A 288,358-nucleotide genomic window follows, 5' to 3' on the forward strand; every position below is an offset into this window, starting at 1 on the left:
TCCCTGTTGGGTGATGTAGAGCATCTCAGTTGTAGGCAAAAGAGTGCAGTGCCTGGATTAGCATGCCTGCTCTGATATCTCCTAGCTGTGTGACCCCAGGCAAGTCACTTAACATCTTTGTGTCTCAGTTTTCTTATCTATAGAATGGAGCTAATAATAGTTTCCTACCTCAGGCTGTTAAAGGGGAATGTGTATATGTGTATGAGAGAGAGAGTGTGAGTGTAATAAAGTGCTTAGTACAGTGCTTGGTACATAGTAAGGTCTTAAAAATGCTAATCACCGTGGTTAATTATTCCATTCTTCCATGTTTCTAAGTCAGCATGGTATTTCGATATATACACACACAGGCACACACATACACACACACACATACCCCAATATATCCACTAAATCTGCTTCATAAATTTTGATCAGGCAAAATAAAAAGAGGAGCGTAAGGTGCTATGAGAAGGTTAGAGGACAAGTGCAACAGAATGTTAAACTGGCCCATTGTTAGGGAAGGTAACTCGTTTTAGAAAGGTAAAGTATCTTGAGATGTTATTTTTAAAGAGCAGCAGTGTTTGAAGGAGGGAGTAGAATTCTTGCTTGCAGGAAGGCTTCGCTGCCAACACTTCTCTTCTTCTCCATTTGTGTCACCTGTCCTTGCTGCTCTTGTGCCATCTTTTCAATAAGCAAAATGTTCAGTGGGCAGCTGCCTTGTACCATGCACCAATGGGGCTGAAGTGAGCTGAAGCAATGAGTTTAAAATCCAACTTTTGAGTTTTACTCTTCAAATCAATGTGCCATATAATGTTTGTGTATTCTTTGCGGCCCCTTAGGCCCATCAGGAAACTGTGTGAATGAGGGCAGGAGACAGGGAGATGGTGCCCAGAATCAGTAGCTAATTTGCAAGTCTGAGGAGTTTGCGTGAAAGGAAACAGTAAAAGTCAGTCATCAGCTCTGATATTTATAGTGAGAGGAAGGAAAGAAAGAAGAGAAAGCCATGAAATGTTATTAGGATCAGAGAAATAGAGCTACTCACTATAACTCATACCTTACTACCTGTTCTTCATTAAAAAAAAGTGTTTTATGATGTATATGTGGGGTCTTTTTTTAAGAAATGGAAACAAGAAACTGTTTTCCCTCTGATCAATGGTGTATGGTAAGTTACTATATTCTTTTGATACATGAAATTGAAATGAACTAACACAAATGCAGGAAGATGAGATCTAAAAAGCAATATGAGGTTTCCTTTATTGTTTTTCCCTTGCTTTTTTTTTGTCAGAAATTGGGGAATCATGCCAAATTTCAAATAATCTGCCTGGTCTCAATATCAAACTGTTGCACATTTTGCAAACTGAGATGCATTTTAAAAAACATTTTATAAGATACTTGCATAGTGACAAAACAGAAGAAAAAAAGTAATTCTCCCATGACAGTAGAAGACTATCTAGTGGCTTGCAAATAAGGAACAATACCATATTGTACAAACAGCAAGCAGTCATTTTATTGTCAATGCTCACAGATAAATAAATAGCAATAATAGGAGTCTCGGATGCTTTGAAAACTGTTGGAACTACTGAAATGCCACAGAATTAGCCAGTTTTACCATGCCCTGGTGAACTCTCACTATTGTAAATCCAGAATTATCTAGACTTATCGCTTGTTTTGGAAACTTTGATTTATTATTATCCTGGGAATATTAGACCATGGTGGTAGGAATTCTAAATAACCCTCCATACTTGAAGATTACTCCCTATACTACCTAGCAACTGGAAAGTAGGCAAGCATTTTGGGGGAGAATATGCTAAATATATAGTAAAGTGAAAAACATATGTGTACCCATTCTTTAAAAGTCTTGGATCTTTTAAGAGCACTCATCTTAGCACTGAAACTGCTCCTTGGATTAGAATTAGGACCCTTTGGGAAGGCTTATAAAAGCATTCACCTTTGTGAGGCCACTGGGTTTCCACTGAAGTGAGTTACCCAAACTAGCAGCAATCACAGAATATTAGAGTCTAAAGGAAGAGCAGCTCTCTCCACCCTTTACTTTGCATGTGAGAAAACTGGAGCCCCAGAGGCTGATGGCCTTGCCCAGCTACACACTAGTCAGGGGTAAGGCTGGTCCCGGCATGGCACCTCCTGACCCTCCTCTAGTGCTCTTTTGACCACGGCATGCTCCCTGGAATTCTACGGTACCCAGCACCTACTCCAATGCCTGGCACATAGTAGGCCCACAATAAATGTGTATTGACTAACTGAATGGCCTGAGAGACTCAATATTTTTTAAAAATCATTTTAAATTAGTTAAAAGCACTGAACAAATCTGGTTTTCAGAGAGGTTAGCCAATTGCTAACAAGACCATTATGAACAAGATGAGGGGCTACTGAATAATATAAAAACAGGAGGAAATAATTCAACTGTAGTTTATAGTAACAAGCTGAAATTTATCTCATGATGGAGAAGGGCTGGAAAAGCTGGTAACCTGTGACTATATCAGAAGCACTAAAACATCCTTGGTTATGATGGAGAAAAACATAGCATGAGATTCCTTTACTTTCTGCTGCGATTCAAACAGCAAGCGTATGTTCAGAATGGTTCTTTTAGAGAAAACATGTTGAAATTTTGACATCAAAAGGTCTTGAGATAACCATAGTAATGAGAATGACCATTGGGGGAAGAGCTTTTTCATACTGAGTCAGAATATAGCTATTTTGAGCATTTGTATTAAAAAAAATATGGAAATTTTGCTTAATTTCCATTTATCCTGTTCTAAGACTACCAACCCTGCAAAGCAGAGGCATGATTGATCTTAAAATGTCAATCTCTCACCTAAGGAGAGGAAGAAAGATTTATTTAAAGAATAAAATGTCATAGGGATTCTTAGGAGAAAAGCTCCTGGGTTTGGATTTTCTCTTGACAGCCAGGCTTCCAGGTGAGTAATTTTCCCTCTCCATCCATCTTGTAGCAGCTCCCCAGATAGCTATGAGTGCAGACATCCAGACTCGCAAATGTTTCCATGTTTTAGGCTCCTTTTTGGCAGTTTATCTACTTGGGCACTGATTTTCAGTAAAGAGTTCTTGGTACTGAAAGAAAAAAGTCCTCAGGACTTTGGGGAGATGATAAAATCCTACTCCTGACTACACTCATCCCAGTAAAAATGCCTCCAACTAGGCTGGGGTTGGGGATGAAGGAGCTAAAATTCAGTGTCTTTGGTTTAGTCTTGGGGGATCAAGGAGGCAAGTGAAACCCATGATTTGGAGAGCTTATTTGAGTACAGTTTAAAGTATGAGTGGGTACAGAAAATGTGAATGGATTCATCAGAGGGCCCAAGGAATTCTCAGCATCTATATGCAGTCAGCACATTGCAGGGTTAATGTACACATTATGCTGTATTTCCAGCATCTACAGCAGGGCCTGCCTGGCACATAGTAGATGTTTAATGATTATTTGTTAAGATAATTCTGTGTTAAAATTAGAGAAAATCTCCCACTGGTTTAATTGTGGACATAAATTTATATTGTTTATGAAAATTTATCCATTGTTTTATGACTGTGTGAATTAAAAAACAAAAAATGAGATTAAGGACATCTTGAAGTGTTATCTAAATCGGCCTCCTGTTTCAGAAAGAATCTTATTCAAATCACCCTAGATTAATGAATTCTATTTCTAAAGACCTTCAGATAAAGAATGGCTGTATATAAAAGTCCAGTGACTGGTGCCTTGGTTTTCTTTGTGTGAGGGTAAATAATTTCTGTTCTTCAGGTTTTCTGTATTTTCCAGATGGTGGGCAGGATTAATGGCGCCTGTTGCCACTGCTCTGGACTAGCTTGTTGGACCTCTAGTCATCCTGACAACCTGGAAAACTCAGTCCCTTACCACATCCTTGCCGTCAGTACCGAGGAGTAAAAGCCAGAGAGGAGAATCTCTGTCATTGCAGAAAACCAGACTAAGGAAGGACCACTGTAAAGGTAGGAATCTGTGGCCTGCTCTCAAGCTTAGGGAGCCTGAGGAATGAGTTAGTCTCTCCAAGGACCACCAGGCTGCCAGAACTGAAAAAGTTTTATTTGTCCTCTTAAGAATGGGGAGGGACAAAGGGCACAGGTGAGAATACAGCTGTAGTTGGCCATTCTGAAACCCATTGAAGAGGATAGCCCCAAGGAAAGAGAAAAAGGGGCAGGGGGCCTACTATGGCCTGAATGTCTGTGTATCCCCAAAATTCATATGTTGAAATCCTAATCCCCAAAGGTGATGGTATTAGGTGGTGGGGCATTTGGGAGGTGCTTGGGTAATGAGGGTGCAGCCCTTGTGAATGAGATTAGTGCTCTTCTAAACGAGACCACACAGAGCTCCCTAGCTCCTTCTGCCGTGTGAAGACACAAGGAGAAGTTTGCCACCCAGAAGAGGGCCCTCACCCAACCATGCTGGCACCCTGATCTCAGATTTCCAGCCTCCAGATCTGTGAGCAATAAACTTCTGTTGTTTATAAACCACCTAGTCTGTGGTATTTTGTTACAGCAGCCTAAACTAAGACAGGGCCAAACTAAGAATGTTCGTAGTTAATTTTCTAAAGAGTGAGTCCACCAGAAAACCCCCTATTCCTAGTTTCCAGATAATACAAGGTTCATTCATTTATTTAGTCATTCAACAAACAGAGCAGCTCAGACTAATATTATGGATTGACTTGGTAAATATTTCTGTTTTCTGGCCGAGAATTAAGCAAGAAACGTGATTTTGGATTGTTCTTCTAAATAATTTCTTTGGGTTACACAGTTACATGCTTATGGCTCAAACATACAAAGAACAAAGGGAATGCTCTCAAAATAAAATCACCCTTCAAAAATTACTAAAATGGCCTGGAAAATTTTAAATTGAAGAGATAGCTTAGCATCAAGCCAGAGTCTGAATGTACCAGAACTGCTATGTCTTAGCAAATTTACTCCCTGAGGGGCAGCATAATACATATGAAACTGAAAATGCACAGGCCTTCAGTTCCCCAGTGGCTGTAGGGAAATACTCTAATTTATTTGGAATCTGCCAAGAAAACAGTTTACCCTTTCAGTTATGTCTCACTTTATGTTTTTGAATTTTTAATAAGTTTTATCGATTCTCGTTGACCATTTTCCTATGACACACTGAGAAAAGTAAATTGTTTCAGAATTTTCTCGCTAAACACTTTCCATAAAATTTAATTATATTGCTTTTCATTTATATAATTCTTGGAAGCTTTTTTCCCCCCTTTGTGTCAATGACTCATCATAGGGGAAAAAATGTTCCCACCCCTTCCTTACTTGGTATCTAGATGGCTGTAAGTGAAGTCGTTGGCTTTATCCACAAACTGCTGTAGTCAGATTGTTGCAGAAATATGAATTAATTACTGCAGAACCAATGTAATGCTGTTACCAGGAACCAAAGTTAAATCCAGGATCAGGGCAATACTTATAAGTGAAATCAGTTGGGATTTGCATCTGAATCATGGTGGCGTATTAAGGCGTAAGAGGGAGGGTGGGATGGAGAGACAGAAAACCTCCCCACAGCACAGGGAAGTTTCTCCTTAGGAGAGCCTTGTGGCTCATTGTGCCTGTCAAGTAGGCTAATGTGCCTGTAAATTTCCTCTGACAGAAAACACATCACAGCAGCAGCACCAGAAAACAACACAACCAAACTGTGGAAGACTGAAAGCCCAGGGCTTTCAAGGGTGATCAGAATATAACAGAGTAAAAAAATACAGGGCATTGAAAATAAACAAAGGCTAGGGAGAAATGAGATCACTTTCTAAGGAAAAAGCATTTATCATTTATAGGCCAAAGGAAATGCTTCTCTCATAGCCATTTTTTATATATTATTTGGCAGTAGCAGTTCAAGGTCAAAAATATCAGAGGGCAAAAGGAATGTGACTTAAGATTTGTCATGACTGGCTTTGTAATTGCATAAATATTAAATAAGTAGAAATAATTGTAAGCACATTATCTCTACATCTCCACACTTTGCTTTAATTTTTAATGTAATCTTTTATCCGCCTTTTCCTCAGCTGGCTGTGGGTTTGTGATTTGCATAGCTAGAATGATCTGGTGCCATCAATTTAGTAATGAAGTCACTCATTGAGCAGAAGAGGCTTCTGAAGATTATACAAAGCTATAGGAGGGAAGAGCTGGGAAATGAAATTTTATGTGTCAGGTAAAGGGGAAGTTTATTTTAGAGCACATTTTCCCGTTGTAAATTTAATACGGCCCTTTAAAATAAATTTGGAAAACAGAGAAGAGGGAAAACAAGCACCCACATTTTCATCATCCCAACTTACTAGTGTTTTATATTCTAGTCTTTTATACCTATGCATATATATTTTTAACATAGATGTAATCAACATATATGTGTGTATAATTTTGCATCCTGCTTTTTTCTCTTATTAATATGTTTTTCATAACTATAATGTTTATGACCGTAAAATAATAATAAAAAGAAAGGTCCATAATTTACTCACCCACTAAGTTTCTGGTGGCTAGCATAGCAGAGTGGTTAAGCACCTGACACTGGAGCCAGATGGATCAAACACCAGCTCTGCCACCTAATTGCGTGGATTTGGGCAGGTTAGTAAAGACTGTGCCTCAGTTTCCTCATCTCTAAAATGAGGATAATAATAGTGTCTCTATCAGAGTGTTCTTGTAAGAGTTAAAGGATATAATCTGTGGGAAGCACTTAGCCTGGCTCTATAATATAATAAGTACTAAAACTAAGTGTTATTAAAGACAAAAAAGTCATATACATTACACTGGGTTTCAAAAATTTTTTAAAAAGAAAGCTTAAGTCTTACAAAACTGTGAGTTTCCTGAGCCATTGCCACCATTACAGAAGTCCCCATGTGCCTTTTCCCAGTAACAACTCCTGGCCTCCACCACTAACCAGACTTTGATGGTTAACACTTCCTTGCTTTGCTTCATACTTTAACATGTAAGTATGCTTCCCCAAAAATACAGCTGAGTTTTGCCTGTTATTGAACTTGACATAGACGGAATCACATACATATGCGCGCGCGCGCGCACACACACACACACACACACACACACACACACGATATCACTCTGTATTTAGGAAGCATACAATCTAAGGCTTGGTTTTCTTGTGATGAAAAAGCTTTGGACAGGGAGCCAGAGAACTTAGCTTCTAGTCCAGCCTCCATGAGATCTTGGGCAAATCTTTTTACTTCTCTGGGGCCTCCATGTAAAATGTTTGGATGTGCTAAGTGTCTCTGAAGCTTTAGAGTACTAAATTATTAACCCCTTCCTCTTTGAGTATTATGTTGGCATATGAAAAATCAAAGCCAGAGAGAATCCAGAGGAAGTCCTGGGGCCTGCTGGAAATAAGCCTCCTCTTCCCAAAAATCATGTCAATGACAGTGTCAGCAAACAAAGGGCTATAGAAAAATGAAAGTGATGATCCTACATCACAAATAATTTCCCTATCTCTGATATGTGCACATTTAGATATATTACTGGCCTTAATTATCATGTGCATAGAGGATATTTTCCCCAGGATAAATCATAGCCATAAAGATTTTAACGTCAGGAGTCTGGACTTCAAATAAATAATCATATAGTGTAGGTTTTCCTGGACAGAGTCTGTTCTGAATATTTTAACCCATTCCCTCTGTATTTGTGTTTCTCCCAATACTGCCCGTGGTAAGTACTGCAGGCTGGCTCACTCAATGTCCATTCCACCGGCCTCTTATAGCAGCTTTCATAATGCAGAGACTGAAAGCTTAAAATATTTCCTAGACTTCTTTGCACCCAGAGCTATGGATATGGATTAGGTCTGTCAATTAGATATACTCATGCAAGATTTAGAAAACATAAGAGAAGTTGGGGCATCCTCCTGGCCACTTTTGGCTGTATTTCTTTATAATTAAGGTCATAGAAACATTTTTCTACTGAAGTGTCCCATGGTCCATTATTCAGCCTCCAGCAAGACAATGAGCAGTGGTGGTAGTTGTGCCAGCAGTAGCTTTTTGACTCCACTTCCATCATAGGGTTATGTTATTGAACCTAGCATTTCAGTATTCCTCAGCAATAATAGCTCCACTGATAGGTTAACTATGTATTGTACAGGAATCATTCATTCTTGGAGGCTCAGTCCGTAACTCACTTCTCCAATCCTAATATGGATTTTTGTAAGCACTTTCTATTAAATACCTTCCTGCTTAAAATACCTAGAATTGTTTCTATTTGTTTATACTGAATCCTGACTGATACACATCCTAAATGTTATTTTGGAAAATCTATTCACTGTAACACAAGGTATAAAGTATCATAACTCTATAGAATGCTATAGCAGAAAGAGAAAGAGTTTTGAAGTCAGAAAAAACAAGCTATACCATTTAGTAGCTATGTATCCTTAAGCAAATTATTTAACCTCTCTGTATCTAAGTTCCCTTATATATAAAATAGACATTAATATACTAATCTTGCAGAGTTGTGAGAATTAAATGAAGCAACACAAGTAAAGCACCTAGCATAGACTGGTCACTCACTAATACAGTGTTCATGTCTTTCTGTCCCCATAATGGACTTCCTTAGGTGATTGAGATGATTAATCAAATAATTTTGGGGGAAATTCTCTTTAAAGGACTTAAAAAAACCTTATAAGAATACAAAGATTTGGTGCTGATTCAAAAAGACAAAAGGTATTTCAATGCAGCTCAAGAGCAAACAGACTTCTATTATGATCCAGGGAAACCCATTATGAGTACTACCAATTCACCCCACCTGGTTTAGGGTGAGATAATCATTAATCCACTCAACAAATATTTATTAAGCCTTGAGATTGCTAGACACTACTTTACTCATTAAGATACAGTGGTGAATCCAAAGGTCTCTGACATCTAAGAGCTTGCATTCTATTCGGAGAGACAGACATAAAATAAGTCAATAAATAATTTCAAATAGTGAAAAGAACTATGAGGAAAAGGGACTCTTCCTTCAGCTCTCTTTCTCTTACTTTCTCAGCAGATTATCATGTTACTTGACTCATCCTCTCTCTCAGCCTCCTTTCATGGGAGGAAAGGAATAGGGAGGTGAAGCTTATGCCCACAATGTGGAGATTCTCTCAAGTAGGTAAGTAGTTTCAGGATCTGTGAAGGGTCTGGGGTCTGTTACTGTTTCATGGATGCCAGCAGAAGACACAAGATGCCTGGATTAGAGACAAAGGAGCATGTCAAAGCAGCAAGAGCATGACGTTGATGCTAGTTTCCCATGTCCCCCAAATTACACGGGGTCTAATGGGAGGGGTTGAAGGGGGTGCCACATACATAGCGAATTTCTGTCATAGTCAAGGAATACTGAACTTGGGGAACTTACTGCTTTTCTAGTGTTTGGTAAGCAAGACTGCTCTTTGTTTGGGAGAAGATATTACTTGGTTGCTCAAGGTCACTTGCTGCAAATGCAACCCTGAGAAACAACCCAAGTGAAGAGTAGTCAAGGCCTAGCATTCTTGGCATATCCAGAAATAATGTGTAGATATGCTCAGGGTCCTTGGCTAATTGCTTTTCCCAACAGGTAGAAGGGAGAAAATGATTGAACCCTCCATCTTTTACAGTTTTATGTAATTGTAATTATAAAGTTTTCTAAAGTTCTTATAACTTAGTCCCTACCCCCTTCCAAACTTTCACCTTAGATATGATGTATTTAGGCAATTGAAAAGCAGCCTTAGAGTAGCAGTTGACAGGAGAAGAGATGGATTTTCCAGTTGTTACCAAATATAACTTGAGGCTCTTGTATAGATATAGAGCCTCTCATCACTAGAAGCATAATAGCGCCATACCTCATGCCTTCCAGAAACCTCACCCTAGGCTCTTTTCCTGTTCAAGATTACCTTGAGTGCTCATTTTAATAAATATCCACTGCAAAAATATTTTTATGTGGGTAGAGAAAAGGAGAGTGTATGATATGCTTCCAGCCCTGAGAACTCCTTGGATGGCCATTGCTCCTGCATTTGGGTAGAAAGGCCCTTCCTAGATCATCCTCACAGTCCACTTTCCTTGGGCTCTCAGCCCATAGATCAATGCCAGGGAGAGAAAATTGTAGACTTGCTCTATGACAAATCAATGGACAAATTGACACATGATTTGCTCAATGACAAATCACCCATATGGACTCCATTATCCATTTCCCACAGCAGCCATTTCAAATGTTCTCTACCCTACTCACCCCTTCATTGAACCCATCTTCCCTTTTCCCAGAGAAAATGGAAGGTATCTGGGAAATGCTCTCCTAACATGTCAGTTGTTACCTCTTTTAATCCTACAGCAATGCTGAAAAATAGCTATTACTATCCCAATGTGGTATGTTGGAAAATAGAGCTTCAGAGATATTATGTAACTTTCCCAAAGTCACAAAAGTTGTGTGTCCTGGAGAAGGAACCAGATTGAATATTTATGATACAGGCCTTGCCCTCATGCAGCTTCTAGATATGGGAAAATAAAACTTCCCTGTATTTTTTAGTGTTCCTGTAAAAAACTCTGGCCTCCTAAGCCACAGAAATATATGCACTATAGAGAATGTTTGCTTTCACCTTTCCTACATACATTTTCTCATACCATAAGTATTAGATCTGCAGCTGTTTCTTTCCCTAATAACGGAGCTAATTACTCTGATCCAAAGGGTGAATGAAACTTCTTTTATCTTCCCCAAAGCAAAAGATTATATTCTGGGATAGGCACTTAGGTTAGTTCTGAAGGTGCTGGGGAGACTAGAGTGTTATCTTTCTAGCTATTTAAATTTCAAGTAGAAACGAGGCCCTGGAGCTTGGAGACATCTGGAATAAGGAGGAGACCATTTCAGGAGAGGAGGGGGACACCAGCCTCCTTCACCTTTACAAGCAGAGAAAAATCATTTTTCCTTGTTCTTGCCTATAAAGTTGTCTGGCCACTCATGTAGAAAAATTTCCATTGGCTTTCATCACATTGCCCCAGGGGTGAGCCTAGTGCAACCAGGGAGAGGGGAGCACACAGTTCTTATTTGCTGTGAGGTAATAAGAAATCTCTCTCTGATCCAGAACACCTCATGTGCTCATTCCGGATAAAATGAATAAAGATGAATATTAGAAACCCAACACCTGACAATGCAGAGAGAGGTTAAGAATACAAATATTTCCAGGCAGTGAGACAAGTAGTTATAACAAATATCTGGTAATATTTGAAGTGATATGGTGTTTGAACTTTGTTATGTGGAATGAGTAAGAGTTTGCTAGTGGACAGGGCAGGTGAAGGACATTCCAAACATAAAGAATTATACTAAGGACATGAGATGCACCTTTGTTCAAGGTTTTATAAAATTGGCCCTTTATTCAAGGTACTTTATTTCCGCATGTCACAATATTGTCATATTATATTAATTTTATTAGAATAAGACACTCTACTGATATCTTCCAGAAAATAGTTCTAATGACTATACAAATTGAAAATATCAGCAATACAATACATATGACACCTCTTAGAGATGTTCAACATGTGGTCTGTACAACCAAGCACAGTGGCCCTGTCTGCTTGGCTCATCAGTGAGAAAGTAAGCTGTTCAGCATAACCAGGGTAAAGATTATGTGTGAAGAGTGGTAGGAGACAAGGGTTGGATAGAAAGGCAGAAGTCATAACTTGGAGGGGATTTAGGGCCCATACTAATGTGATTAAAATCAAACTTGAAGGTGCTGAGAAACTACCCTTCTAAGCAACAAGGGGTCAAGCAGCCCCTAAGCAGCAGTGCAGTGTCTAACAGACCACAAGGATCACTATGGAAGCCACCAGGCTGGCTTGCCACACCTCCAGAGATTCAGCCAGCAAGATGACATCAGGCTCAACTGGATTCATACAATTTATTACTTACACAGCAAAAGCAGTATAAGCATGGTGTGACCCAGCCCCCCCTACACATCCCTAGTCCCACAGGACAACACTGAACTGGAGGGACCCAAGAACAGAGACAGGAATGATCTGCTATTGAGAAGCCACTGTAAACTATAGCCAGACAGTTTCTAGACTTACACAGAAGCTTGAAGCTGTATTTGAAGGGGAGTTGAGTAAGATGGAAAGTCCTGTGCTCAACTGAAACTAGGGAGATGGATGAGAAATGGTCTTCTGCAACGCTCCTCTTGACAATTCCTCATAAGAAGCTTATGCAGGGCATTCCACCAAGACTTTGGTCAGACTTGCCCGTCTGGCCTATGTGAAGACATGTAAGGTCATATAGTGGCAACGCTGTCTCCCATTAACAGTACTGCTAACCTTTCATGTGTCCAAGTAAGAATTATTTTCAGGAGTTTAGGTCATCCATTAGATTACACAACCAACTGTACTGATTAATTGTAGACGCTTGGACCAAATCTTTTCTTTTTGTCTTAGGCCATATCAGATGAGAGTGACTCTTAGCAGGATGATCAGGGCGACTGCAAACAAGCTCCCCATCCAGAGCCAAGCCAGCTAACTATGTTTCAGATGCTACTGAGATTGACCTTAGAGACCATACTGCTTTCTCTCTAAGGTAGGAGATAGATCACTCCACCTTCTCTGATTCATTAATCCAAGCGCAGCACCAGGTTTTGGCATTTAGAAATATTCTATCTTGACTGGCCAGCAGGAAGTCCAGGGCAATGTGACTGTCTATAACCACTGGCATTAGAGAGTTTAGACTGGTTTATGTTTGTCAGGCAAGTAGAGGCTGGATGTCCACATAAGAAGTAGTACCCACTGGGGACATAAACTGTATTAGGAGTGTAAGTTTCATTTATTACAAAAAGGGTGAGTCAATTTTGTGTTCCTTGTGATGGACAAACTCCTTGATTGGAACTAAATAATTCCTGCAAAGCAGGCTGACGTGCTTCCAAAGAGAACGATCTGGCTATCGCAGCCATCCAGCCTAGCCCTTACAGTACAGACTGCTCTAGGCAAACTAGATTCTGCTGATAGGTTTGTAGTGACTTCAGCAACAGCACTGTGCTGACATGTGGGTCAAGGTTTGATTCTTCAGTGTTCAAAGGAACAGGTGTTACATTTTTTTCAGTAGAGTCAGGAGGGAGTGGTAGATGCAGCAATCAGTTAAATTCAGAGCAGTGGCTATGGTCTGTGGAAAGCATATAAGAGAATTTTGGTTTTTTCTTAGATGGTAGAGAGAAACCACAAGGGACTGACAATAATATCAGGCTAGGGGGAACCATATTAATGTCCAGAAAATTAACCTTGTTCTGTCATCTCAGGTGGAGATCATCCACCCAGAAGGTCAACAGTCCTTAGTTTAAGATCTAAGGAATAAGGATCTAAGTCTGAAGATCTAAGGATCTAGGATCTAAGTTAAGAATGGATATTCAAGGTTTCCAAAGCATTCTGAGATGACAGGCCCGGCCAGGCGTCCTGCAGGTAAGAGCCAAGAGAGGTTACTGATTCTTCTCCCAACTCCCAACTTCCCGAGGTTTAGGGTGTTCCTTTCCTACCAGCCTCGTTGTTGCTTTCCTTCCATGCCACATGATTGGTCTGATCAGTCTCTGCAGCTATCACTTCACTCTTTTTCCTAGTGCCCATCATTTCTAATCTACACCATTTGCTTGGATTCATCTTTCAGTGGCTTCTTCCTTGTACAGCTTGTACCATCCTAGGACTTATCCCACCTCTGAGGTGTGGGCCTTGCCAGGACCACGTTAGAGTTGTCACCTCATACTCATGATTATCATCTCCTGCCCTCCAGTCCAAATATATCTTACTAAGGCATCTAAAATAATTGCTACTCTCTGCTCATCAGATCCAATCAGCAGAATGTCATTATGAACCACCAGAATGAACCAGTGTGATGTTTTATGGAGTGTCAAGACGATCAACATCTCTGTAGACTATATTAAGGAGAATTGATGTACCCCTGAGGCAATACTATGAAGGTATACTGTTGGCCCTGTAGGTAAAAGCCAACTGCTTCCAGTGGTTTTTATAAATAAGTATAGAGAAGATGGTATTAGCCAAGTCAATAGCTGTATACCAAGTGTCAGGTGCTGTGTTGATTTGTTCCAATAAAAATACTACATCGGGGACCGTAGCTGTATTTGGAATTACCTCATGATTAAGTTTATAATAGTCCACAGTCATTCTCCAAGATCCATATGACTTCTGCACTGGCCAAACTGGTGAGTTAAATGGGAATGTGATAGCTATCACCACCCTTGCTTCTTTCAAGTCTTTTATGGTGGCATTAATTGCTTCTGGTTTGCTATCTCGGAAGGGAGTGAAAGTTCCAGGAGCTTTCACTTAGCTCTTCCTACTTTAATGGCCTTCACTCCATGGGTAAGAAAGCCAATGTGGGGATATTGTCAGCTGCTAAGTATGTCTAATCCAGTTCTAGAACAGAGAAAATAACCATACAGTTGATGTGTGAATCAACTGAACAGGACCAACTGAGAGTTGGACATGAGCTAAGACTTCATCTATCTACTGACCAAGATAAGCTTCCGCTTTAGTTGGAGGGTCACAGTGGTGTTTTGTGTCCCAAGGAATCAACATTCAGAGCCAGTGCCTAGAAAACTTCAAAAGATCTGCGTATTTTCTTTTTTCCAGCGCACTCTAGTAAACTTTAGTAAAAGGCATGGAGAAATATTTGCGATGTGTACTGTGGCAATGGTGCAAGGTCTTTCCCAAAGGGGACAGAGATTCTCCTTCAATCAAGGGATTCTTGGTCTGTGAATTGATTTAGGTCTGAAAAATGAGTAAGAGGCTGTGACAGTGGTCAGATTTTGGCTACCTGACTTAGAGCTCTTCCTGTTATAAATACCAAGCATATCAACCTCTACTAGGCTGCATATCTATTTTGTTCCTAGGGCAACTCTGTGGGCCAAGGCAGTCTGATTGCATGTACATACCTGCTGCCCTTTAAGGTGGATATACCCACATTATCTTTGGTGGTTAAGTGCTGCTTGGCCTCTGCTATTCTGGGATCCTGTCATCCCCATCGAAATCAGGGAGACCATCTCAATAGTGGCACCCTCTATAGTGATACATGGCTTACAGAGGGGAAAATCCACAGAGATTTCAAAGATGCATGCCTTCTCACTATTCCTCAATTCTTCAGTAAAGGGAGAGTCTTCTGGGCCATTGCATGAAACACAGGGGATGGTACATAGGTTGCATATAAGTTCAGTGTAACATTTCCCTAAACCTTTGGATTCCCTCTTCCACATCATGTCGGGGAAGCTCTGTGATTTCAGTCTCACAAACTGTAGGCCACCACTGAGTCCAAGTTTCCATCAATCAACCAAGTCAGCTGTTAGAACCACCTCTAGCTGCATGAGCCAACACATATAATTAACACTATAGCAATAAATTTGGCTCAAATAGTGTTATATTTCATCCTCCATGGTCTAACACCCTTAGAATCCACTCCCACACATCTTCTCCAGGTTTCTGCCTATATATTAGCAAAGTCTTATATTTATTTTGGTGTGTAAGTTATTCCTTCCTCCATCACAGTGTGTACCTATCCCCCCCGGAGCATGTTGAGATTTGACATTAGTTACCGGTATAGTGGCATTAGAGGGTAATTGTGGTGGGTTTTGAGGAGAATGTGAATTCCCTCTCAAGGCTTCTGCCCCAGGTGAGGTTGTCACAGGTTTTCAAGCAGAGAAAGCCTACCTCCTCAGACACTGGAGGGCAACCTACTTCCATTGGTAAGAGAGGCTCAGAGTGACATGAAGGTTCAAGATTGTGTTTCATCCGGGTCCAACCCATTCCCAGTTTTGAGATCCTATTATTTAACAATCAACACCCTAACTTTTACATGAGAAACTTGGCACATTTGTGAATTCAACAGTAGCTGTAATTCAGTAACCTGAAAATTAAAATTTTGTGTTTGATTTTCAAGGATTATCATTTTTGTTACTATAATAAATAAGAGCTCCTTTTAGAATTATTATGGAAGCTCTCTGGTTCTCATCCCACAATGTTGAACTGTGCTTGTCTTTTCTCTTTGTAAGCATTCAAAGAACTCAAAAGAATCCACCTCACACCACAGTCCTTATAGTTACTTTACAGCCATAACAGTCAAGTGTAGCTGCCACTTGGGCCCCCAAGGCATATGCTTCAGTTGGTACTTCATCACAATCAGCCACAGGTGACTGACTGACTAATTGGGATGCCCTGTGTGTCATGAATTACTAGCATCTTATTTCCCTTTGGCAAGGAGCTCAGCATTGAGCCCAAGCCCAAAAGCCCAATCAAACCAAACTCTTGATCCCATCTTTGCAGGTCTATCTTTTGGGACTACTCTTGGAACAGGTAAAGCTTAAAAAAATAATTATTAACAGAAGATTAGAGTAATGAGGGATTCACTGGTGATCTATATTCACCTAGAGAATATAGATATAGCAGCAATAAGGATCTAACCTTATAACTAACCCTTGGGCTAGCGGCTGGAGTTCCTAATGAAGAGCTCCCCCAGCCCCTCCCAGGGCTAATAAGATCCAAACCTCATTGGAGAGGGCACAGCCTGCCTCACTGAATGGCAAAGAAGTCACTGTGATACCACACATGCAGAACTTATTGAAAATCTGCCCTCTGGAACTTGTTACAAATCTGACTGTAGGGTGCCTGGAAAGCTATTCATGGGGTAGTGTCTCACCTTAGGCCCTCCCCTACAAAACCACCAGAGTTGGGGACATGGGAGGAAACTGCTAGCCCCCAAGCACTATAGGAGCTTAGCCCTGGAGAAAGCCAGGTATGCTGAAAAAGCCAGCCTACCAATACACCAAAACCAGGAAGCAAAGACCTTTTTTCCCTGTAACGTCCCTTCAGTGACCTCTACTGACAAAGCTTCAGCCCCAGCTGGCAAAGGACAACTTACTGAAAAAAGCCCAGATCCATTTTCACAGTACAGTCAAAAAGGGTGAATTTGGAGTTGAGAGGCAATAAATCAATAACTGGCACAAGCATCACTTCTCAGATTCCCCTCATAGATTTTGTAGCCAGACGTCTACACCTGCCTGGAGGGTCCTTTGGCAGGCTCCTTTCTCCCAGGTTTCACCTGGAAGTCACCAAAAGCAACGGAGGAAAAGAGGAGTCTGAAGAGAATTCGCAGGCCCCTTCTCTTTCTTTTCGAACCCACAGCTCCTCACCGAGTTTCCGACCAAAGTCCTATACGCCCTGGTCCCCAGGAACAGGAAACATGGGCAGCGAAAAAGAAGTGGGGAGAAAGCTCAGCCCCTGCCTGCGTAACGTGCGCTGCTGGCGCCGGGCCGCTGAGGGCCTCAGGTCCAGCAACGCTGCCACCCAGGTCACAACAGCCGTCTGATGTCTTCCCACCGCCTGGGGCGCAGGGAGGCGGGCGCGGGGCGGGCCCGGCGAGCGGAGCGCTGTGATTGGGCGCCGGGGGGCCCGCCCCTTCATCCCGGCGCGTCGGGAGAGGGTGGGGCCAGCCGCCTGCTCGACTCTGGGGCTGCGGGCGCTTATTGAGCCAGTGGCTGCCGCGCTGCTGCTGTCTCCTCCTGCTCGTGGCGGGCGGTGCAGGAGCGCCGAGTGGCGCTGGAGAACCGGCGCTTCCTTTCGCAGCTGCCGCCGCCATCTCCACGTTTGCGGGGCGGGAAGGAGGGAGGGAGACTCGCGGCTACAGCTGGAGCGGGGTTCTCTCCGGGGACGGTCCGCTCCTTGCTCTCCTTTTCCTCCTCCGCGCGCCGCTGACGCCCGCCCCCTACGCCCTCCTCGCGCAGCCCGGGTCCGAAAGGGAGAGAGGAGCGGCCGGGCTGGAGAGGCCAGCAGCCAGGCGCGCGCTCGGAGGAAACTGCTGCCCGATCCGTGTACCTCCGCGCCCAGAGTGCACCCCGGCCCGGCCTCGGAGGCGGCGGCAACAGGAAGGGGCTCAAGTGGGGGAGGCGGGGGCGGCGCCGCGGGGGCGGGCCCGGCAGTCCCGGCGCTAAGTTGTGGGGCCCGGCTTTCCCGACCCGAGGCTTCTCCCCTCGGGTCCTCGGACGTAGCTCCGGGCCGCCAGCCCCGGAGCCGCCGGACCCGCACCTCCTCGGTGAGGAGGGCGCGCCTGCCGTCGTCGAGAAAACTTTTCCTGCCGACTCGGTCGGGGCGGCGGTGGCAGGAAGTCCGGGCAGCGACCTCTCCTCTGCCTGCCCCGCGCGCCCTGCCGGCTGCCGGCGCTGAGCTCGAGATCAAGTTTGCGGGGGCCCCTTCCGGGCTGCAGGCGGGTCCCGCCTCAGGAGGGACGCCCGGCCCCAGGGAGGGCGGCGGCCAGGGCGAAGGCCGAGGTCCCCTGGTGGCGCCGGAGACAAGGTGCGGAGTGCGGCCCGGATCCGCACCCGCTGCCGAGGGCGTGGAGAACAGGAGCCCGGGAGCAGGGAGCCTCCGGCGGCCGCTTCCAGGAGTCCACAGCCCGCCTCGTCTTCTGAGTCAGGACAGTGTCCTGGCCCCCAGTCTATCGAGGAAAAATGAAGTTAAGCCGCCAGTTCACTGTGTTCGGCAGCGCGATCTTCTGTGTGGTGATCTTCTCGCTCTACCTGATGCTGGACCGGGGTCACTTAGACTATCCCAAGAGCCCGCGCCGCGAGGGCTCCTTTCCCCAGGTAAGGACAGGGAGAGCCGGGGCGCGGGGCTCCGAGAGGGTAGGCTTGGGGGCCCCTTGTTACCGGCTGCTCCGCGACCTCTCTCTCCCGCCGCGGCCCCGCGCCGGGGCAGGGTGAGGCCGGACCGGAGGAGAGTCTGAGCCGCCTCCAGCCCCGGCTCTGCAGCGTTCCAACGGCGGTGACCGCGACCCGGGAGCCTCCTGGTCCCGGGCGCGCCGAGTTAACAAAGTGCCGGGCGGCTTGCGGTGGCTGGATCGCGCTCGGGGGAAGTGGCCATGTCCCCGCACTCGCACCCGGGCCTGTTTGGGTGGTCTTGGGCACCTGCTGGCCGGGGACCGGGCGCGGCGTGAGGCTCTCCCCGCCAGCGCAGAGCCCGCGCACCGCTGTGGGTAGCCCCTTGGCCCGCACGGGGTTAAGCTGCACAGACCCCCTGCGCGCACCCAGTCGCGGAAATGGATCAAACAGACCCCATCTGGGCGTATTTTTACCCCTCACTGTTTCTTGAGAAATAAACAAAAGTTTATTTCGTGTTGTAGTCCTCTTAGATGTGAATCTGTAGGGTTGATTTTAGTGTCGTCATTTGTCAGCTATTACGTCGGGTTTGTTTGGAGCAGACGTGGGAGCCTAGTGGGGAAGCGCGTGTTATACTCTGGCCGGAAGCTGTGGGGCGCTCAGTCCTGCGCCCAGCGGCCAAATTGTCAAACGAGTCGGGAAGACGACCCGTCTTAAGTCTTTTATTTAAAGTTACTAAAAATAAGCAAATGTACACGATCGGTTTAATTTGGAAGGATACCGCGCCGCGTGTGCAATTTCAGTTTCAAGTTATTTTCCAGTGACCTGTGCACTTCAGAAATTTCAGTAAAACTAGGTATTGTGTAGTATCCTCTGTAATGAATGAACGTGAACTCAAAACCCTCACAAGCTGATCTAACGATTACTTGTTTAGGGACAGAGAAACATGGGACTTGAGGAGGCTAACGTTTTAATTTTTTTTCTTTTGTGACAATTTAAATGACCAGAGTATCCTTGCAATATGCTAGAGCAAATGGCTTGAATTTAAACTACAAACTTTACCTGAATTATTATGGAAGTGAAAAAAGACCCCTTTGTGGATGCTTTCATCAATACAGAGCACTCAAAATATTTTGCAGGTGGAGGTATTAAAAATCTTGTTGTGAACACATGCATCAAATTTTAAAAGCTTTCGCTTCTCGTAGGTAGTATGATTGAGAAAATATAGTGAGATAAGCTCTATGGGATATCTTTAAATGTTGAGTTTAGAGTTGTTACAGTGCTTGTTGATGAGTTTGGATAAAACAGTTCAAAAAAGATGAACCCTGTGAAGCCAGAGCAAAAGGAGGAGTTCTAAGGTCTAAGCTTGCTTTAATATGTTGTATAATTTTGGGGCTAAACTTACTGAGATTTTTTTTTTTGCCAGTAACTGCATTGTCAGAATTTTCTCCATTACAGGAAAAATCATAAAAGCTGATATATTTTACTTGAAGTGTTATCTTGAATAATGTCCTTTGGCTTTGGCACGATGGACATTGGAAATGATTTATGCAAACAAGTGGGACAGGAGTTCTCTGGCAACCTTGACATTTTACTGATTCTAAAGAAGTGAGTGACTCATTCACTTACTGGTAAATTTTAGGTAAAGTTAATTCCAATATTTTAATATCCAGCCCTAGTCCTTGTCAAGGGGCTGAAGTTCTGCTTAGAGAGTAAAGCATTTGATGGAAAGTGACAGTGGCTGCTAGAAGAGAAGGCCCTGTCTGTATTCTGTTTTTGTGCAAGGGGAGAGGGTTTGGAAGATGGAGCTTTTTATACCTAAGGTTGCTTTTCTCAGATTTTTGGTGCGGGAAGAAGGCCCCCTTTGCTGATTTAGTTTTGGAGAGCCACAGAATCCCCAAACAGGTGGACAGGACAAACGCTCTGTAAGCTTAACTCGTGTTTGTCTGACATCAGCCTGTGTCTTACACAAAAAAAGTCAATTCTGGAAACCGTCACCCAGTAGGTGAGGAAACTGAGGCACAGAGAGATTGACTTGCCCAAAGCCACACAGCTCAAAGCTGATATTTGAACAGGTGGCCTCCGGAGTCTAGGCTCTCAGCCATTACGCTCTCCCACCTCTTAGAAATTTTTTGCCTACTGTTTAGGCCCCAGTCAGCTTTGTGGAAAAATCTGATGTCGAAGGAGGAGCATGTTGCTCTATGCCTCCTTAGCTTATGACTTTTCTTTTTGTAAGGAACTTTTATTATGGAGCTCTAATGAATGTTCTCCTTTTTCTGAAACATTTAATGTTTGAGATTTATACCTCTCCCAGAATGTCTTCTAGCTCACTTTAGAGCTAAACATTATAATGAAAACCATTATGCAGCACAGCCTCTAGCATTTGAGTTGATTTTTTTTTTTTTCACTGCTTCTAACTCACATGTAAACCTTAATTTGATGCGAACACCAAACACAGCAAAACTAGGTTGCAGTATATTGTATTTCTTTGGTGTGTTTGGCTACTGAATTCCTTAGTTTTAGTAGAGCCAAGCTAGTCAGTCACTATCATTGTTTTGGTGTCTATTAGAATAATTTATTTAGAAAGGGATTGATTTCCTCTGAATTGTCCATTTTAGTTTCAGTTAATATAGAACCTTCAGGAATGTATATGGTCCATCTTATAAGCAAGATATGTTCTAAAACCATCCAAGATTGAGAGCAATCTATTTGCTAGCAGTTATTCTGGCTTTCGTTCTTTTTCCCTCCTCCCACGACTCGGGGTTTTCCACCACTTGGCCAGACTCTGGGGTGGAAGTGGGCCCAACTCAGGGTGCTCCAGTTTCTCCCATCCTGGAGCAGCTGCCTGCCTCTGAGATAGTCTTTGGAAGGCTTTCCCCTGTACTGCTGGGAGGAATTCCTTTGAGGCCTGGAGACAGCAGGTGGCCTTGTCTATTTTAGCTTGTGTGTATATTTGGGGGTTAATAAATCTCAGCTAGAAAAATTAAAGTTCCCCTCTAAATGAGAGGCTGGCCAGGACCTAATGCCCTGAAGATGCTTTGAGGTAGCTTGTAAGAATGCCAACAGATGGAAAGGAGAAACATTGTTAAAGTCTTCCTGAAATTCTTCATCACTTCTTACAAGCTGATTACACAAGTTGCTTACTGTCTACATTGGGTATAATAGGATGTCTTATTAATATCTTATGGTTGCATCTGGAGAATTAAATTAATGAGTCAGGTTTTGTATAACAAATGATCGGTCTTTAAATAACTAGTATAGCATATGACCATAGGGATTAATAATTAACTCTTCAAGGTCTCTTCAGAGATTGAAACTGATGGAAAATGTTCAAGTGGAGTTCAGACTTGATCTTTGTGCGCAGACAACAGTTATCACCTGAGAAAGTGAGAATGTCTTTAAATAAATATTTGATTGAAAGACATTGGAAGGTGGCGACTTTTATGCCTTCTGTTTTTTTAACTTTTATTATATGAAAAGTTAATACATATAGAAAAATATGCCTAGACACTTTACATCTCTAGTGCTTTTTAAAGAGTCCAACATAGCTGATGTTTAATAAAAGTTGACCTCAATCCCCCAATTGTTTTTTCTTGCTTTCAGAAATCTGTGAATGTTCAGAACAATATATAGAAAAATATGACCTTCTCTGCTTCTTTACACTCCAGTGCCCTCTCTTTATAAACATACCACTTGTTGTTGGGGTTTCTGCAGGTGTGTATAAGGGAGTTTGTTTCATTTCTTGGAGTATAATGTTTGAAATCTGTGACTTTGGGGAAGTGATGGAACTTGGACAGTGGTGGCAGCCAGGCATTTAGGAGGAATGCAAAGACATGCAAGCCTCGGGTCTCCGCTACCTGCTCCCGAGTCCAAAAGTCCTGCAGGACTCCCGCCCAGCATGTTTCACTAAGACCCGAGCTTACTTCCTGTACACCAACTGGGACAGACACTCATGACTTCATCTGATCTGAAAGCTTAAGTTTATTATTTTTTTAATTGAATTGAATGTGTTGTTCCCAGATCAACACTGTTATTAGGGCCTAAATAAGTACTTTTGTTAGGGAGATGCTGAAATCCTGTTTATCTGAAGGAGGTTTTCTTTGTGACTCATTAATTAGCCTTAAGGGATATCTGGGCTGTGGGCAAAATATTGACTAAAATTACCACTTTTATTTGTTGTTTTTACTTTGAGTAAGCTATTGTTTTTGTGATAGCTGTTAAAACTTGGGCCCTTTTTGACAGATGGGAATAAGTGTTGAGATTTTCCTAGAAGGTGTAGTTGAGTAGCTGCTGCTGTGTTCCTGCTTTGTTCTTAGCTTCTTGAGCCCAGCAGTCTTAGTTTTCATTTCTTGCTTTGTTCCCTCACTTCCATGGAGAGGGAGCATCTCACATCTTTAAGAAAATGGGAGGATATTCAACAGTTGGGATATAATCTCTGGTTGCTGGGCTGTAAAGGCCTTGTTGGGTTTTTGGCCCCTTCCGTCTTGGTGGTCAAGTTCCTGGTAACATGAGCTTTTACATTACATGTAGAATGAAGGAGAGGAGGAGGAACTCTAAAAGAAGGAGTTTCGCTTCTTTTCATAGTTGTGATTAGTAGGTTGATCAGGAGAGGAAGTAGACATTTTAGCTAAAATGAGTTTCTGTTTTCAGTTATAGATTTCAAACCTAGTTGTAAATTTTAAGGTTGAAACCATGTTTAGTTTCAAACAAATTTGAGGGTTGACTGTACTAAGTGGAGTTCAGACCTAGTACTTGAGTATTGCTAAATTTGCCTTGTGATAGGGAGGAAGCAATCATTTGATTTGAATGAACTCAGTCTTGAGGTCATAATGTAGCTTTTCTGTGAGATGGTATATTTAAGGTAATGGTATTTATACTTCTATGCAGACAAGCCCATAGTAGGTATCCAGTAAATATTTTATGTTAAATTTGTAAACTAACATATTGTTTGCTAAAGAAAAGATCAACCTAGAAGCACTTTAGTTTAAAACTGTATATAAACTACCTTTGGCTGCCTCTAGCCCAGAGTTTCACTACCTTGTTGCTATTGACATTTTGGGCTGGATAATTCTTTGGTGTTAGGGGGCTGTCCTATGCATTGTAGGATGTTTACAAGCGTCCCTGGTCTCTACCCAGTACATGCCAGAAACACCTTTCTCCTTCCCTTTCTCCCCATTATAGCAACCAAAAATGTCTCCAGAGATTGCTAAATGTCCTCTGGGGGGAAAATCAACCCTGTTGAACACCACTTTGGCTGCAGTCTAGCCAAAGGCCTATTTTTTGTGCCCACTGCACCTTGTTAGCATTTTGCATTTTAGGAAGGAGTGATCAAAAGGGTTAATTCTAATACTCAGAAGGATAACTAGCATCTTTTGATGATTGAAATGTATCCTTTCTCTGGATGCCTAAAATTCACTTAACCTTTTTAGGATTCTACATTGCAATATGTTACAAAAAATACAAAGATAGATTATGTTCATGTGCAAGTTAAAGAAAAAACAAGATTATTATAATGAAACTTTTTTTTTAATTGGATACACGTATTATTCTGAGAAAAGAATTATAGTCAGGTGATAGTAAGTAGATCATCTTTTACTTTCTACAAATTTGATTAGAAGTTGGCAGTAGTCCAGATTTATTCCCCTTGCCTTTTAGCACAGGAAGATAAGATGTATTGATTAGTAATAAGGTGGTATAAAAGTCATATGCAAAAATAATTTGAGATGTCTGAAATTTTCTCAGGCAAGCTATTTACTTTCTTCAGTGTATTACTTTATTTCTGTTAATTCTGATGATTCTGGTTACTGCATTTTATGTTCCTTCTTGAGATGAGAAAAAGCAGGAAAAGAAACTGGAACGTAAAGTGGATTAGGACTCCCTCCTGTTCATTTCATTTTGTTCTAAATAGCCTTTTTTAAGATGGGGATGGAGGTAGGGATGGAAAAGAATGAAGTTCTTGGCAAATACACTCTTTCCTTCCCTTTTTGTCCCTAAGGCCTCTAGTCTTGAACTCTGCCTGAGTCAGCTAACTCTGGGCCAAATCCAGCCTGCCACCTGTTTTTGTAGGGCCACAAGCTAAGAATGATTCTTACGTTTTTAAAATGGTTAAATATTTCATGACATTGCCACTCTGGCTGCTTTTGTACTACAAGGGCACAGTTGAGTAGTTGTGACAGAAACTGGTCCACATTTACTATCTGGCCCTTTAAAGAAAAAGTTTGCGAATTCCTGGTTTAAACTGTATTTCTCTGTGATTAACATTGGAGGTAAATAGTGTGGTTAGATCTGTTGAAACAGAGGTGGGATAATTAAAAACAAACAAAATTCTCGTAAACTGGTTATTAGATAAGCGTTAGTCAAACTTAGTGTTTTGAGAGTGTGGTTTAAAACTAATGTTATCTACATATTTCATAGATTTCCAAGTATCTTCAGGGAACTTCTATGCTAGAGCATGGACATGCTTGACATGTTTGTTTCCTTTCTATCACCTGAAGGTTTCTCACTACAGGGCTGCTCTGGGACCGGGGGTTCTGGGACATGAACTATGCAAAATTGATCCATAGTCTTAAGATTGAAAACCCTGACTTTCTTGTATTTTGGATTTGCTGTAATTCACAGATGGGCTGAATTTTGAACCTAATCTGACTGCTTGGGTTAGTTAGTACTGTAGAGGGAGAAACTGGGTCCAGGTACCTTCTTCATAAACCATAGCTGTGGGCCGGAACTTGGCAGTCCTCTCTGGGACCTTGAGGGCTGCTCAGCTTGGAGGCGCGGAACTACCAGGATGTCCTCAGCAGCACTGGACTGCTTCTCTGCCTATCAAAGAGTAATTAATTCCTGCTAATTTTGTTCCTTCTCATGCTTCTTAACGATTACGTGCGACTTGCTTCATTCCTTGTTTCACAGGCCACCATCCCATCCTCAGAGATTTTGCTATCACTGTTGAATTGCCGTACACCTACTCTGAACAAAATGGGTGTAATTCTCATTGAGGGGTGTTGCAATTTTTAAGAATTTATGCATTTTTCACATATAAATGGATTTCCCACTGGTTTCCTTTGCTGGTAGGCACCTTTGGAAGTCTAGAGAAACTAAATGCTTTTTTCCAAGGGCAGAGCAGGCCCCAAATGTGACCCTGTCCCACCAGTGAACCTCATTGTCCTGAATCAGGAATCTGGAGAGCCGGGGAATTTGCCAATGATTTTTTCTTTTAAACACGTTTCTTCCCCTGATGGTGTTTAGTTTTGTGATGGGAAGCTCTTCCCCTTCAGGGTGAAGCTGCACTTTGGGGCTGAAGATGTGCTTCGCAGCAGTTGCCTTCTGTTCCTTCATACCAGAGGTGTGGAGGAACGTGGAATGTATGGGTCCTAGCCTTTGTGATAGCATTCCTACCTGTGGAGCGTTAGAGGATGGAAACCTGAGAATGTGAATCATTCTCAGAATTATTTTCTACAGAAAAAAAGTCCTGAATTTACATTTTTAGAATCTAGTGAGCACCCCAGAAAAGTCATTATGTGAAAAAGTCAAACAGAATTTTAGAGTAGGGAGGGTTCTTCCAGGTCAGGTAATTTAGTCTTTGATTTTCCAGATAAGGACCCTGAGACACATAAACTGGACTTCAACAATTTGCCCCAGATCCCATAACCAGTCATGGCATACCTGGGACGTGCGTTCAGTGTCCTTTCTGTTGTATGATACCCAGCATGTATTTGACAACTTACTATGTGTTAGGTACTTTGGAAATTATGATGGGCAGATATGTTACTTGCTTTGACAGAGCCTCTTAGTTATTTGAGGGGAGACAGTTGCTGTTTGTGAAATAATTAGAGACAGTTGAGTGTTATTTAATTATTCATTAAGAGTTAAAGAAGTTAGAGCAGTGTCTGGTATGTAGAAGATGCTCAATAAATGCTAGTTACTACTAATGAACAGAGATTTAGGGGGTACTTACTATGTACCGGGCGTTGTTGTAGGTTCTAGGGATACCGGAGCTAAGAAGAGGAGTCTGTGATCTTAATTTATATTCTTGATATAAGGGCAAAGGCCTTAAAGGGGATTCAGAAACAGAACTAAGTTCTGGTAATGGCCTAGGTCAAGCTGACTATAGGATATGGGAAAGAAGCTAGACTTTTCTGATTGGGTACGACTTTGAAGGGAGAAGGACATTCCTAGTGTGAAGTACAATGCTTCTGAAGGCCTGGAGTCGTGGAGGAGCTTGGCATCATGAGAAGAGCTGAGGAGACTGGATGTAGAATCTTTGGTGCTTATAGTTGGGAAAACAGGATGGGTTGTTTGGAATCAGATTGTGAATTGCCCTGAGAGCCAGTCAGAGGAGTTGTGAGTTGGATAGTAGTGAATCATTCAAAGTTACTGAGGATACCAGAAAGCTGCTTGAGAAAAGCAGTGTTGGAGAATTAATTTCGTAGAAAATTTTAGACCTGGAAGAGAGCTAAGAGAATATTCAATCTAGATTATTCTGGTAGCAATGTGTAGGAAGACTCAGAAGCAGGAAGGAACTGAGAATCTGTTTGAGGTAATACAGACATAAGGCAGTAAATCCCTGTACCAGGATTGAATTGGCTAGAATCAAGAGGAGGAGGGAAAACGTGGAGACATTTTGTAAAAAGCATCATCAGGGCTTTCTAAAAGATTTGATACAGGGTAATGATGGGTGGCTTGAGTGAAAAAATTTCTCCCACTTTTTTCCTTTGGAGCATTTGGAGACTGCTTGTACTGTTTGCAGAAGGAGATAGTTTGAAAGATAAGCTGGTTTGAGAAGCGAAGTGCAGTTTCATTTATGATGAGGTGGGTGTGAGTGGAAATAGCCAAGTGGGCTGGAGTGCCAGAGTGGGAGAGCAGGGAAAGGAGATGCTGATCTGGTTGTCATCAGCTTAGTTGAGAATGAGTGAGCTTGCTAGGGGATTGTGCTTTGTGAGAAGAGAGCAGAGAGCCAAGTACATTTCTTATAGCCAAAAGCTATGCTTCTTATATTAAGATGATCGTGTAGCAGATGTTAATAAAATGAAGCAGCTTGTATTCAAATTGTCAGAAACCAGCTCATTGATCAGCATACCTAAGAAAAGATAAGACTATCATAAGGAGGGATTTCAAAGAAGCGTTTCAGTAGGAAACTAAAAAAGACCTTCTCATCTTTGGCCCAAATTATGGGGCTAAATTATTTTTTCTAGGCTATAAGAACAGAAAATAGATTACTGTGTGTTTGTGTTGGGAGTGGGGGGGAAGAGGAGTGGAGAAGGAGAGATGTTGATTAAAGATAAAAAAGCAACACCTCAGATAGGGGCCTCATAGCTCCAAGTTCTGAAGATCAGACAGATTTCTGAGAATACCCCCAAACTGCCTCTTGCTTATAATAAAGAAGAGCCCTTCCCATTTGACTGGTGACTGACCCCCTCACAAACTGAAGAAATAAGCACTGTCTTTGTCTCAGGACCACATCTTGAAAACTTGTGGGGCCAAATGAGGACAACACTTTAGATGCAAGATATTTCTTGTGACTTTTAGGGAGAAGATCTAAACAATAATTGTTTAAAAGAAAAAAGGTTGGAGAAGAACCCAAGAAATTTGTATCCGTAACTCATTTTTGAAAGCTGATGGTATGATATTTAGAAGTTTGCTATTATTATATTTTTAGATATTCTATTGTGCCTTACTATTATGTTTGTTGCTTCTGTAGTATTTACCATGCCCGACCTTGCCCTTGTAGATCAATTGGTTCAGATGGATTTTTATGAAGTCCGTAGGAAAGGATTTGTAAAACTTGAGAATCTTTGGTGCTTGTAAAAAAAAAAAAATAGCTAGGAAATTCAGAAGTTATAATCATTCAGATAAGGTTTGCTAAATACGTGTCTCCTATCAGTAAGGAATAGAAGGGGCTTATTCAGGAAATGATTAGTATGAATAAGATTGAAGCCAGGCTGATTATCTACTTAATACAACCCTGCCTTCAGAGGCTCCCCCAAACTATTTCTGCATGAAAAACCATCTTAGACATGTCAATTGCATTTATTTTAAGAGCTAATACTGTTTAGATTGATTTGCTTTTTCATTACTGACAATTATTCTCTTTTTGCGTTAAAATTGTGTTTCTCAAAATTACTTGTGTAAAATTATAATATGTCGATGAAACTTTTATTAGCAGATCCTAAGAAATAGTGTATGCCATTCATCCATGGGGAATGAGTTTAGGTAGTATAAATGGATAGTGCTTAATAACCTTTGTTTACAAAGATAAGCATATGTCAAAAAATATAAGACAGATTAACCAACATAGACCAGCAATAATTGACCAGATGACATATGACATCGTGATCCTGGTTCCTTGGGAATTGTTGTGGCCTGAAAGTGCTTCCCGTGAACTTTCATGTATGTTCTTGAGTGGGGTACACTGTTGTCATATTATCTCAGAGTGCTGTGTATAAGAATAGAAATACAGGGGCTGGCCCGGTGGCGTAGTGGTTAAGTTCACGTGCTCTGCTTCGGCGGCCTGGTGTTAACAGGTTTGGATCCTGGGCATGGACCTATATACTGCTCATCAAGCCATGCTGTGGTGGCATCCCATATTCAAAATAGAGGAAGATGCCACATTTTCTTAATCCAGTCGTCGGTCGAGGGACACTTAGGTTGTTTCCACTTCTTGGCTATGGTGAATAATGCTGCAATGAACATAGGGGTGCATAAACCTCTTTGGATTGTTGATTTCGGGTTCGTTGGATAGATTCCCAGTAGTGGGATGGCTGGGTCATAGGGCATCTCTATTTTTAATTCTTTGAGGAATCTCCATACCGTTTTCCCTAGAGGCTGCACCAGTTTGCGTTCCCACCAGCTGTGTATGAGAGTTCCTGTTTCTCCACATCCTCTCCAACACTTGTTGTTTTTTTTCTTGGTGATTATAGCCATTCTAACGGGTGTGAGGTGATATCTTAGTGTTGTTTTGATTTGCATTTCCCTGATGATTAGTGATGTTGAACATCTTTTCATGTGCCTATTGGCCATCTGTATATCTTCTTTGGAGAAGTGTCTGTTCATTTCCTCTGCCCATTTTTTGATCAGGTTGTTTGTTTTTTTCTTGTTCGGTTGTGTGAATTCTTTATATATTATGGAGATCAACCCCTTGTCAGATGTGTGTTTTGCAAATATTCTCTCCCATCTGGTGGGTTGTCTGTTCATCTTGATTCTGGTTTCATTTGTCTTATAGAAGCTCTTTAATCTGATACAATGGAATACTACTCAGCCATAAAAAAAGACAAAATCGTCCCATTTGCAACAACATGGATGGGCCTGGAGGGTATTATGTTAAGTGAAATAAGCCAGAAAGAGAAAGACAAACACTGTATGATCTCACTCATATGTGGAATATAAACCAACACATGGACAGAGAAAACTGTATTGTGGTTACCAGGGGCAATGGGGGTGGGGATGGGCACAAGGGGTGAAGGGAATCATATATATGGTGATGGACAAACAAAACTGTACAACCCAAAATTTCACAATGTTAGAAACTATTAAAACATCAATTAAAAAAAAAAATAGAGGAAGATGGGCACATATGTTAGCTCAGGGCTAATCTTCCTCAGCAAAAAGAGGAAGATTGGCAATGGATGTTAGCTCAGGGCCGAGCTTCCTCACACACACACACACACACACACACACACACACACACAACACACAAGAATAGAAATACATTAAAAATATGTTTTAGAAAAACAATCAGTGTGGTTTTTAAAAAATTTTTTTTGCAGAAAATAGTATTCCAAGAACAATTTGGGAAATACTGAATTAAGGAGAATTCTATTAGTCAACTCTTAATTTGCTTAGTGCCACTTAATTGCAGTTATTAAATGTATTTGAAAATAATAAAGCTGCATTGTATGAAAATATTTTATAATCCAAACATTTTGTCCTACTTACAAGCCCTTCTTCTAATAATCATTTTTAAAAAGATACCTGTTTTGCAGAATTTATAAAATAGCTTGATGCCTAAAATGTTGCCTCAACAGGAGGTGGTTTCTGTGTAGCTGCAATGGGCTGGTGCATGTGGGGGCCATATGGTTCTAATCTAAATATACATCTGGAAACTCATAGGTAGAAATGGAGCTGTGGAGAAAGTGCCAGCAACTGGAGTCCTGAGCACATTTTTGGAAGTGGTGAGAGGACGGGGATTGCAAAGGTAGGGAAAACCGGTGTGGCCTGTCATTACTCCAGGTCAGGGCTGGGATCCTCTATAGTGATTCTGGCAGCTGCAGTGTGGTCACCCAGGTGCGGCACAAGTCCTTTGAGTACCCTACTGGGGCAAGGGATGAGCTTGGAGTCCCAGCTCTTCTCTTCACAGTCGCTTGGCTCTCTTGTTGTATACCTGCATCTGAGTAGGCTCTGTCACGGTCACACCTAGGCAGGTGTGAGATTCATGAACAATGATTTGCCAGGGCAAAGACTGCATTGCTCCTGTGTTTTGGCAAGATATTATGTGATTAGATATTCTTTATGCTCACATGGTGAGGGCATTTATTTCTTTGAATGGATAAGTGGAAGCACAAAGACAATACCTTGGAAGAGATTCAGGCATAAGCTCCGGGTCTGGGAAATACCATTAAAAGGTCATTTGTAGCTGTGGTTTGTGGCTGGTGGATGGTGAAGTCAAGTTACATACATAACTGGCCGCAGCCCCAGATCACACTCTTTTTGGCCTCAGCACTATGCATCTTAAGGGGTGGAGTGGTTCCTTGAGGGGTTACCTGTCACTTTATCAAACCAAAATGCTCTCCTGTTAAGTGCCTGAGATCTGACTAAATAGCAGGATTTTCTGTGCGGTTGAATAGCAGCTGACTGACTTGGAACTACTGCAGTAACAGTGACACCCTGGCTGGAAATACAGACTCTCTTTTACCGAATCACTGTTCCTATATTTAGCTTTAAGGCAGTGGTTCTTAACTGAGGATGTGTGAGAATTGCCTGGTGAGCCTTTTATGATTATAAAAGGCGGATCTGTGCACTCTCTCTAGGTAATCCCATTCGTTCCCAGTGCTGTAATTCGTATTTATACTGACCGCTCAAGTTTATGTATTCTCCTCACTTTCAGGCTCGCGTGCCTACCTGACACCACCATTGCGTTAATAGTTCCAGAACAGAACCTTTGCCCCTCATTCTGCCCTTTCCACAGCATTCCTTGCTTCCCTAAAGTGTCACCCACCATTCTCCCAGTTGCCCCAGCAAAAAACATCATCCTCCCAGTTGCCTCAGCAAAAAATAGAGGCCATTTTTCTTTTTTTCCTGTCCCTCCCTTTCCTAGTTCATCTGTCCTGTCAAATGCTTTCACATTCCTCCACCTCCGCTGCCTTGGTCCAAGCCGCCATGGTGGTTACCTGGCAAACTGCAGCAGCCTCTTATTCCACTTGCGTCTCCATAGCTCCAGAATAGCTTTAAAACGCTTTTTATTCATTGGCCCTAAAACTGTCCAAGATGAAGATTTGATGTTTCTTTCCCTGAACAGTATTTTTAACCATAAAGTCTTTTCCTACCTCCTTTATTCATAGATAGGTGTATAGCCTTGTTAGACCAAAATATGCCCCTGGGAAGACAGCTTATAAAGTCACATGGGCTCACCCTCTGTTGCTCCATTGCATGGGCTCTTTAGGCTCACAGCAGCTCTCCAGCTCTTCTGGGGGTTATTTGGGCAGACTTCTTCTAACAGGGACTGCAAGTGTAAGGATACTTTCTAAACTTTTTTTATATAGGGTCAACTCTTTGCCAGGTATATTAGTTTCTTATTGCTACTGTAACAAATCACAACAAACTTAGTGACTTAAAACAAGAAAAATATATTATTTTACAGTTTTGCAGGTTAGAAGTGTTAAATTGGTCTTTTTTTGTGTGTGTGTGAGGAAGATCAGCCTCGTCCTAACATCTGCCAATCCTCCTCTTTTTTTGCTGAGGAAGACTGGCCCTGGTCTCACTTCCGTGCCCATCTTCCTCCACTTTATATGGGACGCTGCTACAGCATGGCTTGCCAAGTGGTGTGTCGGTGCGCGCCTGGGATCGGAACCAGCGAACCCCGGGCCGCCGCAGCGGAGCGCGTGCGCTTAACTGCTTGTGCCACCCGGCCGGCCCCTTAAATGGGTCTTAGTGGACTAAAATCACGATGTTGGCAGGGCTGCCTTCCTTCTGGAGGCTTTAGGGGAGAATTCATTTCCTTGCCTTTTCCATCTTCTAGAGGCTGCTGCATTCCAAAGGCCCCCTTCCAGCATGGCATTGCATGGACCTCCTCTTTCATCTTCATATCTCCTCTGTCTCTGACTTTTCTGTATCCTTCTTTTCCCTTATAAAGACCCATATGATTACATTGAGCCTTCCTGAGTATTCTAGGACAATCTCCCCATCTCAGAATCCTTAAGTTATTCACATCAGCAAAGTCTCTTTTGCCATGTAAGGTAACAGATTTATAGGTTTCCGAGATTAGGACATGGACATCATTGGGGAGCCATTATTCTGCCCACCACACCAAGCACTATTTAAACTGATTTGCATATACTAATTTAACACTCATAAACACCTATTATGAATTGTCCCCATTTTACAAATGAGGAAACTGAGACACAGAGAAGTTATGTCGCTTTCCCAAGGTTATACAGCCATTAGTAGTGGAGTCATAATTCAAATTTGGCTTCATTTTATTTCTTTATTTTCCAGCATTGTTGAGATATAATTGACATATAACATTGTGGAAGTTTAAGCTGTATAATGTGTTGATTTGATACACTTATATATTACAAAATGATTACCACCATCATGTTAGCTAACCTCCATCATGTCACGTAGTTACCATTTTTTTTTTGTGGTGAGGACATTTAAGATTTACTCTCTTAGCAACTTTCAAGTATATAATATGATATCATTAGCTGTAATCACCATGCTGTATGTTGGATCCCCAGAACTTACTCGTCTTATAACTGAAAGTTTGTACCCTTTGATTAACATCTCCTCATTTCCCCCTCCCCACAGCCCTTGGTAACTACCATTTGACTCTATGTTTTATAAGTTCAGCTTTTTAAAATTCCACATATAAGTGATACCATGCAGTGTATGTCTTTCTCTGACGGACTTATTTCACTTAGCATAATACCTTCAATATCTATCTGTGTTGTCACAAATGGAAGATTTCCTTCCTTTTTTTTATGGCCAAATAGTATTCCGTTGTATGTGTGTGTGTGTGTGTGTGTCTGTATATATATATTTTCTTTACCTATTCATCTGTTGACACTTAGGTTGTTTCAGTGTCTTGGCTGTTGTGAATAATTTTGCAAAAAATATGGGAATGCAGTCATCTCTTTTGAGATCCTGTTTTTATTTCCTTTGGATATATACCTAGAAGTGGGATTGCTGGATCATATGGTAGTTCTATTTTTAATTTTTTGAGGAAACGCCATACTATTTTTTTTATAGTGGCTGCACCAATTTACATTCCCACCAACAGTGCACAAGGATTCCTTTTTCTCCATATCCTTACCAATACTTATCTCTTATCTTTTTAATGACAGTCATTCTAACAGTTATGAGGTGATATTTCATTGTGGTTTTGATTTGCGTTTTTCTGATGATTAGGGATGTTGAGCACCTTTTCATGTACCCTGTTGGCCATTTGTGTATCTTCTTTGGTAAAATGTCTATTCAGTTCCTGTGCCCATTTTTTAATCGGATTGTTTGTCTTTTTGCTATTGAGTTGTATGGGTTCTTTATATATTTTGGATATTAACCCCTTATCAGATATATGATTTGCAAATATTTTCTCTCATTTCTTAGGTTCCCTTTTCATTTTGTTCATTCTTTTGCTATGCAAAAGCCTTGTAGTTTTATGTAGTCCCATATATTAATTTTTGTTTTTGTTGCTTGTGCTTTTGGTGTCATGTCCAAAAAATCATTGCCCAGACCAATGTCAAGGAACATTTTCCGTATGTTTTTCTTCTGGGAATTTCATGGTTTCAGTTCTTATGTTTAAGGCTTTAATCCATTTCAAGCTAATTTTTGTGAGTGGTATAATGTAGGGGTCTAATTCCATCTTCTGCATGTGGTTATCCAGTTAGTTTTCTCAACACCGTTCATTGAAGAGAATATCCTTTCTCCATTGAGTATTTTTGATTCTCTTGTCAAATGTTAGTTGACCATATGTGCAAGGATTTTTTTCTGGGCTCTTGATTCTGTTCCATTGGTCTATGTGTCTGTTTTTATGTCAGTACCTTACTGTTTTGATTACTATAGCTTTGTAGTACAGTTTGAAATTAGAAAGTGTGATGCCTTCAGCTTTGTTCTTCTTTTTCAAGATTACTTTGTCTATTTGGGATCTTAGGTGATTTCTATACAAATTTTAGGTTTTTTTTTCTGTTTCTGTTAAAAATGCCATCGGAATTTTGATAGAGATTGCATTTAATCTATAGATGGTATTGGGTAATATGGACATTTTAATGTTTAATGTTAATTTTATGGACAGTATTAATTCTTCTGATCCATGAACACAGGATATCTTTCCATTTGTTTTTGCTCTAATCTTTGTTAATTCCTTCTTTCTGCTGACTTTGGGCTTAGTTCTTCTTTTTCTGGTTTCTTAAGGTGTAAAATTAGGCTGTTTATTTGAGATCTTTCCTTTTTCTTAATGTAGGCATTTATTGCTGTAAACTTTCCTCTTGGAACTGCTTTTGCAGCATTCCATGGTTTTTGGTATGCTGTGTTTCCATTTTCATTTGTGTAAAGATATTTTTTGATTTCCCTTTTGGTTTCTTCTTTGACCCATTGGTTGTTCAGGAGTGTGTTAATTTCCATATATTTGTGAATTTTCCAGCATTTCTCCTGTTAATTGATTTCTCGTTTCATTCCATTGTGCTGGGAAAGATACTTGAAATGATTTCGGTCTTTTTAATTTGCTAAGACTTACTTTGTGACCTCTCATATAATCTATCCTGGAGAATGTTCCTTCTGTGCTTGAGAAGAATGTATATTCTGCTACTGTTGGATGAAATGTTCTCTGTGTCTTTTAGGTCCATTTATTCTAAAGTATGGCTCAAGTCCTGTGTTTCCTTGTTGGTTTTCTGTCTGTATGATCTATCTGTTGTTGAAAGTGGGATATTTAAGTCCCCTACTGTTATGTATTGTCTAATTCTCCCTTCAGTTCTGTTAATATTTGCTGAATGTATTTAGGTACTCCCATGTTGGGCACATATGTATTTATGATTGTTGTATCTTCTTGGTGAATTGACCCCTTTATCAGTACATAATGGCTTTTGTCTCTTTTTACCGTTTTTGGCTTAAAGTTTATTTTGTCTGATATGGGTATTTTTACTTATATTCTGTTTTGGTTCCCATTTGCATGGAATATCTTTTTCTATCCTTTCCCGTTGAGTCTGTGTATGTCCTTAAAGCTGAAGTGAGTCTCTTGTAGGCAGCATATAATTGGGTCTTGTTTTTTTATCCATCTAGCCACTGTATGTTTTTTGATTGGAGAATTTAGTCCATTTACATTTAGAGTAATTATAGACAGATAAAGAGTTACTAATGCCATCTTATTAATTGTTGTCTGGCTGTTTTGTAGTTCTCTTGTTTCTTTCTTCCTCTCTTGCAGCTTTCTTTTGTGACTTGATTTTTTGTAGTGATGTGCTTTGATTCTCTTGTCTTTGTGTTTTGTGAATTTTCTTGAGCTTTTTGCTTTGTGGTTACCATGAGGCTTACATAAAACATTTTATTGATTTAACAGTCTATTTTACGATGATAACTTAACTTTGATTGCATACAAAAACTTTACCCTTTTACTCCTCCTCTCTTTTATGTTTTTGATGTCACAATTTACCTCTTTTTACGTTATATATTCATTAACAAATTATTGTAGCTATGGTTATTTTTAATACTCTTGTCTTTTAACCTTTTTACTTGAGTTAAGTGGTTAACACTCCACCATATTACAGTATTAGAGTATTCTGAATTTGATTATATACTTACCTTTACAAGTGTTTTGTGTATTTTCATATGTTTTCATGTTACTAATTAGCATGTTTTCATTTCAGCTTTGAGAACTTCCAGCATTTCTTGTAAGACTCGTCTTGTGGTGATGAATTTCCTCAGTTTTTGTTTGTCTAGGAAAGTCTTTCTCTCTCCTTCATTTTTGAAGGATAGCTTTGCCAGGTTAATTACTCTTGGTTGGCAATTTTCTTCTATCAGCGCTTTGAATATATCATACCACTCTCTCTTGCCCTGTCAGGTTTCTGCTGAGAAATCTGCCGTAGCCTAATGGGAGTTCCCTTATATGTTACAAGCTTTTATTTTCTCTTCTAGCTTTTAAGATTCTTTTTTTGCCTTTGACTTTTGACAGTTTTATTATAAAGTGTCTTGGAGAGGATCTCTGTAAGTTGATTCGGTTTGGCGATCTATTAGCTTCATGAAATTGGATATCCAAATCTCTCCTCAGATTGGGGAAGTTCTCAGCCATTATTTCTTTAAATAAGCTTTCTGCCCCCTTCTCCTTCTCTTTTCTTTCTAGAACTCTTAATAATTTGCAAATTGGTTCTTTTGTTGGTATTCTATAGATCCTGTAGGCTTTCTTCACTCTTTTTAATTTTTCTCTTCTGATTGGATAATTTCAATTGATCTGTCTTCAAGCTCACTTATTCTTTTTTCTGCTTGGTCAAGTCTCATATTAAAGCTCTCTATTGACTTCTTCAGTTTAGTCATTGTATTCTTTGGCTCTAAAATTTCTATTTGTTTCTTATTTATATTTCCATTGCTTTTTTTAACTTCTCATTTTGTTTTCCTGATATTGTTAAATTGTTTATCTGCATTCTGTTGTAAGTCTCTGAGCATCTTTAGAACTATTATTTTGAAGTATTTGTTGGGCCATTTCTGTATCTCCATTGATTTGGGGCCAGTTACTGGAGGTTTACTGTATTTCTGTGGTGGAGTCATGTTTTCCTGATCCTTTGTGATCACTGTAGCCTTGCATAGGTGTTTGTGCATTTGAAGAAGTGGTCAGTTCTTTCAGACTTTATGGACTGACTTCAGTATGGGAAGCCTTTCACCTGTGGGTGGGAGCATGCTGTGACCCCAGGTCTAGTGGTGCAGGGCATCAAGTGCAGGGGTGTGTGACTGCATCAGGTCTAGGGGTGGTGTAATGTCTCTTTAGCTCAGGCTTCTGGGGTCCACAGTATAGACAACTGTGTGGTTCTTGGTGAGTGCTTTAGGATGTCTGGAATGGTTGCAAGAACTATTTGAGTTCTCAGTGGCACCTCTAGTTCCAGTGGATAGGGACCAGGGCAGACAGTGGTAGTGGCCAGAGCCTGTGGTGTGCACATATTTTGGCTGTGGGGGCCAGCAGCAGATGCCTGTGTAGTGGCAGGAGCCAGTTGCAGACATACATATAGTGGTGGGAGCTAAGATAGCAGAAAGGGCTGGAGCCAACTGTGGACACACTGGTAGTTGCAGGGCCCTGGTTGTTGATGTGTACTACTGTGACTGCTCAGTCTCACCATGAGCACATAGCAATGGAAGCTGGTGATGGGGATTAGGCTAGGAGATTGCAGATGCATAGCTGGAGGGTCTAGCTGCAGGTGAGTGTGATGGTGCAGGCCAGTGACAGAAGACAGGGCCTTGGGGCCCACAAGCACTGCAGGGGCCCTGGCTTTAGCCGTGCTCTCCCATGGCTACATAGTCTCTTCCTGGGTGTACATAGGCAGTTGAGGCTGGTGACAGGCGTCAGATGGGCAGCATGCAAGAGCACAGCTGGAGGGGCTAGCCCCATGGCAGTGGGGGTCAAAAGTAGGCATCTAGGCTGGAGTCTTGCACTCCTGCAGCTGGAGAGGCCTGGGCTGTTTCCTGGGCTCCAGAGGGCCTGGGGAGGGAGGGAGTAGGGAGAAACACAGGTGGCTGGCATCAGCGAATGCGAATACATGTGGGGTGAAAACTAAAGAAATCTGCAGTGTTCCATGGCAGCTGTGCTGGCCATTGGTTCCTTCTTCAGTGGTGAAAGCTGCTGGGTTTGTCTGTAGAGCAGGTCACTGTAAACCATGCTCGCTCCCTCTGCATGACTGCTATTGGTAGCCTGTGCTTTTCTTTCTTGTTCCCAGCTCTATCCATCTCTTTGTACGGTGCTCCAAAAGGCTGGGGAAGCTGTTGCTTACTTTGCTCTTTTTTCCCAGCAAAGGAAACTCTTTCGAGCTGGGAAGTTTCCTCTTGGTTTTGAGCAATGCCTCCTTGGGGGATGGGATGATGCAGGCAAAACGAAACTATCTTCCTTCTTTTTTTATGTTGTTATTCTCAGGTTTTTTGTTCCACTGTGTTGCTGGAAGTTTCGTAAGTAGACTCCAGAGCTCTCCCAGAGCAGTTTTGTTCATGATAGCTATCTAATTCTTGATCTTTGTGGGAGGATGGAGTCTGGGGTCTCCTATGCTGCCATTTTGGTAATGTCACTCTCTTGGCTTGAGTTTAGAGTCTCTTCTTAATCATGATTATTGTACCCTTCAAAGTGGTTTTAGAAAGCCATACTTTTATGATAGCAGCAGTAGCAGCAGCAGTAATAATATCTTCATGAGTGCCTACTTGGTGGCAGGCTCTGTGCTAAGTTCTTTTACAACCATTCCAAGCAACGGATATTATCACTGCGTTTTGCTCACAAGGAAACTGAGGCCCAGAAAAGTTAAGTTACTTCCTCAAGGTCACAGTGTTAGTAAGTGCTAAAGCTAGGTTTAGAACCTAGATGGTCTGACCCAGAGCCCAGGTGCTTAACCATTCAGCTAAATTGCCTTTAGTTTTAACTGATAAAGAGAGTCATTAAAAATGAAGATGATCATTATTTGCTGTTATTAAAAATAAAAATGTCGTGAGATGTAATATCCTAGAACAAGAGATAGAGGAATTGGGTAAAAGGATAATTAGGAGAATTATTATCTAGTTAAACAGATTATCAAAGGGTAAGGTTTGTGAATTCATGTCACCCTATAGAGGAGTTCAGGGTTGATTTGCCAAATGGCTTATTCTCAGCTGCTTCCTCTTAGATATTTCACTGACTGTATGAAGTCAGAGGCATAGATCCCAAACCTGGCTGATCACCAGAATCACCTGTGGAACATAAACATTGCAGATTCTGGGGCCCTTCCTGAGATTCCAGAATGGATCCCTGGGATTTGTAATTTTGAGCAGCCTTTCAGATGATTCTGATGGTCACTGTTAGAGCCTGTTCACCCAAGCGCACTTGCTACATGGTGGACACGTTCATTGACAGAATCCAAGTCCAGAAAAATCTTGATGCAATGGAGTGATATGCTGAAGCTAACAAAATGAGATTTGAAGAGGGGAAAAAAGCATATAGGAAAGGTGGTATAGATCTGGAGTTTCAAATACATAGACACACACACTGTGGTGTTTTGTTTCTTTTGAATGCTGTTGGTGGTTATATTACAAACATGTAATAATATTTCCTCTACAGTTCTAACTAGAAACTTGATTTGGTTGAATGAAGATCTTATATCACTGCCATGATAAGAAGGATTCTAGCATCTATTCAGGGTTCTTTTGCCAAACTCCCTCCATCCCCCACATCAGTTGAGAATCATAGCCCATTGAGCCATGGTTACTGATAACAGTGAAAGTTGAAAACCTTTGATTGGACAGCACAGAATCCATAGTCTTTGCCCTAGAAAAGGAGCCACATGTTTTACCCTACTCATGAGGTCATGATTGTCACCTTGTGGCCAAACGTGGGTCATTTCTATATCATTTCTCAAACAATCCATGAAGATCACTCTATTTTTTTAAGGCTTTCCTTCTCATTCTTTCTTACCGACTTTAAGGGTTATAGTGAAGATATTTTCTGGATTTTCTTTCTTAAAAATTGTTATTTTTATTTTATTTGTGTTGTAGGTTTATGTGCCAAAAAATGACATTTAATACGTTCTAGTCTTAGGAAAAAATGTTGCACACTGTTTTTCTTTCTGTCTTTTTTTCCGCCCAGTGAATATTTGCAATTCTGTTGTGTGCCAGGCATTGTGCTAGGCATCAGGGTATAATGATGAATAAAATAGCTATGGTGCCTGTTCTCAATATAGAGATTCATTTATGATGAAGATGGGGATGCAGTACATGAATAAAATAGATAAAAATGCTGTGGAAGAAACAAAAAATAGGTTGACATAGAGTATAACATGAGGAGACCTATTTTTAGATGGGATAGCTGGGGAAGGCTGTGCAGAGGGGACATTTGAGGTGAGACGTTGAATAAATCGTCGTATAAAGAGAGAATATGTACCAAGGTCTTGAGATGGGATGGGGAGGAGCTGGCTTAGAACTGAGATAAGATCAGGGTGAACCTAAGTTGGGGAGAGAGAAAGGGGAAGGGAGATGGATATGCAGGTCCTTATTGATTATAGGGTAAGGTGTTTTTATTTTAAATGCAGTGATAAACTAGCACTGGATTTTAAGAAAGGTATTGCATCTGAGTAGGGCATGGTTGAAAGATATGGATATGGGAAGTCAGTTAAGAGGCTGCTGTCCTAGGCTAGGAGAGATTGTTGGTGGTTTGGACCAGTATGGTAGCAGTTGAGAGGGAGAGAGGTAGAGTGAATCAATAGGTATTTTGGAGGTAGGATGAAAAGAGCTTGTAGACAGGTTGGATGTGTAAGCAGAGTGAGGAAGGAGGAAGAATCAGTTATGCCACCAAGATTTTGGGAGTGACCACTTAGGTGGAGATTAAAGCTACTTACTGAAGACCTGAGGACTGTGTAGAAGGCTTTTTTTTGGGAAGGTGTTTTTTGGACTTAAGTTTGAAACCCAAGTTGAAAAGTCAAGTAGTCATTTGGATATATGAGTCTGTTTTTCAAAGAAGAGATTTCAGCTGGAGATATAAATATGGGAGACATCAGTACAAAAAATGGAATTTAAACCATGGAGTGGATGAGATAATGTAAGACAGTACAAGAGAAGATAGAGGGCTTAGGAGCTAACCTTGAGGCCCTTAGATACTGGGGAGAGAAGGAAATTAATAAACAGTTGGCAGGTGGAAAACCAAGAGCATATTGTGCCGGGAGTGAGTGAAGAAAATATTTCCAGGAGGAAGGAGTGGTAGCTGTGCCAGATGTTCCTCGAGATGACAGATGAGGATGAGGATAGTGTTTGCCCATCAGGCTTGACGACATGGGAGCCTTTGGGGACTTTCCAAGGGCAGTTTTGGTGCAGTGGTGGGCAGATGCTGATTGGAATGGGCAGATGAGCAAATGGGAGTTTGTAAGGAAGGGGGATAATGAGTATAGACTGTTGATAATAATCCCTGTAGGTCCATGAAGGGAATAGGGCCCTGGAAGGGAATGGGGGCTGAGGGAAGCACTGGAGTTTGATTTTTTTTTAGGTAGGGTGTAATGTTAAGTTGAACCTTAAGAAATTGGTGACGTTTGACTATTTTTGACTTACGAGAATGGCAATTTCATATAGTTTGACCTGATAGAACATGTTATGTTATACTATTGAGAATGAGTTGCTTTTAGAAGGGGCGTTTGATAAAGCATTGCTGAGAGGGTTTGACCACAAGAATGCAGCCTTTGAGTAGTTGAGAGAGATGGGATTGGAGCTCACCAGCAGTGTTGACCTTTGAAGTGGGCAGAGAGGAAGGCGCACAATTTTTCAATTGTAACAGGAAAGAAGAAGATGTGCAGATTCAGCCATGCTTCAGTGATCATAGTGATGCCAGTCCCAGCGGCTAGTGTCACACCTGGGGCAAATAGTTGCGTAATAAGTGTTCGGATTTAGCTGTAGATGCACGTTGATTGATTTTCTTCATAGGGCTGAGTGGTACTGATCCTATTTTGCCTTGTAGTAGGCTCTGAATTTTCTCTCTCAAAAGTCTTGGTATTAGTGATTTTTTTCCCTCAATTTTTCTTTCATCAAAATCAGAGTAAATCAGATATCACGACCTCCTTCGCCACTCCACAGCAGTGTAACACCGTGGCCTCCCTATAGAACTGATTAGCAAATCAAAGAATAAAGTGGAAGAAAGAAAATTGTCGTTTTCAATATTACCATCAGTATTCTTTGACTTATCAGCATAATTGAAACATTATCTATGATTTCTGTTACTTTAATGCAGACTACGAGTGCATCCTTTTAAGATCATACCACTCTTCTCTGTTGTGTGTGTAGAATTTGCTTATGAGGTGTGTGTATTTCAAAAATTTCAGCTGTTTAGAGGGAGACTTGATTCCACTGCATAATATAGTTTAAAAAATGATTTTCATTAGACCATTATGCTGACATAGCCCTAGGCCACAATTTTCTCCATGGACTTAATTCAGTACAGAATTCCAGGTACTGATCATTAATTGTATCTTTAAAGTTCCAATGAGATTGAAAGTCATCTTTAGTGCCTGCAGGATCCTTTTTTATGGAACATCCATCTCCTGTAATGTTTATTTTGAATAATACTCTCATCCATGGGTTATGGAACAGGGCCATAGTAAGAATATTATCATAAGGAACCCACTTTCTCAGTGTGTGTTTGTTGAGCTATAGTCAGCTTTGCTGTGTGCATGGCTTCAAAATTATTGTTTCCTGAGCTTATAGAAAGGTCTGGAGAAATGCAGGACCCATGTAATTGATTTATACACTATAAGTGTCCGATAAAACATGTGGCATCTTTAAAAGCTCTAGGATGGTGCTATTTTAGACTAGCTAAGGTTTTCTTTTATGGAGGTGTGCAGCTTTACTACAGGCAAGATGAGTCAACATGTTCTAATTCTGCTTGGAATCTGAGGAACTTGATCTGCTGTTACCTGCTGCGGTAGAAATTGCAAGCATCGCTGAAGTAGACTTGTATCCTCAGTATTGAAAATATTCAACAGAACTCATCAGAAGTGATTTCAAAGAGCTGCAGTCTGTGGTGTTGTGATAATGAGTGAAGAAAAATTTTTCCCTTATTTCAGAGAGCCTTTGATGGCATGTCTGTTTAGGAAAATATATGCAGATTAGTCAGCTGTGCACTCTACTCTCAAATAGTTTTAGCTTCTTTGGGTGAACTTTGGTTTATGCCAAGGGGTGCCCTTTGGTCTTTCTGCTGAGAACCACTCAGCCAACGTCGATGTGTGCTTATAAAGAAGGGTTTGTACTGTCATACTGCTCAACAGCTTTGCTGACCGGGAATCTCTGGGTTCACTTAGCTTCTCTTTGAACCCTGAACTAGTTTTGCACTGATCCATCACTTTCTGTTGCTTTGCCATTTCTAGTTGTGAACTGATCCATATTCTCTCTCTTGCTTTTCGCTGGAGGAAATGGGGCTTGTCTTGCAGGGTGAGTTCTGTGCTAAAACCTTGCACTTCCTGTGTCTGTATATGCTGATGAATAGGCTTCAGAGTTCTGCCCTGTGGAGACATGCCTCGCCATTCTAGAGGTGCCAGTTGCCTTAAAGGACTACAGTTTTGACATGCAGGGGGCTATTTCTGTCACATGTGTCTAAGTAGAGAGGCCTGTGGGAGCATCTTTTGGGTCTGAGGAGCTACATGGCCATCTTGTACTCCTCTTCTCTCCAACAGGGCTTTGGGTATTCATCCCCAGAGTTGTCTCTCCCCACACCTCCCAAGATAATTTGCTGGTGATTTGCTTCTAATTTTGGCTACTTTTTTTCTTATTCTAAAATATCTTCCCTAGTCCCTTCATACTTCTGTCAGTTTTCACATAGTTTGCTGAAATGGCCTTCTCTTGGTAGATAGCAGTCTGTTGACTTGTCCCCTCCCTTTGTTGACCTGGTCAGTAACCTGGGAGTAAGATCCTTGTTTCTCTCGGCCTCCTCATTACAAAATCAGCAACTATTCATAACAAACTAAAGAATATGAATACCCATAACCAGTCTTGACTATCTCAATTATGGCCTTCCATATGTGTTTTTTTCAAAAAGGGATCATGTCAAACATACTATTTTTTTCTTCTACAAACTATTTTTGTACTGCTTTTTCTCCACTGTAGCTCCTGAAAGTACCTTCTCATATATTTCTATTTTTAAAAATTTTATATTTCTGAATTTTCAGTGACTGAAAATGGTTCCATGATATTAGCTATACCATTTGACCAGTTATTTACTTTTGGACATTTAGGTGTTTTCTCTTTTCCCTTCCTCCTTTTTGTCTTCCTATTATTTACTGGTAATAGAATTTTTGTTTCTGGTTGTCCAGACTTATTTTTTCACTATGCATATAATTATTTTATTAACCTTAATGTGGACTTCTTGGGGCATAGGAGTAGGCTATTGCTAGTTAAAATGTCACCTTGTATGTTCAGACAGGAAGCCATATCTTATGCATATCTGCCTTCCCAGCGTGTAGCATTATGCCTGGAACAGTGGGTGTTCACTAAAGAGTTACTGTTGAGTTCCAGAAATATGAGGGCTATTTGACAAATATATTAAGTATCTAGTATGTATTTGGAACCTGGGGTATAGGAGTGAACAAGACAAAGATTGTTCTTGCTCTCATAAACTGAGGTGTTATTCTATATAACAAGGTTTATGTTATAGAGATGGCAAGCCTCTTAACGTGAGGATCAGTTAAAAGACCTAAGTCACACAGTATATTAGAAGCAGTCTAAATGACTTCACAGTGTGGTTACTTGGAAGATGTTCAGCCAGTCTTTTTCATGCATATGTCCAATTAAGAGTTGGCTAATTGATTTTTCTATAAGTGAGAGTTCTTATTTAGGATTGTCCACTACTACTACCAATTAAGATGAAATGATCTTTTTCAGGTTCATACTTTTTGACTGTTATAAATAACTAGAATCACTTATACTTAAATTTAAAATTTCATACCTGAATATAATATGCTGTTGTATTTAGTGATTTTAGAGACTCAAAGATCATTTTAGGTCTGGGTTTGGGATAATAGGAAATATATCCCCAAATATTTTTGGTCCTTCTGTTGCACATTTTAAAATATGATTAGACAAAGGTTGCAGCCATGGAGAAGATTTTCTGCTGTAAATTGGTGTTTCAACCCTGCCAGCTGTTCATGCTTTCTGTGATCCCACTTATAAAAGTGGAAAGTGAAGGGTGAGTGGCTGCCCTCTTGGGCAGGCACATAATTTAAAAAAAAAAATGTGTGTGCCTCAGCAGAGCTATATTAGAGTTTCATATAGCTGCCTTTTTCTTTTTTATTGTAGGGCCAACTCTCAATGTTGCAAGAAAAAATAGACCATTTGGAGCGTTTGCTGGCTGAGAATAATGAGATCATCTCAAATATTAGAGACTCTGTCATCAATTTGAGTGAGTCTGTGGAGGATGGTCCGAAAAGTTCAAAAGACAGTTTCGGCCAAGGTGCTGGCTCACCTCTTCTGCCGTCAAAACTGTCCCTTGAAGTCAACCCTGAAGACTGTCTGTTTGCTTCACAAAGTGGAAGTCAGAAGTCAGAAGTGCAGGTAGTGTATACGTTTGTTAATAATTACTGGGTGATGGTGGTGGTTTTTTGATCTGGTATCTGTTCTAACTTAGCAAATCACTTAAACTCTCTGGATCCTAGTTTCTGTTTTTTAAAGTGATTTGATTAGTCACATGATCATTAGTGTTCTTTTTTAGTGATAAAATTCCACAATTCTGTGTTTCTCCCAATTTTTCTTATTATTTTATACTTTGTGAATATGATCTTTCTTGTATGCTTCTTAGGTCTTATTTTCTATAAGGTTTAAATTTGGCCAAAGAGATTTTCTTACCTTTCTTTGGAGATTACAAGAAAAGCTCTACTCTTATTATACATCTGTATACATTATAGGTTTCACACAGTGTGGGGTTTTATTCTTTTTGCTGAATATCCCTTTACGAGAAGGAAGAGAAATATTCTAGAGCTGTGCTGTCCAGTATGGAAGCCACTGTCCACATGTAGCTACTAAGCACTTGAAATGTGGCTAGTTTGAATAGAGATGTGCTCTAAGTGTAATATACACACAAAGCGTTGACAACTTAGTATGAAAAAAGAATGTGAAATATCTTATTCATTTTTATATTGATTACATTTTGAGATGGTAATATTTTGAATATATTGGGTTAAATAAAATGTATCATTAAAATTAATTTAACCTATTTCATATTATTAGAAAATTTATGTATTTGGCTTGTATTATATTTCTCTTGGATAGCACTATTCTAGAGAGTAGTGGAGTTGACAACTAGGGCAGAAAGGACTTCTCCCTTTCTTAAATTTAGGGTATGTCACTTATATTTGCTCTGTTCTGCAAATTAGTAGAGAGCTGTGTTTAACCTTGTACTTTAGACCAGAAACTGGAACTTGGTGAGAGGACCCCAAGGGGTGAATATTTTAAAGTTGGGTAAAATGTTGGCTTCGCTTCAGAGTAGAAGTTTTCACTAACTCCTGGGGACAGAGAACATGATATGATCTGGAGGCTATGTCTCACAGGCCAAGTCGGAAGCTTGGGACAGTGGAGCTGGCCTGGCCTTGTGCCTGTAACCTCATCAGCTAGTGTGTGGCCAGGTTCAGGTAGGATCAGTCTTTTGCTTTGAAAGGATAGCTGTTTCTGTGAGGCTTGGCTTTGTTTAGGTTTTAATTAGGTATTTTGTAAAGGGGCATGACAAAACTTTTTTTTTGTCTGAATCTGTGCTGGACAGAGAGACGTAGCAGAGCAACCATGGAAGGTAGGCAGAGTGAGGCGGCAGGGTGCTGGGAGAGTTGCAGGGGCAAAGAAAGATTTGGAAGGAATAGCGGAGACTGCAGACACATCCTCCTGTCCGGCTGGTTCCCAAGGATTTCTTGACTCATCCTTGAGAATGTTTGATTTTATTATTTATTAAAGTCATAAATTCCAAATTCAGAGATACGTTATTGCCTTAAAATACTTTGGATTCACTTGTATATAATTTGCTTGATATCTTAAAAAATTTTTTTATAACCCATTTATACAGTAATTAGGATGTAATTTTTACATAATTTAAATTTTACCAAAGGGCGGTGGTGTTCTTTTTCATACTTGGTATTATAAAGAGTATGAAGAATAAAAGTGTTTTCCTTCTTTTTGGGCAATGTTTTTTCTTTTGTGTCCAAACAGATTATTATCTAGAAGGAACACTGCATTGGAAACTTAGAAACATTTGAACACTTAAAAGCTAAATCTCAATTTAAAAAAAATTCTTCCATTTTTAAATGATTAAGCCTAATTGACCCTGTTGTAGTTTTATTCTTAGAATAAAAAAGGTAAATGTAACATATGCTAAATGAAAGAATAGCTGTAGATGCATTTCCATTCAGATACAGATTTTAAAATATATGAGATTGATTATAAAATAAATATAACTCAAATAAAGTAAAAAATAATTTATAGTACTGTTTGAAAATGCTGATATATTTGGTCATAATCAAATTCCGTCAGAAATTTTTTTGTTTGCTGTTCAGTTCCCATCAATTTCTATTAAATTGTATTGGAAGTAAAGCAGGGGAAGAAGGAATTGAATGAAATTATTTTTTATGAGAAGCAGATGGGGGAGGGGATTATCAGGATAGTTACATAACACAAGTAGCGTTTTAAGCCTTTGAATGGTGATTAAATGATTTCTGCTTTAAACTCTTCAGTTAATGCCTACAGAAATAGTTTTATCTTGTGAAATATATATGCAGAGTACAGCAATGAGTAGCTTTGAGCAAATATTTTCAAACAGTTTAAATTAATAATGGTTATACATGGTTAAACTTACTCTTTTTTTTGTCTTTTATATTTTTAGATGTTGGATGTTTATAGTCTAATTCCTTTTGACAATCCAGATGGTGGAGTTTGGAAGCAAGGATTTGACATTACCTATAAATTTAATGAATGGGACACTAAGCCCCTTCAAGTCTTTGTGGTGCCTCATTCCCATAATGACCCAGGTAAAATTTGCATTTCAAAAAAACTAGAGATTATTAAGCCCCTGTAGGCACAGAGTATTTTCATAAGAGTCTGGTAGAGCCCACTTCTGAAATTTTTGAGACATTATTCTCTGACTTTTAACAATTACATATTCCTTTTATATGTCATTATATTTTGAGTTCTCATTTTATCAATTTATGTTCCATTCAAGAATAGTACTTGTGCAATATGAAATAATAATAAACACAAGAAGGTCTTAGCTTTTGGGGATGAAAAGTTGCATGCATTTAAGGTACTGATCGTTCATTTTAGTTACTTCTTGTAAAATATTGCATGGAAGAATTATTTTGTGTCCATAAACTCTACATTAAAAAAGACCCAGTGCCCATGGGAAAGGTTGAATCTTTAAAATGGAGAAGCAATATAAAGTGGTTAAGAGCCTTGGTGTCCGTCAGACTTGGGTGTGAGTCCCAACTCCATCAGTATTAGAGAACTTTAGGGAAGTTACTTAGTCTGAGACTAAGTTTTTTCCCTGGTAGAATTGGGATAAGGTATCTACTTCATAGGGTGAAATGGAAAGGCATGGTGCATGGCCCAAAAGTAACTGCTATCATTGTCGTTAGTGTTATTTCATATGATGACTTTTGTTATTTATTGGGGCCAGAGATGTTTTTCCCCCATGGTAAGGGGAAATTGAATCATATTTCCCATTATAATTTTGGCAATCTGTATACTTGTTATTATATTGGGAACATAGTAAATGCCCAGTGAATTTAGTTGCAGGATTTTTTTTGGAATGTACTTCCAAAGACTTCTTTTGAAGGACTTACGCTTCTATTTGTTATTTTTCTCAGTTTCTCAATTTCATCATTACTATCAGAGGCACCATTACTCACCTAGTACTTTGAAGGTTTTTTTCTTTACTCCCAACACTCGATTATATCCTATTTATATTCTTTCCCACTAGTTTATTGGCATGTATTCCTTTCTTTCTATTTCTAAGACGGTAGAACTTGTTACTTTGTCTGGACACATGATTTGGTGAAGTTTTGTGTGTATGTGTGCGCGTGCTGCTTTTATGTATGAGAGGTAGTCTGGGAGATAGAGCTTGCATGCTGAAATGTTTGAATTTCCAGAATACTTCAATATTTAGTATGCACAGAGGTATAAAATATGTGAAATCAATATTGCCCTGCAAGTTAGTGATGAGCAGTTACTACACATCAATTTCTGACTTGGTTTCCCTCTCTTGAGTCTTAACGTCTTTTTCTTTTCCTACAAATACTTACTAGTCTCTCACTTTTCCTCTTATGTTTTGCATCATCTTCCTCCTTAATCTTAGCCTATCTCTTCAAACCCAAACTTGGGGATGGCTGGGCATTCCGGAAAGACTGCAGGGATTTGGAGCCAGGCAGAATGAGGCAGATGTCCTGGCTCTGCTGTATGCTGCCCAGGTGTCCTTGGGCCCGTTTTTTTGTGTATCTGTAAAATGGAGATCATATAGATGGAGTAGCATCTTAAGCGAGAGTTAGTTATAAAGTGCAAATGGTGATGAAAATCACATCTAATCAAAATTCCTTTTGCTATTTATTCACTTGAGCACCAGATTAAATAGTGCATTTGCATTTTAGGGGATGCGTGTGAAAAACACGTATTTTATTTATGTGTAGACTCGCACTCAATGAGGTGAGGTGCTCACACTTCACATGTGGGATCTGAGTCTGCATGTAGGACTGCAGATATCTTCTTCCATAAATCTCATTCACTCTGAAATATTCCTTCGTTGAGTGAAATAGTGTCGGAGCCACTTGTGGTATTTGAATTATTCTCTCCTCTTTTCTCTGCCAATCGTGTGGTTTAATTCTTGTCATTTAATTGGGTGTGTGATGTGGTTCCATTGTATAGTATTCCTTTTAGGTTTTTAAATACACTTTGCAGTATGTTTTACAGGTCCTCACGTGAACCCTTCTCTCCTCCCTTTTTGATTTTTTGAAGACCTTTATTATCCTTTCCCCTTTTCTGCCATCCTCAATTTCCACCAATCTCATTCCTTGTTATTCTATAACACAGGCACTTAACTGTAATAATAACATTTGTAGTTTACCAGGCAGTGTGCCAAATGTTTTAAACATCTAATGCTCACAATAACCCTTGAAGGTTAGTACCACTATTCATGATGAAGGTGTTAACCAACTTGCCAAGGTTACACAGGTAGTAAGTGGCACCAGAATACTTCCCTGTTAGTATGCCTGGATCTCCCACTCAAGTAAACTCAAATAGTAGAGAACATGTATCTCCTGTTAAACTCGATCCTCATTGCCTACCCCAACTCTTGGCATACAGTAATCGATAAATATAATGTAAGGCCTTCTCTGACCTGTCTTCATGCCCCTCCACAGCTTTCTCACACAGTACACACACACATCGACACAGATATAAATATTTATGACACTTTTGCTTGGTCTCCTCACTAGAATGTTAGCTCAATGCAGCCTTATTTTGTCTTCTTAACCACACGGTTGCTAATGCCTCGAACAGTAACCAGCACATAGTACAGACTCGTGGTTCAGTGAAGTACGTTAATGAGTGAATGAATCTGACTCTGCAGACTCAGAAGAAACATTTGACCTTGGCCTATACTTCCTCTTTCCTGTTGTCTACTTATTTCTGTTCCTTCAAGAAATATCTTATTTAAAAATGCATTTTGTCATTTTAAATACCAACAATAGATGATATTAAGCTCTTCAAGGGCAGGGATTGCCTCTGCCTTTTAGAATTTGTTTGCCTTACGGTTCCTGCTGCAGTTAGTATGTTGTTCTGAGAGGCGACATCCCTAATAACTGTTCGGACTGCAATAAATGAATCTGTGTGTTGGTATCCTAGCAACCGCAGTTGAATCTTTTTGTCTTAGTAAAAGATGTTAATGACCCTTACCCTCAGGCCCTTCTCCACGTGAGGAAAAAATAATGGTCAGAAACAGACCTTTTAAAACTAAAGCAATTTTTGCTACCAAGCAAAATGCTAGAGAAAAGAATTCGCTGACTTTTCCTAATAATTTTCACTGCTGCTTAACAAAAGTAGAATTTAGATAAACTAAATTATTCTGTGAAAAATGGAATCATTCAGATCATGAAAAACCACTCTTTCAAAGGAGGAAAAGAGATAAGTATTTTCACATACAAGTCAAAATGTGACTCTGTAATGGGAAATCTTTGTGTAATACTCCTAAATGAATGTGCAATTAGGCAATTTACTTTCTGTCCCCCCCCCCCCCCCCCCCCCCGCAAAGCCCCAGTAGATAGTTGTATGTCATAGCTGCACATCCTTCTAGTTGCTGTAGGTGGGACGCGGCCTCAGCATGGCCAGAGAAGCAGTGCGTAGGTGCGCACCCGGGATCCGAACCCCGGGCCGCCAGCAGCAGAGCGCGCGCACTTAACCACTAAGCCACGGGGCTGGCCCGGCAATTTACTTTCTAAATGAGATTTATAGAGATTTGTTTGCATTTTCTGCAGCAACAATTTAAAACAAACTTTAGCTCAATAGTTTGTTTCATCAGTGGAGTTTTGTCTCCAAAATATTTGAAATAGAAATATTTCAATACTTAATTCCTGTATTCCTGTATTTCCTGTATTCTTGTATTTAAGTCCCCTAGCTTAAAGAATTATGTTGCTGTGTTTTTATATATGAGATATGTTTCTTTTTGGACTGAGTTGGTAATATCTCACAAGAAAGATAAATTTCAAATTATGTTTGTATTTTAATAAAATTCCTAATTATATGTTCTTCCAGTCCATAATGACATGTAACAATTGTCATATGATAGTTTATATGGTTTCCATGAGTTAAAACAAAATTAGAAAGGAATCGTTAAGTAAATGCTGATAACTTTGTACTGTTATGCTTTTGAAAACTTTTGAATCATAGACCATGAAATTAAATGTTAGTTGATTGATACATGTTCATGTTATATTTAATAAGCTGATCAAAACACAATTATAGCACCTTTGTATCTACAATCTTAATTCTTTGCTTCCCACTAGTTAAACTGCTGAAATATTGAGTTAATTTTCCTTCAAAGAAATCACAGTGTGTATGAAGAAGATAAGGTATACTAAATGGAAAGTCGGACAGCATAGTGTTAGTTAAGCAGTTTGTAAAACGAACATTAGAAAATAATCCCCCTTGTGGTATGACTCCAAAATCGAAGGAAGACCTAGGGCCCAAGAATCACACTGGAAGATAATTTTCTTTTGTGCATTTGCAGTTCTTTTGAAGAATTTTTATTGACTGAAATGAGTGATTAGGATTTTTCAGCTTTTTTTTTTTTAAATTAAGAGAACAGATTTTTGTGTTTAGTATTATATAATAATTTGAAATGAGTTTATGTATCCTTATTCTTAAAAAGTTTGTGAAAAGGAACAAAAACATGCGAGGAAATCACAGTGTAATGTTATTTCAAAGCTTTTCTGTTCAGATATTGTTAAGCCCAGTCAGAAGAGAGCAGCTCTGGTCAGCTGTGGTGGGATAACGCCCATGCAGGTGGAGGGCAGTGGGGCCTTAGAACCCTGACTCCCAGAGGCACCTGCCGAGTGGAATGAGATGGTCAGGAGGGGGAGAGGTCTGTGTGCGGGCGCAGTTTGGGAAGTACTTTGTTCTGTTTAGTTGTTGTGGGTTAAAGTGAGTTCTTTGGTTTTGGCTACTCTGATGGGAAATTTGAGTTTCCGAAGCTGATAGTGTGAGGAAGAACTGAGAACTGGCGTTCATTGCCTGTCCTGCATCAGGGGAGTGTCAGGTATGTGTTACTTCATGTAATTCGTTCTTCAACCCTGAAAAGTGATAAATTAAACCCCTTTACCAGGTGAGTGCAGTGACGCTAAGGTAGGTATAGTAATTTGTTCGAGGTCAGTCAGTTGTAAATAAGCAGAAGATAATGAATTGAAGCTCAGATTTGCCTGATTCTAAGATCCATGTTCTTTCCATTTACCATACTGCCTCTTAAGATACTTTATTTAGTTAAAAAGATTTCTTTCTTTTCTTGCTTTATGGGCATCAGCACATTTATCTGAACTTTGGGTTGTTAATAGGGTTGCCAGATTTAGCTGAAAAACAAAACAAAACAGGTTGCTCAGTTAAATTTAAATTTCCGATAAACAATGAATAAATTTTTAGTATATATGTGTCTCAAATATCATATGGGATACACTTATAGTAAACGTTCATTATTTATTGGAAATTCAAATTTAACTTGGCATCCTGTATTTTATCTGGCAATCTTAGTTGTTAAGAAAATGGTGGCATTTGAGTTAAGTATTTATAACATAAATATTTATATGGCTCTTCAGAATTGTCTTTTTAAGAGATCTCTAGAGTTAGTGTATTGAGATTCCTTTTTAGAGGGAAAAAAAATCAGATTGGGCTCTGACTGGACTGCATTCCTTAGGAACGCATATGTCGAGTAGCTCCTAAGAGATGGAGGCGATCATTAAACATCTTCTGGTTCCCCTATTTTGGTTACTTTTGTCTATCTATGAAGCCTGGGTGCTTCAGAGCTCACCAGTGCCCTGGTTATACTAGTGCTTATGGGAATTGACCATTTTCCAGGAATGGTTCTAGGGTTTTAGATACTTTACTATATTAAATCCTTTACTGCTCTCAGCAACTTTAAGACAAAAGTCCTGTTGTTACCCCCATTTCACAGATGAGAAAACCGAGGCAGAAGAGAAGATAAGTCATGTGCCCAAATAGGGCTGGGTTTGAACCCAAGCTGTCTGGCTCTGGAGTTGGGACTTGTAACCATTAGTTAATATTGCCTCTTGCAGGTAATGCTTCTGAAACCACGGGCAGAGCATATAGGAGGAAAGTCTTTTAAGCGTTTCCAAGCCACCTGTCATCTACTTTAGTATTATTGATCATATAAAACATTTTTTTTAACTATTTTGCAAAAGTAGACACCTCACTGCAGTTTCCTTTTTTTCTTCTCGTCTGTCCTTATTAAAATAGATGTCTTTGTTCTTATATGCTACGTTAGTACATGAGATGGTGAGTGGTTCTCTTCATTGCTACATATTTTACAATTAGAAAGTGATTTAGAAGCATTATTTTCCAGCTTTTAAAATGGTTTCTTCTAGAAACTTCGATGATTTGCCCAGTATTTGCCTGATCGTAAGGCTAAGTAGCCTCCTCATGTATCCTAAGAGTAACCCCTGAAAGGAAGTCACTTTTTCTTTTATTTCTAACAATGTCTCTCACAGTATAGACACTTTTCTTTATTTCAAACCACCAAGCTCTGTTTGGGGGAGACATATTAGGCCTGAGTATCTTCATTTGGTGCGAGTAGATGCTCATGGGTGAAATCCTTAATAAGGGAGGGGAATAACTTTAGATTTAGAAATGGTTTTGCGGGTTGCTCTTACATTTGCAGGTTTCAGGTATCAAGGTATGCAGGTGTTTTAAAGGTCACTTAGAAAAGGAGTAGAGTAAGGGGTCACAGTTGGACATTCTACAGCTGCAGGATGAACAAAACGCCACTGTCCTAACAGTAATGCAAGTGATGTGGGATAGAATTTCTGGTGACAACATCTTACATGGGTTGAAAAAGTGCTGTATCTCGAACAGCTTAATGGAAGTGAAGCTGATATGCTTTGAAAACTATTAGATGACATTGAATCACCTGGAGAAAAGATTAGGTTATTTTGGAAACCTGAGTTCAAAAGCATTTAGAGGAATCAGCAGGTTTATAGGTTTCCAAAGACTAAAACCTCATCTTCATCTTTGACCCTCCCTCTGCTCTCTCCTGGGAACTTTAGTCAAGTTACTAAGTTCTCTTCATTTTGCCTCCTTGTTATTTCCCTCTGTCTATTTCCACTGCAATCTGTCCCCATTTTTTAGCAGAATTACCGCAGCAACATCATTTCCTGTTTCTCTTCTACTTTAGCTTGTTAGTCTATCCTTTACACTCACAGTACATTTATTTTTGAAAGCACAGATTAGAAAACCTTAACTTCCTTCCTGCTAAGTTTTCTGTAAGAAGCAAGAATTGTTGAGAAGGTTTTCAGTGATCTGATCCCCACTTCTATTTTTATGTCTCACCATCGCCCACCGTGGAAGCTGCAGTGCAGCCGTACCCAGCTGCCTCCGGCTCCCCGAAATGGAGACAGACCTTCATGGCTTAGTGTCTTTCCCATATGCTCTGCCCTCTATTTGGAGCTACCACCTTTTCTCTCTATTCAGGTGATGACTAATCTAAGAATCTCTCTTCTGTCCTTCTGGTAGTAGGAATTTACCACTTCTCTATTCTCACAGCTTTTTGTTTATATTTTCACTGTAGAATCTGTTTTCATTTAGCTTAGCTTTATTGCTTTACCTTCATTAGATGCTTGGTTTGTGTTTGAATGGCTAAACCAGAACAGAATGTTAATTAAAACTCTTTCACAGTTTATTACGGAGGGAAAACAAGCTTAACTTAGACTGGAAATGTTGGAATTAAAATTACTCAGCCCCATATTTGAGTTATGGCAATACCAATTAAGATTGTATGTGACCCCTTAAGTGTGAGACTGGATGTTGCAGTCGAGTATTTGAAGGATTTGACAAGTGATGGAAGAAACCTGTTGATCACTTGTTGCTAGAGACTATCGTAATTACTAAAATAAAGCTTTCTTTTTTTATGAGCCTTATTTGTATTTATTTTTAAATTTGAGAGTATTATGTTAAAATGGAAGTAACTTGAAGCTTAAGTTGTATTTTTTAAATGTTTATTATCTAGATATGATTATTTTTGACTCAGAATCTTTTTATGTTTTCTAAACAGTTGGTACCTATTTAACTTTTGAGTGGAATTAATGTACTCATTAAAAAATCATTATTATAGCAGTTACGATTATAACAGTGTAACAATGATTTAAGGGGCATGCCTTCTTCAGGATGTGTGTTTTAAATCATCTTAGGACTGGCAGAGCCTTTTTAAATATAAAATAGAAACTTAAAGATATTGGTCAAAGATTATCAGGTTAGCATCAGAACAGATAATGAACATATTAGAGCTAATAGTGTATGGTTTCATTTCTAGTTGAAGTGATAAATTTTCATTTATACTCCACATACCTTTTTTTCAGTTTCTGGCCATACATTTCATTCATGTCTTGAGTACTTATTGAACTCTTACTGTTGTAAGTTTCGTACCAGGTTGATTCGTGAGAATTGACTGGTTTGAAGTTCAGGTTGTAGGTGTATCCAAGCTTGCTTCTAAAATTTGCGGGACTTGGGGCAAAAATACATGGAGGCTCTCAGACCCTATTTCTAAACATTTAAAAGTTACAAATCAAACTAATACATTGCTAAATAACATAGGTCTTGTCCTCCTGCCTTGAGAAATAGCTCAGTGATCTGGAAGGCCAAGTGTGGGTTTAGATTGCTTGGGCTTCAGTTCCCCACTGATTGTGGTGTGTGTGGGGAGAGCCAGGCTATGTGGCAGCCCAGTCGTCTCTTCTTCCAGACCTGGCCCCGTTCTAAACCAGGAGGGGCCTTGCTTGAGGACACCCTAGCACTCTTCCCACACCCCTACAAACTGCAGACCCCTGGCCGCTGCTCAGGCTAGGGAGATTACCATCTGCAAGTTCAACTGCCCTGACAGGAACGGACCTATAGAAGGCCCGGTAGGCTCTCGAAGCCGCTTTGGGGCTGTTTGGACACAGATTTCTGGGCCCAGGTACTCAGAAGGGCAGGGCAGGACAGGCTCTGGGTGGGCAAGTTCTTTGCCCTTTGGCTTTATCGTGTGGAAAAGGATGTTGTCAGAGGAAGAATGAGGGGATCCCTTTAGAGTCCAGGGTTCACAGTGGGTGACTCTTGCCCAGCTCCTAAATTGGTGCTATGTATGCCCGTGAACTAAAAAGAACTAAGTGTTCCTTAGGAATATTAGATCTCTGCAAAGTCTCTAGACTTCAAAGCTAGATTGAGTCCAAATTTTAAAAAATAAATTGTTTTGTCAGTGAACAGTTACTAGGTGCTTAATTGTTCATGCACATCAAAAATAAGCAATAGAATTTTCAACTTTATTAGTTTTATATTTTAGGACTTAAATTTTTTTCTATGATAAAATAGTGATATCAAATTTGGAATAATACCTGCTTTATGGAACTTCTAATTATGTACTCTTTATTTTAAATATTTCCCCACTTTTTAAAAATAGCAGTTAGCTGTTTTATGGATGAGAGTGTTGTTAGAGTGAAAAAGAATAAAGTGAAAGGTATTCTTAATGCTAGTCTAGTCTTGGTTAACTTCCAAGTGTATTCAAGGGAAAGAAAGAGGCTGGGAATTGACCACTTAAGTAAATCAGTTTGCAACTCAGTGTCCTAACATTATTAAATCTAGAAGTAGGAATATAATTTTATGTCACAAAAATTCATCCCATACAACTTATTATAAAATACTATCTTTCTGATTGGTCTCATGTTAATATACAATTGTAGTTTTACAGTAATTTAGGAAAAAAAAGAACCAATTCAGTGTAAAAGGGAATACTTGATTACTCTATTGTATAAGAGCAATAAAAACTAATTTGCCGTTATATTACTCAATGTTGAAAGCTGAAAGAGGCTATCTTTCAGATCCTTCTTCATTAATTGTGCTATATTGCAGTAATATTAGTATCTGTTATAGATGAGTTTTATGGAAGGCTTTTCAGTTGACATCTCTGAGCTTGTATTTTGGCTCACGTAAATATCTTTGACATATTTTCTGCATGATTGTTGAAAGGTGAATGAAGTGTTGAAGGCAAAGTGGATTAATCTGTCACTGTGATTCCTCTATGAAAACTCCTGTGATAAACTATTCTTTGAAATAGTCTTAGTTCATAACAAAGTATAACTGATGAAAAAAGTAATTGTACTAGAAAAAACCTTTTAGTAATTAACCTTCATAGAGACTATTTCTTCTAAATTTGCCTTTTATGCTAGATTACTAGAGTTTTATTAATAAATTAATTTTGGAGACATTCCATGGTTCGTAGTTCTTTTCTTTAATTGAGTTAATAGCCAAATAATTAGAGATTCATTTTGACTTTTGTTAAAATTTAGGTAAAAGGTATATGTGATGTCTTAAAGGCAATAATTCTGATAGAGCCATTTAAATAATTTACATTGTCTTTATAGCACATATATAATAATAACATGGTACAGAAATAGATGTTACATACATTTGATTTCAGCTCAGTCTTGCAATATGGAGGTAGATGTATATTAAATTACATATTATGATGCTACTTGGTAAAATAAATTCTCCCCACAGTGGGATCTTTATTTTTTGAGTGGTTTGCTAGGGCTGCCATAACCAAGTACCACAGACTAGGTGGCTTAAACAACAGAAATTTATTTCCTCACAGTTCTGGAGGCTAGAAGTCTGTAATCAAGATGTCAGCAGAGTTGGTTTCTTCTGAGGGCCTCTTGTCTTGGCTTGTAGATGGCCATCTTCTCCCAGTGTCTTCATATGGTCTTCCCTCTGAGTGTGTCTGTACCCTAATTCCCTCTTTTTATAAGGGCACATTGGATTAGGGCCTACCCTCATGACCTCATTCTACCTTAATTACCTCTTTGAAGGCTCTATCTCCAGATACAGTCACATACTGAGGTACTGGGAGTTAGGACTTCAACATATGAATTTTGAGGGGACACAGTTCAGCCCATAATAGGGCCATAGAATGAATTCAATGCAAACCAAAATTTTGGGTAACCAATATGTTTAAGACGTGGAGCAGTTTATTTAAATGTTTTAAATACATTGTATACTTTTCAAAATTAGATGTTAGAAATATCTTTTGTTTCCCTTTTATCTGGTTTGATTGTAGAGATGGAGAAGGGGCAAATAAAGACTGAAGATGATGATGATGATGGTGATGATGATGATAATAATAGCAGCTAATATTTATCAAGTGCTATGTTGTATCCCAGGCTCAGGTCTGAGCACTTGATGTTTTTTATCTCAGGAGTATCAGCATGGTCAGTAGGGAGTTAGGGCATCCTTGTTTAAGGGTAGGTTGCATTTTCTTTGCTTGTCTTTGGGAATCCAGATGTGGATCCTGGCTCTGCTCTGAGGCAGGGATCCAGGTTTGTACCTTTGTGAAGCAAGATGAGAGTCTTTGCAAACCACTGTTGCCTGAGATATCTTTGAGTTTTCTATAGGTATGGGCTTTTTATTCAACATGGAAAAGTTGCATTATCTAGGTAGCATTCTTTGGTGACAAACCAGCTTAAAAGTGCCCCAGATCAAGAAAGGCCTGTAAAGAATATTTTACACTGTATTCCTGTTTGGTTCCTAGCTTCATACCTGTCAGTTTGTAGGTGCTCAGTAAATAACTGTAGAATGAATGAGAGATTTCAGTTAAAGCAAAAGGGAGAAACAGTCACCGTGGCAGTTCCCTTTTCAGAAGCTCATATTTGCATTGTCAAAATAGTTGTATTGTGGGGCCGGCTCCGTGGCTTAGCGGTTAAGTGTGCTTGCTCCGCTACTGGCGGCCCGATTTCGGATCCCGGGCTCGCACCCATGCACCGTTTGTCCGCCCATGCTGAGGTGGCGTCCCACATAGAGCAACTAGAAGGATGTGCAGCTATGACATACAACTATCTCCTGGGGCTTTGGGGAGAAAAGGGAAAAAAAAAAAAAAAGGAGGAGGATTGGCAATAGATGTTAGCTCAGGGCTGATCTTCCTGAAAAAAAAAAAAACGGTTGTATTGTCTTCTCTGCACTAGCAGGTTTTTGCCAGCAAATTTAGTACACATTGTATTTAACTTAATCATAGACATACTGAAGAAATAGCCAGTTGGACCTCTTATATTTTAGTCCTCTCAAATGTTTGAGATTTGGAAACAATAGAGCAGTAGTTCAGCCTGGATGTATAGACACTCCCCTCCCTGTAGGATTTCATAGGTAAGAGGTTGTTCTCCAGAGGGTCTGCTTCACCTGCCACCAGGAGGTGGAATCGGTGGCTGTGTATGTTTTTGCCTCGGCCGCTCATTGTGTTGCTTTAGTGCTCTGCCAGATGGGGCTGTGTTTGGACCTATGGGTCTCGTTAAACATGTTTCTTATAGCCAAATTGCAAGTGTCTTTAGATAAAATTTCCAGGATATTTGGGAAGTAGTAGAACTAGTCAGAGAACAAAGTTGTCAACATCTACAATTCTCTTTTGAAAAAACTTTGCATAGACGTGTACACATTTGTTGTTTGATTATTGTCAATATGTGCTTCCAAAAACTGGAATAATGAACAGGCTTTGGGAACTAATGCCTATTTTTGGCAGAATTCTACTTTTCAATATTCATAATCATGCTGTAGTTACCTTCTTGCTCTGCTGCTGGCTTTTAAATTTGGTTTGTACTTGTGATTTTCTTTTTCTTAGTTTAACTTGCTTAATGTGGGGGGGAGCAATTTTAGATGTCTCATGAGAGGATAAGAATTTGATCCCATATTGTGAGAATAGTACTGCCAACTTGTTAACAATGTTCAGATTTTTAAAATGAAAAAAATACCTTAAACTAGAAATGAATTATAAATAATTGAATTAGATACTATCATTGTTAAGTATAAATAAATGCTTTTTGGCCTTAGGTCATCTTTCTTATTTTTCGCATTTCTATCTGAATTTGTGCAGTTTTCAGAGTATTTTTATAATTTCACTGTTAGAGACTTTCTGAGTCTTATATTGAGTCAAATGGAATTTCATTAATTGAAAATATTTGTTAAATTTTTAAATATATCTTTATATGAATGAAACATCTAAGGATATCCAAAGGTAATACAATGGAATGGGACTGAGTGGAAATCAGACATATGAATCAGACCTTTGTGGTATGTTTGTGTCTTGTTTTAGGTTGGTTGAAGACTTTTGAGGACTACTTTAGAGAGCAGACTCAGTTTATTTTTAATAACATGGTCGTCAAGCTAAGTGAAGACTCACGGAGGAAATTTATATGGTCTGAGATCTCTTACCTTTCAAAGTGGTGGGATACTATAGATACTCAGAAGAAGGATGCTCTTAAAAGGTTTGTTTTAAAATTATTTTTTTGAAATTTGGTAATATTAAACATTAATTGTACAGTGAAACAATAGTTGAACTTTTAGAAGGTGAAAATTCTTAGCTTTGTATCTGAAATTTAAAATATTTCTTCACATTCTTTTTTTCCTTGATTGTAGTTCATCTCTGAAAAAATGATTTGAAACTTTTCCATTGAAATACTTATGTTCCAGCTTTGTCCTAGAAATGGAATTACTAAGTAAAAAGGGCTTAATATTTTAAAGGTTTTTTGAAGCATATAATCAAAGTGACCCCTGGAAAGGTTGTTTCTGTATATTCTTCAATCTTCCAAAGAAATGTACCAATTTCTCTGCCTATTGGCCAACAATATAATTTTTTCTAAAACTTTGATCAATTTGATGGTTGAAAAATATTTTAATTTGCATTTTTGATTAATGATAATGTTGCATATTTTCTCATATACAAAGCTTTTTGTGAATTGCTTGATTGTGTACTTTTTCTCACTGATTTGTAAGAATATTTATACGTACAGACAGGTCAAGCCTTATTTTTCTCAAGTTTTTATTTTCTTTTTAATTAGTGCTTGATACACAGACTTTTAACATTTTTACATAGTCAAATGTATTAATCTGTTTTCTTCATGTTGATCTTGCAGTCATATTTAAAATAGTTTTCCCCAATCTAGAGATCAGATAAATAGTCTTCTTTTCCCTAGTTTAATTTTTTATTGTTCACCTATTTTTTTTTTTGGTGAAGAAGATTGACCCTGAAGTAACATCCGTTGCCAATCTTCCTCTTTTTGCTGAGGAAGATTGGCCCTGAGGTAATATCAGAGCCCATCTTCCTCTATTTTGTATGTGGGTCGCTGCCACAGCATGGCTTGATAAGCTGTGTGTAGATCCACGCAGGGATTCGGGCCTGCGAACCCTGGGCCGCCGACGTAGAACACGTGAACCTAACCGCTGCAGCACCGGGCTGGTCCCTATTGTTCACTTTTTAAAATCCAGAAATTTATTTTTTTGATGTGGCATGGTGGGAGGTTCTGTGCCCCAAGTCTCCCTCCCCTCTGCTCCCAGGAGTTTAAGGATTATCTTAGCATGAATTGCTTTCTTTTATTTATTTAATATCACATTTATGGTGCTTACTGTTCTAAGCACTTTACAAATGGTAACTGATAATCCTCGCAACAATCCTGTGAAGTAGGTACAGTGACTATCCTCATTTTACAGATAAGGACCCAGTCATCCAGGGTCACCCCGGCGGCAAGTGCCGTGCTGGTTGGCCATCCAGTACAGCCTGTCCAGACCCACAGCCGTTCCCTCACGTGCTGTGCTGTGCTGCTTCCCTCAGATTTAAGTAGTCCATCCTTTTCTACTGATTTGAAATGCCATCTTTATTGTATTTAAATATGCATTGATTTCTGAGCTTTCTGAACTTTTTCATGGACTTTTCTGTTTGATTATAATTGTTGTGGCTTACTGATATGTTTTCTTTAACTGACAGTTTAAATCTCTCCTTTTCTTTCTTTATTGAAAAATTCTTTTAATGAGTGACCACTTAATTTTCCTAAAGAGCTTTAGAATTCATTAAATTTTTCCTACCCTATCAAAAAAAAAAAAGAATTTTGATGGAAATTGACACGAACATTTAAAGGTAATTTGGGGAGAATTGGTTTTCCGTCATTATCCATCAGACCTTTGAGTTTTTCCTGATAGCATGCTTACAAGACTGGCCAGGAAGGTGTCATAACTGCGGGCTCTAGGCTCTGGGGGTACTAGGATGAACCAAGAGTAACTGCCACGCCCAAAGGGGCTACCACTCTTCCACTCCAGCCAGGTGTGGCCACGGGAACCGGAGTTGTCAAGATATTCTTCCAATTATTCAAGACAAGCTGGATTTCCAACATGTTATGTAAAATATCTCGACTTTTTAAATTGAAGTGTTAGCGTCTAATTTAGATTAACACACACACACAGAGCCAAACAGAATCCTTGGTTTAGATCAAGCTACCTACTAGTTGGCAACCTTTTAAAAATTAAGAACTGTCCTAGAATACCCTGTGGAACTGGTGTTTATCTTATATTAATTCTTTGACTAAGTTTAAAGATTAAAAAAATTCTTTTTTGATCATGATCGTAAGGTTTTTTTTCTTATTACTTTTGGGAATCTGATTTTTTTCTTCATCTTGATTATATCAGCTGAAGCTTTTATTATTTTTGTTGGTTTTTGCACCCCCTCCCACCCCCAAAGAACTATTTATATTTTATTGGTTTTCACTCTTGACCTTTTTGTTTTTATCTTGACTAATTCCTTCTGCCTGCTTTTACTAATGCTAAGTGGGCCAGTTCATTTATTTTAATAAGGAGCATGTCTCTATTGGCATGTTTTGCCTTTTAGCACTGCTCTAACTAGCTTTCACACTTTTAGGTTATTTTTTCATTGTTGTATTTTTCCTAAATATTCTATAACTGTACTTATTGTTTACTCTCTGATTTGAGTATGTTAGGACAATTTTCGGTATCCAAGAGCTTTTTTCTCCTAGTTTTACTTCAGATGTTAAAAGCTAGTTTTAGGGGGCTGCCCCGTGGCGTAGCGGTTAAGTGCGCATGCTCCGCTGCTGGGGGCCCGGATTCAGATCTCAGGCATACACCCACACGCCGCTTGTCAGACCATGCTGTGGTGGCGTCCCATGTAAAGTGGAGGAAGATGGGCACGGATGTTAGCTCAGGGCCAATCTTCCTCAGCAAAAAAAAGAGGAAGGATTGGCATGGATCTTAGCTCAGGGCTGACCTTCCTCACAAAAAAAAAAAGCTAGTTTTAATGTTTTATAGTCAGAGAGTATAGACTGTACAATTTTTATTCTTTAGCATTTTTTGAGGTTTTCTTTGTAACTTAATATGTGATTGCTGTGAATGAACCTTCTACTGGTACTTGAAAAGAAAGTATTTGTAGCATGTAGAGTTTGATGGGTGTCTGCTAATTCAGTATTTTACAGTAACTGTTTTCATATGTATACAGTCAATTCTGCTATATTGCTGCATACACATTTCTAAAAACCACCGTGTTATGGAAAATTGGAGATTAATTGTTCAGTAAAAAACATAAGGTTTATGGAGAAAAGGAGATTAGGACACAGCATTCAAAAACTTCATTAGTGACACACACAAAGAAGATGGGAACTTTGTAACAGTGCTAGTACAGTTTGGCACATGTTAAGTGGTTAAGAAGTACATAAATGCTACAATAAATATGTCAGTTTACCTTGAAAAAGACCTGAAGTTTGCTTGTGGAAGTGAGCGTCAGAAAGGGTACAGATTGCGAGTTATTGTGAAGTAGAGGAAGGTGGATTATCTGAAGTCTGACAGAAAGTTGTCCAGCATATGTGGATGGGAGTGGCTCATGACACACGCAGTGCACGCAGGCAGTGAACTGAGGGAGCTGGTGGATCTTCGAGGTGTGTGCCTGTGTCATGTGTACCCTTACGTGGCTCATTTCAGCTGGGTGCAGTTTTCTGCCTTCATCTACTGTTTCTCAGTGGCTGAATTTCACATAAGCAGTGCAAAATTTGCTCCCTAATGTAATCAATCACTTTGAGGTAAATTTTTGTTTTTGAAACAAGCATTTATAGCAGAACTGATTGTACCTATTTTTTGCTGCTGTACCTCTGTCAGCTTCCTTTTATTTTTAGGTGTTTCATTATCTTTTTAAATTCAGTGCATAAGGGTTCAGGCCTGGTCTTTGTTTACTTCCTTATTAGCTCATTCATTCATTTATTCGTTCATTCCACAACTGCATCCTGAACATCTACTGTGGGGCAGGGACTGCAAAGTTTGGGCACTCGCAGGCTGGGTATTTCTTTTTCTTGATTGTAAACTGTATCTTTCATCATTGACAAATTACCATCTTTTCTCCTTTTAATGACTAAAACTACTATCACTGCCACTCTGTTGTTGTTCGTTTGCTTGGATTTGCCTATCTGTGCTGCCCTTTTTACTTTAAGGACAGTCAATTTAGAGTGGTAGTTCAAATGGCTGGGCACTGGAGCCAGGCTGCATGGGTTCAAATTCTGGCAACTCCATCTACTGTGTGACTTTGGACAGGTTACTTAACCTCTCTGTGCTTCATTTTCTTTTTTTTGTGTGTGAGGAAGACCAGCCCTGAGCTAACATCCGATGCCAGTCCTCCTCTTTTTTGCTGAGGAAGACTGGCCCTGGGCTAACATCCATGCCCATCTTCCTCAGTGTTTCATTTTCTTCATTTGTCAATTGCAGATAATATCAGAACCTGTCTTATTTGGTTTATATGAGGATTGAATAAATACAAATAACATGCTTTGCACAATGCCTGGTGTATTTTTAAGTCCTTGATAAATATTAGCAACTCACATTATTTTAACTTTTATTTGCCACTTTGAACAATTCTCTTGGACACAATATAGTTTTTAGTTATGAAGTCATCCTGAGAGTAGTCTTCGTCTTTTAATAGGAGGATTTAACTATAAAGTTTATATTTTCTATCTTAAAAAAACTTCCTTATATAATGCTTCAGTGAAGATAACCCTTTTTCCCCCTCTACTTACATGTTTTTAGGATTATTTTTAATTTTATCCATAAAATTCTAAGTTTTCATCCTATATTTAGGTATATATAACTTAATAAGTTTTCCATGTATCAATTCAGACATTTCTTTAGCTTATGTTTTCTGCTCTTGCTAATTACTGTCTTTATTTCATTTGTTTTAGAATTACGTAGTTGTTGAGTCTCTAGTGTCTCTTTTGCCTATGCATTTTTTTTTAACATCTTGGCTATATTTACTGCATTTTGGGAGATTTTTCTCCAGGGTTTTTTTCCCTTTCAGAATGAGTTCTCTGTGGTATGGAACTTGTTCTTTTCTGGCTTCAAATGATTGATTTTAACTATGTTTTTTTAATTACCCTTTAGTTCTTTGTTTTTTATATTGTTGTCCATAAGTCCAAGTATTTTCCCCCTTTATTCATCCTTGAGCAATAACAGATGTATCTACACCTGGAATTTGTCGCAAAACAGAGAGTGTAACTTGCCTCAAATCCATTCCTTTTCTAACTGCATACTTTGTTTCCTTGCTGTAGGTATTAGTTAATACTGGCTGGCCAGCATCTGTTCCAACCTGATTTCCTTTTGGGAAATGGTCTCTCACACACAGAAGTCAGATCCTGCATCCACCTGCCGCAGATCAGACAGGCCAGCTCTGACCTGAGCTCAGCTAATCAATATATTATTTCCCAGAGTTTTGAATCTTTAGAGAGTGAAGAGAGGGTGGACAGATGGAAGGAGGGGAAGCAGATGTGGAGGGAAGGTTGCTGGTCATCCCTCGCAGCACCAGTGCATTCACAAGACTCTTCCTTTCCTGTGTCATGGTCCCTGTGGTCCCCATAGCATGGCCTCTCATTTTCTTCCAGCCCTCCTTAAGCCTGGACTTTTAGCCTGTCCTCAATTCTGCGTACCTCATAGAGTCTCCTAATACATTTCTTCTCCAGAGTCAGAGTGTTGCTTGCAAACAAGGAAGCTAGCTGATAGATTTCTTCTCAGGTGCTTTGTTGGAGAGCTGGATTCTGAAATTTGCATGAGCACCAGAGACCCAGCAGCTGGGGAAGATGCCAAGGTTATGAATAGGACTGGCCAAGGGGAAGAGAGGAGCTGGGCTGGGGGAAGATGGGGATCCATAAGCGTCTGCTCTTTGTTGGGTGAGGCTGCTCAGCCAGGGCTGGCTGTCTGCATCTAGCTTTCCTTCGTGTGGCCTGTCTGAAGGTGCTGCTTCACAGAGTGTAGGAAAGAGTCCAGCCACCTCAGAAGGAAACTGGGCTTACTGCCTGCCGCTTTTGGTAAGGTGACGCCATACTTGGCTCCCTCCCAGGGCAGCTGCATAGGGAGCTACCCTCTGCAGCAGTGAGTCTGGGAGCAGAGAGGCTCCTGTAGGCTGGGGCTCACAAAGCACTCTGTGGGTGAAGAATGAGGACTGTGATGAGTGTCTGTTCCAGGATTCAGCTTTGCTTCAGCCCTTGACCCTCCAAATTAAGGGGGCTGTTGCCAGAATCTCTTAGAATCTTCTCTGTTTGTGACCTGAGACTCCATGCTGATTTTTCACGCAGGGCAGTTGCAGGTCCATGCTTGCTGAGTTCTGGTTTCACCTGCACACTATCTGTCAGAAATGCCAACAGTTTTGTGGCATGTGGATGGCCCCCTTCTCCTGATTCTACCTGGATGCAAGTTTGTCCCTTTCTTTTTTTTTCCTATTCTGTTGGCCATTTTACTTAGGTTGGACCATGTGAAATTGCTGATATTTGACCACTTTTGATGTCCCAAAGTGCCAGTTTAATGTGACTCAACCCAGTATTAAGGATAGAGGATGGTAAGATGTTGGGAGGTGGGAAGGCAAATCAGAATCTAGTGTTTAATCCATTGTCTTACTCAAACTCCTTTTGAGAGGTGCTATTTGGGCAACGGGAAATATTCTGGAATATAGGCCTGATCCTTAATGTTATCATTTTACTTGAAGAAAAAATTGTTTTATAGCCATGTATGGGCAAATGAGTTTTGTTTCTAGTCAAGCTTTGCTAAAGTTCTCTCCCTTCTAGCTATAACCGTTCACTTTTATTCATTTATTACATTTATCCATGGAACTAGGGTAATGGCATTTTTTTCCATACTTAAACATAACATTCTTAGTGTTCCTTGCCTAAATGTATGTTTTTTGGGGAAAATTTAATAGATATGTAGGTTTGCTCACATTATTTAAAATTCTGAGCTTGTACTAAGTGGCATTACTGATAGAATTTTTTTTAACTTCTAGTGTAATGCTTATGCAATGGCTTGTTTTTCCCTTTTTGAAGATGAGTCTGTGGATTAAGTGTCTGTACCTAAACTTGCAAGCTAGCTGTTGCAGAGCAGAACCTCTTAATTCCAGTAGAGTTCCATGTAAGCTTTTATTGTCCCCGAAGAATGCCAATTGATTGTGGGAATTTAACAGAAGCATAACTCAAATTATCCCTATAATCTATTCTAGCAATGACTTGTTTGCTTCTTCCCCCTCATGGCAGCAATATTCAGCTCTATAAGCTTTTAAAAATGAAAATCTAGTTAACTAAAGGGAGATCCATGCAAACAACATCTAGCTTTTTTATTTTTTTATGATTCAAAGTAATTTAATCAATTATAATCATGGTACCTTACTTGTAACACATATCCAGTGGATTTAAAAGAAACTGCCTTCCACTAAATAATGGGCACATTTTCTGTCTACGCTTGTTTTGTTTTGAAAATGACTAGTACATTAACATTCTTTTTACTTTTTAGGCTTCATTTTTGAATATTTTTTGGCTAAATGCAGTTAAATACTGCATGATGTTTATAATACATCAAAATGTGAACCCTTATTCAGAGTCAAGCAGCTGAAATGTTAGCCTTAGCAATTCTTTTGACTAGCACCCAGCATATTACATATTCATTTTTTCTCTCTGGGCTCTGAGACGTGGGAACAGCTTTTGTATTGCATCTGTTCCTGCTATGGAGACCAGTGTTGAGTGGAGAAGCCCGCTGACTTGTTGGAACCTAGAATAGTTGGTGTGATCGCCAAAGTCTTGAGCAGCTTCTCTGTGTTGACTTTCTGGTATGAAATAAGGCTTCAAACGTGTGCAGGGGGGACCAGTTAGTGTAGATAGTGTTATCTTCACCAATTGTTGGGTTTTATTACTTTGCCAAGAATGCAGTCTTTATCTCATCTGTCTACCATTCTCTCACATCTTTTTGCCTAGGTTTATGTTTAAGTGACCCTCCCACCCTATTCTCTTAACTATCTCTGTTTGCTTATTGAAATCCGAGAAATGTTGGAGATTACTTTCTTAAATAATACAGATCCACACTTACTGATGTGCATTTTGAGTTTCACTAGAAAAATGTACCTTTAAAGTTTTTATATAGGTTAATATATTACACATTTTATACAGGTCAGATTTTATGGTATTTGACCAAAGTCTGCTGTAAAATTTGCAGAGCAATGAGAAGTTACAATGTGTCTTAGGATGTTCAGAGTAAGTTGCAGATTTGGATTGAGTTTAAAGCCTAAAGATACATAGCATTTCATCAGAGGAATGAAAGCAATGCCCCAGTGTCTAAAGTAACTGTAGTTCTAATAGTTGAGGCAGTGGTGTACATTTATCTTAGAAAGTGCGTGTTCCTTCCGCACTCCCTCCAGTCCGGGTTCATCTCCAGTGAGGTTGCTTTGCTTTACTTCCTCCTCTCCTCCACTTCAACGACTGGCTTCTGTTTACACCACAGATACTGGCGGAAGCCATGAGGGACTTCTCAGCTGCTCTTGGGTACTTCCTCAGTCCTCTGGGAGGATTTCTTTGCAGCATTGACATTGACCACTCCATTCTCCTTGAAATGCCGTCCTCTCTTGTCTTCTGTGACCCGGAGCTCGTTCCCTCCTGGTTCTGTTTCTGCATTGCTGAGCTCTCCTTTTCCCTCACCTCTGATTTCCGCCTCTGCTCGTCCCTGGATGTCCCAGTTCTTGCCTGGGGGGTAGGAGCCCTGGATTCTCCTCTTCATTTTGCCTGCTCATCCACACTGTTGTTTTAATTACCGGGCGTTTGGGCTGCTTCTAGACCTAAAGCTCCAACCTTGACTTCTTTCTTTTCCTCTGGCATGTTCTAAGCACTTACATGTATTTATTCAGTCAGTCCTATAGCATTCCTGTGAATTAAGATTCTTTATTATCCTCATTCTCCTGTTGAGGAAACTGAGGCAGAGGTGTTAAGGAACGTGCCCAAGGTCCCCCAGCTAGTGAGTGTGGGGTGAGGACCAGAGCCAGATGGCCTCGCCCTAGAACCAGTGCCCAACCACGGTGCGCTCTGGCTTTCAGTCTGCCATTCGGGCCACATCCAGTCAGTCGCTAAGCCTGGTCAGTTCTGCTTCAGTATCTGTGCCCTCTGACCCCCAGCTCCATCCCTATGACTCTTGCTTCCTGCTATGATGTAAACCTCCGGCTGGTCTTCCTGTTTCCAGCTGTGCCGCTTCCAGTGTCCTGCATTTCATCAGCGGAGTTAGGTTTCTAGTGTGAGTCTGTCCATGTTGCTTCTTGGCTTTAAAATGCTTCAGCGACACTTCAGAGTCAACACGCACAGACCAGTCTCCTTTGCCTGGCACATCCTGGCTTTCGCTCCCTGATTCCTCCGCCCTTGTCCACCCTGCCTCACGCCTGACTCTTAGCCGTGCTGAGCCCCACGAGTGTCCTCAGACACCTGCTGTTTCCTGCTTCTTAGGAATTTGCCCATAAGTTCAGCTTAGAGTTTTGTTCCTTGTGTGCACTGGATGATTTCTATCCTACTCATTTTTCAAGACTCAGCTGAAATATTACCTCATCTCCGAAGCCTTCCCTTATTTACTCCATCATTCATTCAACAAGTATTTACTGTGCTAGCCTCCAGGGATACAGGAGGTGAGCAAACTGACCTGGCCCCAGCCTCAGGGCAAAGCAGGGAGGACATGTAATTAAACACAGCATCACTATAAAACGTTCCTTCTATGGCAGCAAGAAGGGGGTCTTGGAAGGCTTCCTGAAGTAGGTGGTATTCAAGCTGAAGCGTGAAAGGTAATTAGAACTAGCCAGTTAGGAAGGGAGTAGCAGAGAGTGGGGAAGCAATTCCAGGTTATGAGAAGAGAATTGTGATTATAGGCCAGAGATTAGCAAGAGCCTGGCATGTTCAAACACCTGAAAAAGGTTTATTAGTCTGCAACTGTTAGTTGCAGGGGAGGATATGCCTGCAGGGGCAGGGTAAGGTATGGTCATCAGGGAGATGCAAATTTAAACCACTACAAGATATTTTATCCCAAACCCTTTAGAATGCTAAAATCAAAAAGGCTGATAACACCAAGTGTTGGCAAGAATGTGCAGCAACTGGAACTCTCTTATATTGCTAGTGGGAATGTAAAGTGGGGCAACTGCTTTCTGAAAAGCCACCAAAGAGTTTTCCAAAGTTAAACATACGTCATGTGACCTGGGAGCTCCCTCCTAGGAGTTTACCCAAGACACAAAAAGATTTGTATAGACATTTTCATAGCAGAATCTTTCATAACTTCAAATAGAAAACAGTTCAAATGTCTGTCAACAAGATAGTGGATTAAAAAATTGTGGCATATTCATACAATGGAATACTACTCAGCAATGAAAAATAATGAATTACTGAAATACACAGTAATATGAATGAATCTAACGAACATGTTAAGCAAAAGAAGCCTGACACTGAAGAGTAAATATTGTATGATTCCATTTTGTGAAGTCTGACAGTAGCTAAACTGATCTATTGTGATAGAAATCACAAAGTAAGAATGTCTTGCTTTCTTTTGGGGGATGAGGTAGGAACTGATAGGAAAGAGGCATGAGGGAACTTGCTGAGTTGATGGAAATAGTCTGTATTCTTGTTTTGGGTGGTGATTACAGGAGTATATACAGTTGTCAAAATTCATCAAGCTGAACATATGTATATTGTATGTTGTTATATATCTCAATTAAAAGTACTTTAAAAAATATAGTACAGCCATAAACATAATGATATATGTCTGTTTATTAACATGCAAAGATATTCATGGTATAGTATTAAGTAAAATAAGTTGGTTAAAAACTGTGCCTACTGTAACCCCTTATGCATTTATAGCAAGATATTAAGAGTGGATTTTTAAATTTTATTCTTTAACCTCTTATATATTTTCCAATTTATTTTCAATGATCATTTTATTAATTTTACTTTGGGAAAATGAACTATTTACTATACAGTGAAATATTTAAAGTATGTCCTCTGCTTATTAAAACTTTACAGAAGCTATTATTGAACCATCTAATATGAGAAATATTCTTAAGTAAAATTTCAGGACTATTTCATGCTACAGGTTTTTTGGTTTTCAATGCTTAGGAGAAATCAGGGTATGTAGTTTAGAAAAAAGTTTTCATTTAATTCATGTTTTAATGTAAACCCAAATATATAAAGGGTACACAATGAAAGGTAAGGCACTAATCACTCCTGTCTCCTTATCTTCTAGTTCTTCTCACAGGAAACAGCTGTGACCAGACTCTTATTTATTTTATAGATATACAGGAAAAGATATACACATGTACATATGTGCAAAGATATATGCATATGTATTATACAAATGATAGCATGCTATGCACATTGTGCTGATTTTTTTTGAGTCTGTTTTTTTTTTATTGTGGTAAAATATTCATAACATGAAATTTACTATTTTAATGATTTTATGTGTACTGTTCAGTAGCATTAAGTACATTCACGTTGTGCAACCATAATCATCATCCATCTCCAAGACTATTTCATCATCCCAAACTGCAACTCTGTATCTGTTAAACAGTAACTCCCCATTCCTCTTCACCCCTGCCCCGGCAGCCGCCATTCTACTTTCTCTCTATGTAAGTTTGACTACTCTAGAAAATCAATAAAATGAATTCAATTAATAAAAAATGCTCATATAAATGTGATCATGCAATATTTGTCTTTCTGTGTCTGGCTTATTTCACTTAGTGTAATGTTTTCAAAGTTCATCCATGTTGAAGCCATGTGTCAGAGTTTCCTTTTTAAGGCTGAATAATATTCCATTGCTTGAATATACCATGTTTTGTTTATCCATTCATCATCCATCGATAGACTTTTGAGTTGTTCTACCTTTTGGCTATTTTGAATAATGCTGCTGTGAATAGGAGTGTACAAATGTCTGTTCGAGTCCCTGCTTTCAGTCCTTTTGTGTATATACCCAGAAGTGGAATTGCTGAATCATACAGTAATTCTATGTTTAATTTTTTGCAGAACACTCATATTGTTCTGCATAGCAACTGCACCCATTTCACGTCGCCACCAACAATGCACAAGGTTTCCAATTACTTCACATCCTCATTAACAGCTATTTGCTATTTTTTTAATAATTAGCCATCTTATGGGTGTCGTACCATGCTTTTTAAATTTCACATGTCTTGCAGAACCTTTCAGCAAAGAGGAGCCCCTTTCTTTTTAAAGACTGTACAAAAGTCTATTTTATGAGTGGGGCTTTTCTCCCAATTGATGACCATGTAGTTTTATTTCTGGTCTTTTGTGAATACATAGAGTATATCTTTATCTTTAATGTATACAATGTTCTTGTTTATTTTTATACTTTTACATATTTTCTGACTTAATTTGGATGGGCATGGGTAAAAGTATACATGCATTTTAAAACTGGATAGTTATTACCAGCAATATATGACAATACCTATTTCCATACATCCTTGACATCACAGTATGTTATACAACTTTTTGATCTTTCCAATCTGATAGATAAAAGTGGCATCTCATTGAAGTTTTAATTTGAATTTCCTTATGAGTGAGGTTAAATTTCTTTTCATTTTTAGGAGCCAATTATTTCTGAAATATATGCTTTATATCCTTTGTTGCCTTTTCTTTTGGGTTGTTGGTACCCTTTTCTAACAGGAACAGTGAGTGTTAAATGGAGAGAAAAATAGATGTGATTCCTGCCCTCATGGAGCTTACAGTCTATTGAGGGAGATGGTAAAAAAAAGACAAAATACAAATGTGAAGTTAAATTTTGTGATAAGTTCTAGGAAAGTGGTTTTGGGTTTTATGAATTTAGATGGGGTTTGGGTGGGATGAGGTGGCCAGGGAAGGCTCCTAATGGATCCACAAGAGCCAATGAGGCAAATATTTGGAGGGAAAACATTATAGGCAGAGTGAGAGCATGGATAACGAACTGAAAGGAGGAGTGTGTCTGGAATGAACTGAGCAAGAAACGATGAGATCTGTCCCTAATTTGCCATCTGTCCCTCATATACTAAATCTTTAAAGACAGGAATCAACAATATTTAGAAGTATACGATGGGGTTCCTCAATTATTGTGTGAGGAGTTTTAAAACAAATTTTATTTTTACCCCCATATTAGATATTTCCCATGAAAGGCATATGAATCAGATAATCTGATAAGCAAATGTTTTTAGGCTATTAATTGATTCATTAGGAGCCTCCATCTTTTTAAATTTTCTATTAACTAATTTTTTAAGAATGAATCCCTATAGGAAATGCAAATCAAAACAACACTAAGATACCACCTCACGCCCGTTAGAATGGCTATAATCACCAAGACAAAAAACAACAAGTGTTGGAGAGGATGTGGAGAAACAGGAACCCTCATACACAGCTGGTGGGAATGCAAACTGGTACAGCCTCTATGGAAAATGGTATGGAGATTCCTCAAAGACTTATAGAGATGCCCTATAACCCAGCCATCCATTACTGGGAATCTATCCAACGAACCTGAAATCAACAATCCAAAGAGGCTTATGCCACCCCTATGTTCATTGCAGCATTATTCACCATAGCCAAGAAGTGGAAGCAACCTAAGTGTCCCTCGACTGATGATTGGATTAAGAAAATGTGGTATATATATACAATAGAATACTACTCAGCCATAAAAAAAGACAAAATCGTCCCATTTGCAACAACATGGATGGGCCTGGAGCATATTATGTTAAGTGAAATAAGCCAGAAAGAGAAAGACAAACACTGTATGATCTCACTCATATGTGGAATATAAACCAACACATGGACAGAGAAAACTGTACTGTGATTACCAGGGGCAGTGGGGGTGGGGGGTGGGCACAAGGGGTGAAGGGAGTCATATATATGGTGAGGGACAAACAAAAATGCACAACCCAAAATTTCACAATGTTAAAAACCATTAAAACATCAATTAAAAAAAAAAAAGAATAAATCCATATACATCATCTTGTATTATTTCATATTTCCCCAGATGTATGATTACAATTCACCACGTTTTCTCAAGTTAAATTAATTTCTGATTCGTTAAAGCTGGCTAAGTGATGCATTGTTTGCTACTAAGTTATCTGTAACAATTTCCCCATTAGGGAAAAAAGCTCTTTGAGTCTATCCTTCTGTGTGTGACCAAATTCCAAATGTGTGATGAGTCTACAGAGGGGAAAAGTGACACTCAGAGAAAATGCTTTGCAGCTTCTTGTGCTTGGCAAAGTAAATTCTTAAGTGTAAATTCTGCATTTTAGGCAAAGTGAGCTGTGACAGATATGCTCAGCTTGATTTTGATCAGTTATTTTCTTAAGTTTTTTATACCAAATTCTCGAGCAGTGAAATAGTAGAAACATAGAAGTATGTGATGTCTTTACCAGTAGTTACAAGTCAACCATTTTAAAAAATGAAATAGGAGTGTTGTTAATTTTGAAAGTTAGTGCCTGATTTCTTTTTTTCTGGATTTGCTGCATATATATACTCCTTTCTCTCTGTCTTTCTTTTGCTTCTAGATCTCATGTTTATTAGGAAACATGAGGAAAAGCATACATGCAAAAAAATTTGTCAGAAACCAGAGAGCCTCTTGGCAGAAATGAAACAGTAAACCCTATGGGGTGGGCACATCTTTTTTGATTATATATTCCTGACTATCGCAGAGAAATATCTCAATTGATGCTTGTTGAACACTGAGTGAATGGAAATATTTGAAAGTGCCTGTATTTGCTCTAAGTAACTTTTTCTATAGATACAGATATTTCTCATTACTTGATTTTTTTAAAAGCATTGTTGAAGTTTTGAATGTTCACTTGCAGTCTGTCTTCATTTTATTTTCATCATATTGCTGACAATAGCGATTTTAAATGTACTTTTTTGTATGCTCACATAGCTTTTCTCTTATTGCTTATAAATATTTTTCTGAGGTGTTGTTTCTGTAAGAGTCATCCTGCTTTTTGTACCTGTTAATAAATGATGATGATCTTTGCTGTGCTTCTCCATCATTAGGTCGACATTTTCCTCATGTTTCTTTGGGCCTTTTTGTTTTTCTGTCCTTCATCAGATACTTCTTAAGTGCTTACTGCATATGTTCTAGAATATAGGGATATACGCGGCAAATTTGTGCACTTCTGCAATTTCTGTGTTGGGGTTTTTTTTGTTTGTTTGTTTAACTGCTCAAGTGGCAAGTGTTTTTGCCTAATACAGTGTCAAAACCAAGCCTTCCTACCTGTAAGAATCTTCTGGTTTATAGTCTGGTTTTTACCTTTATTATGTATAGACGAGAAAAAAGAGGAAGTTCATGAAATAGGAGTACTTACTAACCTGATTATTTGACCAGGTGTCCGTTGTCACATTGCTTCATATTTTAGATCATATTGTCTGTTTTTTTCCTTTAGGTTTTTGTTCTGTCTGATTGGAGAAACTATGCTAAGAAAAACTAAAACCTGTGTTCTTTCTGGCCTGCTATTATGGTATCATTTATGCCTGTTGTGACCCACTCATGAAATTTTTCTTAAATACCCATATGAGCATGCTATTTCAAAATATCAGTCCTTTGGCTTCCATGACATAATATCTTAACTTTCTTAAGAGCTTGTTTTAAATTACTCTGATTGGAGCTTTTTTAAAAAAAAACCATACTCCATTCTTCCCCACTAATTTAATGGCTATTTTAATAATATAAATATTTTAAAAATTTCTCAATTTTATATTCTGACCCACTGATGTATCTTTTCTGAGTAAGTCACAGTTATTTAGTAGCTTTTTGTTGTTGTTATTGAGGAAGATTTGCCCTGAGCTAACATCTATTGCCAATCCTTTTTTTTGCTTGAGGAAGATTTGCCCTGAGCTAACATCTATTGCCAATCCTCCTTTTTTTTGCTTGAGGAAGATTGGCCCTGAGCTAACGTCTGTGCCAGTCTTCCTCTATTTTGTATGTAGGTCGCTGCTACAGTATGGCTGATGAGTGGCGTAGGTCCGCACCCAGGATCCAAACCCATGAACCTGGGCTGTTGAAATGGAGTGTACCAAACTTAACTACTGTGCCACGGGGCCGGCCCCATATAGTAGCTTTTTTAACTATAAAAATACTTTGTACCAAGTGGAAGTGCAGGTTGTTCCTCATTACTCTTTTCTGGAATGTTTCAGGCCATATTCAAAGATTTATTCTTTTTATCTTTAACATTTCTTACTGCCTCTATTTCCTCTTATATTTACCTTCTGCTTGATCCTTGCCTCTTCTTTTGATTGTTTTCTCCAGACTTCCCATCCTTCTCTATTTCCTCTTTGTTTCAGTGCCCCAGAACTTAATTTTTATATCAGCCTCTTTTCCTAAACTTCTTTTCCAGTTAGCTCCTTTTGGATGTCTCACTATCGTATCAAATAGCCCTGACCAAATTTCTGTTGATTACTGCAGAGTGACTTCTCTTCTCAACTCCACTGTGTGTGTAATAACACCACCACCCTATTAGACACCTGCAATTCAAACCCCACGTCATATGTGCTTTGATCCTTTCTTCTATCTCTGTTTTCTAATTGCCAGATAGTTTTTCATGAAACATCTCCTCTCTCTTCCTCCTCTTCCATATTTCCTACCACTACCATATTTAGATCATATTACCTCATACCTAGATTAGTCAGACTTCTTTCTAACTGACCCTTCCCTGTCCAATTTATTTTGCATATGTCTGTGAGCTTCATCTAATATAAAAACTTTATGTAAATTTTAAACTGAGAGTCTCATTCACTCATTCCACATTCATCTAACAACCATTAGAGTGCCCATTATATGCCAAGCAAGCTTCTCAGTGCTGAGCATGGAAGAGTGAACAAAAGAGTATGTCCTTGGCCCTACTCTCCTGGAGCTCACGTTCTAATGCTGGGTGGAGGTGAGGAGGGAGAGAAGAGACATATCAATGAATTTTGGTTTGTGATAAATGCTATTGTGTGATAGAATGTGGGGGTGGGAGTGGGAGTGTTGATTTAGGTTGGTGCTCAGGGAGACTTCTCTGCGTAGATTTCATTTGAGCTGAGACATGAGGCCAGCAGCCAGATTGAGAAAGATAGGAGAGAAGAAAATAAATAGGTAAGAAAATTCTGGAAAACAGTTTAATGAGTGGGAGGCTTTTCATGCCTCCCACAAATTAGTAGACAATATAGTCTTTAAAGTAACTATTGTGTACAGATAAGAACTCAGTATATGTCACAGTAGCATCTCAGGTGTCATGAAGAGGAGGAAGGGGTGGATTATTCACAGATGGAGCTGGGGAAGTTAGTAGCTGTATGTAGCACGGTAGTCTCCCCTTATCCATGGGGATATGTTCCAAGACGCCAGTGGATGCCTGAAACTGCGGATAGTACCAAACGCTATATATACTATGTTCTTTTCAATTAAAGGAAGCGCTTTACAGCTTCTGTTTGGTATATCTGAATTGCCAACATCACTACTCTTGCACTTTGGGGCCATTATTAAGCAAAATAAGGGTTACATGAACACATGTGCTGCGGGATACTGGGACAGTCCATCTGGTGACCAAGGCGCCTACTAAGTGACTAATGGGAAGGTAGCGTATGCAGCATGGATACATGGGACAAACGGATGATTCACGTCCCAGGCAGGATGGAGCAGGACAGTGTGAGATTTCATCCTACTACTCAGAATGGCGTGCAATTGAAAACTTATGAATTGTTTGTTTCTGGAGTTTTCCATTTAATATTTTCAGGCAGCAGTTGACCACAGGTAATTGAAACCGCGGAAAGCAAACCTGTGGATAAGGAGGGACTACTGTATGTTTGATTCTTTGCTCAGTTGGCTGTTTCTTGGAGTCCATTCATGCCTATGGGATAGGGATTATGTAGCAAAATAAAACTGATATAAATGAAAAATTCCATCATTGGAGTGATTTTTTTTCATTTTAATTTTCAGATTTCTTAATCCATAGTTCCTATTCTCCATTCAAGAGCAGCAAAGAATTTGTTTTGACCAAATTATTTCTGAAATTTTCCAAAATATCTGTTTATTGGGGTACTGTGATAAAGAAGTCAAATTTCTATTTGATAGCTGGAGATTAAATCCCAAATCTGTCCTGATATCTCAGATTTCTAAGTATTGGTCATAAGGCATAAGGGGTGGATCTGGTCCATGGCCTCCAGAATGTGGCTAAATCAGGCAATCACCAGAAAGATAAGAAAAAGAACTAACTGTAAACAGAGTCCCATTGGCAGTAAGAATGGGACAGGACAGCCTTGGATTTAGTTATGTGCTTAATGAAGTACAATTTTTAGAAATTTCCAGCTTCTTTAAGTTCTTGGTTTGGACTTGTGAGAATCTGAGGTTTGTCTGGACACTTGGATTTCTTTAGGCACTATAATGAGCCATCATATTCTCCAGGTGAAATTATATTAGTTGGTGATCCCCACGGCAATACAAACTTGATTAGTATCTTTTTATTTTATACAAGGAATTATTCATTCATTCATTTATTTTAGAAATTGTGTCTGTTATCCACTCTGTCGCTGGTTTATATGATCATGCGTATGTTTGAATAAATCAAGTGTTCTGTTAATGCTGTGGCTTCTGTTATATGCTTTGTAGGAAAATGTTTATCCTTTATGGCTCTGGTCTACTTCAACTAAATTTGACTTGGTACTTGGCTGTTAGCTGCAGGCACCCAGTGAGGTGTGTCCTTATTAAAGCTGCTTTTCTTTCTGAAATTTTACACCATTTTCTAGACCATCTTGTTGTAAACTCAAAAGTCTTTGGCATTTAAGATATTTGCTTAAATTCTTGACTTTTATACTTCCTTCCAATAGTTTATGATTTTTTTTTTCTTCTCAAAGGAAGGTATCTTCTTGTAACAATTCAATTGTAACAATTCAGGGAATCTAGTTACCTTGTATGGTACTATGGCAAAGAAGTGTCCAATGGACAGATAATGATAATGTTAGAGCTTTTCACTGAATAATGAAAAATAGACTATGTAGCCTACATTTTAACTGAATCAGGAGCAAAGTGCTTTATACTGTTTTCTGTATTCCCAGAGGCATGTGATATTTACTAACTTTACCTTTATTATTATTGCTTTTGTGTAGTTTGCATGATTAATTTATCAGTGTCAGAAGGACTTAAATAAATATTTATTTTTCAATATAGGTGTATTGAAACAAATACCATTCTTAAAGTGACAGTACTCCAATAAACAGTCATCCTGGCATATACTCGGAGGAAAGCACTTTGCTGGGTCCTCTGCAAGATTCAGCAATAAATCAGATGTGGCTCTTGACACCGAGAATCTTTGAAGTTGTGTTATACCTTATACCCTTAAAAAAAGGAGCTTCCAAAGTGACTTGTGTGGCTTTGCCTAGGGAAGGAGGGGTCACTTTGACACTTTACTAAGGATGCTTTATCACCAGGGTCCCAAAGCTGAAATTCATTCACTGGTTAAAAAAAAATTTTTTTTAATGACTAGTATAAATATGAGTTATATTTAAAGACCGTTCCTAATGTTTATGCTGTTTTAATATTTTATTTGAACTTTTCTTATATATGTTAATGTAAACTCTTGTATTATTTTCTCCCTAGTTTACTAGAAAAGGGTCAGTTTGAAATTGTGACAGGTGGCTGGGTTATGCCTGATGAAGCTTCTTCACATTATTTTGCCTTAATTGACCAACTCATTGAAGGACATCAGTGGCTGGAAAAAAATCTAGGTATGTATCGATGTCTTTCTCCTTCATTGGGACTACTTTGGGCAGTTAATTTTGGGGAATATGAGATGAGGCTCTTTTATTTTTTTAAATAACTAGTTTTCTCAGTACTGGTTTTTGTTGAATAATTTATCCTTCATTAATTTATGATGCTTCTGTGATCATAAACTCAGTTGCATGGATATAATATAGTCACTTTTAGGGTCTTCTACCTTGTTTCATCTATTATCTGTTATTTTTATTAATTTTAGCATAATTTTTTTCTAAAAATATCTCAGTGGGATTTTAATTATATCTTAGTTACGACTCTTGATCATAAGAGGCAAAAACCTATTTACTAGCTTAAGCCAAAAAAAAAAAACAAGGAAAGAAGGGTATTAATTTTGTCATAAAGAATTCGAGAGATATGGTAGTTTCCAGTAAGGTTTGATCCAGGGGACTCAAATTTTGTTGTCTGGGCACTGTCTATTGGCTTTGCCTCTTTTTGCATGGCTTCAGGCTTCTCCTGTCTCACTCATCATGGTGAGTAAGATGGCCGTAGGCAACTGGTACTCTCATCTCAACAACCAGAAGAAGTTTTCCTTAATATGTTACCTAATTGGCCCAATTTAGGTCCATTGCTTATTTCTGATCGAAGTTAGTTAAGTGTGGCCAGAGATATAGGAGCTGAAATCACCAAGGTCTGGTCATTTTGGTGGAAATGGTTATGGGGGAAGGGGGTTTGTGGAGGGCGGGATCAGCCTGACTTGAACTGTGTGAATGGGTCCTCCATGGGGGCAAGGATCCTGTTACCACAAGAAGTGGGGAAGAGGATGCTGGCTTGATAAAATCAGATATTCATATAACTCATTAGAACGTGGGACTAATTGAAATCTTTGCGCTATCTAATATTTGCATTCTGCGACATAGTATGTAGTTCTTTTCAAATATTTCATATCTCAGTACAATTTTGTAGTTTTCTGTATGGTAACTATATATGTTTTTAATGAAGTTATTTCTAGGTATTTTGTTAATTTAAAATATTCTCCTGTTAGGAATAACTGCCCCCTCCCCTTAATTTTTTCTTCACTTTTTATTTTGGAGTAATTTCAAACTTAAAGAAAAGTTGTAAGAATACTGCAAAGAACTCCCACAGACCCCTAACCAGATTCACCAATTATTAATATTTTGGCACATTTGCTTATTTTTTTTCCTCTTTCCATAGTGTTGTTGTTGTGATTGTTATTATTAGAGTAAGTTGCGGATGTCAAGCCTGTGCGGAAATTGCTGTCCTTAGAAAGGATTTGGACCTCTGAAACTATGAGAGCGGCTCGCTGTTTTTAAAAAGAGTGTAGTTTCTGCTTTCCTTCTGGGTGTCTAGCATCTTATGTACTCGGCAGAGGATGCCCACGTGACCAGCCCCCAATAAAGACCTTGGACACTGTGTCTCTCATGAGCATTTCATATGTTGTCATGATTCGGTGCTGGAGAATTCAGTGCTTCCTGTGTGACTCCACAGGGAGAGGACTCTTAGAAGATTGTCCCTGGTTTCCTGTGGACTCTGCCCTGTGTTCCTTTTCCCTTTGCTGATTTTGCTTTGTATCCTTTCACTGTAATAAATCGTAGCTGTGGGTGTGACTATATGCTGAGTCCTGTAAGTTTTCTTAACAAATCACCAAACCTGGGGTGGACTTGGGGACCTCCTACACAGTGCCACTTTTCTTAAATACTTAACTATGTTCTAAGCCAGGAATATTCACTTCATAAACCTCAGTTTTTGTGGATTTTTTATGTTTAGCTTTTATTGATGTGTAATTTACATGCAGAGCAACATGTAGATCTAAACTATAGAGTTTGAGTTTTGACAAGTGTATATACTCATTTAACCCATGTTTTGATCACCCCAGAAATTTCCTTCGTCTTCCTCAACTCTTCTGCCTGCAGCCAACTGCTCTCTGATGTCTATCGCTGTAGATTATTTTTGCCTGTTTAAGAACTTCATATATATGGATTAACTCTTTTGGATCTGGCTTCTTTGCTCAGCATAAAATTTTTGTTATGACTGTATTGTTTCACGTATCATAAAATTCACCCATTTAAAGTGTGCAGTTCAGTATTTTTTAGTATAGTCACAGAGCTGTGCAACCATCACCACCATCTTTTTTAGAACTTTTTCAACATCCTCTAAAGAAACTTCTTACCCATTGTCACATCCCTTTCTGGCTCCTCCCTTCTCTGCCCAGGCCTAGGCGACTACTAATCTTTTTTGTGTGTATAGATTTGACTCTTCTGGATGTTTCACATAAATAGAATCATACAATATGGCCTTTTGTGACTGGCTTCTTTCACTTGGCATGATGTTTCCAAAGTTCATCCATGTTGTAGCATGAATCAGTGCTTCATTCCTTTTTATGGTTGAATAATATTCTATTGTATGGATATACCACTTTTGTTTATCCATTCTTCAGTTGGTGGACGTTTAGGTTGGTCCCCTTTTTAGCTACTATGAATAATGCTGCTATACACATTTGTGTAAGTTTTTGTGTGGACGTATGTTTTCATTTCTTTTGGGTGTATACCTAGGAGTGGAATTGCTGGGTCATATTATAACTCTGTTAAGCCTTTTGAGGAGCTGCCTAATTATTTTCCAAAATGGCGGCACCATTTTACATTCCCACCAGCAATGTATGAGGGTTCTAATTTCTCCACATCAACATTTGTTATTGTCTGTTTTTTTTATTTTAGCCATACTAGTGTGTGTGAAATCTCATCGTGGCTTTGATTTGCATTTCCCTAAAGACAAATGATCGTAAGCATCTTTTCATGTGTATATTAGCTATTTGTATATCTTCTTTGGAGAAATGTCTATTCAAATCATTTGCCTACTTTTAAAATTGGGTTCTTTGTCTTTTTATGGTTGACTTATAAGAGTTCTTTATATATTCTTGATATAAGTTCCTTGTTGGATAATGATTTGCAAATATGTTTTACCATTCTCTGGGTTGTCTTTTCAGTTTCTTGAAGGTATCCTTTGATACATAAAAGTTTTAATTTTGATGAAGTCCAGTTTATCTGTTTTTTCTTTTGTCACCTGTTTTTGATATCATAGCTAAGAAACCATTGTCTAACCCAAGGTCATGAAGATTTACTCCTATTTTTTTTCCTAATTTTGTAGTATTAGGTCTTTAGATAATGAACACATTTGAGAATATGAAATTTTTTCTTTTTGTAGCTTTGGCTGCATCTTGTAAATTAGAGTAGTGTTTTCTGTTTTATTTTCTAAACAGTTTAGAACATGTTATTTTGGAGACTTTATTTTTACATTTGATTATGGGATGCTTTTTAAATGTTTTAGTCTTTAGTTGTTTATTTGTACTTTTATGAACTTTATTATACAAATTGACCATTATAAACTTTAAGTTTAAGGTTATCTTTTGCCTAAAATATCCATTTTTGTAATAGTTCCCTGCCTCTTCTTAAGCTTTAATGTTTAATGTAGTTGGATTAATCCAGTTTTATTAATTATATTATTCATGTTACTCATGTTCTTTTTTTTTTTTTTTTTGGTGAGAAAGATTGGCCCTGAGCTAATATCCATTGCCAGTCTTCCTCTTTTTGCTGAGGAAGATTAGCCCTGAGCCCACATCTGTGCCCATTTTCCTCTATTTTGTATATGGGATGCCTCCACAGCATGGCTTGATGAGCGGTGCATAGGTCCACGCCCGGGATCTGGACCCGTGGACCCCGGCCACCGCCTTCCAGTGTGTGAATTTAACCACTACGGCACCGGGCCAGCCCCACTCATGTTCTAAGTTTGTTAGGTTTGCCAAAAATTGAGTGGTGTGTTTATTCTTTCTAATGATTATTTCCTGTAATTTTTCTTAACAGTTTTTACTTTTATATATTTTGATAATCTTAATCTTGCATGATGGCAAAAAGTCTTTTCTATAACCTTCTTTGGTTTTATTGGCAAATGTGCCCTCTTTATAAACTTTTGGATTTTTCTTATACTCTACTTTTCCCTAAATTTATCCCTTACCCCCATTTTAAAAATATTTGCTTACACCAAGGAAAACCCTAGTGGAATCCTGAGTTCCTTTCTAGGTCTCTCCCTAGCTGTCACCTTCTTTCATATCAAAGTTTTAAGAAATGTAGTTTACATTCTCTCTTTTCTACAACATTACCTCTCAGAGATTCTTTAATCCATTGCAGCTAGATTGCTACTCCTGTGGATCACGTGATTTCGATAGAGAAAATCTCACCAGTCAGGCTAAAATCTCAGACATCACTGTAGCATTTGATGTTGATTTTTACCCTTGTCTGTAAACTTATTCTTCCCTTGTTATTTGGGACAACACATACTCCTTTTTCATTTTATAACTTAATTTTGATATAATTTCAAACTTATAAAAAGTTGCATGATAGTACTTGGGAAGGACTCCTATATATCCTGTACTTAGATTCACATGCATATTTTTCTGAACCATTTGAGAGAAAGTTGCAGGCATCTTGTCCCTTTGTCTCTCAATACTTCATTGTATATTTCCTAAGAAATAGGGATATTTTCTTATATAACTGGAAGGTATTTATCGAATCAAGAATGTTAGCAGCGATACAATACTATAATCTAGTTTACAGGCAATATTCAAATTTTGTCAATTTTCTCAATAATTTTTTTTATAAAATCTGCTTTTTTTCCCTCCATTCACATCCAACCCAGGGTCGTGTATTGCATTTAGTTGTCATGTCTCTTATAGTCTCCTTTCTTCTGGAACAGTTCTTCATGCTTTCTTTGGATTTCTTGACCTTGATATTTTTGAGGAGTGCAGATCTCTGTTGTAGAAAGTTTCTCAGTTTGAATTTGTCTCTTTCCTCGTGATTAGCTTCAGGTTGTTTATCCTTCCTATTTATCAATTTACCTATCTATTAATGTAATCTAACCTAATCTATTTATTTTGCTAGAATATCACTGCAGTGATGTTCTGTTGTCCTCAATACATCTTTGATGTCTCTCCATTCCAGTATTGATGATGCTAGCCTTGATCAGTTGCTTAAGTTGTGTCTATTAAGTTTCTTCGCTGTACTGTTAGATTTGCCCCTTTTCTAGTTAATAACTAATTTGTGGGGATACATTGAGAATAGGTAAATATCCTGTTCCTCGTGAAACTCTCAAGCTTTAGTTTTAGGATCCACAGATGATTTTCTAACACCATCGTTCCTTCTATAATTATTAGTTGGCATTCTATGAAAAAGAAGAGCTTTCTTTTTTATTTCCTATTTATTTATGGACTCATGAATTCTTATTTTATTCAATGGGTTATAATCCAGTAATATTTATTTTGCTGCCGCAGTTGTCCCAAATTTGGCCACTGCAAGCCCCTTGAAGCTGTCTCCTGAGTTATTTTAGTATGTTCTCATGATTCTTTGACCATTTCTTTACTTTATGGCCCAAGAATATGTTCCAGGCTTATTTTGTACTTTCTTGACCTCAGCCCTAGAATAAGCCATTTCTTTAAGGTTATTAATAGAGCATGGTATTTAAAGATCAAGATCTGGGAGCTAAGATGTGCTCGTTGGTACTGGGGTGTTATTGCATGTAGGTCCTGTTGGTGCACTGAGCTAGGAAATGTGTGTGTATATATATATATAAAAAACCATAAGTTAATGTTATCTCCTATTTCAATTCAATATTATAGGGTACATTCCACTCTCTCATATTTATATATTTTGTAATTCCTTTTATTAACAGTGTAAAACCTGACTTCCTTGTCCTAATTTGCTCTATCTTGGAATACGTGAAAGATAGTTTCAGAATTGTTAAACCCATACTACCACAAACAACAAAATTACTAAATAGAGTTCAAGATTTCTTTACAATTTTTGGAGGTAAATTACATATGTGAAATGCACGAATCTTATGTGGTCAGTTCTTTGAGTTTTGAGACATACTCTTGGTCCTCTGAGAGTTCTAACTTTTCCTTCTCAGTCTCCTTTGCTGGCTTCCCATCTCTGTGTTAATCTTCAGTATTGTTTTACAGAGTTCTTCCCTCTGCTATCTTTTCTGTTACTCTGTGTTACACCTATTTGCATGATATTCTCTGCAACTGGAGTCAGGATCAATATTAACTCATTTTTGTAATCCCAGGGCCTCTCATAGTCTTAGGTATATGGAGGGTGCTAAACAGATGTTTGAATGAAAAAATGCACATAGTAATATTACTTATGTCGATTTATAGGTTGTATGCAGAAGCCTTCTTTGAGAATCCTGAATAAATAAAAGATCAGATTTGTATAATGCTAGATGAATAATTTTCATTAATTTGAGCTTGTGCATTTATTTTTATTTTTTACGTTTTATCCTCTGTGAAATTGAGATATATCTTTAGTTGATGGCTCTTGTAATTGGTGTGAATCAGGTGTGAAAATTCCATTGACCCGTTCTAGGTAGAGAGAAAGTACCTCAAAATATCTTAAGTTTAATGAAATATGGTACAGTTATTTTGGCCAGTTCTGCCACTGTGTAGTATGAATTGAGGCTGTTGTAAGGTATAAATGCCTGAAAATCCCTCAATGTTGGAGTTGGGGAGTACAAGTTGAAATGAGTTAGATTCCTTTTCTTTATTACATAGCAGTGAGTTGCTGGGTTATCCAGCTCCACAAAAGACAGGACTGTGAGATCCTAGAGGGCAGGAACTTGGTTTGTTTGTTTCTCTAGCTCTGTTGAATAGCAGTAGCTTTCTAATATCTATAAGGTGGCAGAGTCGTTATTTCAGCTTCAACTGATTAACTTCCAGTGCAGTTCCCCTGCCTGGGAGGACATGGCAGAATCTTCCCATCAGGGAGTCCTACTGGGAGTGCTCCGTAAAGGGAAATGCTGGGCAGCTCCTTTGTCTGAGAACCCAGCATACCATAGAACTCTGATGGGTCTGAATCTGTTGTGATTTCTTTTTATTTCACTCATCAATTTCTAAAAAAATAACACTTATTTTCTTTGTCAACAGGAGTGAAACCTCGGTCCGGTTGGGCTGTTGATCCTTTTGGACATTCACCAACAATGGCTTATCTTCTAAAACGTGCTGGATTTTCCCACATGCTTATCCAGAGAGTTCATTATGCAGTTAAAAAACATTTTGCATTGCAAAAAACGCTGGAGTTTTTTTGGAGACAGAATTGGGGTATGTAGGGTTTGATGAAAGTTGAAGATCTCCCTTGACCTAGATGTTATTTCACAAGGGTTATGAACTCATGCTGTATGGGTTTCATTCAGAGTGTCAGTCTTGAAAGTCAGGTTGCCTAAAGATTACACATTCTTATAATTACTTTTCCAATGTATTTGTGTCAAGATTATTTTAAGCACTGGTAAAGATATTTATCTGTAAAACATTGTAGATTCTTTTTTATGTCTAAAGGAAGTAAATAAATATAAGGAATCAGTATTCTGCAAATAATGCTTTCACTTCTATTTTAAAAAGCACCTGTTTTGTAACAAAGTTGAACATGCATTAGAACTGATATTCAGTCATTTATCTCATATTCAGCCAGTGCTTCTTCCTTCTGTCTCTCCTGTCTCTGCATCTAGTAAGAATTGCCTTTTAAAACCTTAATCCTGTCCTTCTAGAACATCCCTCATATTACCTGTATTGCAGGTTTTCACATTGTGTTCTGTGGGCATCCAGACGTTCCAAGGACATCCGTCTGCAGCCCTTTGCTGGAGGAGAAGAGATAAGATTTAGTCCTCTTGGGAGGCCTTTGCCTTTCCCAACCCCCATTTAATTCAGAACACCTTATTTTTTAATTTATTGAGTCCTTATTAAGGGCCGTGCATTGTGTTCTATGCTTCAGATCCACTCTCTCATTGAATCTTTATAGTTATCCTTTAAATTAGGTTCTAGTATTATCCTTTTTAAATGATGAAGAATTGGAGGCCCAGGTATGTGAAGCCATTTGCCAAAAAGTCTTACAGGTAGTAGATACAGAGCTGAGTTATGAATCCAGTTCCGTGCAGTTCTGAAGCCCAGGCTCCTAGGCCTCTGGCATGCACTGCCATCCCAGTATTGAGTTCTCAGTAAGATTTCATTTGACAAAAGGATTTTGTCGCTAAAACAATGTACAAAAGTTACTGCATTACATCATACTTGCTTTCCTGTATAATCTAGACCCCCTTAAGTATTTTGGAAAAATCATTTGTAAATCTAGACAGTAACTTTCTTATATGTATTACTGTTTTTTCAATAAGGAAAGAAATTAGCTATATAATTTTGTATTCTGGAAAATTAAACCTGTAAGGAAAACAAGAACTTGTAGGGGGTGGCACGCTGTATAGTTTGATCAAATGCAAAGGAGCGTGTTAATTAAAAAAAAAAAAGGGATCGTGAATTTGAAGAAGCCCTACTCAAACAATTGCCTACATTCAAATTGACCATAAGTATCAGTCAGCAAGAAATTACTGAGTACTTTTATGTACTTAATACCGTGCTAGGAAGAAATATAGAAAACATCCTTGCCTATAAGGAAATTATCGTCTAATTTGTAAAAGCACCAAATGCGGCAGATAAACTGAAATGTGTAAATGAGATGCTAAACAGTATGGTGTGAGGAGCAATAGTGGGATGTTGGGTATGTCCTTGATCCACAGGAGAAAGGAGGAGGGAATTGGCATCAGTTCTGGGACTTGTGACAACCTCGGTGCAGATAGCATGCATTAGTGACCGGCATCATAGTGTCACATTTGTGAACATGATTCAATGAAACTGACAGCACAGAAATATAGAGATTATAATAGCTTTACAGTTTGGAAAAGAACTGGTAATTATTTTAACTAAATGGAGTATGAGGTAAAACTGGAATATTTTAAGACTTATTTGATAGATTTGAATACGGTGCTTTGAAATTATGTTTTGGAATTAAGTTGAGCTTTGTGTATTCTGGTTCTTAATGAAGCAATTGTTTTCATTTTTTTTAATGTAAATGTTGCTTTTTGGTTTTTCCTTTTGTCTGTCTTTATTATAAAAGCAATGCATACTCATTCCTCAAAATTGAAAATCCTTACATAAGTAAAGGGAGAGAGCTATTTACAGGTCAGGATCGTACAAAGATAACCACTTTCAACTACTAGTTAAGTCCTCCAGTCTCACTTGGTGGTTGGCTTCTGACCTCTCAAGGGCAGTCATATCAACACATACTGACATTGAGGTTTTAATTAAATACAATTCTGCATCAGGAGTCAGTGCTTGTTTTCCATATCTTTTTTGTTTGCTTTGTTTTTATTACTGTTTTTGGTTTTGAAAATTCCTTTTACTTTTCCTATGCTTCCTTCTTGGTGAAAGGTCCCACTGGCTCATAAAGAGCCCATAAAGGGGGCACATCAGGGAGACCCCATGAACTCTACTGCTTGCCCTTCCTTCTCCTCACTCAAGTAGACAGGAATTTGCCCAGGATTTTCACAAGCCCCCCCTTTCTTCCTTTGTTCTTCCAGTTCCCCCTTTTACTCTCTTTCTGCCGCCTTCTCACCCTGCCTCTGCAGCTAATGCAATGGTCTCTCTCGCTGTGTCCTGTTAGCTGAGGTGGGAACAGATGGGGCAGGAGCTGGCAGCCAGGAATGGGCATGGATGAGCCGGTTATAACTTTTGCTTTTGCTCAGTTTGTATCCTTCCAGCAGATACTGGTTCATAACAGGGCTTTTCTGACTCTCCTAAGTTTAGATAGAGGAGGTAGAGACTGAGATGTGAGCATCTTCTTGCAGTCTGGTGGTCATTAAATGCTGCTGGTGTTTATGTACTATTAGTAGTTAAAGGGATTGTTGGTTTAGGGTAGAGTTTGCATTATATCTGTATAAAGTACTGGCATATTTCAAACAGTTTTGGGAAAACAAAATTTATAAATACAGGTTTCTGTTGGCTCTTTATTTTAGATCTGGAATCTGTCACAGATATTTTTTGCCACATGATGCCCTTCTACAGCTATGACATCCCTCACACTTGTGGACCTGATCCTAAAATATGCTGCCAGTTTGATTTTAAACGGCTTCCTGGAGGCAGATTTGGTTGTCCCTGGGGAGTCCCCCCAGAAACAATATCTATTGGAAATGTCCAAAACAGGTATGAAAATATGCATTTCATAAGACAACATTTTGAACAAGCAAGCATTAGTTGCTTGTTGCTGAAGGGTTGAATAAATGGGCTTCAGTAGCCAACATTATCTTTGTTCAAGGTATTCATTCAAACCAGATCTAAAGCGACTTAAAAATGCCAGAGCCTGACTATGCCTCTTATGTGTTATAACTTAATGGAAAGTGAACAATAGTAGATCAATGTACAATGGATAACCTATAATACACTGTTATTACCCTCTCCTTTGCCCTCATTGTAAAAACCATGTACTGTGTTTGATTGATTTCATATACTTTTGTTGATAATAAAACTTACGGTCTCTCTTGTATAAATTGGTAAGAAAAGCAACCCAACTGCAAAAACACGTTTATTGAAATGGAACACATAAAGAATGTAATTATTTGTTCCCTTAATAACAATTTCAATAATAGTGAAAGCTGCCCAGCTCTGATGAAGACGTATTTTTGCATCTTTCTGATGTTTTAATTTTAATTAGAAATATTTATACTTAAAGATATTTAAATAAAAATCAAAGGAATGAATCTTTTTTTTTTTTTTTTAAGAAGAAAATTGTGCTAATGAGGGAAGCATCTCATTAAACCAAGTTAACTATAGTTCTAATTTGGGTGCTTTTAAAATTTAATTTCTTCACTTAAAAATTAGTGGTGTATAATGTATTAAAATAGAACATTGTGTTGTAGTATAAACAACTCACCTCTGCTAGAAAAATAATATAGCCTTTTAAATAAAGCAAGATCTTTGTACTGTGCTCTATCAAATCTATTTATTTAAAAAAATTGCTTTTTAAAAAATGTGTGTGAGGAAGAAGGTGAGATTGGGTCTCTTTGCCTTGAGCGAGTCCTTGTGGTCATAAAGAAAATATTCCAGCATGAGCCTCTCACTGTGGCAGACACAAAACTATTTGAGCACGACAGCCTTCTTGAAGCCTTGGATCCCTTCTGTCAAAATTGGACTTTCATTGTTTTGAAAAACTGTTCAAGATTAGGGATCAACCTGGTTTCATTTTCTTGGTTCCTACAGCAGTGAGAGTCAGTGAGGACACTGCTTTCTAGGGTTAGGCCATAAGAGAATAATTCAGTATATTATGTAGCAAAAGTTGAAGTAAAAAGGAAGAGGTAGGGGGAAGGGGTAGCCTTGCCTGTCTACTTGGGCAAACAGCTGTTTGTCACTGAATCAGTTATTTGCAGTACTCCTCTCAGCACAGGTGGTCAGGGATAGGGAACTTCTGGAAGGGTAGCCAGATGCTTCAGGTGGGGAGTCCCAGTGCACGCACAGGTCTTGTGAGGCCCCCTCTTTTCCTTTCTTGGGTGCTGCTGAGAGTACCCCAGAACCATTTTGTGTAATCCTTTTGCTGTGTCATCTAACCCTTCAAAGATTACCCCCCCAAGGAACGTACTTTGTGCTCAGTCAGTTCCAGTGATTCTGAAAGTAGTTTCCAGGCACCTAGGGGCATACGGGTGAATGAATCTATGTAATACTTATGTAGATTTTTTAAAAACCTCTTATGAGTCTTGAAATCTTAAGAGGATTTCTGCTGGTTACTTCACATTCCTATGTCACTTTCCTTTTGATTTTGTGATGAAGGGAGATTAAACATGGCCGTTCCAGCTTAGTGGCACTTGATTTTTTAATACCCTAAAGAAAATGAAATTTAACTATAATATACAGGTTGCACACTTGATACATTCAGTTCAACAGGCTCCTCCACTTTGCAAATAAGAAATACCGTTCTCCATCAAGTTCAGTTTTTGGTCTGTGTTTTACGTATGATGAGTTACATGTCAGATGATTTGATGTTTCAGGGAATTTTTTTCGGTTCTAGTTAAGTTGTCATTTTTTACCTGGTAGAATAAGTGAAGAGCGAATTACAGCTGCACATCTTAAGATGTGTTGTTGGTCAATTCATTCCTCCTTAGTTTTCCATATATTTAGTGAGCGTCGGCTACTTTCCAGGTGGTGGAGGTGGGTCCCTTGGCTTTCTTGGTGTTGACAATTTCTGAGCAGGAGCTTGGGAGTTAGGATAGATGCTGAATGGAAAATGTTTCTGTTTATGATTTAATTAATGTTTATGATTTCTTTCCTTCTATATGTTTTATACATATACATGAAAGATATGGTATATCTAGTAGTAAACTTTGCGATGTGTTTAAATAATCACATATCCTTTTTTATGCTCATCGCCTATGGGATCTAGTTGGATGCTCAATCGTAGTATATTTTATATCAGTGATTTATATATTTGGTTTTTTTCTTCTTATTTATTTTGGTCTTATTTATCTTTATATGTGGTTAATCTTGTATTTTTTTTTAATTTAAGTAATAATCTAAAATTATTTTTCGTAAATGTGGAATATTAGTAAATTACTAGTAAAAATTAAGTACTCTACTGAAAAGCTAATCTCAGAAAACTAAGCGTTATATGTTACATAAGAATATTATGGTTATATTTTACTCACCAAGTTATTAAATTTTTGCTAATAATTTAATATTTGCAAAGCAATTTCAGAGACTATCAGTATAAAAAGATCATATGAGATTCTAAATTTAGTTAAATGCTTTTTCATAATTTCTGTAAAATGCCTCTTTCCATCATTAATGTTCTTTGAGTTTCTTTCATAAGATTTTTTTTGTGAATTGGAATTTACTTCTGAATAATCCTTGAAGTGGACATTGGAATACTGGATAAAAGGCGTGTTGGTCTTTTATCACTAATTTTCTTAATCTTTGGCATTATAAACATGGAGAGCTTCTCTGGTTCTTCTGCTTGTTTAATTTCATCTTTACAAGCCCTTCCTCTTAGTTTGTATTCTCAGACTTCCTCAAATCGTGTCCCAATTCAGCATTTCCCAAAGGGTTTTCTGCAGAAAACTAGAATATGAAATGTAAAAGCCCCTCAACACATTGTGTTTAGCTGACCTTTTGAGTTATGGGTTAGAACCTAGAGAGGTAGAAACCAAAAGAGGTCATTCAACTCCTAAGCTCTATCTGTTGATTAGTATTGAGAAGGACACTGTGACAAATACTCAGGTTATTCATGGCAGGCTTTAAATGAGTTGATTTTCTTCCTTTAGAAAAGGAAATATGGTTCTATAATTGGTTTCATTCAAAATATTATACTTTTTTATGTTTAATCAGGCAATTTTAGATTAGAGAAAGAGATATTAAGTCAAAGCAAACTTCAAAGTTGATATAGATGAGAAATCCTTATTGTTTTCTTGGGCTAAATTATTTTAAAACACGGGCAATCTGGGATTTAATCTCTGTGGCTGGCTTTTAGGAGGGCATTGATGCCCCTGATAATTATATGCCATAGTTAGGTATGTGACTTTATTTCTCTAAGGATAATCCATTGGAAAACTATGGGTTTTTCCCTCTGGTAAGAATTTATGAGTATTTTAAATGGATAATGAAAACTAGTACAGTACGTTAAAAAAAAAAATCTGCCTTGTAATTAAATCATACTAATCTAAAGTACAGGTAAAATATACAATAATTTCTATTAATATAATGCATTTTTTAATGAGTTGTCCCATTGTCTTTTTTTTAATACTATTCATGTTTTCCTTTTTTCTTTTGTAGGGCTGAGTTGCTTCTAGATCAGTACCGAAAGAAGTCAAAGCTTTTCCGTACTACAGTTGTCCTGGCCCCACTAGGAGACGATTTCCGCTTCTGCGAACGCACAGAATGGGATCATCAGTTCAAGAATTATCAGCTGCTTTTTGATTATATGAATTCTCAATCTAGATACAATGTTAAGGTAATGAGAAATATTTAATTATGTTAGTGTATTTGAAGTTGAACCTTCATTTTTAAATGAGGCTAAAACACGATAGCTTTAGTTTCTTTGTCCTGCATCCTAGTATTTCTTAGAAAGTGTAATTCATTAAGAGGAAAATTATTTTATACTATAGTTCCTTTTCTAAACTTGTCCCTTTCTTACCACTCCTTGAGGATTAAAAAGGCATTAATTTTATGTCGTTGAAAACATGCACCTACTAAGTTGTGATATTCATTTTTCAGTGATGTCCTGTTTTTCTACCAGCAGTAAAAGTTTGTTTCTCTCTGACAGTTGCATCCTTGTGATTTAGTAGTGTGACTGGTAGATGCAGATGAACATCTCATGAATTTTGCAAACAAATGTCCTGTGTCCAGAGAATATACTACCATTTTTCTTAGATGAGAAGACTTCTAAAATTAATCATTGTCTGTAGTTCCTTTTTTTTTCTTGTGGAAAATTTAAAATGAAACCTAAAGTTTTGAGAATAACATAAAACATACACTAAAGTTTTGAGAATAACACAAATACCCCTCTGCTCCCCATATCTATGACTCAGCTACAACATTCATCAACTTAAGGTCACTCTTGTTTCAGCTGTACCCCACTGTCATCTCACTCCTCTCCCTGGGTTTATTTTGGAGCCAGTCAGATGTCATGTAGTTTTATCTATAACCATTCCAGTATGTATCTCTAAATGATAAGGACTCTGTTTAAAAATATAGTTATAGTACCATTATCACATCTAAAAAATTAACAGTAATTCAATTATATCATATGTCCAGATAGATTCAAATTTTCCTGATCTCATAAAAGCATTTTTTAACAGATGCTTTGTGTGAGTCAAGATTCACACAAAAGTTCTATATTAGACCCTATATGAGAAAACTAATTATCTGACATGTTTAACATTTTCACATATTAACCTTTAAGACAGTGGAAGATCTGTGAAAATACTAGAGAAAGGAAGGGATGTTACTGTGTAGGAAGTTAAAAAGCTGATGACAGACCACATTTTACATAGTGAGAATGCAAGTTTATTAAGTAAACTTGAATAATATCAAATAAATAAATAAAATATCAAGTTTATTTAAGATCCTTACAACTGAATTTCTACCAGATTATGAACTCTGAGCATCGGGACTGTGTTTAAATCATTTTTGTAATCTCCTCAAAGATGAAGCTCGTACATGAACCCTTAATTAGAGGACGGCGTATGTATGTGGGTATCTTATCTCTCAGTACTTCTTCCTGGAGAATGGTTTGAGATCCATAGAAGGAGCTACTGCCTAACTCTGAAGAACTAAATCCTGATTTTAGTATTTTACTTATTTCCTCCTTGTTTGCCTACTGGAACAATTTTGTAAAGTAATTTTAAAAATTGAAGTATCGTGTACACAGGAGAAGGGCACAAACCATAATTGTACAGAGAATTTTATCAAGTTAAAAAACCCCCATGTAACTATCATCCAGATCAAGACATAGAACAAATATTTATAGCACCCTGGAAGAGTCCCTCAGATGTTCTCCAAATCATTACTAACTCCTGCAAAAGTAACCATTATTTTCACTTCTATCACCATGATTAGTATTGCCTGATTTTAAATTTTGTAAGAAGGAAATCTTAAGTATGTGTTATTTTGTGTCTGGCTTTTTTTTTGCTCCACATTATGTTGGTGGGACTCATCCATGTTGTTGCATGTAGCAGTAGTTCATTCATTTTTAGTGCTGTGTAGTATCTCTAGTATCCATTTGATAACTATACCACAATTTATCCATTCTTTTGTTGATGAACATTTAGGTTGTTTCCATTTTTTTTGTCTATTACAAATAAAGCTGCTTTGAACATCCTATACATGTTTTGGTATACATGTGTATAAGTTTATGTGGGTCTAAACTGGGATGGGACTTTTGGTCATTGGGTATGCACATGTTCGACTTTAGTAGGTATTGCCTCACAGTATTCCAAAATAGATGCTCTAATTGTTGCATTGTGTGACAGTTTCAGGTGCTCCACTTCCTTACTCAGACTTTGTATTGTCAGGATTTTTAAAAAAATTTTTATCCTTTATGATAGATGTGGTGGTTTTATTTTGTGTTTCCCTGGGAGTTAATGAGGTTGAGCCTCTTTTCATAAGTTTATTGCTATTTGGGTATCTTCTTTTGTGAAGTGCCTATTTAAGTCTTTTGAGGATTTTTAATTAAATTGAGTAGTCTGTCTTTTTCTTACCGTTTATAGTTCTTTTATATATTTTAGGTTGATTCTTTTTTCAGATAAAAGTTATGCAAATATTATCTTTCACTTTGTAGCCTGTGTTTTCTCTTAATGCTATCTTTTGATGAACAGAAATTTTTAATTTTAGTTAAATCTAATATAACAATATTTTCCTTTATGGTTAATGCTTGTTATGTTCTGTTTAAGAAATTTTTGTCTACCATGGTCATGAAAATGCATTTCTCGTGAAGCTATCCTCTAGAAGCTTTATTGTTTTACCTTCAACATTTAGGTCTACAGTCCATTTGGAATTGATTGTTGTGACTCATGTGACGGTAGGGATCAAGATTCATTTTTGCCCGTATAGATTTCCAGAACCATTTATTGAAAAGACCATAGTTTGCCCATTGCACTGCAGCATCATCTTTTTCATTAATTTTGAGTGAGACTGCATTTATGTGGATCTGTGTCTAGACCCTCTATTCAGTTTTGTCTATTTGACTAATCTCGCACTGTCTTAGTTACTACAGTTTTATAATAGAACTTAATGTTTGATAGTATGTCTACTAATTTTGTTCTCCTTCTCAAGATTGCATTGGTTATTCTTAGTTCTTTATAGTTCTATATTTGCTTAGGATCAACTGGTAAATTTCTACGCCCCCCCTCCCCCCCAAAAAAAAACAGGTTGAGATTTTGTTTGGGATTGCATTGACTCTATGGATCAATTTGAGTACACTTAACTTCCTTACAAATATTAGGCCATTTAATCCATTAACATGGTATATTCTGTGTATAAAAATACAGTTGACTTGTGCATTTTAACCTTGTATCCAGTGACCTTGATGCATTTCCTTTCTTTCCAGAATTTTTGTCCCTCAAGTCCTGGCTGCTTTGATTGCCCTTGGATATCTTCAAACAAATTTTTTTTTCTCTGTATAGTTTATCTAATTATATATATTCTCTGGGATGTTTAAAGTTACTTTGTCTAAGCTGGAAGTGTAAGTTTATTATTATTTTCTTTTAATGAAAGGAAAAATAAAAGTAAGTACTTGAGTTTAGATGGCTGAGAAATTGGTATTGGATTAGCCAAGATAGCTAGTTTGCCATTGATCATCACTTGTTTAACAGTTTGTGTAATTTTTCCTATGTTATTGTCCTGATAGAGGCCTTTAAGATTATGTTTAAGATTGTTATGTTTAAGATTTAATTTGTTGCCTTTTAATGTAAAAACCATTTAAACATTTTTATTTGGTTATTTTTTTAGGCATCCCAAATACTTTATTTGAGCCACTAAGAGACTCCATAGAAGAATTTATGTTAAATAATTTGTTTTGAAACTACTCTATCATATATAGAGGATTATATTTCAATCCTTTAAGGTTGAATTAAGTTTGTGAGAAAGCCCACTAGGCCACTTACATAAACTTTGCTCTGGGAAGTTGCCAAGGAGGAAATATTTTCATCCTGGTTAATACCAAAAATTAATGAAATATATTTAAAGAGTATACTCCATTGTTGGTATTAACTCTGTAGCATGCCATAGTTCCCTAACATCTGAAACTGAAAGGGATTTTTGTTATCTAATAGAAATCTCTTATTATATAGATCAGCAAAGTCAGCCTAAGAAATATTTAGATCATTGAGTATTTTGCCACTATTATTGTGTGTACTTCCCTGAGCTCATCTGTGCCTATTGGGTCTGAAGGTAATGCCATATTTCCCTGTATTTGTGACCCTCGTTTCTTATATGGTTACACATATACTCATATTCTGCTTCTTTGTAATGCAGTTGAATGAGTAGTAATACTTACAATATTAGTTAAAATGTATTGAGTGCTTATTATTTGTTATTAACTTTTTAAAGTGATTTACTTTATTTGTTTAATTCTCTGAACATTTTCTGGTAGATACTATAATTATTCCCATTATAGATAAGGAAACTGAGGCACAAATAGATTAATTTGCCCAAGACACACTGTATTTGGTGAAGCCAACATAAGAGTAGATAATGTAGTTGAAAATTGCTTTTCTTTAATGTATACAAGATTTAGACATAATCATCTATTTTGCTGTTACAAAACTTATTGTATCATAATTAGATTATAGTAACATATTTGTCTTACTAATATCATTGTTGTGCTTCCAGTTGAAGTTTTGCCTTTGCAGTGGAGAAAGAATAGCTAAAACTTACACCATTATTTGCCAGTCATGTTTCTAAGCATTTTACTTAGAACCTCATTAGCTGTAACACAGCAAGACACATAGACATTATATAATATGCTCAAAACTACGTGTTAGGTAAGTGGTAGAGATAGAATACAAACCCATACCATCTGGATCCAGGTTCTGGATACTCTCAACCACTCTGCTAGAGTGCTGCTAACTGTTTTTAACTGCTGTTAATTATTTTTCTGCCATGTTGAATCAAAATGGCTTTCAATATCTGTGTGTGTGTGTGTGTGTGTGTGTGTGTGTGTGTGTGTGTGTATATGTATGAATGTATAAGGTTGGAAACAACAAAATGAGCATCTTATTAAAAGGAACATGTTGCCTGTTGAATTATCTGTTTCTATCTAACAACACTGCCTTTTAATATCTGTTTACAAGGTCTGGTATAATGTTTATGTTTTCCTTTGATTTATAGAATAATTTAGGCTCATAAAAGTGGATTTATGTACTGGTAATTTAAATCATTAGTCAGAAAGACCTTTCATTTGAGCAGTCAACCTTGCAATTCTCATCACTCTTTTGTGTTTTACTTCTCTTCAGTGTTACCTGCTGGTAGAAAGTTCATTTTTTTTAATGACTTGCTGTTCTTAAAGTCTGTCCCCTCTCCCTTATAAGAACTCAAACTAGGGGGAAGGAGAGGCCAGCGGGGAGGGTATGTGCATATGATATATGAAAATACTTAATGACTAACAAAACTGTTCTTCCAGATTTCTGGAACATTTTGCTGAAAATATGTCTTTTATTTTAGCTGCTTCCTCTATCTTTCATTCAAGTCTGGATTACTGTATGCCCTGTTCCTTGCACACTTTGAAATTCTAGAGATATGTTAGGAATTTTCAGATCCATAAATTTGTACATCTAAATAGCTCTTCTTCTAACTGCTTAAATGTACAAGTTTTCTCTTAGTTTCATTTGGGACTTGATGCAAGTAAAAGAAAGAGTCACTGAGTATTTTTTTCCCTTGCTTTTGAGTTTTGTAAATCCTGAGCTGTATATTCATCTTAACTTGGAAGCAACATCTTAAATATTTATTAGTAACTTTTGCTTTCAGTGCTAGAAGTAATATTAAGGTAGAGATAAATAATTCAAGTGTAACTTTTGTTTTTACTAGATACAGTTTGGGACTTTATCAGATTATTTTGATGCACTGGATAAAGAAGATGCAGCCAATACAAATAGCCAATCGATGTTCCCTGTTCTAAGTGGAGATTTTTTCACCTATGCTGACCGAGACGATCATTACTGGAGTGGCTACTTTACATCGAGACCCTTTTACAAACGATTGGATAGGATATTGGAATCTCATTTAAGGTACATTTACCTTTAGATAGCTACGTTTATTTATGCACTTTTTTATGTTATCATAGCCTTTTCATAGAGTTCTGCATAATATACAACATTTATGCAGTGTTAGGATGTGGTTAATGTAATTGTGAAATTTTAATGCCGTTAGAAATATGTCTCCAAAGCATAATCAAATTATTACATGGGTTTTTGTTCTGGAAGGAAAAGAAGTTTACGTAATTAGATTTTCTGGGAGTTGTATTCTGTGTTTTATATTTTTCTAATTAGCTACCTCTATTGTTTGACCCCATGCTAATATTCAGTGACATCGTCATGTGTGTCTACAGGTCATTAATCTGGCAGGCTGAGTTGTTGAAACAGGGGCAAGGGTCAGAAGGAGCAAATAGGGCCTCTCAGCAGCCAAAGTGTGGGTCTCAAAGTACATACTCTAAAACTAATGTATTTTATGTGTGGGAGAACTTGAGAGGCTCCATCTCAGTTCAAATAAATAAGTATTTATTTGAAACACATTTCTGTAGGTATGATTGTCTGCTTAGAAGAACAAAATTTGAAAGAGGTGAGAACTGATGGAGGCAGAGTGATTGGTTGAAAAAGGAAACTGACATGGAGAAGACAGAAAAGTCAATAGAAAACGTAAAAACACTCTAAACCAGCATTATCCGCTAGAACTTTCAATCACTGTCCAATAGAACTCTCCGCAGTGATAGAAATATTCTGTTTCTGTTTCTTCTCTGTCTAGTATGATAGGCACTAGCCACATGTAATGCTGAGCACTTGAAATGTGACCAGCATGACTGAGGAACTGAACTGTTAATTTCATTTAATTTTGATTAATTTAACTGTAAATAGCCACATGTGGCAGGTGGCTATCATGGAGAGTATAGTTCTAAGTAACAGAGTCTGGTTGCTTTTTGTTTTAGGGACTCCTGAGGCTTTTTCTAGGTGTGTGTAGCACAGGAGGGTAATTTATTTTCATTATGAATTTATTTTCAATTCAGTTCAAATCATGAATTCATGATGATTAATTTTCACGGTGAATCTCAGTATTAAAAATAAGTTGTACCTACCTTCTTCTGTGTACCAGTGGAAACTGAGTACATTTCAGAAAGCCTTTTTATAAAAATCGTGAATTTCTTCAAGAATTGTACTTTGATATAGTAGTATGTGTTTTTATTATTTTTACTGTTGTACTGTTATCATTATTTCAAAAGCCTAACCTTTGACTGTTTTTTTGGAATATTCACAAATGTGCCAGATAAATACATATTAATTTATTTATAATAAAATAGTATTTATATATTGTAGAGTTTTATGCATTCTTAACCAATAGAATGTTAATTAGTTATCTGTTATGTTATTCTAAACTATCAATGATAAAAACAGAGCAAGTAGTAAATAATGTAGAGATTCTTTTGGACCACTGCATGATTTTTTGTTTTTTTTTGTGAGGAAGATCAGGCCTGAGCTAACATCCATGCCAATCCTCCTCTTTTTGCTGAGGAAGACTGGCCCTGGGCTAACATCTGTGCACATCTTCCTCCACTTTATGCGGGACGCTGGCACAGCATGGCCTGACAAGCGATGTGTCGGTGCGCACCCGGGATCCGAACGCCGGGCCGCCAGCAGCGGAGCACGCGCACTTCACCGCTACGCCACCGGGCCGGCCCAACTGCATGATTTTTAAGTGTCAAGTGTTTTTTAGTGGCAGAGTTATGAATGTTGGTTCAATCTTAATTTATTGAACATATTTAAGGTGAAATAGTTACTGCTGGTAACAAATTTTGAAAATTCTACTGCCTTAAAATAAACCAACAAAAAAACCATATAATAATTGTGAATTTCAAAATGTAATTAATTTATTTGAAAATAAGTTTATTGTCTGTTGTTATAGTGATATTTCATCCTAATGTTCATTTGTAAAAAATGTGGATAAAATAGAAAAATATAAGGAAGAAAATATTCTTAAAATTCACTTTTTTACATTTTGAGGTATCTATATGTATAAGTACTCTTTTCAAAACTAGGATATTTGCTATGGATGTATATGAACATATACACAAAATTTCCTTAATTCAAATTTAGCAATTCTCATGCCATGAATTTTAGAAGGGTTAGAATTTAAAAGTGGAGATTATTTAGTATTTAATTATTTCAACAATTTAAGGAATTCTTTTTTTGTGTGTGTACAAAAAAGGCACTTTGAATCTCACCTTTTTCCTGATGTCTTGATACCTTTTCAAGCTGCTTTGATTTTCTCCCCGTTGTCTTTAACATGTTTGACATGAAGAACCTTCTTATATTTTTTATTCCATCAAGCCTTGTCTTTTTTTAAAGATCTTTTTAAGGAATTTATCTTGACTCATATCCTCTGATGAAAAAAATAAAAGGTGAAAATCATAAACCACCTTATTCTTGCTCAAAAGCTATTCTTAGATGAAAGTGTTTTTTCTTTACTTTAAAATAAACGAGAAAAGACAGCATATGTTTTATCATCTTTCAGTTTATATTGTTAAATTCTCTATAGTTGTATGTTATCATTCAACATCTAGACTAACTCTTGTCACTCAGCAAGGGGGCCATCAGTTTTTGCTTCTCCTTTACTTTTAGTCCACTCATGTGACCGTGCATTTTCCCACCACCTCTCTTCGTAATGTACGTATGTGAGAGTGAATAGCTATCTGGTGATGTCCATGGTATATGTCTGTACTGCTTTTGGAAAGAAGAAAGGAGAGAAACATTTATCTAGTTCTTACTGCTGTGTTGAGATATTTTTTCAGTATGTTATACATAAATAAACCTATCTTGCTGCCAGTGGGTACTGGCTTCCTTCCAGCACCATCTAGAACAAGGGCCCCTTACATCAGCATAGATGTGATGTTCTTTGATGATTGAGAATTTAATATATTAGGTGAGTACCTTGGTGGTTTTATAGAAATGTTTACTATCAATATCTTTCTTATAAATTGTTTGTACTGAAATTGTGGATTTTTTAAAAACCATATTTGAAAAAGTATCAGTGCCACGTATTTTAGATAGTAACTAAAATGTTTGTTTTGAAATAAAAATTAATAACTGTTTTATGCAATTAGGGCTGCTGAAATTCTTTACTATTTCGCCCTGCAACAAGCTCAGAAATACAAGACAAGTAAATTTCTTTCATCATCCTATTACACGGCACTGACAGAAGCCAGAAGGAATTTGGGACTATTTCAACATCATGATGCTATCACAGGAACCGCAAAGGACTGGGTGGTTGTGGATTATGGTACCAGGTAATATAATTATTGAAAAAACAAAATCTTTTTAAATTTCAGGTCATAAGCTTATATCTTTTGATGAAGTTGTTAATGTATATCAGACCACATTAATAATGATATCCCTTATAAGTATTGCTATAGAAAAACACCACCAATTTTCAAAGCATTTTTCGAGAAATCTGTTGACAAAGTACTAGCTGTCTCAACTTTTTGTTGTGGTGCGTTTCTGCAAATGGGGTAGTAAAACATTATTATAAAACTGATCCTATTTTCTCCTAAGTACAGTGTGGTAATCGGGATTGCCTTTTTGACTAAGGATTTGGTATCAAATAAATCATAGTTATAATCCAGGGAGCTAAAGAGCCCCACTTCATTGTGTAGCAGTTTAATTTCATCCTATTTCATATCTAGTTCTTCTTGGATATCTCATTTCTTTTTTTTAGAGGGACACTGGCAAATAAGAATAAGTGTAGAAGCATAGGCAGGAAGTAGAAGAACCTAGAAACCTTGTCATATATATGGATGATATAAGGAACTGGAATGAGAAGGGATGGCCTGAGTATTGATAGCAAAGTGTCTTTACCTCTTTGAAGGTCTGTCAGATGAGTGAAGGAGCAGAAGCTCAGTTATTTTCATGTTGCATAATTAGAAGCAGTGAGTACAGGTTTTAACTCAGAGTAGCAGAGGACTTTGTAAATAGTGCTTCCCAGTAACGGAAAGGCTTACCTTTTGTGATAGTGAGACTTCCATGATCATGCCAGAGTTAAGGTTACCATTCATTAGGATCAGTGCAAAGGAGATTCCTATATTGGGGAAGAAGTTTTAACTATTGTTTTACTATAGTTTAGATTGTTATTTCTTCCATATTTTTTTTCCTAACAACAATGGTATGTTTAGATAATATTTTAAAATTATTAAAAATATGCTCTGATTTTCTTATGAATTTAAAAAATGAATCTCTTTTTTATAAATATTTTCTTCTGAAAAGTGTACACAGCACATAAAGTCATCATTAAAAAATTGATTCACAACTGATATTACCAACTGTAGTAAGTGTTAATTAAATTTTTAGTTACAATATTTTGACTGCCTTTCTAGAAACTAGGGAAAAAATATTCTTGAGGTTTCATTAATTGACTTGAGTCCTTAAAAAATATATTCAAGGTGATATCTTGAATATCTTCTGAATTTTCTTGTGGCAAATGTATTTGGCATCCATCTATTGAGGTTGAGCTGGGCTTAAAGTGGAAACCACTCATTGAATGATAATGATGTTGGTGTTTCTCCCACAGAAAGTATTTTTGAAAGTATGATCCCCCATTTTTCCTTTCTTTTCTTCTTTTTTGTGAGGAAGATCAGCCCTGAGCTAACATCCATGCCAATCCTCCTCTTTTTGCTGAGGAAGACCTGCTCTGAGCTAACATCTATTGCCAATCCTCCTCCTTTTTTTCCCCAAAGCCCCAGTGGATAGTTGTATATCATAGTTGCACATCCTTCTAGTTGCTGTATGTGGGACGCTGCCTTAGCATGGCCGAAGAAGTGGTGTGTCGTCGTGCACCCAGGATCCGAACCCGGGCTGCCAGTAGCGGAGTGCGAGCACTTAACCACTAAGCCACGGGGCTGGCCCCCCCATTTTTTCTTTTCACCTGCTCCCGTCTTCTTGGTTTATTGAGAGTTTAAAGTGAGACTGCTTAGAATCAGACCAGAGCAGAACTCCTAAGAGGAAATAGGGAAGTCATTGTACTACACTGCCTACTTGCTCCCTCTCTGGCTGCCATATTGATAGAGAGTTGGGTACAGGTCATTGAGTTTTTGTGACAGAATATTTTCTGTCTCATAGCCTTTCCAGAAGGCCTGTCATTAGTGTCTCCATATGTTTGTATTGCTTTTAGCTTATAAAAACATCCCTGTACAAAATTGCATCTTAGAGAAAAAAAGACAATAATTCTCAAATTGTTCTTGACATTTGTAAATTTGCTTTTTGAGCACTTCACACTTCATTGAAAAGTCATAAACAATTATCAAGTCATTAGCACAGACATTTTAAGTAGGAAATTTCAAAACACAAGTTAGAGAATTATAAACAGAGAGGCAGCTAGCATTGGGTGTTCTCTTGTTCTTGGACTGTTGACCACTGTTTATTTGGATGTTGGCATAAATGTCCCTATGAACAAGTGTGTATGAGTTAGGGATTGCATTTGGCTGCTAGTAACAGCAAGCTGAAACTGAATAAATCCTATCCTGCTTAATCTTCTGCCATGTGAAAGAAGTCTGCAGGTCACTGGTTCAGCTATGACAGCTCCACAATACCATCAGGGCTCCAGGCCCTTCTAGCTTTCTCTTTCTGTCTGAGGGTGACTCTTAGAGTCATGCTCTCAACAGTAGATTGAATGTTTATATAATTATAAACTGAAGAGTGAGAATACATCATGGCATATTTGGAGATTAATTCTAATCATGGCAGAAAAAAATGAATTAGACTGGGACGGTGTTTGTAATGGACATTCAGCTTAAAAGTAGATAATGGGGCTATGTGGAAGAGAAGAAGAAATGGTAATAAGTTCAGTTACAGAAAGATTTAGAATTTTACCAGTTCTTAAGGTATAATTAAGGTAGGTAGGAGAAAAATTAACAAAGGGTGAGTGTGAGGGTTCTAACATACAGATCCAATTATTGAGTGACAAACATGATGACATCTCCTTGAAACAGCAGCAGTGATAACAAACTAGAAGACTGATTCGTAAGTGATGTTCCCCAAACTGTTCCATAATAATAGGATAAGGGCATGTTAGGAAATTAGAGGCTCTGAGAAATCCCACATTGATGAAATGTTGGAACATTTAAAATTTTGTTTTACTCATTGTTTCCCAAACTTATTTTCTGTGTTTAGTTTAGTTTTGTTTTAAATGAAACAGCTTTCTATATCTTGAGAAAGCGTTTGGGGAATGCTGTGCTAGTCTTTCATGATCATCTCATTAGAAGACTGCGTGTGTGCCTTTAGGATATGAACATTGATTCGTGCATTCACTCCTTTTAATTAGGACTCTTTAATACACTAGAATACATACAATATTTTAGCTGATGGAGAGCATGACTTTTATTCTGCAGGTTCAGAAGACCTAATAAAGATAGCCATGTATATAATAAAAATAAACTTAGAGTGAGGGACTTGTTTCCGTAACTGAATTATATTTATTCATATGGTCTTTTAGTCTGGTGAGAACACTTGTTACTATGTAGGAAAACATTTGAATAGACTGAGAAAATTAGCTGGATGATGGCCTGAACTCAAATGCATAAGATTTTAGTACTATAGTTATAGATTTACTATGTCAGTGTATTTAATTAATAATTTATTGGTCATGATCATTTACATCTTTGAAGATAATTTTAATGCTCTGCAAAAAGAAGTTATTTCTAGTTCTTTTCGAATCTTTTTCTTGTTGCATGCCAGCAAAAATGTTTTTAACGCGTAGATCCAAAATTGCTTTCTGTGTTGGGGAAAATAATATAATCACTCTATAAATATAATAGTTTCATTCTGATGGTTGATTGAAAACATGATTAGCAAAGTTTCTCTATAAATTTCTCCAATATGAGTTTACTTAGGGATGCCTCCCTGCTCTATAAAGCTTTTAAGAAACAAGATTGAGCTTGAAGAAAACTTTAAGCAAGTTCTTTTCCCATGTGTAGTGCTTCAGCAATAGCTGGTAATGTACCAAGACTATATTCCAGAATTGATCTTGAATCAGTTGATTCATAAACATCCCTTTGGTTCCCCAGACATAAAAATACAATTTGATGCACTCCTCATCCAGGTTTTTGAAAATCTTTCTTTTTTCTCGTTCTTTGGAACAAGAAAATAAACTAAATTCAGTGAACTGTCTATTTGAATTCTTGGGAATTTGAATTCTTTGAAGTGTTTATACTGATTGAATTTTCTAGTGAATAAATTAATCTCTTGTCTTCTGTTGTTGTTTCAACGCTTGTTAAAGACTTTTCTAAAGTAAAGTATCAAATCTTTACTTTTTGGTAGAATGCCTTAAAGCTATTGGGGTGATTATGCTGGATATTCTTATTATTTGTTATGATATTCATAGAAAGTATAAATAGTTTGAATAAGTTTATGTGTTTCAGTTGTGTCCAGAAAGTTTTCTGTTTTAAATGAATCTTTGTCAGTGATATCTTCTGATTAACCATTTTTTTCTAAGTACTTAGTTCTGGGTAAAAAAGAGTCAATTCATTATAGGTTCATTATAGGTTTCACTTAGGATATAGGATGAAGGTAATGGTGGTTTGGCCATTATTAAAGAAACTAAAAATATTGTAAACAGATGTTCGAATTACTTCTCAGATGAGTAAAATTTTTGGTTCACAGACTGTTTCATTCATTAATGAATTTGAAGAAGATAATTGGAAGTTCTGCACTACTTCTTATTTTGAAGGACAAACACTCATACGACTCTACTGATACCCTCTTAGAAATGGTTAGTTGTCTTCTATATTCATCATAAAAATGTGATTCTTTCATTCTTGAATTGGAAAGGGGGGGGTGATAAGCTCAATGAACAGAAATGTTGAAATATAATTATTTCTTTGTACCTTATTTGAAAGAATTTGTATCCCTCTATATAAAGCACCTGTGTGTTCTTCTTTCCTATAAGGAGATCTGTGTTTGATTTATGGTGTGTATTTTATTCTGCCTAAATCTAAGCATGAAAAATAAAATACTGAACTTATTTCAAGGTATGTGAAACATAGAGGCTTTTAGAACACTGTTAAGAAGATGTTGTAAGGTAACTGGACATTGTAATTAGTTATTTTGCTTGGTTTTATTAGAAGTCCCTTGATATTTGAACGTCTGTAAATCCTTAATCTATTCTTGCTAAACTTTAATTTGAATGATTCTAAATTGGCTTCCGTTTGAATGAGTCCATGGAGTGCTATGGCAGTGCTGAGATATGTGGAACAGTAGAGCATTGATTGAGCAATTAGGAGAATAGCTATTAGCCTCAACCTCTGCACCTGACTGTGTGGGCCTTGAAAAAGTTACTTAACATCTATGAGCCCTCATTCATTTATTTGTAAAATGGGATGATAATATCTCCTTGGCTTATGTTGCTATTAGGATTAGATGAGGTAATAAAACAGACTGCTCTGTAAGGAAGAACATGCTATTCTGCAGCAAGGAAGAACAGATGAAAAAATGGTTGATTGAGACCCTCTTTGCACTTCCACTTGGCAACTCAGATAGTATTGTAATTTATTTATTATTAGAATCTATTGTGAATGATAGCCTTTGAAATTTTACGTGTAATTTGAATTTACACATCTGGAATCAGAGATATAGCTTCAATATTTTCATATACTGATGCCCTGTAATCATCTCATGGTTGTACATTTTCATATTAAAGTGAAAAACACAATAAATGGATATACATTTCTTAAGGATATGAAACATATATAAAAGTAAACTAGTAAAACTTTTTGCAGAATTGTCTCTAAAACTAGGATTTATTTGGTTCCTAATTGGAACTACCTATTATGGACTCTAATCCCTGTAACATATCTGTGCTTGGAGTCTAAATACACACACACACATGCACACACACAAGAATTGTTTATTTTGAACTTTGATGGACTTTTTGTAGCTGGAAAGAGGATTTTTTTTTCCTTTTGTGCCCTTTTCATGATTTTTGCAAGGTATTATTACATAACTAATTTTGAACTAGTTTTAAAGGTAAAATAATTTTTCTTCGTTTTTATAGGATTTGAAACAAAAATCACAAAGTTCTCTGCCACGCAGAAATATAATAAAGCTGAGTGCGGAGCCAAGGTAAATACATTATTTCTCGTAAACTTTTACCACTTTTCTGCCTTAACTTTTTTGGTTTTCATGATTTTGTTCTGTAGGCAGCATATATTTTGAGGCAGTATTTCATTTAATCAATTTATTAATTTAAAGAATTTTTCTGAAGAAATGGATTTTCTCTCAAGATTGTGTCATGTTCAGTGCTAGTAGCTGACACAGTCCTTGGTACACTGATAGCTGAATAGACTATTATAACAATATTTCTTACAGATATTTGATATGGGATGGTAAATGTGTAACTTTATGTTAAAAAATTGCCTTACATTTGTAATATTGATTATTTTAGGGTACGTTTTTTCTTGATTAACTTATTGTTTGCTTATTTTCATTTATTCCTGATCCTATATTTTTAAATGAAGAAAATTATTAGTAGATAAACGTTTTTACTGTAAATTATTTACTAGATAACTATCATTGTGCTGGTCGAATTGCCTCATTTTAGCACCACTGATTTACGTTAAGGTAAATAGGAAAAATGTTCAGTTGACCTAAAAATGGGGCATTTAATTGGTAGCTGTCTCTGATTTACAAAGAAATGTTTTATGTTTTTATTGGCAGTTATTTAACCAAGTTGTCTGTTTTTAATGACCACATATCAATCAGTTAGTACCCATTGTACCCCCAGATATGCAGTGTATTTTTATAATACAACTTTTTACTGTCTAAATTGAAAAATTTAGTATCACCTCTTATAAATTGCAGGATAAAAGAATAATTGTAAAGAGTAATTCATGATTTTTAACTAGGTATACTTTATCAAAATTATTTTAAAATAAATCGAATTAAAGTATCACAGAAAATTTACAGTTGCTAGTAAAGTTGAGATTTCAGTTAAGCATTGACTAAAGCCTTAGCTGACTAAATTTCTTCAATAAGTAGAGACTTAAAACATATATAGCTCATACTTTAGAATGAGAAGATAAGTATTTTTTTAGTAATACTAAAGTGTCACTAAAGTAATTATAAAGAAATTCTTTGTCTCTTTCTTTGGGCCGAAAAAGAAAGGATTAACTTGAAAAGACAGTTTTTAGAGTCTTGCTGTAGTCTTAAAAGCTTTCAGATTGCCAGGCCATAGTTAAGATGAAAGAATAATGATACTGCAGTTACCAAATGTTTTCTTTGTCTTAAAATAAGTAATGTTTCAATGCATGTGGGGTTATATGGCTGTATGTCCCTCATAAACTGTGGTATCAGTAAATCTGTTTGGCTTTAGGCATAATCCTCTTATCTATTAACGTTTTTTCCCCTTTTTCTATTTTGGTGGAGGAAGATCTTTGTTTTTGCTGACTGGAAGAATGACTTACACTTGCTATAATTAATTCATGTCCCATGCCCACCCCATTAGTCTTCCTCTGGGTGCATGTTAAGGTGGATGACATGCGGTGGGGTTGGGGCCGAAATGGGTCAGAGGAAGAGATGTGACCTGTGGTTTCTCGTCTTCCCACTGTTCTTGCCTTAGTCAGCAGTAGGTGATAAGTTAGCCTTCCTTATGCTGGAGGAAGAAAGTTAGGAGATATAGGTGTGTTAATTAAGGAGAAATATATTTTGAGCTTTAAATTAACGAGTTTTAATTATAGATAAATATAGATAGTCTATTTTAAATAGGCTGTTAGTACAATGATTGCTTTTTGATATTTCCTTGTAACAGTTTATATTTAAATAGTGTTCTTCATCTTAATATTGTTTCTTCACAGTTCTTTTTTAAAATGTCAATGCTACTATTTCCATAGTTAGGTGAATTGGAAATACTTATGATTGTCAGATTTTTATTTTTATGTTTATGATCCATTTTGTACTTTAGAGCCTCATGAATAGAACTACTTATATTTTTGGTTTTAAGAGCTATATTTTATTTGTTAGCCACAAATTATCTGAGTTACTGATCTCTCAGTGAACCCAGGGAAGAATGGAGGAATGATGGTGGCCTCTAAAATGGAAGAATTTGATAGTTTTATTTAGCAGAGACTGAAAGTTAAATAATTATCTGCACTTCTCAGTCTTTAAATTGGAAGTTTCAGAAGTGTGGCCATGAGCCTTTGTCATATTCTTCATGAATCTTCTATGGTGCTCTAAGGCTTAGCATTATTTTGATTATAAGCATAATTCTTATTAATCTAAATAAAACATGAATTCTCAGTGGGGGAGATGTCCTCCCCAGGAGGGTAAAAATTGGTTCTTGGGGGATTGAAAAAAACTTATTCTTTTTAGTATATAAAGCACAGGTACAGTACTTACTAGTACATAACAGACATACATTTTATGTGTAGTTTTAAAATTGTATGTGGGGATGATTAGGAAAAAAAGCTCTAAAAGGAGTCTTTAAGGAGTTTATAATGTAAAAAAGGGTGAGAAACACTGATCTAAACCCATACAATTTAAATAACACATGTAAATAAATTTGATCGTGCTGTCGACAACGTTAATTATAGCTATAACCGAACATAATTTAGTTTGTGAGTATTTAAAAAGTAGTCCATAATCTGCTGACAGTGAAGTAGTACATGCCAATGTTCCTAATTTAGTTCACGAGGTTATGTGAGCTATATAGTGTATGCATTCCTAGTCTTTGTATAGAAAGCAGGTACATTGAAGAGTTAAAAGTTAGAGTACCCTGAACAAGTCATAAATTTTCTAGCCTTAAATAATCCTTAAAGGTACAAAGATGTTTCTGTTTCTCTCTACATTCATAATTGCCTAAGGAAACCAATTGTAAAGAAACTTAATACAGAGAATTAGAGGATGAGGAACTTGGAGGACACCGAGGATGCAAGGTCAAAGTCAGACAAGCGAAGAGATTTCAGTCTTTTTTCAGTATTGCGTCTGTGCAGGCAGGACGGGCATAAATGTTGCCACAGCACAGGCCAGGAAGCCACGTGGTTTGACAAGGTGTAAAGGACCTTTTTTTTTAAGGTGGATAATTCAGGATGCCAAGTATATAATCAAAATTACATTGAGATAACTTCTATAAATATGAAAATTTAATTTTTCAAGTAGAAACTTTTTTAGTTTGAGAGTAATCGATTCAAACCACTGTTGCAAATTTACCTTTAAGTGCTTTTAATTTTTAGCAAGGTATTTATTTATGGGTAAGGATTCCTACGTCTCTTTCTTTTTGCTAGAACAAGAAGGAATTAATTTGAAAAGAAACCATTAACCTCCACAAGAAACCTTTGTGGAGACACAAAGGAAGTCAGTGTTTTCTGGGCTTGGGTGACTTCAGAAGATCAATTGGATATAAAAAGTACTTAATTCCAGAAAAGGCACTTGATATCCCCATTGCCGTGTACTTGTTGAATGGTTCTCTCTGGGTCACCTCCCAGCACCGCTAATGTAATTTCCTCTGGTTTTCTCCATAAGTGCTTTTCTTTTGCATCCCGATCTTGATTAATAGCATCATTCTCTTTTTAGTTGTCTAGGTTCTGAAACCCCCAAACCCACTTTGACTTCTACCTTTTCTTATTCCTTAAGTTTCATCAACTGGAGAGTCTTTTGGATTTTACCTTTCTCGTCTCTGACGTCAATTGTCTCCTCTTTTCCTATTACTTTCTGGTTTTAAGCCATCCTTTATGTTTTGCTTGAACTATTGCAAGGGCTTCTTGCCTTTTTGTCTTCAATTTCTCTGTGCCCCTAATTTATTCATGTAGTTGTCAGAGGAATCTACCCAAAGCCGAACTCTGAGAAAGTTACCTGGGTGGAAACGGCAAGGCTTCTTAGAACCTAGCCTTAGAAATTCTAGGTCATTTCTGCTACATTCTATTAGTCAAGCAAATCACTAAGGTCAGCCAAGATTCAAGGGGAGAGAAATTATTCTCCATTACTTGATGTGAGGAGCATGTACAGGAAGCAAAGGGAAGGATGGCAGTCATCTCTGGAGACTGTCTACCATAGTTCACCTGTTGGCCACCATGATTCACATACCTTCCATGTCCAGAATATTCCGCCCTCCTCCCAAGATGCCCAAAGTCTCATCCCATTGTGATATTGGCCCCAAATTTTCATCTAAATCAGGTCCAAAATGGCTCACTCATATAGCTTATTTCTTCCAGTATAATTATTTGAAGTTAGTCCAGCTAGATTGTAAACTCCATGAGGGTAGGAACCATTTCTTTCATTTATTTCCACCACCGTGCTTGTGGTATTATATTCAACATAGTAAGAATTCAGTAAAGATTTGTTGAAATACATTTAATTATTGATTGAAGAGAGTATTAAACTTCACACACCAGATATGCATAGAACATGGTTCGCATTCTATGTGAAAATGTGGTATTTTGGTATGTATTTTCTCCAGATACTTCCTTTGTCTAATATTTGAGGATTGGATGCCAGAAGGCTTCCTAATATACTAAATACTACTACAAGTAAAAATAAACAGTAATTCAGTAGAGCTTAGAAGTTGCTCAACATTTGATCAACTGCTCATTTGAGATTTTAGTTTCATGTCATGAGACTTGAAAAGTTTTAGGTTGCATCTCAGCATCATTGCATTGTTATAGAATTAACTTTGTTGAGATTGCATTCTTGGAGGCTCTTCAGAATGAGTGCATTCAAAAGGTATTCCCAAATACCTGAATGAGTTGGTCTTATCAGATAGATCAGCTTTTTTACACGGTAAACTTTGTTGTTGTTGTTGTTGTTGACATAGGGTTTTTGCCTGACTCTATATTTGTATTGTTAATATTGTTATCACAAACAGTTCTTTCTGGCAATAATTATCTAGTAGTGTAATGGGATTCAAGGCTTTAGCTCAGTTTTTCGTTGGTCACCATGTCGTCAACGTATTTTTATACCAAGTCAAAATGTATGTAAGAAAGTATCTAATATCTCTACCAGTTGTTTAAACATAAGTTTTAAGTGAAGAAACCAAGCTCACAAACTTATTTTTATTGTTTGGAAATGTAATTTCTAGGAAAACGGAATTCTAACCACTCAGATTCTGGCAGTATTATTTATTATCATGTAGACTTGGGAGAAGCGTTTGTAGCTCAAGAACTGAATGAGATTCCACGACTTGAACCAAGGTGGTTCCAGTCTGAGAAATTGGAGTCTGATGAGAGAGCTGTAAATGTCGAGATGGAGCTTGCTTTGTGCTTGACTGTTTTTCCTTGAAGGAGATGGCAAAGTGTTAGCACTGATAATTAGTGTAAGAACTGTGCTTGTTGCTCATGTATTATAATGATTTAAGCTCAAATATTGTCATGTACTAGAAAACTAGTATAGAAATATCTTCATACAGTTAGCAAAAAGAATAAATGAACAAAGTCAGGAAGTTTGAGAGTTTCTGTTGTTGAAAACGGTGGGTTGCATTTTAAAATTATCCCAAGACAATTCAAGATAATAAGAGAATACATGATTTGACTGGGATTTGACACTCTGGACCCTCCCCGCGTTCTCTTATTCTGAGAGCTGCTGAAATGTCCTTTCCTTTTAAAGCTACTTGAGAACTTTTCTTTTATGGGAGAATTGTTAACTGACAGTACTGGAGACTCTTAAAAATAAAAAACTGAGCTATTCTAGTCTAGTATAGGTCTATCTGGGTATTAATAGCACAGTCTGTTGATGAATTAGTACTCATTACTAGACTTGAAAGATGAGTTCCTAAACTCTCCTCTGAGATGCTTTTCTGTTTAAGTATTAATTGCTTTTGAAAGATGTTTGTGTATTTTCATCTACATTCTATTTGAGTTATATTGTGTTGTCTTTGACTTTTTCAAGATATAGATTGACCTGTTCTCTGATTACCCAGAAACGTGTTTCAGCCTGTCTGTAATCTGGAATATTTTTGGAAAGGATGTTTTACCCAAAAGATTAAGTAGAATATAGTACGTTATTTTAGTAACGAAAAGTTGCTTAGGGAATTGGAGATACTTTCAACATGACACATTAGTTAGTTTTATGTTAAAACTTCTTTGGTTAGTGGTTGGAACTGGTTTTAGAGCAATCATGTCTGGGTAGCAACATAAAATAATCTTATCTGTTCTTTGCCATTCTAAATCAGTCATTCACAGTCTTGCATTTTGCCTGATTTTTCAGAGAAATATAAAAAGGTCTTTGGGGGAGGGAATAGGAGGAAAGACTCCACCTTTCTCACAATATTCTCCTCACTCTTAATATTTCTATTTATTTTATGATATCAAGAATGATGAGTATTAAACCCTGAAATACTGTTTCAACCTCACATTGACTTAGATGAAATAAAACCTATTAATATAAAAAAAAAAGTTGACACTTCCATTTTATATGATGGCTGACTAGGGACCCTGAGATTGACTCTCTCAATTTGCTGTTAAAACTCATGAAAGCATAGAAAATGAAGAACAATCAGAGGAACACCAAAACCTTGGTCTAACAGTCAACGTATTGCCACAATCTAAGATATCCACAAACTATAAAGCTGATCGACCGGACTGAGAAACGCAATTATTCACTCAGCAATGATAAATAGTTAGAAATAAAAGCAACATGCAGATCTCAAAAGCAGGTGTGGAGATTGATTCCTTTTCCTTTTCATAATGTCTACCCCCAAGGCTTTGAGATTCTGGTACTTTACCAACTAGAAAAATGGACCTATATTTTAATACAGGGAGGGTGCTACTTTTTGAGGTTGTTAAGGTGATAGGTAGCTATTCTTTTTTTTTTCATCTTCTCTGTCTGAGATTTCTATTGACCAGTCTCTACTTAACTGACCAACTAGATCAACTGATACTCTCCATTCCTTTTCTGTGCCCATGGCACCCTGACCTTGTCACTAAGAGGCTTCTAGCTATGGAGAAAGGCACTTCTCTCTCTCCATTATTTCAGTTGAGTTGTGTGATTATCATGAATCAATTATTTATTCCCATATCAGTTGTTCTTGTTATTTTTCTCTCATAATTTGATTTTTATTAAACTGATGAATTATGCAAAAAGATTGTTTTTTTATATGAAGTTGAGTGCTTTGGAAATTTTCAGCAAAGGTGACTCACTGATAAATATTAGCGAGATGTCTACAAAAGATTTGGGAAGAAATCATAAGATGTAGAAACAGTTTGTACTCAGATTGCTTAATATTTTTTAAAGTGTTGAAGTTCTTAATCTAGTTTAGAGAAACCTAAGCTAGAAACCATAGATAATTTATCACATGTATTGTTATGCAGAAAATATTTTTGACACGGAACTCCAATTAGTGGTCCCATAATCAAAGTAGAACCTTTGCTTTTATATTAGTAGATTAGGAAATGGTATATATTTGTATGTTTTATGGTAAAGTATTAAGAATAAATGAATATATATGTATCTCTTAAAAATGTCCTGCTTTAACCTTTGCTTTCAAGTCAGCTTTAACTCTTTCATTTAACAGATCTATTGCCAGCCTTAATCACACTGATAAGAGGGCTTCTACTGTGTCTGTATTTTACAACCAATTTGGAGACTGAATCTGCCAGAAATAAAATAGGCAGGAACAAATAGGGAGCTGACGGTAGAGCACTGATCTAGGGAAGTGTCTGCTTAAGGAAATTGCTATTGATGGTGGTATGGGCCAGAAGAATGCCATGAGCTTCTTTGTTGAAGAAAGAAGCTCTCCATTTGTTCAGAGCACCAGAGCTGGTATAGAAGACTGAATGCTACAGGCACAGCCAGCTTGGATGGCAGCCTTTTAGGAACTTGCAGTCAAGCTGCATCAGTGCATGTGAACTTATTATTCACTCATTCTTTTCTTCATCACTGCATCTTCTTTACATCCTTCAGGCATTATTAACAAACTGGTTATTTATTTTTTTGTTGTCTATCTCCCTTGCTAAAATATTAGTTCCATGAGGGCAGGGAACTTGTTTGCTTTTGAATCCCCTGGCAAATACCTGGCACCTTATAGATGCTCAACGTTTATTAGTTATTTGTCAAATAAACTAACTCTAGGTAGGAGAGGGACTTCAACCAATACCAAAATAAAGACTAAGGGTACCTTTAGCACACACAGGGTCTGGGTGAATGTCTACTTCTATGAGTGTAAATAAATGAAAATATATTATAGGACACCTGTGCAAAAGCTCTTCAGAATGACAGAAATAGGGGTAATATGAAGATGCAGAAGAACAACTTACCTCTTAAAAGGATTTATTACAGGGACCAGAAAAAAATTTTTTAAAAACCTCTTTGGGATTCTCAAAAAGTTTGAGTCATGATCTCTAAGAAGTATGAAACAGAAAGCAAAAAACTGAAATGACAGGATGACAAGATGATATGGAAAAGGAGAGATATGAGGTAAGGCAAGACTGTTGAGGGGATGATAACAAAACATCTTCATTAGTGATACTGCAGAGTGAGGCGGGCATTGTGAAAGAGTGTTTCAGTGACATGAAAAAAAAAAAGAAACCCATGAGGTGCTTTTCAAGAATGCAGAGAAGAGGAAAACAAGTGGAAACAGTAAGAAAGAAGATGGGATAAAGGACAAGATTCCAATAAAAGAATTATAGAGTTTCTTTAGGAAAAAAATGGAGCAGAGGCAATGATCAAAGATATAATTGATGAAAAGTTTTCTGAGCTGAGAAGCTTCCCTTTATAGAAGAAAAGGGCTAAGTTCTCGGTAATATAAATGAAGAGAGAGTCACCCCTAGTACATCTTGCTAACTTAGTTCGATTAAAAGGAAAAGGACATATTGTAAAAGTACCCAGGCAGAAAGACAGATAGTGTATAATATGGAACAAAGGCTAGACTGACTTAGGTTTCTTCTCTGTAACAAGGAGACTATGGAGTTTTGAAATCATCTTATACTCAAAGTTATCTTTCATGTGTAAAGGCAACAAAAAGACATTTTCAAATATGAAAACACTTATAAAACGTACCACAGGTATTCTTCTCTTCTTTTTAAAAATTTTCTAAAAAAAGTCAACTTCGCTGACTGATACATGAATCAAAATTAAGAAGGCATTGGAAATAGACATCGTGAATCCAAATCATTATTGTAAATTTGATTACCAGACTGAAAGTAGAAATGTCCATCTAGTTTTGGCAGAACTTTTATAATGTAAAGATGGTTTACTAACAGTAATGTAGGTCTGTAACTTCAGATTATGTTAACGTCTGAAAGAGGTAAGTCAGGAATATATAGGAGATCTTAAATAAATAATTGTTTTGCCTCAGGAAGATTTAAAATATAGAAGCATCTAGTGAGAGTGATATTTCCTCCTCCATTGCCTTCATTAATTGTCAGTGTAATGTTGACTTCCCAGATACATCTCTGCTGAGAAAAGTCTCTGGCATTCTAGACCCACACACCCACCGGCCAGATGGATAGCTGCATCGGGATGGCCCACTTGCATCGCCATCTCAGTGTATTTAAAACTGAACTCCCTTCCACTCAAATCTGTTCTGTGGCCCCAAACTCTTTGATAAAACTTGAGCATTGTCATCCAGTTTCCCAGGCCAGAAACCTGGGCCTCAATTGTAGAGAGATCATATATTACAGTTTTTCATTAGTGTCCCTTTTCACTAGCAAGAGTGTATTTATTTGGACAGTAAATTATAGGGTTACCCTGATCATCTTTGTCTCCTCCACTTCACTTTTACCTTGTATCCAAACAAACACCAGGTCTTTTCATACTACTTCTTAAATGTATCTCAATTTTGTCCACTTCACACCTTCATTGCCACTACCGTACTTCACGCTGCTACTGTCTCTTCCCTGGGTGATGGTGATAACCCTGTGACAGGTGTCCATGCCTCCTACGTTTGTTGGAGGAATTAAATAAGCTTATATATAAACTTAATTGTATAAAATCTAGCACTTAGTAGGCACTCAACAAATATTGGCAATGATATTGTAACTCCTCTATCAAAACCTTTTTCTTCTCCATTGCCCTAAGAATAAACTCCCGGAGTCTTTAACTTGACTTGTGTGTCTGCCTTTTGGTTTCTCTGTCATCATCCTTCACAGCACCCCAGCCTGCACTGTGTGCTTCAGCCCTTCAATATCAGTTCTCTGACATGCCGTGTTCTCTCTTACTTCTAGATCCTTGCTGGCTGGGGAAAAAAAAAAAAAAAAGACACTCCCACCCACCCCATCCCCAAACACACGTGCGCACACACATACACACACAATTTGCCTGATTGATTCTTGATAATCTTTCAGGACTCAGCCTAGATAACACTTCCTCTGGAACCTTTCCCTGAAATCCTTGAGTCAGGGCTAAGTGTTGCTCTTACATGCTCCCTATGTGTTTACCCACTATTGTACTACTTACTATATGTATAATGATCCTCTGAAGAGAGTTGCTATGAACCTCTTAAAGGCATGGGCTGGATCTGGTTCATCATTCTAACATCACACCTAGCAGTCTTTCCAGAAAGTGATCTAGAAATATGTGCCAGGAGCATTTGAACTGGACATTGCACTGGAAGAAATCTATCCTGCAGAAATAATCATATATAGAGATAAAGAGAACTGTGGATAAGGATATGGCTCTCAACTTTATTTCTCATGTGAACAAATATTTTAAAAGACTTACGTGTTCATCAACAATAACCATCAATGAATTGGTCAGATGTTCTCTGTTCATAAAATTCTATGTAAAGTTAAAAAATATGCCAAATAGCATTTCTTTTTGTAGTAAGAACAGCATGAGATTGGTAAATTCTGAGGTTTTACCTTAAGTTTTCATGAAATTTGCCTTTCAAGGTACATGGAGAAAATGAAAATGACTTGTTTGAATTAAAGAAGTTGTGAATAGTTGAGTGAAATAAGGAAGAAATGCTTGGCACATAGAAGGTGTTTGCTGAATTGATAACTGAAAGTTGAGATGGAGAGGGTGAAAATTATGAGAAAAAAGTTATGTGTAATATTTGATAGGCAGTTAAGGACATATTTAAAAATAAGAAACCCTTTAAGGAGAAGTATATTTATAGTGATGAATCTTTATGGGAAAATTTTTGCTTTAGGAGAATCATCTTGCATTCAATGTTATCTTCTTTTAAGATTAATATTAAGTTTTTGGTACTTGTTGGCTTCCCTGTGTTATCCAATATTGTTTCTTGTGTGTATAATATTTCACTTCAGACTGTGTTCAACTACATATGACAAAGATCTTATTACATTGGCTTCGCAAGGAAGCAGTTAATTTTTCTTATTAACAAGTTTCAAGGTAGGTAATCCAGGACTTGTGATGTGTTCCATGGAATCAAAGGACCTGGCCCCTTTTACCTTTCAGCTCTACCATCCTTAGCCTGTGGCTGTTATTTTTATGGTCTCAAGATTGTACCTGCTTCTCTAGACATTGCGTCTCTGTTCCAGTTAGAAAGGAGGAGAAGCAAAGGATGAGTTATACCAATTGAGTCTGCTGACTTTTATTAAATTGGGGATATAATAACTTTCTGGGAAACTCCACTATTGAGTTCTACTTACATTTTATCGGCCAGAACTATGTCATATGGCCACCCCAAGCATGAGCGATCAAGAGTTTTGTTTGTTTCTGTTATTTTTTTTTTAAAGCTTAGGATTGTTTTCATCCTGAGTAAAATTGGGTTTCTGTCAGTAAAGGAAATGTGAGAATGGCTGTTGTATAGGCAACTAGCAGCATCTACTCATTAGGTTCATCAACTGGACCCCAGGGCAGCTACCGTATTTTCTGATTATTGACTAGTCTTCCCTGCCTCCCCCAGCTCAGACTGGAATTGTGTTCTGTACACAGTAGAAACAGATCTGTGCTGAATAAATCAGGCTTGGATGCTAGAAGCTTCTTAAAAACTTGTTCTCAAGACTTCCTGTCAGTTAGGTAGAAAAATCATATCCAAACACTTACAGTATTAAATAAACTGAGAGATTTTATATTTATTCTGAAACATAATTGGATATTGCAAAATTAAGAATTGGTAAAGAGATAAAGTAAAAGCTCATAAAGTAAGAGCATGTATGTCCTATTGGGATTTGGGGTGTTCACATATTAAGAAAATATAATATTCTTAAGCATTTATTGTTTCTTAGTGACGTTTTTAGGACTGTGGTAAAATATACTTACTCCTTGGTTCAGGTAGTCAGTTATTCAATGACAGATTTATTTTGCGTTCGTGCCTTATGCAGCACTGGTCTGGGATGTGTGCATGTGAACCTACACAGGGGGGATGTCTTCCATAAGCAGTCTGTGACTTAGGTTCTGCCAGATAACCTGCCCCTAAATACAAGTTCTCAACCCTTTGCCTGCAATCTTCAGGGCTAGATATATTTGTGAATTCAGAACTTTTGAACTTTAGGAAAGTTAATGTGTATATTTGGCATATAACATAATACTTCAGAGTCTGGGGCAGGACTCATCAAATACTTTAAATTATATGAATATTCTGATGAAGTGGGAGAAATAAATATATATAGCTTCATGTCAATTCAGTTTAGGTTTTGGCACCAAATGGGTTTTGAAAAATCTTGATTTTCAGAGCTTTTTGGATTTTGCAGATAGAAATAGTAGACCTGTAGAGTAATGGTTTGGAAGAATTATGAAATTGTTTAAAATAGTTAGCAAGTTCCCTAAGAAAGACACAGTACAGCAGAAACCACCATGCCTCTTCTGACTGGCGTTGAATTGTTATTAGCGTCATGCTTGAGTGCGTCAGCTTTTCCTCTCTGCCCTGAACCCCATCCCTTTCAAGAGTCTGTTGGAAAATGTCTGTCTCTCAAGAAATCTTTGCAAGTTGAGCAGTGCTGACTCTTCACCCTTCTGTACCACATTCCCTAAGCACAGAGGGATTTAGGTGTTGACTTTTTTCTTTGTAAGAGTCCTTTCCTTGACTCAACTGAGTGTTCTAGCTTCTTGACTCTACTTCAAGCTTTCTCATTATCAGAATTTTTTTTTAAATTTCTTATTCCATTCTTTTTTTTTTTTTTTAATTTTTATTTATTTATTTTTCCCCCAAAGCTCCAGTAGATAGTTGTATGTCATAGCTGCACATCCTTCTAGTTGCTGTATGTGGGACGTGGCCTCAGCATGGCCGGAGAAGCAGTGCGTCAATGCGTGCCCGGGATCCGAACCCGGGCCGCCAGTAGTGGAGCGTGCGCACTTAACCGCTAAGCCACGGGGCCGGCCCCTCTTATTCCATTCTTGCACCTTTTGAAATAATACTTACAATTCTTGCATTAGGCAGTTTAACATTTATGATAGGCTCCTTCAAACAATATAGTTGTATGGTAATTATATATACATTTTTACTGTCGTTTAGAAGTTTGAAGAAAATGTTTGTCAGTAGGCTACTATCAATCACGCATATTGATTTACATTGTGGAGTTTTTCTCCTTAGTGCTTTCAAGGCATGGTGTCATAAATCATTCTTTTCATCAATTTTACTTGAACTTTAAAAGAATCTTTCTTCCCAGGCCTTTATAATTAGTCTGCAGTGATTTTGTTCCTAGATACAAAATTATTTTAAATTTTATTAGATTTAGATTTTATTTGTGGAAGTGATTGAACAGACTGCATTTTTAAATGATGGTTTTAGGTTTTATTTCTTGAAAGCAATGGCAAAGTTGTTATGTATTCAGTGAACACCTGCTAAATTGCCTGGTTAGTCTATGTTTTAATTGCCTTTTTATTGTTTATACTTTAAATCAAACTTTCTTAACTAGCTGTGTGGTCCTAGTTTATTGTTGTCAGATTATTATACAGTGAATTAAGTTAACACAGGGTGTTTCAGTTGTGTGGTTTGTCTAATGAAATTAAAACGATTTTGCTTGTTCCTTACAACATCTTGCAATTACTACATCAAGGACCATAAACAGGAAAGTGCAGAAGATGGGGAAGAAAAATATGTGCCTATATATGTAGGATTATGATGAGATATTTTGAGACTTTACATTATCAAGGCAAAGTTAGCATGGGGACTACCACCTATAATCTAGGAACGATTATAATAATTTATAGTTAAGGTATTTGGAAATACGTAACTTTCTAAAACCTAAGAAAAACTTTGGAAAGGATATGAGATAGTGTTAGAGAAGAGCTGGCATTAGTTTTGGTATGTCTGCCAGATAATTCAAATTTTGAATGATTCTGTTCTCTTGTTGCTTTAGTGCCAAAGGTTTTCCCCCGTTAGTTGGAGTTATATGATGTGCTATGAATGTGTTAAAGTAAATTAAATATCTGGTACATGAGTGATTTTTTTTAAGTGATTTGTATTGGGGTGGGGGGAATTGATGATTATATGAGAGAGATTCCTTAGTTGTTTATTTTTTCTAGTTTCTTGCACAGTTAGTCCTCTGCCCTCTCTTTTTTTCCTCCCAGTGTCCACCATATCTTCTGAAATTGCTAACATAAAGCTAATTAACTCAGAGCAGTTCAGAGCATAGATTGAAGTGATGTGGCATATTTCAAAGTCTTCCATTCTTCTGAACCAGATTTTTTTTCCTTCTAAATACAGATTAATAAAGTGTGCACTACAAGAGGAACAAGGAAAAGGATTTTAGTGAAGGTATCCTGATCCTGAAAAAGTCAGGGAGGGCTTCAAGCCCATCTTGGACTTCAGAACACTTCACAACTTTGTGGTAAAAGAAAAATTTTAAATAGAGCCTTTGGACTTATTTATTTCATCCTTATTTGGAGAGTAGCATTATTTTATTTTTTTAGGCAAGAAAATTATATGTGAAATTGGACTGCTTTTCAAACTAAAACATACCTGAGTTTCAGGGTTTTTTGTAGGTATTTAATATACACTCAAAGTATTATAGGTAGTTGGATGGCTTGTGTGTTTTTCTTTGAAACGTATTCATATTTATCCCTTGTGACATTGTGTTTGCCTTCACTGTGAGTGATGTTTTCTCTCGTGTTTTGTGTCTTTAATCGCTTCATTGGCTTGTAGAGTAGAGTGTCTTTCCTGGGACCAATATTGTCTCTAAAAGTGCTTTGAAAATAGAAAATGGTTTGTGTTTTGTTGTTTTCATGTGTCTACCTTTTATATCATGACTCACTAGCATGTAGAGATGTAGCACCAATAAAAAGTTGTTGTTTTTTCTTCCTTCACCTAAAAACCTCACGCAAGATAGATTTCAGTTGTCGACAAAGATGCACAAAGTGAATACAAATGTATTCGCTGTTTCTGTCTTTAGCAACAAAACCACCTCATTTTACTGCATTAACTTTTAAGGTCTTTTTATTTGTGAAAATCGGCCTGTTTATGTACCATGTATTCCTCCAAAGTTACAGCGTTATAGTCATTGGAGAAATGAAATTTTCTTCCGGTAGATGAAAATTACATTTTGATTGAACATCATTCCTTATGCAGTCACCCATAAATATAATATCTTTTGCTGTCTTTTCAGAAAATGGCTACAGATGTGATTTCTGAATTGACAAGAAAATAGAACATCTTAATGTTTTAGGTAAAACAGATGGTATTTTTGTTTTAGGCAAAACTCAACTTAATTGGTGACAAGACTCTTGGGGTTGGCCAAATTATGTACAATTTTTGCATCTGTTTCTTTTTATTGCTTTAGTGTCAAAAGTTTTAGAAGAGTTGGAAAGGAATATTTATCCTGTTTATTGACTTACTATTTTCTGTTATACACTAGAAATAGTTACAAGATTTTTCAGTCCTATTTTGTTTATAAAAGTTATAAAATTACTTTGATTTTACTTTGGTTCTATTTATGCTATTAGAAATACTTTTTCCATTGTGGGAAAGCCCAGAAATATATAGTTGTACTTTTGAGAGTTAACACTTTAATTTATAGTATTGAGTTGCATTTGCAGCTATAAATTCTGATATCATTTGTCATACTGACTCTTCTGTTTCCATACCATTGAGCTTTGGGCGGAACTCACTGTCACATGCCTGGAAAGAGCACAGTTTTGTGAAGGGAGCCCTGGATGAGAGTCAGAGGGGCATCCTGGTCCCACCTCTGTCATTGACCAACCTCATTTTTTGGAAACTTGAGTTCCATTTGCTATGTGTGTTGGGAGAGAGGGGGCTGAAGTAGGAACCCCCAGGGTCACATCCACCTGGCATTTGGTTTTCTTGTCTGTTGAAACATAAATCATTTATAAAGCAGTCATTTGGATAAACACTAGGAAAAGAAGTTTTGGGGTAAAAAACTCAACTCTGGAAAACAACCACTTTTGTTCAATAACTAGGACATAGGAAACTATTTTCTGAAATATCACCAATATTGCAAAATGAAGACCTATTACATAGCAATTCTCTTCCCACCACACCTTAGAAAAAGTAAGAAATTACTGAAAAAACAGCTTGTGTTGTCATTGTCGCAGCTAAGGGAAGTAGCCTCACCTTCAGAATCACCTCACAGAAACCCCCTTTACCCCAGTCCAGCCCTTGCAAGTGGTTGGAGGCTTTCAGAGTGAAGGCTCCTTGCTGAGGTGGATATAGAGCACTCTGAGGAAGCAGTGTTCAGACCCCTCGGGGAGATGGGACTCTGAGGGGGCTTTGAGTGCTGTAGATGGTGCATCTGTGCTTCTACCACGTACACCTTGAGTGTCTTACCCGCTGGAGAAGAGCAGAGCCACCTTCCCTACCTCTAAGATGCCTCAGAGCCTGACTACTTGAGTTTGAATCTGGCTCTACCACTTAAATGGCTACGTAACCATGAGCAGGATTCTGAACCACTTCACACATCTGTAAAATGGGCATGATTTTAGGACTTCATAAGTTGGTTGTGAAGCTGAAGGGAGTTAATTCAAGTAAAGCACATACTGTATGCTGTGCAATATTCTAAAGGCTCTAAACCTCCCCATCCCAACATCCTTAATTTAATTACATCTGCAAAGTCCCCTTTGCTATGTAAAGTAACATATTCATAAGTTCTAGGGATAGGGATGTGGACATCTTGGAGGGCTTTTATTCTACCTATCATTCCTGGAAACCTAATTTTTATATTTCCAGTGGAAAAGTGGATTCTGAGTTTCAGTTAATTTAGGAGCATCAGGATAAATCTATGTGGATGTTCCTCAGGCACCTCAAGTTCAAGAAGTCTAAATCTGGATTTATGCCTTTCATCTTGAAACCTCCTCCCACTACCCTTTCTTGGGTAGTCTGTCTTGGTTAATGCCACCACTGTATCTGTCCCACCCTAACTGGAAACCAGGAGTTATAGAAGATTTTTCCATCTGTTTTACCACCCAGCTTTCTCCAAGAAATCCCCAAACTTCTGCTGATAAGATATCCTACCTGTTTCTCAAATTTGTTCTTGTTGTGTTTATACCACTTCTCTAACAAGTCTTCACCTTTCCTCCCTGGGCTAGTGTAGCTGTCTACTTGGTTTTCCTGCTTTGAGTCTTCACTCCTTAAATCCTTCCTCTTGCTGGCAAATAGAAGTATCTGTTAAAAACAAAAATCTGACCATGTTAAACCTTCCAGGCGCTTCCCATAATCTATATAATAAGTTCTAAGCTCCTTGTGATGACTTAAAGACACCCTGCTCCTCACTGTGACTTGAGATTTGTCTCCCTTTCTAGTTCCATACATTGACATTTTAGAGGTGCACCTTACTATGTAGACTGTAGGTAGTGATGGCCTGTTGTCCTGAAGATAGCACCTTTTTATATCTGTGCATTTATTCTTACAATCCCTCTACGTAGAGCACATTTCCCTACTTTCCCTTGCCTTGCTTCCCCATTTTTAAAACGTTGTGTGTTGTTGTTTTTCCGATTACTTTAAAAATACATACTTTTTGTAGAATAGTGTTTTACATTCAGAATTATAAAAAGTAGTTGCAGAATATTCACTAATAATCCCATAATCTAGAGGAAGTATCCTTATTAACAGTTAAATGTTTTTTCTTGTAGAATTTTATATATTTTTATACTTCATTGATCATTCTTTGTATACAATCCAGAATATTCTTTTGTATTTAGTAATGTAATAAGCATTTTCCTGTATTTAAAAAAATTCCTTGTATTTAATGGCTATTCGTATTCTAACCCATGAGTATACTTTTATTAACTAACATGTTCCCTCAATTAAATCATTGTATTGATTAGCTATTAAACATAATGTTTTGAATATTTTTATTTGGAAACTTATATTGTTTAGATATTAAGTATAATAGTTTGAATTTTTTTGTTTATCAATATATATTTCTGCTTATGTCCTTACAATAAATGTCTAAATGTAGGAATTATTGGATTAAAAGGCAGACTATTTTTAAGTTATGTTTTTTCTGATTACAAAATTATGAATATTTAGATATAAGAACTTTGGAAAATATGAAAAATTATTAATTATAATACCATCACCTAAGTATAGGTATTAATAACATTTTGGTAAATCTATTTTTCTCTCCTCTCTTACCTGCTTCTAGATTTAATTTTTTTATTATTCCATTTTTTGTATCCTAACTTGTTACTTATAGATGCTTTTACTGTTCTATTAGTGTTTACCATAGAGGAGCATGGATGACAGTATAGATGATTACTTTTGTGTAGTTGATATTCATTTATATTTTCTCATATATTTAATCCCCCTTTGTGCCCTTCATTTTTCCCTGCAGTTCCATGTTTCCCTCTGAGATTATTTTCCTTCTGCCAGAGAAACTTAGTATTTCTTTTAGTGCAGGTCTGCTGGTAGGTAACCAATACTGTCAGTTTTTGTTTATCTAAAGTCATCTTTATCAATTTTTTTTTTTTTTTTTTTTTTTTTTTTTTTTTTTGTGAGGAGATCAGCCCTGAGCTAACATCCGCCAATCCTCCTCTTTTTTTTTTTTTTTTTTTGCTGAGGAAGACGGCCCTGGGCTAACATCTGTGCCCATCTTCCTCCACTTTATATGGGACGCCGCCACAGCATGGCTTACCAAGCAGTGCGTCGGTGCGCGCCCGGGATCCGAACCAGCGAACCCCGGGCCGCCGCAGCGGAGTGCGCGCACTTAACCGCTTGCGCCACCGGGCCGGCCCCATCTTTATCAATTTTTAAAGAACATTTTTCTGGGTATAGATTTCTAGGTTCAGTGTTTTTGTTTTCTTTTTCCTCACCACTTTACATATGTAATTCCATTGTCTCTTGGTTTCATTCATTTCTGTTGGTGTGTCAGCTAGTGATCTCATTGTTGCACCTACGACAGTATTATCTTTTTTTTACTGGCGCTTCTAAGATTTTGCCTTTTAGGGGTTGAGGAGTTGGGAGGAATTAACATGATATACCATGGTGTATTTTTCCCCCTGTTTGGGGCTCACAGAATTTTTTGTATCTGTGGGTTAATCTCTTTCATTAGTTTTGGAAAATTCTCAGCTGTTCAAATATTTCTGTTCTGCTGTTTTCTCTCTATCTCTGTCCACACACATCTTATTCCACATGTTAGACCTTTTAACTGAGTTGCCCATGTTCCTAACACTCTTTTCTATATTGCCCATTCTTTTTTGTTTTTTTATTTCAGTTTAGGTATTTTTTTATTGACTTCCACTGAGTCTACTCTGTTGTTAAACACATCTGCTGAGTCCTTAATTTCAGATATTTATTCTTTTGGAATTGCATTTGGTTATTTCTTAGTGTATTCAGTTTCTATGGTGAAATTCTTCATCTTCTAATCTACTTTATTCATGTTTTCCTCTTTCCTTGGACATATTAATCATTATTTTAAAGTCCTATCAGTTAACTCCAATATCTGGATTATGTGTGGTTCTGATTCTTTTGTCTTTTTCTTCTCGTTGTTTGGTCATGTGGCTCTGTCTTTTCAGATGTCTTGGAAATTTATATTAAGTGCTAGACATTGTGTGTAAAATTTATAGAGGCTCCAGGAAATACCTTCTTCTAGAGAGCATTCACTCTTACCCCAGTCAAGGACTATGTTAAATTGAGGCTAATTCGCTCGATGTCTTGTTCATCTAGCTTGCCAAGTTTCCAGCTAATAGCCTGCTATATTCTCTAGGCCCTACTCTCTGGTGGGTTCCGAAATCTTGTGAGATATCTGTGCTGTCTTTTTCAGGAGCTTTCTGTTTAAGTTTTAAGCTTCCCTTTCTGTGCAGCCCCCAGTATTTGATACATACCCTGATAAGAAAACCAAATGTATACTTAAAGCCTCCGAAGTCTTCACGAAATGCCCTTTTGGCCTCTTTGCCCCCAAAGTGAGCCTCCTCTAGGCTTTGTACTGGGCTTTGCATGGAACTCAGCCTCTCCCATGCAGAGAATTTTCATGCCTCAGGGTGAAAAAGACTAGAGAAGGCAGCTCACTTCTCTGATGTACTTTCCTCTCCTCAGCAGTTCTCTGTTGCCTTCAAGCAGATGATTACTGTTGTTTTATCTGGGTTTTTCTAGTTGGCTAATAGAAGGGAAATCTCTTGTCTGTCATCAGCTACTCCATCTCTCCTGGAAGAAGAAACATCATTTATTTTTCAACTTCAATTTGATAAAAGAAAAATGCTCACTTTTTTCTACTTTGTTTATATTTCTATTGATTTGTAAGAGCACTGTACAAATTTCCTGAATTTGATTTCCTTTTAATTTCTATTCTTTAGGCTTATTTTTTAAGAGAGAAAAAGTTTTCATTTTTGATATCAAATTTACCATTCTTTTCCTTTACTATATTTTTCTGTTATGGTTAGAAAGACTTTTTGTACCACAAATTATATATTTATTTTTTTCTACTAATTTTGTATCTTTTTTTATGTTTTAAATATTTTTTTTTTTATGAGGAGATCAGCCCTGTGCTAACATCCGCCAATCCTCCTCTTTTTTTGCTGAGGAAGACGGCCCTGGGCTAACATCTGTGCCCATCTTCCTCCGCTTTATATGGGACGCCGCCACAGCATGGCTTGCCAAGCAGTGCGTCGGTGCGCGCCCGGGATCCGAACCAGCAAACCCCGGGCCGCCGCAGCGGAGCGCGCGCACTTAACCGCTTGCGCCACCCGGCCGGCCCCCTGTTTTAAATATTTTAATTCATCTAGAATCAATGTTGGCATAGTGTTTTAATGCGTCCGCTAAACCATTTGTCTTGCCCATCTGTTACTCTAGATATATGATAGAATTGTTTTGCCCAGATAATGATCCGTTTTCGTTCCTCACCTTTCTCCCAACAAAAGGATTTCAATGGGATTTTGATTGGCATTGCATAAGATTTATGAACTAATTTGGGGAGTGTTATCATTTTGCAGTATCTTAGCTCCTTTGCCTAGATAAGTATGTCTCTCTATTTATTCATTTTTGTGTCCCTCAATAAAGTTTTGTCATTTTCTGTATATACATTCTGCTCACTTCTCGTAAAATTAATTTTCTATTTTGACCTCTCTCCTAGTTAATTCTTAATCATCCTAACTGCCACTTTTTTGTGTGTGTGTCACAGGACACTCTGTGCAGACCTTTGTCTTATTACCTACCCTGTATATTGAACTTAACAGTTACTTTCTGTTTCTCTCTCCCCTCCTAGACTATAGGTACTTCCAGGACAGGCATTATATAATCATGTTCTTAAGTTGATAACTACACATGCCGGGAGGTATCTTTTCCTCTGTCCTTTTTTTGTTTTTAATTTAGCCACATGCCATGAGATTTTTTGTACATGTGTATATTCTATGCACTGTGCATTTATCTCCTCCTCATGTTATCTGAATTCTTGTTTCAGAGTATCTGTGTTATCACATTTGTGGTTTTGTTAATTTCTTTCATTTAGATTTATATATGCCTCCAGACACACAAAAAGGGTATTTAAGGAAGCTCAGTGACCTGGGTTAATTAAAACATTCATTCCACCATCCGGTGTGATTCGTGTAGCAGGGTCCCTGGTCAGGACACCAGGAGGATCTTTTAAGGGAAAGGAGAGAAATCAACTGCTATTGAGATTATACTTTGTGCCAGCTCTGAGCTGGGTGGTTTTCCAAACATTTTGTTATTTAACCCTGACAGCAATCTTGTCTCTTGATTTTATGGATAAGGATATTACGGCTTGGAGAAATGAAATAACTTGTCCAGAGCCTCCCAAATTCTAAGGGCCATGGTGGGGTTTTGAGCTTGAATGTTTCTGCCTCTGGAGCCCTGGAATCACAGAACTGAGTATGATTATTGAAGATCTCCAAAAGGCTCCCTGTGTTTTTAGTATCTTGATTTATTTTTTTCTGATGGCTAATATGGTAAGCACTATGTTTTAAACCTAGAAAACTAGGTGGACTATATCAAAAGGACTCCAGATCTAGAAATTAAAATTTTGGTAAACATATAAAGCCATATATTTCCATATTCAGAATACTGTATGTAAAGGCTACCACTATTCTTTAGATTATGCTCCACTAATAAGGCTACTTAGAGAAGATGAATATATTCTTGTTTGAAATGAATTTTTTAATATACTGTCATTGATTAAGAAGTGACGAACTCAGCTGTCATTTTTGTTTTTAACTTTCTCTGTGATCTTGGATCTGTCATTTCCCCCATCTTTGCAAACGGGTTAATCACATATCTTGCTGACCTTAAAAGCACTTTTTGAGGAATTGAAATAAAATAAAAATGATCTGATAAAACTGTAAAACCCCATACTAATAGGTATTATTTATAAATGATAAATTTTCTTGTTGGAGTTTTTGTGCATTACTCGTTCATCAGTTATTTGTTGAATGTTATTCTATGCCAGGTACTATGCTAGGCACATGAAGTTACAATTATTTTTCATATAACCTAGTGTTTGCTTATCTGGTTTTAAACTACGCTTACAGGGGACTTGCAAATATTTTTCATTTTTATCTTCCTTATACAGTCATAAAATTATGTAGTGTTTTTTAAATGTTTCCTTGAATATTGTTTTTGCTCACCTCGTGCCGTGAGATCATAAGATGAACTCTTTGGTACATATAGCTAGATTTTTTCTGTTCTCATGTTCTAGTTTATAAATTTTCTTTTGCAAATATAGTATACGTGAAATATTAATAGCTTTTTATTCATCCTGAGCTTCTTGACAAGAGAGGCTCTGGGGAGATCTTTGGCATCCGTAAGAAGAAAGTTCTTCACGTGTGAATTTGGAACTAAGGGAATCTCCACAGGAAACACCAGTTGTCAAAAAGGTCCCTGTACACTTGTCCTGTGAGTGAAGTGGTTAAGAAGATGGCTATGGGGTTGAGACTGAGTTCTAAGCCCTGTTGTGGCCCTTTTAGCTGGCTGAGTCTTGGCAACATACATGACCTCGCTGAACCTCAGTTTCCCTATCTGTGTAGTGGGAAGGATGAAAGGATGTGCCTCGTAGGTTGCGCCTACAGGTCTGAGGACTGGGCCCAGCATACAGGAAGCCCTCTGTGAGTGATAACTCCAAGGTCACTTTGACTAAGGGGCATATATATATCCTTCCACTTTGCCCTTCATCCAGTCCTGGAAGGAAACCCACGTAGTCCTATTCTGTTGTTCATATTGGTCACTGATAAGATTTACCTCAAAGAGAGGACTCAGATTGCCACAATTGTCTTTCTTAACGTGACATGAATCATTTCTACAAATGGGGTGAAGGAATTCTAAATATATTCCTCCTCAGAATCTTCAAGGACAGAACCATGTTTATAGTGGAATTCTAGTTCTTCCACACAGTGATTCCTAGTTTGACATGATCATACAGATGTGCTTCATTTTTCTCCATCCCTTTTTCTCCCAGCCAAAATAGATCATCTTCTGCCCTCTAATTTGATTGCCAGGTAGCATATGAGTGCTTTATCTTTATGAGGTGAGGGTTGTTCCTTGTATATAGAGAATTGAGATAATTGCCATAACCCCAAGTTGTGAGCGCTTAGTGTCATAGAACTAGGAGGCTGGATATGACTTGGTGACAGACGATAGGTATGAAGCTAATGCAAATATGGGGGAAATTGGGGAAAAAAAGTTCTGAGCTTCCTATGTAGTTACTTTCAAGGTAAAATAGAAATTATCTCCATTTTCAGAAGATAAATATTATTCTTTTGTTACTGTGTGTCAAATATTATTAATTTTCAATAAGCAAGTATATTATAATATGATACTGAAACCTTTTGGTTCCATTCACAACTGACAGTTTTCAAAGAACCCAGGTTTGGGGATATTGGCAGTATAACAAATGTTTGACTACCAAACATGATGATCACAATGAAAATTTAGTTAATTTGTGATAATGTACTTATTTCCAAAGGAAATGTAATTTATAACTGATCATGCTTTCTCTGTACTCTACTTAAAATGTACTTGGATAGGAGTTTGTGTGTGTGTCAGATAAATTTGTGCTGTGATGCACTTGAAGAACATGCTGTGAATCTCTAATTATGTTAAAAAATTATTTTCGTAGAGCAGCATTATACTCATTATATACTCTACACATTTAGTTTTTGAACAGATTCCTGGCATGATAATTACATAATCATTCAGTACAGTAGAAACATCATTATGGTCAAATACTAATTAGCTACTAAAATGAAACAAAACAGTACCTAGTTCACAGCTTATTATAAAAAGCGTTTAATATTGTACAAAGCCAAATGTATGGTTAAAATTATTATTTGCTTCAAATGAGTCTTTTTTTTCCCCGATGGCAGGGAATCAGTGTTCTGGATGCTTATTACCTAATTTATTGCTTGGGCACATGTCACATGTTATTATCAGAGCCTTTATGACCAGCTCTGTGGAGTGGAGTGTCCAAAGAACTTGCTAGTGGGAATTTTAGGCTCCGTACCTGGGTGTGCCTCAGGGCTTCTGCAGAACTAGGAGACTGACCTAAGTCTCCAGACTACGTTTTCTGGAGTTCTTCACATACCAGCCTTTGGGAACATGAGGTTCAGTAGTAAATTACTCCTTTCTGGGATGCTGGGTCGAACATCTTTGGTTCTGAGGATGAGTGGTCCTCAACTGTTTTTCTTCCCCAGTGCACCTTAAGAATATAGTGCAGTCCCATTGGTAACAATGAATCCTGGCAGTTGTGATTCTCCAGGTGTGTTTGTGATGGGAGAACAGTCAGGCGACATGTAAGCCTAGGTGGAGGGCAGTAGGGGGGCGCAAATAGGTTGACAGATCTCTGGTAAGTCTGTTGAGCACACCTCTCAAGGGGGCATTACCCTCGCTCTCTTTGAGAATGACTTCTGTGGGTAAAATGGAGTTTATTGAGTACTCGGAGGCTTCAGTGCCCTTTGTAAATACGTTTTTGACTACATGGCTTCAGCTGCTCTTTTCTCGTATACATTTGGAATCTCAATGAACGTTAAGTGATGTAAGTTAGGTCTTGCGATCCTGATGCATAGTATATAAGCCTAACAGGAATTAGAGACATTCTTATTTTCATATTATCACCTTTGGTATCTCAGAATATTGTTTCAATCATAAGTGCTTCTCCTGATAAGAAATTTACAAGTCACATATTTTATACATTTTATGTTACATCCTTTCTTTTCCTTTGTGCTTTCCTGTTGTCCTTGGCTTTAGTTTGGCCATTGTATGTATTAATTTTATTTCTTAATGAATGCTTTATAATGCAGTTGAAATATACGGGACACATATGTAGGATAGAAGAACACTGCTAGGCTTTCTGATGCACTAAATAAACGATGCTAGCTTACTTCTCCCATCTCTGATACAGCTACTGTGGCTCAGGGGGAGCAGCAATTGCTATCTGACTATTCTGTTCTGTGTTCTTACAGTTAAAAAATTGTATAGGAAAACAAAATACTTCAGATTGTAGACATACTTGCTGATGAATCAGTGAGTTATATTATAGTCAAACATCCTTTTGAAATACCTTTGATTTAATTGAAGATAATATGATACAAATTGATTATAAAGTAAAATCATAAATCTTGCAAAGTCTGCGGATTTCATGAAGTCAGTAACATGATCTAGAATGTTTCTACTCATAGGCAGAGCCATGAAACAATGAGGATCTGGCAGAGTTATGCTAATGAGAAAACCAAGGATGTTAGGTTCTTCAATTGAGAATTATTTGAATATCACAGAATTGAGAGAAGACTAGGGAAAATGATAAAGTCCTTGACTGTTTTTTACAAATATAGTTATGTTTAAAACCATCCTGTAAAAATTAAATGTTACATGAAGGATGTCATAATGTACTAGTATAAAATATTGTTGGAAAAATTCTCCCAGAACGCTAGTTCATTCATTTTTTGTTCATTCTAAAAATTGCACATAGTTGCAAGCATTGCCTAAAACTTATTATTATTTTTTGCGGGGGGAAGATTGGCCCTGAGCTAACATCTGTTGCCAATCTTCCTCTTTTTCTTTTTTCTCCCCAAGGCCCCAGTACATAGTTTTATATCCTAGTTGTAGTTCCTTCTAGTTCTTCTGTGTGGGACACCGCCTCAGCATGGCTTGATGAGCGATGAGTAGGTCCACGCACCTAGGATCCGAACTGGCGAACCCCAGACTTCCGAAGCAGAATGCGCAAACTTAATTGCTATGCCGTAGGGCCGGCCCCTAAAACTTACTTTAATAGTTTTTATTTTCCTTTTACTAGCTAAGCCTCAATCAAATCTTTCCTTTTTCCCATGCTATTTATTATAAAATTTTAGCCCCTAGTTTAAATGGATTCACCTCAAATGAACTTTTTTCCAGAACCAACTCTCTTAGAAAATAAGGGCCCCCTATATATAATATATACGTGTGAATTATGTGGTTCTACCTGGGTAGCCATACATTTTCACTGTGTTTTAGTGGTCTAAAATAAGTGTCAGAATTAACTGAGATTAATTATGGCTACATTGCAAACAGATGATTTATGTATTTTTTTTATTCAGTGAGATTACGCAGGAATCTGGATATTAGTTGTATAGGGCTGATTCTTTTAGATCAGTTACACCATATGTGTATAGATCATTTTCTGGGACATGAAAATATCTTTATTACAATTCTATGAATATCTTCCATTTGTATAATGTTTTATTCTTAGAAGGTGAATTATTTCATTACCCTTTGTACTGTGTGATATTTGTTGTGATGAAATTGCCTGTTCTCCAAATATTCCTTATAATTGGAATAATATAATCCATAATCCTTATAAGAATATTCCTTATAATTCTTCCCTGTGTGTTGACTCTATGACCATCTATGAGCTAAGATCTTATAAATAGTATTACAGAACTAGAAGTATTTTGAGACCCCAATAATGAAAATCTGTTTTTGCAGGTATCTTGTGATCTATAATCCTTCAGAACAAGACCGAAACTCAATGGTCTCAGTCTGGGTGAGTTCCCCCAAAGTGCAAGTGTCTTCTGCTTCAGGAAAGCCTGTGGAAATTCAAATGAGTGCAGTTTGGGATACAGCAAATACTGTTTCAAAGACAGCCTATGAGGTATGTTTTTACCGTAGAACTTAAGAGGCATCATAAAAGAAGCATAGCCATTATACGGTTCATATATGTATACATGCCTCCTTGAGCTATCAAGTTGGTATATGTAAAGTGGTTAAAGTTGAAATACCAGAGTGTTTAACTGGACAGTTAAATGACACTAAAGGAAGACAGATTCTATGTTTCCCAAATCATTAATATCTTTGTTACTGTGTATATTGCATGTTATTATTAGTATGTTATTAGTATGTATATTGTGTATCTTTGTAAGTATGTATATTGTAACTTTTTCCTGAACTAATGAAGTAATCATAAATTTTTTTGTCTAACTCAGTTTAATGATAATTATGCATATTGAAATTGGGATAAATACCACCCTTCTAAATAACTTTGGATACTTTCAACTTTCCATTGCAAAGCTGACATGAAAGACTTCCTAAAATAAGATTTTTTTTTTCTGAGATATAATTATGGAAAATCTGGGCTCATGTAATAGACATTTTTTGGGAAAATTTCTTTAAAGAAGCAATGTTAAACTGAACCCCCAAATCACTAGAAAGGTTGAACTTTTAGAGTCTAGAGTGCAGTTTAAACTGTACTTCTGAAAATAGCCACAAGTTAGGAATTCTAAAAGAGAATGACTTCTGCTTGTTAAAAGCCTTTGCTGGCTGCTCTTATAGATCCATAATCCTTTAGGTAGAAAGGAAAAGTGTAATACAAGTTTTGGTCAGATTTTATAGGAAACACCCCATCTAGAAACTGGAGTGGGAGCTCCTAGAAGGTAAGAGTCATGTCTTACAGTGTATGTGTTCTCCGTGCCTTGTTCAGTGTCTGCTAGACCCCAGGCATTCGATGGCTTGTGTTGACTGAACTAATGTGCTTAGTATTTATATTATTACATTTACCATTTTTATTTTTAATGTACTGAAATATCATAGTATTGTAAAAAGAGTCCTAATAATTAGGAAAAATCATTGTTCACAGTAAACCTTTACCTTCATGGAGAATTTCCCCCTCTGAGCATCCATTGAGAGCATTGTAGGACAATTGAGGATGGTCACATAGTTTCATGTATTGGATGAAAACATTAGTGCCTTTGATAATCCTACCAACTTGAAGTTATTAGGTTCCCTGGGTAAACTGAGATGCGGACACTCTTGTCCTATGTTATCAAAACATATTTATAGAATAGTTTTATATTCTCTTTTCAAAAAATATGGTAGTTTGTTTTTTTTTACTAGAAGTATAAATGGTTTTCCTTTCACTAGCTTACGTTTTTCTTTAATAAATTCCCTCCTCTATCTTTTAAAGATCTCTTTTCTAGCACAGATGCCACCACTGGGACTAAGAGTATATACAATTTCAGAATCAACAAGCTCAAATTCACATTTAGCTGAATATGTTCTGTATCATGGTAATGTAGAAAATACAGGAATTTTCAACATGAAGAATATAAGAAGTACTGAAGAAGATATAACTCTAGAAAATTCCTTTATTAAGCTTCGGTTTGGTCAGTCGGGGCTTATGGAGGTATGTTCTGAAATTCATAGGCGGCTTATCACTTTTATTGTAATATATGCAGATTACTTATGCAAAGGGGAAAAAGTCAACATAAATGGTCTGGGAGAAGGGATGGATGAGCTATATGTATCTTCTTGTGGTCCACAGTGACCACTTCCTCCTCACCAGTGTGGTCTGGGTACAGCTGCTCTGTGAACTGTTTGTTAGAGGTCTTCACGATAAGTATGGAAGCCATGATTGTTCAGAAATGTTTATGGAAACTTTGGAACCAATTTGACAGAGTAAATTTATGCCTATTGAATCTAATAATAAAAAATATGAGTGTATATTTGGTATATCACTTTAAGTATTTTTCTGGTAATTCGCTTTTATTGTACTTTACAAAAATATTGGTCCATGCAGATTGGAAATAAAAAGTAAACTTGCTCATTGACTACAGAAAGTTTGAGAAGTGCTAGTCTAGATTTCTTAATTTGTGTATCTCTTTCTTGCTTGATGAACTGTGTTCAGAATTTTTGTTCCTATTGTGAAGGTTTCAAATCCTGAGGTTAAGTATAAAATGTTAGATGTTCATCTAAGAATTATGAATATTAGAGGCTGAATAGTAGCAGTTTTCAATCTATCTTGAGGTAATTTTTTTTTTTTTTTTTTGGAATCAACATATACATGGAACCAGATGCAACATTGTCAATATCTTAATAGTGAGTTGCCTTAAAAATTTTTTTTTTTATCCTCAGGAAATGATAAAGAAAGAAGATGGTAAACGTCATGAAGTAAAAGTGCAGTTTTCATGGTATGGAACTACAAGTAAAAAGGACAAAAGTGGTGCCTACCTCTTCTTACCTGACGGGGAAGCCAAGGTAAGTGCTGATGAGCTGAGCAGTGAAGAAGCCCTTATTGAAAGAGTAATGAGGTAAAAAATAAGTGTATCTCACTATTTTGTCATCTATTAGGACTAGATGACTTGGTTCCACTTTTATATCTCCTTCTTGACACTTAGCAATTTGTAGTTGAATATTAGATAAATAGTTTTTCAGAGTCGGAATTCATTTAGGATGCTACAATGAACACGTGCTCTCCATGGAAAGAAGCTAGATTCGATTTAGGATTAGGGTGCGGTTGTGGTGTTATATACGTATGTGGCACAGCATATATTTAGAGACAAAATATCTAGCCGTGTCGGAAAAATAGATTGCCCACTGGGCCATTTTTCTCCTTAACATTTAGAACTTTAAAAAACAATTTTTCCCCCCACTCTTGACTATAAAGGTAGTATATGCAAATTCTGGAACATCTTAAAAATGCAGAAAACTGAAGAAAACAGTAAAACTTACCAACTATTCCAAAAGCCCAGGAAAATCACTGCCAGCACTTTGATGGATTTTTTTATTGTCTTTATTCTATGCATATCCCTTCTTCCCCCATTTTCAAGTTTTTTCCTCTTGTACCTATTTTATTTTTCATTGTGACAGTGCTCACAGTCTGATGGTATGTTCTTTGAAAACACAACTTGAATGTACCCTGTTGTGTTTAAAAACTGTCAGCTGTAAGATGAATATGGGCTGAGAATCTCATGTATAACACGGTGACTATATAGAGTTGATAAAATTGTACTGAATAATTGAAATTTGCTGAGAGAGTAGAACTTCAATGTTCTCACACGTGTGTATGTGTGTGTATATATATATGTGAAAAAAAAGAATTTCTTTTTGCCGCATATACACATTTTCTCCTGATAATTTACTGCTGTAACATTGTGATAAGCTTTCCTTGTAGCATTCTTTTTACACAATGCAGATTATTTCCTGAGAATAGCTTTCTAGAAGAGTCATTTTGTGTCAGTGAATAGGGCCTTCTAAGGCTTTTGGTACATACTACTTATTTTCCCTCTAGAAAGATTGCATAAATATTCACTCGCACCAGTGTTTTTTGAGTAACTCTAATATACCATTCCAAGCACTGAGAATTAGCCATATTAAAAGCTTTACTTGTAATAATAGGTGAAAAATATTTCACTGTTAAGATTTTTGTGATTATTAGTGAGGTTGAACTTTCTTTGTACATTGATTTATCTTTCATATTTCTTGTGTGAGTTTCCTAAGTTCTTTGACCGTTTTTCTATTGGTATGACTTATTGATCTGTAAGTACTCTTTATATAATGTAAAATGAATCCTTTTCCCTTGATGTGTCATTTAATTTATTATTTTATTTTTCTGTTATAGTAATTTTTAGTTTTTGTGTAGTCAATTCTGTATTTTTTTTCTTTAGAGTTTCTTCCTTTGCTTTTATGCTCATACAGGCTTTCCCCACTTCAAGATAAGTTAAATATTCTCCATATTTTGTTGCCTAGGGACCTGTCTCCTGAAAAAGTTACTTTTGTTCTGCAGTTTAGAAAAGACTGCTAACCAAAATCATATATAGATTTTAAGGGATTGTGTTGGCCACACTAAGGACTCTAGATTTTTGTTTTCGTTTTTTTTAAATCAGTGAGGAATTAAAGATAAACTGCAGCTCATAGTAGGCATTTCAGACAAGCATCCTAAGTGGGAGCTACATCCGTGTTTTCTCACTTAACAGCTTTTGTCATAGGACAGGTGTTCTGTTTTGGTTGATTGTGCTTAAAAAAAAGGAGTGGTGCTCCAGAATACCATGCATGGGGCGATTAGCTACTTTATTTAAAATTATTTTATCTTTAAATAGCTCCAATGTTAGATAGAAAGATAAAGAGAATTATCGTATGTTTACAAAGAGAAAATGAAAAAACATCAGGGGAAGAGGCAGCTGGGTGTGTTAGACAAAGGCCGGAGCCCAGAAAGTGCTGTCCAGGTTTCATCCCCCTCTGGTAACTTTCTAGCAATACAGGAATTAGGTACAAAAACTTTGTAAACTATAAAGTATTATATTAATTTTAGAATATTTTTCTCTAACCAAAGAGGTAAATTTGGAAGAAAATGACAGAGTTCTGAAAATCTTATGCTACTTAAGTAGTTCATATTGCAAGCCTAGCTTTTTATGCTATTGTTGAGCTTTTTAAGGGGTGTCATACTTGAAAAAATATAATTCTTCATAAATGCTTTAAATTTGTTCCTATGTCACATAAGTTATATGTTTGATTCCATTTTTCTTAACCTAGATTCTAAATAATGAGAGCTAAACCAGTAGTTGCCTTAGTTTTTTCAAGTTTGTAAATTTGCTTGATATTCAGCTAGTTCTTTCAAGTAAAAGGGCAGGATGTTTTACAGCGTAGTAAACCTAACTGTGATTAAACCGTGTTTCTGGATCCTGCCTCCTGTCTGCTTAGATGACTCCCTGTGGTCATCCTTGCCACCTGCCCTGACTCCTGAACATTAGGGGGCCATAGTTATAATAAATGTTTGCCTGGAAGAATGTCACTGCTATAGAATGATTGCTGTTTCTAATAAGTGACATATGGGCAATATAGGAGGATTTTAATTAGAAACTTTTATAACTGGGGGGAACTGTTCATAGATCATCTAGTCTAATCAAGTTATGAACATATTTATTTTCTGTTTTCAGCAATTTTTGTCTAATGAAAAACCTTATATTCAATTTTTATAGCATGTGTATAAAGGTTTGGTTTTCACTTAAAATTGCAAATATCAGATGATATGTATTTGCCATTTTAGAAACATAATAAACATTTCTTGGAAATGTTAAAAGCCAAAATATTTTTCTTAAAAATGTCATTTCCTCCTCAGCCTTATGTTTACACAACACTGCCCCTTGTCAGAGTGCAACATGGAAGGTTTTATTCGGACGTGACTAGCTTTTTTGAACATGTTACCCATAGAGTCCGACTGTACAACATACAGGGTAAGAGAAATGCAATTGTGAAACATATCTATACTGGTTCTTGAATTCTTGCTTTTCTTGTGTCATTTTTAATAAATTAGTAATTGGTTTTGGGAGATGATATAATAATCTGTCTAAACTTGACATCACACTTATTGTATGATTTAAAATATATTTACTCTTTGATAATCAAAAATGGTAAAACATTTAACTCCCTACATATACATGTTCCTTTTTTCTGTATATCTTCTCTTTCCTACCGCAGTATTTGTCTTAGTCATGAGCTGATTAACTGGAAACTTGACTTCTAGGATCTAAAAACAGTGTAGTGTTTTTTATTTTATAAAATGGAAATTATGTCAAATATTGCCTTCAGTGAGTGGATCACTGTCTACCACGCGCACGCGCGCGCACACACACACACACAGTCTGCCTTAATTATAGACTGTATTGCAATAGCAAATATCACTGGAATTTAACCTTAAAAGAAAAATGTTTTAAACTAGTTCTGTTTGTTTACAACTCTTTAGCTTTTAGAGTATAAAATCAGGCTATTGTTTATTGCTTTAAGACAGTATTGAGCAGCACCTTTATTAACCAAGTGATAGGAAATAGCCTTTGATTCCTACAGGAGCTTAACTGTGGGCCCTGGCACTGGTCCTTCCGTAGGATCTGGGTGGAGCTGTGGTTCCCAAACGCTTTCAGAATTGTACAGTTATGTTGATTGGTTTTAAATTCAGTGTTTTTAGAATGGAGTACTTTTCCAACCACAAATTTAATCCTAGTAACCAGACCGTTTACCATGGTATCAACTCTCTTAGAAAAGGACCTCATAAAAACACCACTCTAAATTTTTCTTGCTGTTTGCTTTAAATTTTCTAAGCTGAAAAAATTAGAAAAGGAAAACTGTTCTTTCCCTGAATCTTAGCACTTCACAAACTAACGATAAAATGTATGGACAGGGACTGTTTACTTTTTAGGTAATTGTGAGGAAGCTAAGGATACTATGTTCAGGGAATTTCTTAGCTGAAGTTCAGTTTTCTAATTTTGGTGTCTAAATTTAATTTTGCTTTTATTTAATTTTTTTTAACTTAAAATTTCATTAATGTTTGTCTGTTGTTAGAATTTAAGGTATGGACAAACTTTCTCATACCACTTCTTTGATGATAATGTAATATGTTTTCAGAATAACCTATGATTCATAGGTTGAATCAAGAAGTAAAAGGTCTTCTGGAAGGTGGGAAAAATCATACTAGACACTAACTTTGTGTCCTAAATGTGACTTCTACAGTTATCTGCAATTACTTTGCTACCCACAAGAAATTTGGTAGTTCTGAAATAATCTTTTATTGAGTTTCTCAAAACCTCTAGAAAGTCAAGAACAGTATTTCTGACCATCCCTTCCTACTCTTGTATAAGCCATTGTTTAACATCTCTGAGAGCTATGTTTAACATCATTTTCAGCTATGGCCAAAGATAGCATTTTATGAGTAGAAAATAGCATTATCATACAGGAGGTGCACTTATCTACTTTTAAATTTGCTTAAAACTATTGTTTTTTTAATGGAAAAGTTTTTCCTTAAGTACAACATGGCACATACTTTGGCACAGACCTATGTCATCAAGCTTGGTTTACCACTGTTTTTCATCAGTTATATTTGGGGATAGGCAGTGTCTCAGAATAAATACTGAAGCTGTTCATCAGAAAATTCCAGCTTCTCAATCAAGTATAAATAAGCTTTTGCTTTTATTTGCTTCTGTTGCTGTCACAGCAGCTTCTGATGTTTCTTGGGTTGTCTAGGGGATCTGGATCTCATATCGGAGCATGGTTTCTATAAATTAGAGGGCCCTCTTCTGCTGCTGTGTCTGTAAGCTTAGATTGCCATCATGCTTCAGTGGTCGATTTGGAAATTAATAGGCTCTGACTTGCCTGTTTACTTATTCCAACAAACACCCAGTCATCAGAACTAAATGCCTGTCTTTTCTCCTCTCCTCCTCTCTGCCTGTCCCCCACTGGACAATCCAAAGTGCCCAGTGGCTGACTAATAGCCCTTGAGCAGGTGCAGGGGCCACCGAGATTTAGCTGAGTCTGGTCCTCCAAGGTGGTGGTGCTGATTCTCTACTTAGTCGGTTAAGGAAGAGAAATTGCTCTGAACGGCACACTTAAGAGTATTAGCTTAACAAAAATAATAATAACAAAGTAAGTATGCAGACTTCAAGTTGCCTCTGGATGTTTCAGTGAGTGGAATAAACTTGGGCTGAAGTATTTTTTTCCTGATGTTAGATTTTTGGAGCTTGAAAGCAGAAAGCTTCAGAAGTTTGTGGGAAATGACAGATAAGTAAATTAGGTATAATGCAAAGTTAACTTGGAGTGCTTCTCCAGATGAATTTCACTGTACTTGCCTGAATTGAACCTGAAACCGGGGTTTGTAACTATTCTAAGTGATGTATCAATCTTTCTTTTTGCTTTCTCAAGCCCAGAGCGTTTATTTTTTTTTCCAACATGAAAGTAGTTGGTGGGAGATGGAGACACCAGATCACCTGAAAGGCTTTCTTCCAAACTATGTACTCTCCCATGTATGTATTTGAGCCCCTCTTATCTAATCTCCCTCCTGGAAAAAACAAGCCCAATTGTGGAGATGGAGCCTTTTCTCAGTAGCCTTTGTGACCCACTTCCATCTGTTCTTTTCTTTCACACCCACCATTGATGAGAACTCAGGTTGGCTGGATCCTGGCTCATTGGAGTTTTAATTAAATCACTAATCGAGACCTGTGACAGAGATGTGGAGTCTTCAGGGTGTTTGACTCTAAGCGTTCAAACTACCTGAAATGGGTTTGGTTATGCTGTGCCACAGCATCTGTACTGAGAAATACTTGAAAGCTCTTTGATGTTTTAAAATTTGGCCTCATGTAAACCAGGCATCTGGGTGATTGATCAAAGTGCATAGACAGAATGTAACTTTTCGTCTTAGGTCCAAAGAAAACTTTAGCCAGCTTCCATGCTTTTGTAGATTGGCTTTTATTTAATATTTCTTAAAATAACAAAAATATCTATTCTCAAATTTAACTTATTAAACTATTTTTGAATATATGCTAATTTTTCCTCCTTTAAATTGACAAAATACCATTATTTGAATGAGTATTAATGACTAGAGCCTGTATATTGTTAGTACCAAATTATAATCCAGAAAGAAGTGGGGGTTGGGAGAGAGAGATGATTCATATTTTATGATTACATACTGTAATTGTATTAGTTGACTAAACCAGTTAATTATATAAAAAGATTTTATCATCTCTCAGCAACAAGGGTAAAGAAACAGAAAATGAGTTAACAATATGGATTGTCTGTCTTTATTGAGTGTCTATTTATATTAAACCTTTCAAATTCAGTTTACTTGAAACATTCTTTTAAAAAACTAAGGTAATGCAAACCTGACAAAATATCCTTAAATTCCTCAATCTCTTTTTCAGTTACTATTTGACTCTTTTCTCCCCAAAATAACTTTTGCCCAAAATAAGCTTTGGGAGAAAACAAAATCAAGAACAAAGATCAAACAACACTTCTTAAATTCTATAAACTGTGTGGTCATTATTGATTTTGAAACAAACTGAGTTGAGAGGCCTGGGTTCAACCCAACTTCTGGTTTTGTTCTTGGTTTGGTGTTTGACTTGAGTTTCTCTATTTGTGTTCTCTCCAGATTCTGAAAATAATAAGAGGTGCAGTTTAGAGTCTCTCTCTTAACATCCTTTAAGCTATTAAAAAACTCTGTATTTTTCCTTTCCTATTGTTCAGACATTACATTCAAAAGAGTTCTAGAAATATTAAATTAGAGGAAATCTTGTGCTCACTAGCTTCAAAAGCTCCAAAAGATCAGAGTGGTTTTAGAGATTCCTTTTTTTTTTTTTTCCGCCTTTTCTTCCCAAAGCCCCAGTAAATAGTTGTACATCATAGTTGCACATCCCTCTAGTTGCTGTATGTGGGACGCCGCCTCAGCATGGTCGGTGGGCGCCCGGGATCCGAACCCGGGCCGCCGGCAGCTGAGCACACGCACTCAACCGCTAAGCCACGGGGCCGGCCCCTAGAGATTTCTAATGAAACATAATGCTTTGCCTTTTATCAAGTTAAATAAGAAATCCATTTTATGGCAACCATAATTTAATGAAATGCCCTTTTGGAACTATTTTAGGATTTCTAAAAGATTATTTAGTTTGCAGAAAATAACATTTTTCTGGAGGAAAAGGTGGGAAAAGTGGGGACTAATTCTTCTTGTAGTGTGATCATCTTTCATTAGATTGAAGCTTTAAGTGTTGCCAAATAGGCTACTTTAGCTTTTGTCCTTAATCTTGGATTAGAAGATAAAATATGATACATGCAAAAGCCCCTGTATCCCCATATGTAGTATTTGATATTGTACTGTCACAAAAAGTACATACATTGCAGTGACATAATGATCAGTAAGTGACATTTGCTAGCTGTGGCTTCATTTGTCTTCAGAGCTGTAATTATTAGACTTTGGTGCCCTGGTTTTCTGACATCAGCAGCTACTTTGAAGAATTAGGTTGCTATGGGTTACCAATGTGTCATCTACATTTTTACTGGCACAAGGTTCAGGTTTCAGATCTGTTGTAATATATGCCTTTAAGGTTTCCCCCGCCCCAGGACTGTATTCGCCTAGGCAGGTGTTTGTAAGTGAATGAGTATGTGTGTGTAAACCATGTTTCTGCCCTTAGGAGAAATATCTTAAATGCAATACTTTTGCCTATTTTCCATCAACATGTTATGAGTACTGTATGTAATGGATCTCTCTGAAAGAAAGCAAGTAGCCTGGAGGTAAGATGTAATGAACTGCCATCAAAAAGTATGAAAGGAAAGACTTTCCTTTGACTGACTGATAATTTCCTTGCATGGGCATATTTGGCAATCAACGAGAGATTGCTTCATTTTTTCCTGTTTGGAGTACGTAACCTAAATTGGATTCATAACATGTCCCTTGACTTTTAGAAAGTCGAAATGAGCTTCATCTAGTTAAACATATAAGAGAATCACATTGGGAATTAGAGATCTGAATCCTTAACTTCACCTCTAAGCAAACTGGAGTGACCTTGAGTTTGTCCTTTAATTTCTTAGGGACTTGGTTTCTTAAACTATAGAAAGACTAGATGGTCAATTCAGTATAATCATGAAGAGTCTTCACAAAACTTAGTATCACACAAAGTCTCTCTGGTGCTTGACTCCCTGCTTCTAAATTCATCTCCTAAGGACGCTTGAATCTGGGGCTCCCATCCCTGGAGTCCTTCCCCTTGTAAACAAGGTCTCAGAGCTCCACTGAAGTTGTTTTTATTTCCATAAAAAGATTCATGAGGATATTAAAATAGTTTGCAATCAGTCTCTCATTTTTTCCCAAGACTACATTCCATATTTAGTTTAAGAGTAAAAAGCATTAAGTAAGTTATGGCTAGGCAGCCTTAGGTAATTAAAACATTTTTGGAATATCATAATATGCAATTGACTGCTCAGGATTTTTTTCCTGTTAATTGGAACTTTTAAAAATTGAAATAAGTAGCTATGTGTCGAATCTGATTATTCCCTACCGGCATGAAAGAGGTTATTTTAAGGGCCTATAGGCACATTCTGGTTACACAAATTCAGAACTCAGAGGTTATCTTGGGGGCTGTTTGACAGCAGCTGTTGCATTGAAGGCATAGCTCTTAGCAGGGAAACAGCATCCCCCACAAATGTGTGTTGTTCTAAACTCAGATGAAGGGCTCAGGGATGGGAAACATAAGGGGACGTGTGATGGTTAAGAGCTCAGACTCCGGAGTCAGTCCACCTGCATTTCATTCCCAGCTCTGCCCTTACCAGCTGTTTGACTTTGTGCAAGTTATTACCTATCTGGCCTTGGTTTCATCATCGTGAAAATGGTGACAATAATAGAGTCTACTTTTTCATAGGAGTGTTGGAGGTTTAACTGAGTTGATATGCGTAAAGCCCAGCACATGCTAAGTGTTGTATCTCCTTAAGAAGATGTGTGAGCCAGATGAGTTAGATAATAAGTGTTTCTGAGAGAGAGTGGTCATTGAGGAGTGGGGCCGTTGGAAAGGTATGATCAAGGAAGTGAGTTATTGAGATAATAGGTCTTGGAGAAATGTTATTTTAATGGGCAGAAAGAAGGAAAAGAATATCACAAAGCATGAAGTGGGGTTGATTAGATCAAATTCCCTTGTTCCTATAAGAATTTGAAGAACTCTGTGTCCATTACATATTTTTAAGTTGACATCTAGTTTTTCTTTATACATTTAAATTGCAAAAGATGTTATTTTTGGCATATTGTAAATATTGACATTTTAAAATAAGCCTATCCAATGGGTAGCGATTTAATACTAAATTATGCATTGTTTAAAAGCCTGAACAAGCTTTTCAACAGTCAAATTTCACGTCATTATTTTCTCCTTAAACTCATATTTCCATTCTACTTCCCCCACAGAATTTTATCTTAATGTAACATTTTTATATTTGAGGGTCTTGTTATTGGTCAACCTGTCATTACTCTTTAGAAAGAAATATATGTATGTGTATATAAATTTAAATTTTAAAATTCTGGCATCCTAAAACTCGAGGTATTAAATTTCTTCTGGATTGAGTTATAAAAATTATTAATAGTATACAATGGATGAAAACAATCTAAATGTATTACCATTTCAATCATTTATTTTATAAACCTTAATGGAAACATTTCTCTCAATGAGATGGATTGTACCCTTTGTACTACTAAATGTTCACATATCCATTGGTGAATGTTATTTTATTTGAGGTTGGTTTCAGCATCGATTTTATTCTTACTTTTTATTTTCATAAATGTAAGGCAAAAGAATGTTGTAAATAAATAAGTAGGTGAGAATAGAAGGAGTTTTGTTACAGGAATGTCATTCAATTTCTTGAACTCCTTCTGAGTTATATTCTGTAAATCAGAGTGATCTATTGTCAAACATTAATTTTATTCAATTATTTTTAGTGATCTACTGCTTGACAACTTGATTAGGTACACCTTTAATTCTGTTGAAAGCAAACAATTGGAAACCATGTGTTTTACAAAAATATTTGTTCCCCAGTAATTAAAGTTCAGTCAGACACCAATATTTCAAATTGTCTTTGTTCAGCCCCCACTGGAGTTAGGGTGGGTGAGGGTATGCTGCTGCTTTTTTCGTTTTTTGTAAGTTGGGAGAAGGAATAGTGAAAGTGTGGTACAAAAAGAAAAAGAAGACCCACATGCCTCCGTGGCGGGTCTGTTTCAGGCAGATCAGCTTGAGGAATGAGAATATACGGAATCTGAGTTTCCTGCCTAAAGGCGCCTTAGAAAAGAGCATGTTTGCAAGAACAGAAAGTAGCAGTAGTTCAGAATGACTGTCAGTGTGGAGCGTATGCAGACAGACCATCGCGATTATTCCTGTGTTCTTCCCTCCCTGTCCCAGACCAACACAGGCCTGGATTGTGGGAAAGGTGACTGAAAGCTTTCGAGTTGTAAGCTGTTGTGTTCACCTTCCAGGGGAGGGATTTAGTTAGACCTTGTCTGTTTTGGATTAAAAAAATGTCACTGATGTAGATGTTGTGTTCCCTCCAAAGCAGAGCTTTCAAAAAACCTGTTAGCCTTCTCAAGTATATCATGCTTAATTGGTGTAATCTTTTACCAAAATTTGCAATCCGTATGATCAAAATGCTATACCTTTCCTATTATGCATTTATTTTTATGTCATTGTGAGAATTACTGAAATGAAAAGCATAAAATATGTAGACTAGTGCCTAGGTCATATATTGATCAGTAAATAGTGGTAGTTATTTATCTAGTGCTTTATAAATAAAACAAAGTGGTACATCATCATTTTCTTAAATTTGAGACTTGGAATGAAATTTACTAAAATTTGTTTTCATGAAGCAGATGTTAAAATTTTTACTTGTGGAGAAATAATCAATGCGAAATTTACAGACCTGGAAATCAGCAAGCACCTCAGAGGATAAATTAGATGTTATAACGGATGATAAGTTGAATAAGTTAACCTGGAAAAAGGGTCATCTGATTGTGGGAATTATTACCATTTTTATTCTTTGTACTTTCAGATATGAGTACAGTTTTTAAAAATATAGTCATGATAATACAGTCATCCCTCACTATCCGAGGGAGATTGGTTCCAGGACACCCTCCACCCACTTAAAACCAAAACCTGTGGATGCTCAAGTCTTTTATATAAAATGGTGTAGTATTTGCACATAAGCTATGCACTTCTTCCTGTATATTTTAAGTCATCTCTAGATTACTAATAATACCTAATACAGTGTAAATGTTATACAAATAGCTGTTGTATTGTTTAGGGAATAACGACAAGAAAAAGAAGTCTGTATATGTTCAGTACAGACGCAACCATTGTAGCCTTTTGATCCACGGTTGTTGACTCCATGGATGCGGAGCCTGTGGATATAGAGGGCCAGCTCTATTTGCTTTTTTTTTTTTTTTTTATTGTTTTTCTCCCAAAGCCCCAGTAGATAGTTGTATGTCATAGCTGCACATCCTTCCAGTTGCTGTATGTGGGACACGGCCTCAGCATGGCCAGAGAAGCGGTGTGTCAGTGCACGCCCAGGATCCGAACCCAGGCCGCCAGCAGCGGAGCGCGTGCACTTAACCACTAAGCCACGGGGCCGGCCCTCTATTTGCTTTTTAGAAACATCATCTCCATGTTGACCTACTAAATTTATCATTGTTGTGAGAATTGTCATTTAAGTGTATGTATTGAACTAAGTGTGTATTAATTAATAGCCATAAGTGTCAAATCCCAGTTAAGTTGGATAAGTTCACAAAAACAATGTCACAAAAGTAAGTACATAATGGGAAAGATATTTTTTTATTTTTGACGATTTAAATACTAAACAAAATACTCCCAAAATTGGACGTGAGCTATTCAAAATTACAAGCCCTGGTTTTTCATGACAGCTATTACTGTCCTACTTCTGCTTTGAGTCGATGGCTCAGTCACCCTCTCTGTTTAGACACAGATTGAAGGAAAAGGGATGAGGACAACAATACATAGCAGGGTTCCATTTTTGCCCAAGAGTCCACATTTTAAGGACACTCACTGAAGACCTTGCTTTGAATCTTAGACAGATTTTTTGAGGATTTATTTTATATGATTTTCTGTCTATGCACATTTCAATTAAACTTTTGTTTGAAGGCTTAAACACCTGTGTTAGGATTCTCACCATCACTTTTAATTGTCCTACGTGGGTGTGGGCCGGTTACTATTATTCCATTTGATCTAATGACTTGTCCTAATCACACACTGAATGCCACTAATAGGATATTGGATTCTTGCTGGAGTAAGAGAGAGGCTCTCTTTTGCTCTTTCTCCCAAGCTGCTGCTTCTCATTCCTGTAACCATTTGAGTGTGGTGAGAGTGGTGTCTGATTTATCAGGTATATTCTTTGGAAAAGTATACTTTGCATTTCAAAATTGCTGGAATCAGGTGATCTAGAGAGGTGGAGAGGATTGGACCCTCTGAAATTCTGCAGTTCGGGGCTGAATTAGGCTGTTTACATAGATTTTATAATGAGCTAACAGGTGCAGAGAGTAGATTTTGCAGAGGAAATGACACCTAGGATTCTCCAAAGGCCATCAGTTGCTGCTCAGAGCCATGACTTCAGGCTTTCCATCCGCATTACTCAGAGTCATTTACACCCTTCTGGATGTTTCCTCCACCTCTTCTTTCAGACACAGAGGAGATGCCCTCCAGTTTTTCTCTCCACTTGAAGGAGGACGCTTCTTGGTTTCCTTAAGACTGGTGCAAAGGAACAAAATCCGGGTGATGCTCCCGGACCCTGACCCCTTGCCTGCTTAATTTCATTTTTTCCTGGCCTTCTTAGAAAATATTCTTCTTTTAAAAATATTTAAAATTATTTTTATGTATACAAATACAAGTTATACACACACACACACACACACATTCTTTTGACAAAAATTTCGCACATTACAGATACAAGGTAAAATCCCTCTGGAATCTGTGGTTGGCCCCATCCACCACTCAAGAGAGGTAGTACACATCCCTGCTCTCTCTGTCTCACACACAGCATCTAGAAATGTATAGTATTATGTTTGTGTCTGTTTTCACTGTAAAATTTATCATACTATACAAATACTGTAAATTTTTCATTGGATCTTTCTCTGCCGGCTCAGAGAAAGCTACCTCATTCTTTTCTTTGCTGCACAGCATTCCATAATTTGGGTGTACCTGGTTTTATTATTCATTTGCCTGTTGACGGATATCTAGTGTGTTTTCCTGTCTTTTTACTCTTGGCGCCGGTGTGCAGTGAACATGCTTGTGCTTATGATTAGTGCTCATTTTGGGGAGTTAAGTGAGATAATAGGGTATGTGTCTTTAATATTTAATATATATTACTTTATTGGCTTCTGAAGTGACAGTGACATTTTAAAAGAGATTTTTGGATTGTTGTAAAGAAGTTTGGGGTTCTGACAAGCCTTGTCCCTTGATTTTTTTCACTCAATGAAATAGCTCTTGCAGCACCTCGGATCCCAGATCAGTGCCCCTCTCTCCTTTTTTAAAAATAATCTGGAGATCTCTCTCTACTTAGAGTTACTGCAAAGCTTCTTTCAATCTTTGGTCCCAAAGTAACTTCAACTTTCTCCTGGAGTTGGTCTGCCAGTGAGGCACGATGGTGAGAGATTAAGTCCTGGTTCTGCCAGCCTTGTGATCTAGCCCAAGTAATTTCCTCCTAGCTTAGGGTCAGGATTGAATGAGTTATTATATGTAAAGCATATGGTTCATACTAAGCACTCAGTAATTGTTGACTGTTGTTATTCCCCTATATAGCTGCCACCCTTCACTCAGTGGACACTTATTATATATCTATTACATGCTGAGAACAAAGATAAAGAAGACATGGTCCCTATCCTTGAGGAGCTTACATTCTAACATGCATGTGTTTGCTCAAAATGAAAGTACTTACTCCCTCATCTTTCCATCTATTTGAACCTTATCCATAGCCCAGTCTGCTTTCCTCCCATGTCAGCTAACTTCTGCATGATGAGGGACAGCCTCTCAGATCCTCACTAGTGATGTTTAATAGTGCTTCAGCACCTACCACGTGCCCAAAACGTTGTTCAAAACTGGAATGCTAAGATGACGTGTAAGACAGTCTGTGTCTGTGAGAAGCTAACAGGCTCTAGGAGAGAAAAAAAAAAATCTCCAGGGTTCTGAAAGACTTTGGCTTCTATTACAGCTTTTCACCTGTGGACTGGCTCAATTTTACCTTGCATTGCCTGTGTTAATAAACATAAATCATCTCCATTCTCTCCAAGGGGGCAGCGTGTGAGGTGTCAGCAGCAAGAGGGCACTGATTTCTCTTGTTGAAATCTGGAAATGATATCACCTCCCTCCACCCCCATGGACTGATCTTGTAAAGTAGGAGCTATTTTCTTTCCCGGGATTGAAGAAGAACAAGAGGGGCTTAGAAAGCTCTGGCCATCCATGCCCAGGTAGAACCACTTTGTTAAAGGACCTTTTGCTGCCACATACTGCAAAGATCCAGCAGACCACAGGGCCACTGGGGTTGTACCCTGCTTCCCAGGGAGTTCTCTCCTCAGTCCCCTGAGTTTCTTCGGAAACGGTATACCTTAGGGAATTCTTGACACGGAAGAGGACAAGTTAGCAGTCGTCTATCTCCCTCACACATATTCTTCTTCAAGAAATAATACATTCTGTTTGAGAACTCAAGGGTACTTTCTTGCTTTTATTACCATTAGATTTTATTTGGTTTGTTCATAATAAGTATATTAAGTTTGATCTTATTTTAAAAGTCTGTCCTGGCACAGAATTTAAATTAGTGTCTTGCTGAATTGTGAATGGGCATAGAGGCTCTTTTTAAAGGAGCTTTAAGCGTTTGTTGCCACAACAGGATCTGAGCATAATACTGAGATTGGGGAAGATGATTTTCTCAACAGAAATAATTTATTGTTGCTAGAGGTAATGTGAAATTATTAATTTTTTCTTGAAGCCTGTTTTTTTGTAAATGTTTTCCAGAGATACATGAATTGAAATTAAAGATGCTCTCCTTTGTTAAGACTTTATTTCATGTATTCTGTTGACCCCTGAGAGAATATCCAATCTAGAGAGGAGAAAACTTAAAGTAGTGCTAAAAATCTACAAATGCTCCCAGTAGATTAGAGTTTACTTGTCATCTGCTGTTCTCCGTAATGCTACGTGAGTACTTTCATCCCTAGTGCTATGTTTTGTGTTTTGAGGCATCTTTGGTTCATTTGTAGAAGCTTGTCTATTAAAACTCCATACACATTTCATTTGGTTTTAGAAAAACATTCTGGTTGACGTAAGCATACCGAAAGGAAAGTTTGCATTTAAAGTAATACGTTTCCTAGTTCGAAGAGAATGCTGTTGTTCTATTATCAGTGTGTGTCTTTTTTTTTTTTAACTTCCCAATAGTAGCGGAGATATTTGGATCAGCTATCTTGGTAGGTTCTTCTGGTAGTTCTCTGAAGGAAATGTATGTGTCTATTTAACTGGCAGAGGTTAGTGGTTCAGACTATGGCCATAAAGCAGGGAAAAAAAGACACTCCCTTCCCCCGCCCATGGGGATCATTCTCATCATAGCTTTGTTAACACATAAGGAGCTGAAGTCAGCTCTGACAGAAGTTGTTGAGTTGGAAAAGCAGCATCTACCAGAAAAGAACTTCAGTGAGCATTCTGAAAATTCTGTTGATGGAGGCTTGAGCCCATATAGTATTGTCACCATTTTATTAGTTTTATAATTTCTAGTGTACTCTTCACATAAACCTGTAGTGCCTGGACCAGCTACATTTACATTCTTTTCCACAAATCCCACAGATTCAAACTTCCTTTCTTTAACTGTTTTTGCTGTCACCTTCTATAAGCTCTGGAGATTCTTCTTGGCTCCTACAAAGTCTTCCCTACTCCTTTCTTCCCCTCCGCATTTTTCTTTACACAGCCCTGTTTGTCTAAAGAGTGTGCTGGTTATCAGCACAGAGTGACAGATGTGTGTGAGAAGTAAGGAGAGGTGGGTAATGAATAACAACTGCAGGTAAGTGCCCAAAGTTCTTGGAACCTCAGAAACCTTCAGCTGTATGAAATAGGTTAGGGCCAGTCTTTCTTCTTTTGACCACTTTCCTAATTGCTCTCTTTCTTAGAAGATCCTATAATAACTCTTATACACACTTGATCTGTACTGAGTGTTGGATTTCTTCATAACTCCTCTCTCCATCTCTGAAATAGACCCAAGGCTTCACTGAGGACCTGAAGATATAGTTAGGGTAGCATGACAGAAATTAGTAAACACTTTAGGCTTATTCAAAAAAAATGTTTGACACATCTGGGACTTTTTCAAGCTGTCCTCTGCTTTATATAGCAAAGAGCAAAATGAATCACTCTGTAGTAAGAAGTGCTAAGATATACAGAACTCAATCAAAATTGACTTAACTTCTGGGGAGCTCTCCAGATTATACTTCAAAATGCTAATATGGTAATATCAGTTTCAGCCATAAATCATCTCGTTGGATCTCCTGTCTCTTTTCCTAGATATAGATCATGGGCAATAATATACTGTCTCTTGAACCAACAGAGTATAAATTCACTGCTCATAATTTCCAACGTGTAAGGAGAGAATGAATGGTAAAGTAGGCGTGAATGACTCTGTTGGGAATGGCGGTGCAGACCAGAGGTGGACTGGCCTGTAGTGAGGCTGACCTTTTCTCATTTAATGTCCTCTTTCCCCTCTAGAGCTCATTGGAGAATCATTTGCATGTTATATTTCATCTACTGTCTCATCCCAACCTCTTCATCCTTCTGTTGAGTTATATGTGCTCCTGAATAAGTGTTATCTGCTATCCCATATTCAAAAAAAAAGGGGAGGTGGCCAGCCCAGTGGTGTAATGGTTAAGTTTGCACGCTCCGCTTCAGCAGCCCGGGGTTCGCAGGTTCACATCCTGGGCATGGACCTACACACCCGCTCATCAAGCCCTGCTGTGGCAGCGTCCCGTATACAAAATAAGGGAATATTGGCACAGATGTTGACTCAGGGCCAATCTTCCTCACCAGGAAAAAAAAAAAAGAAAGAAAGAAAAAGAAGAGGTGAATTGTGACATTGTTTAGCGTATGAGAGATGATGAAGATAGAAAGTAGAAAACAGGAAAATATGTGCAAGTTAATTTCTTTCTATTACTATATATATTCTTTTAAATTTAGGAATAGAAGGACAGTCTGTGGAAGTTTCCAATATTGTGGACATCCGAAAAGTATATAACCGTGAGATTGCAATGAGAATTTCTTCTAGCATAAACAGCCAAAATAGATTTTATACTGACCTAAATGGATACCAGGTAATTTTCCTTTAAAATGTCTGAGTAATGGTTATATTAGTGTGTAGCTTTTATATATGGTAATGGGCCAATTAATTTTGGATCCTTTGAAAAGTATGCTTAGGTTGCAAATTATTTCTAAAATAAAACTGAATTTTAACAGACATTAGTAGGTTCTGCATTCATAAGATTTCCAAAGTTAGAACAAATATTTGAGAGACTATTTTGTAGAACATCTATTTATAAGGATTTGTTTTTTCAAAGGAAGATTTGGTGTCCATTAGGCATGTTAAATGCCTTCATGCCAAAATATATATGAATTTATCTAATAGAAAGGAAACATAATTAGGAATTGAAGGATTATATCTTCTTTTCCTCATAAGGAATTGGTCTATGCATATTTAGTTTATTCCATATACATTTTTAAATGTATGATCTAATAATGAGCTCTTTTAAATTTCAGGAAAACTCCTTCTCTTTATCAATATGTGTGTGTGTGTGTACTTTATACACATACACATGTGTGTACATAGACATACAAATACAAACATATTTATTTAGAGATGTGGGTAGGTGGATATTTAATCAAAATTTTCACAAAATAGTTTGAAATGGTAATGAGAAAATTGATTCATAAAAATTTTTGGGATTGTCAGGTCTCTAGTTTAATGAGCTCTTTCGATTGTTACCTAAATCTCTGTATTCAGAGTATATGTGTGTGACAACATATCTTTGAAATAATACTATTAAAAGTATTAGCATATTTCTGAGACATTTGCATTTTCAAAATTTCTGGCTATGAATAGAAATAATTTCACAACAAATGCTTTTACTTTGTCTGATTTTCAACTGGGATGAGTGGAAGGGATTGTGATAATTTTCTCTTCTACGATTTCCTGCAAAAGTTAAATTTAAACCTTTTCCAAAAGTGTAAAAATTGCACCAGACATTTTGAATTAACATGTTAATTCTACTACAGCTGTTTGGTTTTCAAATGAAGCCCCGACTTTATGGTGATTCATTTTCCTTGTATACAAAAGAAAAGCTTTTCTTAAAATCTTACAAAAGCAGTTATTTGCATGTGTGAGTGTTTGTATGAATGAAAAATACTTAGTAAAAATGAATTAAAAAATGTGAATTTTCTTTTCAAGGATAGAGCATTTGAATAAATAGGAAAATATTATAAAGTCTAAACCCTAAATATTTCTGCTTTTAAAATAGGCCATTTTTTAAGCCTTGGAAAAAGTAGTGCTTGAGCAAGGCTAGAAATCTAGACCCACAGGTGGGAAGTGAGGTAACAGCAACACAATTGTGACAATTTTAAGTGTCCTTTTTATAAGCATATGAGTTAATTGGAGTGAGAAGATAGGATTAGAAAGGAGAAATGGAGAAGTCTTTCAAGCTAGCTTTTCTTTTTTCATTTTTAAACATTTTACAGTTATTTCTTTACCAGTTTATTAATTTTCTAGGGCTGTGAGCTGTGATACAAATTACCACAAACCGTGTGGCTTAATACAACAGAAATTTACTCCCTCACAGTTCTGGACACTGAAGTCCAAAATCAAGGTGGCAGCAGGGCCACACTCCCTCCAAAGGCTTTAGGGAAATTGCCTCTTCCAGCTTCTGGTGGTTTGAGGCAACGCTTGACACCCCTGGGCTTTGTGGGAACATCACTCCCATCTCTGCCTCTACTGTCACACGTTCTCCTTCTGTCTCTGTATCCAAATTTCCCTCTTCTTACAAGGACACCAGTTATTGGATTAAAGCCCACTCTAATCCAGTATAACTTAATTATATCTGCAGAGACCCTATTTCAAAATAAAATCACGTTCACAGGTTCTGAGTGAACATGAATTTGGGGAAGACACTATTCAGTACAATCAGTAAGTTGAAGGACATACTGCAGGATTGTTGTGAAGATTAAAGATCTTGTTTGTGAAATACCCACTACGGTGCCTGGCGTTAATGGGCACTCAACATATGTTAACTATTATGTTAACTTTGGATTTCTCCTTTTTCTTGAGTTTCATGTCAAACTTGCATGAGTTTAAAAGAGATGGCATTTTTATGTGATATAAGATTCCTGATAATAGGATCTCTGTTTGATGTCTCCTCTGGAGGTTTGGGTGAGTCTCCTTGACCCAGACTAGCTTAATGCACTGTCAGTCTCTCTCAAAAAGTAAAGTTAGAGTTGTATTTGATGCGTTCAGATGCTAGACCAAGAAAAATAGGAATTTTGAACTATCTACACTGAAAGTAAACAAGAAGAATAAGCATTGAATAGTTTTTAAATATAAATATACATTTGATTATTATAATGTAATATGTTAGAGGATTTGATGGAGAGATCTGTGGTATTTATTAAAACTGATTCAAGCATTATAAGAGATATTTCTTGAAAGGGGATAGAGACCTATTATGCTTAGCATTCATTTCAAAGGCAGGATGTTAGATTTAGATGAGAAATGAATACTTAATACCTTTATAATTTGTTTTATGCAAATATTGGAGAGCTAGAAGACTTGTGAAGGAGTTTTATTCTGAATTTAAATAGGCATACAACTTTTAAAAATCTGGACAAGTTCTACCTTTCTCACTTAAAAACTATTTTCTAGGATTCTCATGATTTTTCTTCATATTGTTTTGAAGAATGTTTTAATTTTTAAATTAGTTCTTCCCTTGAACAAGAAAGCAAGCTGTACCGTTTTCTCATTGGAAGAAAAGTTGTCTGTAGTCATACTAATTTTTTTAAAGTACATATGTAAATATCACTTGATTTTTTTTTTTTTTTAAGAGAATTGTTTGGTCTTATAGATTCAACCTAGAATGACGATGAGCAAATTGCCTCTTCAAGCAAATGTCTATCCAATGACTACAATGGCGTATATCCAGGATGCTGAGCATCGCTTGACACTGCTCTCTGCTCAGTCTTTAGGTGTTTCAAGTTTGAAAAGTGGTATGTATTGTTTAGATTCTTTTTTGCTCTTTTAAGTTTCAGTTCCAAGTGCATAATTTTTCTGTTGGTCATATATATTAATTATCATCTCCAGTCACCAGCTTTCTTCTTTTGAGAACCAAACTGTTCGTAATTTTGAGTTTTATGAGAATAACATAAAATGATGAATTTCCTGAATCCTCACATGAAGAATGGGGACCCTAGAAACGGATTGTTTTTAAAGATAATTTACCTCTTCTGATAGCGCATTGTTTGCAGAAGGCTCTGTCATTGTCATGATTGAATGGCTATGGAAACTCAGACTCTGCAAGTTTAGAGAACTTGCTGAAGTTTGAAAGGTTGGAAATTACAGTTCAAACCTAGGTCCTTCTCTGAATCACGACCTTCTAGGGAGCTACCACCCAAAAGAAGAAAGGGAGTAGAGATGATACAGATATGGGGATAAAGAGGTGACAGATGCGACTTTAAGGACTCCAAAAGAGAGAATGAGATAAAGAGGAAGAGAAAATAGATAGTAGATGCTGATTGATTTTTGTAAAACCTTCAGTTATGAGGCTTTTCTCCTTTATAATACATATATTTAATTATCATTTTTATGTCATACTAAGAGTTGCTAATAAGACAAATGCCTTAAGGAGCCAGGCAGATGATAAATGAGTGCAGATGCCTGGTGTTTCCTTTGTCACAAACCCGCTTTTTATATTAGGCATATACATACATTCTATACATCTGCACACAAAAAACCATACTTCTTCTCATTTTTCTTTGTGGCTTTCATTAGACAGAATTATGAGATCATGCCGTAAAGACATGAATACAGTTATAGAAATACTAATGGCCTCATGTCAGGGATCCAGGAGGGAGTGATGGGACTTGAGCAAACTGGAAGCATGTTCCCCATGTACAGTGGAGCGGCCAATGCTTAGAGCCAGTTCATTGTTGCCGTGGGGAAAGGGGCCCAGCGTTGCCAAATTTTTCTGTTTTTGAAGAAGAGCCCAGAAGTCTGGAATTTTGTGTGAAGTTGTCCAATCTGTAAATGTTGACATAATTTTTTAAAAATCAAAACATAAAACATCTTTGTGCCAGGGGTGACTCTTGAGCCACCCATTTTTAAACCCTGCCTTGAATTCTCAAAGTTGGGCTCTAAATCGGGGACTAGACATTAGGACTCAAGCAGTCATGAACCAACTAGTATTATTTCATTTCCCTCATAGACGAGCTGAGAAATAAAGCTTCTTTGGCCCTGCTGTAGACACCCAAATACCCTAGTGTTTGAATAGCTACACACATAAAAACTGTTTGAGTACAGTCCAGGAAATTACTAAGTGTCACATATTATATGGACTAGCATTTGGAGGCGGGGAGAAGAGTCAGAAATTGCCAAGAGATTGATGTGCTAATTTGGGGGTGAAGTGGTCAAACTCTAGATAGGCATGGGACGTTTAGTCCCAGCACCTGAGGAGCAAGTTCTAGAGCGTTGTCTCCTAAAATATGGACATAGTGACAATGAAAATTTTAACTATCGCTGGTAATTTTATATACTGGATACCTGAACCGAGAAGAAAGAAACTAAACAGAGTTGTTTTGACTATGTAAGAGTAATAGTTATTAAAATCTCTCATGTGTTGCCCTTATTATGCCGAGTGATCATTTAATACAGTAACAAATATGAATGGATGGATGGATGAATATGCATAGACTTTTAGGTAAATATAACTTTAGGATTTTTTATAGTAGTATGATCTTAAATATATAAATATGCCTATGGGTGATTTTTTTTGTTGTTTTTTTAGTTTGTAATCTCATGATCTAACCGTTAGCTTACAATGTAAACTAGCAGAGATGTGGAAACATTGCGTAACAAATGAAGGACCCAGCCATGACCCATTTTGGAGCTAGAGGAGAGAGGACAGTCGTGATGCCACTAACATAATATCAGGGAGGGACAGGTGCGTAGTGGGCACCTCCACGTCCTAGGGCTTCTTCAGAGAATTTCATACTCTGATACTTTGATACTTCACATATCAAGTAACTTAAATTTTATTTCAAATCCTTTTTAGATCCTACTCATCTGTATTTGTCTTATTATTCCACGTGTGTTGTGCATTTCCTAATGAACCTCATAAACATCTTTAAATTCCAAATGCTGCCACTAAAAATTTTAGAGGACTCAATTAACTCTTTTTTTTTAAAGTTTCACTTTAATTTTGATCTGTTTTGTCCCATTTTTAAATTTTTTATCAGATTTTACTAGATGTTGATGAAGAAAAGGGGAAATACAATCCTGTTTTATGACTTGGTACTAGCTGCTTTGAGCTATTATTGAGAGAAAGCCCAGGGTACAGCAGGTTGTATAGATCTGACTCCCAGACTGGAGGAGAAACTGTAGTCGAGACCACGCCTTGTACTTCCATGATCCTCAATGAATGTTTGTATTAAATAACCCTGCCCAGTTGCTTTGTTTGTTTGTTTGTTTGTTAGGTCAGATTGAAGTTATCATGGATCGAAGACTCATGCAAGATGATAATCGTGGCCTTGAGCAAGGCGTCCATGATAATAAGATTACAGCTAATTTATTTCGGATACTACTAGAAAAAAGAAGTGCTGTGAATATGGTAGGAAAAAAATAACTTCCATGTTCTGGTGTTGATTGTTCTTTGCCTAAATTTGAAATTATGACTGTTTACCTTTTTATTTTTTACAATTTCCAATATTGAGATATCTTTGTAATAGATTTAGCCTACATTCACTAGAAAGAGAACTTCTGTTATACATATAGTGTAAGATTTACATTTTAGTCATTTTATTTTTTATTTTTGCTTATTATGTAGATATAAAGTAATGTTAAAGAATCGGTTTGGGTGAAATTTCCTAGAACTATTTTGAAAGAAACAAGAGTTCACTTAAAGAATAGAGCTTAGTCACATACTTAGATTAAATTTGATTAGTAAAATTTATTTGAAACTTTACTGTACTTATTCTAGTGTTTGACTCATCAATTGAAAGTGGATTTACTTGTCTGTCTGCTTGTTCAATTTTCATTCCTCAAAGCAAAAATCAAGCATTCCGTGTTAAACAGTCTGGCAAAGGCTCGGTTGGACGTGAACCAAGGTGACAATATGCTTCTTCAGATAGCAAAAAAGTTATCCTCAGAGTCCGCTGTAAATTACTGATCACTCACCTCAGATGGCCCTTGACATGGCCCTTTTTCTCTTACTCCACTCACCCTCTTTTTGCACTGACCATTTCAAATCTTTTCTTTTCAGCCAGTGACCTCACCTTCCACCTTATAGCAAGAACAGCCTTCAACAGGGCTGTTCTAGATACCAGCATCTACTCCCACCCCTCCGTCTGCCCTCACCTCACAGCAGAGGTGTTTACCTTCCTCTCCTCTGAGGTCAGTCCCTCCACTTGGCCTCGGAACTTACCCCAGACACCCTCCTCAGGTTCCAGTTACTAAGTCATCCTCCCTCCTTCCCGCTCCCTGGCCTCATAGCGAACATTTCTCTAGGAAATTCTTTCTGTTGGCTTTTAAACACTCTTCATTTTTTTCCATTAAAAATAAAAATAGAAAACAGCCCTCTCTCAGACTCCATTTCCATTTCCCCTACGCTACTGTCCTGTCTCCCCTAGCCTGTTGAGCCAGAGCTCATGCGATGAGTTTATTTCATCGCTTTCCTCTCACACTCAATTCATTTCAGTCTGGCTTTAGCCTCCCTCACACACTCTTGCCAATGTCACTAGATCCAGTGGTTGTGTTAGATTGTCATCTTACTTAATCTTCCAGCAGCATTGGACGCTGACCATTGTCACTTCTTACAACACTGCCTAGCCAGGGCTTCCATGGCGCCGTACTTCCTTGGTTTTCCTCTTATGTACTTCCTTGGTTTTCCTCTTACGTCTAGGGAAGTTCTTTTTCTCTTTCTCTGATAGTTCTTCATTCAGCCATTAAATACCAGAGCCCTCAAGCCTTGGCCCCAGGCCTTCTCCTTTTCTTATTTTGTACATTTTCCCTCTGTAATCTCTCCTACTCCCCTGGCTTCATTGACCACCTCTACACAGATGGAACCCACAAATACATATCCCCAGCTTTCGTTTCACCAGACCCATCTATCTAGTTGCTTCCTGATATTTCTTTCTACGTTTTTAAGGGCATCTTGTGCTCGACATATACAAAATCACTCTCATGATCTCCCTTGCCCCCAAACCTGGCCCTTTTCCAGTGTCCCCTCTCTCGGTGACTAGCACCACCTTCCGTCCAGTGCCAGACACCTGGGAGTCATCTCTGATAGATACTTCTCCCTCACTGGTCCTTTTCTCACAACAGTAATCACCAGTGCTTGACTATCTCATTGCCTAAATATTTCAAATCTACAAACTTGTTTACTTCGACCACCCTAATCTAAACTAACATCATGTGTTTCCTGGATGTAGCCTATAGACATCCACTCTGCTCTCCTCTTTCTGCCATACCTGTTCTTAACCCAGTAAGCAGAGAGTTTTTCAAACTAAATCTATCTCATTGCCCCCTGCTTAACCCCTCTGATGCCTTCTCATTGCTCTCAGTATAAAAGCCAAAATCCTCCCCTTGGCCTACAGAGCCCCTCATGATATAGGCTCTGCCTGTCCCCCATCCTCATCTAGCATGACTCTCACTGTTTCTGCTCTGGGCCCACTGATTTTCTTTCGGTCCTAAGTACTTGCCATGTACCCTACCCACCAGCGTGCGGTTTCATCCTCGTTGCCCAGGGGACTCTTGGTAATAGTTGAGATCAGAGCTCACCTCGTCAACTGCTTCTGCTTCACCAGGCCAAATCACTTTCTTCTATGTACCCTCAGACCCGTGCATCTCTCCTTCATGCATGTGTGTGATCATTTGATCATTGCCTTTTTCCTCCTTTGGACCATAAACTCCCTGAGTAGAGGCTATGTCTCTCTCTGCTTCTAGGATTGTTTCTGGCGGAGAAAGCACCCAGTATATGTTGTATGAATGACTGTACAAATGCATAAGTGAGTGAGCTGTGATAGCACGTTGCACCACTACATTTACCATAATTACTGCTTACCGCCTTGGCATCATATGAATGTTCTCTTCCCCCTACGAGATTCTAGGGACTTGTCTACTTCATTTTCCTGTGCCCCACAGGGCCTCCTTGCCTGTGGTAGGCATTCTATAAATAGAATACTAGTTGATTGAATGAAATGGCAACAGCTAATTAAAGCAAGGGATTCTTCCACTATGTAGAATCTTTTAGGAAAAACATTTTACTATCCATTTTGGATGTCAAGGTTAATACCCGTTCTTGGGACTCATGGTTTAAATCAATTGCTGACAAGATAGCTTAGTTTTAGGACTAAAACTGCATAGGAAAGTCATTGTCTGAGTGTTGGCACCTACTGTCTTTTGCTCGTCCTGAAAATGTTTCTGGCTTTTATGATTTTTCTCTATATATAGACACTAATTTACAAAACTTTTGTTAACTATGGCAATAAGAATTTTCATGTCAGATCTATAAAGCTTTCACTTAGAAGTTAAATAATTTGTTTATTCCCATTCAAAACTCCTTGGGTAGTAATTGATTTAAATTTGATCCAGTGTTTTTATAGACCTGTGTTGGTTAAATTTTTCTTGTGCTCAACTCTGGATTCTTGGGCTTAAATCAGTAGTTTCTTTTAAATAAAAAATGAACTAGAGAAGAGAAAATACATTTTAATTTCTAGTAAAATTGATTAAAAAGACATTTGATTAAGAAATGTTACATATCATGTAACTTAAATTTTCTAGAAAGTGTTTTTATTTTCAGCTCAGATTCTAATGTCTAAAACTGAGGTGGGGAGACCTTCTGTGGACAGGAAGGCATTTTAGTGGGAGATTTGAGCCTACCAGAGCTCATGGGAGTAATCCTGGGTGACTAATTGGAAGTGAATCCTGTGCTTGAGTGTTCTGCAGAGAGGCAGTGAGAACGAGGACTGGAATGATAATCACTGGGAGACGGACGGATGCCCAGTGGAGGACTGTAGCTGCATGAGGTTGACTGTCGTCCATGATGACGACACTCAAGGGTCAACAGAAGTGGGAAATAGGAATTGTCTCATCAGCACTGACTCTTTAGGATTTGTTTCTTTGACTCTTACTCCTTACCCCCTTCCTGCTGGCAACCGGTATAGTAAAGGTGGCATTGAAATAGAAATTAGAGACACTGGAAGTGTTCAAGTGTTATAATTGTGTCATTTTACCTCTGGTTACTAGTTCTTTACCTATAAAGAGAGGAAGTTGGGAGAGATCAGATGGAAAACTCAAATGCTTACAGGGCTCAGGAAAGTGATGGCCTGAGGGAGGTTGGTCAGGTTTAAGGGCAAATGCTTACGTTAGGTAACCAGAGGGTCTGTGGTGAACATGAGGACAGATATCCCACCTAGGAGCCACAACTCAGCTCCAGCTGATTGTTTCCATGTGGGACTGTGGGGCCCAGTGTGACTTGAATTTCCAGTGTTTGGGGTAAAAAAAACAGTTATCTGTTTTGGGGAGTTTTTGTTATTGTTGTTGTTGACGATTTTAATGTGAAATCTCCTGGATTTTTTTTGTTTTTGAGAGTTGGCTGAAAAACAGACAGCTTTTTAAAACCATGCAGACCTACCAAAACCTGTCTATAGGCAAATTTGGCCCACAGACCACCAGGCTTCAGCTCTGTGCTGTGATATTTATCTCTAAATCTTACGATTCAGTATATTTTCATTCATTCTCATCCTTCTCCCTCTTTGTCTTTTTACCCCATCCATCCTTTGTATGGTATTTTTCTCTCATTTATTTATATTGTATTTGCTTGTTAAATTAATAGACTAAATTCAACAAACATTTATCAAGTTCCCACCATGTGTCAGGTTATACTGAATAAACAAAAGTGACTGAAAAACGATGTTACTATCTTACGTAGTTTAGCAAGTTTTGATATAGAAGAAATGGAAACCTTTGATGGTTAGGAATCAGATAACTCAAGTGGGCTTAGTGAAGGAGATCATGGAGCCTGGCAAGAAGTTCTGATTTATGAAATAATGACTGAAACCCAGTGGAGAAGGTCTCAACTTGGTGTAGTTTGGATCAGAATGTGCTGGAAACTCTTTTTAATTTCAGGCTGGCTGCAGGGAGAATGCTAGACTTGTATAGTCTAAAGCCTTCCAACCTACAAGAAACCACATAATGTTGATAGTAGTATTTTAGTTACAACAAGGCTGGGGAGTTCATTTATAGCTTAAACATGTAAAATTTCCTATAGCAAACATGTTTTATAAACCTTGGGTTTATCATAAGGATTACAGTTAAAAGATTACCTTTCTAGGAGATTAATCCAAATAGTGATAGTTCAGCAGTTAAATATCTTGTTGAGCCCCTGTTGCTGTAAATATGTTAAGAAAGTGTGTGAATGATGGGCCTTCTGTGAGATTTGCCCCACCCGGCGTGGCCAGCTTCCAGCAGTGTTATTTGTTTGTGGTGCTCTTAGGGCACTGAACCACAACTCTTGTATAAACATCTCTTCCTTATCTTGCTTAGGACAATAAATGGCACAGTTCTTGAATTCCCAAGTGCCTATTTTTATGACATTGTTTGCTTTGACAAGACTTTTCATTAACATATTTTTGAGTAGGAATCTTGTTTTTTTAATCCAAAACTAGTTAAAGGGTGAGGCTTATACCTTTGATTTCAAAGGGAATTCTGTTTCTTCTGAAAGTTTGGGAGGATGTCTAGGGTAGAGGTTCCCAGCACAGGTCCACAGAGCAGTCAGTGTGAGACTGACCATGTGAGATTCACCTGGGGGCCTTTTAAGCTTCGCTTTCCCAGGGCCCCACCCGAGCAGATTCTGATTCAGTAGATTTGGGTTAGGGCCCAGGGATTTATGTTTTTTAAAGGCTCCCCAAGCCATTCTGATGTATGGTCAGTTTAGGGGAAGCACTGAGGGTTGGGAGAACTGATTTGGGTTTGAGGAGTGGTAAATATGCGCTTCACTGCTTCCAAGGTCTAGGTAATCTGACAGGAAGTACCCACCTACTCACTGAAGTGTCCAGGGATTCCTCCAAGAGCATAGAACAAAGCCAGAGAGCTTTTTCTGGATGTTTCTTGACCTAGAGTGGACTTAATGCCTCCCGAATCTGATAAGGCAGGTGTTTTTCTTTCTGTTAGAATCTTTTATCTTTCATTACTCAAAAGTGATTTTGTCAGCAATCCTGACCCAGATTATGAAGTCTTTTGATCTTGGAGTATATTTAAACGTCTTGTTGAAAATGTTCTTTCTCTATTCATGTTATTCTACAAGCTGCATTAAATTTAAATATTGTTGGAGAATATTGTTTTATAGGCTTTATTTAATCTTTCCTTTAAAAAAGAATGTGAAATAGATGCATTTTTTTTACAACTCTTTCAGACCTAATATTTTTTGTCAGTATCTTAATATTACAGTGTCCCTATGCTGCCTTTAAAATTTTTTTTCTCTCTCCATGGTCTGAATTGTAATGACATCTACAGTTTGCTGCTGGCAAGATGCTCATCACTCTTTGCTAACACCCTCTGTTCAATGCTAATCTGACATTCTGAATTTTGAGCTCTGTATCTTCTATAAATTCTGTCTTTTCACACAGATAAGTAGCCAAGCCTTTTATTTGAGTTCTGTATTACAAAAAGGATGCAAAATCAGAAGATATCAGTGCAAGTCATTTTAAAAAATAAGATACAAAATCAAATTTGCTCCAAATGTCACTAGTGATTAAAAGACCTTTCTACATAAATTGTTTTCTCTTCTTAGTGCTTTTCTGTGTCTGCTTTTACACCTTAGGCATTACTGGTTAAGGTTCTATTTAGTCATTGATTTAATTAATTGTGTATGTCATCTGCCATATGTACATCCCCAGCCCTGGTAGACTTATTTAATGTTTGAACATGCTGAAACGCCTGTCTATAAGTATACACTGTGGCAAAGACTAAAGTATTTTTAAATTATAGTGAATAATTGTATACCACGTAAATGTGTGATAACTATTCTGTAACATACATAACAGTTCCTGTTTTTGTAATAAAGTAGAGAGAAGCAACTGACAATGATTTACCAAATTTAAAGAAAACAGTCAGATGATCTAAATATGCCACCTGTGTTATTTAAAAACCTTATTTATTTTGAGAAATTTTTAAAAAATCCTATCATTTGGTAACATTTATAGAACGTAGCTTTGGATCAATACATGACTTTATGGTCTAGTTAAGTGTATAAATGAAACCATGAGAATATGATGGGTAAAACCAGAGGGAAAAGAGGTAATACTTGATGTGCAAGATAATGAACATCTGAACCCATCTACACTAAGAGTTTTGTGGTAGGTTGAGAAAGAGTTTCCATAAAAAGTTATACCTTGTCCTAAAATATTTGTGGAAAATGTTGTCAGGATTTTTAGTATTAAAGAAACGGAAAAGAGATATTTCTGAATATATAAGTTAAATGGACACTGTTTATTTTCTTGCATTGCTTCAAACTGAACTTGATAATCTGATGTGCGTTTTCTAAGACTTATTTGCAAAATATAATAAAATCAAAGTATTTATGTATTTTTATATTCTTTTCTATTTAAACCCTGTCAGATAATTCAATTAATATTACCAGAACTGCAAATATATAACTCATAAGCATTTTTGTTTTTTCTTGATAGGAAGAAGAGAAGAAGTCAGTCAGTTATCCTTCCCTCCTTAGCCATATAACTTCTTCTTTCCTGAATCACCCTGTCTTTTCAATGACAGAAAAGATCCCCGTACCCACTCTTCAGCTGCTGGGTGAATTCTCTCCGTTACTGTCATCTTTGCCTTGTGATATTCATCTGGTTAATCTGAGGACCATACAGTCACAGGTATATCCCAAAATATATCTATAAAAAAATTACCTTTTGTAATATATTTGGTATAAGGAGGTGGGAAGAAAAAATATTGTTTTGACTATTATTCGAGTAATGATTAAGAGGACTTCACCTTTAAGCAAAATCATTATACTTTTCATTTGACTATCACTCTGTGGTTTAGAGCATATCCGTATGCTAATTTATTTTGTTTTCAAACAAGTTCTGTGTGGTAAGCAGGTCAGGAAATATCATCATCTTTGTATGGATAAGGAAGCTAAAGCTGGCCTGAAGTCACATATTTAGTAGGTGCGAGAACCAGGCCTTAAGATCTGCTCTACTGGCATTTTCCATTCATTTAGCCAGTGTTAGCCAGTGTTTCTGAGGAGTTAGAGTAATAGAAAGCACAGCATTTAATTGTTTCTGTATCAGAGGCCTTGAACATTGGTATATTTCTCCTAAAAATCACTGTAACCCAAACCTTTGCATTGAGAAACCAACTATTTAGGAGAACTAGGAAGATGTATTAGAGGAAGAACAAGGGAAGGTTTTGTTAGATATGGAATTTTAATTCAGTTAGACTGCTTTAGTTTACATATATGACTACTTTTAAAGTCAGAGATTACATTTGAAAAGAATAAAGATTAGCTATTTCACATCACTTTTATGTTTTGTAGAGCTGTTTTGATATTGTGAATTGACATATGTTTAGCTGGAAATGGTAAGTGGTTATGGATTCTGTGGGAATATCTTATAATAAAAGGCCGGAGTATGAAAAGAAGAGAATGTTCATGTTTGAAGACAGTATAAGAGGAGAAAAATGTTTAGTATAAGAACAAAGAACTAAAGCAAACCAAATAAAATAAGGATAAATGTCTAAAAATTTGGACATTTAGGGCTTTTAAAACTGTACGTCCAAGATAAGGAACTTATGCCTATGTAGGAAAATACATGTGGCTCATAATAATGAATACAATGAATGGTAGAGGCCTGGGTGTACATCGCTGTGTGTCAAAAGGCTTGTTTGATCATATGAGTGAACTTGCAGGGTTTGTTTCATGCCTGCTGCGTGCCAGTTACTGCTAAAGGCACTAGGGATAGTGTTGTGAACAAAAGCCCCTGCCTTTCTGGAGCTTAGATTCTAGTGGGAGGAGAAAAATAAATAAAGAAGAAAAATTAAGAGAAACGTATAATATGTGAGATGGTGGTAAGTGTTATGGAGGGAAAAAAAGAGGAGAGGAACAATTCTAGAAGGTGGTGTAAGTTTGAATAGGGTGGTTGGAGAGGGCCTTGCAGAAAAGGAGATAATGGAGTGAAAATCTGAAGGAGATCAGGGAATAAGAGATTCAGGCAGATTTTGGGGGTAGAGTGGTCCAGCAGAGTTAAGAGCAAGTATGAAGGCTGGGAGGCAGGAGATGTGGTCAGAATGGAAGCTGCATGCAACCTGGGCTTTTCTTTGATTCCTTGCTGTACCCCCCTGCCTAAAACAGTACCTGCATGTAGTAGGGGCTCAGTAACAGTTTATTGAGTGGGCGAATCATGTGAGTGTTCTTTCTAGGATTCTGCTACAGTCTTTTGTGGGTCTGCTTTTTGACTCTTGGAAAGAACACACTAGAGATAGACAGCCTTCCTGAGGTAACCTGTCATTAATTCATTAGCTAAAGGGAACGAAAGGATAGAGTGGAGGGCACCAAAGACTCTGGCCTCAGGTTGCCACCTCCAGGTGTAAATGGTAGAGGACATTAGCAATCTGAAGGATGCAAGGGCTTCTGGGGAGCACAGAGGCCACTGTTCCTTAGCCTCACTTTTAGATGACTCTTTCCCAAAATTATTTAAAAGTGATTATTTTCTCAAAGCAACTCCACTGACTGGAGTCAGTGAGTGTAGGGTTTTACCCTTTACAATCCAAGGCTGGCGCTTACTTTCTAGGTCATTTCTTTTTTGTGGTTACCTGCTCCTGTCATTCTTCCTGCTGTTGGCTATCTTCCTGTCATACAAATCTAATCACTTCCTAGGTTAAAAATCCCGTTGCCTACCAAATGGGTTGAGACCCTTGAGCCTTCAGGCCCTCTGTAGTCTGGGCTCCACTCACTGTAGTCAGCCGGCTTCCTGTTGCTCTTCTCACCTTTGGACAGGTGGACCACCTTCACTTCCTGTGGCTGAGTGACTGCTGACTCAGCTGCCGTTTATAAAATGGGGCTGACATCAGATACGCCTGCTTTAGGTCTGATGTGAGAAACAGATAAAATAAGCTGTGAAAGCCCTTTGACGACAGAAATGCTTTGTACACTTACATTATTATCCTGATGATGCTTACCGTGCATGCCAACTCAGGTGCACACTGGGGAGGGAATAGAAAACAATTTAACAACGTAGATATTTGACCAGAAGAATAAAGACTGAAATGTTAATCCCTAACAATAACTACTATGCTGACACATGATCAGAACTAAATATTTGGGGCTGTTTTGCGTCATCGTATCAATTGGTGCCAGTTCCTACGTTAGTCTTGGACTCATAGCAGATATTTCTAATGGTTCTTTAAAGCCCACTAGTAATCCAAGGGGATGGATTGGTCCAATCAAAATCACTCTTTAAAGAATTGCTCTCTGTCCCCTAACCTCTGATAATAGGAAAATAATCACTGAAGGAAGCTGATATAGGTATTGATTCAAAGAAAGCTTGGTACTTAAAAGGTGTCAAGTGTAATTTCATGGTTATACTAAAAGAAAGACAAAAATGACTCAATGAATAAATCCAGAAGCCGGACCTAAACATTTTGAATTGTGTTCCTATTTTTGTGTGCTGGCAGCTCCTAGCATACAGTAGTGAGTTGTTCATTTGGAGATTGCAATGCATTTTTTCCACTGAAATAATCTCAACATAGAGGTCAGGTTCCAAGCAAGACCAGAGGTCTACAATGGCCTATATCTAGGTAGGCATTTTCCTAGCCACCACTTCACAGTATTTCCATGATAAATCTGTCTAAGGACCACCTTGGCCTGATAAGGACACATCTCTCTTTCTGTCTGACTTTTTCCATCAGCAGCATGATGGAGGACACCCCTGCTTCCCCATCGCCTAGGCCGCTGTCTGAAAGTTCTTCAGTTCTAAACCTCAGTTGGTATCCCTGACACCTTGTGGAGAAAGGAGTTATGGGCTCAAGCAAGAGTAAGAGAGGCGAGGTGGGTGCTGGAGGTGTGCTAACCCACCAAGGTGGTTCAGCAGTTCCAACTACCTGCCCTCGGAGTCACTGTGTCCAGATCACAGTGGGGAGATTTTAGAAAAAAAAAGGCTGGTACAAATTTCCCCATCTCTGAGATTCTGATTGTGTAGGTCTGGGGTGGAAAGCCTACAAATTAGTAATTTTTAAAAACTCTCCTCATGATTCTAGAAATTGCTGAGTTATCTCCATTTGCTAAATTGAGAAAGTAAGGGTTAGAGAGATTAAATGATTAAAATACAACTACCCAGGGGCCAGCCCAGTGGCATAGTGGTTAAGTTCGCACACTCTGCTTCGGCAGCCCGGGGTTCGCAGGTTCGGATCCTAGGCGCGGACCGTTGCACTGCTTGTCAAGCCATGCTGTGGCGGCCTCCCATATAAAGTAGAGGAAGATGTGCACGGATGTTAACCCAGGGCTAATCTCCCTCACAAAAACATTTAAAAAAAATCAAATAAAACTATCCAGTAGTAAATGGCAGAATCAGGACCCACATCCAGTTCTTCTGAGTCTGAGTGCTATAAGTGGCCTTAGAGGGTAGTATTTGACTATTTAAGAGTTACTAAATCTGTTCCTGAAAGTACAGTTTTTCAGGAATTGTTCTATATTGGTAGATGAGTTGATGTTTTTATATAAGCATATCTTGCTTTTCTACTTTATATATGCTTTTGGAAAACATCATATGTCATGTATTTGTAGTCAGATGAAGAGGGGAATGAACATCTCTTGAAACCCTGCCTCATAGCATGCTGTACGGCCCTAGCCTGTTCCAGCCGCTGTGTAGGAATTTAACTGTAGCCTCCTCATCCTGTAGGCCCGGCCTCCAACTCTCTTCTCTTTCTTACCCCCTTTTCTGGCACTATTAAGAACTTGAAATATTAAAAAGAAGCTTCTGTAAAAGTTTGAAAACTGGAGAACGGGGGCACCACTGAAGTGCACTAAACGGGAAAGCGGTGTCATCAGGATAGGGTAATGATTAAGGGAGAAGGGAACCTTGGTAGAGAGGATGCTGGGAGAATCTCCTGGGAGGATGGATCATGGGTGAGGGTTCTGTAGGCTAGAATGATAGGTTCATCCTGGAATGCTGACGTTCCAGGGACAAGGAGGAGCTGGATTAAGCCCTTCGCAGAGCCATTCTGCCTTGATGTTTTGAACAATGATAGATAGTTCAACTTTTTTTTTTCTGGATTATTGCCACTGCTTTTATGTTCAGATATATTTTTATTTAATTTATATATGTATATATTTATATCTACCTCTAAATCTATACGTTTTGTTTAACTTTTTATTCTCTATGGAATTTCTTTTGATTTGTGCTTAACTATTTCTTGCAAATAGTTAACCAATCATTTCAACATCAGCACCACTTATTGAATAAGATTTTCTCTCCCCACTTGTTTACGCCACCCTCTTCTTTTCTTATAAGAGGCAATTTAAGGTTTTTACTTTATTTTGCCTTTCTTATAAGAATTGAGTGGTGCTTTATTGATCCTCTCTAGCTTTTGGAAAGGTGAAAATTGTGGAAAAAAATTTCCTTTGTTGTACATATCTAAAAACAACCATTCACTTTCCCCTTTCTTTCTGTCATGTTATATGTGCCCTGGAAAATGAATTTCTATTGGTTATTTCCTGTCTGAGGAAGTGTGCAATTTTTTAACCTTTCCAGCTGCCGGAATGCACTGACAGATTACTGACATTTTCAAAGAATCTTAGTGGGTTGGAGAAATTTTCCCAGCAGGTATTTAGCCATGCCTTAGTCTATGTAGACCTTACATGTCCTATGAGGACAGTGGCGTCAAATTACTCTTGGAGAATCTGGTCCAAGTTATGGTCCCTTTCTTCCTCAAAAAAAATGTGTCTATAAAATATTTACTACAGTTTCCAGGAGTTTACTGATTTCTGATCCTCACATTACTAATGAGCAAATCAAGTGTCTTTAGGTGTGAAACAGGAATACCACAACTCTTACATTTTGAGTTCTCATCCACTTAAGTAGAGGAGAGAGACTGTCATATGCACGTGTAATTTTCAGAATGGCCTTAAATCCTATTTAAAATGGGATGGATGGATGGGTGGGCAGGTTGGGATGGATAGAAATTACAATTTCTAAACCTTACTTTCTGAATTGATATATGTTTTGATAAATCATGGTTTTAGCTCAGCTGAAAACATTGATTAAATACTCCCTTTATCCAGCCTCAAATCAGAAGGTGATCTCCTTTAGTTTATAGATTTTTGTTATATTATGTCACAAGTAGTCTTCCTCATTCCACTCCTAGCTAGGTATCTGTGAGCACCAATCCACAGCTAGAGCCAGGGCAGGAGAGTGTAACAGGGAAAGCATAGACTTTGGGGTCAGACCACCTGGGTTTGAGTGCATTCCCTCTACTTGCTGGCTGAGTGTCTTAGAGCAAGTCACTTAATTCTCTGAGTCCCGATTTCCTCATTAGGAACGTGGCAATGATAATAGTACCCACCTTAAGAGATGTTCTGACGATTAAATGAGTCGATGTTTGTCAAGCATTTAGAACAGCATCTGGCAGGTAGTAAGCTGTAAGTGCTTGACACATAAAGGTTCTCAACTGTGATAGTTCAGTCACGAGCAGTTTTCAGTCATGATTGTTACTAATAATGAGTAAAAATATCATCACTTTTTTTTGTAAATTGGAGAAGGTTGAAGTTTATTGCCAAAGTAAATCTTGATGTCCCTTTGACTTGTATTCCTTATATACTTTATTACTAATTGCTTAGATTTTTCAAAACAACATACCTAAAATTGTCGCTATGCCAGGCATTGTGCTGAGTGCTTTACATGAGCCTTATTTAGCTCTCACAACAATGCTGTGAAAGTAGGCAATATTTTTACCCTGTCTTATAGAGGAGGAAACCAAATGACTTAGGATGATAGGTAACTTTCCCAGGTCACACAGCCTGTAAGTGGTGGTGCTGGGAGGCACACCCCCGCGTGTCTGTGTCCAGATCCCTACCCATAACTACTGTCTCTTGCATGGGAACAAAAGGGGAGTGAAAGTGCTCAAAATGTTGAGGAATACAGTGCCTGTTTTTCTATTGTCTATTCAATAATAATGGGACTCCCATAGAAGGATACACCAACCACTGGTGGGAAAAGATCATGAAGGGTTAAAGTAGAGTCATTAGCGATAATTGCTATTTGAGTATGATAGGGATTATCCTGTACATTTAAATATAGTAATGTATACCACTTCAACTACTTCAAGCGTTGTAAGATGAAATGAGCTAATCCATGAAAAGCATTCTGCACAGGGCCTGGCATACAGCAAGTGCTCAATAAGTGTTAGCTGCAGTTACTGTTAATTGTCACTGTGGTTGGCCCTCAGTCCTCAAAGGAGCTCTTCACGAGTCTAACCTGGTTCCCTGAATTTTCAGAAATTAAATGGTATACTCAAAGTAACATAACTGGTTCATGGTGGAACCAAACCTTGCCTCAGCTTTCCCTAAGCCTAATGGCTCCGTTCTGCAAGCCAGATCATCTTTCCCACGCTCCACCCAGTTGCAGGAAAAGCCTCATAGGCCCTACTTAATCTAGGAGCTGGATGTTGGTTTATCCTCTGAAATAAGTTCTGCAGTGGATTTTCCCTGTGCAACTTTGGAACACCCAAGCCTTCCTGGAGGGATTCAGCCTCGCATGTGGTCTGAACTGTTTACAAAGATACTCAATTTGAAGTCCACCTAGCAGTGCTTGGTGTAATTTCAAAATTTGTAAATTTTCTTCCCCAAACCCTCCCCTTCTTTTCTGAGGTCTAGATATTAGTAATGCGTTAATGAATGTAAAAACAGGTCTTTCAAAATCTGTTTACTCTCCTAGAGCAGACAGTGTGACTACTTGAAGGTATCTGTTTTCTTGCATGCATATTCAAGTTAAATTCACAGTTTCCCTACTTTGAAAAACAGTTTTCTTGGAAATAAGATGTCTAGACAGACTTTGCAACTGAAAAACTGCTGCTTTGCCTCAGGTATTTTTGCTTGAAAACTGATACTTTCATGAATCTTTGATTTTTAAAAACTTGGACAAGATGATTGCTATTTCAGTTGGTGTTCTAGTCCTTATGAAATTGATCCAATTTTAGTTTTTAGAGAAAGTATAACTTTTATCCCATCAGTGAAAATGAATTTTTATGACTTTAATCTCTAGTTTTGTATTGTTTGTTTAAATCTCTTATCGAATTCGATGGGAGAATTTCAAAGGTATTTCCCTTCCCACTTTTTTTTGTCGCCTTCAGTCTACTAAAGGCCTCACCCATTCATTATTCCAGGAGTAAATGTGTCGCAAGAATTTTAGCAATGCTTGCTATCAATGGTTTTTTTAAGGATGGTCTAGTGAGTTAAAATGGCCAAATGCTTTAGGTTAATAGTGATACGTGCTTTTAAAAACCATAATTATGAGACCATCTAATCTGTGAATTTGAATCAAGACTTTATGATTATGTTATGTTTGTTGTATGTAATCTGTTATGATTTTGATGTATAATTGTAGACATATAATTTGGGGTTTTCCTGATTCCTTAGCTACAAAGTTATGATGTCTATAAAGGAAATTTATGAATAAGAAGTTAAATGAGAATATTGTGTAATTTGTAACTATTATGAAAATAATCACCACTAGTTATTTGATGGATTATATTGTTAGAAACAATAATAGCTAACATATACTGAGGTCCTTCCTATGCTCAAGACACTGGGCTAAGTCCTTGTTACGCTGTTTCATTTCATTTCATCTCCATTTTATGGTCAGGAAAACCTGGTTTTGCTGAAATCAGCAGTAGTAAGTTGCAGAGCCAGGATCCAGATCACAGGCTGTCCCACTTCCAGCCCAGGTTCTAAACCACTCATTTCGACAGCTTCTGCACAGCACCAGCTACCTGTCCTCAGAGGCACTGTGCCCAGATCACACTGCGGAGATTTTAGAAAAAAAGACTTTTACAAATTTCCCATCTCTGAGATTCTGATCTTGTAGGTCTGGGGTGGAAAGCCTACGAACAGTAATTTTTAAAAACTTTCCTATAAGTTTGCCTACATTTTGTCCTACAAGCGGGCTGCCTTACATGGTATTTTCAGCGGGTTAACCCACACCGTGACTCCATGAAGGAGGTAGACGTGCATTCGCTCCCTTTTACAGGCGAGGAAACTGGTGCTTAAGAAGAGTAAATGACTATTCCAAGGTTTCACAATTGGCACGTGACAGAGTTCTCTCTGTTATTCTTCTGGAGATCTTGTGTATATAATAAATGAAGGATTTTCTTATGTGCTGTTTTCGTGCTGTTTTGGGACTGTGTGAAGTTTTTTGAAATTTCATTGGAAATCTTTATCATAGACTGACACTTGCTATGTGTATCATTTGGTCCTGCGATGACTCAGAATTCCTTAAATGACTGTTTTCTCTCCCTTCAAAGAAAATTTTAGCGGTACCACTGCAAAATATCAGTGTGAAATGTTGTAAAATATTCCAGCCAAGAATCTGAGCTGAGGACAGCTTTAAATTGTTTAGGCACATTAAAATCAAATCAGTGGTGGGAACGCTGGCAGCTATTCAGAAAAGATGTTTCTATAGCACATTAAAAAATCTTCTTCCCTAGTGAGGATGATCAAGAACCTGGGCACATTCATATCTGTGGCCACAGAAGAGAAACAGGGATCAGTTTTGTCACAGTGTCAATGCCAAGTAGCACACGACTCTCCTTTGAATAACTGTACATTTCTTAACTTTTCCAAGGATTTTTAATTCATTTTGCCTATTATCATAAACATCTTCTCAGTTTAGAAAACATAAAATTTATTAAGACAATTGTAATTTAAAATATTGAAAGACCTGACCATTCATGGCATCGTTACTTAAATGGTTGCAAAAAATTTTACTGTAAGAAAGTGTATACTGATCCCTGTAGCTGACTCGTCCTGTTTCGTATTTTTCTTTTTGCCTGCACAAGAAGAATAGCTTCTGTAATGTGAATTTAAGCAATGCATCAAGCTAATAAACGTGGTTGGCTTAGCAAGTGATAAGCATAACTAATTCAATTTAAATGTCTCTTCTATAAAAATAATGAACCAATACATTAAAGATTAAAAATGTTAATGCAATTAGCAAAAATTAGTATTCAGTAAAGAAGCATGTTTCAGTTTTAAAATGGATGATACATCATTCAATGACCAGATGAGGACTAAATTCAGGTACACTTTATTCAGTTAATGTATGTGTTAAAAATAAATAAAAATGAAATGGTTTATTTGAGGAAACTTTGATAAAACAATATGTAATATGTGGACAAAAGGGAACCCAAGTCTTTAGGGACTATGGAGGAAACCAGGGCATGAGAGACTTCACAAGGAACCTTAGAACATAATATTGATGACTCCCTGGGGGAGGGGGAGGGTGTGTAGTGAGAGGATGGAGACAGTGAACAGGGAACCTGAGGGGAAATGATTTGTCTGACTTCGCAGTTAAATAAAGTGAGCATTTGCTGTTTGGGGAAGCTGACATCAAGGCAGTGGAATGTGCAGTAGTATCAGTATTTGCTTTAAGGTCACTGTGACATGTTAGCACTGTCATTTGCAGGAGAATGGCGAGTATTCGGATGAGGCAGCCCTGATCCTCCACAGGAAGGGGTTTGATTGCCGCTTCCCCAGCAGAGACACGGGGCTGCTCTGTTCCACAACCCAGGGAAAGGTGAGCTGAAAGGTTATTTTTGCTTGTGGAGTTAGTGTGCTTTGAAATCCTCACTTTCTGCAAATAATCCTGACATAAGATACTGTTGCAGTGCCTCTTCACTGACTCATTCTCCTCAGCTGCAAATTAGCTCAAGTCTCCCCATTTTAAGAAAGCACTTTCTCAACCTTCGGTCTCCAATCCTTGTCAACAGATGCATAGGCAGAACATGTGCACATTTGAAGACAGTGCTCTCGTCGATTCTTAGGCCTTCCATTTCCAACCTACAGGGCACCTCCCCCCGGACCCCCATATTTCCTCCTCTCTTGGACATGCTCTTTTATGATCTAGTTCAGCAATGGCAAACTCAAGTCCTACAGGGGCCAAGGCAAGTTTTAGAATATCTAATATAAGTGGATTGGGGTAGCAATAGAGAAGCCACAGGGAGCAGTGAGGCTGTGGCCAGCCCCCAAGGCAGCTGTTCTTAGCTCCAGTCAGGTGTTTCCCATGGGGAGAATGCAGGTCTAGATCTTCTGATGAAGCCACATTTGCATGAGTCCACCCTGTGCAGGCCAAACAGATCCTCAAGCAGACCGCTGCTTGCTGGCTGCCCATTTTTAATTTCTTTTCAAGTTGTTCTTGCTGACAGTTCCATCAAGCCTCTCTGTGGAAGGAAACAAAGCTCTGATCTTTGGCCTCTGGCTCTGAGCGGGCTGTAGCTCAGAGAAGACAAGTTGGGCTGGGTCTAGCACGCGGGCAGGTCTGCCCCATTAGGCAGCTCAGCTGGCCCAACTCTTCTCCAAAACCTCGCAGACATGCTGTAGACCAGACTCAAGTGATTCAGTTCCAGCTCTACAAATTAGCATGTACATGGGATCTGAAAAGAAGAGAAAACGAGATATGGTAGGGGGCCTAAATCTACTTAGATAAGCTTCTCCATTTCTTTCACCTCACCCTACACGGACTTGGTGCTAAGAAAGCACTAATACCTTTGTTATTTTTTTTTAACTATATTTTCACTCTACCTTATTATTGATGATCTGAGCGTACTTGGCTGTGAGCATTTGTATTCAGACATTAAGGCATTGAGTCTTGGGAGGGTTATACAATCCAGAGAGATGTATTAGGATAATCTGGCAGAGGTGAAGGTAGTGTTTTCCAAACAACCTCCCCACCCTGTAAATGGGACTCTGACGTGATGAGCCTTCCTTGTGGCAGGCTGTGTCCTGTCTCTCAGCTCTTTTGGAACAGGAAAAAATGGTTGAGAACCACTGCTGTTAGGGGTCAGTGTTGACTGAAAGAGGGTATGGATGTTTTTCAAGCTTGTTGGCCATTAGATGTCCTTCCTTTTATTGAAAAAAATGGCCCCTGCACATAAGTTCTCAAGCAATACAGTAAAGGAAGGCATAACAAGTCTCCCTCGCCTTGTTACCAGCTTCCTATATCTCCCTCCAGGGATGGTCTGTATGTTCAAGTGTGCATAGGTGTATTTAATCTCCCTCCCCTCCCCATGTTTTTTCCTTAAGAGGGAACTTCAAACATACTGTTCTACTCTTTCTCATACTATTTTTCACTGAATATATACATGCGCTATTAATCTTTCTTCAAAGATGACCTAAATATGCAAATTTTTTATCATTTACTTTTTAGATATTGGTACAGAAACTCTTTAACAAGTTTATTGTTGCAAGTCTCGTACCTTCATCATTATCCTTGATGCATTCACCTCCAGACGCCCGAAATATAAGTGAGATCAACTTGAGTCCCATGGAAATCAGCACATTCCGAATCCAGTTGAGGTGAACCAGCCTTTCACATTTGGATTGGGAAGCATTGGCTGTTATACACTTCTTGGTTTGACGTGCAATAAGGAAGCACATTGTTTTAGTTTCTGGCTACTGTGAGAACACGAATTCTGTGATTTTTTTTTTTTTTTTTTTTTTTACCAGTACAGTAAGAAAAAAGAAGCCATGCTATAAACAATTTTTTTTTTCCTTAAGTTCCTTCCATGAACTACCACCATCAGTAGTTGGAGCAACAAATGAAGAAATGTCTAAAGACAACCTCTCAACAGATTGTATCTCAGGTTAAGTGCTAACTAATTATATCTGTGTTGGAGGTTGTGAAGAGATTGTTATAAGTATTCATGTTGCTGATCCTTCATTAGTTTTACAAAAATACCCATTTTTACCAAAATTGAATAAAGAGCTGGTGGGTAATAGCTAATGGCCAAAATGGTTGCAATCATTTATATACATTAGAAAAATTTTATGTGTTGAAATATGTGGAAAAGTGCAATCCATCAACCCTTATGATCTACATAGTTGGTTTTACACCTTTTTGTAATATACCACTTGACCCCTCCCTTCCCACCCTTTGTAAGTATTTCCAGAAATATCAGATTTTAAATCATTCAGTAGTAGAAAAAGGACATATTTTCATTACTTGACAATGTGGGATAGGTGCAATTTATTCCATTGTCACTAAACTATAGGAAGCAATTCCATAGGTACCATTACCTATTTTAGGTACCACAAGGTGTCTTTTTACACAGCTTGTTTGAATACAGAAGTTCTGAGAAGGGGTTTTCTATTTTAAATTACCATATCAAAATAAATGTGCCTTATTTTTTTATACGTCTTGTTAAATCTTTTGGTGTCCGTATTACTGTTTGGGGAAGGGGGGAAGTGGTGGGGGAGGCAGGGGGTGGGTACTTTCTATGATGCATAAATTGTACAATTTTTGCCTGGCAGTGCTGGCCACATTCTGATCTGTTTCATTAAATTTGTGGTGATGTTACTCTAAACATTTTGACTATTTGAATGTACTGAGATGTCAGAAAACAAAACAAGGAAGAAAAATATTGTTAATTAAAATATGCTGCTGCCAAGGAGACTGCAACTTAAAGCAAGGATTTTGTAACTTGCAAAATCCACATACTGTTTCCATTTCACAGGAGTTAACCATAACAAAGAGAGAGTGCTTTAAAATAGACCCTGTTTTGAAACCCTCTTTTTTGTGGGCTCATCATTAAAGAATATGTTTGTTCAGTGAATTCCAAACTTTTGTATGTGCTAACCTCAAAGTGAAGTTCTAAGCCCGTGTGCCATTACAATACTTTTGATAAAATTTATTTGGGATCATTATTAGCTTGACATAAATAAAAGCAACATTAGCATCATTTAGAACATTCAGTTTAGCATAGAGAGAATTCTTTGAGTGTGTACACTTTTGAAAATTCTCTTTGCGTTGACTAATAGATTTAGTATTATCTGACTGTAAACTTCCATTTACGTCCTGTCATTCCAACATCTTTATAGAGAAATTAAAACCTAATTTCTCTTTCACTATGTTGTCTTGATTATCATCTGGATTTTCAATCAAGTTGCAGCTCCTAAGATTATTGTTATGTTAAATTCATAAACTGCTTTCGCCTTTAATAATTAGGGAAACATACCGGTGTTGATAAAGATATTACAAGGGAATGGTTTCATGCAATAAACATGTACTGTAAGTTTCCTTCCTCATTTTTGGGGGATAAACAACTAAAAGAAACTGCTTCCTTTTTGTGGACATCTACAGATGTTAGGATAGCCAGAAGCAAATCCCAGGAATAAGGTCAGTATTTTCATTGCATCTTAAATGTAGAACCTTCCTATGGGAGTTTACTGTGTTCTGTGGTTAAGTGGGTGTGCTAATCATTCTAGAAATTCTGATCAGTTGAAATAAAAATTCTTGATGCAATAACAGCAGTTTTGCCATTTCTGGTTGTTGGAGATGGATCTGTCCCATGTCAGTTGGGGTCTTATTCCGTGTGTGTTGCCACCAGCTGTTCACAGGTAAAGCAGAAATTCTCTTTAACCAGCAAGTTTCTGCTTTTTATTTTTAGAATAAATCATCAGGGAAATGAAGAGAGGATGCTTTTGTTTTGGGTTGTGGTCAAGAACAGATTAAATAATTTAGTGTCTCTGGCACACACTAAAACCATACACTTCAGTTGTGATCTTGGTGGCATATTTGTTTGCTTAGGTTTTATTACATTTATTATCACAGATGTTCAGTTGATCAAGTAGTTCATTACTTTCTCTCTTTTTTGTTTTAAATTTTAATTTGGGGTTATAACTGCAGTGTTTGAGATCTCAGCATCCTTGTTTTCTGCAAATACTGATTAAAATAAAATGCTGTCAAACATTGTAATTACCGTCCCGTGTCTTTGTTGTACTTGTGCAGAAATGTTTTCACATTCCTTTGTCTGGAAGGAAATCTTTGCTTGCATTTTGATTATGTTGCTTACCTTGAAATCAATAGGTTTTGATATTTTCTCTTAGAAGATTTTATATCTTTTTGGGAATATGTAATATAAGATCTCTAATAAAAGATAAATCTTATCATGTGCGTGGTCCTCTAGAGTAGTTCTTAAATCCTATTTTGTACACCAGATATGCTAAAACATTTTGAGGGGTGGAGTGGAGTAGTGAGAGCCTGTCTTTGTTCTTTTGTGAATGAATTTCTCTTTCTTCAGCCCAAATCTAGTTAGAAAAGATAGTTTTAGAGGGCAAGTAGCAGGTGAAAGGTGGTTGTGAGTTTCATATCTGGGTTTGGGGTCACCTTTGTGGTCAGAGTCTAGGAACCTTCCCAGCAACACAGTGCCCATGGGGCCTTCTGAGCCAATTAGGAGGGGCAGATTGTGGTCAGATTCCATATGTTCCAGGACAGAGATGAGGAGAGTAAGCCACGACATGAAGCTAAGAGGGTCCATGTGAGTTGATCCAGAGGTAAGGCGGGTTGGGAGAGTGGGGTCTGGAGGCACTGGAGGTCCACCAGGTCGGCTCACCTGGGCCAGCACACTGCTTAGTGGCTTTAGGCAAGTTCCTTCAAAGTCAAGAGGTGGGAGAGAGTGAAGGATAAATATCTTAGAGGTGCATGTGGGTTAGCCAGGCAGACGGAACATACTAAGTTTGGACTTGTTTTGTATGACTTATTCAGTAAAGAGATTAATCAAGTTGTAATACATATATGCCAAGCTATAAAAACCTCGAGAAATGTTAATAAAAATGTTATCAGCAGATATTGAAAATTGTCTTTGACTCCATAATATTTGATTATCAACATGTCAAAATAATTTGAATATTTAAACTGGTAAAGAAAAATTAAATTTAGATGGGCATATGTTCACATGCCTCCTACAAACCTGTGATATGAAACCAACTAAAAGTGATTGTGACTGTGAATGGTTGAAGAGGTGGCTTGAAAGGGAGATGGAGGAGAACTAGCAAGGACCATGTTACTTCCGTATGTCAAAGCAGAACACAGATGCCTGAAGATAGGTGGTAATAGACAAGACTCCTTCAGCTTAAGCAAAAATAGGAAATTTATTGTCGCCAGTAACTAATGTTCAAGAGTAGGTACAAAGAACTCCAAATACAGCTGTAGCCAAGTATGAGATGATATCCAGGATTTGTCTCTACCTTTGGTTTTGCTTTCCTCTGAGTTGTTCTCATTCTAAGGCAAGGACTACACATTTGATGGTAAGATGGCTACCAGCAGACCCAGACTAACATCAGCTGGCTTAGTTACCTCAGTGGAAAGAGAGCACCTTTATCTAATTTTTCAGCAAATGTCCTGTGATTGATGTCACTAGCTGTCATCTGGCTCATATACTAATGACTGTGGCTAGGGGTAGAGTTAGTTTCAGCTGTATCACATGGGCGAAATGGGTGAGAAATAGTCCTCCCCTCACCCCCCATAGAAAATGGGATTCTACAACCAGAGAAAAGGGAGATGGATACTAGGATACTTTAAATACTATGTGGGCAAAATACAGTAGAAATACATTACAGAGAAAAACCAAATGTGTGGATTTAAAGGAAGTTGAAAGCACATCTAGTTTCTGGAAGAGGTAGACTTGAAATAGTTCTTAAAAGATGTATTTGATTTTAGCAGATAGAGACAATATGTGTGTTCCCCATAAAAAGACCGGAATGAGGAAAGACATGGTAACAGCAAGCCTAGAGAACTAGAAATAGTTTCTTCTGTCTGGACCAGCACTATTTAATAAAACTTTCTGTGATAATGGAAAGGTTCTTTATACAGGCGCTGTCCGAAATGGCAGCCACTAGCCACATGTGGCTCCTGAACATTTGAAATGTGGTTAGGGCAGTTAAGGGACTGAATGTCTTATTCTAGTTTAATTAAATAGCAACATGTGGCTACTGTATTAGACAGCAGTGGTCTGGAGCACATGGTACATAAAAGATACTAGTAGGAAACACAACTCAAATGTAAGTTGTGGTGACATTGTTCTAGAATCCTGCTACTCAGTGTGGTCCTCAAACCAGAAGCATTGGCATTACCTGGAAATGTGTTCAAAATGCAGAATCCCAGGCCCCATCCTAGAACTGCTACATCATGATCTGAATTTCAACAAGATCCCCGGAGGATTTACAGGAACACTAAAGCACCGGCCTAGAATCTCTCCTACTAGAAAACATCCCATAAAATCTATCCACTTGTCCCACCACCACCCAATTCCAAGCCGCCTTCCTGTACCTGGACTTGCTGCCTTTGCCTCCTAACAGCTCGGCCTACTTTCAGTCCTGCCCTTGAAGTTTCTTTTTTTCTCACAGAAGCTGAAAAGTGAAATTCGAAAAGCTTCTTCCTTGTTGAAAATTTTGTGTTTCCCCTTACACTTGGAATAACATACAAACTTTTGCCATGGCCTAAAAGCCCTACATGGCCTGGTTGGTGCTTTTCACCTATCTCAACCTTATGGGGTGTGTTTGTGTGTGTTGTTTAGGAAATCTTTTCCTGACCCAAATGAACCTTGCTTCTACCGCTCTCCCTCACTGTTGTCTAGGGTTTTTATGGATCTCGACCATGCCAAGGTTATTCCTCTTCAGGGTTTACCCTCTTGCCTCTGCTTCGAAAGTTCTGTTCTCAAATCGTCCCATGGCAGGCTCCTTGTTGTTCTGGTTTGGTTCAAGTGTCATCTCATGAATCCCCCTGGACACCCAGTTTATACTCGCCCCCCTCCACTCCTCCACTGAGGATTTTATTGCCCTGCTGCGTTTCTTCTTAACAGAGCCAAACTTGAATTTATGCAGGTTTGCCTTCTCCACTAGAATGTAAGCTTTACTGAGGGTAAGACCCCCAGCCCTTTGGAACAGCAACAAATATTGAACAATATTTGCTCAATAAATTAATGAAAATATGTTTATCACCAGTAAATGTGGAGAAATAAAAATTGCAATTTTCAGAATAGAAGGCTGCAAAGTCACTTACATCTTAATTGTTTTTGTCTATCCATGTTATTTTCCTGCTCAGAAACCCTCAGGAAGATCCCGTTACCAGAAATTAAAGTATAAAAGTTTCAAACTACATTCTTAATCGACCTAAAGGGTATGACCTCCTTATGGAAAATATTGTAGTCACTTATCAACCAGCCATTGCCCCTCTGCTGCCTTCTTTGCTATTAAAACTCTGATTTTATTCATGTATCAGATAGACATGAGCCTCAGAAGGTGATTTTTTTTTTTTTTTTTTTTTTTGAGCTGGGAAAGATTTGCCCTGAGCTAACATCCATTGCCAATCTTCCTCTCTTTTTTTTTCCTCCCCAAAGCGCCAGTACAGAGTTGTATATTCTAGTTTTAGGTTCTTCTAGTTCTATGTGAGCTGCTGCCACAGCATGTCTGCTGGCAGATGAATGGTGTGATTCCATGTCTGGGAACTCAACCTGGGCTGCTGAAGCGGAGCACACCGAACTTGAACCACTAGGCCATCAGGGCTGGCTCAGAAGGTGAATTTTGATTGGTCTAAATTAGTTAAGATAATTTCCTTCTCCAGGCTGGATGATTGGTTTAGGAATTGGCATGTGACACAATTTTGGCCAATGAACTATTATGGGAAGTCAGTTGGAGGCTTCTGGGATAGGCCTCCTCCCTCTTCAAAGGGGGAGAGCATCTTAACCTCACACCACAGTGTTCAAAGGCAGTGTTGTGTAAGTGGTGATGCTGGAGCTGCTGCAGCCATTTTGCAACCCTGCAGAGATAAACCTGAAGACAAAAGTCAACTGGATCACCAAGTGAAAAATGAGTAGAGCCTGGGTCCCTGATGATGTTGAGCTACTGGATGAATGAACTCCAACTTTTTTGTTACATGAAATAATAAGTCACTTTACTGTTTAAGCCATTTTGAGTTTAGTGTTATGTTACAAAGATCTGAAAGTATTTAAACTGATGCTCCTCACCACTGCCTCAGCACCGCGCTCTCTTATTTAGATACTTGGCTGAAGGGGTGCGTATGTACCTGTCCAACTAAAGCTTCATTGTAAAGTCACTTCCTCAGAACACAGCGTCTTACTTTGTTCCTACTGCTCCCACCACAGTGCACATTTTGCTCAAAATGTTTAATAAAACTGCGCTTAATTATATTGTGTGGAGATTTTTTTCAAATATAAGATGAGAAGAAGGGTTTTAAAAAATGTAAAGTGAATCAAGGATGTGTATGCTAGCAAAATGCCTGAAGATTGCAGAGTTCCTTTGGCCTATACACTCAGAGTGTTTCAGCTCAAGTGTGGAATGGGAGCTGGCTCCTGTGTAGCAAGATTAACCTTCTAAATGTCGAGCCAAGTCTGGAGGCAGAGAGGAAGAAGATCAAGGGGCTGGAGGGGTAGGGGACAATGAGTCCGTGGGAGCTAGCTTCTTTGAAGTATGTCAGCTAACTCTTTAAATATTTTAAGATTTTTCCAAATAGATTTATGTCATTGAAGAACTATAAGTGACTTTCTGAATCTCCAAACAGGCGAAGGAGGGAAATCGGAACAGTGCTATTTAAAAGGGCATATTTTAAGGGCTTTACATGGAACCTAGTGTTCTTGGCTCCCATGCTCTATGTAGCTTTCCAATTTTTTTTTATTCACAAGCTTAGCCATAGGGCTCATTTTTCTGGTCCCAAATCTAAATGGCAATGCTAGCAAGCAAGATGTGTCTCTAGGTCTGGGTGTGTGAAACGCTTTTACTAAGTCAAATGGAGCCCTCATTGGTTGGCTTTCAAAGCATGATATGCAGTTGGGGGGAGGCCTTTGGTTTAGTCCGAAACTCCCCTCTGAATCAGAAGATCAGAGCACTTGTCTTTCTTGGGATCGATTTCCTTGCCACATGCAGGATAAAAATCATTCAGGCTGGCTGTATGGAAGTGAGTTTTCAAGAAAAATGATTTGACTCATTTGATTATTTTGTCTTCCTAAATGGATTTTTTAAGTGCAGTTAATAAGGTTCCTTTGAGGTTAAAATCTATTTCTTAGGTAAAATGTACAAATTCATCCTCGTTGAATTTATGAGGCTTCCTTTAATAGAACCTGAAGGCAAATGGCTTTTAGATTTTGCACTGAACTTTCAATAAACGTTAACCAAAGCTGTCATTTGGGCGGGGTACCTGTGCTAGGCTCTGGGAGAGGAGGATTTTAATAATCCTGCCCTCCTGTCAAGTAAGGGAGAGGAGTCTTGCATGGAGTTAAGGTGCCATAAGATCAGAGAGCAAGAAGCCACATTAGCATTGGCAGCACAAATGATAGGTACTCGGAGTACAGAGGAAGGAGACTTTGCTTCCGTCTGCAGGAGGGAAAGTGAGGAGGTGGGAGGATTTGAGCTGAGCCTGGAAGGCTCCGCATATATCACCAAGTTGGTGTGGGAGAGGAGGGTGGCACAACACCAACAGACAAAAACAAGAAATCTCATGTCTGGTGGAAGTTTTGTGAAGGGAAATCATTGCAAATTAGACTGGAAATGTTTTTGTCGAATTTAAGGCTCCCCATAATCTGTATCTAGACTTTGGATTCTATAGAAGAAAATGGAGAATTGGTAGTGTGCACATTAATATTGATTCGTAAACACATGTAAGAATGTGAAAGCAAAGAAGCGTGTGTATAGTTTTCAGGAAACCTTAATATAACTACACATAATTGCCAGTAATTGAGAAGAAAAGGACACATATATCTCTGAATTTGTGGTTTTCTTCATTGTAGCCATGTGATGCTTGATGAAGGCAATTATGAAATGTAAATTTCTTATATAGGAGCCTGTTGACTCCAGAACTCTGTAGTGATTGTATTAGTGAAATAGTAGCATCTATCTAAGCTTGGACAGAACAATTTTACAGGGTATTGAAGTAACTAGCTCCTTTCATTAGTTCACAGTCAATCTACTTCAAGGATCGTCTCTAGGATTTAATTTGTCAACCATAAACTCAGGAATATTTGTCACTCAGATAAGAGTTTAAAGAATTAATGAGACACATTATTAAAATACTTTTAACTTTAAAAGGGTCTAATATTTTAAAGTTTAATGGAACCTTGTCATAGAGCAATCTCTTGGGCCTGTGTCATTGAAGGGTAATAATGATGAAGTTTTATAATTCAGTAAAAACTACATAAGGTGAAAGACTAGCCCATCTTATCCTGAATCTCACCCTGTTTGCATGATGAAAGATGAGTGAGGTTTCAACCAAGTTGTAGCCCAGTTCTTGTAGCTTTAACAAGTGCAGGAAGAGTAGAGCTCTTTGGAGTACAAAATTTCAAATTAGAAGGGAACACAAAGGCCAGAGTGGCACCGGCAAAAATGACTGGTCTCTCAAACTATGCACCTGGCTTCATTAAAATCTCTAGAAATAAACAAAGTGAAAGCTGTTCAATGTTTAAAAAGAAAACTACCTATTTGAGCACCTGATGTCACGGAGCCAGGAGGCTATAGGAGTTCAGAACTTGCCAAGGTTCCAAATAAAAGCCTACTGTCTAGGGCGTGTAGAGCCCTGCAAGCTCAGAGTTTGATGTTGCCATCTGTGTGATTGTGATGATCAGCTACCTGACAATGTTTGTAAAGCAGCAGGGGCCTCCTGGCGGTGGGCAGAGCTTGATTCGTCGGGGGCAAGGGAAAACGAAAGATCACTAAATGTTGATTCCTTTGTTTCTCTTTCTTTTTCAGAAGACATGGCCAGAAGTAAAATAATGGTAATAAAAATAATAATAATTGGGCACATTTATTGAGTGCTATGTTCCAGGTACTGTAAACACATGGCATGCTTAGGTCATTTAATCCTTACAGTCACGCTATAAAGGCTGTACTATTATTATACCCATTTTGTAGAACAGGAAAGTGAAGGTTAGTGAAATTGAACTCCAACCTTGGTCTATCTGGGGGTCTGAGAATTACAGTCCACAGGCCAAAGCCCACTGCCTGTTTTTGTAAATAAAGTTTTATTGGAACACAGTAATACCATGTGTTTACATACTTCTATGACTGCTGTATGACTACAAAGGCAGAGTTGAGTAGTTGCGATAGCGACCATATGGCCCACAAAGCTGAAAATATTTCCCAGTGGTCCTTTAGAGAAAAAATAGATCTCTTGTCGTTTTGACTACAGAGTCCCTTGTGGAATACTTGGAGTTGTCACTTCAGTTTATATTTTTAATTATAAAAGAGAATGGAAAATGTGGCAGCAGTAGTGGAAAGAGCACTAGACTGGGAACCTGGAAATCTGGATTCTAGTCTCAATTCTGTCAAAAAATAGCCGTGGGACCTTGAAAAAGTCACTCCACCTCCTAAGAAATCTTTTTCCTGAGCTACTAATTAAAGCTACACTGTCAAGTTTCCAAATTAGAAGGTTTCCTAAGTACTTTTTCTGGTTTGCAAAAAGCTATTTTAGCAGATCAAATAAAATGCATTTTTACAGGTTCTCCATGGCAACGCTCACAGCTCTTGCCAAATAACCTTTTGAAGTCCTATTTCTCCATGTTTTGGTTATGGCACCTTTGGGTAAGATAGATGTTTGAGGATGGGAATAGAATTATCTGTTTAATGCAAAAACAGATGTTTTGTTTTGGTGAATGCTGGTGTTTCCTTCCACTGAAACAACCTAAGCCTGAAGCTTTGTCTAGGGAGATTGAAGACTGAATTTGAAGAGTAATATGAAAAATCCTAAAAGGATTATTTGAAAACCATTGAGTTTTAACCTGTGAATCAGCCCCAACAGCTCCTGCGATGCCATGAGCTTCAGATCAGTGCAGGGCCTGTGGAACAGGAGATTCTTCCATTGAAGGACTAAGACAAGAAAACACTTTAAATCTCAAGAAATCTTAATCTTGGTGTCTGTGGTTATAAATCAGTTCTGGTATAGCTTTATCCTGAAAGATTAAGGGAAAGGACTAAGGAAAAAATAAAGGCCACCTTGTGAGAAGTGCCTGAGCTGTTGTCTTACGCAAAGAGGACTTGATGAGGAGGCTGGTGATGGGAACTTTGCCGTGTTCCATGATGCGTCACGGTGGTTTGAAGCAAGAAACGTGTTAGTTTGGTGATCCTGTCTTGACTCTTTTCTATTTAGAGTATGAAGATTTAGAGTAGGAGCGAGAAGGAGATAATGAAATGTATGATATTCTCGGAATTCAACCTCAGTCAAGTTTGAGTCTGAGAGAAGCTATATGTATATTTTAGGAACAACAAAATGTCAGAACTTCCATTTGGCTAATATCAGCTGTAGGCTGTTGGGTCTCAAGTTGATAAAGCACTGCACGTCCTGAGCCTGACCTCTTCTTATGATGCAAGGCATTTGCAGTGGGTTGAACAGTGGGTTCCAAAAAGAAATGTCCGTGTCCTAAGCCCTGGAACCTGCTAATGTTACCCTATGTGGAAAAAGGGGCTTTTAGATGTGATTAAATTAAAGACCTTGAGATGACGTCATCCTGGATTATCTGAGTGGGCCCTAAATCTAATGACAAATATCTTTATAAGAGATAGAATAGAAAACACAGCAAGGAGGAGGCAATGTGACCACGGAGGCAGAGACTGTAATGATGCAGCTGCAAGTGAAGGAATGCCAGCTGCTACCAGAGCTGAAAGAGTCAAGGAGGGCTTTTCCTCTAGATCCTCCAGAGGGTGCATGACCCTGCTGACACTTTGATTTCAGACTTCTGGCATCCAGAACTGTGAGAAAATAAATTTCTGTTGTTTTAAGCCACCCAGTTTGTGGTCATTTGTTACAGCAGCCTCAGGAAACTAATACAGTACTCAAAATACATTTATCCAATCCATCCCACTGCCATTCTGGAGAAGCACACCAGGGCTTTCCCTGGTCGTCCCTGAGATCTTGTCAGAATAATGAAGGGCTGCAGGATTATGTTGATTTGTGACGGACACAGCGCTGTGCCAAAATGAGAGAGGCACAAAGCTAGACAAGAACCCCTTCAGCATTTGATTCATTTTGTGGGATTCCTTATCCACCGGCAGTTTAGAGTACAACTTGGAATAAAAACAAGAAGATGTTTTCAGTGATTTGCCGCCATTTACCACAGAATGTTACTCATCTAGTTCCAATTTGAGTAAAGTCTTCTCAAGATGAAATCACTGGATACTTGTCAGTAATAGAGAATATGAATAATTTTCACTTCTCAGGAACTTCTAATTTGTAGAGCACTTTTAATATGCAGATCAATTTGCGCTCTCTAGTCTCACAATAACTGTGAAGCAGGCCAGACAGGTATAATTATGGATCTTTTAAGGCTGTGCATCTTAAAGCTGGGAGCTAATGAGGAAGCCAGATTGAAAGATAATTTTTTCTGATCCAATGCCCTGCTCATTGGCTTACTCTTTAGGGAACGACTGGATTCAACAGAGATTTGACAAATTGACACCATATTTACCTGGAAATGTCCTTGCATGAGATGAGCAAAAAAAAAAAAAACTTCTAAAGAAGAAAAATAGAGATTTGCCCTATCACATAACAAAACACACATATATAGCGTATGTAGCTATACTGCATAGAGTATGATGAAGATTGCATTTCACATTGGTGGTAGAGAGGTAGATCATTCAGAAAATAGTATGGTTTTTATTTGGAGAAAAATTAACTTGTGTATCTACCTCAGACACATGCAGAAATAATTTGCAGATTAAAGATTCAACTGCAAAAATTAAGACTATAAAAAAATACAGAAGAATATTTTAATCACTTGGGAGTGAAGAAGACCATTCTATTCATGGCATGAACTTGAGAGCTGTAAAAAAAAATAGACAAATTTGATTATAAAAATTAAAAATAGTGTGGCCAAATATGCCACAAATAGATTTAAAAGGAAAAAAAAAAACAATATACAGTGGTAAATATTTGCAATATACGTGTAGTTCATTGATATATTCAACAGTTTTGGAGCACCAACTAGGGGCCAGCCACTGTAGGCAGTGCTGAGAATAAAACACTGAATAAGACAAGTACAGGCCTGACCTTGTGGAATTTGTGGTCTAGTGAGTGAAGAACCAACATTGAACAAGTACTTTTGAGTATAATGAGTATTATGAAGGTCAACTCTGGATGCTATGGGAAAGTACGATGTGGATGAGTATTGACAGATAAGAGTTAACATCTCTAATGTATAAAGAGCTCATGGAAATCAATGAGAAAAATACTAACATAGAAAAATTGACCAAGGATTTGTACTGGAGATTCCCAAATGAAGAAATATAGTTCACCAATAAACATATGAAAAGATGTTTAGCTTCATGAATAATCAAAGATATGTAAATCAAAATTAGATATCATGGTTTACCTACCAGATTATCAAAGAATGAAATGAGTTACAATAAAAGCTGCTAAAAGGGACCGGCCTCGTGGCATAGCGCTTAAGTGCTCGCGCTACCCTGCTGGCGGCCCAGGTTCGGATCCCGGGCACGCACCGACGCACCGCTTCTCAGGCCATGCTGTGGTGGCGTCCCACATAAAGTGGAGGAAGATCAGCACGGATGTTAGCTCAGGGCCAGTCTTCCTCAGCAAAAAGAGGAGGATTGGCATGGACGTTAGCTTAGGGCTGATCTTCCTCACAAAAAAAAAAAAAAAACGCTAATGATGGGATGTAAGGAGTTGGGCACTGTCACGTACTTTGGTAGGAGTGTAAATTGTAGAAAGTCTGATGATGCAAATCAACACTTACAATTTAAAAGTCTGTTCCTCTGTTCAATGTATTACGGACAGAATGCTTGTGTCTCCTCAAAATTCATATGATGAAGCCCTTACCCCCAATTTGATGTATTTGGAGACAGGGCCTTGGGGAGGTAATTCGTGTTAGATGAAGTCATGAGAGTAGAGCCCCCCTGATGGGATTAGTGCCCCTATAAAAAGAGACCCTAGAAAGCTTGCTCTCTCTCTCTCCATAGGCACACACTGCGGAAAGGCCATGTGAGGACGTAGCGTATTATAGAGTATTATGCAGCAACTGATAGGGTAGATTCTTACATACAGGCATGGGAATATGTCTTAAGATATTTTGCTAAGTGAGAATTACAGCTCAATACGTATAGCCTGATCCGTTTATGTAAACAATATATATAAAGAGAGATATGTATGTATGCAACCATTTATGAAGTGCTACAGTGTGCAAAGTACTGTGCTAAGCACTTAACATAATTCTGTCTCATTATTCTATATAGCATTGACATGTGGTAGGTGGTATTATTATCCCTATTTAGCGGATAAGAAATTGAGGACTAGGAGGTTAATTGGCCTAGTCACACAGCTAATAAGTGGCAAAGCCGAATTGTGAATCTGCACTCTTAACCATTACACTCTGCATAGATGTTCAAAAAGGATGAACACCAACAGTTATGATTTTAGAGTAGGGATGGAAATAAGAATAGAAGTATAGAGGCCTTTGATTTCTCGACATTGTTTATTGTGTTTATCGGTAATATGTGATGTTAAAAATTCAAAGGTACTTCTGTTTTGGAAGAAAAAGAATGTATAAGATAATTCCAAGACTTTTGTCTGTCTATAAGACAATGTTTACAGTCAGTAAATTGTTGATACTGTCACATTAATGCAAAATACATTGAAAGCTGTCATTTGGGATCACTTCTTAATCAATTCATTCAACTGGTATCAGAAAACCAGTTCAGTTTAAAAAGGAAGGAGAGAAAGCTTTAACATCAGTTGTTTTTCTAGAAAACTTGCAAGACAGGGCAAACTATAACATGTCAAAGCTTGGGGTAACCACTATGGTTTCCCAAGTTTGCATTATTCAAAGAGAGATGATTTTCCTGCCATGTCATTTGACAGGGATAGTTGTGGCTTGGTAGAAATAGTTTTACATTGAAAATAAGGTAGATTCGATTAGATTAAAGATCTGGATTTAAATCTTGGCCCTGCCCTTTTACTAGCTAGGTCATTAAATAACAAATTATTTACCCTCTTGAAACCTTACTGGCTTCATATTTAAAATGGGGATGTTAGTCCCTGACTTTCTGGATTTACAGACATTAAATCCTCTAATATACCCAGCACATTGCCAACCACTTAGTAGGTGCTTAATAAACAATGGCTATGTCTACAGAGATACGATTCAAGCTCTCAAGTAAAGAGTTAAATTGGTCATCTCAGATTTTTCTGTCCTCAGCTACACTAGTCCAGAAGGAAGGTGGTTTTCTCCCACTCACTAGCACAAGCTGGCAACAGCACCATCCGGACTGGATGTTCATCACTATGGTAACAACCATGGTCTCCCTGCTTCCTGCTCGGTGTTTACTCTCCCATTTTTTCCCTCTCCTCTGAGCCAGACTCAGCTTTATGGCTCCCACTCAAAAGTCCTTTTGAAAAGAATAGACAAATTATGGCGAATGGAAATTGGACATAATCTCTTTTTCCCTCAAAGTAAGATACTGTTATGGTCCAATTTTTTTTTGTAAAAGGAATCTAACTAAATATGATACTTCCATTCTTGTAACAACACAAAATTCCCTTGTTGGATGGAAATATAAGTGGGAGGCAAGATTTTTGATACTCACTCAGTCTTCATGGATTTACTCACTACTCTTTAAAGCTCTGACCTAGGGGCATTCCCACTGAGGGGACTGCAAGAGCAAAGACACAGATGTAGGAATGCAGTTGGTGGATCCAAAGGTCCATGGGTTGGCTGGCTTTGTTGGAAGAGAAGTTGACATGGGTAAGGAGTGGTAAATAAGACCAAGTTGCAAAAGAATGGACACTACTAATCTCGTTGGTTTTGTAGGAGCAGTCATCTTTCATTGTACCAAATTTCTCTGTAATGATCTCTAGAATCCTGTACTCCCTATGCTTTTGTGATTCTAGCATCTGCAAGAGACCCAAAGATAAAGAAACTCAACAATATTCGGTCTTAAGAAGTTTACCATCTATGGCCCTAGGTGCAAAGGTTGCACTTGCGTAAATTATTTTCTTAGTTTCCATTTTCCAAAAGGCAGATCTGTTTAGATTATTATTTTCACAGGAATAATGTTTTTGCAAACATTAAACTGACATTTTTCGTTCCCAGAAATCATGTTGCTGTGTGGCTCTGCACTTATTAAATCAATGGACTTCATCATTTCACAGGAGGTTGGAACAGAGAATCATTTCTTGGCCATGAGTGGAAAACCGTATTTTTAAAAATTCACAGTGAGACCATAGCGTTGAGGTTCAGGCTTTGTTGAGAGAGGAAAAAAGGTTGTTTAAATTTGCCAAAATTCCTTTTACAAATCGAATGCTAAGCCTAGGGAATCTGGATCACTGAATTTTATTGTAAGCCATCGTGTAGAGAGGACTGATATGTGCTGTAACGGATATTTCCACCTGAGAGGAACAGGGAAAGCCCTTCCTATATCTGAGAGGAGGTGGCTGGGAGGAGAAAGGAGAAGAAATACAAGTCATCAGACAGGAATATCTCAGCTGTCTGGATCCCTTGGGGTTGTACTTTGTTGGAGTTTGCAGTAGAAACACGTTCCAGAGCAGTTGGCCTATCCTAGCGTATATTTCAGAGCATCTCCACAGTTGGCATGATACTATATCTAACATGGTGCCAGAAAGGAATTTAGAAATGGCTGAGGGAGGTGTCAAGAGGGCTGAGCTTTAGATGTTATCCCATTTCTTTATATCCTACCATATGCTATATTCCTGACCGGGATGGCAAATGAAAGAAGCAGCGGATCAGAAGAGGCCCAGGATTAGAAAGAAGACGTCACAAGTGTGACCTTCAATAGAGCTATGACTTCAGCAGAGAGTGCCAACATGGCATTTGAAGGAACCAGGTGGGGAAAAGCACACTTCAGTGGATGCCCCTACTGTTACCTGGGCACCAGAACAAACATATAACATATCAGAGACCACCGATAATCTAGAGGACAGCACATGACCTTAAGGACATTTCATTTACTATATGTGTCACACACAAGCTACCTTTATGTTCTGATGCCAACTTGAGCAGGATGAGGTAAAGGAAAGAGGGCAGAACAATACTTAAAGGGAGATCAAATTTTGAACTATCCAAGACTGAGGCATCTTTAGATAGCAAATAGAGAATAAAGAAAGTTTATTTTTGCTCAAAGTGTGTAACTTTTGAACCATCTACACCAGCATTCTTAACCACATGGAGAACTTGTTGGAGGCCTTCTAGGGGAGTAAATATAACATATTTAATATATGTTATATATGTAACATATATAAAATATATGTTTGGCCAAATAGAGAAAAATTAGCAACTCCTAATGGTAGACCTAATGATATGACAGAACTAGAAACAGAATCATAGCATCTCATGGTTAATGGGGATCTTTTAGTCGAACCGTCTAGTTAACCTATACCAGTGAAAAAATGAGCCTACCATGTGCAGCCAGCAGAATGCTGTGATATGCTATGATGACTGGAATCTTTGTTACCAAATCCCAGTACCCAATGAATATGCATTTCAAATAAAAATATGTTAATTGAACATGCTAGTTTTTGTAAATGCATTCTGTAAGTGCTCAATCAATATTTGTGATAGACCAGAGCAGGAGAGGGTTAAATTGCAAGAGATCTTAGAGGTCATGTATTCTAATGTTTCTCTGGGCATCTACATCAAAATCATCTTAAATGTGCTCAAATTCAGATCCTTGGACCCTACCCTTTATCTCCTGAATCATAAATCTCTAGTGATGGGCTCAGGATTTGTATTTTAAATAACATATTCGCTTTATGCCCCGTACACTACTGATCTAGTCCAACCCTTCATTTAGCAGATGAGAAAACTGAGAGGAAGAGCAAATGACTTGGTCTTGATCACTCCACTGGTTAGTAGAAGAGCCAGATTGTATCTAATAATGCTTGCTGATCATTCATTAGTGGAAGGAATCAGTTTCTGTACACAGTGTGGAGAAAGAAGATGGAGAGATGGTGGGAATGATTGTACGAGATATACCAGGCTGATTGATCTTGCTTGTAGTCACATGATGCTCATTTCTCTCCTACACTCCACCCTCATGACTCTCTTTAAGCCATTGTTCACGTGGATGTGGCTAGGTCAATAAACTCTTTTAGCTGGGAGTTGCATTCTTGGTCCAGTGACACAAGAATTTTGATGGTAAGCACATTCCAGTGATGAGGTTCTGGAAGAACTGGCCCCAGAACCAAGACCAGCCATCCATCCACAAATGTCACTCCCTTCTTACTTGAAGAGTTGACTGAGGAATGCTTATTCCACATCAGTACATTGCTCTTATTTCATTTTCCCCAAGAAGAGAAGTTAGGCTTCAGTCCAGAGACAATTTCTGTTAAAAGACACAGTGGCTGTGAACCAGTTGCTGGTATCAGAGACGCCTTTAATTCCATTCCTCTATTTTCCTAAATGCAATGCAGACTTTTGTCTTTGCATCTCTGGCAGATTTGCAGTCTTTCCTAATTTTGCTTCTCTTCCATGGAATGCTTTCTCATTTCTAGAGTTGACAGCCCGCTTTCACCTGTGTTTATATGTTTAAGTGCGTTTTTATGTTTGCATTGCATTGAACAAACAGGACTTTTAAGGGACAATCATAAAGTAACTTAAAATTTTTTTCTCTTACAACTGCTGCAGCAAACCCACTGCAAGGGCCAGTACTTTTCGGTCCCCAGATGAAGTTGGGAGTAGATGCCATTGACTTTCCGTAGGAAATAAAATATCGTTTAATCTCCGGACTAGTCTCAATTCAGTCAGCTGGATGTCCAGTCAAAACTTCCAAATTTTATTCAACGTTAAATCTCTTCTCTCCTCCAACTTCAGCCTGTCAGGGCCCAAGAAGAGAAAGTGAGCAGGATGTGACTGGTTTCATTACTCTGCCAGCTCTTTTCTGCCCTCCTCCCCAACTCCTTGACAAGATAAGAGGAAGGGAGGGGAGGCAAAGGGATGGAGGAGGTCTTCCTTGACTGACATAAATCTATGCCATTTAAACATAGACGTTTAAAGTTGACTTTGTCCTGGGGCATTTTCCTGGGTTCTTTGGGAATGCCTATTGCTGGGAATCTCTCACCAATATTTCCTTTGATGTGGGCACATGCCTTTGCTAATTACTTTGGCTTCCTCTCACAGCCCCCTGGGTATCTTGTGGTGCATCTCCATCTTTGAATGCACTATCTTCCCAAAACACAGACCATTCCTTTAGTCATTGGTGGGCATACAGTCTCAGCCATACAGTTAACTTTTAGATTTCTCAGGCACAAGTTACACACTAGTCTGGTATCAGCGATCACATTGCAGCTTCTACTTGTCTACTTTAAGCCCTCTCACTAGACTTGAAGTCGGGAGAAAGCAATATCAATCCTTCTCCCAATTGGGGTTGGGGAGGGTATGGGGTGCAGGAAGGGATAAGACTTGGCACTGTGACAAATCTCTCTAAAGAGTTTTTTTTTCTCTAACTGCTATTTTCCAGGTATTTAATTTCAACCATTTTATACCCTTCTTTTGAGAAAGACAAAACTGGATTTGGACCACATCCATTACAAGTCTTGCAGAGGTAGTCCTGTGCATCATTTTGGAATCTGGGAGTAGTTTCTACCTATTGTCTTAGAGCCTCAGCCTAAACTGAGACCAAGTCCCATTTTACCTTCCTGTTGTTTTCAGTTGGGGACAGATCTGTACAACTGGGTTGCGGGGTGGTGTGTACATAACCTCTAAGCTCTCATCCACCTCTCTGTTTCCTTATGTCTGGGACTTTCTCTTCTCCTTTCCCATCTAAGTGCCTCCTCCTTCTGCAAAGTCAACCAAAGCACCTATGTCATACCATTATTCATTCTTTGGTTCTGTGACCGTTCCTAATTTGATATTTCATTGGTTGATATCTCCCCACCCTCAAATCTGAGGATTTTCAGCTTTTGTTCCTACGGTCTATTCAATTCAAGCCTCCTGTAAAAAGGTAAGGGCTACAGCTCCTAGTAAAGGAAGTTAGGGAAGGTTTTCCAGTACGCTGGGCTCTTGGTCCCCTCAATATTACCATCCAGTCTTTTTTATTTTATTTTATTTATTTATTTATTTATTTTTTTGTGAGGAAGATCAGCCCTGAGCTAACATCTGTGCTAATCCTCCTCTTTTTGCTGAGGAAGACCGGCTCTGAGCTGACATCTGTTGCCAATCCTCCTCCTTTTTTTCTTCCCCCAAAGCCCCAGTAGATAGTTGTTTGTCATAGTTGCACATCCTTCTAGTTGCTGTATGTGGGACGCGGCCTCAGCATGGCTGGAGAAGCAGTGCGTCGGTGCACGCCCAGGATCCAAACCCCGGCCGCCAGTAGCGGAGCGCGCTCACTTAACCGCTAAGCCACGGGGCCGGCCCTGCCATCCAGTCTTTCCACAGCTTCCTGCTCTCTTCAAGGGAACTCTGCCTGCTTGTAGGGACAGAGAGACACTGTTGTTTAGTGTGGTATCAAGCATTGAAAAGCATCATGTTGTGAACTCTATTTGCCAGTTATATTTCAGCTTGTATGTACGTATTTTGTTCCACTTTACTTGCAGTAGAAGAACAAACAAAAGCAAACTTTAACAAATGACTTTGGTAAAACAACACAAAGAAAGCACAGCCATTTTTTTTCAGACTGAAATTTTTTGGAAGTATTTTATTTACTGTTGAAAAGAAAATAATAGAAATAGATTAAAATGATGTAAGTGCAGAGCTAGGATGATATTAAAATCAACACACTGCATTATATTGTTATCAATGATTTATTTGGTCACGTGATAAATGTTATAAATGCTTTCAACTTTCCTCTAGATCCTAAAAAGAATGTTTCTTGTTCACATTAGACTAATATACTTTGGAAAATAATTTGAATTTAAGACGCTAAATATTTAGAACAATTTTGATTAGATTGCATATTAAAGAGGGCTTATATAGTCACCATTAGTAATTCCCAATCTAATATTGCCAAGGAGGAAACTCTGAACAGCTGCCATCTAGAATTCTAAAATATCACTCATTGATAAATGTGCAACATGAGCACCATAGCTCAACAAAATGAAGTGCAATTTTCTCTTCAGTCAGAGAAAAGAGCAAGTTTGAGATTAGTTATGCATTAAACAGTCCATTTGGGGAGGCTAATTAGAGAGAGAAGACCTTGAAATAGAAGTCGTCAGACAAAAGCTAGCAGACGAATCTTTTTTGGAGCTTAATTTGTCCTTTATCATAGACAAGAAGTGCAAGTTGCCCTCATCCAACGTCTGGTTATGAGGTTCAGAAGGTTTTCTGATCCTGGAGAAAAAAAAACAATAATAGTTCATGAGATTGTCTTTAGGGGTACTGAAGCCTTTTGAGTATCAGGTTTCCAAATTGGTATAACAGGTGTGCAAATTGTGTCAAAAAAAAAGACATGGTCACAAGAGTTTGGATTGTTCTCTTTTCCCTAGGACTTTGCAAGGACTGAGAATGAACAGAACATATAATGTTAAGACTGTCACGTTTTTAACAGGAAATCTAGCATGTGAAAAAAGGTGTCTGAATTCTATCTGCTTTAAATGTACTCAGATTAGAATAATTCTCACTCCAACCAAATAACAATGCCCCTGGAAGCTGCCCCAGTTTAATGTCACATGTTATTTTTGTAGTACATTAGTCAAGAACAAGAAATAAGTAATTCTTGTGTAAATTGTATTCACTTCAGTATCATTAATGTGCATATTTCTAGAAAATTTAGATGATATTTTTTCTTAACAAATTTATGTTAGATTATCAGCATCCAGGGGTTTCTCAAAATTATCTCATAAATGGACAAAAAAAAAAGTGTTTTGAGGCAAGGTAAGAGTGTTCATTGTCCATTATGTGGGGTGTCTACCAGAATTAGTGATCACTCCCATGAAATATCTGTGAGCAGACCGTCCTAGGTCATTTTTTCTAAGGAATAGACAAAATGCCCTCAAGAAAAGACCAGAATCATAAATTCAGAGTTTTTTTCTTAGACCTTCTGTTTTCTGAAGAGTTGGCAGCCCAGCCCTGAGGCGAGATAGGCCAGAAGTTCAACTCTTAAACTTTATCAGTGTCAAAAACTCTCAGATGATCTATTAAAATCTAAGGCTATGTACTTTCTCTTCAGAAAAACTATTTTTATTGTAAAAAAACTAGTTCTGTTCTTCATAGGCAGGTAATGAGGCTAAGGAAAGTCACTTCTGGTGGTTACATAAAGAGGCTTAATGAATGGTTGAACCTGCCCACTCCTCAGAACTCGGGGTGGGCAGTGCTTAAAGGCCGGGAAAGTTGCTTTGGGGTCACACTATTCACGACTCTTTCACCCCCTCCTCAAGTCTTCCTTACGTTTTTATTTATCCACATTTATCCAGCTCCTCAGTATCTAGTCTGATGTTAATCCAAGTTTAGATATAACCTCCGATCCTCCCTCCTTCTATGAGGTTGGCCAGGCTGGAAAAGCCTGCAAGAAGACCAGGGAATTGAGCCTCTGCGAAGAAAATGTTGTTGGAGCCCTACCCTCCACCTCAGGCAGCTGCAGGAGACGTGGCTGTATTCAGGCTGTGTAAGGCCCCATTGGAGGGCTGCGTTCCTGAATAGAGATGCAAGTTGGAGGGACCATCTTTTCTGACGTTGCTTTGCAAACAGGAGGCTTAAATATGCTCCTCTTAAATTTATTTTTTTCCCTTTTCCTCTTTCTCTTTGAAGATCAGTGAAGTAAACAGAGGAAATAAACTTTCTTTTTTAAATTCCTCTCCAATTAAAAAATTTTAGTGTTGCCTGTAAAGTTAACATATACTCATTGTAGACGACTGAGGGAAAAAAAAGAAAGCTGCTTTAAAAATTTCTTATATTCTGGGGCCGGCCCAGTGGCATAGTGGTTAAGTGTGAGTGCCCTGCTGCGCGGCCTGGGGTTCACAGGTTCGGATCCCAGGCACGCGCCGACACCGCTTGTCAAGGCATGCTGTGGCCCCGTCCCATATAAAGTGGAGGAAGATGGGCATGGATGTTAGCCCAGGGCCAATCATCCTCACAAGAAAAAAAAAAGGCATTTCAAATGTCAAGATCTGATAAATATCAAATACATTTTCTTTTCATTTGTTTGAGGCTAATTTTTAACATTTCACTCTTTAAAACCATCAGAAGTTTTATTTGTTTAATATAAACTTTTTTCTTCAAAATACGGATCTAATTATTCGAGTACTGTTATTGAATACTCCTTCTTTTCCCCATTAAAGTATGATACTGCATTTATCTTACACTAAATTTTTATATATACTACTATTGGTTTCTTAGCTATTTGTTTTGTCTTATTGGTTTACCTGTAATTCCTGAAGCAGTACCTACTACTTTGTTTATTTAAACAACAATCATAGAGTTACTATAAAACAATTACTATCTATACTCATTTACCATTTAAAAAATCTTATTTATTTTAAGTAACTGGAAAGTTACTTACTAAGCTGTATATGTACATAATTTATTTATGCATGCTTCGCTACCAAAGGCTTTGGAATGTTTTAAACAAATGTAATATAGCACAAGGGAATGAAAATAAATGAGAAAATTTTTAAAAATAAGATAAACTCAGGGGTCAGGTTTGGATATGAGATGATTGTCATAATGAACTGGAGTTATTTTAGAATAGACCATATACTGGTTCTAAGAATTCTATTGGTCAAAGCAAAGAAGAAAATGTGACCAGTTAGAAGATTCCAAGGTTAAGCAATAGAAATTATTTTTTCAGAAGTACTACTCTGCTGGTACTGAGACCCAAAGTAATGGAAAACATTCTCTTTTTAAAAAAATTATTTTATTGAGGTCATATTGGCTTATAACATTGTGTAAATTTCAGGTGTACATTATTATGTTTCGGTTTCAGTGTAGACTGCATTGTGTTCACCACCAATAGTCTAGTTTTTATCTGTCACCATACATATGTGCCCCTTTACCCCTTTCGCTGTCCCCCCACTCTCTTTCCCTCTAGTCTCCTTATCTATGTGTTTGTTTATTTATCTTCCACATATGAGTGAGATCATACGGTATTTGTCTTTCTCTGTCTGACTTATTTTGCTTAGCATAATACCCTCAAAGTATTATGCTGTCATGTCACAAATGGCATGATTTTGTCTTTTCTATGACTGAGTAGTATTCCATTCTATATATATGTATATACCACATCTTCTTTATCCACTCACCCATTGATGGGCACTTGGGTTGCTTCCATGTCTTGGCTATTGTGAATAATGCTGAGATGAACACATGGGTGCATATGTCTTTTTGAATTATCGATTTCATATTCCTTGGATAAATACCTTGATTACATCCCTACAAATGGTGAATGAGTCACTCCCTCGTTGTGCTTCCAAGACATTTTTGTGTCAGTATTACAACGCTCTTTCTACTGTAGTATAATAGTGATGCATGCTTTACCCTCTCCCCACTACCGTGACCTTCCCACTCTCAGTCTGTAAACTTCTTTAGTGCTTCCGAGTGTAAACTTTGTGACTGGCATAGTGCTTGGAACAGTAGAGGGATCAAAAATTGTGCAAAAAAGAAGGAAAAAGGGAGGGAAAGGAGAGGGGGAGAAGGAAACAATCTAGTAATCAATATGGATTTGTCTGAAGTTAGCACTATTGTGCAAATGCCTCCAGCTTCCCATCCTGTGCTTTGTTTTTTTTTATTTGAAATTTCTATTTTATCTTATTTTATTGTAGTAAGAACACTTAACATGAGACCTACTCTCATAATGTATTTTAAAGTGTACAATACAGTATAGTTAACTATAGACACAATTTTTGTACAGCAGATCTCTAGAACTTATTCATCTTGCATAACTGAAATTTTATACCCATTGATTAACAACTCTCCATTTCCTTCTCCCCTCAGCCACTGGAAACCACCATTCTATTCTTTGCTTCTATATTGACTATTTTAGATATCTCATATAAGTGGAATCATACAATATTTGTCTTTCTGTGACTGGCTTATTTCACTTAACATAATGTCCTTAAGGTTTATCCGTGTTGTCACATATGGCAAGATTTCCTTTTTCTTCTTAAGGCTGAATAATATTCCATTGTATGTATGTACCACATTTTAAAATTCATTTATCCGTCCTTGGATATTTAGATTATTTCCGCATTTTGGCTAATATGAATAGTGCTGCCATGAACATGGAAGTGCTGTCTCTTTCTGATATCCTTATTTCAGTTCTTTTGGATAAATACCCAAAAGTGAGATTGCTGGGTCATATGGTAGTTCTATTTTTAATTTTTGGAGGTAACTCCATACTGTTTCCCATAACAACTGCACCATTTTTCATTCCCACCAACACTTTACAAGGGTTCTAGTTTCTCCACATCTTCACCAAAACATGCTGTCTTTTGTTTTTTTGATAATAGCCATCCCAATGGGTGTGAAGTGATATCTCATTGTTGGTTTTGGTTTGCATTTCCCTGATCATTAGTGATGTTGAGCATCCTTTCATGTGCCTGTTGGCCATCTGTATGTCTTCTTTGGAAAAATGTCTATTCAGGTCCTTTTCCCATTTTTAAATCAAGTTTTCAGTGTTTGCTATTGAGTTGTATGGGTTCATTAAATATTTTGGTAATTAACCCCTTATCAGATATATCTTCTCCTATTCTATAGGTTGCCTTTTTACTCTGTTGATTATTTCCTTAGCTGTGCAGAAGCTCTTTAGTTTGATGTAGTCCACTTATCTAGTTTCACTTTAGTTGCCTGTGCTTTTGGTGTCAGATCTATGAAGTCATTGCCAAGACTGATGTCATGAAGCATTTTCCCTGTGTTGTCTTCTAGGAGTTTTATACTTTCAATTCTTATGTTTAAGTCTTTAATCCATTTTGAGTTGATTTTTATGTATGGTATAAGGTAAGGGTCCAATTTTATTCTTTTGCATGTGGATATCCAGTTTTCCCAACACCATTTGTTGAAGAGATTATCCTTTTCCCATTAGGTACTCTTGGCACCATTGGCAATGATCAGTTGACCGTATATGCATGGATTTATTTAGGGCTCTCTATTTTGTTCTGTTGGTCTATATGCTTATCTTTATGCCAGCACCATACTGTTTTGTTTTGTTTTTGAGGAAGATCAGCCCTGAGCTAACATCCATGCCAATCCTCCTGTTTTTTTTGCTGAGGAAGACCGGCCCGGAGCTAACATCTATTGCCAATCCTCCTCCTTTTTTTCCCTTTTTCTCCCCAAGTCCCTGGTAGATAGTTGTATGTCATAGTTGCACATCCTCCTACTTGCTGTATGTGGGACACCGCCTCAACATGGCCGGACAAGCGGTGTGTTGGTGCGTGCCCAGGATCCGAACCCAGGCTGCCAGTAGCAGAGCACGAGCACGTAACTGCTAAGCCACGGGGCCAGCCCCCATACTGTTTTTTTTTTTTTTTGTGAGGAAGATCAGCCCTGAGCTAACATCCATGCTAATCCTCCTCTTTTTGCTGAGGAAGACCGGCTCTCAGCTAACATCTATTGCCAATCCTCCTCCTTTTTTCCCCCAAAGCCCCAGTAGATAGTTGTATGTCATAGTTGCACATCCTTCTAGTTGCTGTATGTGGGATGCGGCCTCAGCATGGCCGGAGAAGCAGTGGGTTGCTGCGCACCCGGCATCCGAACCCGGGCCGCCAGTAGCAGAGTGTGCGCACTTGACCACTAAGCCATGGGGCCGGCCCCCCATACTGTTTTAATTATTGTAGCTTTGTAATGTATTTTGAAATCAGGATGGGTGGTACCTCCAGCTTTGTTCTCCTTCATCAGGATTGTTTTGGCTATTCAGTCTTTTGTGGTTCCATATGAATTTTAGCATTGTTTTTTCTATTTCTGTAAAAAATGTCATTGGGATTTTGATAAGGATTGTATTGAATCTGTTAATTGCTTTGAGTAATATGGACATTTTAACATTTTGTGTCTTCCAATTCACGAACATAAAGTGTCTTTCCATTTGTGTCTTCTTTAAGTTCTTTCATCAATGCTTTGTAGTTTTCAATGTGCAAGCCTTCCATTTCTTTAGTTAAGTTTATTCCTAAGTATTTTATTCTTTTGATGCTATTGTAAATGAGATTGTTTTTCTTTTTTCTTTTTTATGAGGAAGATTAACCCTGAGCTAACATCCATTGCCAATCCTCCTCTTTTTGCTGAGGAAGATTGGCCCTGGTCTAACATCCTTGCCTATCTTCCTCTACCTTATATGAGATGCCACCGCAGCATGGCTTGACAAGCGGTATGTCGGTCTGCGCCCGGGATCCAAACCTGCGAACCCCGGCCCCTGAAGTGGAGCATACAAACTTAACTGCTACACCACCGGGCCGGCCCCAAGATTGTTTTTCTAATCTCCTTTCAAGTAGTTTGTTATTAGTGTATAGAAAGGCAACTGATTTTTATATGTTGATTTTTGTATCCTGCAACTTTACTGTATTTGTTTATTAGTTTTAATAATTTTTTTGTCGAGTCTTTAGGGTTTTTTATATATAAGATCATGCCATTTGCAAACTGGGACACTTTTACTTTTTTCTTTCTGATTTGCATGCCTTTTATTTCTTTTTCCTGCCTAATTGTTCTGTCTAGGACTTCCAGTACTGTGTTGAATAGAAGTGGCAAGAGTGGGCATCCCTGCATCGTTCTTAATATTAGTGGAAGAACTTTCAGTTTTTCACCATTGAGTATGGTGTTACCTGTAGGCTTTTCATATAGGACTTTTATTATGTTGAGGTACATTCCTCCTATATCTAGTTTGTTGGCATTTTTATCATGAAAGGGAGTTCTGCATCTATTGAGATGATTATGTGATTTTTATCCTTCATTCTGTTAATGTGGTGCATCACATTAATTGATTTTTTTTTTTTTTTTTTTTTTTTGTGAGGAGATCAGCCCTGAGCTAACATCCGCCAATCCTCCTCTTTTTTTTGCTGAGGAAGACAGCCCTGGGCTAACATCGGTGCCCATCTTCCTCCACTTTATATGGGACGCCGCCACAGCATGGCTTACCAAGCAGTGCGTCGGTGCGCGCCCGGGATCCGAACCAGCGAACCCCGGGCCGCCGCAGCGGAGTGCGCGCACTTAACCGCTTGCGCCACCGGGCCGGCCCCCACATTAATTGATTTTTGTATGTTGAACCATCCTTGCATCCCAGGGATAAATACCACTTGGTCATGGTATATGATCCCTTTAATGTGCTGTTGAATTTGGTTTGCTAGTATTTTATTGAGGATTTTTGCATCTTGTTCATCAAGGATATTGGCCTTTAGTTTTCTTTTCTGTGGTGTCTTTGTCTGGACTGTATATTTTTTAGTTCAGTTAGTGTGTTCTTCAGCAACCCAATTTCTAGTTGGTACTTTTTAAATATTTTCTGTCTCTTTGTTGAAATTCTCACTTTGTTCTTTCATTGTTCTCCTGACCTCAGTAAGCATCATTATTATGGGTATTTTGAATTCTCTATCAGGTAAATCATATATCTCCATTTCATTATGGTTGGTTTCTGGAGATTTATCTTCTTCCTGTTTTTGGAACATATTTCCTTATTTCTTTATTTTCCTTGACTCTGTTTGTTGACGTCTATGCATTACATAAAACAGCCACTTCTCACGATCTTCATGGACTGACCTTGTACAGGAGAAGACTCTCACCAGAATGTCCAGCCAGAGACTCTGGAGGCCTCTCAAACCTTTGTGCTAATTCAACTGGTTTTCTTTGTTCTTGGCAGCCCCCAGGCATCTGGTGTATACTGGGTGCTATCAGTACTCCAAAACAAGTGAGACTGAAGCCAATTCCTCAGGCAGCCCCCAGAAAAGTTGGATTGTTGAACACTCTGTCCAACTCTTTCCCTCCCCAGAGAGAAGCTGGGATCAGAGACTTTTTGCCTGTTTGCTCTGAGCTGGGTTAGGAGGAGGGGCTGTGGTAACTAGTTGTGTGCTAGATCAAACCATCATACCTGTTTTCTGTAGCCCACAGGAGTGTAATGTGTGTCAGGTCTCATCAGTCTCTGAGACAGCCAAGACTGAAGCCAGTTCCTCAGGCAGCACTAGGAAAAGTTGGGACATTAGATGTGTGAATCAACTCTTTCCCTCCTCTGGGAGAAGCTGGGAGCTGGGGGTTCTTGCCTGCTCTCTCTGTGCTGAGCTGGAGGGAGGAGCTATGGTGAGTGTTGCACACCAGTTCAAACTACTGCTTTGTTCTCTGTAACCCCAGGGGACTAGCAAATCCTGGGCCCTGTCAACTCTCTGAGAAAGGCAAGATAAAAGCCAGTCCCTTGGGTAACACTTAGAAAAGTTGGGACACTAGATATGTGGTCCAACTCCGTTGCTCCTGAGGGAGAAACTTGGACCTGGGGGCTCCCTCCTGATCATATGGTGCTGTACCAGGGGTGGGGGTTATGGTGAGAGGGGATTTTCTGTTTTTCCTACTGGTTTTTGTGTAGCTGGATTTGCACTTGTCCAGGGTGCAAGAACCTCTCAACTAGTCTCTGGATTTCTCACAAAGGGTATTGATCCAGGTGTTGCTGTTGAATCTTTGTGTCTGTGGAGGGAAGGAGAGTTCAGGGCTTCCTATTCCACCATCTTGCTAATGTCAAGAGAGCCCCAGCTTGTACTTCTAACTTGCCCCTGGAACCATCCAGGGTCCCAAATTCTGTTCTCATCACTCAGAGTAATAGGAATGGGATGTTAAGCTCTGTGCTCACTCTCCCTAATCCCAGCCCTGACAGTACACTATATATGCTAATATTAAATGACACCAGATGATTTTTATTGTCAAAGTGATGGAATTTCAGGAGTAGAATCATTTCCAGTTAATAGTGTGACATTAGTAGTTGATAGATTTAGCTTCAGCCTCGGGAGCTAAGTCCAGCTCACTCATCTGCCTTCAGTGATACTGTAACTTAGTTCAAAAGGACCATTTGGAAAGCAGAGCTGCCAGCTGCTTGCTCACTGCTCCTTAGATAAGGGAGGCCCATTCCCTTGGCTTATTCTCTGAGCATAATGTGCTCACAGCATCTGTCAGGACTCATTGCTTACAAAAGAAAAGGACTTACCTTAAATCAGCTGAAGCACGAAATGAAACTCAAATAACTACCTGATGTAAATTATGCAACTAAAAAGTCCAGGTAAAGTCGAGTCAGGGGCTCAAACCAAACCATGTCACCAAGACTCAGTTTCCCTTTCTCTCTCTTTTTCTCTCTCCTCATCTCTCAACTCTGTTCTTCTGTGTTGGCATCATTCTTAGGTAGGTCCTTTCCCCCTAGTGGTCCCCAGCAGTTCTTGCCCTGTATCCTACCAGCATACTCACCCCAGCAGAAAGTTTCTCTTTTCATTCTATTTTTCTCTTTCCTAACAGTTTATGACCAAAGTTCAGGATCTGAGACTCCTTGGTCTGTCTTAGAATCAGTCACTCTATCCAAGGTGTTGGAATGCTCTCATTGCCCATTTCTATAAATTCAGAGTTGGGGTCAGCCCTGGCCCAACTACATAGATTGAGTGTGGACAAGGGGTAATTCCCTAAAGAGAAGTTGAGTCATGAAGTTAAAATAGGAAGGAATGGGTGTTGGGCAGGTGTGTCAACCTGACTGGGTCACAGAGTGCCCAGATATTTGGTCAAATATTTTTCTGGGTGTTTCTGTGAGGGTGTTTTTGGGTGAGATTAACATTTAAATTGGTAGACTGAGTAAAGCAGATTGCTCTCCCTAATGTTGGTGAGCATAATCCAATCTGTTGAAGGCCTGAATAGAACAAAAAGGCTGACCTTCCCCCAAGTAAGAGAGAATTCTCTTTACTAGAATACCTTTGTACTGGGACATTGGGTTTTTCCTGCCTTCAGACTTGAACTGGAACATCAGCTCTTCCTGGGTTTGGAGACTGCTTGTCTTCAGAATGGAACTTACACTATTGGTTCTCCTGGTTCTTAGCCCTTTAGACTCAGACTGAAACTACCTCGTTAGCTCTCCTGGATCTCCACCTTGTTGGCTCATCTGGCAAATCTTTGGACTTGTCAGCCTCCATGATAACATGAGCCAATTCCCTTATAATAAATTTCTTTGTGTGTGTATATATATATATATATCCTATGAGTTCTGTTTCTTTGGAGAACGCTGACTAATACAGCAGGCAAAACAGTAGAAACGCTCTATACTCTCCATTTCCTCTCTAAGCCTCTCTATTCCTTTTAAGGCCCTGTGTTCTATCTACCCACATCCTCTCCTTCCTACCTCTGAAGTATATGGGCAGCCTTTTCCAGAGCTCATTCTTATCCTCTCCTTTAAAGTCCTCCCTTATTTTATTCTTGGAGAACTAGGCATCACCCACTTTACAGTTTCACAGGGCACTGGAGATTCCCCACAATTTACTCATTCTGTTTCCACACAGACTTCTTTAAATCCCTAACTTCAAGGGAGAAAGGGCACTTTTCTGTTTGTGCACTTACTATGTACAAAACACTCTGTTAAATGTTTTATGGAATATGGATAGGAAATACCTGATTCTTTCTCACGAACAGGGCAAAGGTCAGATAATCATGGTCTTCTCCTCCCCTCTCCTAACCTTGCTTTCTTACTCGTCTCTAATCAGGCAGTTCACGATATTTTTAAAGCCATATTTTGTCCCCAGCACTGCTGTTAGGGTAGTAAATAGGTTCCGTGACCAGATGACTGGAAAAAGCAGTGAAATCAGCTTGAGTAGCAAATTAGAGGTAAGCTGTGCCAGAGTTGTCCCCTCAGGGTGGTCAGAGCCTGCTGAAATAGGGTCGAGAGCAGAGATGGTGCCGTTGTACCTGACTGGGGAGTGACATCAATTACAAATGTTAGCAGTAAGACCCATCCCCAAAAATGTCTGGTTCACCTTGTAGATGATCACAAGTTTCAGGGTGCAGATCTGGTGTACCACCGACCTAATGTGAGATCATGGGGTGGCCACTTCACATTTCTGGGTTTGTTTTGTCCTCTGAGACTTGAAGATAATAGACCTTCAAGGCTGACTTTATGGTTGTGCTAGCTCTGTGCAGCCCCTCAGAACTCTGTGCTTAGAACTGCCCCACACTTGGGTTAGTACTCTGCTGTCACTGTCTTGAAATTCTTATAGTTTTTGAATAAGGACCCAGCGTTTTCATTTTGTGCTGGGCCTTGCAAATTATACTAACTATCCTGTGGACCAGGTCAGTGGTTCCACAGGATCCCTAAGGCTGTTCTAAGGAATAGGGACCTGAAGTCCTATTAGTTTGGAAAAAAATGAGTTAACTGTTAACAAAGCTAAATAGCTTTCTGTGTTGAAGGACATCTCAAAGTCTTTGGTATGTCAATGTGCTTTGTAATCCTCTAGGAGGGGGATGTGATAGTCATGTTCTAAATTTATTTGACCACAAAGCTCCTCCTTTTTTTTTCAAGGCGCATCTCATATAACAAGTAGCAGACACAATACATTTTGAGGACTGTTGACCTCAGTGTTTGCCTAAGTGTCTGTGAACTTCAGCAACCTTTACTTTTTTGATTAAAATGAGTCATGTGTGGAGAGTGGAGGTGGGGGGTGGGAAATAAAGCTGGAATTAAGGAGAAATCATAATGCTATTCCATGCCCTAGGACTCTGTAACAAGGACACGTTATGCTATTCTAATCTCACCAAAGCCCACATAGACCCACCATTTTTCTCCTCTGAATCTTTGTTTATGTTATTTTGTCTACTTAAATGCCCTACTATGCCTCAATCTAGTAAATTCTTGTTGTTTCTTCTTCCAAAATATATCTCAAATACATCTACCTTTATATCTCCCGGCTTCACCCTTGTGTAAAACACATTGTCGCAAATGGACCAAAGCCATAGGCTCCTAATTCACCTCCCAGCTCCAGCCCATTCTCCACATGCTATTCCGACTTGACTTCTCTTTTCAAAATGCAAACTGGCCTCATGGTACTGCCCAGCTTAGAATCCTTCAAAGGTCCTGCTACAATAGGAGAAAATCTAGACTCCTCCCCATGATCAAATGTCTGGCAAGACCTGAGCTCCACGTACTTCTCCAGCTTCTTCTCAAGCTGGCCTGCCCATTGCTCCCATTCTCCAGCCACACTGATTTTTTGAGTCTTTCTTGCTAATCTCAAATTCTTTTCCTTTTTAGGAACTTTTCACTTACTGTTCACAGTATCTTGAACATTCCAATCCCTGCTTTTCAAATGGCTAGTTCTTCCTCATAGCCCCACTAAAAATTACTTCCTTAGCAAGAACTTCCCTCACCACTTTGCCAAAGTAGGCACCTTACCCCACCACCAGCACCACCTACTCTGGTTAATACTATCAGTGCATTCTGCTCATTCAATTCTTAGTATCCATAACAAGCTATAATTAGTGAATTTGTTTACTTGCTCATTGTGTAATCCATCACTAGAATGCAGATGCCTTGAGGGCAGGGATTATGTTCCTCTTGTATCTCTAATTCTTAGCACATGCCTGGCTCATGTTAGATATTCATAAAATATTTGTTGACTGAATGACTGACAATGAATTCCTAAAGGTCTGTATCAAATGCTAGCTCCTTATGTGTGGCGTCTTTTCTGATTTTTCCCAACCAGAAGTGATGTCTCTTTTGTCTGAATTCCTGTAGCTCTTTGCCTGTACTTTATACATCTCATCTTTGCCTCTTAGCATTACTTGTGGGTTTATTGCATCCTCCTAGTTCCTCAAGTTTCTGGAGCAGTATCTTACTGATCTTTTTATACTTCTGCTATTCCTGGCACAGAATAGGTGCTCAATAAATTCTGATTGAATTGATTTGAAGAATTGAAAGAGCTTTCATTTTTTGTTGATGGTTTCCTTTGCTGTGCAGAAGCTTTTTAGTTTGATGTAGTCCCATTTGTTTATTTTTTCTATTGTTTCTCTTGCCTGAAGATGTTGCTAAGACCGATGTCGAAGAGCGTACTGCCTATGTTTTCTTCTAGAAGTTTCATAGTTTCAGGTCTTACATTCAAGTCTTTAATCCATTTGGAGTTAATTTTTGTGTATGGTGTAAGGTAACGGTCTACTTTCATTTTTTTGCATGTGGCTATCCAGTTTTCCCAACACCATTTGTTGAAGAGACTTTCTTTTCCCCATTGTATGTTCGACGAAAAGACAACCTAACAATTGGGAGAAGATATTTGCAAACCATACATCTGATAAGAGCTTAATCTCCAAAATATATAAAGAACTCATGCATCTCAACAACAAAAAATCTACCAACCCAATTAAAAAATGGGCAAAAGACCTGAACAGACATTTCTCCAAAGAAGATATACAGATGGCCAACAGACACATGAAAAGATGTTCAAAATCACTAACTATCAGGGAAATGCAAATCAAAACTACAATGAGATATCACCTCACGCCCGTCAGAATGGCTATAATTAACAAGACAGGAAACAACATGTGTTGGAGAGGATGTGGAGAGAAGGGAACTCTCATACACTGCTGGTGGGAGTGCAAACTGGTGCAGCCACTATGGAAAACAGTATGGAGATTCCTCAAAAAATCAAGGATAGAACTACCATATGATCCAGCTATTCCACTGTTGGGTATTTATCCAAAGAACTTGAAAACACCAATTTGCAAAGGTACATGCACCCCTGTGTTCATTGCAGCGTTATTCACAATAGCCAAGACTTGGAAGCAACCTAAGTGCCCATCAAGGGACGAATGAATAAAGAAGCTGTGGTATTCCATTGTGTAATGGAATACTACTGAGCCATAAGAAACGATGAAATCCAGCCATTTGTGACAACATGGATGGACATTGAGGGTATAATGCAAAGTGAAATAAGTCAGAGGGAGAAGGTCAAATACCGTATGATTTCCTTCATTAAGTAGTAGATAATAACAACAATAAACAAACACATAGGGACAGAGAGTGGATTGGTGGTTACCAGAGGGGAAGGGGGGAGGGAGGAGGGTGAAAGGGATAATTCGGTACATGTGTGTGGTGATGGGTTGTAATTAGTATTTTGGTGGTGAACATGATGTAATCTATGCAGAAATAGAAGTACAATGATGTACACCTGAAACTTTTACAATGTTATAAACCAATGTTACTGCAATAAACAAAAAATTAAAAAAAAAAAAAAAAAAGAAAGAGCTTTCAATAGAACAAGCAACTAAAACAATGTTAGAGAGGTTTATTTAAAAATAAAACCACAATAAGCACTGGACTCCTTGCCAAAAATAGGCATGTTTCCTGGCCATTTTAGAGGTCTTGGAGAATGGCCTAAACACTGATCAACACTGATCCAAATCGGCTTCATTAAATACTCTCTGAGCCTATGAGATGGATGGTGTGTGAGCTGAGTCCTGACAGGTAGGCAGAAGAGCTCTCTCACCTTCAGGTGCTCCTGGCCCCAATTAATGGCCCTACCATGGAAACTTTCAAGGAGGAAGTTCTGCTGTGGTCATGAGGACTGAACAGTCCTCCTTTTTCTGGACCTTTCAGAAGTTTCCTCCATTTGAGGAGGAAGCCTGGATATATGTGCATGGGTGGGATTGCAGTGAAGACTTGGGGAAAAAGGAAGGTGTCTCTCCTAGCCAGGACACTCAAAGGTGAGTGACCATTACCGCTCTGAGTTCATTTTGTTTTTTATCTGTAAAAATAATAATACATACCTCAGAGGGTTGTTGTGAGTATTAATTAAGACAATATATCTCTTAACTTTATATGTGTAGAGTATATAGTAGTAAATACAGGTTAAGTTCCTTCCTCTCTTCCCTCCCATTCTAGGTGAGAGCTCTACCTGTGACCTCCAGGGTGGACCACTTCAGGGTACTTAGCTAGAATTTGTGGAAAGGGGAAAAGTACATTGATATATGTGTGTGTACGTGTGTGTGCACTTGGCTTATGGGTGTACATGTGTTGTATAAAGGGAAGCTTATATTTGCTATGCATTTTGGTATAGTAAGTGAACAACAAAATGATGTGCAATTAGCATCTGTTACTTTTGTACCCAGAAGAGAATGTAATTGAAATCTTGATCTCAATATGAGGAGAGATGACTTGCTGGGCTAATGTTCCACAGCTTTAAAGGGGCAAACAAAAGTGAAATTTCCTTACTTAAGTCAGGAATAAGAATGAGTTTAATCTGCGGCAGGTGGATGAGTAGCATAGAAAAATTAGAATTTCTTTGTTAGAGATTGCTCAATAGCCAGAGTGAGGGATTTCCATTGGTAGATGTGGAAGCCTTTTCAGACCAGTCTCGACAATTCATTAAATGAGCGTGGGAAATGGATGATTGAGTATCTGTATTAATTTTCTAGGGCTGCCATAATAAAGTACCACACACTGGGTGGCTTAAACAACAGAAATTTATTGTCTCACAGTTCTGGAGGCTAGAAGTCCAAAACCAAGATGTCAGCGGGACTGAGGGCTGTGAAGGAAGGATCTGTTCCAGGCCTTTCTCCTCGGCTTGTTGATGGCTGTCTTCCTGTGTCTTCAGATCATCTTCCCTGTATATATATCTGTCTCCAAGTTTCCCCTTTTTATAAGGACACCAGTTATATTGGATTAGGGCCCACACTAATGTCCTCATTTAAATTTGATTACCTCTGTAAGACCTGTCTCCAAGTATGGTCACATTCTGAGGTACTGGGGGTTAGGACTTTAACATATGAATTTGGGGTGAGGGTGGGGGATACAATTCAACAGAATTTCATTACAGTTCTGAAACCTGAAAGTCTCTTCTAGATGCTATGCTCCTAGCTCAGCAAAAGAGGGGCCAAATTATATTAAGATGGTCACTTTTGTGTCTCTGACAATCAATTCTGGATAGAGGTATAAAAAATGGATTACTTGAATTACTTTCAGGAGCTCACTGAAAGTTCAGGGAGTATCGGAAACAGTAAGGTTTATTTCTCCTTGTAAATGTGATGTGACAAGTTCACCTATGGACCTAATGCAGCAATGCATAGAGGACCACAGAGGCATGTATTTGTTGAAGAAGTGTCCCCACAACAACCGGACTTCAGTTCTCAGGGAATGTAGCTTCTGGGACATAGTCCGGGTGCCTTGCTTATCCTAGTCTCTACCCATAGTATTTCCTCCATTCTTTCGTTATAAATGGGCAGGAGATCTAAAAAGAAAACCAAAACTAAAGGAAACAGACAAACATAAAATCCTCGGGAGCTTGTATATGTACGGGAATAATAGACAGAATTTGAGCAAATCTGTCACAATGATAGCTGTCATTTAAAAAGCCGTCTTTACAATTTTGTTTAACTGACCTTAAAATGGCATGTGAATTGGATAAGCATTGCATTTTTTTTGCATTTCTTGTATGATTGTAAGATGTGGGAAATAATACATGTATTTGTTTTGTTGTTAATGAAAGCTTATTTAAAAAGGACACAATATTGAAGAAGGAGATTCATAGGGAGAAATGGCCATCTGCCCTGACATTCAATACTATAAAAGCAAACACAGCAAAATGATAGGGAACTAACTCGACAAGTTCCAGAATGTTAATATTTCAGAGAACTCTTCCCAACAATTTATTTCTTTGCTCCTCCATCCTACTAACAGTTGCTTTAGTGGCACTAGGGCCATTTATTGGATGAGGCCATTTATTAGATGAAACAGTAGAGTTGCGTTGGAGTGGAGACCCACTCAGGCCTTGAGTGAAGACACCAGCTGGAGAAGGGAAGAGTGCATTTTCCACAGGAATTTCTAAAGATGGCTATGTGTTGACACAGCAGAATGTCAGAATGTCTGTGGTGAAGGGTTTTAACAGTGACCCTTTTTTAGCAATGAGCAGATCACCTCATGTAAAGACAGGACAGTGCCCTCTGAAATCTTCCCTGGAGCTTAACGAATAGATTTGAACATGCTTATAAAAATGGCTGCATAAATATTTTTCTTTGCCCATTTCAGAGCATGCTAATCAGAAAGGCTCTTTGAAAACAATATTTTTATCTGTACCTCAAATTCATCCATATTCATTAGCTGCTCAATTAGGCAAAACAAACTTTTAGTTGCATGCCAGGGTCTTAATTTAATTTGCCTGGGATAAGCAGTTGGTCATAACTGTGAAACCCTGTGTTTTTTTAGAAATTAAACCAGAGTCGTGACGGGAAAACTCTTAAAATACAGTGTGGAAATTGAAGCAGTTCATAGTTTATATTGTGTGGAAATTCAAAGTGATTTAGTAAGCAGGTAAGCAGTATGCAGGTATGGTAGATCCTCCTGATCTTGGTCACTTTCCAGTTACTGCTTTTTTTTTCACTCTAGTCCTGTGCATTCTAAAGCAGAACAACTCAAGTGACATCGGTTCATGAAGACAAAAGAAGCTTTTAGTTTGTTTGTGGCTGGGTGGGTGTTCAGTTCAAGCAAGAACTGAGCAAAATAAAAGTTGTCTTTATAAATCCTCAGTCTAATGGGATTTTCTTGGATTCAACATGTAAATTCTATTAAGCTACTTTTCAATCATCATACAGTACTTAAACATTTTTAGACAGTGAAACACATTTGGCCTAAAAACAAAGGGAAAAAAATTTAACTTTGCGAGAAACTGTTCCTTTGTGTTTAATCATTTAAAATAACATCCAAGATATACAATTCTTATAAAAAGGAAAGTTAAAAGGTTGATTCTTTATGGCATGTAAAATAAGCGTATTTAAGATGAAGCACCTTCCTAGAAAAACAGGGACGTCAATAGCAAAGCCTATTTCCGTTGCGCGTCGCTGACACACGTGGTGTGTGAAAAAGCAGGAAGACCATGGATGGGGCATCAGAGGCTCTGAGGCTGATATCAGCTTCTTGACTTCAGACAAGTCATTTGACCACGTTGTCTCAGTTTCCCAGTATGTGAAAAGGTGAAAGAAATACGATCTGTCTTATGCAGCCCACATGGTTGACTTTATCAAAAGAGAAAAAGATGAAAGCGATTAATATATTTCAGGGGAGGAATGTGCGGAGTGGGGGGATGTAGGTTCAGAGAAAATTTGCAAGTGAAGAGCAAAGGGGCCAAATGTAGCGACTAGACTAAGGAGGATGGGCTGAAAGAAGAGCACCAGTGAGTTCGAGTAGAGATGAGCTGGCACCAGAAAGGACAAGACCCTCTGGCAGTGGGAAACATGGAGCCACTTGAGGGAGATGGGAGGAGTCTTCTAACTTGACCGTCTTTGTGGTGTGTACCTTCTGCTGACTGTCCACACTCTGCAATCGGTGACAATGAAATTTGTTAAGAATCCTTGTGGGGTCAAGGCCAGAGGGGGAATCAGTGCGAATAACTGCATTGTGTTGGTAACTGAGTCCCTGACTGAGTCCCCTGCCAAGCCTGGTAGATGGGAACAGTCCATGCAGTGGCTAAGAGTGGTGAGGTGATAATTGAAGAGACAGAGTAAAAGGCACAGAAAACCGCTGGGTGTTCAGCGCCCAGAGCGTCTCAGCATGCTGGATTTATCCAGCAGGAAAAGGAATAGAGGGAAGCGATTGGCTGATGATCTCTCATTTGTAGATTTACTTGCTTAATTGCTAATGAGGGAGAGAGGCTGCTTGCAGGTGAGTTGCCAAAGAGAATAAACATGAGTTATGTTAAGAAATTAACAAAAGATGAATTTCAGACAACTTTCTGGAAAACACAGTCTGGTGATAAGATCCATTGGACTGTGAAATAGCCTTTCAGTGGAAAGGGGAGGGAGGACCATCATTTAAGATATTTAAAACAAGACTAGCTAAAGCATCGGCTAGAATCTTATCCAGAAGGGAAAAATCCAGACCTGGCAAGAGATGAGCTAGCTGATATGTGGGAGTTCTCACACTTCTCATTCTTGATGTTGAAAAGTTGTGGTCAAATCCCTGAACATTTTCACAAGCACATTTAAGACTGGGAACTGTGTGACTCATTAGTCATTCCGGTAATCTATAGGATTCAGTGCCAACTGTGGAATTTCAAGCAGATGTGGCAAAACAGCAAAGACTACCTTTCAGATTCATATCCTCTTTGTCTCTCACTCTGGTTTTATCCTTGGAAGAATCTGAGCATATTTTTAAAGGGCAAGTTAGGTGGTGGTAGAGATAAAAAAAAAAAGAGGAAAAAGAAAAATCTGTTTAAGAGAGAAAGCGTCCAACTTCCTAATTTATATTAAGGGAAGAAGAATTGCAAATGCCCAGGTTTAAGTACTGTAGACTGTGCCTTGATCTGACCATTACAGGGCTGTGCCCAACGCAGAACAATTGTCAACTGCTAATTATGCATTTGAGCATTAGGCTCAGCAAATTGATAATTTCAGACCATCTTCCCTCTGCTGTCTAATATGTTTCTAGTCCATCCCTTGGCTATTTGCTAGCAGAATGAACTATACCCTTGATAAGACTGCCATTTGAGAAGAAATGCATCTAGAACGACTGGCAGAAGAGAAGGGATAGGAGTGCTCCCTTGATAAGTCGTAACAACCATCTGTCAGCTCTGAGTCTCTGGGCTAGGCTGGTTGGGGAAAAGACAGGTACAGATCAAAGTTGAAAACACTCATTTTGAATGAATTTGTCAAAAGTTTGCCTTACTTAATTCCACAAGATACTAAACCAGTGGCTTTGAATTGGCCTCCTGAGTGTGGCATTTCTCCTGCCTATCACTGACACATGCGCTGTGTGAAAAAGCAGAAAGAACCATGGATAGGGCTCCAGAAGCCCAGAGTATGAGTCCTGCTCTGATCTGGCTATTATCTATTTGACTTTAGGCAAGTTGCTTAACTGTATTGTCTCAGTTTCCTGGTATGTGGAAGGTGAAAGAAATAATGCTTATCTTTTATATATAACCCACAGGATTGTCTTTATTCAAGAAGAAACAAATGGAAGTGGTTAGTATATCGACCCTGAAAGAAAAGCACTTAGATTACAAAAATTTGTCCTATCAAAGCAAACTCCTCTGTCCATTTAGGACTGGAGCTTATCCTCTTTTACTTAAATTCTGGCGATTCTTCATTTTCTGTCCTGTATTGTCTTAGTCAGTTTGGGTTGCTATAACAAAAACACTGCAGACTGAGGGGCTTAGACAACAGAAATTTATTTCTCACAGTCTAGAGGCTGAGAAATCCAAGATCAAGGTGCTGGCAGATTCAGTTCCCGGTAAGAGCCCTCCTCCTGTTTCACAGATGGCCACCTTTTTGCTGTATCCTCCCGTGGTGGCGAGAAATCATTTCTGTCCTGCCTCTTCTTGTAAGGTCACTAATCTCATTTCTGTGGGCTCCACCCTCATGATTTAACCACCGCCCAAAGGCCCCTCCTCCAATTGCCATCTCACTGGGGATTAGGAAATCAGCATGTGAATTTTGGGGGGGACACAAACATTCAGTCTATAGCATCTTTCATCAATTTTCTCCTTTCTACTGGATCATTCCCATAGACATACAAACATGCTTAATCTTAAAACAAACCATGAAGACAAATCTTCCTTGACCCCCAAGTCTCATGTCTTCCTCCACCTACTGCCTACTTTCACTGCTCATCTTGATGAAAAAAATTCCAATAGAGTTGTCTATTCTCTGTTTCTACTTGCTCACCTTTGAATGTCTTTTTAACTCGTTCCCTTGGATGTTGTCCTCACCACTCTTTTGAAATCATTTTGTTAAAGTCTTCAATCACTTCCATATTGCCAAATCTTGTGATCACCTTACAGCCCTCATCTTTTGTGAACTCTCTTAACATCATTTGATATAAATTTTCTCTTCTGGTTTTTCAAACATTCTTCACTTGGCTTCTAGGCCATCATAATTTCCTGATATTCATTCTATATCCTCAACTACTTCTCAGGTTTCTCTGCTGGTTCCTCCTCTTCTTTCTGACCGCTATTTTTGGGTGCTCTGGAGCTTACATCTCAGATCTCTGTCTTCTCTGTATTCTTACATGATTCCATCTGGTTTCATGTCTTCAAATATTATGTGTACTCTATGCTTCCAGCCTCCATCCTCTTCTGAACCCCAAATTCATATCAAGGTGCCTTGTTGGCATCTCCAATGTCTAATAAATTTCTCAAACTTAGCATGTCCAATAAATTTACTCAGTTATTCAGGTCAAAGCTACAGGAGTCACCTTTTAATCTTTTGCTTTCTTCATATCCTAGATTCTATCCATCAGCAAATCCTGCCTATTCTTCAAATTACATCTCAAATCTAACTACTCCTCAATTTCAAGACTACTATCCTATTGCATCACCATCATCTCTCATTTGGACTAGTGCAAAAGCCTCCTTATAGATTCTTTTTCTTTTGCTTGAGACTGCCCCAAATCCAATCTCCACGCATTAAGCAACCTCAATGATCTTTTTAAAACCTGAGTCAGATCCTGTCACTCCTTGTTCAAAATCCTCCAATATGTTTCTATCACACCTATGACAAAATTCAAATTCTATATGATGGGCAACCAGTCCCATATAACTTGGCTTCTAGCTACCTCTCTAATCTAATTTCCTATTTCGGTCCCCATTACATATACTGTTCTGGTCATGTGAGCTTTCTTAGGTTCCATGAACATGCCAGGCTTATTTCCTTCTCAAGATCTTTGCAATTACTCTTCCCTCTGTCTGAAGTGTCTCTGCCAGAACTTTGAAAGAGTTTGTGTGAAGAATCTTCCCCTGACCATGCGTCCTATCTAAAATAGTCCTTGCCCCTGGCTATCTCACCACAATCTCTCAACCTGATTATATTTTCTTCAGAGCATTTATTACTAACAGAAGTTATATCTTTTACATTTTGTTTTTACTTGCTTTTCTCTGTCTTCCCAAATAAATGTAAGCTCCCAAAAGGCAATGACTTTTTAAATTTACTGTTGGATTTTCAGTACCTAGAATAAACCTAGCATATAGAAGGTGCTCTGCTGTGACCTGAATATTTGTGTCCCCCACAAATTCATATGTTGAAATCCTAACTCCAAAAGTGATGTTATTAGGAGGTGGAGCCTTCAGGAGGTGATTAGGTCATGAGGGTGGAGCCTTCATGAGTAGGATTAGCGCTCTTACAACAGAGCTCCCACAGAACTCCCTCACCCCTTCCACCACGTGAGGACATAACGAGAAGGTGCTGGCTCTGAACCAGGAAGAGGGCTTTCGCCAGAATGTGGCCATGCCAGCACCTTGATCTTAGACTTCCTGGCCTCCAGAATTGCCAGTAATAAATTTCTGTTGTTTATAAGCTACCCAGTATTTTGTTATAGCAGCTCAAACACTAAGACATACTCCATAGTGATTTTTTTCCCTCAAAAAAATCAAATAATTCGCCACACTTTTTAAATTTCTTTCAAAATTGCTTTGTTATGTTTAACTTTTGATGCATAAGGTGACTAGGTCTGCCTTATGGTGTCAGAAGATACCTGCTGAATTGGCTAATTCCAGTGTGCTATTCTTTATTGTCAGAGTGATGTTGAATAGCTGTGTTTATTTAGTGGCTGATTCTTTATAACTCCTGTGTTTTTTTCTCCCTAAGGAGTCCTAGACGTGTCAGTGTGTCATAGACCATAAGAGAAATTGACCACTTGCTTCTGCTTTGGAATTGGCTTTCCGGTGAAACGATAAAAAACCTGGGTTCTTCTTTTTTGGTCACCTTCCTGAAACACAGATGTGACAGTATGGTGTCTGCAGGTTGAAGCAATTAGACTTGAGAATGGAAGAGAGTGAGCTGGCAAAAGGGTAAGCCAGGTCATGGGTTGGTCCCAGCACAGTGAAGAAAGCACAACTGAGATCCTGGTGCACAGACCGATATGATACCTCAAGGCAGAGCAAAGAAACCCTGTGGCTGGAAGGTGGAAGGCTACTGCTGATCAATGGCAAGGCGAGGGAGGTGATCGTAGAGCTGAGCCACAGGAGTAGATAGCCATCTGCAGAACGGAGGGCACAGTGGTATAGGAGAGACAAACTTCCACTCAGGGAGTCCCTCAGAATTCTTTCTGGAGCACTCACCACACTCTTCATTCAACTTAATTGATTATTTAGGAGTTTATTAAGTGCCTATGTCTGCCAGCCTTTCTGATAGGAAGCTAAAAGACCCATTTTATGTCCTCAAAGTGCTCACAGTCTAATGTGCTCTTTGTCTTCAATAAACCTGCGTGCACAAGAAATCTTTGTTAAACCAAATAAACTTGGCTTAATTTCAGGAAAGATAAAGATGATGAAAATTTATTGAAGTTAGGGAACAAAAGGAAGATTGAACAGAAAGAGAAAGCTTGAGGAGGTAAGGTGCCTCCGTGAAAATAGAGAATTATTGTATTTTTTCTTTCATTATTATTTCAGTATTTATCAAAGCCTTCATCAGTGTAACTAGTGCTTCACTATCAAAAGGGGAATTTTTTTCCTTTTTCTCTTTGGCTTATATCAGCATAGGAGCATGGATGATGAAGTAGGAAATCTGAAGTCAGTTAGATAGGCACATTATTTCCCAGAGCATCTAAAAAATTTTATACAGGGGATTTTGAATGTAGGCAAACATATATAAATGCTGTTCTTATCTTCTATGCTCTTCTCTTTTTTCCCTAGGACTCCTTGGAGAAGTTCGTATGACATTCTGTTTGATGTAAAATCAGCATGTGTCCCAAGTAAATCAACAACAGCTGTTTTAAATAGCAGATTGTATCCCAAAATATCATTATGAACCAGGGGCAGAATTGCTTGGATGCTTATGTTTTCAGATTACACTGATGGGACCTAGCATCTGGACACTGTGGCCACGAGTAGACAGAATTCACTCTGGCTGAGACATGGTGGCCTATTTCACAGAACAGTGACCTTTGGGTGAAATTTCAGTGAAATCTCAGGGTTAGAGATGCCACCAAAAAAGGGGCCCAGGAACATCCAAAGGAGTCATGCTTCTGTTGGTTGAAGCTTTTACTCAGAATCCCGGGGATTTCTCTAAATGGGGCAGAAAAGCAGTTCAATACCAGTTTGTCCCCTTCAAAAACACGCACAGCAGTGTTCTAAAAAATATTCAGTACCCTCTCCTCCCTCCAAGAGTTTTTAGTATTTATGATGGGCTAATTGTATTATCTGGTGTCACTAAGAAAGTTATGGTTTTATGACCTACAGATTGTTTTAGGCTCAGAATGGAAACAGCTACCCCTTCAGTCTCTCCTGTTGCCTCCCACTGGTTGGGATTCCTTTGGCAATGCCTATGGCACTGCCCTCTGCTTGGATATCAGCCCTCAGAGGAGGGGTTAGGCATTTCAAAACTGCTTCTTTGAGCAATATGTTCCCCTTCCACCATGCTGCCAAATGCAGGCCTTACCTGTGGAAACTGTTCCATTGAGTTGCAGGACAATAGTTTCAGACTGCAGGTGGCGCATGCACATCTCAGGATCTTCAGAGTGGGCCCAGTGGGCCTGACCCAGGCGGGCAAACCTTCCCTGGGGAGCCTTCCTCTACCTTAGTTTGCAGCCATGCTGAGGGGCATTGTTATTTTAGGTGACTGAAACTGTACCAACTCTCACGTCTAATAGCTCCCACCTTGTACGAGCAGGCTTGTCCATTATAAGTCTCTGTGCCACTTCATACCCATTAGGATGGCTACTTTCAAAAAACCAGAAAATAGCAAGAGTCGACAGGATGTAGAGAAATTGGAACCCCTGTGCACTGTTGGTGACGATGTCAAATGGTGCAATTGCCGTGGAAAACAGTTATAGTTATTCCTCAAAAAATGAAAAATAGAATTAGTATATGATCCAGTAATTCCACTTCTGGATATATATACCCAAAAGAATTGAAAGCAGGGTCTTGAAGAGATATTTGTGCACCCACATGTATTGCAGCATTATTCACAATAGCCAAAAAAGTTGAATCAACCCAAGCGTCCATCAATGAATGAATGGATAAACTGTGTGTGGTATATACATACAATGGAATATTACTCAGCCTTAAAAAGTAAGGAAATTCTGACATAAGCTACAGCATGGATGAAACTTGAGGACATTATGCTAAGTGAAATAAGCCAGTCATAAAAAGGACAAATACTGTATGATTCCTCTTACATGAGGTACTTAGAGCAGTCAAATTTAAGAGATAGAAAGTAGGATGGTGGTTGCGAGAGGATAGGGGTAGGGGAAATGTAGAGTTGTTGTTTAATAGGTATCAAGTGTCAGTTTTACGAGATGAATAGATTCTGGAGATTGGTTTTACAATGATGTGAATGAGCTCAACACTATTGAACTGTACACTTAAAAGTGGTTAAGATGGTAAATTTTATGTTATGTATATTTTATCACAACTAGAAATAAAAAAGATTAAAAAAAAGATCCTGTCATCAGTCTCAGTATCTCAAGGAACTGCTAGATTTGACCTTGTGCCCCAGACTCTCTGTGACATGACATCTGCTGTCTTTGGATTGACAACTCTAGAAAGCTGGTCTGTTGGCCACAGCTAGTCCACCTTTCCCATATATACTTCCAGCCTGAGGACAGTCCTATCCAAGCCCCCACACCCAGCCATAGACAGAGCTTTGGGCACCCTGCTACTCTGGGGCAGAGGTTTGAACGTATCTCCATTGGTCATACAGTAGTCCCCCATTTTCTGCTGGGGATACATTCCAAGACCCCCAGTGGATGCTTGAAGCCACAAATAGTGCCGAACCCTAATATATACTATGTTTTTTCCTGTACATACATACCTATGATAAAGTTTAATTTGTAAATTAGGCACAGTAAGAGATTAACAACAATAATTAATAATAAAATAGAACAATTATAACAATATACTGTAATGAAAGTTACTGTAGATCTTAGCAGCTTCAGCAAACGATTTTTTCTCTTTCCTTATCAAGTCTAGAACTTTTACCTTTTCACTTAAAGGAAGCACTTTACGGGTTCTCTTTGGCATAGCTGAATTGCCAGCATCATTACTTTTGCGCTTTGGGACCATTTTTAAGTAAAATAAGAGTTACATGAATGCAAGCACTGTGATACCACGACAGTGATCTGATAACTGAGACGGCTACCGAGTGACTAATGGGTAGGTAGCATGTATAGCGTAGATCCGCTGGACAAAGGGGATGATTCATGCCCCAGATGGGATGGAGGGGGATGGCCAAGATTCATCCTGCTACTCAGAATGGCACGCAATTTAAAACTTATGAATTGTCTATTTCTGGAATTTTCCATTTAATATTTTCAGACTGTGGTTGACTGTGGGTAACTGAAACCACAGAAAGCAAAACCATGGACAAGGGGAGACTACTGTATATCTCCCACAAGAGTTAGTGAGAAACATCAGTTTCTATCACTTATATCAAAGTTTTGCCTAGTGCAAGTAAAAATGTGAATCCAGAAAGTTCCCTGGTCTGGCTTGTGCTTTCCCACTGTTTTGTTGCCCTTTTCTCTGAAGTGCTTGGTGTGGTACTTGGTGAAACACTTGCTCGTCCCAGACCTCACTTGCCACAGAGAAAATTTATCTGAAAAACAAAATCACATATTTATTTTAGAATATTTACTGTTAAAAAATTAGGAAAAGAGCTTGCAAATTTCAATGCCTCTAGAATGCCTTTCAGATAGGTCCAAATCATAGCCACCCTTTAAGGCACAATTCAAATGCCAAATGATCCTCTGAGTCAGAAGTGATCAGTAACTTCCTCTTTTGAACTCCCATGGCATTTTATCTGAAACTCTAAGACACGTACTTTTTATCTTAGATTATGGTTATCGATATATATCCAACTTCCTCGTAGACTCCAGATAGTAGGCTATCGTATTGCTGTGTCTGCCACAATGCCTGTGCATGAAGGATGCTTAAAATATGTTTGCTGAATACAAAATTTCTTGAAAGGGTTATGCTAACTGCAAAAAAACAAATTGAAAATGGCAAAATTTCTGGCCCTGCAGCTCCTGGGTCCAGATTTCAACAAAAAATTATGAGACATGCAAAGAAATAAAAGAAGATAACCCATATGGGAAAAAAACAGGCCATAGAAACTGCCTATGAAGGCCCAGATGTCTTCGGATCTCTTGGGACAGGGTAGTGGGCCCTTTCTGGTTCTTCCCAATCACCCTCCCTGGGCAGCTGTGACCTGCAGGAACCCTGACTCCAAGGGTGAAGTTGTTAATGAGACAAATGCAAAGTGATTCTGACCACTCACCCACTCCACTCACCCACCAACGTGGAATCTAATTAACAAGCGTGGTCTTGACCAACATGTGAGAATAAGAGTTCACATGCGTGCTAACATTGCCAGGGAGAGCTTTCGGAGGAAAAAGGAGTCTCATCGAGTGGCAAAAATGGTCATTTCACAGAGAGAAGCAGCCTGGTTGTCGTAACCAGGCACAGGCAGGGAGATCTGTTCAGCCTGAGAGAATCAGACTTAACTCTTTCATGTGAAGAAAAAAAGACTCTCCAGCTTTCAAAATGCATGTCTTCTGTCTGCTGCTCTCTCCTTCTGACTCATGCCGAAAGGTCAGAGAAAGGACGGAGTATAAATGAAGTTGAAAAAAAAACCCCATCTATTACCAACTCTGCTACTTTTCCCTTGGAGGTTAATATCTGTTCAGAATCTTCTTCACAGAAGATCTTAGCGAGAACACAAAGTAAAATCAATGGAAACATCACCCAAATTGCTCTTTCCCTGGGAAAGAGATCTTGACAAACCCTTCACAGGACCCTCCACTGAGCAAAGCATTCTGGCTCTTCTCCCCTTGTAATTAACAGGGTTATGCTCCCCTGAACTCTCAGAACCAGCCCCCTTACCCTGCCCTTTCGCCTAGATCCTAAAGTTGCTTTTCAGTGCCTACTGAAAACAATGAATATGGAAAACATGTTGTTCATGCCTCCGGTTTACTGTATTCACTGTGTAATCTTGAACAGCCAGGGAGTGTGTCAATGAACCCTTAAGGTCCCTTCTGTGTGGCATGTATGTTTCCCCCTTTATTAGCCAACTGAATGGTGCTTATAAATGCACAATTTTTATCATTATTCAGTATTTATTTGAGTGCCAACAGTAAGTAAAGTACAGAACGTACATTTAGATAATATTTCTGCCTATAGGAATGTGCATGGTGAACATAGAGCAAAGTGATTAATAAGAAATGCAGTGCTTAGAGGATGAGGCAAGCACCCAGGTCCATGCTATTTCCCTTTCCCTGGAGGAACCTGGCAGAAGGTTCTTCATTCCTCATGGATCTCTTCCATTCCCTACCCTACCTGCCCAGCCCTTCTTTGGCTCCCGTATCAGATGTGCTTGCAGACTTGAGGACTAGCTCTGGCTCTTCTGACTTCCTGGACCATATGTTTAAATCCTTGCTCTACCAGAGATATTGACTGATACCCAAAACCTACATTAAGTGCTCCCTGCTTTGGGGGCGGAAACAATGATGTTTAGAGAGAGCCAATGTCAACTGAGAATAAACTGATCGTATGACAGACAGGGAGCTGGAAAAGTGTGTTCAGGTATGTCCTATGATTTAACATGGGTGAGATGATTAAAAGGTCTTTGGGATTTTCCTATGGAAAATACAGAGGTTTTGGGCTGGATTTATGTGGGAACTTCCATTTCCCCCTTTTCATTCCTTCCCCCTCAAAATTTCATCTGATTCCAGAAAGTGAGTTGGTAATCCTGGGATGCTCCATTCGTTAATTTGTCTTTCAAATTACAAGGCAACCCTGTTAATTACGAGGGGAGAAGAGCCAGAATGCTTTGCTCAGTGGAGTGTCCTGTGAAGGGTTTGTCAAGATGTCTCTCCCAGAGAAACAGCAATTTGGATAACATTTATTGAGCATCTGCTATGTGCGGGCATGGTTCTCCAGAGAACCAGAACTAATAGGGGATATATACATGAGATTTGTTATAAGGAATTGGTTCACGTGATTGTGAAGGATGAGAAATCCCACCATCTGCTGTCTGAAAACTGGAGACCTAGGAGAGCCAGTGGTGTAAATTCCAGTCTGAGTCCAAAGGTCTGAGAACCAGAAGCACCTTATGATGTAAGTCCCAGTCTGAGAAGACTGATGTCTCAGCTCAAGCAGTCAGGCAGAGAGTGAATTCAACTTTCTCCTGCCTTTTTGTTCTGTTTGGGCCCTCAGTGGGTTGGTTGATGCCCACTCAGACTGGGGAGAGCAATCTGCTTTACTCAGTCCACCAATTAAAATGCTAATCTATTCTAGAACTACCTTCACAGACACACTTAAATAACATTTAACCAGATACCTGGGCATCTTGTGGACCAGTCAAGTTGACACATAAAATTAACCATCATGGCAGGTCCCTGTGCTGGGTACAAATGAATAAGAGCTAGGCCTTATCTTCAATGGGCAAAACTGGTAAAATCATTTCTTTCTTACAGAGAGCCTACAATGGTCTTTTATCATCCAACTCTTTGCTTTCTCCTTCACCTTTTCTTTTACCTCTCCTCACTAGGCATGATGGATCAACCTGGAGTTGGGTTACCTGAGTGAGTTGCTCTCTCCCAAGCCTCTGAGACTCAACACAAGCTATTTCCTCTGAAGGGAGTGCTCTCTCTGCATCTGTGTCCCTAATACATGCTTATCCTTCAAATCTGATCTCAAGAGCTACCTCCACTATAAAGCCTTCCTTGATTTCTTCAGTCAAAGAATGATGCTCCTTCTCCAATGCTCTCATAACACTTTGTATACACAGTCTCATAAGCTTGCTAAGAAATATGTCTCACCCCAAAACTATAAGCTCTTTGAGAGCAGAGACCACGTATTTTTATTTCTCTTCCCCATTATCTTTCCCAATGGCTTGGTAGGTGCTCAACAAATATTCGATGACTGAACAAATAAACAAATAATTAAATGCAGAAAATGATTAACACCCTAAGAGAGGTACTGATAAATGGCAGCTGTCATTTATTGAGTGCTTATTCTAGAGCACTCATTGTGCTATGCTGTTTATATTCATTACCTCACTGTTATTTCCCATGTTATAGATGAGGAAACTGATCTTGGAGAGGTAAAACTTGCCTGATTTGACACGGCAACAGTGATGAGTAAGATTTGGACTCAGGCCTGTCTGGTTGCTCTTAACTGCCACATGATGTTGTCTTCCTTGAGACTGAGCTGACCCAGGAAAGTGAGCCTGTAATTTAGAATGTTATGCCTCTTTTTAAAAGCAGCAATCAAACCCATATGTATTATGGTAAATGTATTGCCCATTATTTCCGAGTCTGACCTATAACCTCAGATGATGATTTTAGGAGGAAACAAAACTGTAGAGCTGAGCAAGCCCGGAGCAGGCAGTGCCTCTTCTTCAGAAGTTATGTCGCTGCAGAACGCACAGTGTTTAATTGATGCCTGATCAAATTCATCTCTCATCTGACTGTGGAAATTAAAGTTCTCTACAGTGAACTCTGAGAGATTTTGTCAACATGAGATAACTCTCTTTCAAGATAATGACTAAATTTAATCTCACATAAGCCTGATAACAGGCAATTCTCCTGACAGCCGTGGAGCTGCCAGGCTGGTGTGTGAGTGGTGAGGGGCTGAGTGGTCAGCAGAAGTCCTGGAGTGTGGGATGTGGGGGAAGGAGTGAGCAGAAGACAGGACACCTCCAAGAAAAAGGAGGCCTGAGTCAAACACGGCTAAGGCTGGGCTAGGCCTCCTAGAGCAGACATAGCTCTGTTGAAGGTACACGCAAGGATGTTATCTAAAGTCTCAGAGGCATTTCTGAATGTATTCAGTTCTTCTTCCTCAACAATGCTGCCCCTAGGAATTGGTTTCTCCTCCTCAGGACAAAATAAAAGATACGATATTTCCCGCACCTCGTACCGCAATCTAGAAACACTTGAACCAAAACATTTATTGTCCATGATGGATCGGGTATAGAGAAATTAGCCAATGACTGAGTGCCTAATCCTTCTAAATTGACTTTTTAAAAAATTTTAATTCTTTTTTTTGGAGTCTGAAAGAACCTGACTTTGAATGGATTTTCTTTCTCTCTCTTCCTCCTCCACCACTGAAAGTGATCAGCGTTTCCAAGGCCCATGAGGGCCCCAGACCCTTGCTTCCTGGGGCATATGGAAGGTAGAACTACTGGCAGGCCACAGCCACAGGCATGCCTGTGTGGGTCCTGGGGAGTGTGGTGGGGATGGGGATTGCTGTCTTTCTGTTGTTTAAGGCTTTTTACTTGTGAGGGTCCATAGAGCTAGCTTTACTCAGAGTTTCATTACGAAGCCTCATTTCCAATTTCTACGACTCCTCTCTCAACCAGGCCTGGCCTCCAAGGACACTCAAGGTGAAGCAAACAGGCAGAGTCCTTGTGGTGATTTCCGGTGGTTACTGGCCATCTGTGATCCATCCCTGCAGTTGTAGGAAGCTCATGGTCCTGTGAATACCTCTTGTAGTTGCTGGGGCTGGATAAGACCTTTGGCTGCCAAGGTGGGGACCCAGAACTGCTCCACACTTGGGATTAAAGAAAAGAGGCTGCAATTATGGATTGGAAGCCACTGCCATTTGCATCACTGACGGAGGATGACACAGAAATAGACAGCAGAGACATCCAGATGGACATAGCTTGCCAGATCTTTGTTGGCCGACCGTGCTCATCTTTTTCTGACCTTTGGAAATTACAAAGTGCTGTGTTCTCTTGACTCAGAGTATGAATGCTAAGGGAGGGTGGCTGGGAAAGCAAGCCCTGGGACGTGCGTTTTCACTGTTCTATTAATTTTTTCCTTCCAATCAATCAGACAATCTGAGAGTGTGCTAAAGTGATCTGGGCTCCAGGAGCTTATGATATGGAGGGACACAATATTAACACAGACAATCTTTGAGAACAGTAGAAAGGAGTCTGAAATGACTGCAGAATTGTGTGCAACCATCTGAAAGGGTTGTAGGAGGAGACTTGAGAACTGTGGTAGGTAGCCAAGAAAGGCTTTGAGAAAAAGTAACAAAAGCTGGGTTGTAAAGAATGTGCCAGATTTGAGTAGAGGGAAGGAGGGACATTCTAGGAGCCCAAAACAAAGGGGAGGCTATAGAAAGTTTTTATTCAATGTTAAAGAAAAGTGGCACAAATCCAGGCCACGAAAGGACAGGCTGTGAGGGTCTTTAACTATGGACTGAGTGCTGAGAGGACCCTTGTTCAGGGTAAGTCAACTGCGATTCTCTCACACGTCCAGGATCCACTAGGTGACCTCTGAAGGTCACCGAGCAGCCACGGGGCGGGAAAGCTGTGGTGTATTTGTGCAGTTATAGGCTCAGAGCACTTCTCTCTTAACCACGTTGCATTTGCTCCCACTCATAACCCCTTTGAAGCGTGCCAAAACACAGGTGCACTTTTGTTTTGATTACAAACTCGGAGAGCTGCTGGCGAGACTTTTTGAATCAGGAGGCGGCTGTTGCTTCTGCAGCTGCTCAAATCCTTCAAAGAGCTGAGGCCTGAGCTGTATGGGGAGGGGAGCCTTTGACTTCAGAAGTGTAGGTGGGAGCTGCCTTTTCCGCTGTTGCCCTCCTCCCCCTCTGGAAGCAGAGGGTGCCAGCCTCTTTTAGAGAAGATGGTGAGCTTTCTCCTTGTCACCCATGGCCCCGCAGTGCCAAGCGCTGATAGGAGGTCGTGGCTGCTTTCAACTGAGCATTAGCCCTAATGAGTTTGGCAGGATTTTAAAATAATCAAAACAAAGCAGGTTAAAAGGTTCGGTGGGGGAGGGACGTGGTGACTGCCTGAGCTCGGATCACAGGATGTGCTGCACAGCCCGGAACAGCTCCAAGGCCTGATGCCAAGGGTCTGAGCTGAATAGAAATCTGGAGTGGCTTTATCAGAGAAATTAGTCCATGATTAGAGCTGAAAAGAATCACAAGTCTTAACTTGTATTTAGCACTCCGAGGATAAGGTGTCCCGTGTGGTGCTCAATTACTCCCTTGGGCTGAGGCAGTCTACAGAATGAACGGGTAGGCTTATCAAGGAAAGATGGTGGAGAAGAGATGGGCAGGTGGGGAATGGGAGTGCCTCTGAGGGAGCTGTGGGTGGACATGCTTTGGCTTTGTCTGGGGGACGTGAAATTTTGTGATTTCAGTCCAGTGATCAGATACCTAGGACACGTGTTAAAGCTAAGAAAAGACAGAACTTTGACCTGGTTGGGTATTGAGTTTTAATAAAATTGGAATAGTGTACAAAATATCTTTGGAAGAAAGAACAGGCCCTCAATGTGGTGGAGAGGAAGGGAGCTACCCACTTATCTTTCCTTGTGGCTTTGTGGCAGGAGGATGGCGTTCCAGCCACAGGCTCTCAAGCCTGCAGCTTTCCAGTGTGACTGATTACCCATTGTAGTGAGCTTGCTTCTTTGTCCCCGGCCCCAGGGCAGAACTCAGGGACACTTCTCTGGAGCCCCAGTAGGTAACAGTTTGAGAACAGCCAGAGAGGGATGCAGTTGTCAAAATCTATCCCTGGTTCTGCTCTCACTTCTGCCAGAGGCTCCCTCCTTCATCCTTGGTGCTTTGTTTTCTAACTCCATGTGCTTCTGGCAAGGACAGAGCAGTTGAAAAGATTCTTTCAGAGCCAGCAAGAGGATCTGGTTCTGAAATAGGCCAGGCATTGGTCAGGCCGGTGGGCAGGCTCCTAGCCCAGCATGGCTTTGCTGAGGGCTGGCCCTGAAGCTTGGACTGCACCCTGCCCTCTCTTGGCTAGGGGTCTTCCTTAAAGCTCTTATTTGATCGCACACAAACCAAGCAGAATGGAGGACTGATGCTAAGAAAATGGGGCTATTGCCTGAAACCCAAAGGAAGAACATGTGGCTAGGCGTGGGCCCAGGGCTAGCTGGGCCCAGCACCTGGAAAATGCCCAGAAAGTAACACAGTTTCTTTCTCTCTCTGTTTTGCTCTGGGAACTGCCAGGCTCTGGCTTTCCACTTGTCACTGTGTATCTGCTTTATTTTTCTCTCACTGCACCAACTTTTGCGATGGCCGCCTCTGAGCTTCCAACTTTACAAAGCCCTCAGTTCAGGCAAACAGTAGAGTTGGTCCTCTCAGAGCCAATTCCAAAGTCACAGAAAGGAATCTGATTAGCTAAGATTAAATCAGAGCAGTTAGAAGGGTTCAGAGAGAGAGATGTGGTGATTGGCTGAGTTCTGATCATAGTATATGCCTAGCAGCCTGGGTCCAGAGCAGCTCTAAGGCTAGGGTCATAGGATGGCAGGAGAGGGAGGGAGAACGTAGGGGTGGTAGTAGAGAGAAGGTCATGGAATATTAACACGGCTGCCTGGACTCACATTCATTAGGGCTCAGAGGTGTGTGTGCGGTCTTATGGTTGGGTAGAGACCTCCAAAAGTGTCTCCCACATCAAACAGATAGCCAGAGAGAGGAAAGTTGGATTTGCAGTTTATCTAGAAATTTTTTTTTCGAAGGCATCTCCCTACTGTGTACTTCAGCAAAGTTCCTCATTCACATGGCCCTCCTGAATCCGGAGAGTTTGTCCCAGATTATCTAATCATCCTTCGTCTTCCCAGGGTGGATAAACTGATATATACTGGGGAGCTGTTGTGAATTTACATTTTCTTTAATATGCATTGGGCACAGATGGTTACCGGGTTGTCTCTGATCCATAAGTTTCATCAAGGGCTGATCAAAATTTAGTGTGAGCAGGTTTAAAGGGGCAAGCTTTTAGGCTTGGGAATGTGCATATAAATAAAAATGTTGCCGTAGCGGCTCCATTGTTAATGAAAGAAAAATGATCCATGTCCTCTTCCAGGATAACGGAGTCTCAGAATATATTTATTTCAAGATTTAGGTGCTGGGGGAGCAGGCTACAAATCACAGAGCAACCATTAATGAGCCTCTGTCTCTACCTGTTAAGCTTATTAACTGCCTGTTACCTGCAGTTCTATATCCCACCTGGGGAAACAAAATGGCTGCTTCGACAATGCAGCGGCTGAAAAATACAGACGTTAATCAAAAGCACAGGGGGTGCCTGGAAATGCAATCAGAAGACATGTGCTGGCTGAGATTATTGGGGGACTGGGAGGCTGCTGTGAGGAAGGGTCTGATGCTTTCTGATCCGAGATTTAGCTAATTAAATTCACCGGTCCTTTCGTCAGTGTCTTCTCACTCGGTGCATACTGAGGACATGAAAGGCACAGTCCTGCCCTCAAGGAACCTGCATGCTAATTGGGTGGGCAAGCTCTGCCTACCTGAATCAGATGGACTCGGATGGAAAGCAAGTTCAAGGCAGTTATGCAGAGGCTGTATGAATGCGCTACAGTAATAAAAACAGGAGCGTGTGATGCAGTGGGAAGGGCCCTTAGCTGGGAGAGAGGAGGCCTTGGGTTTTGCTCCAGTTCTGCAATGACAGTGACTGTGCAACTCATTCCCATCCAGGCTTGGTTTTCTCATTGATAAAATAAACGAGTTTAAACTTGGTCATTGCTAAAGAGTATTCATGAAATGTACTTTTATGTATCCACGAGACAGGACTAGGGACAGAAAATTGCTTAGAGGAAGGGAGCCTTGATTTGAGTATTTCGCAAAGTATAGGATTTAATTCATGGAGCAGGAGGCAGCTATTCTTGGCAGGAACACTCATATGCATTGGGCCTAGAGGTGGGTGTGTATGCAGAAGCGATGGCCTGCCTTATGGGGATGGGAACCAAGAAAGGAGGGGAGCAGATAGAGATTAGAGGCAAAGAGATGGGCAGAACCAGTTAGGGGGCTAGGCAATGCAGAGTTCAACACTTGAACCTACAGCTATGTTTTTTTTTTTTTTGTGAGGAAGATGGGCCCTGAGTTAACATCCATGCTAATCCTCCTCTTTTTGCTGAGGAAGACCGGCTCTGAGCTGACATCTATTGCCAATCCTCCTCCTTTTTTTTCCCCAAAGCCCCAGTAGATAGTTGTATGTCATAGTTGCACATCCTTCTAGTTGCTGTATGTGGGACGTGGCCTCAGCATGGCCGGAGAAGCGGTGCATGGGTGAGCACCTGGATCCGAACCCGGGCCGCCAGTAGCAGAGTGCAAGCACTTAACCGCTAAGCCACGGGGCCAGCCCCCTACAGCTATGTTCTTTAACTCAAATATTTCAGGAATCTTCCCAGGCGCTTCCTCGCTTTAAAAGCAAGATTCTACTAAAAGCAACAGCAGTCTTTTTAAAGTAATTTGAAGGCAGAGATAAATACTGAAAACTAAAAAGCCGTGGCTCTATGATTAATTAAAGGAATCATCTCAAATTTAGAAAATTGCTTAAATAAAAGAAGACACAAAATTGCATCAATGTGCCTCCGCATGTTAATTATGGCTATTTTTCCTTGTTTTTCTGCTGCCGCTGCAGCCATGTCCCATCCATCACTTGGCTTCTGGTGTCATGATCAATTGACTGTACCATAAACAACATGTTGTACATGTGGCAAATGATAACATCATTTAACTCAACACAGGGTAAAAAACTCCCTCTTTTTCATCCTTCTCATCTCTCAGAAGAGAAAAAGGACAGCCTTGAATTAATTCCTTACTTATTGAGACAAGCAGACATTTTTTGCAGGCTCTACTGGGGCAGAGAAGCAGGGCTCAGCACAGAACTAGACGCACTAGGAAGCTCCACAGAGGGATCTGTCTGTACCCCGGTGCCCAGATCAGTGCCTGGTGCACAGGAGGGGCTCAGTTGCTGTGTGTTAACCAAATCACCACTCCTAATTTTAGTTTCTCGGATAGGTGGTAAATTTCACAGAGAATTGATGTTCATCACCAGAAGGGATATTTTTACCCTTGGAGGGTAGCGAATCTTTTTTGCTGGCTGAAAATAAGTAAATACAGAAGATCTCATAATGACCTCTGCTTAACCGACACCCAACTCCCTGTGAAATTAACTGATGGTCTTCCATTTCTTGTCTAATACTTGGTGACTGAAGCTTACGGCACACTGAATGCATATAGCCAGTCGCCCAGTCAGCATTATGCCCTTCCTCTGCTCCCTCGGTTAGCGGTATGCCTGTATTCTTACCAAGAGCCAATTGTGTTTGTTTCCAAGTCTCTTCCATCTAGTTGTCCTTAAGATTGTAATTATAGAATTTAATTAAATATTACATAAACTGATGATACATATAAGGAAAAAGGTTTTTTTTTTCCTATGAAAAATAAGTTGAAAGCTCTGGAGGAACTCAATAAAGTCAAGTGCTTAAAAAGTCTATATGTTAGATTAGTAGGCGAGACACCTGTAAATGATTGAAAAGAAGTAAACATCTAGAAGAAATGCACTTTCAACTGTAAAGAAACTAAATCTGGAAATAATTGGTGATGTATGAGTTGTGTGACTGTGCTTGATGCAAGAAAGACAATGTGCAACTCCAATTGGCGAACACCCACTCAAAGAAAGTACACAAAGTTTCAAGGGAAAAGAAATATTTAAGACATGTATGTATATTTGAAAATGGTTTGCTGCTTTCATAAACTTTTTACAATTAACCAGTCAGCTATTTTTCCCGATTGGTAGGTAGCATTAGGAAAAAAATTTAGTAAATTGAAAGAGAATTAAGGCCACACAAAATCAGCAGTCTGTCTTTGCAGTGAAATCACAATGATTGGAGGTCACACCCTTGGAGATTGCAACAATATGGGAGCTTAGCGAAGCACCCCCAAATGAAATGTGACCCAGGCCAACATGCTTCTCGTGGAAGGGGATGGTGCCCTTAACGACAAATACATATTGCAATCCGCTTGTTGTTTGTCTTATCCATATCTCTTGCTCTCTCTTTACAAAATGTTTTATTTGGAAAAAATTTCAAGCTTATGGAAAGATGCAAATGTAATGAACTTCCACATAAGCTTTACTAGATTCACCAGTGTTAACATTTTACAAGCATTGCTTTCTCTCTCTTTCTACACACCCCTCCCCACTATGCACACGATTCTTCTTCTCCTTCTGCTCCTCTTCCTTCTTCTTTTATACTTGCTAAATGATTTGAGATGCCGCGACTTTTATCCCTAAATATTTCTGCGCCTGTCTCTTAAAAACAAGAATATTCTTTTACATACTCACCATATAATGATCAGATTCAGGAAACTTAACATTGATATAATAATATTCTGTAATATATAGTTCATATTTAGATCTCATATCACTAATATCTCTTATATCATTCTCTTTTTGATCTAGGATCAAATCCAGGCTAACTCATTGTGCTAAGTCTCTTTTAATCTGGAATAGTTCCTCAGCCTGTAGCTGTCTTTCAGAGCACTGACATTTTGAAAGAGTACCTAGCAACTTATTTTGTAATATGCCCCTCAATTTGTGTTTGTCTGACCCTTTCCTCGTCGTTACTTTCAGGTTATGCATTTTTGGTAGGAATACTACATAAGTAATATTGTGTCCGTCTTAATGCGTCATATGAGGAGGCAAGCGATGTCAGTTTGTCTCATTATTGGTGATGTGAGCTTGGATTGTGTGGTTATGAACCATCTACTATAAAGTTATCACTTTTTTCTTTGTAATTAGTATTTGGAAACTCTGTAAATATGCTGTTTCCCATCAAACTTTCACCTAATTGTTTTATCATCCTTTGATAATTCTTGTCTGAGTCAGCTGTTACTATTATGGTTGCAAATGGTGTATCTCTTTCTTTCTACCTCCCTACTCCCAAATGGAGAAATCCAAGAATTTGCTAGAGCTTGTAGGTGGGATCGGGAAAAACATGTAATCCCTCCCTGCCTCCCACTTGGCCAGTGAAGCAAAAATGGATTCCTTAATCTGTTCAGTTTGCCCACAAATTGCATTGTAGATTGTTGGGGATGTCATATCCCTGGATATTCTTCCTTCCTTCTTCCTTATGCCAACCCCCACAGTTTCTTAGTGCTTTAAACCCCTCAGCTCCCCATCCCTCATGTTTCTGCCATTTCCTGTGTCCAGCCTCACAAGACAAGAGACAGTCATTTTCTTCTCTATCCAGTTTTTTTGCTAAATAGATTGGGGGGAAAGGGGTAGCTGTGAGAGCATCATGCCATGAGGGTCAAGGAAGAGAGGGAAAAGAAGCCCCTCAGAGGTCTGTCCTCAGAGTGGAATATCTAAAACACAGAATCGGATATCTTGCCTTAGGAAGGTTGATCTCCTGATAGTATGGCATCTCGTTTGATGACCTTTTATCCTGAGTGTCTGTCTACTCCCCAGCCTTGCGGTCCTTTTTTTGCTTTATTTAACGCCTACATGTACTAGTGCTTTACTTGGTTGATCTCATTCACATTCACATTTACCTATGTTATAGGTACTGTTGTTAGAGTCTCCATTTCACCTATGAGGAAACCGAGGCTTAAAGAGGTTGGTCTATGATCATATAGCTGATAACCAAGGCAGTCTGTTTACAGAGGCCGCTCCTTTTGCTGCCATGTTTTCTGAGAAGTGAGGAAAATAAGTGGCAGAAAGCTCATGCACATAAATATGGAATTACCTTCTGGCTCTCCAGCTAGAGTTTACTGAGTAAATTTTGAACAAAATTATGCTTTCCAATGTAATAATCTTGGTGATATGGTTTCCCCCTGACAAGTGGCAACTCTTCTCAAATTATAGCTGATTCTCATGAGAAATAACAATGGCCACACTGACAGATGGCAGCTGGACAGCCGGAAAGGAATCAACAGAGTGTCCCAAATGGCCCACTATAGAGCAGCTGTAGTGAACATCCTGGCACACCCAGTCCCCGAGACAACAGCTCAGAGCAGTGAAAGCTACTCCCACACTGAGAAAACTGAAAAAAGAAGAAAATCATGCATTGTGTTCCATTAATCTCTTTTGACATAAAAATTTACTTTTGCGCATCTGCTCTTAACTCTGATAATAACGGGATAGAGTGGTCTGGGGAAAGTCACTTCATCTCAGCTGCAAAATAAGGAAGCAGGATTCAGTGATCTCTAAAAGGTCCCCTCTAGTTTCGTGAATCTAAACGTGAGTTGTTATTATAATCATCTATTTCTAGAATATCAATAACTTCTTTGTTCATGTGACACACAAACATGACCTACACTGAAGTTAATCCTGATGTTCAAATCACAGTAAAATTCTTTAAGACAGTGCTCTCCTAATTGGTTCCTGGAGCAGACACTTTTGCTGAATAAATTCTCCCAAGACAAGGAAGGACTCTGCAATTATTACCATATTCAGAAGAGGAATGCATCACCTCATGAAAATGTTAATGGGCAGCATTAATTGGAAGCAGAGGTCAGGCTGGGAGTTCCCTGTAGATCCTGGGAGCCCCAGAGGACTCTGGCCAAGAGAGAGCACATCTCTCTAGGACAGTATTTTAAGCCCCTTTTAAACTACCTGCTCTTCTTCCTTTCCGTTTACTCTGTGTCTGCCTGTGTTCTTAGCTTCCATTTCCTCGCTCTCTGCCCCTCTTCTCTTGAGTAGTATGTTCCTCATCTCTGCTATATATATCTAGCGTGAGCATTAAGTATCAGTGATGCAAATGAAAGAGAACAAAACCAGGAAAAATGTTGACTTCAAAGGAAGCAATAACGAGACATCAACCTGAAAATTGTGTAAGAATCGACTGTAATGTCTGCTATAAGGCATATCATACATGAGGATTCATCTTCCCCCTGGCTCTGTCTAGCTATTGTCTTTCCTTTGAGAGGTCAATTCGCAATTAAAAAATACAAACCAGGGGGCCGACCTGGTGGCGCAAGTGGTTAAGTGTGCGCACTCCGCTGCAGTGGCCCCGGGGTTCGCAGGTTCGGATCCCAGGCGCGCACCGACGCACCGCTTGGCAAGCCGTGCTGTGACGGTGTTCCATATAAAGTGGAGGAAGATGGGCACGGATGGTAGCCCAGGGCCAGTCTTCCTCAAGAGAAAAGGGGAGGATTGGCAGATGTTAGCACAGGGCTGATCTTCCTCACAAACAAAAAAACAAACTAATCATCGTAGCTTAATTTTAACTCTGTCTTTGCTTTTATTTCTTTTGCTCCCTCTTGAAAATTAAGCTATCCTACTATATTTTACTTATTTTTGTCAGCTGCCTCACATTATTTTTAGAACAAGAGGGATTCAAGCAACAACAAGCATGAACAATTTGTCCAGTTGTGAAAAACAGTCAATGTATTTTTATTATCCATAATGGTAATCAACACTTATACAGTAGGTACTATTTGCCAGGCACTGTTCTATCATTTCATGTATATTGACTCACTTATTTTTCCAACACCCCTGGGAGTTAAGCACCGCTATTTCCCCCTCCCACCTCTTGAAGGGCAGGAAATTGAAACCTAGAGCAATTAAGTAACCCTTGCAAAGTCACACATTTAACGAGTGGTGGAACAGGGACTCGAAATCATGTACTCTGGGTCCAGACTCCAGACCTTTGACCGCTGTGCGATGCTGCCTCCCTTGGGTGCACTATTATGGATGTGATGAGTGAAAACATATGAACAAACCCATCAGTGCTCAGTGAACTGGAACCAGCTATTCTGGAGATAGTGCCTGCACACAACTACTCTTCAGGAACCAGAATACGTATAGATTTAAATACAACCTAATCAGTTTCCTAAGCCCCAGGAGATCCTACTAGAGAGTCCAGCTTTAACATGGGTTATTGGTTTTGATTTTGCAAAAGACTTTTCTAAAATGTCTGTTGGTCTCTTCTGGTTAAACTCTGATAAGAAATATGCTTCCCTGAAACTCTCACCTTCTCTTGGGCATTTTAGATGTCTCATCTTCCTCTTGTTTATCTCCTATGGCTGTCCTCTGTCACAGCTTCAGCTCTTTTACCTGATAGGCAGTAGTTCAGTTGCCTCCAAAGCAGTGCCATCTGGGACTGTTTCAACCTGAAGCCTCATTGGCTCTTTTGTCAGAGAGTAAAGCCCTCTTGGCTCAGAGACAGGGAGTGGGGGCAGTTGACGGATCCTGCATCCCTTTGAGGACTACACATTGAAGGGTTTACTTGAGATGTCCATTCACTTCAAAGCTGAACTGTGTCACTTCTGTGCTAGCCCAGGTTATACTGCAGTCAGCCTTGCTTAGGGCAACATGGAGGGACACTTCGACTTTTATATTTGTGGGTATTGTCCTGGCTTAACTTAAAATCCTAGCTGACTCCAGGTCCTCTGGTGTGCTGATGAGAATGTCCAGGTAGAAGGAAAGAGATGCAAATTTTCCTTTGAAATTCGACCATTGGCTTGGCCTCTACTCAGCAGCAGCCAATAGAGCCAGCAATGGTTTTGAGTTGTTTTTCTCTTGAGCCCACAATGCTTTTAGGTAGGGGTGATGGCGAAAATAAGGGAGCAAATATAAATGTTGCATTGGTTACATGCAGTTTGTACAGAAGGATAAGTTTGTTAGCACTTAAGTCTTAACCAAGGAATAGCTTTACAAGGCAGGGGCCTCCATGCGTGGAGGAAGCCTACTTCTCTGGAAATCATTAAAAGTCAATTTCAAATTTTCTGTCTTTAATGATATCCCAACAGTGTGGCTTCCTTTCGAGCATGATTATTTTGAGTGGCTGCGATAGTTGAATTGTCCCTGCCCATGTTTTCTTAGGGATAGTTTCTCGTGACACAAAAATGGCTCAGTGACTTCTGTTCAGCTGACAACTTGTTATATGTTTGTCAGATTGTGACACGGTCCTTATGCACATGGTTGTGTGTGTGGTGGACTGTGTTTTGTACCTTTCCCACCTTAGTTAGGATAACTATTACCAGTTTTCCCTGGCTGGTCCAAATTTATACCTGTTGTCCCAGCATAATTACGAATAATGCTTTTTTCCCTCTAAAAATTGTCCCAGTTTGGATGGCAAATTATATGGTTATATTATTTCTAGGGAACCCAGAACAGATGTCATCCAGTGGACATCCACTGTGATATGGATGTCCATATCCATATGAAGAAAAATGAAGTTTAGAAAAACTTCTAAAAAGCTTCTTCTAAACCCTGGATTTTCCCAGGATGATGGGACAAGTAATTTAAAAATCCCTCTGAGCCTCAGTTTCCTCATCCATAGAATAGAAATAATAACACCTCTTAGTGTTTTTATAAGAATGAACTGGTCAATATATATGTGAAAACACCCAGAAGTGTCCATGGAACCCAATAGGGAGTTATGATGTTTGTTTCAAGACAAAGTTTTTTCACCTGAGGTGAGGATAGGACTAGATTGTACTAGCTGCAGTTTAAATGAATTTTTGTGATGGAAATGGGGAGAGAATTAAGTGAAAGAAGAGAGCTAGAGGGTAACGGAGGAAATGAATTAGAAGTACTTCTAGTGCAGGACACAGGAATGCTGATTTTAAATGTAGCATGGAAATTACTTCCACTCAGGGCTGTGTAATAATTGCCCACGGATCCTCCAGGACAGGTCTGAGGTTTCTCTAGGTATTTCACGTCTTGAGGCTTTTGACACTTTTCTATGCTTCAGCCCCTTTCTCACGTTCTTTTGAAGCAAGTTCAGCTTCCTGTGAAAACATGGCATTTCCATGGAGAGGCTTGTGGGTGCTCTGGGACTTGAGTCTCCAATAACAGAAGAAAATTAATCTGGGAAAAATTAAAAAAAACCAGATTGCCATGCTGGCAAGACCAAGAGAAAAGTTGATCCAGACACAACCATTCTTAGGCAGTTGGTTTCAGCTGCTTAAACATGAGTTACCATAAAGTAACAGGGGTCATGTATCTGCCAGAGGTGAAGGTCCAGACACAACCAGGTTCTACTTTTTCCTCTATCTATGACCCATTTACTACATCACCTAGAATAAAGAAAACTACAGGAGAAATTAGAGCCTTTAACATGTTTTTACCTGTTAGTCCTCATCATCCACATAGTACGTATTTATTATGGGAAATATTATCCATGTTTCTATCATCCAAAAGCAACCACTTTTTGGCATGTTTTACTTGGTCATATTTCTACAATTTTGTATTCGCTTTTTTTTTTTTGCTCACAGTATGTCTTAATTTTACCATGTTGAAATTCCATTGGATGAATTTTCCAAAACTTATGTATTATTCTCCAAATGTTAGATTTCATTTGTTTCAAATTTATGAAATATCCATGTTTGTGTATAAATTCTTGTCTGCATTTGGGATTATTTCTTTAGTATGGAAATTAAGGAAGAGGAATTATAGGTCAAGGTATGAACCTTTTAAAGTTTATGTATATTGAAAAGCTGAGAAGCTGTTTTAAAATACCGCTATCAGTTCACAATTAATCATTTTAACAATATGTAGTAGGCACTGTCTAAGTATAATTATTACAATTAATCCTCATATCCCTCTGTAATATATTGATTGTTTCATGGTCAAGCCAGCATATAGGTTAATCTGGATTTTTAAATATAAAAATTCTGGTTTAGACAGAGAAAGACAAACACCACATGATTTCACTCATATGTGGAAGATAAACTAACATACAGACAGAACAGTTTGGTGGTTACCAGGGGGAAGGGAGTTGGGGGTGGGCACAAGGGGTGAAGGGACGCATTTATATGGTGTGACTGACAAACAATAATGTACAACTAAAATTTCACAATGTTATAAACTATTATGACATCAATTAAAAAAAAAAATTCTGGTTTCTCCTAGACTCAGTACCGATCGCATTGGTTGACTCTGGTACTCTTGTGGTTTCTCATGGCTTGATATTTTTATGGGAGTCTTGATGGTCCCTTTTCTTGCTCATCAGAGTACTCAAATTTTTTAAAAACAAGGCTGGCAACAGGAAGGGAAGAAGGACAGAAATTTCTTCCTCTAGAAACAGCTTAAGAAGTCTCAGGTGGGCTACACTTTTGGTATTTGCAGCATATTTCCACATAAATTGTGGAAAAGATGTTTTAGTTTTAAAAAGAATGATTTTTATATTCCGTTAGCTTCTCTGAATGAGCATTGTAAAAATTGGGCAGAAATCTTGCAATGGATTTCCATAAGTGGGGGCTGAGGATTTGTGGTTGCTTTGTGTCTCTTTGAGGTACAAGCTCAGGTCCAAAGTGACAGCTCCTACCACTCAGCAGCTCTCTCAGAACACGTCGTTGGTAGGGAGAAACCTCTTCCCTCAGAGGAGAATAACTCTCTGAGTCATCTTTCTCCTTCTCTGGTGAAGAAAAAAGCCCCTGGCCGAGAGAGAAGACTCCCTCAGAACCAAGATCAGGCCTTGGACTTGGATGATGGTGCCGCCTCTGAAAGCAAGGACCTCGTCAGACCCCAGGCCCTGTGCTATGACTTAGCAATGCCTGGCTGATGGGGGGACTGCAAACTAATTTTCTTTGGGAAATATAACATTCAAGTTTCTACTCTGTTGAATGATGAGAGAAGAATACTAATTTTGAGCTCAGACAGTTTTTGGTCAAGATGGATGTATTTAGAGTTGACTTTGGTGCTTTCTACAACTTCAATAGCATTTTGACCAACGTTGTAAACTTTTCTTCTCCTGGCTTAAACATCCTCTGTTTCTTCAATAATTATTCTGATAAAGTAGTTTCTAGAACTTTCCCTCTGGTCAGCCCTCCTCCATATCTCCACCAAGGTTGTTGGTCTCATCTGGAATGTATGTAGTTAGCCAACATTTTTCTTGAAATATTGTGTCTGCATTAACATAATGCTTCATGTGTTGTCTAGCATGGCAAGCCCACAGTCTAATAGTACAGTATATTCATGTGATCAGGATGATGCTATTCAGATAGTCCAAAGTTAACTTGTCCTCTGCCCCTGACACACCATACTATTTGCTTATAAAAATATCTGTTGTCTGCTTTGGCCATGGGAGTTATGGCCAAGACAATCTCAAGTCTCTTCTTTCTGAACTTGTAAAATTGCCTTTTCTTTTTTCTATTTATTTGGATGTAGGCTGTTACATCTATTTCATTTCAAATGCATCTAGTTTAAGTCTGAGGCCTTGGTATCATACTGTCTACCCAGAAGGTGCTTAATAAATGCTTTGTTAACAAAATGCTTAATATATGCTTTTTAAATAATGAGGTGACCATAGAGTCTTTCTGCTATTGTTAGAAGTAGCTTTAATTCTTCTCATCCTTTCCTTTTCCTTTTCACTGTATTTAAAATTCTTCCTGAAGTTGTCACTGTAGAAATCTATTCCTCTTTCATCTCCCTATTTGCATTAATGAAATACCAGAATGTGTCTCTAATGGTCTTAGGGCTACATTTTAAAAGAAAGGAAAAAGAAGGAAGTTAAGCATGCCTCGCCCTCCTTAATAATACATGTTTTCTAATCTTTGGATAGTTTATTATTTAGAAACTGTGGGCTCTAGTATCTTTCCTATAGCAAACAGAAACAGCATAGGGTAAATCAGAATGATTAGCATGCAAGGGGCTGATTCTGGGATATTCACTATAGCTTGTCCTTTCAATGTGTCTTCTTCTGACATCTTCACCCTGGGTATCCCGGCAACAGAGCACTTCACAAAAACAAAAGTCCCATAGACACTGTTTGCTGAATTCCATCAGAATAATAAAAAGACTGTTTTAATGAAGCATTTGCTGAAGACAGTAATTTAGAAAAATAGCAGGACGGCAGCTAAATGTACTTGATTCAAAAGTGACTGACATTGAAGGAAGCCTCAGTCCAAGGATGGTGTGTTTGGGTCAGATAATTTCTCAACCATTGCAGGAAGACAGGAGAATGAAAAAGAGATGATTTATGAGCTAAAATGGGAAGTAAACCAACATGAATGTACTAGAGTAATAAGAGATCCCTAAAAGGGCCTGTTTATACAATGTGGGGCACAAGTCTCCATACAAGCTAGAGATGTGCCTGCGCTGCCTTGTGAACAACCTTAGAAGAGACCTCTCCCAGCTGCACATGGAGCCCCTGTCTCCCCAGCACTCCATTTGCTCTCTAGCCGAGTAGCAAGCTGGGTACCCAGGGTGGCACACCAACTCTTTCTAGGCCTTTGGGCATCCAATAACCTTAGTGAGACAAGGGAACTTCTGAACCACTTGGCGCAGTGATAATGCTGTCAACGGTCCCCTCTGGGCCTTAGCAGATTAGTTAAAGCACCTTCCTCAGACTCCGGCTGTCTTCTTGCTCAGGCACTGGGGAGAGGAGGCCACAGTGCATAAGAGAATGGTTAACCTGATCTGTCTCCTATTTTGTCAGACTTGTCCTACGGTTCCATAACTCCTGTGCGACTAAAGGGTTGACCACATTGGTAGAGGGACTATCTGCTCTTTCTGAGGGCAAAAGTTAGGATATGTCATCTCACTGCAAGGCTGATGTCTTTGTTGAACAGAATTCAGGACTCACAGGGAAGACTTTAGGGAGTAGAAGTTTTGGCTCCTCAAAGAAGTGGAATCCAAGCAGGCTATGTGCTAAAGTAGATGCATTTTGACAGTGTGCCCAGCCCAAGAAGCCCCTCCTGGTGCCTACCCTCTCACCAGTCTCCTTCCCCAACTCTCAGAGATTGCTACTGGCAGCTCTCTTTGTACTGTATTATCATACCCCAGCCCCCATTCCAGGCCACAGCTGATTGGACCAGGATCAGGCCTCTGACCCCATCTGTCTAGTCAGCCTCTCTCACCTGGGAATTTGGAAATGAAATTCAGCAACACTTGTCAGTTCAGCTGGTTTTTTGAACTGAGGACATTTACACTTGGAGGGCCGAATTCTGCAGACATGCAAAAGCAGAGACGGAAATGACATAGGCACACAGCAAAACTAGATGAGAGAACATGGAGAGAGAGAGAGAGAGAGAGAGATGGAGGGAAGGAAAAGGAGTGAGAGAGAGAAGCTGTCTTGATTCTTGGTGGCTTTCCAGTTTCTAGGTCCAGTTTTTTCTGACATTCAACTCTGCTTGTTTCCCTTGGGTTCTATGCAAGACCTACGCCCGAGACTCTATTTGGCCTAAGCTAATTTGAGTGGGTTTTGCTTAATTACAGTGAAAAAAAAAAAGAGCCTTGACCAAGACAAACTGATCAAAGAAAGCTTCAGGACTGGAATCCAGGCCTCATCTCCCCAGGCCAATGTTTTGCCCGCATTACTGGACCTTCTGCCTGTTGGCTCAGCTCCAGACCACAAAGAAAGGATCTCTTTCCTTTGGCAGCTCTGCTGTGTCCTCGTGGTGCCAAAGGAGCACAGGCCAGAAGTTTTTCCTTGAGTAGTCCTACCCTCCAGTGCTTTGCCCCAGATTGTTCTCACTTTGGATGATCTACTGATACCCAGTGCTCATCCCCACTCAGCTTGGAACAGAAATCGTTAGTGTGGCCCCCTCCGTACAACCCACCTGAAAAACCCTTGATTCCTGATTCCTGTATGACCTCTAACCACCTCAGGATCAGTTTCTGGGAGCTCCTACCTGAGAGGCTTCAGATGATGCCTTCTACCCCTTTGGTAAGGTCACTTGAGAATCATTGGTGGAGAAGAATCTCAGACAGGCTCTCACTTACTGCTCTAAGATGCCAGCTTTTGTTGTTTTGTTATTGTGTGCCATTAGGATAGAGTAGCCTGACATTCTGAGCAAGGCTAATTGTTGCGGGCAGGAGGGAAACGGGAGGAAAACTGGGCTTCTGATCATGTCAACGGTGTTTCTGTAGCTCCTGCTGTGGCAGGACCCCTCTCTCCAGGACAAGGCAGATTGCATGCTTTTGGCATGAGTAAAAGCCAGTGCAGTTTTGATCTCTGCACAGAAGAGCTTCCTGCATAATTTATGGCTTTAGAATGGGCAGTCATAGATTTCTGGGCAGAAAAGGAGGCTAATATATTCTTGTGAAGCAAAGAATCGAATTAGTGGCATAAATGGTACTTGAGAAGCACCTGACCATTCCCGTACTAATCAAAAAAAGTCCAAGTGATGCTGATTATACTTGAAACAATTTTGGGGGGCCTAATTTGGCCCGCCAAAATTCAGAAATTCAAAATTTGGACTGCTGGCTTCAGTCTCTCATAGGGCGTGAAACTTGGTTAAGAGGGACAGCTTTAGTCCTTTTGTGACCATTGTCACAGCAACACTTTTTTTCTTTCTGAAAAATGGAGCAAGTTCTGTTCACAGAAACCAATGTATTGCTAGAGAGAGCCAGGACATCAACATCAAAATGGGCTGGAGTCTTTGAAATGACTATCCTCTTTCCTTATCTATGCATTAACTTCCTGACCTCCTCCTTCAAAATACATGCGGACACATACAAACACACACTCATGTTTATATGCACAGGCACATACATACTCACACAACAATAATAGTCCCTTTGATAAAATAAATTCTCAAACTTATCTAATATTAGGATGAGAAGGGGCTTTAAAGGCTGTGCTGGTTATCTATTGCCATGTTACACATTACCCCACAATTTAGCAGCTAAAAAAGAGTAACCATTTATTATCTCACAGTCTGTGGGTAAGGAAACTGACATGGCTTGCATGCCTCTGGCTCAAGGTGTCTGACAAGGCTGCAATCAAGGTGTCAGTCTAAGGTGCCATTGTCTCATGTCTCAACTGGGGGAAGGATCTGCTCCTAAGCTCACTTGCCCTCCAGGCAACCACATCTCTGCTCTGCCTGCATAACTCTTGTACAAGAAGCTTAGTCACTCTTAAAGCAGCTCTCTCCATTGCATTTTTAGAATTTCCTTAGATTGAACCATAAAATCTATGTTCTTATAGTGGGCATGTTTTGTTTGCGACTGCCTGGCTTCCTTTTCTTTTCTGGTACTGGCATGCCACTTTTCCATTGGAGGCTCGCTCTTCCCTATCCTTAGTCCAGTTTTGGGATGGGCAAAGAATCCAACCCCGGACAATGGGAATTTTGTATTTTCTTGGTCACAGTGATTGGTTCAGGAATGGGTACCTGCCTCACGCTGACCCAGTTGACATGCCCTGAGATCTCTTTTTACCATTTCTGTGAACCTCCTCCCCTCTCTGCCCCTGCACCTTCACTGTGTTTTCAAGGGCCAGCCATGGTAATTCTTCTGAGGCCCATTCTCTACCCCAGTCACTTTGCCCCAACCACAGGGAACTGGAGGTGCCCAGAAATTTAGATTAACCTCCTGTTCTTATTTTTTACAATTTTGACCAGTATTTTTAAAAAAACAATTCTAGAGGCCGGCCCGTGGAGCAAGCAGTTGAGTGCGCGCACTCTGCTGCGGTGGCCCGGGGTTTGCTGGTTCGGATCCCGGGTGCGCGCTGATGTACTGCTTGTTGAGCCATGCTGTGGTGGCATCCCATATAAAGTAGAGGAAGATGGGCATGGATGTTAGCTCAAGGCCAATCTTCCTTAGCAAAAAGAGGAGGATCGGCATCAGATGTTAGCTCAGGGCTGATCTTCCTCACAAAAAACAAAAACAACAACAAAAAAATAAAATAAAAAAACAATTCTGTTGAGCTACAATTCACATACCACACACTTTACTCATTTAAATGTTCAATAGTTCTTAATATATTCACAGATATGTGCAACCATCATCATAGTCAACTTGAGAACATTTCATCACCTCGTAAAGAAACCACACATCCTTTAATTATCACCCCTCTATCCCTCCAGTCCCCACCCCATCCCTAAGCAACTGCTAATCAACTTTCTGTCTCTATTAATTTGCCTATTCTGACATTTCATATAAATTGGATCATATGTGGTATCCTGTGACTGGCTTCTTTCACTTAGTGTAATGTTTTCAATGTTCATCCATGTTGTGGCATGTACCCCTGCTTCATTCATTTTTGTGGCCAAATAATATTCCATTGTATAGATATACCATATTTTGCTTATTTGTTCATCAGCTGATGGGCATTTGAGTTGTTTCCACCTTTTGGCTACTATGAATAATGTTATTGTAAACATCCATGTATATGTTTCCGTGTGGACATATGTTTTCATTTCTCTTAGGTATATACCAAGGAGTAGAATTGGCTGGGTCACAAGGTTACTCTATTTTAATTGTTTGAGAAATTGTCAGACCATTTTCCAAAGTGCACACCATTTTACATTCCTATCAGTAGTGTATGAGGGTTCTGATTTCTCAGCATCCTCACCGATACTTGTTATTATCTGACTTTTTGATTCTAGCCATCCTAGTGGGTATGAACTGGTAGCTCACTGTGGTTTTAATTTACATTTCCTTGATAACTAATGATGTGGAACATTTTTTCATGTGCTTTTTGGCCATTTGTATATCTTCCTCAGAGAAATGTATGTCTATTCAGGTCCTTTGCCTATTTGTTTTTTTGGTGAGGAAGATTGGCTCTGAGCTAACATCTGTTGCCAATATTCCTGTTTTTGCTTGAGGAAGATTGGCCCTGAACTAACATCTGTTGCCAATCTTCCCCTGTTCTGTATATGGGATGCCACCACAGCATGGCTTGATGAGCGGTGTGTACGTCTGTGCCCAGGATCCAAACCCGTGAACCCTGGGCCCCCAAAGTGTAGCATGCGAACTTAACCACCATGCCACAGGGTTAGCCCCCTTTGTCTATTTATTAAGTGAGTTCACTCACCCTGTTGACCAAGAGCTTTTTGATGTAAGAAGATGGAAAGCCTAGCTGCGTTCCCTTAGTCTGAGACAACTCTGAGGCATGGTTTTCTCTCCAGAGTTCCTCTGAAGAATCAGGTAGAAGCAAACACTCTGTGAGACTTTTGCCTTCTTCCTTTCTCTATCAGATTCCTCTGGGAGTATATGGTAGCTTGTCTTGAAAACTGACTGCCTTCAATTCCTTCCTTCTCTATAGGCACGTGTCATTCTTCCACTGCCCCACTGACAGGCAGAGTCTCTGCTCCATCGACTTGAATCTGGGCTGGCTTCTGACAACTTTGTCCAACAAAACACAATAGAAGGGATGTGTCCCATTTCTGGCCTGAGACTTAAGAGCTTAAGCAGTTTCACATTCTCTCTTGAGTAATTATGTAAGAAGTCCAAGTGGTAGTTAGAATTTTATCCAGCCTCTTGGCTTTTCAAAGTTTTTCAGACCCATTCAGTTTTATTTGACTAGAAAAGATTTTTTTTTTCATTGAAAATTAGTTTTTGTTATAGAAAATCTGGAAAATACAAAAACAACTTATGGGGGGAGAGATGAATAGGCAGGGCACAGAGGATTTTCAGGGCAGTGAAAATACTCTGTATGATACCGTAATGATGGAAACATGTCATTAGACATTTGTCCAAACCCATAGAATGTAAGATACCAAAAGTGAACCTTAAGATAAACTATAGACTTTGAATAATTATAATGTGTCAATGTAGGTTCATCAATTATAGCAGAGATATCACTCTGATAAAGGAAATTGGTAATGAGGGAAGCCATGCATGTGTGAGGGCTGGGGGTATATGAGACATCTCTGTACCTTCCTCTCAATTTTGCTGTGAACCTAAAACAGCTCTAAAAAAATTAAAGCTTTAAAAAAAAGCATAAATAAGATAATAAAAATCACTGGTAATATACTTCTCAGTGGTAAGTACTGCTAACATTTGGTATATATCCCTGCAGTTTTACCTGTGCTAATAAATCCATATCTAGCCATCATTTGTCTACCAATCAATTTATCTTCATGTATTTTATCAAAAATGTTTGGCTTGATTTATATGTACTTTTCCAAACTCTGTCAAGTTTTGACCAGGGTCATTATTCTCCTGGTCTTAGAAGCCTAAGACACTCTGACAAAGTATTAGAAGGTATTTGAGTTCAAGAGTTATAAACTGAGAAAGAAAGCATGGAGGAGGGAATTGTGAAAGGAGAGGGAAGAAGAGCCACGATTTCTCTCTTAAATAAAATCTCTAATCCTTGGCACACCCAGTATTTCTATCTTTTTATTCTCAAAACTGGGTTTTTTCATCTTCAAAAGACCCATTTTTATTAAGAGAATGGAATTCATGAGCTGCAGAAGAAATTCTCCATGTGAAAGCACTTACTCAGCAGATGCCCCATTGCCCAAAACACTTAGTCTAAATAAACAGAGACACAACCAACACATATCTGCAAGTTTTAGATGATGAAACTTTAAGATAATGAGTTCTGCTTCAGGTAGCACAGGGTGAAATAAAATCACAGAAGACTATTCTCAAACATTGACTGCAAGGCCTGGGGGTTAATTGCATGGATGGGAATGGAGGTGCTGGGGTAGAACAGATCAGAATGCACTGGCTAGTGTGGATGCTGGATGCCCGGCTACGGGTCCCATGGAGGAGAACAGCTAGTCCATTAGCAGCATGTCCTAAGTAAAGGCCATGAGTCATTTGTAGATCTAGAGCTATATAAAATAAAACATTAGATAAAACATCTGTTCTGTTAGGATGGTCAGGGCATGAGCACAAACCAGGGGAGAAGGACATACTGACAAGTGCAAACTATTGTAGCTATGAAGAGTCAACAGAAAGTTGATTCCAAATATATCTGTAGTGGAAATCTATGTAAAATTCAAGAAAATCTATTTTTCCACCTTCTTGCAACAGCATAAATAGAGAGGACATGAGTTAAAGGTAAAGCATCCTTTGGGGAATGCAGTGGTTACCTCCTTTACCTTATGAATATTGAAAATGCCATTTGTTACATCCAAACTTAGAAGAGTGGAGGTATGGGGCTCTCCATGAATCATCTACTTTCTTTCTTGCTCTCTTCTGGCGCAAGAAGGCTGGTCTCTTTTTCCTAGTTGGAGGATGCTGGCTTTGAGGCTTGCCAACACTCCCTGTACTCCCATGTCCGCTGGATGGCACTGTCATATTTTATAGTTTCTCACAACTTATTATGTCCAAGTTTCCTGCCATTAATCACCAAAGCCTGCCATCTTCACATTTCTGAAATATAATCTAATGAATTTATATCCACTGAAACACCCCTCTTCTTGGCTGCTGTAGTGCTGGAAAAGGAATATATATTTCTGGCAAGTTGCCTGATCAAATGCAATTCCACCAAGAAAGAATAACCATCTCAATTCTAGCATCATTTTTTTTTTTTTAAGGAAGATTTGCCACGAGCTAACATTCATTGCCAATCTTCCTCTTTTTGCTGAGGAACATCGTCCCTGAGCTAACTCTGTGCGCATCTCCTCTATTTTGTATACGGGATGCTGCCACAGCATGGCTTGATCAGTAGTGCATAGGTCTGCACGTGGGATCTGAACCTGTGAACCCCAGGACCGCTGAAGTGGAGCGTGGGAACTTAACCACTACGCCACCGGGCCAGCCCTGAGCATCATTTTTTTTTTAGAGAGCATTTTTGCAAATTTGGGATTATTGTAGCATTAACTAGAAAGACCTTTACTTTATTAGATAGCAACTATTGACGTTGTTAGGCTTCCTAAGCTGAATTGAGGCTGAATGACTGGTTGACAGGCTGGGTATTGTAAAAATTTCCCTGACCATGATGGTTTACCTCGACGACTGTCAGCATTTGGACAAAACAACGTCCAAACCCAATTACATGCAAAAACAACAGATGCGTGTTAGAAAGTGGTAAAGTGGAGATGTATACCAAATTTAGGGCTCTTTGTATAGAATAAATTCCAATCATAAATATTAGAACTTATTGATTCTAAGATCAGGTAATAAAATGCAAGCTATATGGTTCTTTACTTCACTGTTATTGTATATTCATTTAAATGCTCACTAAATGTCTGCCATAGTGTATCAATTAAGATAGTATTAACAAGTAAGGTTGTGGTGGTGGAGATAAAATGGAGAGGAGAGACTTGAAGGACATTTCTAATATAGAATCCCCTGGAAAGTGATTCTATGTAGAGGAGAAAGAAGGATTTGGATAACTATGAGCTTTTTCTCTTGGGAGACACCATTAACTGAGTTCTGGGAGTGGTTAATTCAAGGTATCTGTGTGACACGAAGAAAATGAAAAATTAACTACCTAACACAGTAAGCCTTAGTGAATTAAAATGTCTGAAGATGTCCCCGCTTCCCCGTGGATAAGCAGGAGTGAGCCTTCCAGCTGGGATTGGGCATGGAATCCCAGTGCTGGTTGCTGGCAGTGCCTGGACATGACATGTGTCTCAGGTGGATTTAAGAGATAGCATCTAGGGGAAAGTATGTTGAAAAGCCAGGCGGATGGTCTAAAGCTCTGAATGAATCTCATTCCAATAAACTCTACTGTGGAAGAAATATCACTTTGTTTTCCGAAGATCAACTTGATTTAGGACTCTGAGTGCCCACTCCTGTTCAATTGGTGTCACATTCCATCTCCGTCATTGGAGCTCCTTCTCCCTCTTGGGATTCCACCAAAGCCTGGGGTGGGGGGAGGACTTACATGATGCCTGCAAAAAAGAAAGTGCGCTGATTTTTAAAGTCTGCTGTGTTCACTGCTGGTATCCTCAGTGCCAGCAAACCCTCAGTGTCTCCTGACATCTGGTGGCTCTCTGTTTTCACATCACATGGGACATGGGCAGTTTTGAAGCCAGGATCCTCTGTGCTTAGGGTGCTGCCCCTTGAATGCCCACAGAACCATCTCTTTCTGAGGTCTTTGTGCCCCCAGGCAGCACCGGAGAGCAAAACCAGGTAGTTCCACTACTCTGGGTACCCACAGCTCTCTCTCCTTCCCCAGCCCAGAGGATCCCCTTCTGCACTTGCTACTTCTCCAAGCCCTCTGCTTCTCCTGTCAAACTCTCTCCTCCTCAGCTGGTTTAGGATTCAGGAAACACAAACCAGGAAATCTAGCAGGCTTCCTGTTTTGCACTGTGCCATGTACCTGCCCTAAGGCAATGAATCAAAGTGCTAGCTACCTGCTTTGATGAGGGAAGAAAAAGAGGAAACAACAGGAAGAAATCTATTTAAATTAATACCTCAAAATATTACGTGGCTGCTTCAGTCATGAACCTGAAGGGGCTGGGCAGAGAGAGAGATTCTGGGTTTGAAGACAGTGCAATGAAAAGCCTGAGGAACCCACAGAGTGCAGGCTTGGAGAAGTAGGAGATGAAGCTTGAAATAATTCCTTCAGCTGGGGTGGAAGTGACTATCTCTCACATCTCTTCACAGGATGTTCAGGGTTCCATGGAAATGAGGGGAGAGACAGCAGCATGAATTTTTCTTTCTGTGTTTGCATTTGAAAGAGCTAAGAGAGTAGAGGTGTACCCTCAAAAGGAAGTTGGGTGTACCCTACTTTCTGCAGATGGATTGATCTTCTCTTGCATGTCTGCTTCCTCGTACACCTTGCCCCTCCCAGGCCCCGGAGCTCAATGCACTCATAACCTAGGGCAAGTCAGAGTTGGAAGGCTGGGGTGAGCAGAAGAGCGATATTAGTTGATCCACTGCTGGGCTGGACTCAGTTATTGATTAACTTGGAGCAGAGAAGACACAGCTGATGGTGCTCTTTCAAAAGAAATCAGTATTCCAGGCACTGAAGGGGAAACCAGGCTTGAGGGAATTGCAAGGACAGCTTGAGAAAAGATCAAACCACAGAAGGTCAGGTACCATCAAGAGGTTTCTGGCAGAATGAGGTAGCTTTTTTATTGAAGAATGTAGGCAGCTGGGGAAAGTGTGGCCTGCGTGCATCAAAGGAGATTATCTATTCACAATTCTCTCGTTCTGACTTTGAGACCGTCCAGAAAAAATCAAGAGGAAAGATAGCTGGTAGTGGTGAGAAAGCGATGGCTCAGCAGGCACTGAAGTGAGGGGGGAGTGGCACGAATGTCTGATGAAGAGAGGGACGACGCAGCAGAGCAGTGCCATGCCACTCTGATGTGAATGTCTCTCTGGGGTGGGGTGCGAGGTGGCAGAGGGCTGCGGGACTGGTCTCCCTTTCCCTGCCAGGGGGTGACAAGTGCTGGTAACTTGATCCTGAGCTGGGCACAGGTGTGGCTCCATTCAATTGTCTAGGTGTGGCCAGGGTGGATGGATGGGAGCGGATCCCAGCACAGACTGGGGCCCTGTCGTGATTAAGACCATGGGAGCTGACACAGCCAATCTTGGGCAGATCGCTTTCCTTGCTAGGCCTTTGTTTTCTCACCTGTGTGATGAAAATACACTTACAGAGTTGTGAGTATTAAATGAGACCATGCATTTGTTTATTCATTTATTCGTTCAACTTTTTTTTTTCAGGTAGTGAGGATATCAGTGCAAAAATAAAATCTCTGCCTCCATGGAGGACACAGACAATAAAAAACTGAACAGAGAAACATAAAAGAGAGTGTCAGGTCTTGAGACGTGATAGAAGCCAAATGAAGCAGAAGGAGGGTGAGTAGGTGGAGAGCTGGAAGATGCAGCTTCAACAAGGGTGTTGGGGAGAGCCTCTCTGATGACGGGGCTTTGGAGGAGACACCAGTGAGCAATGGGAGCAAGCCATACCACTCTATAGGCGGTGGGACAACAAAGGAAACTCTGAGACTGGAACAGGTTTGGTGTTGTTAAGGGAATGGCTGGCAGGCCGGTGGTAAAGGGAAGAGTGCTAGGAAATGAGATTAGAGAAGTAGCCAGGGGAAGGAGGCCCATGCAGGGCTTCATAAACCAGGGGAAAGACTTAGAATATTACTTTAAGTGTGATAGAAAATCCTAAGGTATGCAAAAAGTTTAGTTAAGACATGTACAGAGCACTTACTGGGTGTCAAGCCCTATTCAGGCACTTAACTGATTCAGTCCTCAAACAACCCCACGATGGGCCCAGGAGGTTAAGTGACTTGCCCAAGGTCACATGGGTAGCAAGTGGCAGAGCCAGGATTTGAACCCAGGCAGTCTGCCTTCAGGTCAATGCTCTTGACTTCCCCCCTTTGCACAATGTCTGTCACATAGAAAGTGCTCAATACGTGATTATGCTGTTGCTGTTTAAACCCTTTAATGGCTTCTCATTTTCCTAGAAAAACATCCAGACCCCTCAGTAGGGTCTGCCAGCTCTGCCTGCTCTGGCTCTGCCCACCTCTGTGATTTCTTGTCGTACTACTCCCCTCCCCAGTCACATCTTCCAGTAACACGTGATCTTGTAGTTTCTTGAGCATTCCTAGCCCTTGCCCTCCTTGGGGCATTTGCAGAGGGCAGTGGCTCTGCCTGGAACGCTCTTCTCTCCCCAGAGCCTGTGGCCAGTGCTGCTCATCCTCTTCCCAGACGGATCTACTGACCACACACCTAATAGTCAGTCTGCTCACCCTGTGATTTTCTTTGTTGGTTTCTTGTTTCCTCATGCACATGCTACACTCTGCGATGATTTCATTTGTTTATTTATTCATTATTTTTGCTTTTGTATTCCTATCCATTCGACTACAAACTTCATAAGAATAGGGGCATCTGGCTTGCTCGCTCAGCATCCCTGGGGCCAGCACTCCAAACAGACTTTTTGAATAAATGAATGAATGGACGAACTTATTTTTGTGAGTAGACTTTTACAGGAAATTTCAAATGTTTTTTTTTTAACAATACATCCATTTGGAGATGGCATGATTTAAGTGTCATAGTAAGTTATATCAAAATGCTCATAGTTTTTCTTTTCTATAGACAAAGTTTTCGAGTTTTGCACAGTTGCAGAACAAATAGAACTTTGACTTACCTTTCGTAATTTACATCACTAGTTTCATGTATTATTGACGGTTCTTTTATGTTGCCACCAGTTATAATTTAGTGGCATATAATTTAATTATATAATTTAATATATAAATATAATTCTCATGGGAAATATTCTAAAATTCAAGAGGCATCAAAACAATGATTATTTTTGGCCTAAGTGGATAATGTTGCATACAAATATTAAAAAATATATAAAATTATATGAATATCCATAATTCTTTGATTAATCATTAATTAAGATATTCATTCATTCATGCAAACTTTAATTGAGTGATCTATGAAACAGGCACTGTGCTATGTTCTGGAGCAAAAAGATAAATATGTCAAGACTTTTTTCCCAATGAGTTTATAATTTAATGGGAAAAATAGCTAAATATAATTGCAACCCAGTTTGAAAAATTCTATGCTAGAAGGAAGCCCAGGATACTGTAGGCATATGTGAGAAGAGTAACCTAATGCTGGTTAGGGCGCATGTGTCAAGGAAGGCTTCATGGGTATGCTACTGAGATAAAAGCTGAAGATAAAGAAAAGGGGTCAGAAATGGCATTGCTGGCTAAGGGAATAGTGTATTCAAAGATGCAGGGGTGTGAGAGAGCCTGGAACATTCTGAGAGCTGGAGACAGAGCAGTTAGAGCCAATCCTACATGGGTATCCTTACAGTGTTCCATGCTATTAAAAATACAAACTCTGCCATCTGACTCTCATATTTCTCCACACGTTGACCCCATCCTTCTTCTAATAGCTTTTCTTTCCTCCATTTAGGATTATCCTATGCACTCCATGCTTATTCCAACCTATAAACCTATGTTTGTGATGTCCTTAATCCATAATACCTTTCCTATTCTCTTATGGTATTTGAACTTTTCCCCACCCTTTATTGCCTGTCTCAACTACGGCGTCTTCCAGGAAGACCTCTCTGACTATACCTGTCCATGGTGATCTGTCCCAGCTCTGAACTGATTTTGTGCTTAGAAACAATAGCCTTAAGAATCTACTCCATTATTCTTTAACTTTGAGTGTTAAATTTCCATTCCCAACTCATTTGTGAATTTAGTAATAGTAGATACCTGTTTGTGACTAATTTGTCTAGCTCAGTGTAGGTCATGCTGGACATTCTTGGTCAGTATTACAATTTTATATATATTAGCTGGGCCCTTTTTTTCCAGGGCATCCTATATGCTGATTGCGCTTTGGAGACCCTAGCTTTTTGTACAACTCAGTGGTAAAATGGGCAGGTTTTATTTCTCCTATACTAACTTATCCTGTGACCTTGGGAAATTACAAAGAATCAACTAGATCTGTATATATCAACATGTATACATCACCAAACACAGTGGTGAGTGGAAAAAGCAACTAGCAGAATGATATAGCATAATAACACTTATGTAAATTTTTTAAAATGATACCTACTATACTATATTTTTCAATGGGCATATATATGTATGTTAAAGTATAAAAATGGACCAGAAATATACACATGCAATTCATGCTAACGAGTGTCTCTGGATTGGGAGAGGATAGCCAAAGAAGATGGCATCATGATCTATTTTTATTTTACAGAATAAAAAATCCAAAGCAAATCATACAAAATATTTTCAATGGTCAATACTGTTTTTCCAATACTTAATATGTTGTGGAATTGTTTGTTGTATTCCTTATATTTTTTTCTCTATTTAATGATTTTTCTCAAACACGTAAACATATATGCATACACAGAAATTGCATGTGTGTTCAAGAGCAGGACCATTTAGGAGAAACAGAGACAAGGAAGGTGGAGAGAGAGCTTGAACAGCTCAATTATTGTGAGTAGAAAATGTTTCTTGTACAATATTCAATCCCATGCTATTTCACCATTATAGCTCTTTGTAACTCAGGAGACAATTCCAGTAAAAATAAATTCTGTGGCCTTTGCATGGTCTTTGGTTTTACTGTAGGCTTCATGAGATAATGTGGGAGCTGCCCCGGAGGACTTCAGCTAACTGTCTCTGAATGAACTGAAGCTTTCTCTCTGCCTTTTCTGAACTGTATGATTTCAGGTGAGGTTAATGGGCATTAGTTATACCAGTAGGTGGACTATATGGGGCCTGAATTTTAATACTGGAGCCCCTGCCATTCTAAGGTCGATACTGACTCAGGAGAGTTACGTGTAGGTAGATAGCATCAAGGGGCTGATCATTAACATTCCTGTAAAAGTTGAGAGGGTGGGGTATGTCAAGCGGGTCAGCAGTGATCTAGAGCCCAGAGGACCCGAGGACATCACCAACTTACAAGGTCTGAATTGCTCTCACTTAAACTCACATCAGTGGAAAAGATGGGAAGACTTTAAATGAACAAATTGAGCTGATTCAACAGGATTGTGTGACCTTACAACCAAGTTCAGCCTGAGGAGATAATAAAGAGACAATTGAATCCAAAAAGGAAGGCCCAGTTGTTTCAATACTAACTTACAGACAGGGAAGTTTCCTTGAAATGCAAGTCTGCCTTCCCAAGAACAGGTCTCGAAGTAGACATTTAAAAATCCTTTTAAATTATGTGCACATACGTGTGTGTATGCATGTGTGTATGGCCACACAAATATACACAGACAGGCACACACAAACATAAATAGACACAAATGTATGTAAATGACATATATACATATATCATGATAATATACAAATATACATTTTATATATATAAAAATGATAGATTATACATATATAGATCCCAACAAATTGGTACTGATGATCAATAAATGTACGGTGAATGAGTGAGTGCCGTGAGTTAGAAAAAAGCCAAGAGTAATATTTTCCTCTTAAATTTCTTATTCTTGATGGGGATTTGTTGACCTTCCTGAACTGGGCTGAAGTTTCAGGACACATTGTGACAGCTGGGACAGCCAGGCTGTTGGGGGGTCAAGGGGAAAGATAAGGGAATGACAAATCTTCTCCCACATCTGGGAGTGTCCCATGTCACCAGCATGTTCATTCCTCTCCTACTGGCTTGGGAGTGGTTGCTATTCTTGGTTTAGAGAGCAGCCACTCTGTGCCAGGCTCTGTGCTAGGCACTTGCCATACATCTTCTCACGTAATCCTCTCCACAAGACCCACCAGGTACCAGTATCCTCATTTTCAGAACTGAAAGCTTAGACTAAATAGCTTTGCTCAGAGACAGTAACTGATGAGTGGCGGAGGTGGGATTTGAACCTGAGTCTGGCTGACTCCCAAGGCCTGCTTTAGTAATCCCCAGTAAGGATGCTTCTGACCACGCTCCATAGTAGATAGGAGGAGCTTTCTGTCTAGTGCAGGTCTGAGGGACAGATGGAGCTGCAATTAAAGTTTATGTACAACACAGATGTCTACTCCAGCAGTTGTGAGAACCATGGAATATTCACCTGCCATGCAAAGATGCTCCCAACCACACACCTGAGCTCAACGGTGAGACCTTTAGGGTATCAGCTCTGCACTGGGCAGAAGGCAGAATAATTGGGGGAAAGAGCAGTTGAACTTGTGATCAAATCCCAGACCTGCCACTTAATAGCTTTGCAGCCTTGGGAAGGTTACTTAACTTCCTTGTGCCTGTTTCTGAGGCTCTAGAATGGTGACAATCATGCCTATTTTGCAGGGTCTGTGTTAGTACGGGAGAAAAGCAGCAAGCAGCACAGGGTAGGTAGTAAATTGCAGGCAGCAATTATTATTAATAACACTAATTATAAAATTTTGTTGCCATTGAACCTAAACAGAAAAAAGTGTACAGTCGTCTAGGTAGAGGGACAAAACAGGCAGATAGAGTATGAATACATGGCTCACAAGTCAGTCGCACGGATGTTCCCTGTGGAAGCGACCTCCTCTTCGCTGCTGCACGAGGGCGGTGAGGCTCCACGGAAGAGCGCGCAGTCTTCCCCACCCACATTTTGTAATGTGGTTGATCCATAGGACCCTGCATGGTGCTCATATAGACTTTTGCAGGGCAGCTGGAGGGATCCTGCTCCGGCTCTGGGGTGTAGCCAGTCTTTGGACATTTCTCCATTTTGATCCGTTCTCTTGTGTGTCCTGAAGGTACTCATCCCCTTATGTGCTAGCATTTTATAAGGAGAGTTTTCTCTTTGAATGAGTGGTTTCTCTTTGAACAAGGATTTTCATTCCTGAGGGGAGCCCATTTATTAACATGGATAGACTTGCAGAAGAAAGAGAGCAGAAATGATAAACTTTAACAGCTAACATTTATTTAGCACTTACTCTGCACCAGGCACTGTTTTAAGTGCTTTACATGTATCAGTATTTTAATCACTTAATCCTCACAATAACACTCTTAGGTAGATACTATTGTTATCTCATTTTACAGTTGAAGAAACAGGCACGGAGTATTTAAGTACGTTGCCCAACGTCACAGTCCTTAAGTGGCAGAGCTGGGATTTAAACCCTGACTGTCCAGCGCCAAAGACCTTGCACAGCTGGAGACAATAATTGGTATTTACAGCACCAGGGGCTTCATATCATGGTGATAGAGCTGTGTACAAAGCAAAATGGCAGCTAGCAGAGAATCCCTCACCCTCAGCCACCCAATGACTTTACTACCCAGAGTTAAAAACCTGCTTCTCAGGATTGTGTCACCGGCATCTAATTTTAGAGCGGTTAGGCAGCAGCAGGGATTCTAACCCATATTTACTGAAATCAAATTAAATGTCTGCTCATTTTGTTATCTTGAAAACATACCTTGCTTTAATGATATGCTAAGTGGATGCAATGTCATGGCAAGATTGTGGAGTGTACCTTCTTTGTCAGTTACACATAGGCTGGCTTTTGTGATGTGATGTCTATGGGAGCTCATGTTTTCTGTTGTCTGATTTATGCATACTCCAACTCCTTTTATGCTTTACATTTTGCTTGTTTTCCTTTCACAAATTTGCCTTGCTTGTAACATAGAGTGTATTTTGGGTTCAAATGGATATGGTAGCCTAGGACATTCCAGGCCCTAGGAGCTGTGAAATAGTCTAATGCTTTCCAGTTAGAGGGGAGCAAGTAGCAGCGTAACAAGCACGTAGGAGAACATACAGCTACAGAATTTGCTTCTGCTTGTTTTCATTTATAGCATAGATGTAGAGACCTGTAATGTTGAACTCCTTTCTGTGCCACAGAGAATGGCTGGGTCCTGGATTTCCATCCTCGATTGCAGAGGCCATTGGCCTAGCCATTTCTACCAAAAGGGTAGGTGACTCGTGGCCCAGATGACACAATACCATACTCTGTTATGTAGTTGTCATCAGTAACACATCCAGGGAACTGCATGAGTTTGGAGAACACTATCTTTTATTTGGCAAACCTGAATCCATGGAGCTTTATTCATTTGGATTCCACATTCTCGAACTTAAGCTCAGTGGACCTGGCTTTGCACACTGGGGAGAAGGCCTTACTAAATATATAGTCAAGTCCAGGCCTAGGGACATAGTGATGTTTGTGAACCTTTCAGTGTTGAACCTTCCCAACTAGCATCTCCTTTTTCTGCCATGATGAGGCTACCTCTCTCCATGGTGAATCATGCCTATGCCTCCATCTTCCTTCTCCTATCAAATTTGGGGCTTGCGACATAATTTGATAAAATCACTTGGAGTAATAGGTCATTGACTGATAAGGTTTAATTTTCTTTCTTTCTTTCTTCTTTATTATTATTTTTTTTTACTATATTCTGGGACATTTGCATTTTAATAGAACTTCAATCTTCACCCAAAGGAATAAATGCATTCTAGAAGTAAGGAACTGGTCAAGCAAATACAGTTTTGAAATTGTAAATTTCTTTCTGGTGCCCGTGAACACATAAATGGCCACTTTTACTGCATACTTGAAGGGTTGACCTTGCATATTACATGTTCACTTGTTGAGAAAAATAAGCTGTGTGCCAAGGCTCTTTGTTAACCATTAAAGGCAAATAATGAGAGTAATTACAAATTATTCTTAACTACAGTGCATCAATATGACCTGATAATACACGTGCTTATAAAAACTAGCAAAAGTTATTTTACATATAAACTTAATATTAAAATAAACATTTCCATAGTTTGAATTTTGCACCACTCTAGAGTATAATAATACAGCTAAAAGGAGCTGTATAGGTCAATGTTTCCAAAGTGTGGTCTCTGTTCCAGTAGCATCAGCATCTCCTGGAACTTGTTAGAAATGCACATTCTTGGGCTCCACCTGAGAACTGCCACATCCACAATTCTGCGGGTGAGCCCAGCAGTCTGTGTTTTAATAAGCTCTCTGGGTGATTTTGATGCATTCTAAAGTCTGAGAACCGCGGTTGTAGATGATTATGTTTGAACTCATCCTAATTCACAGATGAGTAAGTTGAGGCTCAGAAGGATTAAGAGACCAAGCAGAGCTGCTGATTTTCATTAGTGCTCTTTTTACCATCCTAAGATAAGTCCTTCTGGCTAATCAGTCTGAATGAGTGAGGTTTGCTGCAGCATCTTTGATTGACGGGATGGTCAAATCACTCCCTGACTGTGTGGCTTTACCTTTGTAAGGCCCAAGGGTGAGACTTGAACAACTTCAATCTCTTGGAGCCTCTCAGGGATCAGGCTGCTCCATATTCACGCTCTTTAAAAAGATCAGCATTCATTTTCCTTTAAAGTTGGGGTTAGTCTGCCTGAGTTGCATACAAATAGATGAATGAATTCATTACCAAAAGCTAGATTAAGTTTTGCAGCTGTTCTGCCCGGGGATCTAGATGAGAGAGGGGCCAGCACAACCAAAAATCCTTTACTGATCAAGGCAGTCTGCAAATGCAATCTTACGTGGTAAGTAGCATTCAGAAATACTGAAATGAAGTGAAAAATTAAAATGACTTTTGCCTAAAGATGGGGAATGGGGAAATCCAGGGTACCACCATATTTATATCAGAGCTGTGGAATGCAAATGCTGTCTTTTCAGCTGGCTCACCTCAAGGGGAATGCAATGCATGGATATAGGAATGAGAATTCACATACAAGATTTCAAAGGCGCTATATACATTTTAGGACAAATACTGATGTTTGCCACTCTAGCAACCTCATTTATCCATTTATTTCTAAATCACAACCTCTAAACTAGGCAGGATCCAGGAACTGATTTCTTCTTACCTGGTGTCCTCAGTATAGGAATGTCAACATGTGCATTCACCCATCCTTTCCTTCATGAATGCAGCCATTTATCCTGCCAATATTTTACAAGTATCTACTATGTGCCAGGCCTATTCTGGGATTGTTTTTTTCTCTCATTTCTTGCCTTTTATTCTCAATTGAATGAGTAATTTTTATCTTTTATTTTTCCCTCTCCTAGTTTGGAAGTTACATGTGCTGTTTCTTTTAATGGTTCCGCTGGAAATTTTACCAAATATACTTATATTATTGAAGTCTAAAATGAACCAAAACCTTGACCTTCTTCCCAGCAAACAAGTTCTTCTCAAAGTTTAATTCCATTTATCCCCTTCTTGACTTTTGTTATTGTGTTGTATTTTTAAGTTTACTTTTAAAAAATGACATTATTATTACTGTTTTATACACTCAATGTTGATTAACATTAGTTCACTTTATTCTATCCTGCATCTCAGATCTTACATCTAGAATTACTTTCCTTCTGCTTGAAGTGCCTCTTTTAGATTATTTTTTAATGGGGGTGACCTAGTGATGAACTCTCTTAGGTCTATAAATGTCTTTACTTTCACTCCATTCTTGAAAGATGTTTCACAGGATATAGACTTTTAGGTTGGCAGTCATTTTCTTTTAGTACTTTGAAGCTTTCATTCCACTATTATCAGGACTCCATTGATGTATTGAGGAGTCAGCTGTCTAACTTATTCCTTTGCACATGATCTGGCTTTATTTTTCTGGTTTCTTTTAAAATTTTTCTCAGTTGTTGATTTTCAACCATTTTATTATAATGTATTTAGTTGGAATTTCTTTTAATTTATTCTATTTGGGATACACTAGGTTTCTTGAATCTCTGGATTGCTGTCTTTGATTAGTCCTTGAAAATTTGCAAATATTCAGCTTTTCAAATATTGCTCTGACATATTCTGTCTCTTCTTTCATTTTAGTTCTCCAGTTTTTATGCCTTGTCATTGTGTTTTCCCCATCCCTTACCCTCCCTTCTGTATTTTCTGCTTTTTTTTCTCATCACATTGCATTCAGGATCATTTTTCCTGTCTTATTTTCCTAGTACATAGTAGGCATTCAGCAAATCTTTGTTGAATAAAATGAAATATTAAACTTATAAAAAGTTTTTATTACATGAAACTGGCTTTCTGTGAGACACACAATTTGAAAAACCTGATCTGATATAATCCTTTCAATTTTCTGTTGCAAAAACTGAAGCCCGTGAGTTAAATGACTTGGTTAAGGCTACAGGGCTAGGTCGTGTCTTATCTGGCTCTAGAATTCAGATCTGACTCTGAATCCATTGTTCTTTTGGATTCACCACACAATTTCTCATTCTAATCCAAAATATGACAATACAGGTAACGACAATATGGGTGAGAGCTCTCCACTATTTTCTCTCATGAAAAGTTACATTATTATTTTAAAAGTAACCTATTCCCTCTATTGATGACTGATGAGAAATAAGGAAATTGGAAGTAATTTCCAGCTTTCAGTAAGACAATTTCTAGTTTTCAGTAAGATAATGACTTACTGGTGGAGAGCCCTCAGGTAAATAAGCTTCTCTACTCGTTCATTGGTTGGCAAAAGGCACCCATAAGCGTAATAGGTAAAAGTAATAGATTTACAACGAAGTCTTGTTTATAGTAATGTAATGGAGAATGTTTAGAGAATGATAAGGGCTTATACTAATGCCTGAATAATTAGCCCTAAGACACGAGCTCCTTATCACAATTCTAAGAACAGTTGTCTCCTGAAAATAGACTCTTCTACATGAGTGAGAACAAAACCGAAACTGGTTAAACAAGATCTGTGAATGCAATCTGTGGGGGAGCCATGTGTAATGGCAGAAAGTGGAAACGCAGAGAAAAACAAGATAAACCCAAACACCTGCAACAAAAAGTGCATATTGCGAGTAAGAGGGGAGAGATGGAGGGAAGATTAAATCTTATCGGTTATTAAGGAAGACTAAGAAATAATAGTATTTATATATGAATAAAGCAATGTAATGGCGTAAAAGCCTTCTATGAATATTTGGGCTAAATTAAGCAAGTGTCCTAGAGTATAATTTTAAGAGATGCCGTATTTTGTAACCTTTTGCTTTTCTCTATTTGAATACCTTTTTGAAAATAATATTTACTCATATACTTTATCAGTTCTCCCCAATTGTGTTAATTCCCAATACAAAATTATGGGATGATAAAAAAGAAAAAGACATATTAACTCCATGTACTCACTTTCTCACCCTCTCCCCATCCTTGGCTTTGAAGCAGTAATCACTACCATATGCCTGTTCAGTTCCTCCCAATTGCTTCACAAACACAATGCATAGCTATAGCATGATAAAAAAGGGGAAAAAATACTTTCATCTTCATTTCCCTTCCTAGCTTTGAAAGAGTAGTCACTTCCATAATTTTTATCCCTTCTTCCTTGTCCCCCAGCTCTCCAGGGAAGAGCGACAGCTCTCACTTGTAGAGCCAAGAAGAATGACCAATGGCGGAGGTGGGAAGGGGAGCCACATCCAAGCCCAAACCACAAACCGCAGACACCCTGGCCATGTGCTTCCTGCCTTTATCCTCAAAGGGACAAAGCAAAGAATTCCTACCAATATATTCTCTCCTCCCTTTCACCCAATAAAGAACGTCATCCTATCACAAAATGATGAGATGTGACATGTTCTCTGAAGACTATCTCTTTTCGGGAAGCCATCTGCATTAAAGCCATCTGTTAGCTTCTCTTGCTTGTTAGTCATGTCCCTGAGAAACCAATTGTAGTATCTACTAATCCTTAAAGACCGTGAAACATTATTGATCAGAAATGGGAAAGGATAACACTTAGTTGCATGTAGTCTCCATCCTTCCAGTGCAAAGTAAAGCATTGAAAGTTTGTTTAATTTTTATCAGTATAGAAAGGCAAACAAGAACACTCATCCCTCAGTGTGTATTTTTTTCTGTATCCCGCCCTTTGTTTCGGTTAGTTGGTTGAAATTTAATCTGTTTTGTATCCTGAAATGGATTAGGGTAAATTTTTTGTCCTTTTTCTACTTTGCTTCCTTGTCATAATCAATGTGCACGAAGAGGCGATTATTCACCCAAACCATTTAATCCTAATACTTTTCCAGATTTAAAGTTTAATCTAGGGGGAGTTTTGAAATTGGCAGCATAGTAAGAGCACCAGCTTATTTGTAAGACACGCTGGCATCTAGACCAGTGGAGTTTAGTAAAGGCAGAAGCAGAGAGACTAGTTAGGAGGCTATTGCCATCATCCTGGACCAGGTGAGAAGTGGTAAATTCTAATGTTTTACAGGTAGAGTCAGGTAGACTTGCTATTTAGAAAGGAAAGAGAAAGAGAAATTAAGGATTTTTATAGCATTTGGCTTGAGGAATTTGAACAATGGAGCTCTCATATACTGAGATGGTGGGATGGGACCAACTGGGGGAGGAACCAGTTTGATGGGGAAGATGAGGAGGTAAGTGTTAGACTGATGAGTTTCAGATGCATATATATCTCATGCACTGAGGAGCACTCAATTAGGAGCCAAACCAAACTCAGTCCTTGGGGGTGGGAAGGAGGTGATGGGCAGGGATGACAAAATGGTCTTCTCAGCTCTCAAGGTTCTTACTCTTTATAGATGGAGACCGGCGTTGAAGATGGAGGCAGACTAGCCTAGAATGCAGTAAAACAGTGTCATTTCTACCCAGAACTTTCCCTTGGGATAGAAATAAGTGGCCCTATATATGGTTAAAACTTTTAATCGCTTATTCAGCCTTCAGACTAGGTGCAGTCAATATCATACCTCATCTGATTATAATCCCTCTCTCCACACCATTAGACATAAGACTGGAAGAGACTTCTATTGCCCTGCACCACACTTGCAAACCACACTTTGGTGAGTATGTGATTATATACCTCTTTGAAAAAAGTTTCAAGTGAAATCAAACCCTCCTGCTGATATCTCTGACCTTCACCTTTTTGTTCTATATATTTTTGCCCAATCTTTTTGCCTGAAGCTAAGAATGTGCGGATTAAGGTATTTCTTCCCTGGAATGCTAACACAGATAAGAGGTCATATTGCCACCATGCATAATTATCAGTGATTTGATAAACAGTCCCATGAGTTTTCAGAACAATGTCTTTCTGAAATGAGTTTTGAATAAAATTAAAAGGTATCAAGAATAATTAAGGCAATTTAAAATCAATGTCTAGAATTAAATGAACATCTATAAGAATTAAAGTAATTGTGCTGAGGTGGTAGATTATAGGTGTCTTCTTTTTCTTTTTTCAGTGTTTTTATTATTTAAAAATATACAAGAAAGAAGCATTGTCATAGTTCTATACTAGATTGATTTAGTGTGCTGGAATATTTGATTTTTAAAAATATCTTTCTTTTGAAACATGTTGCAAAGCTGGTGTGCCATGTGTTTGTGCTACATGGCGTTTTTCCCTTGCTTATCACTATGCACACAGTTCAAGTGAGCTGACAATGGGAGTAAAGAATAGTGGTGCTTTGTCCTAAGAGACACCAACATCACCTAACGCCGCTCAGCTGGGCTTCTCTGGGTACCCGACTCACCTCCGTTTCCTCCAGGGAGAGCCTTAGATACACAGGGGGAAAGTATGAGGCCAGTCCTCAGAGAGATGAAAACAAACACACACAGCAGTTGGATGATATAGACTAGTGAGATTGGGATGCAATGGAATGATTTTCTGTATTGGGATGGAGGTTTGGCAAACACTCTTTTTGATCAGCAATTTCATTTCCTGGAACCTCCAGGAAGAAGATTAGAAGTAAAACTTGGGCAAGAGCAGGAATAAAAATGCATCTTTTTAGTTTTCTGGGGATCTGTCTACGGGTTTTGGGGCTTGAGGTTTTAGTGGGTCTTTCTCTGTCCTTGCCTAATGCTTAGAAGATAGCCTTGACTTTGTAGACTCGGACCATGGTGGGGCCCACTGAAGAGAGAGGATCATGGTGCTGGCCACCTAAGGCTTGCTCCAGGCTCAAAGAGAAGAAAGTAGGTGGAGTGAACACTTGTTGTTTGTTTCCATACAGCATTTCCTCTTTCTTCTTTATTCCTGCTTTCTCTGAGGACCTCGTCATCCCGCACTTAAAGTGAATTTGCAAGAACTGGCAATCACAGACCCTTACCTCTCTGGGCTAGTGGGTGGGCCTGTGAACCAAGCTTATATACTCAGTGCTATTTGCTAAGGTTGGGAGGGAGAGTTCTCTGTTTCCTTTTGGACCGCGAACTTCAAAGATATGATTTCAAAGCTGCCAGGTCTTCCAGAATGTGGAGTGTAGCTAAGAGAATGGAGTCAATAAAGACAAAAACCAAGATGAGAAATGAGTAGAAGTGGAGTGGATGAGAGGGGGAGAGGGTGTAAACTAGAGAGGAAGTATACTTTACTTTGTTTAAGTCCCATATTCCTGGACTCTCTACTCACACCAAATCTGGGGACATTAGTCATCCCTTTCCATGCTTTGGTTCTGTCATCCAGTAAATCACCTTTTTTTAAGAAAAATTAAAATTCCTTAAATTTTGTTTCTGTTATTTTCAGCCAAATAATACAGATTAATATAGGGGAGTGCATACTTCTTTCCAGAAGTCCTAGTCCATGTTTCCAACATAGGCAAGCAGGAAGGTGGGAGAGAGAAATTGTTCATATGGCTAGAGGTTTTCTGTTTGAAAATTGTTTCTTTTTTCCCCTCCATCCCTCCCTTTCTCTCTCTCTTTCTTTCTCTCTCTCTCTTTTTCTTTCTTTCTCTCTTTCTTTCAGTTGAACATAGCAGGGCAGAAGTAGATGAAGAGCCCCCACACTACAAGAGGAAAGAAATGGTCATTAACTGACTTAATCACACTTACTGGAATTACTAATAACTATTTAACGTATAATGTCCAATTTAAGTGGGGATTTAATGAAATAAAAACAGTTGGGAGAGGAAGAGTGCTAACATTAAACTGTGTCTATTACGTCTTCAACACGTGCTAGACACTTTATATCCATTACTGTATTTATTATTTATAAGAGCCTTATAAAGTAAATGTATAAATTACATATACTTTATGACCTAGCTTAAGCAAAAAAGAAAGCTTATTGGCTCTCGTAATTGCCTAGGTCCAAGGTTAGAACTGTTTCTAGGAGGGACTTGATTCAGTGTGTAAGTGATGTCATCAGGATCCACTTCCGGGTCAGGACCACTGTGCTGCAGAACTCCTGTTACACAGAAACCTGGGTGAGTGGTGCTCCCTAGAAATGTGCAGCTGCTCCTGCTCTTTTTTCTTATACTTCCCTATTCTTAGGCTTACTTGGTGGACCCTGGAACTTGAGGGTCGTATTATGCCAGCACCCATGAAAGAGAGAGTCTGTTTCCATGATAGTACAAATAAAAGTCTTACAATTGAATCTTACCCATTCTATGCGATTGTGAAAACAGTTCAAGATCAGAGTTCCTTGGAGTCAGACCATGCTGACAATTAAATCCTGGCTCTGCCATGTATTAACTCTGTGACCTTAGGTATGTCCTTGACTTCTCTGAACCTCAGAGATGGCCAGTACCTTCCTGCTGAAGTTTGGTGCCAGGAATTTGCTATCAGAAAATGAAAGTTATATACCCTGACTTGTTTACTATGTTTTTCAGAGATCCTAGAAGCCAACACTTTGGTTCAGGAACTGCAATATACTTAATTCAGGAACTTTAGTGTTCCTGCTTCTCTTAACTCTTCTGCTTAACTCACATGGATTCTATTTTTTTTATCCTTAAATTGCCTTTGAGATTTATTTTTAGCTGTAGCCAGAAGACAATTTTACTGAAAAGGAAAGATTACGGTCACTCGACTTTTGCCTGAGAGACTTCCCTCTGATGTTTTCTTCCTAAGTAGAAAGAGGCTTTTACTAATTCGTTCTAAACTTTTCTCCTTTCATCAAAATCCTGAAATTTTTATATAATTAGAGCTCTCACGAAGTGTTCTAACATTGATTTCTATTGTGCACAAGTTTTATTTTAAAGGATCACTACCCTTTTTTTCTATAGATTTTTAACTTCTTCAAGGGTAGTAAATAGTAACTCTGTGTTAAAAACTAGACTCATATTTATCATATGTGAAATTATACTCATGAAAGAATAGTAACTATCTCCTTGCCTCTTTAACCTCTCTAATCTTCACCTCCTACCCATAGACATTTTTACCTGTCCTAAACTGACCCGGGATGTTTTTGATGCTCTTAGTCTGTCTAGTGAGTACCATAATGTGTGGTAATACTCCTTTTGATATGACTGTCACAAATAGACATTTAACACAAACACACATGCTCTTGGAATTCACTTCTGGAAAATTAGAGACAATTTAGAATTTGTCATCTTTGATTAATTTTGAACTGCATTCATGTTCTGTGAACATATATTATCAACAAGGCTGAAATATCCTAAACATGCTATGAAACTGAAAACTTGCAGAACATTTATGGAGTTCAGAGGTGAAGACACAGTTTCTGCCCACTAAGACATCCTAGTGAGTAAACCCTTCAGGGAATCCAATTCTGTAAGCTTGGAAGATTACCTTTCATCGTCAAAACTTTCGTGTTCTTAAGATACAATAACATAAAAGGGAAGCTCTTTAGGCATCATCCCTCCCTTCTAATAGAGTTCTACATCACTTCCCATGTCATACAACTTTGAAATCATGTCCCACCGTGGGAAACACAGTGGCTTCTTGTAAGAACCATCAGGTGCTTAAAGCTTAGAGGAGGTATGAGAGCTGTCCCCAAATATTTGATGAGTTGTCAGTTGAAGAGGGCCCCTAAGGACTGAACTGGAGGTAGATCCAACACATGGCAGATTTTACAGCCATATTTGGAGGGCCATATTTGGGCTCAATTTAATGAGAATTTTCCTAAGAATTGTAACTATTCAACAAAAGAATAGGGTTCTCTGAGGTATTCAAGTAAGGGCTGTATGACATTATTCAGGTTACAGAGTAGGGGCAAGAGGAGTCCTAAAAAAGAAAGGAGTCAAAAAAATTTCTTGATCCTGTTGGACACACTGACATTCTGAATTGTGAAGAAACTTGTTTATCCTGCCTCAGTCTCAGAACCACCTCCACACATTTTTTTCAAAGAGTGGACTATAAATACTCTACAGAGCATAGGGGATATGCAGGAAGGAGCCATAAAGGAGCAAAGTGGGCTGGGTGGGCCCTCTGGTGAAATAGAGCTTAACTCTGTTGAAAAGTGCACGCACCTACTGCTTCCGTTTGCCATGTGGGAATTGAGACCTAATGTTGCCCAATCTGCTGAATTTTCAAGGAAAGCAGAAAACTGATTTTTTTAGATGTGAAAACTCAATTTTTTAAGTGTTGGCAACTAAAAACGTTTAAAACACAGTGCAAGATTGGTGGGGGGTGTTCAAACAAAACTTGTCTGCAAATCATATTTGGCCCTCAGGCCACCCTCTTGTGACATCTGGAACAAACAGAGAGATAATAAAATGAGTGAGTAAATAACTACCCTGGTCACAGATGAGAGCACAGATGAGAATTCATGATTTGTCAGTCGTGCAGCACTAACTTTGTCATCATTTGCCGTGTAATGTCTTGATGGGGGGTCTTGGGTCTACTAAATATCTTTGCTATCCTCACAGCAGTACAGATAGCTCGAGAGGCAATATGGCAGTGTAAAAATATTCTAGATGCACATAGACAATCGGTCTCTTCTGTATACCATTGTCAAGAAGGTGCCATATCGGAGGTACAATGGGGTAGTATAGTCAGAGAGACTTGGGGTAATTTTCCTTTGTCCCTACTCACCAGCAGGTGATCTTGGGCAGATCACTCAACCTAGCTGAGTCCTAGCTTTTGTGTCTGAAAAATGAGGAAGCTGATACCTACCTCATAAGGTGGGTGTCCTTTTGAGTGGAAAGAGGTGAATGAATCACCCAGCAGAGGGCTGGACACAAAGCTAGAACTCAAGGACTGACTTCCCTAGATTTTTCTCTAGGATCTCCCTTCTCACTCATTTAAGATGCTTTTCTGTTGAAAAATATGAGTTATTATCTGAGTTCATTCAGGGCAAACAAATCAACAAACAAATAAATGAATAAAAAAATCAAACAACAACAAATAACATAACCAATATAACTGAAATAATGGTTAATTTTATGTATCAACTTGGTTGGACCAGTGCCCACATTTGGTCAAACATTATTCTGGATGTTTCTGTGAAGTTATGTTTTGGATAAGATTAACATTTAAATTGGTAGACCTTGAGTAAAGCAGATTATCTCCATAATGTGGGTGGGCCTCATCCAGTCACTTGAAGATCTTAATAAGACAAAAGCTGACCTTCCCTGAGCAAGAAGGACATCTGCCTGCAGATGGCCTTTGGACTTGGACTGTGACATTTTCCTGGGTCTCCAGCCTGGCGACCTACCCTGCAGACTAGGGCCTTGCACCTTCACAGTCATGTGAGCCAATTTCTTAAAATTAATCTCTCTTGCTCTCTGTACATACACATCCTGTTGGTTCTGCTTCTCTGGAGAACCCTGACTAATACAGCCAACAACCCTCAATCCGAGTATAAGATGTACAAAAGGGTAAATAATTCATGGGAAAAGTGGTGATGAATTGTGCAGGGGCTTAGGTGTGAGATATTTTCGTGTCGTGAGCTGTGAACCCCCCTAGGGTCTATGGCTCTAGAGGCAGGGCCAGGCTTGTTCAATGCCAAGTGCTTTGTTAGCATGACTACACTAAAAATCCCAGGTGCGTGCCCAACCAACAGGAAACACAAATGACTGAGTTGCTGCCCGCTGAATGACTCATCATTCAAATTCTCCTTCCAAGGACTGGGGAAAAAGAAAAGATCCTGCTGTTCTCTGCTCTTGAAACTTCATATCCTGTCATTTCATGAAATGCTCTTAATGTTGCAGGGAAAGACTGCGTGGAGTTTAGCTGATTTGGATTACCCTTGCTCACAAAGGTCTCCATGTGAAACTGTGGGAGAGAGAAATTTTATTACTGCAGAAGTTTCGTTTGGGGTCCTCTGGGGCTCATATTTTCATGCTTTGTGTTTAACAGCCCCGTGCCACCTCTCTCAGCTATTATTGAGCATCTTTTGCTGAACTTCTATGTCCATGTCTAGAGATAATGTCCAGACCTGCGTGTCTCCTCCTTCTAGTCAGCGAAATGTGAGCCAGCTGTCTGCTGGAACTTCCATCCTGAGTGCTCAGAATCCAAGGTGCTCACATGGCTACTCACAGGGGCCTCACATAGCTTCGTGGGACACTTTGGGGAATTGCTATTCTGTGCAATCAATTCCCTATCAGCACAGTCTGTGCAGATCCTTGAGAATTATTTAAGATATGCTCTTTTCTCACTGCACTGCTCACTTTTTAAATATGATCCTAAAATCCAATAGTGCATTAAACAAATGATCTCGGGAAGTGCCAGTGATACGAGTGGAATCTGGCTTATTCTGATTGTATTTAGAGTAAAAATGGGCACAGGCATACAGTTGTCCAGAAATCATCCCATTTATAAGCTGCTATGAATCACAGAGTGAGTAAAAGACAGCAATTTTACTCTCATCACTAATATCATATTTGTCCTACATCCTCACCTAGAAGGCATGGCCAGGTGCCACTTCACAACATATAACCTGAAACAGTTAGGGACAGTAACACATAGCATTGTTCCCACAGTAAAAAGGACTGCACCAATCAATATTTATTCTGCAATTTATGAAGAATTGAATGTCCATTGTTGGGAGCTGGGCAGAGATGGAGTTAGAGTTGGGAAGGAGAGAATGTAATTATTTTTCTTTCATAAAAATAGAGCAGCCTTTATAGAGAAGGCAGATGTGTATAAATTCTTTAAAATAAAGTAAGAGAAAATAAAGCTTGACCAAGAGCTTTTAAAAAATTAGGGGAAAATGTGAAAAGAAAATGTTGATATGGTCAATCCTTGGTACAGCTTATTGGCCCTTGTAGTTGAAAGAGGGTATGAGTCTCTTCATTGAGCAACGAATGGTGAGCAGAATTCCAGAGACAGCACCTAGGCTTCAGTTTTGAAAGTTGCTTAAAATCTAGTGGGATCAGGGCTCCCTTAATGTGGCAATGCAAGGCCTTCTGCTCCCAATATGACAACTTTTGAGTTCTCTGAGCAGAGGACACCCTAATTGGGATTCAGACCTCTGTTAACTGGAAAGGTCTGGAAAATTGCTCCCACTGGACGTTTGACAGCACCCATTAAGGTAAAGCAATGTCTAGTCACCGTTTTTAGGTTCAAGTGTTATTAAGTAGATTCTTCACTATTTCTTCCTTATGATGTTTCACACAAATTTCATCTCACATTTATAATTCCTTTCCTCTTAATTTCCCCCCATTTTGTCAAGATTTTTCAAATATTTCCATCTTAGCATTTTTTAAAATTCCTTCCCTATTACTGTGATATTTCTTTTACTTCAAATATCGCTCATCATTTTGGCATTAGTCTTTTGAAATATTTGTGTAAGAACCTTATATCCATGAGGGACCAGCCAGCCCTGGTGGTCTAGAGGTTAAGATTTGGTGCCCACCGAGACCCCGGTTTGTTTCCCAGTCAGGGACCCACACCACACATTTGTCGGTATTATACCGTGGTGGCTGCGTGTCGCTGTGATGCTGAAAGCTATGTCACCGGTATTTCAAATACCAACAGAGTTACCCATGGTGGACAGGTTTCAGTGGAGTTTCCAGACTAGACAGACTAGGAAGAAGAACATGACCGCCCACTTAACGAACAAATTGGCCATGTAAACCCTATGAATAGCAGCAGAACATTGTCTTTTATAGCGCCAGAAGGTGAGAGGATGGAGAAAAAAGACTGCACAGGGTTCTGCTCTGCTGTACACAGTGTCAGTTGGAGTCAGAATCAACTCCACGGCACTAACAAATCCATAGGGAACAATGATCTATATTCAAATGTCTTCTCATATTTTTGATTTCTTTAAAAGAAAATAATCAAATTTAATAGTCTTCTCTCTCCCCCACCACAATGCAGAGATCTATTTCCCATGGATACAATCCTGCATCCCCATTGATTTTTCCCAGCCTCAGTCAACAGCAGCCACCATTCATCTAGTCACCCAAGATAGAATCACCCGAGACTGACACCTCTCCCTTATGTTCCAAGTACTATATATCCCTAAGTACTTCACTTGACACATTCCCTGGCATCTCTCATCTCCACCCCCAACTCTGCTGCCACTGTCACAATTTAAATATCCTAATAATCTTCCACTGGACTATTTCAGTTGCTTCCTGCTTCTGATCTCACTTCCTCCATTTATTCAATAAATATTTCTGAGATCCTATCATCAACTATGTTGGGTGTTCATCATATTGAGCAAGATTGATGATCAGTACCCTAACGGACTTTATAATTTAGTAGGGGAGGAAAATGTGAATCAAATGATCACAAAAATGTGCAAGTACAAAATCTCAGCTGCCACAGTAATTTTTCCAAATGACAATCTCTTTACAGTGCTTAAAATCCTGCAGTATCTTCCCATTTCCTTTAGGATAAAAATCCCACACCTAGTGAGGCATACCAGGTCCTCCATGCTCTGGTTCCTAAGGGCCTTTCCACCCCTTTCCCTGACACTAGAATCTCCCCTCTCTCCCCCAACACCACAAATTCACTAAACAGGCCGGATTATGCTGTGGCTGCCTATGTCGGTTTATGCTCTTTCTTCTGCTTGAATGTTCTTCTCCTACCACTCCTCCTGTCTAGGACCCCCATCCTCTCTGCAAGGCTAAAACTGATGAATTTTCCCAGACTCAACTCCCACATAAACTCTGTTTTTTGAAAACATTCTTGACCCCCTCATACCCCTCTTTTCCCTCCACATGTGGCGTGATCTACCTTTGTGTCCCTCTGTACCTTACTTAGACTTGAGTTTCACTCCTGTAACCCTTCATTACTCTTACACATCCATATGAGCATCTTACCCACTAGATTAGAAATGCCTTGAGGTCACAGATCCTGCTTCATTCCTCATCTCTGCATCCTTAGGGCCAGCTCTTATGGCTGGCACATGGTAAAATAGTTAATTGCAAATGAATATGTGAATGAGTAAATATAGAGTTACCAAGATGTATTGAGTGCTTGGTCTACACACTGCTCTAGATATTTTACATGGTTTTAATTCTGCTAACAACTCAAAAGGAAGGTATTATTATTTTTTCCATTTACAGTTGGGGTAATCAAGTTAAAAAGAATTTGGATAACTTGTGCAAGTTTACACAAGTTGTAAGGGATGGAGCTTGGATGTGAGTAGGAATAAATGATTGGGAGAATGCATGACTAAATGGATGAATTCAGCCAATTTAAAATAACTTTATGAAATTCAATTGTTCTTGTTTTGTCACCATGGAGGATTTATAGTTGGGACTGCTCTGACTCTAACCGACTAGAAATTTGGTCAAGGCCTTGGTAGTTATTCGTCTTTGAGGAGATCGTGATGCACCTCTCATAGGTTTGTGGTGAGAATTAAATGAGAGAACGCACGTAAAGTGCTAAACACAGTGTCAGGCGTGCGGTAAGTGCTAAATATGTGACAGCGATTGCTCTTATCTTTAATCACACTAAGAATTCTTTTTCTTAATTTTCAAAACATTACAGAAAGTTTTAAATAGACAGAATACAGAAAATAATAACACTAACCTCCATGTACTTAACACCTAGATTTAACGTAAATTAACAAAGTGCAAATCCTTTTTACAGATAAAGTCCTAACATAATAACATTTTACAATTACTGTTGAAATCTCTTCCTATGCCTCCCTTCCTAGAGGTAAGGATTATACCAACATTTGAGCTTATTCTTCCTATTCATTATTTTTCATACTTTTATTACATATATTTATCTAAAAACAATGTATGCAATCATTTTGTAGGCTGTTAAAATTTGCATGAAATATTATATTCTATATACTTTTTTTGCAACTTACTTTTTTGCTTAATATTACATCCTGAAATTTACCTATTTGGGCACATATATAGCTGGTTCATTCATTCCATTGTTTGGATATACTACCAATTATTCATCATATGAATATATGTTCATAAATATGTATTTCTTTTTGGAAATATTTTTGGCTGTTAAACACAAAGCTCGTTGAATATCCTAATACATGTCTTACTGTGTATATGTGAAAGAGTTTCTCTTTGTCCCTTCTTAACTACGGTTTCAGGAGAGAAGTAAGCCCTCCTGGTCTAAAGCATCCATTATACGTAATAAATTAATTCTCTCCTATGAATATAGAATGGAACTAGCTATGGAGAATTGAGAAAATAGTTACTCAAATTATTTTCTATAGGACTTAGTTTTCTCACAGAACCCTAATTGAGAAGGGTTACACACAGGAGGGGAAATATTAGATTATAGGGTATATATTGGCTGAACCATGAGAAATTGCCAGTATCCAATCACTTTTGACCTGCAAAATGGCAATTTTACATAGCTCAACCTACAAATCTTTAACTTTGAAAAAATTTTGCTTATCTGATGTTTATGAAATGGTGTTTTAATGTTGTTTTAATTTGCATTTACTGGATCACAAGAAAGTCTGGGAATCTTTTTATATGCTTATTGACAATTTGGCTTTCCTTTTCTGTTCATAATCTTCGCCCATTTTTTTTCCCCATTTCTCTAATGGATCTCTTGTCTTTAAACATGTATATATGTCTGTGATAGTAAATATCCTCTCCCTATCTTTGGGCCTTTAAAAAATTTTATGGATGGTATCAATTTATGCAGAAGTTTAAATTTCACTACAATCAAAATTATTAATCTTTTCCTTTACAAGTTTTTCTTCTTGCTTCTTATTTAAGAATCCTTTCCTACTTTGAGGTCAAAATATATTTTCTGTATTTCCTCTAAAAATTTTGAAGTTTTGCTTTTTTACATTTAGGTTCTTAAAATATTTAGACTTTAATTTTATGTGTGAGGTGAGGTAGGGATTTAATATAACTTTCCCCCCACCATCCCACCTTGACTGCTCAAACCTACTCACGATCTAGAAATTAAAGAATTAATATTAGGCATACCCAGGGGCTTCTGGGATCAATGCTAAAGCCCTTCTGTCTGATTAGTGCCCTTGCAGTACTTAGTTGTTGAATATTTAGACTATCATTCCTGTCAATATTCGCTATTTTAATTGTGACGGTTTTATAATTTCTTTATATATGGGAGAAAAATTCCCCATACTTTGTTGTTGGTCTTCAAAATTGTCATAAACCTTCTTTTCTTTTTGTTCTATGAATTTTTGAGATCAATTTATCAAGTAAATTCTATCTAAATATCTATTGGGATTTTTAAGAAAGCAGGTTATTATTTGAACCAAAACAGAAAATTGAAACCATAAATTTTTATTTGTTCATATGTCTCAAGTCTCTTTTAATCTATAGATCTTATCTCTCTCTGTTTCCCTTGTAATTTATTTATTAAAAAAACACAAGCCAACATATTGTGTGAACTGTTGAGTTTCTCACAAAAACAGTCTGATAATTCCTGATTGCATTTTCAAGGCATCCTTTAACATGTTTCTCTGGTGCTTGTATTTCCTATAAAATTGCTAGTTCGAGCTAGATGATTGATCAGATTCAGGTCTGATTTTTTTTTGCAGTAGCACGACTCCATCAAAGATAGTATTATACACTTTAATCAAGAAACACAGAATGAATAGTTATATCTCCTGTGTAATCTTAGCAGCTTTGATGATGCGTACATCTATTAATTCAATAGAAGGTGAAAAATGGTGATATTCTAATTCTATGGTTTCTTCTTCATTTGCTAGCTGGAATACATCCATAAAGAAGAGCTTTCCTTTAACTATTTTATTACTCTGAAATACAGTTTGTATAGAAGAGGCAAGATGAATTCTTGATTTTTTTTTCCTCTTTCATCAGTTTCCAAAACAATGGGTTAGTTATCTAGCATCCTCCAAAGGTGATCTTTAGTATCATTTTTAACTCATTGTTTTAAACATATTTGATGTTTCTTAATCTATTCCAATTTATTGTCATCATTGAGGTCTAATTTGTCCCATCTTTGAACAACCATAATGGCTCCATCCAGGGCTGGCTTCATTAGTGCATGACTTGTGCGGTCCCACAGGACTCTACACTCAGGAGGGCCCTGTATTAGCTTCCTGTGGCTGCCATAACGAATTACTACAGACTGGGTATCTTACAACAACAGACATTTATTTTCTCATAGTTCTGGAGGCCAGAAGTCCAAAATCAAGGTGTTGACAGAGCTGCACTCCCTCCAAAGGCTCTAAAGGAGAACTCTTCTTTGCCTTTTCCAGCTTCTGGTGGCTCAGGTGTTTCTTAGCTTGTGCCCACATATCTTCAATATCTGCTTCTGTCTTCACATGGTATACTCGTCTTCTCTCTGTGTGTCTCTTATAGGGACACTTGTCATTGGATTTAGAATCCACTGGGATAATTCAGGATGATCTCATCTCAAGATCCTTAACTTAATTACATTTGCAAGGACACTTTTTCCAAATAAGGCCACAGTCACTGGTTCTGGGAGTCAGGATGTGAGCATATCTTTTTGGGGGGCCACTATTCAACCCATTATAGGCCTCTTGCTTTGTTTAATGTTCTGCTGTTGCTATCTTTAAATTCTTAATAATTTTGTCTTTGAATTTGTGCTTTCTAAGTGAGGTTTGATGGGACAATGGAGCATGCACCTGAGCAGAGGAGCTATGTGTAAGATATGTGTCCACTCTTCCCTGTGGCCCCATTTGCTTATAGTATTCACAATGCCAGGAGCGTAGAATTACAGTAGACCTATGATGTGTGAGAGTTCAGTGAGACTCAAGAAAATACAAAGTGTGTAGAGTCTATGACTAAGTGGGCCACTGACAGCCCTGAGAGCCGCAGTTCGTATTCAAATAAGAACTCGCTTCTAATGTATAAAGAAGGCAAGTAATTCTGCATCTAAGTAAAATGCTTTTATATTTCAATTTAAAACTGGAATTGTACAATATAAAGACGAATGACAAAATCTATGCTAATAATTTAAAATTTTGATTTTTCATTGCTTAGAATGGCATTAAATAGCAAATAAAAACATTAGAACAAGTCGAGAGAGAGTGTAGAAGAAAGAAAAAAATTTTATATTATAGTATCTTTAATGCCGATATTTTTCCTGTGTTTTGAACAAGGGGTCTCACAATCTTCATTTTGCCCTGAAGATTATGTAATTGGCCCTGGCTCTGGGTCTTTGGACAATCACGATGGCTCCTGAGTCCTTTGGATAGAAGCTTAGCTGTCATCTGCAGCTTCCTGGATATCTGTTATGACAAGATTTTCCAGGTTCATCTTGGACATTTCTGTCCCAGACATGAAATCATACATTTCTCCAAGAAGTTCTGGCTCTTTTTAGTTGAAATTGCTATTTTGAGACCAGAATTTGGACACTAGAGGTGCTGATTTCTATTGTTTGATTGTTGTTTCTAGATCCTTTCAGTAGGGAGTACTAGGAAATATGATTCTTTTCTTTTTTTCTTCTTATTGAAGTAGAACATGCAGAGAAATATGTACAATATGTAAACATACTGCTTGAGAAATTTTCACAACCCCTTGGATCAAGAAACACAGAATTACCAACACCCAGAAGTCTCCTCTTGTCCACATCCAGTCACCTCCCCCACCAAAGGTATTATATTGACTTTTAATACCAGAGATTAATTTTGCCTGCTTTTGGACTTTATATAAATGTAATTATATGTTATATTATTTTTGTGTTTGGCTGCTTTTGCTCAACACTGAGTGTGTGATATTTATCCATGTAGTTGCTAGTAGTTGCAGTTTATTTATTTTCATTGCTACCTCGTATTCTATGACAATGCCAAAATGTCTATCTATTCTATCGTTGATGGACATTCAAATTGTTTCCAGTTTTTGGCTATTACAGGTAGTGCTGTTGAGAACATTCTTGAACTTGTCTTTAGTGAACTTGCATACTATTTCTTTTGGGTATATACTCAGGGGTGCTGTTGTTGGATATGTTGACGTTTAGCTTTAACAGATACTGCCAACTTGGAAATAAGATTTCCAAGTGAATAGAACACTTATGCTCCTGCCTCCAGGTATGAGAGGACGAGTTGCTCCACATATTTGTCAATACTTGGTGTATATTTTCCAATGCTTGGTACCTTTTAGCCATTCTAGTGGGTTTATAATGATATCACATTGTGCTTATTAATTTACACTTCCCCAATGATGAATAAAAAGGGTATCTTTTCATATGTTTATTAGATATTTGGATATCTTCTTTTGTGAAAATCTTCTCTCTCTTCTCTCTCTCTTTCTATCTCCCTATATCTTTTTGATTTGTAAAAGTGTTTTTTAAATTCTTGATATTAGTCCTTTGTTGGATCTATCTATCATCTATCTATCTATCTATCTATCCATCCACCCACCCATCCAACCATCTATCTATCTACCTATCTCAAATATCTTTTGCCAAATTTTATCTTTTTTTTTCTCTATGATTAATGCCTTTTGGGTCCTTTTTGAAGAAATCTTTGATTACTTATAGGTCATGAATATATATTCTTCTATATTTTCTTAAAAACTTTTTGCGTATTTTTCTCATTTAGATCTGCAATTCATCTGAAATTATTTTTTGTGTAAGATAAGAGATAGGGTTCTAAATTCATATTTTAGTATGGATTAATTGACCCAGTACAATATTTTGAAAGATCATTCTTTCTCCTTGCACTGTAGTGTCATCTTCAGAACTCATGTGACTGAATGTGTGTGGGCTACTTATTGGCTGTATTCTAGCCCACTGGTCTATTTATAGATCCTCATAATTGTTTTTGTCATCTTTGAGTGTAAGTTGCTTAGTGCTCATCTTTTTCCAGATTGCCTTGGTGTTATAGGTTCTTTGCATTTCATATACATTTTAGAAGCCTGTTAATTTGTACAACTTTTTAGGATTTTCTTTGGGAATGCATTGAATTTATAAATTAATTTTCAGATTATTGAAAAATTCATGGTGTTAAAGCTTATGAAACATACACATGATAAATCTCTCTGTTTATTTAGAACTTTGTTAGCATTATTCATATATTTTAGTGTGGAGGTCTTTTACAGTTTTGTTAGATATAATCCCAGGTGTTTGATGTTTAGTGCCATTGTAAATGCTATTGTTTGTAAAATTTCTTTTTCACGTGTTTACTGTTACATATTAAGTCAAATGGTCAAGCATTTCCTAAAATTTGCTTGCCACATTTCCACAAACTTGATCAGTAAGAAAACAAGTCAAAATGGATGTAGATGATTTATTAGTAATGGCACAACATTTATGTCAGTTCCCTTAACCCCGACTCCTGAAATTCCTCCATGGGGGTGATGCAGAGTGGGCCCAGGGAGATGCTGCCCACACAGGTCTGTGTCACAGCTGAGCAGCACTGAGTATTAGAAACTCCTAATCTTATAAAAGGCTGCTACAAACCTGCCCATTCTCCCCTCAGGGGAGTGAGATTAGGTTTATTCAGGAATGTAAACAAATGGCTGCAGAGAGAGAAATCTGTAAATCTCTCCAGAACCACACATTATCTCTTGCTTCCATGGCCTTTGCTATTCAAACTTGCTTCCTTGCTTAGAAAGCCCAGACTGTGCAGAAATGAAAATATTCATGGAGGATTTTCTTCAAATCTAGATAAATTCACTTAAGGATTCTAATTATTGGTGAATTTTCATAATTAATTAATTGAATTTTCTATATACACAATCATGTTTTCTGTGAATAGTGGCAGTTTTATTTTTCCATTTCCAATCTTTAAACCTTTGATTTCACCTTCTTGCCTCACTTCACTGCTTGGAACCTCCAATCAATGTTGCATAAAAACAGTGATAGTGGGTCTCCTGGCTCATTCCCCACTTCAGGGAGAAAGTGTTCATGATGTATAACATTAGGCTGTTATAGATAACTTATCAGATTAAGAAGATTCTCTTTTCTTTCTAATTTGCTTATAATTTTTAAAGAAAATAAACAAGTATTGAATTTTTGTCAAATGCTTTTTTTTGCCTGTATTGACAGATAATTATATAATGTCCCTACTTTTTGCTGTTAATCTAGTAAGTTATACTGAAACATGTTTGAATGTATTAAATGTTAAACCACCTTTGCCTACCTGAACCCCATTTGGTTGTGATGTTTTATTCTTTTTATGTGTTTCTGGGTGGGATTTTGTAGTATTTTGTTTGGGATTTTTGCATCTAAGCTCATTAGGGAATATGGTCAGCAATTTTCCATTCTTGTAACTTTCTTGTCAGATATTGATATCAAGGTTAGGCTGACCTCAGGAAATGAATTTGAAAGAATTTACTATTTCTCTTCTCTGAAAGTATTTATATGAGTGTTAGTTTTTTAGTAGTTGAAATAATTCACCAGTGATTCTGTTCAGACTTGGGGTATTCTTTGTGTGAGAAGGTGTTTTTTGTTTTTTTTTTTTAAAACAGTTTTATTTATTTATTTATTTTTTTGAGGAAGATCAGCCCTGAACTAACATCCATGCTAATCCTCCTCTTTTTGCTGAGGAAGACTAGCTCTGAGCTAACATCTATCACCAATCCTCCTCCTTTTTTCTTTTTCCCTAAAGCCCCAGTAGATAGTTGTATGTCATAGTTGCACATCCTTCTAGTTGCTGTATGTGGGATGCGGCCTCAGCATGGCTGGAGAAGCAGTGCGTCGGTGCGCGCCCGGGATCCGAACCCGGGCCGCCAGAGCGGAGCGCGCACACTTAACCGATAAGTCACGGGGCCGGCCCAGAGAAGGTTTTAGTAATAAATTCAATTGCTTTAATAGATATCAATCTATTTAGAGTTTCTCTTTTTTTTCCAGCTTTAATCAGTTCTCTTTTTCAAGGAAATTGTTCATTTCATCTAAATTTTAAAATTCATTGACTTTTGAACTTATCTTTACTATATTCTTCGTTCTATTTTCTTTGAGGTTGATTTGCTTTATTTTATTTAGCTTCTTGAATTGAAAGACCAGATTGTTGATATTTTTTAGTCTTTTCTAGCATATCTTTTGAAGATTATAAATTTTCTTTTGAGTACTGTTTTAATTGCATCCCATGAGTTTTAAATTTTGATGTCATATCTTCATTATCATTTAATTTAAAATCTGCTCTGATATCTTTTGTATTTTGTTGGAGGAGATCATCAAGAGGACGTGACCACCAGTTGATCCATGAACTGAACCAGAGCAATCTCAAGCTCCTCACCCCCTCTCCTGTCCTTGAAATGTATGTGCCACCCAGCATTCCCACAGTGGGAGCCATTTTCAAGGACGCAGAATTAAAAGAGTCAGGTATTGTTGAG

At 38.6% G+C, this 288,358-nt stretch overlaps 1 protein-coding gene across 1 annotated transcript; it reads left to right on the forward strand.

The window, feature by feature from the left end:
- Window positions 1-18,340: 18,340 nt before the first annotated feature.
- Window positions 18,341-182,086, forward strand: MAN2A1 (mannosidase alpha class 2A member 1). The gene is made up of 22 exons (XM_058538311.1): window positions 18,341-18,556; window positions 45,746-46,000; window positions 48,309-48,453; window positions 61,293-61,464; window positions 80,882-81,009; window positions 87,987-88,160; window positions 90,896-91,082; window positions 94,695-94,872; window positions 100,446-100,645; window positions 103,729-103,911; window positions 108,275-108,383; window positions 109,665-109,732; window positions 136,794-136,959; window positions 138,268-138,486; window positions 139,215-139,337; window positions 142,198-142,312; window positions 156,566-156,699; window positions 159,493-159,634; window positions 162,116-162,249; window positions 169,325-169,519; window positions 179,318-179,428; window positions 181,058-182,086. Exons 1-22 carry the CDS (start codon window positions 18,422-18,424, stop codon window positions 181,208-181,210), a joined length of 3,426 nt encoding a protein of 1,141 aa, XP_058394294.1. The 5' UTR covers window positions 18,341-18,421; the 3' UTR covers window positions 181,211-182,086.
- Window positions 182,087-288,358: the final 106,272 nt, after the last annotated feature.

Source organism: Diceros bicornis, chromosome 1 (assembly GCF_020826845.1).
Source record: "Diceros bicornis minor isolate mBicDic1 chromosome 1, mDicBic1.mat.cur, whole genome shotgun sequence".
Lineage (NCBI taxonomy): Eukaryota > Metazoa > Chordata > Mammalia > Perissodactyla > Rhinocerotidae > Diceros > Diceros bicornis.

Bases quoted from the DNA above. Each gene is read 5' to 3' on its own strand.
- MAN2A1 (XM_058538311.1), top strand. From the start codon at position 18,422: ATGAAGTTAAGCCGCCAGTTCACTGTGTTCGGCAGCGCGATCTTCTGT. The intron at 94,873-100,445 runs GTAATGAGAAAT...TGTTTTTACTAG, and splicing joins AATCTAGATACAATGTTAAG to ATACAGTTTGGGACTTTATC. The intron at 136,960-138,267 runs GTATGTTTTTAC...TATCTTTTAAAG, and splicing joins TTTCAAAGACAGCCTATGAG to ATCTCTTTTCTAGCACAGAT.